At 48.8% G+C, this 288,358-nt stretch overlaps 2 protein-coding genes across 2 annotated transcripts; one reads left to right on the plus strand and one right to left on the minus strand.

Annotated features, from left to right (window-relative positions):
* The first annotated feature begins 666 nt into the window (after positions 1 to 666).
* On the plus strand, positions 667 to 176,335 carry LOC142251194 (transmembrane 9 superfamily member 2-like). Its single transcript, XM_075323765.1, has 17 exons — positions 667 to 894; positions 20,318 to 20,385; positions 22,297 to 22,390; positions 22,586 to 22,707; positions 41,533 to 41,662; positions 51,964 to 52,091; positions 56,602 to 56,713; positions 56,800 to 56,879; positions 57,917 to 58,025; positions 66,188 to 66,320; positions 75,569 to 75,688; positions 76,739 to 76,796; positions 103,908 to 104,067; positions 124,504 to 124,655; positions 128,829 to 128,940; positions 138,919 to 139,090; positions 175,482 to 176,335. The coding sequence occupies exons 1-17, from the start codon at positions 757 to 759 to the stop codon at positions 175,547 to 175,549; spliced, it is 1,956 nt and encodes a 651-aa protein (XP_075179880.1). The 5' UTR covers positions 667 to 756; the 3' UTR covers positions 175,550 to 176,335.
* A 47,418-nt stretch (positions 176,336 to 223,753) lies between these two features.
* Positions 223,754 to 226,199, minus strand: GPR101 (G protein-coupled receptor 101). Its single transcript, XM_075322670.1, has 2 exons — positions 226,093 to 226,199; positions 223,754 to 225,823 (listed from the first exon to the last, which is right to left on the minus strand). Exon 2 carries the CDS (start codon positions 225,562 to 225,564, stop codon positions 224,299 to 224,301), a length of 1,266 nt encoding a protein of 421 aa, XP_075178785.1. The 5' UTR covers positions 225,565 to 225,823; positions 226,093 to 226,199; the 3' UTR covers positions 223,754 to 224,298.
* Between the last annotated feature and the right edge of the window lie 62,159 nt (positions 226,200 to 288,358).

The raw sequence follows: 288,358 nt of genomic DNA on the forward strand, positions 1-288,358 counted from the left end.
GCACTGCCACCAGTCATCATTACGCCGGCGCCGCTTTCTGACGCTCCCGCCGTCTCCTAGGCAACAGGCCTGCAGCCTAGAGGAGGAGTGTCAGAGTGAGGAGAAATGTCTCCTCTGCTCCAACACAAATGTATCTTACTAATCTAATTTATCACTAGAAACAGTTCACAGCAATGAGACGTGTATTTTACATGTGTTAAGATATTTATCCCTACATAGGTGGGAGGCCCCTGCATGGTGGGTGGCTCAGGGTCCGGGATCCTTCGCCCCCCCTAAATTCGGGCCTGGTGAGGCCACCGATTAGCTGCAGCGGTACGCAGATTATAAGCAGTGACCTATAATTTACCGCGGCGCCCAGGATAGCCAGGCCTGCTGGGCGTCATGTGACTGACGTATAGCGGTAACCTAGGGGTTCACTGATGTAGCATTGCCCTGGAGTCACCCTTGGCCAAGCCACCTATAGTCTCATGTAACCACTGCGGCCATCACTGTGAGGATTTCCCCGCAGACCGGTCAGAGCTGGCTCCTGCACCGTCCACACCGCGGCTACAGGGGGCGCCCTCCAATGCAGAAACAGCTGCCTCCTGAGCGAGCCGCATCCCGCCACAAGCGCAGGCTGGGGAGAACGTGGACGCGCACGTACGTCATGACGTCACGCGACACGTAGAGCCGAGCACCTAGCAGCGGCGCAGCGTCACGGGGTAACGCCATCGTCGTCACCCGGAGTCTTCCTGTACGCTCGGCTGGAGGAGTAGGATGGCGCTGTCATCAGGACGGAGGCTCCGGGCGCCCGCGGCGCTGCTGCTGCTCCTGTGCTCCGGCTCCGCTTTCTATCTGCCTGGTTTGGCTCCTGTGAGTTTCTGTGAGGAAGGAAAAGTGAAGGATAACTGCAAGGTGAGTGCGGGGGGCGGGGCGCAGGTGCGGAGTGCCGGCCGCGTCCTGTGCAGTATCGGCCTGTCAGAGGCTGGAGCAGGCGGTGTCCTGCGCACCCTCTCCCCCGGTCCTGTGCTGCTGGGGCACCTCCTCTGCTTCCCGTCCTGTTCTGCCGCTGGGGCACCCCCTGTTCTATCTTGTGCTGTTGAGGTACCTCCCTCCTAATGCTGGGGCAGCCCCCACCTCCTAATGCTGGGATACCCCCTCTTTATCTTGTGCTGTTGAGACACCCCCCCTTCCTAATGCAGGGGACCCCTCCTACCCATCCTGTGCTGTTGAGGCACCCCCCCTCCTAATGTGGGGGCACCCCCCATCCATCCTGTGCTATTGGGACAGCCCCCCCCCAATGCTGGGACACCCCCCTCTTTATCTTGTACTATGTAGAGGCACACCCCTACCCATCCTGTGCTGTTGAGGCAGTTTACCACCTCCTTTTCCTAATGCTGAGGCATCCCCCCCCCCCTTTCCCCGTCTTGTGCTGTTAGGGACACCCCCCCCCCTCTTGTTATGTTGAGGCACCCCCCTCTCCTAATGTGGGGGCACCCCCTCTCCCTGTTCTGTGCTGTTAGGGCATCTCATCCTTTCCTGCTGCAGGGGCTCCCCCATCCATGTCCAGTGCTGCCGTTAGGGCAACCCCCTCCTGTCCTGTGTTAAGGCACCCTCCCCCTCCCTGTCTTGTGTTGTTGTGGCACCCCGTCCTGTGGCATCCTGTCCTTCCCGACCATAAGTGCCAGGATTATTAATTATTATAGCGCCATTTATTCCATGGGGCTTTACATATGAAAAGGGTATACATAATAGGGACAAGTACTATAATCATAAACAATACACGGAACAGGAGGAGAGGACCCTGCCTGCGAGGACTCAGTCTACAAGGGATGGGTGAGGATACACTAAGTGAGGGTAGAGACAGTCGTGCGGCGCTGTATCGGACATGATTGGGACCCCTGTGCTTGCACTGGTGACTGCTTTTCTTCGGGTGCCACATCTGCACATTTTCCATTGACCTCTGTAAAGTTTACAAAGACAAGTAAACAAGCAACCGTCCAACTCTCTTCTAATAAGTTGTTTATTCCTCCAGTTGGTTGTCTCAGTATGTATTAGCGGTGATGGAGCATATGCAGCGCTCATAGGCTCATTCTCACTGAGCTTGTAAGTGCTGTTCTGATGTTGGCCGGGATTGCTGGGTCGTGCAGTTAGCCTTGATCCCGGCAAACATCCCCTGCACTTGGCTCTGTAAATGCTGCGGAGGCAAAGCTGTTGGGAGTGCACGGTTTGGGTCAGTAGGGCGACCATGGATTCCCAATTTTGAAATTTTTTTTCTAGTAATACCTATTATTGCTTCAGGAAATTTGTGAATAAGTTTTCAGTCTGACATTGTCCGATCAGTGGTGTGAGCAGAGGATCGGTGACGCCGCACGAGGCACAATGCGGCGTTTAATGGGACACTCTGGTCTACATGACCACCCGTCCACTGGATAGGTTTTGATTGTTAGTCAGCATAGATTGCACTGATCGTCAGTAGTTGTGCCTCCATGCTCCCCCGGCCAGGAGGGTTGGTAAGTTCTGGTCATATATGCTCCACTAATGCAGTTATAAGGCTGGTCTATGCTTGGATGCAAATCTGCAGTCCCTCTATGTGGACCTATGTGACTGCAGACTTGTGAATCCTCACAGTGAGCAGTGTGCACCCTGTCAGGATTTTCTGGGAGTGGGTGATCATGTACTGTCGGGAGCAAGAAAATTCAGGAATCCGGCACAGCATCTTCATAAAAAAACAAATTTTATTGATCCATTAAAATTTAATAAAACGGACAATACGCGTTTCGGGGACACCCTTGTTCACAATCCGTTCCTGTCGTGTTGGGAGCAAGTATACAATTTACATACTTCTGCCCACGTTCCGACTAGGCTGTGTCCTGCTCAAGTCAGACTTGCTGTCACCTGCCTGCCTGCTTCCGGGACCGGAGAATCCTGACGCTGCGCACACTGTACGCTGTGAAGATTCACAAGTCTGCCGTCAGAGTGACTAGAGACTTCCACCCAAGCCTGGACAACCCCTTTAGAGGCTGTATAGCATATCTGTACATGGCAGAGTGCAGTGTTCAGCCGTCTTCTCATCTTTGAGGTCACCATAACCTCTCCGTTCTGCTCCTGGCACGTCCTACCTATAAAACTCTGGAGAAAGGAGGGGAGAGGCCGGAGAGAAACAAATAAACTACTGAGGCTTCTAGTGTAGATAAGTCATATAATAACCGGAAATGGGATGAGTCCTCCCTCGTACTATGAAGTGCTGAAGCTTGAGGAAAACTGGGGTGCAAGTCCCCCTCTTCTGGTGATCGATGGGGGTCCCACTGACTGATGAGATGAAACATAAAAGAAAGCTGTAACTGCTTCTAGGATTCTTTTCACCGAGCAGAAAGAGACTTGCACAACTGTGTTTGACCCTTGGATTGCCGCTCGTCGATTCTTCTGGAGCGGTGACGTCAGGATCATTGATTTCCTTATAGGCAAATTCTTCCAGGAAGGTTGTGACGGTTTATTTTCTGAGCTGTAAAGTTACTGTAGAAAGTATCTAAACCTCAAACGTCATCCTCGTATTGAGGTTCTCATGATAACTGCAATGCTCAGAATTCCTGTAGCTCCTGTGAACCCGACTTATATTTCCTTTGTACCTCTATAGTGATCCAAGTTTGGTTCTGTTGAGCTAAGGCTACTTTCACACATCCGGTTTGAGCAGTGCGGCTCAATCCGGCTGTGAAACCTATGCAAACACCGCATCCTTTGCATAAGTTTTTACATGCGGCACGTCCGTTTTTTTCCGGTTGCGGCACGCTACTGAGCATGCGCAGTGGAAGAAACCGCATGCGGCGGCCGGATGCGTTTTTCCGCATCGCGCCGCATCCGGTGTCCATAGGCATGCATTGAAAAATGCGCCGCAGCGGCCGGATGCGGCGCAATGCGGGTTTTTTTTGCCGGAGCAAAAATCGTTGCAGGCAACGTTCCATCCGGCCGCGGCATCGGCTAAATCTACCGCATGCGGCAAAAACCGGACCGAACGCAAGCCCATGCGGCACAATACGGCACTAATGTAAGTCTATGCAAAAAAAAACGCAACCGGCGGAAAAAAAAACGGTTGCGGTTTTTCTGCAGAGTGCTGAATTGTGCCGCACTGCAAAAACCGGATGTGAAAGTAGCCTAAGGCTACATGCGCATGCTGCTTCTTTTTCGTGTTCACAAACTGCAGCCAAAACTGCACCTTGTCAGAGAGAGCCTGGAAATGTCACAAAAAATGTAGGTGCTTTTTTTGGTGCGTTTTTGCTGCTTTTTTGGTGCGTTTTTGGCTGCAGTTTTGTCAACAATTGTTTCATGTATTTTTCAGTTCAAACAAGCCCATAAAGCTTGTTGAATTGAAAAAAAAAAATTAGAAATAAATTAATAAATTAAAAAAAACTGGCGTGCGGTCCCCCCCAATTTTAATGCCAGCCAGATAAAGCCATACGGCTGAAGGCTGGTATTCTCAGGATGGGGAGCTCCACATTATGGGGAGCCCCCCAGCCTAACAATATCAGTCAGCAGCCGCCCAGAATTGCCGCATACATTATATGCGACAGTTCTGGGACTGTACCCGGCTCTTCCCGATTTACCCTGGTGCGTTGGCAAATCGGGGTAATAAGGAGTTATTGGCAGCCCATAGCTGCCAATAAGTCCTAGATTAATCATGTCAGGCGTCTCCCCGAGATACCTTCCATGATTAATCTGTAAATAAACACACACACCCGAAAAATCCTTTATTAGAAATAAAAAACACAAACACATTCCCTCATTACCAATTTATGAACCCCGACAAAGCCCTCCATGTCCGGCGTAATCCAGGATGGTCCAGCGCCGCATCCAGCTCTGCTGCATGGAGGTGACCAGAGCTGGAGCAGACACCGCCGCTCCTGTCACCTCCATGCAGCAAATGAAGACAGCCGTGATCAGCTGAGCTGTCACCGAGGTTACCCGCGGCCACCGCTGGATCCAGCGGTGGCCGCGAGTAACCTCAGTGACAGCTCAGCTGATCGCGCTACTGCGTTGAGCTGACAGGAGCGTGGAGGACGGGACTTTCAGCGGTGGCGGTGAGAGGGGTCCATCATCTCCCCTGTGCGGGGACAGCGGTACTTCGGGAAACACGGGGAGGACGGGACTATCAGCGGCGGCAGTGAGAGGGGGATGGAGATTGGCAGCTGAAAACATTGATTTTTCCCTCTCGCTGCCGCCGCTGATAGTCCCGCCCTCCACATCATCTCCCCTGTGCGTGCACGCTGGGGACAGTGGTACTTCGGGGAACACGTAGAGGACGGGACGATCAGCGGCGGCAGCAAGAGGGGGATGGACATTGGCAGCTGAAAACATTGATTTTTTCCCTCTCGCTGCCGCCGCTGCTGATAGTCCCGTCCTTCACATCATCTCCCCTGGGGACAGCGGTACTTCGGGGAACACATGGAGGACGGGACGGGACCACTTGCCTGACCTCACTTCCTGACAAATCACCTGCGTTTTTGGTACCAAAAACGCAGGTAAAATGCACCACTTTTGATTAGCATGCATTTTTCCTGCGTTTTTGATGCCCTCATTGATTTCAATGGGTGACAAATGTTGACAAAAACGCAGGAAGAATGAACATGCTGCATTTTTTTTTTTGTCACAAACTTTTGACAAAAAAAAACGCTGACAAATAAAGGTCCTACAAGTTCATCTTTGATGATCCCAGCCCATACCAGCACCCCACCTCCACCTTGCTGGCATCTGAGTCGGAGTGGAGCTCTCTGCCCTTTACTGATCCAGCCTCTGGCCCATCCATCTGGCCCATCAAGAGTCACTCTCATTTCATCAGTCCAGAAAACCTTTGAAAAATCAGTCTTAAGATATTTCTTGGCCCAGTCTTGACGTTTTATCTTATGTTTCTTGTTCAGAGGTGGTGGTTTTTCAGCCTTCCTCACCTTGGCCATGTCCCTGAGTATGGCACACCTTGTGTTTTTTGATACTCCAGTAACGTTGCAGCTCTGAAATATGGCCAAACTGGTGGAAAATGGCATCTTGGCAGCTTCACTCTTGATTTTCCTCAATTCATGGGCAGTTATTCTGCGCCTTCTTTGCCCAACACACTTCTTGCGACCGTGTTGGCTATTTGCCATGAAACGCTTGATTGTTCAGTGATCACGCTTCAAAAGTTTGGCAATTTCAAGACTGCTGCATCCCTCTGCAAGACAGGTCACAATTTTTGGACTTTTCAGAGCCCGTCAAATCTCTCTTCTGACCTTTTTTTGCCAAAGGAAAGGAAGTTGCCTAATAATTAAGCACCCCTTATATAGGGTGTTGATGTCATTACACCGCACCCCTTCTCATTACAGAGATGCACATCACCTGATTTACTTAATTGGTAGTTGGCTCTCAGCCTATACAGCTTGGAGTAGGACCACATGTATAAAAAGTATCAAGTGATCAAAATACTCATTTGCCTAATAATTCTGCACACAGTGTATACACGTGACGTAATGAGGATACGGCAGAAAAATCACATTCAAACGTTACAGAAAAACGTAGTGCTGGAGATGAGATCAATAACGCACATGCTCAAGTGCCACTATTCAGACAGGACTCTGCTGGGCCCTGTTCTCAGGATTGGGGGGAGTCCCAGCAGGTGGTCCTCAAACTGATCAGCAAATACTAGCTTGAAAATGTGGTACGTACGCTTTACAAGGGGGGTATCACTTAGGGTACTTTCACACTTGCGTTATTTTCCTTCCGTTACAATCCGCCCTTTTGGGAAACAGCGGAATCCGTTAACGGATTCCGCTGTTTCCCATAGACTTGTATGGTTGACGGATTGTACCAAAAGGAGCTGCGTTGCTTCCGCTGGGCGACGCTCCGTTGCTTCCGCCCAGCGGGAGGAACGCAGCATGTAACGTTATTTTGAGCAGCGGAATCCTCTGGATTTCACTGCGCATGCTCTTTTTTTTTTTTTTTTTTTTTTTTTTTTTTTTTAAATTATTATTATTATTATTATTATTATTTATTATTATAGCGCCATTTATTCCATGGCGCTTTACAAGTGAAAGAGGGTATACGTACAACAATCATTAACAGTACAAGACAGACTGGTATAGGAGGAGAGAGGACCCTGCCCGCGAGGGCTCACAGTCTACAGGAGGAGAGAGGTCCCTGCCCGCGAGGGCTCACAGTCTACAGGAGGAGAGAGGACCCTGCCCGCGAGGGCTCACAGTCTATAGGAGGAGAGAGGACCCTGCCCACGAGGGCTCACAGTCTACAGGAGGAGAGAGGACCCTGCCCACGAGGGCTCACGGTCTACAGAAGGAGAGAGGACCCTGCCCGCGAGGGCTCACAGTCTACAGGAGGAGAGAGGACCCTGCCCGCGAGGGCTCACAGTCTACAGGAGGAGAGAGGACCCTGCCCGCGAGGGCTCACAGTCTACAGGAGGAGAGAGGACCCTGCCCGCGAGGGCTCACAGTCTACAGGAGGAGAGAGGACCCTGCCCGCGAGGGCTCACAGTAAATCAAACTTTATTTTGGCTCGCGGTGGCCGAACGTTCAGCTGAGCGCCCGGCCGTCGGCAAGCGACAGCGCTCAGCTGAATGACCGGCCACCAGCATGCCCGGCCGCCGGCAAGTCACAGCGCTCAGCTGAGCGCCCGCCCGCCGGCATGCCCGGGCGCCGGCAAGTGACAGCGATCAGCTGATCACCCGGCAGCCGGCTGCAGGGAGCGATCAGCTGATCACCCGGCGGCCGGCTGCAGGGAGCGATCAGCTGATCACCCGGCGGCCGGCTGCAGGGAGCGATCAGCTGATCACCCGGCGGCCGGGAGCGATCAGCTGATCACCCGGCGGCCGGCTGCAGGGAGCGATCAGCTGATCACCCGGCGGCCGGGAGCGATCAGCTGATCACCCGGCAGCCGGCTGCAGGGAGCGATCAGCTGATCACCCGGCGGCCGGCTGCAGGGAGCGATCAGCTGATCACCCGGCGGCCGGCTGCAGGGAGCGATCAGCTGATCACCCGGCGGCCGGCTGCAGGGAGCGATCAGCTGATCACCCGGCGGCCGGGAGCGATCAGCTGATCACCCGGCGGCCGGGAGCGATCAGCTGATCACCCGGCGGCCGGGAGCGATCAGCTGATCACCCGGCGGCCGGGAGCGATCAGCTGATCACCCGGCGGCCGGGAGCGATCAGCTGATCACCCGGCAGCCGGCTGCAGGGAGCGATCAGCTGATCACCCGGCAGCCGGGAGCGATCAGCTGATCACCCGGCGGGCGGGAGCGATCAGCTGATCACCCGGCGGCCGGCTACTGGGAGCAATCAGCTGATCACCCGGCGTCCGGCTACTGGGAGCAATCAGCTGATCACCCAGCGGCCGGCTGCAGGGAGCAATCAGCTGATCACCCAGCGGCCGGCTGCAGGGAACGATCAGCTGATCGTTCACTATAGTCTGCCGCTGGTAAAACCGGGAAAAAAAAAAAAAAAAAAATCAAAACGAATTGCGTTGTTTTGCAGCATCCGTTGCATCCGTTGTGTCACTATATGCAACACATCCGTTGCATCCGTTACACAACGCAATGCAACGGATACCGTTCAACGCAAGTGTGAAAGTAGCCTTATACACAAGACGTCTTTAAGTCCACAGTGACTGAAGTGATGCAGCATTGGTAATCTATGCGTAACATTCACTTCTCACTGTTTTAGGCTATGTGCGCACTAGAAATGTGAATTTTCTCAAGAAAATTTCTTGAGAAACTTCTGGGAGTGGAAGATTTCCGAACCTCCGGAAAAAATCCGCACCAAATCCGCATGCGGATTTGCTGCGGATTAGCTGCTAATTTGCCGCGATTTTCCCAGGTACCTGCGGAAAAGAATTGACATGCTCATTTTCTCAAGAAATTTTCTCAAGATAATCTTCTCAAGGAAATTTCTTGAGAAAAATCCGCAGTGTACGCACAGCTATTTTTTTTTTTCTCATAGGATTTGCTGGGAAATGTCTGCACAAAGATTGCAGACATTTTTCAAGAAATTTCCGCAGCAAATCCGCGGGTAATTCCGCGGGTAAAACGGCCTAGTGCGCACATTGCCTTAGAGTATTTTGGCTCTAAATTTTATATCTTCATTAGTAACTAGACTAGTAAGTGCCATCTTCTGCCCATAAAACTTTATGGAAAAAGGAGAACGAGATACAAAAACAGGCAAAAGGCGAAACTGCAGAGGGCTTTAGTGCCAAGGGATTAACTGTAAAAAATGCGGTTTACAAGTCATAACAGCCGGAAAATGATTCCCCATCTACATGAGAGCGTGTGCTGAAAAGTTAGCTGAAAAACAAGTATGATATAAAGATTGACGGCATCTTTTAAATTAAAACAAATATTTTTTACATGAATTAGCTGTTACCTTACTTTTGGTCTGCAGTGTTCATTCCTTTCTGACCCTGGTATGCAGTTTGCAGCCTCCTGTAAATGTCTGATTTTAACCTGGGAGTGTCTCTGCAAGTAATATAGGCTGGATGTGAGGTTTCGGTCTATTCAATGGGCTGTTTTTAGCTTAATAAAGTTGGTCAACAGGAAGTGACGCTGCACCTGCCTCTCACTTCCTGTTGATTGCTCATTTGGTCCGAAGGTGTGGAGAGGGAAGTTGGTGATGATTGGACCCAGGGCTCCCGTGATGTCACGTGAGTCCGAACCGTGGTTACCGATAGCGCTGGAACGGCACCAGAATGGGATGGGAGTACTGGGTCTTTTATTTTAACTGGGGCGGACAAAGTAGAATCAGAAGGGGTTGTCCTCATATATTGGCCCATCCATTTAACTCATCAGCACAGCTTCTATCCTGCACTTATTGTCTGCTCATGTGCTTTCCTCATTGTGTGCAGCCTGGTTTCTCTGCAGTCCCTAAGATCATACATGCTCCCTCCCTTCTCCTACTCCTCTGCCTTCTGCTTTCTCTAACACTGAGAGAAGGGCAGAGGAGAGCAGAGAACTATCAGGAGCAGGACCTCTTATGTAGTGTTTTTTTTTTTTGTTTTTTTTTAATGAGCTCTCAGCTAATGGACTTATAGGAACATTTTTAATTAAAGGGCATCTGTCACCAATTTTTAATTCGCTCAACAAATGGCACAACCTTTATCTGCTGCTGTTATGCATTTCACAAATAATTACTTTGTCTCCTGACTCCCTCTGTATCCCAACCTTTTGATTTGGTCCCACACTGTTTTTAAATGAGGATGGTCCGATTCGATGGGTGTGCTGGTTGCAGCATCTCTTCCTCCTCATTACTCCTAAAAAAAGTTCTCTGGCTCTGATTGACGTGGATGAAACATTCTGCATTATCCATACAACTAAGGCTAAGTTCAAATTTCCATTGTTTTGTATCAGTCACATGCGTCGCTTGACGCATGTGACTGATGCGCTGTTCAACGCTGTACAACAGATGACAAAGAACAGAATTCTTTGTCGGATTCCGTTGTGTGCGGGGGGCGGAGTTCGGGGGGTGGGGGAGAGCGGGGCCGTGGCACTGAGGACGTCAGTGCCGCAGGGACTGCAGGACAGGTGAGTGAGTGTGTGTGTGTGTGTGTGTGTGTGTGTGTATACACATGCCGAATGCGGGAGGGGGCGGAGCCGAGCGGGGGGCGGGGCCAGGCGCTGAGGATGTCAGTGGCAGTGCTGCGGTCTGCATGGCTGGGGACAGGTGAGTGTATCAGTGAGTGTGTGTGTGTATGTATGTGTGTGCATGTATGTATGTATGTATGTATGTGTGTGCACATGCGGAGTCCGGGAGGGGGCGGAGCCGACGGGGGGCGGGGCCAGACGAGGGTGTCAATGGCAGTGCTTGTCTGCATGGCTGGGGACAGGTGTGTGTGTGTGTGTGTGTGTGTGTGTACATACATGTGCGGAGTGCAGGAGGGGGCGGGGCCGAGCGGGGAAGTGTCGGCCTCCCTGCACACGTAACCAGACTAAATATCGGGTAGCAAAGCACCCGATATTTACCTTGGTTACCCGATATTTACCTTGGTTACGGGCCTACACCGCTTAGCGCTGGCTCCTTGCACCGTAACCAGGGTAAATATCGGGTAACCAACCAAAGCTGGTGACGTGTGCAGGGAGCCAGAGAGCATGCGCAGCGAAATCCGACGGATCTTGCTGCTCAAAAAACGTTACATGCTGCGTTCCTCCCGCCCGGCGGTCAGTCGTTCCACGACTGATCAGTCGGGCGGAGGGTGCAACGCAGCATCATCAGTCACAATCCGCTGCTCATACAAGTCTATGGGAGCAACGGAATCCGCTAAACGGATTCCGTTGTTTACAAGAGCAGCGGATTGTGACATACATTTTAGCGTAAATGTGAACTTGGCCTAAACAAAATCTTGTGTCTGAGCAGTAGCATCGCCGGTCGAGCAGGCGCACTTTTCTCTGTCCTACTGCGGGCTTAAGGCCGCTTTACACGCTACGATTTATATGATATTTCGTCGGGGTCACGGTTTTCGTGACGCACTTCCGTCAACGTTAGGACATTGTTGCGCGTGACACCTACGTGTGACTCCGAACGATCGCAAATAGGGTGAAAATCGTTGATCGTTGACACGCTACTAAACGACCTATGTGCGATCTCAGCAAATCGCAACAACGATCTGGGCATGTCACATCGCTAACGAGATCGCTAGCAATATCGTTGTGTGTAAAGCAGCCTTTACACAGCGATGTCCTTTGCTCTGCCCATAGAAATCTCATGCACACAATGGTTGAAATGGAAAACTGCTTAGTTTTTTGTTTTTTTTTTTAAAGAAGCAGCATGTCAATTCTTGCAGTGTTTTTTTCACAATTGAAAGCTATGAGAGAGCGCAAGAAACGCCCACCGCTGCATTTTTGCTGCTTTTGTGAATGAAACTACCTTTATTAAACATGTACTATAGACAAAACCCCAGCAAAGCCTGCTTTTTTACTGCCTAGAGAGCTGGTTTTGGCTGCAGCAAAAACACATGAACGTAGCCTTTGACCCTGTGCGCACTTGCCGTTTTTTGCCGCGGATTTGCTACATGTTTTGCTGCAGAAAATGTTCATAACATCTCTGCAGTGAATCACCAGCAAAACCTATGGGAAAAAAAAATGCTGTGCGCACTAAGCGGATTTCGACAGCTGCATGTTTTGCTGTGGGATTCCCGCAGCAAAAACAATTGCATGTCACTTCTTTTCCGCACATCGCTGCGGGATTTCACTCCATTGACTGCCATGTAATCGTGAAATCCCGCAGGGAATAACGCAGGCAGCAAATTCTGTGCGGTTCACTGCGTTTTCCTGCGTTATTCCCTCCGATATTTTGCGGTTTACCTGCGGTAGTGTTCATCGCTGCCTGCGGTTTGCAGGGAAGTGATGTCATGACAGGAAGAGGAAACGGAGCAGAGTAAACACACACAGATCACAGACACACAGAGACATAGAACATACACACATCACTCACACACAGACATATAGCATACACATACAAATCAAACGGAAATATAGAAAGAAAACACGTGGGCTCCCATGTATTTTTACCTTCCAGCCGCAGTAAGCACACAGCGGCGGCCCGGTATTCTCAGACTGGGGAGGGCGAGGGGCAGGGTTAATGCCCCCCCTCCCGCAGCCCAGAATATCAGCCGCAGCTGCCCCGGGACTGTCGCATCCATTATGTGGCCGTACTGGAGTGTCCCCGGCTCTTCCTACTGCTGTGATGCGGTGGCAGACAGGGTAATAAGGAGTTAATGGCGGCGGATCGCCGCCACTAAGTCCAGGCTTGATCATGGCAGCGTCTATGTGACAGCTGACATGATCAACCCGTAAGTAAAGTGAATAAACGCACACCGAAAAATCCTTTTATTTTAAATAAAACACAAATAAGCCGCCTCGTTCACCCTTAACCCCTCCCAAACATACAGCTCCGGCGTAATCCACGTCCTGCGATGCTCGCATCCAGCCGCGACTGACACTGTCACAGCGCTTGAATGCAGCCTCACAGCGAGACAGCAGAGGTAACCACAGGGCATTTCCCACGGCCGGTAATGTGAACTCACTACCACTCGGGAGAAATGCAGCGATCTGTCCTCTATCCATCCCTCTATTTATCTTTCTATCTATTTGACTATTTATCGATGTCAGAAGGAAATGTTTTTTTTTTTTTTTTTCTTCAATGTGCTTTATTGCATTGAATGCAATAAAACACATGTACCAACCCGCACGCGGCAATACCGCGGTAAAACCGCAGCAAACCGCATGCGGTTTTCGGGTGCGGTTTGCCGCGTTTTTTTACCGCTGGTGCGGTAATCTTTCAGACCCTGCGGAATTTTCTTAAGAAAATTCCATTTTCCAGTGCGCACAGGGCCTTAAGGGTGCGTGCCCATGTTCAGTGTTTGCAGCGTTTTGGATGTAGCGTGTTTTCACTGTGTCCAAAATGCTGCGTTGTAAAGTACAAGCAGAATGGATGGGATTTCTAGAAACCCCGTGCCCACTGTGCTTGTTTTTTCTGCAGCATGTCAGTTGTATGCTGCGGATTCGCATGCGTCCTCCGTAGGGAGAACACAAGTGAGAGACCGCAGCACCCAAACCCTGATCGTGTGTACAAGCAGCTGCGGTCTCCTGCGGAGGAGACGCTCGGCCCCCAGGTCAGACCTGTTGCATCCAAGACAGTGAGTCCTGATCGTGGGCACATACCCTAAGGCTATGTTCACACACTGCGTTTTTTACCTGCGTTTTGGGTCCGTTTTTGCTGCAGAAATTTCTTGAGAAATTCTTGTAACCTTTCTGCAGACATTCCCCAGCAAAACCTATGGCAAAAAAAATTAGCTGTGCACACACTGCGTTTTTTTCTTAAGAAAATTCTTTCAGTAGATTTTCTTAAGAAAAAGAATGAGCATGTCACTTCTTTTCTGCAGCTAACTGCGTTTTTTGCCATAGATAATTGGCACAATAACGCAGGGAGCAATCAGCGGCAAAAACGCACCAAAAACGGACCGAAAACGCACCGAAAACGCAGGTGCGTTTTTGGTGCGTTTTTTTAACACAGGTGCACTCTTAAGAAATTTCTTAAGAAAAATCATTTTTCTAGTGTGAACATAGCGATGATGTGAGTATTTATAGGATGAGTTTAGGATGATGTGAGTATTTATAGGATGAGTTAACTCCTTTCTCAAAGACCGACCATCAGTGTAATTTTAGCAATAACAGCTCTGAAGAGGAGTGCTGACCCCACGTTTCTAATCTTTGGACTGCACTAACCTGGATGATATTTTATGGTCTTCTCTCCTCTCAAGGATATATTGGTAGTTATGAGGGAACTTCCTTATACCAGGAAGGCGAAGTCCAAAGTGTAATTACCAGTCAGTTAGTCGGCCAGGGCGGTGATAACATGATTCCAGGGAGCAGGTAAATGAGCTCAAAGATTAGCTGGAGTTCACCTGTATATAAAATGAGGTCATACTGGTTTATTACACAACTGATTGTGACGGGGCATAGGCCTCATAAATTCTCTGGTTGCTCTGTCGTGTGCCGTAGAAGTACATTCTATTCATTTTTACCTTGTGCGGCTTAATCGAGCTTCGACATCAAGTCCACCTATGGCTACAAGAGTTGGGTCAAGACCCACCTCTTCCGACAAGCCTACAATCTGCCGTAACCCTCAGTCTGCTATAGCACCACACGACCAGCTCTACCCTCACCTACTGTATCCTCACCCATCTCTTGTAGACTGTGAGCTCTCGCGGGCAGGGTCCTTTCTCCTCCTGTAGACTGTGAGCCCTCGCGGGCAGGGTCCTCTCTCTGTCCTGTAGACTGTGAGCCCTCGCGGGCAGGGTCCTCTCTCTGTCCTGTAGACTGTGAGCCCTCGCGGGCAGGGTCCTCTCTCCTCGTGTAGACTGTGAGCCCTCGCAGGCAGGGTCTGCTTTCCTTCTGTAGACTGTGAGCCCTCGCAGGCAGGGTCTGCTTTCCTTCTGTAGACTGTGAGCCCTCGCGGGCAGGGTCTGCTCTCCTCCTCCTGTATCATTCTGTGCCTAGTTTTGTTTGATTATTGTTCTTGTCCCTACTGTGTATACTCCTTTCACATGTAAAGCGCCACGGAATAAATAGCGCTATAATAATAATAATAATAATAATAATAATTTACCCACTAGACATCGGAGCTCCACTGCTTTCTGCATGTAATGAAGGCCCTGAAAGTGCAGGCTGGCCACAGCGCGTAATCACATTCAAACACAATAGGAGTAGAAAATCTCCTTTTCTTTTGCTTGATTGTGAGTCCAATAACCTGAACGAGCAGCACTGCCCATAACATTAGTTTCTGTCATATAACTTGCATTTGGGACATGTGGCCATAAAAGTAGTAAAAAGCACCCACATAATGGACGTCTGAATAACCTACGGGCTTCCCAATGGCTGTTCAGGATCCATTGTAAGCGCCGCTTTACACGCTACAACATCGCTAAAGCGATCTCGTTGGGGTCACGGAATTTGTGACGCACATCTGGCCGCGTTAGCGATGCCGTTGCGTGTGACACCTATGAGTGATTTTGAATCGTTGCAAAAACGTGCAAAATCGCTAATCGGTGACATGGGGGTCCGCTCCCAATTATGGTTGCAGCTGCAGGTACGATGTTGTTTGTCGTTCCTGCGGCAGCACACATCGCTATGTGTGACACCTCAGGAGCGAGGAACCTCACCTTACCCTGTGGCCGCCGGCAATGAGGAAGGAGGTGGGCGGGATGTTATGTCCTGCTCATCTCCGCCCCTCCGCTTCTTTTGGCCGGCAGATTGGTGACGTCGCGTTGCTGTCGAATGCATCTCCCCCTTGAAGGAGGGATTGTTCAGCGGTCACAGCGACGTCTCTGACCAGGTATGTGCGTGTGACGCTGCTGTAGCGATAATGTTCGCTACGGCAGCGATCACCACATATCGGCCGTACAACGGGGCCTGGAGCTATCGCGCTCGACATCGCTAGCAATGTCACAGCGTGTAAAGCGGCCCTAAGGCTCTGTGCACACTTTGACCCCATCTCCCCACAATGATCCAGGTAGGCTGCAGTCTGGAGCACGGAGTCATCTGTGCCAGGATCTAATGCAAGAGGAGGATGACCCAGCTTTACAGGTTTGCAATAAAATTAGTGAGGCACACAGCCGGTGTCTGCAGTAATAGCACTCCACGTGTTTCTGATGTCACAGCATCCTTTGTCTTGACTGTGACAGTTCTCTCATGCGAGGGCATGGGGTGCGATAGGTTAATGACAGTCTGCTCAGACTCTGCTGTTAGCGTTATTCACTGATTGTCTCGTATGTAAAAATTGGAGGACAGGTGAAAAGATGGGGAACTTAATTTCTCCATCTTCTCCATTGCCGGTTGCAGCGGATATCAGACTGCACTCACTCGGATTACATCAGTGCAGCCCGATGTTTCACACGCTTACACTCACTCTAAAGGGTGCTTTACACGTTGCGACATCGCTAGCTATTGCTATTGATGTCGCGACCAATAGCACCCACCCCCGTCGGTGGCACGATATGTGGTGATCGCTGCCGTAGGGAATATTATCGCTACAGCAGCGTCACACTCGCATACCTTGTCAGCGACGTCGCTGTGACCACCGAACAATCCCTCCTTCAAGGGGGAGGTGCGTTCGGCGTCATAGCGACGTCACTGAGCGGCCGTCCAATAGAAGCGGAGGGGCAGAGATGAGCAGGACGTAACATCCCGCCCACCTTTTTCCTTCCGCATTGCCGATGGAGGCAGGTAAGGAGATGTTCGTCGTTCCTGCGGTGTCATACATAGCGATGTGTGATGCCGCAGGAATGACAAACCACATCGTACCGTCGCTGCAGCGATATTAAGGAAATGAGCAACGTGTCAACGAGCAACGATTTTTTTACGTTTTTGTGCTCGTTGATCGTCGCTCATTTGTGTCACACGCTGCGATGTCGCTAATGGCGCCGGATGTGCGTCACAAACGACGTGACCACGACGATATATCGTTACCGATATCGCAGCGTGTAAAGCACCCTTTAGACTTGTATGGGTGCTCATGATACGAGACACACTGCCAGTCACTGAGCACTGGTCAGCACTGCCACTAGAGCGATTGCTACCTGATAAAACATTACATAGCACTCATCAATGTCATGTATACTCCAGTGTGAGTGAAGTAGAGAGCTGCTGCAAACAGCCTGTGACCGGCTGGACTAAGGCTAAGTTCACATTTCCGTTGATTTGTATCAGTCACATGCGTCGCTTGACGCATGTGACTGATGCGCTGTTCAACGCTGTACAACGGATGACAAAGAACTGGATTCTTTGTCGGATTCCGTTGTGTGCGGGGGGCGGAGTTCGGGGGCAGAGCCGAGCGGGGGGCGGGGCCAGGTGCTGAGGATGTCAGTGGAAGTGCTGCGGTCTGCATGGCTGTGGACAGGTGAGTGTATGTGTGAGTGAGTGTGTGTATGTGCATGTATGTATGTATGTGTGTGCACATGCAAAGTGCGGGAGGGGGCGGAGCCGAGCGGGGGACGGGGCCAGACGCTGAGGATGTCAGTGGAAGTGCTGCGGTCTGCATGGCTGGGGACAGGTGAGTGTATGTGTGAGTGTGTGTATGTGCATGTATGTATGTATGTATGTATGTGTGTGCACATGCAAAGTGCGGGAGGGGGCGGAGCCGAGCGGGGGGCGGGGCCAGACGCTGAGGATGTCAGTAGAAGTGCTGCGGTCTGCATGGCTGGGGACAGGTGAGTGTATGTATGAGTGAGTGTGTGTATGTGCATGTATGTATGTTTGTGTGTGTGTGCACATGCAAAGTGTGGGAGGGGGCGGAGCCGAGCAGGGGGCGGGGCCAGACGAGGGTGTCAGTGCTTGTCTGCATGGCTGTGGACAGGTGTAGGTGTGTGTGTGTGTGTGTACATACATGTGCGGAGTGCGGGAGGGGGCGGGGCCGAGCGGTGAAGTGTCGGCCTCCCTGCACACGTAACCAGCCTAAATATCGGGTAACAGCAAAGCACCCGATGTTTACCTTGGTTACCCGATATTTACCTTGGTTACGGGCCTACACCGCTTAGCGCTGGCTCCTTGCACCGTAACCAGGGTAAATATCGGGTAACCAACCAAAGCTGGTGACGTGTGCAGGGAGCCAGAGAGCATGCGCAGCGAAATCCGACGGATCTCGCTGCTCAAAAAACGTTACATGCTGCGTTCCTCCCGCCCGGCGGTCAGTCGTTCCACGACTGATCAGTCGGGCGGAGGGTGCAACGCAGCATCATCAGTCACAATCCGCTGCTCATACAAGTCTATGGGAGTAGCGGAATCCGCTAAACGGATTCCGCTGTTTACAAGAGCAGCGGATTGTGACTGATAGATTTTAGCGGAAATGTGAACTTAGCCTAAGCCGAGCATGTTACTTGAAGAATGACCATTTAATTGACTAGTCAATAGATGCATCCATCTCTGGTCATCCTTTTTAAAATGGCTTGTCTAGTCTAAAATGACAAGTCTGCAGTCACATGGTAATACACAGTATTATTCCCATCTCAAAGAGCCTATCCCAATATCTAATAGGTGTAATAATAATATTAGCAAATATCTCCAATGTAGTATAGTTCTCCTGATTAGCCATATTTCTTACCTCATGTGCAGGGCATTGCAGCTTGGGTATCCATGGTTATGTCACCATAAGCAACTGTCACTATATGGCTCTGTTCACACTAAAAAAAAGGATTGTTCTCAAGAAATGTCTTGAGTCTGAAAGATTAGCGTACTTGCGGTAAAAAAAAATATGCATCAATAACGCACTGTAAACCGCATGTGTTTTTACCGCGTTTTTGATGCGTTCTTTCCGCAGGTTGATCCCTGAGGGGTTTTTTTACCATTATCTATGGCAAAAAGCGCAGGTACCTGCAGAAAAAAAAGTGACATGCACATTATTTTTCTCAAGAAATTCTGCAGAAAGAATGTTCTTGAGAAAAAAACAGTGTTTGCAGACAGCTTTTATTTTTTGTTTTTCTATAGGTTTTGCTGGGGAACGTCTGCAGAAAGGTTACAACCATTTCTTTTTCCAGAAATTTCTGCAGCAAAAAAAGAGAGAAAAACGCAGCATGTGAACAAGGCCTATGAGTGGACGTAACCATGGCTATCTATGCTGCAATGCCCTGCACATGAGGTAACACATGGCTATATCAGGAGAACTATACAACATTCCTAATTGGAGGTGTTTGTTAATCTTATTTTTATACCTACTACATATTGGGAAAGGAACTTGGGGTACCGTCTCACTAAACGATGTACCAGCGATTCCGATCACGATACGACCTGGTCAGGATCGCTAGTACGTCGCTACAGGGTCGCTAGTGAGCTGTCAAACAGTCAGATCCTCCCAACGACAGAGCAACGATACGGCGGCCACTGGGATCCTGTCACATAGCATGATTCAAATCTTGCTTAGTAACATGGGCGTGCATCTACATTGCCTTTTCCGCGCCCCCTCTGCTCTGCGGTCCGGGACAGGTGAGTTCAGTCCTCTGAAATGTACTGCGATCTACAAGCCAGAACAGAGGATAGAAGCAGCCAATCCGAACGCAGTAGCGATCACCAATCGGAACAGAGAGGGCGGAAAAACAACGAAGATGCACGCCTACGTGAGTCGCGAACAAGGTTGTTGGGTAAGGTGTCACACACGCCGATGCGTGCTGCCCTGCGGGAGCCCGACAACCAAAAACTGAACCAGAACAGTGTGTAACGAGCAGCGATCTCACAGCAGGGGCCAGATCGCTGCTCAGTGTGACACACAGCGAGATCGCTAATGAGGTCACCGCTGCGTCACAAAACCTGCGACTCCGCAGCGATCTCGCTATGTGAGAAGTGCCCCTTAGAGATGGGTGTAACCCCTTTTAAGGTCCTCTTAGGAAAAAACAATGTTACCACGTCGATATCGTTCGTGCAAGCTCATTACATACAAGCAAATGTTCACTCAAAAGATCGCTATTACGATCATTGGAAAGTCACTCGTTTTCATAAGAGCAATGTATGACGAGGTGTTAGCGGCTTAGTACACGCTGATCGTTTATGCCGACGAGATTTTTAAGCAAATTGAAAGATCTGGTTTCCCGAAAATCGAACACTATTCCGATCGCTGGCAGCTATTAGATTGTTTCGAATGATATTCCGATTATCGTCCCATCTAATGAGGGCTTTATGGATTTACACTGAACAACCCCTTTAATTAGAATAGTCGTTTTGCAATACCCAGCCCAGAGAAGTGTGACCTGTGATACGCTCATCGCAGTGGGTTGTCTTACGTTTTGTGCCAGTTTAGTATATGGATTACATTTTTGTTTTATTTTTTTTTTTTCAGTCCAACGTCGAACTTTTTGTGAACAGACTAGACTCGGTGGAATCTGTTCTACCCTATGAGTATGACGCGTAAGTACTTCTTATTCTATGTCTCTTATTGAATTTTCTGATAGTACGGTCTTTGGGACTATCCATAGTCTTTAAACGCCTCACCCACCGGTCCATCTATTCTACAGTGATGTTCTCTTTTCAAATGTCACTGCATTGTAGAGCAGCTCCATTGTGCGGCTGTGGGGGGGCAGCGAGTCGGCTCCATGCAGGGGAGGCAGACATCATCTCTTATCAGATCTACCGTCTTGATTGATGGTTCAAAGCTGTGTATACAGCACTGTGTATATAGATTAGGAAGAGATTAGAAAGCGGTTATCTTGCTTCTTTCCTTTTGATCTAGTGATCTCTGGGTGTAGAGAGACCAGCAGCTGCTTAAAGAGAACCTCTCATTAGAAGTCTATAATACTTACCTAACGGTCAGTACCGAGCTGTCCAGTCAGATGGGCGTCTCAGTGTCCCGCGCCTGCTCTTTCGGCCATCTTTGGCCTACTTCTGAAGCTAGTGTGGATGGCCGAAAGAGGAGGCGTGGGACCCAGAGAACGGAGACGCCCATCCGACCAGACAGCTCGGCACCAACCGTTAGGGAAGTATTATAGACTTCCGGTGACAGGTTCTCTTTAACACTAGAACTACTGGACTCGTGACGCCTATATAGAAATACATAGTGCATAGTAGTCAAAATGACTACCTCCGTAGTTCTAGTGTTAAAGGGGTGGTTCACTACTCTGCAATACTGGCCACATCTCTGTAAAACTGATAGGGAAGGCCTTTTCTATATACCGTGCTAAGCCAAGTCTGTCTGTTAGTGGCGCTATTTCGGTTTGCTCATCCCCATGAAGTGACCCCCCCCCCCCTTTCCCAGGCTCCGTAAAACCCAGTGATGCCACGTCAACATCCAATTGACCCTACATCACCGAAAACGGCCCCAGTCCCGAGTAACTTGGCTGTGGGTGGTATTTCACCACTCATCACAGCGCAGCATGTTGCACGCGCTCTCCTTCACTAGAGAGCTCCACAAGCAGGAGCGATGCTGGGCTGTGATGAGTGGTAAAACACCGCCCACAGCCCAGTCACTCAGGAAGACTGGGGCCGGCCGCGGTCATGTCGGGTCAACTGGAAATTGACGTGACATCACCAAATCTCCAGAGGTCACGTGCCCGGGAGGGTGTCACTCCATGGGTATGAGCAGACTGCAGTAGTGCCGCTTAGAGGCAGAATTGGCTGAACAAGGCTTAGGGAAGGCCTTCCCTATCAGTTTTACAGAGATGTGGCCACTATTGCAGAGTAGTTAACCACTTATTTAATATTAGGAACCCCAGACCGCTCTATGTAGAGAAGAGACTCCTGTAACTGGGACTAATATGCCAGCCCCATTCACAGGGGAAATCTGTAGTAAAACAACTGTATTAATGTGCACAAATGTCCCCAATGTTTTATAAGACCTTTTATGAAGGACACACTATGTACAATACATGGAAAAAAAAATCCACTTTAAATCCGTTCCAGCCCCACCCCATTGAAAAATGTCCAAACTATAAAAAACATTTCTAAAGAGTGGGCAGTGCATGTTAAAATTATATAAAAAATATATATACTTCTCGCCAAAATCCAACTAGATGGGCGCAGCCTCACTCAGTGCAAGTGTATTTACTGGGAATGCGTCACCAGTTTGAACACGGGACTGGGGCAACAAAATTTACCAATATTTTTTTTTTTTTTTTTTTTCTGCCCCGATTTATATACAGTATTATCTTTTATAAATGATCAGGGCTGAAGTTTATTGCTCCAACCATAATTTGTAAAATGGTTCAGGTATTGACACAAACATATGGTAACTTAACTATTATATATTATATTATTATATTATATTATATATTATATTATAATATTATTATATAATTTATTTTTTTTTTCCCTTCCTTCTCACAGCTTTGACTTCTGCAAGGATATAAATGAGAGGCATCCTTCAGAGAATCTTGGCCAAGTGCTTTTTGGAGAAAGAATTGCGTCCTCCCCATACAAGGTTGGTCCCATGTCACTGAAGGCATTGGTGTAAGTGACGTGCATGATTGTGTATAATAACGGTGGGCGCATGTGTAGAGATCGTCTGTACCAACGTTACTATGAGAAAATTCTTCAAATTGGAATATAAATCTCTATCTTCGTGCTAAATGGTCATAAAAGCTGCATCTTGTGTAACTGCGCGTCTCCATTCCAGTTCACATTTAACAAGAATGAAACCTGCAAAGAAGTCTGCCGAAAGGAATATGGCCCTACACTTAATGTCAGTCTTGTCGATTTCATTAAAAAAGGAATACAGCTTAATTATCAGCATCACTGGTAAGTGCAAATACGCTTACTGATCCTCAGCACAGAATGACTGTTCAAGCCAAGCACAGGTGCTCGGTGTGGCATGGCGGGGCCAAACATTTAAGTGCATCGTCCCACCTGCTTGTTTCCATCTATCTCCAGACTCCCCTTTTCTTTGACAGCTGTGGTTTCATAGAGTCAAATCAAATCTTTATTTTTATATAGCGCGAATATATTCCGCACTGCTTTTACATACATCAGGAACACTGTCCCCATTGGGGCTCACAATCTAAACAGTCCAGAGAAGGGTGGAGATAGATGCGAATACAAGCGGGTGGGAAGGTGCACTTAAATGTGACAGGCTTTCTTATGGGACAAAAGCATTGGAGCAATAACAAAAACTTGTTATGAAGGAGCACATAGTGTGTAGAGTATACCTCCCCAGTGCTAAGAAAAAAATGTACATGTTCTGGTTGCAAATTTCTATGGTGCATGTGTCTATAAGGGACCTTGCTTTTGCCTTACCGCCCTTATTGTAAAAAAATATTGATTGTATGTAAGTATGTATGATACTTACCATGTATGTGAAGCTGAGACCCAGGCTATATACTGTATGTATACATATATAGCCTGGGTCTCTGCTTCCCATACATGTTAAGTTTTTTAACTGCATGAGAGGACACACATTAGCTAGGGACCCCAAAAATAAGAGAATACCGTGAAGAGGTTTTGGGGCTCTGTTGCATTGATCAATTCAGTAGCTAAATTTCTTTATCGTTCCTATGGGAGACCCAGACATTGGGTGTATAGCTTCTGCCTCCGGAGGACACACAAAGTACTACACTAAAAAGTGTAGCTCCTCCCTCTGAGCATATACACCCCCTGGAGAACCAGATCTAGCCAGTTCATTGCTTTGTGTTCAGGAGGCATACATCCACACATGCATTCTCATCTGATTTTTCATTTTTGGAAAGTTTTTGAAGAAAAGCGGGTCCAAGCTTGGACTCCCGGCATGTCCCTTCTCACCCCACTGTGTCGGCGGTGCTGTTAAGGTTGATTTACAAGGCTGGAGCCTTACATGCCGCACTCCTTCACCATCCCTCGGGCTCTGGCTTGAAGTGGGAGCCAGCACGGTTCTCCTTGCTTTGCAGGAGACTGGTCTCCATCCGCAGCCCTTCAGGATCCTGCTGGACGGAGCACTCATCCCCAGGGACTTGGAACCCTGCGTCTCAGCAAGCTAAGTACCTGAGACGTTTATATTTGGGGGGTCCCGGTACTTTATTATGGTGGGAGAGTGTGCTGTGTAACTTTTGTGACATTTCCAGCCGGTTCTCTGGCTGTCGTCTGAGAACCGCGCCGATGGTGCCTGCACGCCGGCCGCATCGCTTAAATTTAGGCCCCGTCTTCGCCGGAGGCCTACTTTTGATTTCACTGCCCTCGCATGTCAATCATGCAGAGGGACAGTGCGGCTCCGCCCAGCGGCTGGTTTGCACAGGGGAGAGACACTCCTCACTGAGTACATGTCTCCTCCCCTGTAAATCTCCTTGGCCCTCCAGATCCTGCTCTCAGAGCAGGTCCCGCCCCCTCTCCTCGCTCCGGCGCCATTTTCTCAGCGTTTTTTTCTCTGGATCAGCGCTGGCTGCAGTATCCCTTCTAAGCTGCTTGGGGGTCCGGGCTGTTGGATCTGGAGGGCACACAAACGGTCTGGTAAGCCACAACCTCCGGTTGTGGACCTTATTATATACTCTCTGGGGGTCATTCTGGCTCAGAGCCCCCACTTCAGCAGCATGTCTCACACGAGGTGCAAGGCTGTACTCAATATGCAGCATGTAAGCTCATACTGCCTGAACAGAGCACATATCCACATTGTGATGCCTGCTCTAACCTGACAATGCCTCAGCCTGGAATCGCACTCACAGTGGTCCCTCCGGCTGCTCCGGCTCCGGTGGCTGAACCCCCCCCGGCTTGGGTAGAATGCTTCTCTAGGTCAATCTCCCAGTCTGTTGCCGACTCCATGGGACAGCTGTCCCGGACTTTGCTGAACATGCATCAGCCCCCTTCTCAGGGCGCCTCTGCTGCTAGGGCTCTCTCAGCAGAGCTCACAGAGGATTCTTCATCTGGTCCCAGACCCCGTCCTCCTAAAAGGAGACGCAGGGCTCCCTCTCCTGCCTCGTCCCGCGGCTCTGATTCACGAGCTGACTCGCAGGACGAGGAGGATGCCTTTACTGGGGGCTCGGACGCTACCTCCATGTGTCCCATTGATCTGTCCAAATGTGACACAGATGTTAGTGATTTGATTGCGTCCATTAACTCTCTACTGGACCTCAATCCGCCAGTATCAGAGGAGCATCCCTCTCTGGCAGAAAAGCACCAGTTTACCTTGCCTAAGAGGACAAGGAGTGTGTTCTTTAACCACTCCAGTTTTCAGGCCACTGTGACCAAGCCTAGGGCCTGTCCTGACAAACGCTTCCCAAAGCGTGGTTCTGATGACCGTTTTCCCTTTCCACCTGTGGTGGTCAAGGAGTGGGCTCATTCACCAAAGGTAGACCCTCTTAAGGATTCCACTGACCGCCAGGTTGACCTTCTGGCCAAATCTGTATATGAGGCGGCTGGGGCCTCGTTCTCCCCATCTTTTGCAGCAGTGTGGGCTCTCAAGGCCATCGCTGCTTCTCTAGAGGAGATGCATTCCCTCACCAGGGAATCTATGCCCGAAATGGTTGCCTTATCTTCTCAGGCTTCAGCTTTTTCATCCTATGCCATGTCTGCCATGCTGGAGGCTTCTCACCGCACTGCGGTGGCTTCCGCTAATTCTCTCGTTATCCACAGAATCTTGTGGCTTCGAGAGTGGAAGGCAGATGCTTCTTCAAAGAAGTACCTTGCTGGGCTCCCTTTTGCTGGATCCAGGCTATTCGGTGAACAACTGGATGAAATTATTAAGGAGGCTACTGGCGGGAAGAGTACTTCCATGCCACAAACTAAAACCAGGAAACCTGCCCAGGGTAGGAACCAGTCGAGGTTTCGTTCCTTTCGTTCCTCCAACTGGTCATCCTCTAAGCCCTCGGCCTCGTCCACTAACTCAGACAAGGACCAAAAACCCAACTGGCGCACAAAGGCGCGTCCACAAAAGACCGCAGGAGCTGCTGCCACTAAGGCAGCCTCCTCTTGACTATCTGGCCGCGCCAGCAACGTCCTTAGTTGGTGGCAGGCTCTCCCACTTTGGCGACGTGTGGTTTCAACACGTCTCCGATCAGTGGGTGCAGGATATCATCTCCCACGGCTACAGGATAGAATTCTCTTCCAGCCCGCCAAACAGATTTTTTCTGTCAACTCCCCCCCCCCTGCTCAAAGGCCGCCGCCTTCTCTCAGGCCGTGGCATCCTTGCAGGCCAACGGAGTAATTGTACCGGTTCCCGCCCGGGAACGGTTCAGAGGTTTCTACGCAAATCTCTTCCTAGTCCCCAAAAAGGACGGTTCCTTCCGGCCCATCCTGGATCTCAAGCTTCTCAATAAGTATGTTCAGGTGCGGCATTTTCGCATAGTCTCTGCGATCAGTCATTGTCTCAATAACCCAAGGAGATTTCCTGGCATCCATCGACATCAGAGATGCCTATCTGCATGTGCCAATTGCAGTTTCACACCAGCGTTGGCTACGTTTTGCAATCGAAGAGGAACATTTCCAATTCGTGGCTCTTCCCTTCGGGTTAGCCACGGCCCCTCGAGTATTCACGACAGCAGTGGTTGCGGTTCGGCACCTCCAGGGGTTGGCACTCTCGCCACTCTAACCCAATTCGGGTGGCTTGTCAATCTGCCCAAATCCACTCTGACTCAGACCCAGAGGCTCACGTACCTAGGGATGCAGTTCGAGACTCTGCCGGCACTTGTGAAGCTGCCCTTAGTCAAACAGCAGTCCCTCCATCTGGCGGTGCGCTCTCTGCTGAGGCCCCGCCGTCTTTCCATCAGGCACCTAATGCAGGTGCTGGGTCAGATGGTGGCGTCAATGGAGGCTGTTCCTTTTGCCCAGTTCCATCTGCGTCCTTTGCAGCTGGAAATTCTCTGTTGGGACAAGCGGACTTCCTCCTTGCACAGGCTAGTGGCTCTGTCGCCACAGACCAGGAGCTCCCTTCAGTGGTGGCTTCGGCACCTCTCTCTGTCTCAGGGACGCTCCTTCCTGGCCCCGTCCTGGGTGATCCTCACCACGGATGCCAGTCTATCCGGCTGGGGAGCGGTATGTCTCCACCACCGAGCACAGGGCACTTGGACTCCGTCCGAGTCAGCCCTCTCGATCAATGTGCTGGAATCCAGAGCTGTGCTTCTGGCTCTCCTAGCCTTTCAACACTTTTTGGCGGCCAAGCACATCCGAGTCCAGTCAGACAACGCGACAGCGGTTGCCTACATCAATCACCAAGGCGGGACACGCAGCCGCCTGGCAATGTTGGAGGTTCAACGCATCCTTCAATGGACGGAGGTCTCCAAGTCCACCATATCCGCAGTCCACATCCCAGGCGTGGAAAACTGTGAGGCAGATTATCTCAGCCGTCAAACCGTGGACAGTGGCGAGTGGTCCCTGCATCCGGCAGTATTTCAGTCAATCGGCCGCAAGTGGGGCACTCCGGAAGTGGATCTAATGACATCCCGGCACAACAACAAGGTTCCGGTTTACGTGGCTCGCTTCCACGATCCTCAGGCCCTTGCAGCGGACGCTCTGGTTCAAGATTGGTCCCAGTTTCGTCTGTCCTACATGTTTCCCCCTCTAGCTCTCTTGCCCAGAGTTCTGCGCAAGATCAGAATGGAGGGCCGTCGGGTCATCCTCATTGCACCGGACTGGCCCAGGCGAGCTTAGTACCAAGACCTGCTCCATCTGTCCGTAGAGGTGCCGTGGCATCTTCCGGACCGTCCAGACCTTCTCTCACAAGGTCCGTTTTTCCGCCAGAATTCTGCGGCTCTCAGATTGACGGCGTGGCTCTTGAGTCCTGGATCTTGACGGCTTCTGGTATTCCTCCTGAAGTCATCTCCACTATGACTCGGGCTTGGAAGTCTTCCTCGGCCAAAATCTATCACAGGACCTGGAGAATTTTCCTGTCCTGGTGTCGCTCTTCCGGCCATGCTCCTTGGCTTTTTTCCTTGCCGACCCTTCTGTCCTTTCTACAGTCCGGTCTGCAGCTAGGACTATCCCTCAATTCCCTCAAGGGACAAGTCTCGGCTCTGTCAGTGCTGTTCCAGCGGCGTATCGCCCGGCTGGCTCAGGTGCGCACCTTCAAGGGCGCGTCTCACATCATTCCGCCTTACCGGCGGCCCTTGGATCCCTGGGACCTCAATCTGGTCCTCACGGCCTTGCAGAAACCCCCCTTTGAGCCTCTTAGGCTACTTTCACACATCAGTTTTCTGTATTCAGGCACAGTCCTTTTTTTTGCCGTATCCAACGTTTCCGTTTTTGTTGTGCAAACCGGAGCAAACCGGACCTACCGGATCCGTTTTTAAGCGGATCCGTTTAGGACGGATCCGTTAAAAAACGGATCCGGTAGGTCCGGTTTGCATCCGTTTTGCATCCGTTATGTCCGTTTTTTGACGGATCCGTTTTTTAAACACTAAACAAACAATTAACGAGTTCCGTATTCTGATTGGCTATTGGGAACATATAGTATATATACAGTATTTTGAAGCATATATGACAGAATGAAGACAGAGGCAAGCAGAAACCATGGATGCTATTCTTGCAAATTACACAAAGATCGCTGCAGATTTTATATTTGAGGCAAATCGCTTGGCTATCATCGTCAGAGAAAAGGAGCGACAGCGACTGAGGCGTCAGCGACATCGACGCTTTTGGATCCATCCCCTGACTGCACAGAGACTGACACGTGGGGTGTTTTCAACACTATACCTGGAGCTCCGTGGAAACCATGAAAAATTCACAAGCTATGTCCGGATGTCAGTGATTAATTTTGACGTCCTCCTTGGCCTTGTTGCGGACAACATCCGTAAAACGGACACCTACAGCCGGTTCTCTATAACACCCGAGGAGCGTTTGCTGGTTACGCTTAGGTAAGTTTTTTTTTTTTTAAATTGTATCCTCCTGTAAATTGACTTTTAACTGTAATGTGTTTGCTATTATTTTTTTATAATTATTGTCTTTCCTTTACAGATTCCTTGCAACTGGAGAGTCGCTTTCATCCCTCCACTACCAGTTTCGACTAGGAATTTCCACCATCTCGGGAATCATTAGAGACACTTGCCAAGCCTTGTGGGATTGCCTCCATGATGATTTCATCCCCCAGCCCACCAGGGACAGATGGCTTGCAATTGCTGAACAATACTATAACATTTGTCAGTTTCCAAATTGCCTTGGCTCAGTGGACGGCAAACATATAAGAATTGTGAAACCAGCTGCTTCGGGGTCAGAATACTACAATTATAAAAAGTATTTCTCAATTGTCCTAATGGCAATAACGGATGCGGACTACAAATTCATCTCAGTGGACATTGGCGCATATGGGAGATCCAATGACTCTCAGGTCTTTAAAATGTCCCCAATGGGGCGGCGAATCTATGGGAATACTTTTGATTTCCCTCCTGCAAGACCTCTTCCTGGCACATGTGAGCCCCCAATGCCCTTTGTTTTTGTGGCCGACGAAGCCTTTCAACTCTCCCAACATCTATTGAAGCCATATGCAAGCCGTGGATTGACGCAAACCCAAAAAATATACAATTACAGATTATCCAGAGCCAGAAGAATGGTGGAATGCTCCTTTGGGATACTAACCAGCAAATGGCGAGTGTTGTTAACAGCCATTAATTTAAACATTGAAACTGTGGATGAAATTGTGAAAGCATGTGTGGTACTGCACAATTTTGTTTTAACAAAGGAACCTTTGTCCTTGGATGACCAGAGTTTGGAATCCACCGCTTTGTCTGACTACACCAGTCCTGGATTTAGGAGTAGTGTTGCCTGTTCCACAATCCGTGACAAATATGCTGACTATTTTGTGTCCCCAGAAGGTAGAGTAGATTGGCAAGATCAAATGGTGTAAGATCTTTGTTTAGTTTTATAACAAATAAAAATAGTTAAAAATAAATTAAAAAATATCTTGTTAACTTTGTTAATTTTAATCTTTCACTCGCTTTAAAAATTTGTAATTTCTTTGTCGCTCCATTGGGAGACCCAGACAATTGGGTGTATAGCTATTGCCTCTGGAGGCCACACAAAGTATTACACTTAAAAGTGTAAGGCCCCTCCCCTTCTGGCTATACACCCCCAGTGGGATCACTGGCTCACCAGTTTTGTGCTTTGTGCGAAGGAGGCAACACATCCACGCATAGCTCCACTTTTTAGTCAGCAGCAGCTGCTGACTATGTCGGATGGAAGAAAAGAGGACACATATAGTGTCCCCAGCATGCTCCCTTCTCACCCCACTGTATGTCGGAGGTGTTTGTAAGGTTGAGGTACCCATTGCGGGTACGGCGGCAGGAGCCCACATGCTGATTCCTTCCCCATCCCTTTTTACAGGGCTCTGGGTGAAGTGGGATTTACCGGTCTCCAGGCACTGAGACCGTGCTCCATCTACAGCCCCTGGAGAAGATGCTGGATGGAGCGGAGTACATCAGGGACATGGCCCTGCTTCCTCAAGGTACTCTGTGTCCCCGTGCATTTGGCGCTCACACCGCAGCATGCTGGGTGTTGTAGTGCGCCGGGGGACATCAGCGCTGCGGCGCCTGTGCCATGGCCTCATTCAGCTTTGCTGAAGCAGGCTCACTTATGGGAATTGGTCGCGCCGGCCGCTGGGACTGCGGCGCGGCTGGCACTTGTAGTGCGCCGGGGACTTCAGCGCGGCCTGCGCTTTTACGGCGGCCGCGCTGATAACTAGAGTCCCCGGCTTTTGCGGCCTGCTTCCGTTCGTTCCCGCCCCCAGACCTGCCAGTCAGGAGAGGGGCGGGACGCTGGCCACTTCCAGGAATCGGTCGCGCCGGCCGCTGGCAGCGGCGCGGCTGGCACTTGTGGTGCGCCGGGGACTTCAGCGCGGCCCGCGCTTTTACGGCGGCCGCGCTGATAACTAGAGTCCCCGGCTTTTGCGGCCTGCTTCCGTTCGTTCCCGCCCCCAGACCTGCCAGTCAGGAGAGGGGCGGGACGCTGACCACTTCTATGAATCGGTCGCGCCGGCCGCTGGAACTGCGGCGCGGCTGGCACTTGTGGTGCGCCGGGGACTTCAGCGCGGCCCGCGCTTTTACGGCGGCCGCGCTGTTAACTCGAGTCCCCGGCTTCTGGGCCTAGTCTCCCTTCGTTACCGCCCACAGCCCTGACAGTCAGGGTAGGGGCGTGACGCTGCATAGAGCAGAGCTGAGAGCTGGAGTATGTTTTGCATACTCCACCCCTCTCACTGTGTGCACTGTGAATCCGGATTCCCGCACTTTCTCAGGCACGCCCACGGCTTCCTTCTCTACAAGGACACCGGCAGCCATTAGTGTCAGTTTCTGTACGATACAGAGACAAGTGTGGAAGACCCTGGCATTCTGATAGTCACACAATCGCTGTAACAGGCGTTAAGCAGCACCTGTGGTGCTAACCCCACTAGTGCAGAAGTGCACTTATAGATATGCTTGTACTATATACATTGCACTGTTTGGTCGCACGTTGTATATACCCTCCTGGTTTATGCGGAGGAGTTATCAGCATATTCTCTGTGTAAAACAAAGGTGCAGAACCACATGTTTTTCTATACAGCTGGTACAGCATGTACGGCTATACGGCCGGCAGGTACATAGACTCCCATTGTATGCACTAATGGCCAGGGGATGAGGACGGTGTCTGCAGTATTTACTGACAGTTTTTCTGAGACTATGGCTATGATACTAGAAGCCTAGCAGTCCGGACATGTCTCTCACAATATGGGCACTGTTGAATCATTGATCCATGGCCCCCCTCAGTGTGAATAACTAACAGCTCCGGGAATGTCACACGCATCCCAGAGTCACGGCTCTGCACGGACGTCAGTCCCAGACAGCCTAAGTGGGCTCGCTATGAGCGGCCTCGGTTTCATCAGGGTCCTAACAGAAGGACTCGCTGTGTAATGAGGCGGAAGTAGCGGCTCAGGATTCTGATCCTGAGACCGCTCTCAATCTGGATACTCCTGATTGTGACGCCATAGTAAATAATCTTATAGCGTCCATCTATAGAATGTGGGTTATTTCTCACAGCTCCTCCAGTGGAGGAGTCAGCTTCACGTATTTTTCTGGACCACTCTGCCTTCAGAGAGGCAGTCCAGGAACACCACGCTTATCCAGATATGCGCTTCTCCAAACGGCTTAGGATACACGTTATCCCTGTCCCCTGACTTGGTCAAGGACTGGACCCAATGTCCCGAGCGGCATCCTCCAATCTCCAGGCTTGTAGCTAGATCCATAGTTGCAGTGGGAGATGGAACTGCAAACTCAAAGATGCCACTGACAGACAGATGGATCTCTGGTCGGTTGTCCTGGACTCTGCGAACCGTGCGGCGGTAGCCTCCGCTACTCCGTGTTTTTAAGCAGAGCCTGGTCTGCTCGATAAGTGAATGGAAGGCAGATTCTGCTTCCAAAAAAGGTTGCCTAACCAGTTGCCTTTTTCTGCTGACCGACTGTTTGGTGAGCGTTGGATGTAACCATCAAACAGTCCAGGGGTAAGGATTCATCCTTTCCTCAGCCCGGACACAACAAACCCCAACAGAGCAAGAGGCAGTCGGGGTTTTCGGCCTTTTCGAGGCTCGGGCAGGTCCCATTTTTCCTCGTCCAATGTGGACTCAAAAGGATCAGAGGAGCTAAGATTCTTAGCGGGCTCAGTCTCGCCCAAAAAAGCGACAGTCTGAAAACCCGCTTCCAAGGCGGCTTCCTCATGACTTGCGGCCTCGGTCGGTAGCAGGCTCTCCCGCCTTGGCGATATTTAGCTGCCATAGGTCAATGACCATTGAGTGTGAGACATTCTGTCTCACGGGTACAGGATAGAGCTCACTTCTCGTCCTCCAACTCGATTCTTCAGAATTTCTCCACCTCCCGGCCGGGCCGCTGCTCTTCTGCAAACAGGGTGCACTCTATAGGCAGAAAGAGTGATGACCCCCGTTCCTCTTCAGGAACAAGGTCACGGTTTTTACCCCAAATTCTTTGCGGTACCTATAACAACGGGCCGTTCCGTCCCGTTCTGGATCTAAAAATGCTCAGCAAGCTCGTGGACACCAGGCGGTTCCGGATGGAATCCCTCCGCCATGTCATCGCCTCAAGGTCCCAATGATATTTCCTAGCATCATTAGGCATCAAGGATGCTTATCCACACGTGCCGATTGATCCAGAGCACTAGCGTTTCTACGCTTCGTTATAGGAGACGAACACCCTCTGTTCGTAGCTCTACCTTCCGGCTAGCGACAGTCCAACTGGTCTTCGCCAAGGTCAGGGCAGCAGTAGTCACAGTCCTGCACTCTCAGGGTCACTCTGTGGTCCCGTATTTAGACGATCTACTTGTCAAGGCACTCTCTTAGGAAACATGCCAACACTGCCCGAACGTTGCGCTGGAGACTCTATAGAGTTTTGGGTGGATCATCAACTTTTTAAAGTCAGATCCGACCCCGACCCTATCGATAACATATCTAGGCATAGAGTTTCTTACTCTCTCAGCGATAGTGAAGCTGCCGCTAGACAAACGGCATTCACTACGGGCTGCAAGCTCTTCTTTAAGAACCAGTCGCACACATTGAGACGCCTCATGCACTTCCTACGTAAGATGGTAGCAATGGAGGCAGTTCCTTTCGCGCAGTTTTACTGCGTCCACTACAATGGGACATTCTCCGCCAATGGGACGAGGAGTCGACGTCCCTCAACAGAGTCGTCGTTCTTTCTCAGGCGGCCAAGGAATCTCTACGGTGGTGGCTTCTTCTCACCTCTTGGTCAAAAAGAAGGTCCTTCCTATCCCCGTCCTGGGCGATAGTTACGACAGACGCGAGTCTATCAGGGTGGGGAGCAGTTTTTCTCCACTACAGCGCTCAGGGTACGTGGACTCAGCAAGAGTCCACTCTTCAGATCAATGTTCTTGAACACAGAGCAGTGTATCTTGCCCTACAATCCTTCCAACAGCGGCTGGAAAGCAAGCATATCCGACTTCAGTCGGACAGCTCCACAGCGGTGGCATACATCAACCACCAAGGAAGAACGCGCAACCGGCAAGCCTTCCAGGAAGTCCGGCAGGTTCTGATGTGGGTGGAAGACACGGCATCCACCATATCCACAATTCACATCCCAAGTGTGGAAACTAGGAAGCTGACTTCCTAAGTCGCTGAGGTGTGGCCGAAAGAGTATGGTCGCCTCACCCGGACGGGTTTCAGGAGATCTGGCGCCGCTGACAGAGGCCGGACGTCGATCTAATGGCGTCACGGCACAACAACAATGTGCCAGCTTCGTGGCACGGTTTCACAATCATCGAGCTCTGGCGGCAAACGCCTTAGTTCAGCATTGGTCGCAGTTCCAGCTACCTTAGGTGCCACCTCTGGCATTGTTGCCCAGAGTACTGCGCTAGATCAAGACCGACTGCGGCCGCGCCATCCTCGTCGCTACAAATTGGCCGAGGATGTTGTGGTACTCGGTTCTGTGGTGCCTCACGGTAGGCTAACCGGGGGCACTACCAGACCAATCAGACTGGCTGTCTCAAGGGCCATTCTTCCATTTGAATTCTACGGCCCTCAACCGGATGGTGTGGCATTGAGTCCTGGAACCTAGTGTCGTCAGGATTACCTCAGGACGTGGTTGCCACCATGAGACAGGCTAGCATACCAACGTCCGCCAAGATTGACCACAGGACGTGGAAGATGTTCTTATCTCGGTGCTCGGCGCAGGGTGTTTCTCCCTGGCCGGTTGCATCGTCTATGTTTCCTTCCTTCCTGCAATCTAGGTAGGAAAATGGGTTGTCGCTCAGTTCCCTTTAGGGACAAGTCTCAGCGCTATCTGTATTTTTTCAGAAACGACGACTTCCTCAGGTACGCACGTTCCTACGGGGAGTTTGTCTTCTCAGCACTCCGTACAAGCGGCCGTTAGAGCCCTGAGATCTGAACAAGGTTCTAATTGCTCTCCAGATGCCGCCTTTCGAGCCTTTGAAGGATGTCTCCCTTCCCGTTTTTCACGGGAAGTGGCCTTCTAGTAACGGTCTCGTCTCTTAGGAGAGTTTCCGAGCTAGCAACGCTCTCATACAAACTCCCTTCCTGGTCCTTCACCAGGACAGGGTAGTTCTGCGTCCGGTTCCGGAATTTCTCCCTAAGGTGGTATCCCATTTTCATATCAATCAGGATATCACCTCACCTTCTTTGTGTCCTCGTCCAGTCCATCAATTTCAGAAAGATTTGCATCTGTTGGTTCTGGTGAGAGCACTCAGGTTCTACTTCCCGCATGGCGCTCCTGCGCCACCCGGATGCACTCTTTGTCCTTGTCGCTGGTCGGCGTAAACAGTCGCAAGCTTCCAGATCCACCCTTGCTCGGGGGCTCGAGGAACCAATTCTTGAAACCTACAGTTCTACTGGGCTTCTGGTTCTCTCAAGGCCGAAGGCCCATTCTACCAGAGCCGTGGGTGCATCCTGGGCATTACGGCACCAGGCTACGGCTCAGCAGGTGTGTCAGGCACCCACCTGGTCGAGTCTACTTACTTTTACCAAGCATTATCAGATGCATACCTACGCTTCGGCAGACGCCAGCCTAGGTAGATAAGTCATTCAGGCGGCGGTTGGCCACCTGTAGGAGAGGGCCGTTTGACGGCCCTATCATGAGGTATTCTTTTACCCACCCAGGGATTGCTTTTGGACATCCCAATTGTCTGGGTCTCCCAATGGAGCGACAAAGAAGAAGGGAATTTTGTTTACTTACCGTAAATTCCTTTTCTTCTAGCTCCAATTGGGAGACCCAGCACCCGCCCTGTTTTCTCGGGGTTTTTCTGTTTTTTCGGGTACACATGTTGTTCATGTGGTATGGTTCAGTTCTCCGATGTTTCCTCGGATTGAATTGGTCTTTAAACCAGTTATTGGCTTTCCTCCTTCTTGCTTTGGCACTAAAACTGGTGAGCCAGTGATCCCACTGGGGGTGTATAGCCAGAAGGGGAGGGGCCTTACACTTTTAAGTGTAATACTTTGTGTGGCCTCCAGAGGCAATAGCTATACACCCAATTGTCTGGGTCTCCCAATTGGAGCTAGAAGAAAAGGAATTTACGGTAAGTAAACAAAATTCCCTTCTTTTTCACCGTCAAATTACAACATGTTATGTTTTTGTATTACCTTATTATTAACTTAACTTGCAAAATAATATTCACCCCCAAAAAAAACAAGAACAAATAAATACTTTTCAACAAAAAACTTTTATTTTTATTACAAACATAAATTATAAATTGGTATATCTTGGGCTTGGGGTGGAGATAGTACTGGAGGGGCTGACAGGTGGGAACACACGCACAGTTGGAGTATTGAGGGTGGAAAGTGGTGTTGGTGGTGGTGGTGGGGAAGTAACAGAAGGTGAAGGTGTGGTTGAGAAACCAAGAGGGAAACCAGGAGATGGGATGGGATTTGGTAAGGATTGAGGGGTGGAGTGGAGGGATTGGGAGACAGAAGAGGTGGCGGGTGAATTAGTGGCTTGAGTTGGGGTCATGACGGGTGTGGAAGGCGAGATGTGGTAGTGGGTAGGAAGTGTAGGGGCAGATGTGGTTGGGAGCTGGTACTGGGCCGCAGGCTGGTACTGGGCAGCAGGCTGGTACTGGGCAGCAGGCTGGTACTGGGCAGCAGGCTGGTACTGGGCAGCAGGCTGGTACTGGGCAGCAGGCTGGTACTGGGCAGCAGGCTGGTACTGGGCAGCAGAGGGAGTAGGGACAATGGCTGGAGGGGGGGCAGGTGCTGGAGGAGGGGTGGGTGGAGGTGGTTGGGAGTCAACCTGCGCCAGAGCCTGCCGTGTGGCTTGCATTACATGCATCTGCTGGTCAAGAGATAGCTTTTCCATGCGCTCTAGTACGGCTTGAAAAAAACAATGATTGGGTGATTTACTTGCATCTAAATGCAGCCTGTCCAGACGCGTGCACAATTCGTGTGTATTTTTTTCCATATTGGCATTTATGAAGCTAAAAGATGCACGATTTTGTTCTGATAATAATTGAATGGCGTTCTGGAAGGCTGCATTTAGATGCAAGAACTCGGGCGCATAGCTCTTTTCCTGACCCCTATGACGCTGACGCCCAGAACCCAAAGGTGTTCTACTGAGGGCAGCAGTGTCAGAGGGGTGGGGTAGGGGAAAAGCTATCTCATCACCAGCAGCTTCAGGTAATGAAGTCTCACGGGAAGCTCCAGCGCAGGTGGATGGGACAGATGTAGATGGAAGGGAAGGTTCAGATGGGTGGGGTCTGTGCGTGTGTTCACCAGTGGCGGACTGTTCAGGGATCGCTCCTGTCGGGTTCGATGCAGGCTCCTGAGTGCTGCAGACGGTGCTGGTAAAAAGAGGAAAAACAAAATAATAATTAATTTAATTGCTATACAGTGCCACAGAAAAAAAAAAAAAAGGCAAAAAAAATCAGACATAAAATATTATACTTTGTACATATTTTGGGGAATATTTACCTTCTGCACACCATAGTTGTCCGGAGGAACGACAACGCTCTAAAGTAACGGTACTTCGATCTGCGTCCTCCGGATCCACTCGGGGCCTGCATCTCTTGATTTAACTCCTTTTTGAAGCGATCCCTGATAGACCGCCACCGCTTTTGTAGTTTGTCACCTGAAAGTGGAAAACACAAAGTGGTTAGTATACAACACATTACATCCTGCAGCATAACCTACTGAACTGTGAATACTTACGCTGTTTCTTCTGGCCACGAGAATTGAGCTCCCCCCAACCTTCTACCGCTGCGTGGCATACCTCGTCCCAGAGTCGACGGGTTACGATAGTATCAGCGTGGCGGCGGTCAGCCATGTTCCACAGCGGCTCCCTCTCTCTAACTTCATCGATGAGGAGGTCGATGTTGATAAATCCGGCCTCCTCACCGTCAGAATCGGGAGCACGCTGTGATGCCTGTTCAAAGAAAGAAAAAAGAAATTAAAAAAAAAAATAGACAAAAAATCACACTGACATGAAAAAAAAAACAAAAAAAAAAAACTTACAGTATGACCACCGCCACCTCGACGACGACCCTGGGACGGTCTTGGGGGAGCTCTATCGTGAGCCCTAGAAGTTGAAGCCTTTAGTGAATAAAAAAAAAACAACATTATTTACTTATGTGTTTGGTGTGCTGTGGTAAACAATTCCTGTATGAAACTTACACTCTGACCGCCCGCTCCGTGTATTTCTCCACCCCTTCCGTCCTCTTCTGGCAGCATCTCCTGTGATGTTTCGGCCACCTGTGTAAATGTCGTTTATTTAAAAAATTTTTTTGTTTTTTTTAAAAAAAAAAAAAAAAAAAATACCTCAGTTTGTGAACCGAAGGGCGGGCTACCAGAAGACGACATATTTTATTACAGGCCACGCACACCAACTTGATGGGCCAAACTTTTCCGTCAACACTGCACCTGCAAAAAAAGAAAAAAAAATGTCTAAGTACATGTACGCAGCTCACAGCAGTGATCTGTGGACAGTACTGTGGACATACCTCTTCCCTGGAGCACTGGACTGGAGGACAGCAGAAGTTGAAGTCAGGAACCAACGGCAGGAAGTGTGTAGAATGTGCTGGATCCTTTTATAAGTTTTGTGATGATGAAAAAAAAAATTTGCGCATGCTCTGTTTACCAAACCGGATGCGGTCACCGCATCCGGTTTAAACCGCATTGCGCCGGATCCGGCATGCATAGACACCCATTGTATACAATGCCGTATTGCGCCGGATCCGGCAGAATGCGGTTATTTTAAGGGGACAAAAAACGTTACATGATACGTTCTATCCGGCCGCCGCATTCAATTATTTTGCCGCATCCGGAAAAAAACGGATGCAACGCAAAGCCATCCGGTACAATCCGGCAACAATGCAAGTCTATGGGGAAAAAACGGATGCGGTACCGGATCCGTTTTACCCGTTTTTTTCCGGATTGAACCTGATGGCAAAAAACTGATGTGTGAAAGTAGCCTTAGGGAGGTTTCTTTGTCTCGTTTTTCACAGAAAGTGGTCTTTCTAGTGGCTAACTTCCCTCAGGAGAGTCTCTGATTTGGCTGAGCTCTCTTCGGAGTCACCTTTTTTGGTTTTTTATCAAGACAAGGTGGTTCTCCGTCCGACTCCGGATTTTCTCCCTAAGGTGGTTTCTCCTTTCCACCTTAACCAGGACATTTCCCTGCCTTCCTTTTGTCCGGCTCCTGTTCATCGCTTTGAAAAAGCGTTGCATACTCTGGATCTGGTGCGGGCGCTCCAGATCTATGTGTCTCGCACCGCTGTTCTTAGGCGGTGCACCTCTCTTGTTGTGCTAACCACAGGTCGGCGGAAGGGCCTCTCTGCTTCTAAGCCGACCTTAGCTCGTTGGATTAGGTCGGCCATATCCGATGCCTACCAGTGTACTCTGGTGCGTCCCCCGCCGGGGATCAAGGCACACTCGACCAGAGCTGTTGGTGCCTCTTGGGCTTTCAGGCACCAGGCTACGGCTCAGCAGGTCTGTCAGGCTGCCACTTGGTCTAGTCTGCATACCTTTTCAAAGCACTACCAAGTGCATGCTCATGCTTCGGCAGATGCGAGCTTGGGCAGACGCATCCTTCAGGCGGCTGTCGCCCATTTGTGAAGTTAGGCTCCGCCTACTTCTCAGTTTTCTGTTTATTCCCACCCATGGACAGCTTTGGAACGTCCCATGGTCTGGGTCTCCCATAGGAACGATAAAGAAAAAGAGAATTTTGTTTACTTACCGTAAATTCTTTTTCTTATAGTTCCGTATTGGGAGACCCAGACATTGGGTGTATAGCTTCTGCCTCCGATGTCTGGGTCTCTTAATACGGAACTATAAGAAAAAGAATTTACGGTAAGTAAACAAAATTCTCTTTTTCTCCTTATTTATATTTCATGGCAGTAATGCGGATTCCACTCTCATTTTTCCATTTTTTGCATGTAGCGATTGTATTTTTCAGGCCAGTATTCACACAGCAGTTTCTGCTATTACATGTATTCCCCTTGCATGGTTACTGCTGTGCATACTTTCTCTCCATATAGTGATATATCTTTTTTTTTTTTTAGGTTTTTGCACCCAGTTCAGACTTAGAATGGTGTTCCAAACGTTATTTCTTTATTCCCTCTTTCTGAAACTAAATATCTCCAAAACTGAACTTCTTGTGTTTCCTCCCTTCAGTAACCTACTTATATCTGATGTTGCTATTGCCTTGGGTAGTTCAACCATCTTATCACTTATCACTCCTATTTATTCTTGTTTGAACTACTGATTGCTCTCGCTCTAAAGGCCCCGTCTCCCTAAGCAACATCGCTAGCAACATCGCTGCTGAGTCACGGTTTTTGTGACGTAGCAGCGATCTTGCTAGCGATGTTGCTGTGTGTTACATCCAGCAACAACCTGGCCCCTGCTGTGAGGTCGCCGGTTGTTGCTGAATGTCCTGGACCATTTTTTAGTTGTTGCTCTCCCGCTGTGAAGCGCACATCGCTGTGTGTGACAGCGACAGAGCAACAACTGAATGTGCAAGGAGCCGGGAGCCGGCTTCTGCGGACACTGGTAACCAATGTAAATATCAGGTAACCAAGAAGCCCTTTGCTTGGTTACCCGATATTTACCTTAGTTACTAGCGTCCGCCGCTCTCAGGCTGTCAGTTCTGGCTCCCTGCACACATAGCCAGAGTACACATCGCGTAAATAAGCAAAGCGGTTTGCTTATTAACCTGATGTGTACTCCGGCTACGAGTTCAGGGAGCCAGCGCTAAGCGGTGTGCGCTGGTAATCACGGTAAATATCGGGTAACCAAGCGAAGTGCTTTGCTTGGTTAACCGATATTTACCTTAGTTACCAAGCGCAGCATCGCTTCCACGCGTCGCTGGGGGCTGGTCGCTGGTGAGATCTGCCTGATTGACAGCTCACCAGCGACCATGTAGCGACGCACCAGCGATCCTGACCAGGTCATATCGCAGGTGGGATCGCTGGAGCGTCGCTAAAGTGTGACGGTACCCTAACCAAACTCTCCTCTCCAATCCTTCCTGAATGCAGCAGTCAGGGTCATATTTTTGTCCAGCTGCTTCACCAATGCCTCCATTTTGTGCCAGTCATTGCACTGGTTACCCATTCGCTAAGGAGTACAATATAAACTTCTCTCTCATCCAGAAAGCTCCCCACATTTTTGCACCACCCTACATCTCTGTCTGTCACCCTACCTAACAACCTCCATGATCTGATCATCGCACCTCAGTCTCCAAGACTTCTCTCGAGCTGCACCAGTTTTCTGGAATTCCCAACCCCGGACAATCCGACTAATACCTAGCCCCACATTTAAGCGTCCTGTGAACACATCTCTTTAGAGAAGCTTATCACCTCAACTAATTTAACTCTCCCCTGTTCCCTCCTCCTATATGTTAATCACAATCCGCTCCCTCCTATTAATCTGACTCCACATCCTCCATGCACCCAATAGCGCCTGGTAGCTGCACTTAGACAGATATTGGCTGATGTTTGGATCATTCAGCGTTTTCATGAAAACCTCCTATTTTTTTCTAACGACGGCCAGACCATACATAGCCACCACTTTTTGCCTTTTGTCTCCCTCCTCCACCCTTCCGCCTGATGCCCACATATACCGGTGCTTCGTTAGCGCAGGCTTCTGACATGAGCACAATCAGTAGGACCTTACTGTTATTGCTCCTCATAACAGTAGTTGCTGTTTTAACTGCTGAGCCCCTTGTTCTTTATTCTGTCCTTTAATAGGATTATTGATAACATGCCGGTGACCTGGTGTTACGATGTGGAGGATAACCAGAAATACTGCAGCCCCGGATTTCCAATCGGATGTGCAGTCACCTTCGATGGCAGAGTGAAAGATGCCTGCGTTATCAATGTAAGCTGTATAATGTATAGGACCTGATGTATATAGTGACGATAGATAATTCCTATACTAAGAAATCTGTTAGAAGAGCCAATAGAAAGGTAAACTCCTCACTGCCCAATAATAATAATTAATAATAATTTTATTCATTTATATATAGCGCTATTAATTCCACAGCGCTTTACATACATTGGCAACACTGTCTTCATTGGGGCTCACAATCTAGAGTCCCTATCAGTATGTCTTCGGAGTGTGGGAGGAAACCCACGCAAACACAGGGAGAACATACAAACTCCTTGCAGATGGTGTCCGTGGTGGGATTTGAACCCAGGACCCCAGCGCTGCAAGACTGCACTGCTAACCACTGAGCCATCATACAGTGCTAACCACTGAGCCACCGTGCCGCCCATGTGTCAGAATCTCGGGACTCCCTGGGAATGGCAGGAGGTAAGGAGATTCGCAGAGCACTGACCTTTGGGGACAGACCAGAGTCCTGCAAATCCATTCTTACTTCTGGTCACAATCTGATGATTAAGTGGCGCTCATTTAGAAATTTATTTTATCTTGTCAGATGCGATTTCTATATTAAAAAGAGGTTCTGCATCAGCTGCAATGTGTATTACCCTGACCTGTGCCCAACCTGTTGCAAATCATAGAATTACTCAACTCCGATGCTCTAGATCTTGCAACGTCTGCATAGATGAGGGTTTTTTTTTTGCATTTCAGCTTAACCCCTTATGACAAAAATAAAGAGATTAGGACCCTGCTTCACCTTCTAGAGTGCTCGGGAGAAAAAACAGTCAATAACCGGAAGAGCACTCCGGCACACTACCCCAATAATTGTCAAGACAGAAGTTCTGAATCAGAAAGGTTCTTTATTACATGAAAGTCCAAAACCAGAAAAAGTCCAAACAGAAACGTTTCGATCAATTAGGTCTTCATCAAAGGACTATGTGTGTGTGAGACCGGAAGCGGTGAGCTAAAAGGCGGAGGCGCAACACAATGAGTCCCTAAGGGATTGGTATCCAGAAGATGTCAGAGTTCAATTAGACCTGAATCACATGTGTCAATGTATAGCGCTATGTGAGTCCTCACCTAGGGAGAGATTGCCAACATATATCCTCTGTGTCAAATTGTAGTAAATGGTCATAAGGACAAAGAGGCTTATCTGCAGATACCTATATCAAAGTTAGTGGTGTATAACCGTGGAAGTACCCAGGTAGGTGATCTGTGTTATGTCAGGCGGTTCGCAGAGGAGCGAGCATCCACTTTGTGAGGACAATGTATATACAGTTAGGTCCAGAAATATTTGGACAGTGACACAAGTTTTGTTATTTTAGCTGTTTACAAAACATGTTCAGAAATACAATTATATATATAATATGGGCTGAAAGTGCACACTCCCAGCTGCAATATGAGAGTTTTCACATCCAAATCGGAGAAAGGGTTTAGGAATCATAGCTCTGTAATGCATAGCCTCCTCTTTTTCAAGGGACCAAAAGTAATTGGACAAGGGACTCTAAGGGCTGCAATTAACTCTGAAGGCGTCTCCCTCGTTAACCTGTAATCAATGAAGTAGTTAAAAGGTCTGGGGTTGATTACAGGTGTGTGGTTTTGCATTTGGAAGCTGTTGCTGTGACCAGACAACATGCGGTCTAAGGAACTCTCAATTGAGGTGAAGCAGAACATCCTGAGGCTGAAAAAAAAGAAAAAATCCATCAGAGAGATAGCAGACATGCTTGGAGTAGCAAAATCAACAGTCGGGTACATTCTGAGAAAAAAGGAATTGACTGGTGAGCTTGGGAACTCAAAAAGGCCTGGGCGTCCACGGATGACAACAGTGGTGGATGATCGCCGCATACTTTCTTTGGTGAAGAAGAACCCATTCACAACATCAACTGAAGTCCAGAACACTCTCAGTGAAGTAGGTGTATCTGTCTCTAAGTCAACAGTAAAGAGAAGACTCCATGAAAGTAAATACAAAGGGTTCACATCTAGATGCAAACCATTCATCAATTCCAAAAATAGACAGGCCAGAGTTAAATTTGCTGAAAAACACCTCATGAAACCAGCTCAGTTCTGGAAAAGTATTCTATGGACAGATGAGACAAAGATCAACCTGTACCAGAATGATGGGAAGAAAAAAGTTTGGAGAAGAAAGGGAACGGCACATGATCCAAGGCACACCACATCCTCTGTAAAACATGGTGGAGGCAACGTGATGGCATGGGCATGTATGGCTTTCAATGGCACTGGGTCACTTGTGTTTATTGATGACATAACAGCAGACAAGAGTAGCCGGATGAATTCTGAAGTGTACCGGGATATACTTTCAGCCCAGATTCAGCCAAATGCAGCAAAGTTGATCGGACGGCGCTTCATAGTACAGATGGACAATGACCCCAAGCATACAGCCAAAGCTACCCAGGAGTTCATGAGTGCAAAAAAGTGGAACATTCTGCAATGGCCAAGTCAATCACCAGATCTTAACCCAATTGAGCATGCATTTCACTTGCTCAAATCCAGACTTAAGACGGAAAGACCCACAAACAAGCAAGACCTGAAGGCTGCGGCTGTAAAGGCCTGGCAAAGCATTAAGAAGGAGGAAACCCAGCGTTTGGTGATGTCCATGGGTTCCAGACTTAAGGCAGTGATTGCCTCCAAAGGATTCGCAACAAAATATTGAAAATAAAAATATTTTGTTTGGGTTTGGTTTATTTGTCCAATTACTTTTGATCTCCTAAAATGTGGAGTGTTTGTAAAGAAATGTGTACAATTCCTACAATTTCTATCAGATATTTCTTTGTCGCTCCATTGGGAGACCCAGACAATTGGGGTGTATAGCTTCTGCCTCCGGAGGCCACACAAAGTATTACACTTAAAAGTGTAAAGCCCCTCCCCTTCTGCATATACACCCCCCGTGCATCACGGGCTCCTCAGTTTTTATGCTTTGTGCGAAGGAGGCACACATGCACGCATAGCTCCACATCTTAGTCAGCAGCAGCTGCTGACTATGTCGGATGGAAGAAAAGAGGGCCCATAACAGGGCCCCCAGCATGCTCCCTTCTCACCCCACTCTTGTCGGCGGTGTTGTTAAGGTTGAGGTACCCATTGCGGGTACAGAGGCTGGAGCCCACATGCTGTTTTCCTTCCCCATCCCTTAAGGGCTCTGGGTGAAGTGGGATCCTAATCGGTCTCCAGGCACATGAGACCGTGCTCCCTCCGCAGCCCCTGGGGAATCTGCTGACAGGAGCCGAGTATCGACAGGGACAAGGCCCTGCTACTGTGAGGTACTCTGTGTCCCCGTGGGGACCGCGCATAGAGCGCTGATGCCACACACACTGCAGCACTGCTGGGTGTGTTAGTGCGCCGGGGACTAATGCCACTGACAGCCGCGCCGGTCGCGCTGTGAGGTACTCTGTGTCCCCGTGGGAACCGCGCATGGAGCGCTGGTGGCCATATACACTTCAGCACTGCTGGGTGTGTTTGTGCGCCGGGGACTACCGCGCCGACCGCGCTTATATGCCGGCCGCGCTTATTACTTTAGTCCCCGGCTTTTGCGGCCTAGTATCGCATATTCCCGCCCCCAGGCCTGCCAGTCAGGGGAAGGGCTGGACGCTGCACAGGACGTTAGTGCTGAGGGTTGGGGCATACTTGTATCCTCCTCCCCCCTCATACAGCACACTGGTTCCAGATTCCCGCACTTTCTAGGGCACGCCCACGGCCCCCTCCTCTCCACAGAACGCCGGCAGCCATTCCTGTCAGCACTTCTAACGCTGGAGAGGAGAGACAACAGGCTCTGGGAGGCCCATGCAGGGATTCTGGTGATCACACAACCGCTTTGAGCGGTCGGTAAGCAGCACCTGAGGTGCTGGCCCCACTGAGTACAGAAGTGTACATATATATATATATATATGCTTATATGCTATACATTTACACTGTACTGTCGCACTGTTGATTTTTGGCTATATACCCTCCTGGATTGTACTCAGAGGAGACAACAGCATGTCGTCTGCAAATAGCAAGGGTGCCAAAGCACAGGCTTACTTTGCAACCTGTACCTCATGTGCGGCTATACTACCGGCTGGTTCCACGGACCCTCATTGTGTGCAATGCTCGGCCCCTGTGGCACTTACTCAGCCGGAGCCTCTGCTACTGGTGGCCCAGGTAGAACCACCTGCTACCACTGTCCAGGTGACAGGGACGGAGTTTGCAGTGTTTGCTGACAAACTGTCTGAGACTATGGATAAATGGTCTGCTAGGATACTAGAAGCCTTACAGTCCAGACCGGTGATTCAGGCCCCGGGCATTGTTCAATCATTGACCCCAGGCCCCCCTCAATTGGAGCTGCAGAGTGCTCCTGGGATGACCCATGGGTCCCAGGGTGAGGTCTCTGACATGGACCGCAGTCCCAGGCCGCCTAAGCGGGGGCGCTGGGAAATTCCCTCGACTTCATCACACTGTTCAGGGTCTCAGCAGGAAGACTCTCTGGATGATGAAGCGGAGTTAGCAGATCAGGATTCTGATCCTGAGACCGCGCTTAACCTGGATACACCTGATGGTGACGCCATAGTGAATGACCTTATAGCAACCATCAATCAGGTGTTGGATATTTCTCCACCAGCTCCTACAATTGAGGAGTCAGCCTCTCAGCAGGAGAAATTCCGTTTCAGGTCTCCCAAGCGTCCATTGAGTATGTTTCTGGATCACTCTGACTTCAGAGAGGCAGTCCAGAAACACCGAGCTTGTCCAGATAAGCGTTTTTCCAAGCGCCTTAAGGATACACGTTATCCCTTCCCCCCCTGACGTTGTCAAGGGCTGGGCTCAGTGTCCTAAGGTGGATCCTCCTGTCTCCAGACTGGCGGCTAGATCCATAGTTGCAGTGGAAGATGGGGCTTCACTCAAAGATGCCACTGACAGACAGATGGAGCTCTGGTTGAAATCCATCTATGAAGCTATCGGCGCGTCTTTTGCTCCAGCATTCGCAGCCGTATGGGCACTCCAAGCTATCTCAGCTTGTCATGCGCAGATTAATGCAGTCACACGTACATCTGCTCCGCAAGTGGTGTCCTTAACCTCTCAGGCGTCGGCGTTTGCGTCCTACGCCATTAATGCGGTCCTGGACTCTACGAGCCGTACAGCGGTAGCATCCGCCAATTCGGTGGCAGTCCGCAGGGCCATGTGGTTACGTGAATGGAAGGCAGACTCCGCTTCCAAAAAGTTCTTAACCGGTTTGCCATTTTCTGGCGACCGCCTGTTTGGTGAACGATTGGATGAAATCATTAAACAATCCAAGGGAAAGGACTCTTCCTTACCCCAGTCCAAACTAAACAGACCTCAACCACGGAAGGTACAATCGAGGTTTCGGTCCTTTCGGCCCACGGGAAGGTCTCAGTTCTCCTCGTCCAAAAGGCCTCAAAAGGATCAGAGGAACTCCGATGCATGGCGGTCTAAGTCACGTCCTAAAAAGACCGCCGGAGGAACCGCTCCCAAGGCGGCCTCCTCATGACTTTTGGCCTCCTCACACCGCATCCTCGGTCGGTGGCAGGCTTTCCCGCTTTTGCGACGCCTGGCTGCCACAGGTAAAAGACCGATGGGTGAGAGACATTCTATCCCACGGTTACAGGATAGAGCTCAGCTCTCGCCCTCCGACTCGTTTTTTCAGAACATCCCCGCCCCCCGAGAGAGCCGATGCTCTTCTTCAGGCGGTGTGCACTCTGAAGGCGGAAGGGGTGGTGATCCCTGTGCCTCTTCAGCAACAGGGTCACGGTTTTTACTCCAACTTGTTTGTGGTACCGAAAAAGGACGGATCCTTCCTTCCTGTTCTGGACCTAAAACTGCTCAACAAACACGTAAAAACCAGGCGGTTCCGGATGGAATCGCTCCGCTCCGTCATCGCTTCAATGTCCAAAGGAGATTTCCTAGCATCAATCGACATCAAAGATGCTTATCTCCACGTACCAATTGCACCAGAGCATCAGCGCTTCCTGCGTTTCGCCATAGGAGACGAACATCTTCAGTTCGTGGCACTACCTTTCGGCCTGGCGACAGCCCCACGGGTCTTCACCAAGGTCATGGCAGCAGTGGTAGCAGTCCTGCACTCTCAGGGACACTCAGTGATCCCTTACTTAGACGATCTGCTTGTCAAGGCACCCACTCAAGTGGCATGCCAACACAGCCTGAACATTGCTCTGGAGACTCTCCAGAGTTTCGGGTGGATCATCAATTTTCCAAAGTCAAATCTGACACCGGCCCAATCTCTGACATATCTTGGCATGGAGTTTCATACTCTTCCAGCGATAGTGAAGCTTCCGCTGGACAAACAGCGTTCACTACAGACAGGGGTGCGATCTCTCCTTCAAGGCCAGTTACACCCTCTGAGGCGCCTCATGCACTTCCTAGGGAAGATGGTAGCAGCAATGGAGGCAGTTCCTTTTGCGCAGTTTCATCTGCGTCCTCTTCAATGGGACATTCTCCGAAAATGGGACAGGAAGTCGACGTCCCTCGACAGGAAAGTCTCCCTTTCACGGGCAGCCAAGGCTTCCCTTCAGTGGTGGCTTCTCCCCACTTCTCTGTCGGGGGGGAAATCCTTCCTTCCCCCATCATGGGCTGTGGTCACGACGGACGCGAGCCTGTCAGGGTGGGGAGCGGTCTTTCTCCACCACAGGGCTCAGGGAACCTGGACTCCGACAGAGTCCTCCCTTCAGATCAATGTTCTGGAGATAAGGGCAGTGTATCTTGCCCTAAAGGCGTTCCAGCCGTGGCTGGAAGGCCAGCAAATCCGAATTCAGTCGGACAACTCCACAGCGGTGGCATACATCAACCACCAAGGGGGAACACGCAGTCGGCAAGCCTTCCAGGAAGTCCGGCGGATTCTTATGTGGGTGGAAGCCACGGCCTCCACCATATCCGCAGTTCACATCCCGGGCGTAGAGAACTGGGAAGCAGACTTTCTCAGTCGCCAGGGCATGGACGCAGGGGAATGGTCCCTTCACCCGGACGTGTTTCAGGAGATCTGTTGCCGCTGGGGGATGCCGGACGTCGACCTAATGGCGTCACGGCACAACAACAAGGTCCCAACATTCATGGCACGGTCTCAAGATCACAGAGCTCTGGCGGCAGACGCCTTAGTTCAGGATTGGTCGCAGTTTCAGCTCCCTTATGTGTTTCCTCCTCTGGCACTGTTGCCCAGAGTGTTACGCAAGATCAGGTCCGACTGTCGCCGCGCCATCCTCGTCGCGCCAGACTGGCCGAGGAGGTCGTGGTACCCAGATCTGTGGCATCTCACGGTGGGTCAACCGTGGCCACTACCAGACCGACCAGACTTGCTGTCTCAAGGGCCGTTTTTCCATCTGAATTCTGCGGCCCTCAACCTGACTGTGTGGCCATTGAGTCCTGGATCCTAGCGTCTTCAGGATTATCTCAAGAGGTCATTGCCACTATGAGACAGGCTAGGAAACAAACGTCCGCCAAGATCTACCACAGGACGTGGAGGATATTCCTATCTTGGTGCTCGGATCAGGGTTTTTCTCCCTGGCCATTTGCCTTGCCCACTTTTCTTTCCTTCCTTCAATCAGGATTGGAAAAAGGGTTGTCGCTCGGCTCTCTTAAGGGACAAGTCTCAGCGCTCTCTGTGTTTTTTCAGAAGCGCCTGGCCAGACTTCCACAGGTACGCACGTTCCTGCAGGGGGTTTGTCACATAGTCCCTCCTTACAAGCGGCCGTTAGAACCCTGGGATCTGAACAGGGTACTGATGGCTCTTCAGAAACCACCTTTCGAGCCAATGAAGGATATTTCTCTTTCACTCCTTTCACAGAAAGTGGTTTTCCTAGTAGCAGTCACATCACTTCGGAGAGTGTCTGAGCTAGCAGCGCTGTCATGCAAAGCCCCTTTCCTGGTGTTTCACCAGGACAAGGTGGTTCTGCGTCCGGTTCCGGAATTTCTACCTAAGGTGGTATCCCCCTTTCATCTCAATCAGGATATCTCCTTACCCTCTTTTTGTCCTCATCCAGTTCACCAGTGTGAAAAGGATCTGCTCTTGTTAGATCTGGTGAGAGCACTCAGACTCTACATTTCTCGTACGGCGCCCCTGCGCCGTTCGGATGCACTCTTTGTCCTTGTCGCTGGCCAGCGTAAAGGGTCACAGGCTTCGAAATCAACCCTGGCTCGGTGGATCAAGGAACCAATTCTCGAAGCTTATCGATCTTCTGGGCTTCCGGTTCCCTCTGGGCTGAAAGCCCATTCTACCAGAGCCGTGGGTGCGTCCTGGGCTTTGCGGCACCAGGCTACGGCTCAGCAGGTGTGTCAGGCGGCTACCTGGTCGAGCCTGCACACTTTCACGAAACACTATCAGGTGCATACCTATGCTTCGGCGGATGCCAGCCTAGGTAGGCAAGTCCTTCAGGCGGCGGTTGCCCACCTGTAGGAAAGGGCCGTGGTACGGCTCTATTACGAGGTATTATTTTACCCACCCAGGGACTGCTTTTGGACGTCCCAATTGTCTGGGTCTCCCAATGGAGCGACAAAGAAGAAGGGAATTTTGTTTACTTACCGTAAATTCCTTTTCTTCTAGCTCCAATTGGGAGACCCAGCACCCGCCCCTGTTCCCTTCGGGCTGTTGTTCTTTGTGTACACATGTTGTTCATGTTGAATGGTTTCAGTTCTCCGAAATTCCTTCGGATTGAATTTACTTTAAACCAATTTATAACTTTTACTCCTTCTTGCTTTTGCACCAAAACTGAGGAGCCCGTGATGCACGGGGGGTGTATAGGCAGAAGGGAAGGGGCTTTACACTTTTAAGTGTAATACTTTGTGTGGCCTCCGGAGGCAGAAGCTATACACCCAATTGTCTGGGTCTCCCAATTGGAGCTAGAAGAAAAGGAATTTACGGTAAGTAAACAAAATTCCCTTCTTTTGTTCAAACCTTCAAATTAAACGTTACAATCTGCACTTGAATTCTGTTGTAGAGGTTTCATTTCAAATCCAATGTGGTGGCATGCAGAGCCCAACTCGCGAAAATTGTGTCACTGTCCAAATATTTCTTGACCTAACTGTAGATCCGTGCAAGGATGCACATTTGGGAGCCGGTCTGTTTATCACACGCAGGATTCTGCCATTTACCCGTTACGGGTGTTCCTTCTCAGTACCTCACAGTGTCTTTAATAAGACCTCCACCTGGACCCTACTCCAAACATGCATCCTTGCACGGATCTATATACATCCTGTTTCACACACAGTCCTTTGATGAAGACCTAATTGGTCGAAACGGTTCTGTTTGGACTTTTTTTCTGGTTTTGGACTTTCATGTAATAAAGAACCTTTTTGATTCAAAACTTCTGTCTTGAGAATTATTGGGGTAGTGTGCCGGAATTCTCTTCCTGTTATTAACCCCTTATGACTTCTGCCATAGATGTGGGGGTGGGGTGCACAGTATGTATGCTCAACACACTGCAGGTGCCAGTTGTGCTGTACTGCTGGCACCCCACTGTGATTGCAGCTTTTTGCCCGCTCTCTGATTGCAAGTTGTCAATGGTACGATCTAGTGAAGGCTCCTGTTACTGTATCTTCCATGTTAATACCACTATGAAACTATTTCACAAATGGTAAAATGACAGTACACAACAATGCAGACGTATTCCAGTGTATTGTACAAATAAAAATGTAAGAAAAATAATAGTGTATATTTATTAATATGGCATCACCATAACTGTACAGGTCTGTGGAACAAATTCATCAGGTCATTTGTATCACAAACTAGACGACATAAAAACGCACCCAAAAAGCATTGGTGAAATAGATAAGGTGTTTTCCATTATGTGGTAAAATAGGGTCCCAAAAATACACCTCCTCATTGGAAGGCTTGGAGGAAAAAATGGCTGCGTCTTCATGGGTATAAAGGATTCCAGAATTTTTTTTTTTTTCTTCCCCAGTGGTACAGATTCCTATGAGAATTTTTTTAATCCTATCAGAAAATATTTGCGCCCCCCCCCCCTTCCCACTTATGAGCCATTTCTTCCCACTGTCTCCTCATCATCCACTTAGAAAAGAAAGCAAAAATCTATGTTGCGCAAAACAAGACCGCCTGCCAACACTGTGAGGTGTCAGGTTACATCTATTATGCAGAGGGAGACTCACACATTATGCTGAGGTTTCTGACAAGTCCTTGACCTCCCCCCAGAGCTGGACTCACATCTGCACTGCTGAGTACTGCTGTTTATTCCCCCCACCCTGCTGCACGTCTTTTGTCTCTGCTTTTTTTTTTCTTTCCCCACTTTCATGTCATAATGGTTTGTTTTCTTTTTTTCTTCCTGCAGTCTGAATTTAACAAGAGAGATACCTTTTACCTATTCAATCACGTCGATGTAATAATCACTTACCACAGTGGAAAAGAAGAGAATTGGGACGGTGCTCGACTGGTCACAGCAAGACTTGAACCTAAAAGGTAACGTTTTTTTTCCTTTTTGTTTTTTTTTTTGGGCTTTGCCAGCCGTTCGGGCCTTGTGGTGAAGCTAACTGGCCAAGCCGGTTAATATTTTTCCTTCTTGTTCAAGAGTAACCAGTCTAGAACTAACTAATCTAAAGAAACACACACACACACACACACACACACACACACACACACACACACACACACACACACACACACACCAAAATCTGTGTAATCAACCGACCGTTTGTTTTGGGGCCTCCAGACTCTCCCAACAGATGAGATTGGTGAAGAGAAGGATCTGCCCTGTTGAATGTTATTGCCGCTCCTCCTCTTCTTTGTGACATTAAGCTGCTGTCAGGATGGTCAGTGACTCCATCAGAGTGCTCAGCTGAGAGTCCAGCCGACAGCCATCTCTCCAGTTCTCCCCATACACTTGGCCAAGTACTCCTGCGCTACTGAGGACCACTGTCATACTCCTCTGGCAGCAGCTCATCTTCCCTGTGGACAAAAGGTTTGGCCATTAACACTAGAAGACCCAGAAATTTCGAGCTTCCTGGGTTCCAAAGGTAGAAATATTGAATGACCCCTCTCTGGCACTTCCAGTGTTAAAAACTCATCAGTCCGGATCCTTCTCAGTTTACAACTGCCAGGGAACAGCTGAAATGCCCCATGCACATCAGATGGCTTGGCCAACTTTCGGCTAAGGTCAGACGAGCATTTAGCATCCGATGCGAGATGCTAATGACTGACTCCCGCTCTGCTGCGAGTGTGCTCAAAGTCTCATTATACTGTGATTCGATACTGCAATCAGATCACACCTGCGGAGGAGAGGGAAGGATTAATCTCTCAATCGCCTCCATTACCAACTGATGCAATTACCTCATTGCACTTGTGTAATGCGAATGCAGTGCATAGACTTGTATGGATGCAAGTGAAAACTGATCGGATTCCACCTGCAGCATGCTGCAATTATTTTCTCAGCCTGATTAGGGCTGAAAAAAAATTGCACGAGACCGGCCCCATAAGCGTAACATGGGTCCGAGCAGAATGCGTTTTTTTTTTTTTCTCTCAATCGCACTCCACTCGGACAGTTTAACTTGCTGTGTGTCCTAGGCCTAATGTCTTGAGCCAGACTTGGCAAATAAGGTAAGTCAGGCTCTACCACTCAGTAGGTAGGTGCTATTGAGATAAACAAATATAGTACAATAATAACCTCAGCACACAAACAAGAGAAGATCTGAGAATTTGAATTTGTTTTTAATTTGATAAACTGCAAAAGGTGCACAAAAGGTATAGCAAACCCGACATTTCGGCTTTACAAGCCTTTCTCGACATTTTGCGTGGAGATAAAGAGGAGATACGAGTCACAGGCGAACCGCCAAGCAAATTAATTTCAGAGGTGCCACATTTTTGCAGTACAAAAGGTTCAACCAGGGATCATGGAGTACAGTTTTGGGCAAATGGTGCCACTGCTGGTGAGAGCCTGGGGAGGAGGAGACGTCCTGGTGAGGCAGTGGTGGCAATGGAGATAGTGGCGTCACGTCATTGAGCCAGACATGAGGGGGCTTTGTACGCAACAACATTGCTAACGAGATGTCGTTGGTGTAACGGAATTCGTGACACACATCCGGCCTCGTTGGCGGCGGCGTTGCGTGTGAAACGCAGGAATGACCATTAACTATCAAATATACTCACCATATCGTTGACACGTCGTTCTAATCTCAAATATCGTTGCTGCAGGTACGATGTTCGTTCGTTCCTGCGCCAGCACACATCGGTACGTGTGACACCACAGGAACGACAAACACCGTACCTGCTGCCGCCGCCAATGAGGGAGGAAGGTGGTGGGCGGGATGTTACGCCCACTCATCTCCGCTTCAATTGGGCGGCCGCTTAGTGACGCTGCACGAACCGCCCCCTTACGTAGCCTAATATTGAGGCCTTATGCACATTAGATGACAATTGGCCGAGCCGTCGGTTTTACATGGTCACCTCCTACTTTTTCCCTAACACATGGTGTCAGGGAAGAGAAGGATCAGGGTAAATGAAGACGCCGTACTTTCCTATCCCATCCCCCCACTGGCACTCCACAGATCCCACCCAATCTGTTTCCATTCTGCAGTGATGATGTGCCAAGCACCTGACCCATGCAGCCAGTCACAGGCCTCGGTGGTGTACAGCAATCAGACCAGTGATTGACTGCAGCGGTAACATGGGTAGATGACATGGCTTTACTGCAGTAAACTGTTTCGCAGTGGAGCAGCACAGCTGGAGAAGAGGGACAATGTATCACCATCTATTATTTTTATCATATTCTCACCTGAAATCCTCTTAAAGGGATACAGCACTACTTTGTCACTGTTCAGAGATGTAGCAATATTTGCTCCCTGAATAAAACACTTAAAATGGATTTTCTGTGATTGGTGTAATCTTACATGGAGTATTTTGGACCCGCTCTGCCAATCCCACCTCCCCCCAAAAAACAGACCTATTTATACGAAGCATAGGCTTATAGGACACTTGTTACCTTTTTAAAATTTCACCCTTGGTGTAAAGATCTGTGCCACCATTGCGCAAAAAATGCTCTTTATTCTTATATGCTAATTGGGCGCTCGGTGCATGCTTTGCATATGTGAGCGGGTGTGGTGCACCGTTCCGCCCCTGAATTTGGATGCCCAGTCTCCTTTTGTCTCTTGATTCACAGCATTATCTCACCCAGAGCAATCATGGGTTGAGAGTAATTATGTTGGCAATCGTGTCTGTGAGCGGTGCTATTGCAGTCTGCTCTTCCCCATTGCTTGACCCCCGGGCTCAGTGACCTCAGGGATCCGGTGATGTCATGTCAAATTTCTGATCACGTGACATCACCGCGGCTGGCCCAAGTCTTCCAGAGTCAATAGACTGGGCGATGTTTCACTGCTCATCACAGCCCAGTCTCTCTCTGCTGTGCGAGAGGAGGGACATGATGGGCTGTGACGCTGGGCTGTGCTGAGCCGTGAAACACCGCCCACAGCCAATCACTCACAGAGACTGCGGCTTGATGCGGTGATGTCAGGTCAGCAGGAAGTTGACGTGACCTCACCGGATCCCCAAGGTGACTGGAGCCCGGGGGTCAGGCGATGGGGAACAGCGGTCCACAATAGCTCCATTTACAGGCACTATTGCCAACATAAGGTATTTGAGAGAAACATGTTTCTCAACATATCGATCTAGCAAATTAAATAATATATATATATATATATGTATATGTGTGTATGTATGTGAACCAGCCCTTTAATGATCAGAGAAGCAGACATGAGCTTCCTCCTAAAACTGCACTCGCTCTGGGCCAGCCAGTGCCACAAGTCACCATATAGGGATACAGGAGTATCCAACATCGGGGCAGAATAGTTCATCCAAGTCACTCCGCTACGCCAGCGGTGCTCCAAGCACCATAGCGAACATATAGCCAATATATAGGAATATGGTGCTTTTTGCGTCAGTGAGGGACTAGTTTCTACATTATAGGGTTTGTGTCCTTTATCACTATGCACTTAGTTTTAAATTGTTTGTCAATGATGGACTCCCTTTAAGCCATGCACAATGTCAGAAGAAGCTGCTGATCTACTGTGTATGGGGGGCTCCTAACTCTACCCCTTAATCAGTAAGTGAAGAATTTAGTATGGTGAATTTCAGAGCCCGATCCTTTTATTTCCAGGGAAGATGAGATCTATTTGGCTGGGGCTTACTCCTCTCTTATTAAAAACACGTGCACACTCAGCTGTCACTGCCATCTCTCCCGACCCCAATCATACACGTGCACTCTCAGCTGTCACAGCCATCTCTCCCTACCCTAATCATACACGTGCACACTCAGCTGTCACTGCCATCTCTCCCGACCCCAATCATACACGTGCACACTCAGCTGTCACAGCCATCTATCCCGACCCCAATCATACACGTGCACACTCAGCTGTCACTGCCATCTCTCCCGACCCCAATCATACACGTGCACACTCGGCTGTCACTGCCATCTCTCCCGACCCCAATCATACACGTGCACACTCAGCTGTCACAGCCATCTCTCCCGACCCCAATCATACACGTGCACACTCAGCTGTCACTGCCATCTCTCCCGACCCCAATCATACACGTGCACACTCAGCTGTCACTGCCATCTCTCCCGACCCCAATCATACACGTGCACACTCAGCTGTCACTGCCATCTCTCCCGACCCCAATCATACACGTGCACACTCAGCTGTCACTGCCATCTCTCCCGACCCCAATCATACACGTGCACACTCAGCTGTCACTGCCATCTCTCCCGACCCCAATCATACACGTGCACACTCAGCTGTCACTGCCATCTCTCCCGACCCCAATCATACACGTGCACACTCAGCTGTCACTGCCATCTCTCCCGACCCCAATCATACACGTGCACGTTTGTCTCTGCTACCTGATGTGAATTATTTTCTGCTGAGCCAGAATTCTAGGAACTGATGATCAGTATTGTAAGTAAATTATGTATCATTTGTAGCTATAAACACACCGGTGATAAAGAGTTAAAATGTGAAGGACGTCCAATGGAGTTGCCCAAGGATCTGAAAAGCCAGATGCAGGTCATTTACTCCTACTCCGTGTCCTTTCAGGTAAGTCTTTAACATTCTAACAAGTTTATTTTTATTGATAAGTTTTATTGGCTGCTTATTTGGATGTGTTTTTCTTTTCTATTTAGGTAAACAATACTATTAAATGGGCATCTCGCTGGGACTATATTTTGGAATCCATGCCGCACACTAACATTCAATGGTTCAGGTAAGAAATTTCATAGTCCAACTACATTTTGGCTGAAGTGTTGCCATCCGTTTTTCATGGATGGATTAAAGAGCACTTGATGCCAATTTTTCCCCATTCTAAACTAAGGCCACCACAGCAGTCTAGCAACCTGTACATAAGCCCCAATTCCCTTTGCACATCCCAAAAAATACCCCCCTTAAATGGCGTGGTCTCAAGGTCACCACTGGTCTTGCTTGGCACCTCCTTCCCTGTGATCGCAGCCCTGCCCTGCTTCATGTGGGAGACACGTCCTCCTCCACACAGCACCCCCAACCTTGCTCCGGTGTAGTTGTACTGCTACGCCTACTGCTGAGGAAGAGCAAAGTGCTGGAGTGGTATCACTACTTACTGGCTGCTATCTTCTGCTCTTCTTGGCATGTCTCCTGTCCAACTCTGCCATCTTCTGACAGCAGCCCCTGACTGATCGGAAGGCAGAGGTTTCTGTCACAAACTCTGTAAGTCTTTGGGAGCCTTATTCTGGCCCTCATAGATTTACATTGAGAAGTCTCCTCCTGCTCGCCCAGCAAACACAGGGTTGATACGTCAAGTGACCGGCAGCAAAAGATGTCAGCTGGTGAGTACAAAGTCGTGGTGGTGCTTTATAAACAGTGTATTTAAACAGGGATATCCAGGCTTGCGACCAAAGTCTACAATCACTCTGTGGCTACTGACTGCTGGAACGTGACTATGTGCTGTGTTCATGCTGTCCTGATTCCCTGGTATTGCTGGATATTAGATAGTCGCTGTCACTTGCTGACTAGTCTCATCAGCATTTCTGTTGAGAGAAAGTGAGCACGTATAGTCGGCACATGGATCTGTGCATGCGTTCGTGCACTCTGGCTCGCATCGGCAATATGGGGGATAAGTGCATACTTCAGAGGGACTGCAGACCTTTGTCTCAGCCTTAGCAAACCCCTCCAATTTACCAGTGTTATATCTCCAGCTGATCAGTATGGAATAAAGTCATGGATGTTTATTCACCCTTTTTGCTTTTTTTTGTTCCCTCCAATCCTCAGTATCATGAACTCGCTGGTAATTGTCCTCTTCCTCTCCGGTATGGTGGCCATGATTCTGTTACGGACCTTACACAAGGACATTGCCCGATACAACCAGATAGACTCTTCGGTGAGTATCCAGCCGTTGTTCTCAGTCATTACCTGGGGCAAATCCGCAGCCAGGTTGGCACTTTAGGTGTTGCGTACGTAATGTGCTGTCAAGTCATGCTGGGAGTTGTAGTTTTACAGCAGCTAGAGTGGTACAGATAGCTGACCCGTGAACTAGAGAAGCTCAGGTAATACAGATGCCTCCAAAGACTTCTAGGAAACAAGGTTACAGATCTCATCACATCCTTACCCGCGCTCCATTTCCCCACAGGTCAGCGACTATTTCCATGGAACAGAGTTGCTATTGGCCTTGCCAATTTAACCCCTTCAGCCCCGGGGCACTTTCCGTTTTTGTTTTTTGCTCCCCTTCTTCCGAGAGCCGTAACTTTTTTATTTTCTTTATTGTTCCTTTGGGAGACCCAGACCATGGGTGTTAAGCTTCTGCCTCCGGAGGACACACAAAGTACTACACTTAAAAGTGTAGCTCCTCCCTCTGAGCTTATACACCCCCTGATGAGCTTTGTGTTCAGGAGGCATACATCCACACATGCATTCTCATATGATTATTCCTTTTGGAACGAGATTGAAGAGTGGGTTCCACGTCTGGACCCCCGGCATGTCCCTTCTCACCCCACTGTGTCGGCGGTGTTGTAAGGTTGATTCCTAGGCTGGAGCCTTACATGCCGTGCTCCTTCACCATCCCTCATGGGCTCTGGCTTGAAGTGGGAGCCAGCACGGTCTCCATGCTTGGCAGGAGACCGGTCTCCATCCGCAGCCCTTCAGGACCCTGCTGGACCGGAGCACTCATCCCCAGGGACTTGAAACCCTGCGTCTCAGCAAGCTAAGTACCTGAGACGTTTATATATTGGGGGTCCCTGTACTTTATTGTTGTGGGAGAGTGTGCTGATTGAGTTTTCAGACATTTCCGGCGGGTTCTCTGGCTGTCGCCTGAGAACCGCGCCGATGGTGCCTGCGCGCCGGCTGCGCCGCTCACATTTAGGCCCCGGCTTCGCCGGAGGCCTAGTTTCAGTTTCACTGCCCTCGCATGTCACTCATGCAGAGGGACAGGCTCGGCTCCGCCCGGCGGCCGTTCTACACAGGGGAGGGACGCTTCCCACTACAGTGTGTGTCCCCTCCCCTGTAGGTCTCTTTGGCCCTCCAGATCCCGCTCCTCAATCAAGCCCCGCCCCCTCTCCGCTCCGGCGGCCATTTTCTCAGCGTTCTCTCTGCGATCAGTACATTGCAGCGCTGGTCTGCAGCATCTCTGCTGAGGTGCTGTGCTTGGGGGTCCGGGCTTCGGGATCTGGAGGGCACACAACACCGCTCCAGCGGTCTGGTAAGCCACAACCGGTCTCCGGTTGTGGACCTCTGATTATACTCTCTGTGGTTCATTCTCTGGCAGAGCCCCCACTCCAGCAGCATGTCTCACACGAGGAGCAAGGCTCCAAAGTTTTATTCAGTATGCGCTGCATGTAAGCTCCTGCTGCCTGAACCGAGCATCTTCCCACATTGTGATGCCTGCTCTAACCTGGCGGTGCCTCAGCCTGGAGTCTCACCCCCAGTGGTCTCTCAGGCTGCCCCTGCTCCTGTGGCTGAACCCCCGGCTTGGGTAGAATCCTTTTCTAGGTCTATCTCCCAGTTTTTTTGCTGACTCCATGGGACTTCTGTCCAGGACTTTGCTGAACATGCATCAGCCCCTTTCACAGGGTGCCTCTGCTGCTAGGGGTCTCTCAGGACCGGAGCTCACAGAGGATTCATCATCTGGTCCCAGACCCCGTCCTTCTAAGAAGAGACGCAGGGTTCCCTCTCCTTCCTCGTCCCGCGGCTCTGATTCAGGAGCTGACTCGCAGGATGAGGAGGATGCCTTTACGGGGGGCTCGGAGGTTAACTCCATGTACCCCATTGATCTGTCCGAAAGTGACTCAGATGTTAGTGATTTGATTGCGTCCATTAATTCTGTACTGGATCTCAATCCGCCAGTATCAGAGGAGCAACCCTCTCTGGCAGAAAAGCACCAGTTTACCTCGCCTAAGAGAGTAAAGAGTGTGTTCTTTAACCACTCCAGTTTTCAGGCCGCTGTGACCAAGCCCAGGGCCTGTCCTGACACGCTTCCCAAAGCGTGGTTCTGATGACCGCTTTCCCTTTCCACCTGAGGTGGTCAAGGAGTGGGCTCATTCCCCAAAGGTAGACCCCCCGGTGTCTAGACTCTCAGCCCGGACCGTTGTGTCGGTGGCTGATGGCACCTCCCTTAAGGATTCCACTGACCGCCAGATTGACCTTCTGGCCAAATCCGTATATGAAGCGGCGGGGGCCTCGCTCTCCGCGACTTTCTTTGTCGCTCCATTGGGAGACCCAGACAATTCGGTGTATAGCTTCTGCCTCCGGAGGCCTCACAAAGTATTACACTTTTAAAAAAGTGTAACCCCTCCCCTCTGCCTATACACCCTCCCGTGGATCACGGGCTCCTCAGTTTTCATCTAAATCAGGATATCTCCTTGCCTTCCTTTTGCCCTTATCCAATTCACCAGTGTGAAAAGGATTTGCACTCTTTGGATCTAGTGAGAGCACTCCGGTTCTACGTGTCTCGCACGGTGCCCCTGCGCCGTTCAGACGCGCTCTTTCTCCTTGTCGCTGGCCAGCGTAAGGGCTCTCAGGCCTTCAAGTCAACCTTGGCTCGGTGGATCAAGGAACCGATTCTCGAGGCCTACCGTTCTTCTGGGCTTCCACTTCCTTCAGGGTTGAAAGCCCATTCTACCAGAGCCGTAGGTGCGTCCTGGGCTTTGCGGCATCGGGCGACGGCTCAGCAGGTGTGTCAGGCAGCTACGTGGTCTAGTCTGCACACTTTCACGAAGCACTATCAAGTGCATGCCTATGCTTCGGCAGACGCCAGTCTAGGTAGGAGAGTCCTCCAGGCGGCGGTTGCCCACCTGTAAGAGGGGGCCGTTTTCGGCTCCTTTTTATTGAGGTATTTTTTACCCACCCAGGGACTGCTCTTGGACGTCCCAATTGTCTGGGTCTCCCAATGGAGCGACAAAGAAAAAGGGAATTTTGTTTACTTACCGTAAATTCCTTTTCTTCTAGCTCCTATTGAGAGACCCAGCACCCACCCCTGTGCCCTTCAGGCTGGTTGTTCTTTTGTGTACACATGTTGTTCATGTTGAATTGTTCTTATGGTTCATGGTCTTCAGTTCTCCGAACATCCTTCGGATTGAATTTACCCTAGACCAATTTATAAGTTTTCTCCTTCCTGCTTTTGCACCAAAACTGAGGAGCCCGTGATCCACGGGAGGGTGTATAGCAGAGGGGAGGGGTTACACTTTTTTAAAAGTGTAATACTTTGTGTGGCCTCCGGAGGCAGAAGCTATACACCCAATTGTCTGGGTCTCCCAATAGGAGCTAGAAGAAAAGGAATTTACGGTAAGTAAACAAAATTCCCTTTTTTGCAGCAGTGTGGGCTCTCAAAGCCATCTCTGCTTCTCTAGAGGGGATGCATTCCCTCGCCAGGGAATCTATGCCCGAAATGTTACCTTAACTTCCCAAGCTTCAGCTTTTTCATCCTATGCCATGTCTGCCATGCTGGAGGCTTCTCACCGCAGTGCGGTGGCTTCGGCTAATTCCCTCGCTATCCGCAGGATCTTGTGGCTTCGAGAGTGGAAGGCAGATGCTTCTTCAAAGAAGTACCTTGCTGAGCTCCCTTTTGCTGGGTCCCGGCTTTTCGGTGAACAGCTGGATGATATTATTAAGGAAGCTACTGGCGGGAAGAGTACTTCCATGCCACAAACCAAAACCAGGAAACCTGTCTAGGGCAGGAATCAGTTGAGGTTTTGTTCCTTTCGTTCCTCCAACTGGTCGTCCTCTAAGCCCTCGGCCTCGTCCACTAACTCAGCCAAGGATCAGAAATCCAACTGGCGCCCAAAAGCGTGTCCACAGAAGACCGCAGGAGCTGCTGCCACTAAGACAGCCTTCTCGTGACTATCTGCCCGCCCCAGCAACGTCCTTAGTCGGTGGCAGGCTCTCCCACTTTGGCGACGCGTGGTTTCAACACGTCTCCGATCAGTGGGTGAGGGATATAATCTCCCACGGCTACAGGATAGAATTCTCTTCCAGCCCGCCAAACAGATTTTTTCTCTCAACTTCCCCCTGCTCCAAGGCCGCCGCCTTCTCACAGGCCGTGGCATCCTTGCAGGCCAACGGAGTAATTGTACCGGTTCCCGCTCGGGAACGGTTCAGAGGTTTCTACTCAAATCTTTTCCTAGTCCCCAAAAAGGACGGTTCCTTCCGGCCCATCCTGGATCTCCAGCTTCTCAACAAGCATGTTCAGGTGCGGCATTTTCGCATGGAGTCTCTGCGATCAGTCATTGCCTCAATGACCCAAGGGGATTTCCTGGCATCCATCGACATCAGAGATGCCTATCTGCATGTGCCAATTGCAGTTTCACACCAGCGTTGGCTACGTTTTGCAATGGGAGAGGAACATTTCCAATTCGTGGCTCTCCCCTTCGGGTTGGCCACAGCTCCTCGGGTATTCACCAAGGTCATGGCAGCAGTGATTGCGGTCCTGCACCTACAGGGGTTGGCAGTGATTCCTTACCTGGACGACCTTCTAGTCAAGGCTTCATCCAGCGTGGACTGTCAGCGGCGTGTCTCCCTCACTCTCACCACTCTAGCCCAATTCGGGTGGCTTGTCAATCTTCCCAAATCCACTCTGACTCCAACCCAGAGTCTCACGTACCTAGGGATGCAGTTCGAGACTTTGCCGGCACTTGTGAAGTTGCCCTTAGTCAAACAGCAGTCCCTCCAACTGGCGGTGCGCTCTCTGCTGAGGCCCCGCCGTTATTCCCTCAGGCGCCTGATGCAGGTGCTGGGTCCAATGGTGGCGTCAATGGAGGCTGTTCCCTTTGCCCAGTTCCATCTGCGTCCCCTGCAGCTGGACATTCTCCGCTGTTGGGACAAGCGGCCTTCCTCCTTGCACAGGTTGGTGGCTCTGTCGCCACAGACCAGGAGCTCTCTTCAGTGGTGGCTTCGGCCCCTCTCTCTGTCCCAGGGGCGCTCCTTCCTGGCCCCGTCCTGGGTGATCCTCACCACGGATGCCAGTCTATCCGGCTGGGGAGCGGTATGTCTCCACCACCGAGCGCAGGGCACTTGGACTCCGTCCGAGTCAGCCCTTTCAATCAATGTGCTGGAAACCAGAGCTGTGCTTCTAGCTCTCCTAGCCTTTCACCACCTGTTGGCGGGCAGGCACATCCGAGTCCAGTCAGACAACGCGACAGCGGTTGCCTACATCAATCACCAAGGCGGAAAAGGCAGCCGCCTGGCAATGTTGGAGGTTCAACGCATCCTTCAATGGGCGGAGGACTCAAAGTCCACCATATCTGCAGTCCACATCCCAGGCGTGGAAAACTGGGAGGCAGATTATCTCAGCCGTCAGACAGTGGCGAGTGGTCCCTGCACCCGGCAGTTTTTCAGTCAATCTGCCGCAAATGGGGCACTCCGGACGTGGACCTAATGGCATCCCGTCACAACAACAAGGTTCCGGTTTACGTGGCTCGCTCCCACGATCCTCAGGCATTCGCCGCGGACGCTCTGGTTCAAGACTGGTCCCAGTTTCGTCTGTCCTACGTGTTTCCCCCTCTAGCTCTCTTGCCCAGAGTCCTGCGCAAGATCAGAATGGAGGGCCGTCGAGTCATCCTCATTGCTCCGGACTGGCCCAGGCGAGCTTGGTACCCAGACCTGCTCCATCTGTCCGTAGAGGTGCCGTGGCATCTCCCGGACCGTCCAGACCTTCTCTCACAAGGTCCGTTTTTCCGCCTGAATTTTGCGGCTCTCAAATTGACAGCGTGGCTCTTGAGTCCTGGATCTTGACGGCTTCTGGTATTCCTCCTGAAGTCATCTCCACTATGACTCGGGCCCGTAAGTCTTCCTCCGCCAAGATCTATCACAGGACTTGGAAAATGTTCCTGTCCTGGTGTCGCTCTTCCGGCCATCCTCCTTGGCCATTCTCCTTACCGACCCTTCTGTCTTTTCTACAGTCCGGTCTGCAGCTGGGACTGTCCCTCAACTCTCTCAAGGGACAAGTCTCGGCTCTGTCAGTGCTGTTCCAGTGGCGTCTCGGCCGGCTGGCTCAGGTCCGCACCTTCATGCAGGGCGCGTCTCACATCATTCCGCCTTGCCGGCGGCCCTTGGATCCCTGGGACCTCAATTTGGTCCTCACGGCCTTGCAGAAACCCCCCTTTGAGCCTCTTAGGGAGGTTTCTTTGTTTCGTCTTTCACAGAAAGTGGTCTTTCTGGTGGCCATAACTTCCCTCAGGAGAGTCTCTGATTTGGCTGCGCTCTCTTCGGAGTCACCTTTTTTGGTTTTTCATCAAGACAAGGTGGTTCTTCGTCCGACTCCGGACTTTCTTCCTAAGGTGGTCTCTCCTTTCCACCTTAACCAGGACATTACCCTACCTTCCTTTTTGTCCGGCTCCTGTTCATCGCTTTGAAAAAGCGCTGCATACTCTGGATCTGGTGCGTGCTCTCCGGATCTATGTGTCTCGCACCGCTGCTCTTAGGCGGTGCACCTCTCTTTTTGTGCTAACCACAGGTCGGCGCAAGGGCCTCTCTGCTTCTAAGCCGACCTTAGCCCGTTGGATTAGGTCGACCATTTCGGACGCCTACCAGTGTTCTCAGGTGCCTCCCCCGCCGGGGATCAAGGCACACTCGACCAGAGCTGTCGGTGCCTCTTGGGCTTTCAGGCACCAGGCTACGGCTCAACAAGTCTGTCAGGCTGTCACTTGGACTAGCCTGCATACCTTCTCGAAGCACTACCAAGTGCATGCTCATGCTTCGGCAGATGCGAGCTTGGGCAGACGCATCCTTCAGGCGGCTGTCTCCCATTTGTGAAGTTAGGTTCTGCCTACTTCTTAGTTTTTCTGTTTATTTCCCACCCAGGGACAGCTTTGAGACGTCCCATGGTCTGGGTCTCCCAAAGGAACGATAAAGAAAAAGAGAATTTTGTTTACTTACCGTAAATTCTTTTTCTTATAGTTCCGTATTGGGAGACCCAGCTCCCTCCCTGTTGCCTGTTGGCAATTTCTTGTTCCGCGTGTTATCACAGGCTGTTGTCGTGGACAGAGTCTCCGGTTGTTCCGGTTCTTGCTCTGTTTTTACTTGTGGGTGGCTATTCTCCTTCAGCTTTTGCACTAAACTGGCTGAGTCTGCTCGTCAGGGGGTGTATAAGCTCAGAGGGAGGAGCTACACTTTTAAGTGTAGTACTTTGTGTGTCCTCTGGAGGCAGAAGCTAAACACCCATGGTCTGGGTCTCCCAAGACAGAACTATAAGAAAAAGAATTTATGGTAAGTAAACAAAATTCTCTTTTTTCTGTCAATCTTGCCATATGAGGGCTTGTCTTTTGCGGGACAAGTTGTACTTTTTAAATGAAACCATAAGTTTTACCATATGGTGTACTGGAAAACAGCAAACAAATTCCAAGTGTGTAAAAACTGCAAAAAAAAGTGTGATGGCACAATAGTTTTTGGGATGTTTTATTCACGGTATCCACTACATGGTAAAACTGATGTATGGGTATGATGCCTGAGGTCGGTGCGAGTTTGTAGGCATAGTGGCATAGGAGCGAGGCTATACTTACTGAGTCTCTTTACCGACTAATCGCTTCCTGACCGCTCATATACCTTCATGCATATGCACTGCTTTCCCCTCCCACCGGCATCTGTGATTGGTTGCAGTCAGACGTGCCCTCACCCTGCGTGGCGGGAGCAGTTATGGCCGTGCCGGTGCCTCGGTACGTATAGGCCGCTTGCTTCATTCTTATTTTCCCTTTTTTATTTAGCTTTATTTGTGTAGTTTATTTCCTGAGTTTCCGGATCAATATCCGGAATGCCGAGCTTGGGCCTGGCACTTGGGTACGTTTGAAACCGGGTGGATCCGGACTTTTACAGTCTGGGTCTCCCCATCACTAGTGACAATACCTCCATTATACAACACCATTCGGATGCATACAGATAGATTGGGGCACAGACATTTGACAGTGATCATCTTTATTGATTCTCTATGGGTTTCCAACTTATTTGTAAAAAATATATTTGTCGGTTTTTAAGTTGTGTAGAAAATCATCTCAGATGGGCAGCCATTCCTGTCTGCCCCCCATTTATCCCCTATCCATGTGTATCCCTTTGTGTCCGCAGGAAGACGCGCAGGAAGAATTTGGCTGGAAGTTGGTACATGGTGACATATTCAGACCTCCGAAGAAGGGAATGCTGCTGTCTGTCTTCCTGGGCCAGGGAACCCAGATATTCATTATGACCTTCATTACCCTATGTAAGTATATGTCTGCTCAGGATATGGGTGATGTGTAACTCCTGCACAAGATGCATATTCTGCAATCCTAATCTTCTGATCACTGGGTGTCCATCTTCTTCTCACTTCCTCTTATTTTGTCCTGCCTGCCTTACAAAAGCAACATGCTAGTATTCTTGATTGTCTTGGGCTCTGTTCAGATTACAGTTCTTCTGTTTTCAGTTTTATTTCTTAACACAGAGAACAGTAGGGATATTCTTTCCTTACCTGGTTATTTCTGAAGTACAATTCATGTCATAGGTTGCTAAGCAAAGTATGAAGCAGGAAGATCCTGCTTCATACGTGGTAGATGCCGACTGTGTTATATAGCAGACACCTGCTTGTAACTGACACAACTAGAGCTCGCTCTGATTGCTGCTGTTGTAACGATTTAAATGCCGCTGTCAGTCTCTTGGAGAGTGACATTTAAAGGGAACCTGTTTTCTTTGTCGCTCCATTGGGAGACCCAGACAATTGGGTGTATAGCTATTGCCTCTGGAGGCCACACAAAGTATTACACTTAAAAGTGTAAGGCCCCTCCCCTTCTGGCTATACACCCCCAGTGGGATCACTGGCTCACCAGTTTTGTGCTTTGTGCGAAGGAGGCAACACATCCACGCATAGCTCCACTTTTTAGTCAGCAGCAGCTGCTGACTATGTCGGATGGAAGAAAAGAGGACACATATAGTGTCCCCAGCATGCTCCCTTCTCACCCCACTGTATGTCGGAGGTGTTTGTAAGGTTGAGGTACCCATTGCGGGTACGGCGGCAGGAGCCCACATGCTGATTCCTTCCCCATCCCTTTTTACAGGGCTCTGGGTGAAGTGGGATTTACCGGTCTCCAGGCACTGAGACCGTGCTCCATCTACAGCCCCTGGAGAAGATGCTGGATGGAGCGGAGTACATCAGGGACATGGCCCTGCTTCCTCAAGGTACTCTGTGTCCCCGTGCATTTGGCGCTCACACCGCAGCATGCTGGGTGTTGTAGTGCGCCGGGGGACATCAGCGCTGCGGCGCCTGTGCCATGGCCTCATTCAGCTTTGCTGAAGCAGGCTCACTTATGGGAATTGGTCGCGCCGGCCGCTGGGACTGCGGCGCGGCTGGCACTTGTAGTGCGCCGGGGACTTCAGCGCGGCCTGCGCTTTTACGGCGGCCGCGCTGATAACTAGAGTCCCCGGCTTTTGCGGCCTGCTTCCGTTCGTTCCCGCCCCCAGACCTGCCAGTCAGGAGAGGGGCGGGACGCTGGCCACTTCCAGGAATCGGTCGCGCCGGCCGCTGGCAGCGGCGCGGCTGGCACTTGTGGTGCGCCGGGGACTTCAGCGCGGCCCGCGCTTTTACGGCGGCCGCGCTGATAACTAAAGTCCCCGGCTTTTGCGGCCTGCTTCCGTTCGTTCACGCCCCCAGACCTGCCAGTCAGGAGAGGGGCGGGACGCTGGCCACTTCTTTGAATCGGTCGCGCCGGCCGCTGGAACTGCGGCGCGGCTGGCACTTGTGGTGCGCCGGGGACTTCAGCGCGGCCCGCGCTTTTACGGCGGCCGCGCTGTTAACTCGAGTCCCCGGCTTCTGGGCCTAGTCTCCCTTCGTTACCGCCCACAGCCCTGACAGTCAGGGTAGGGGCGTGACGCTGCATAGAGCAGAGCTGAGAGCTGGAGTATGTTTTGCATACTCCACCCCTCTCACTGTGTGCACTGTGAATCCGGATTCCCGCACTTTCTCAGGCACGCCCACGGCTTCCTTCTCTACAAGGACACCGGCAGCCATTAGTGTCAGTTTCTGTACGATACAGAGACAAGTGTGGAAGACCCTGGCATTCTGATAGTCACACAATCGCTGTAACATGCGTTAAGCAGCACCTGTGGTGCTAACCCCACTAGTGCAGAAGTGCACTTATAGATATGCTTGTACTATATACATTGCACTGTTTGGTCGCACGTTGTATATACCCTCCTGGATTATGCGGAGGAGTTATCAGCATATTCTCTGTGTAAAACAAAGGTGCAGAACCACATGTTTTTCTATACAGCTGGTACAGCATGTACGGCTATACAGCCGGCAGGTACATAGACTCCCATTGTATGCACTAATGGCCAGGGGATGAGGACGGTGTCTGCAGTATTTACTGACAGTTTTTCTGAGACTATGGCTATGATACTAGAAGCCTAGCAGTCCGGACATGTCTCTCACAATATGGGCACTGTTGAATCATTGATCCATGGCCCCCCTCAGTGTGAATAACTAACAGCTCCGGGAATGTCACACGCATCCCAGAGTCACGGCTCTGCACGGACGTCAGTCCCAGACAGCCTAAGTGGGCTCGCTATGAGCGGCCTCGGTTTCATCAGGGTCCTAACAGAAGGACTCGCTGTGTAATGAGACGGAAGTAGCGGCTCAGGATTCTGATCCTGAGACCGCTCTCAATCTGGATACACCTGATTGTGACGCCATAGTAAATAATCTTATAGCGTCCATCTATAGAATGTGGGTTATTTCTCACAGCTCCTCCAGTGGAGGAGTCAGCTTCACGTATTTTTCTGGACCACTCTGCCTTCAGAGAGGCAGTCCAGGAACACCACGCTTATCCAGATATGCGCTTCTCCAAACGGCTTAGGATACACGTTATCCCTGTCCCCTGACTTGGTCAAGGACTGGACCCAATGTCCCGAGCGGCATCCTCCAATCTCCAGGCTTGTAGCTAGATCCATAGTTGCAGTGGGAGATGGAACTGCAAACTCAAAGATGCCACTGACAGACAGATGGATCTCTGGTCGAAAGCCATCTATGAGGCTGTCGGCGCACCGTTGGCTCCGGCATTCTCTCCCTTGGGGCACTCCAAGCTATTTCAGCTTGTCTTACACAGATTGACACGGTTACACGTACATCTGTGCCGCAGGTGGCATCCTTAACCTCTCAAATGTCTGCATTTGTTTCTTACGCGAGACCGACTGTTTGGTGAGCGTTGGATGTAACCATCAAACAGTCCAGGGGTAAGGATTCATCCTTTCCTCAGCCCGGACACAACAAACCCCAACAGAGCAAGAGGCAGTCGGGGTTTTCGGCCTTTTCGAGGCTAGGGCAGGTCCCATTTTTCCTCGTCCAATGTGGACTCAAAAGGATCAGAGGAGCTAAGATTCTTAGCGGGCTCAGTCTCGCCCAAAAAAGCGACAGTCTGAAAACCCGCTTCCAAGGCGGCTTCCTCATGACTTGCGGCCTCGGTCGGTAGCAGGCTCTCCCGCCTTGGCGATATTTAGCTGCCATAGGTCAATGACCATTGAGTGTGAGACATTCTGTCTCACGGGTACAGGATAGAGCTCACTTCTCGTCCTCCAACTCGATTCTTCAGAATTTCTCCACCTCCCGGCCGGGCCGCTGCTCTTCTGCAAACAGGGTGCACTCTATAGGCAGAAAGAGTGATGACCCCCGTTCCTCTTCAGGAACAAGGTCACGGTTTTTACCCCAAATTCTTTGCGGTACCTATAACAACGGGCCGTTCCGTCCCGTTCTGGATCTAAGAATGCTCAGCAAGCTCGTGGACACCAGGCGGTTCCGGATGGAATCCCTCCGCCATGTCATCGCCTCAAGGTCCCAAGGATATTTCCTAGCATCATTAAGCATCAAGGATGCTTATCCACACGTGCCGATTGATCCAGAGCACTAGCGTTTCTACGCTTCGTTATAGGAGACGAACACCCTCTGTTCGTAGCTCTACCTTCCGGCTAGCGACAGTCCAACTGGTCTTCGCCAAGGTCAGGGCAGCAGTAGTCACAGTCCTGCACTCTCAGGGTCACTCTGTGGTCCCGTATTTAGACGATCTACTTGTCAAGGCACTCTCTTAGGAAACATGCCAACACTGCCCGAACGTTGCGCTGGAGACTCTCTAGAGTTTTGGGTGGATCATCAACTTTTTAAAGTCAGATCCGACCCCGACCCTATCGATAACATATCTAGGCATAGAGTTTCTTACTCTCTCAGCGATAGTGAAGCTGCCGCTAGACAAACAGCATTCACTACGGGCTGCAAGCTCTTCTTTAAGAACCAGTCGCACACATTGAGACGCCTCATGCACTTCCTACGTAAGATGGTAGCAATGGAGGCAGTTCCTTTCGCGCAGTTTTACTGCGTCCACTACAATGGGACATTCTCCGCCAATGGGACGAGGAGTCGACGTCCCTCAACAGAGTCGTCGTTCTTTCTCAGGCGGCCAAGGAATCTCTACGGTGGTGGCTTCTTCTCACCTCTTGGTCAAAAAGAAGGTCCTTCCTATCCCCGTCCTGGGCGATAGTTACGACAGACGCGAGTCTATCAGGGTGGGGAGCAGTTTTTCTCCACTACAGCGCTCAGGGTACGTGGACTCAGCAAGAGTCCACTCTTCAGATCAATGTTCTTGAACACAGAGCAGTGTATCTTGCCCTACAATCCTTCCAACAGCGGCTGGAAAGCAAGCATATCCGACTTCAGTCGGACAGCTCCACAGCGGTGGCATACATCAACCACCAAGGAAGAACGCGCAACCGGCAAGCCTTCCAGGAAGTCCGGCAGGTTCGGATGTGGGTGGAAGACACGGCATCCACCATATCCACAATTCACATCCCAAGTGTGGAAACCAGGAAGCTGACTTCCTAAGTCGCTGAGGTGTGGCCGAAAGAGTATGGTCTCCTCACCCGGACGGGTTTCAGGAGATCTGGCGCCGCTGACAGAGGCCGGACGTCGATCTAATGGCGTCACGGCACAACAACAATGTGCCAGCTTCATGGCACGGTTTCACAATCATCGAGCTCTGGCGGCAAACGCCTTAGTTCAGCATTGGTCGCAGTTCCAGCTACCTTAGGTGCCACCTCTGGCATTGTTGCCCAGAGTACTGCGCTAGATCAAGACCGACTGCGGCCGCGCCATCCTCGTCGCTACAAATTGGCCGAGGATGTTGTGGTACTCGGTTCTGTGGTGCCTCACGGTAGGCTAACCGGGGGCACTACCAGACCAATCAGACTGGCTGTCTCAAGGGCCATTCTTCCATTTGAATTCTACGGCCCTCAACCGGATGGTGTGGCATTGAGTCCTGGAACCTAGTGTCGTCAGGATTACCTCAGGACGTGGTTGCCACCATGAGACAGGCTAGCATACCAACGTCCGCCAAGATTGACCACAGGACGTGGAAGATGTTCTTATCTCGGTGCTCGGCGCAGGGTGTTTCTCCCTGGCCGGTTGCATCGTCTATGTTTCCTTCCTTCCTGCAATCTAGGTAGGAAAATGGGTTGTCGCTCAGTTCCCTTTAGGGACAAGTCTCAGCGCTATCTGTATTTTTTCAGAAACGACGACTTCCTCAGGTACGCACGTTCCTACGGGGAGTTTGTCTTCTCAGCACTCCGTACAAGCGGCCGTTAGAGCCCTGAGATCTGAACAAGGTTCTAATTGCTCTCCAGATGCCGCCTTTCGAGCCTTTGAAGGATGTCTCCCTTCCCGTTTTTCACGGGAAGTGGCCTTCTAGTAACGGTCTCGTCTCTTAGGAGAGTTTCCGAGCTAGCAACGCTCTCATACAAACTCCCTTCCTGGTCCTTCACCAGGACAGGGTAGTTCTGCGTCCGGTTCCGGAATTTCTCCCTAAGGTGGTATCCCATTTTCATATCAATCAGGATATCACCTCACCTTCTTTGTGTCCTCGTCCAGTCCATCAATTTCAGAAAGATTTGCATCTGTTGGTTCTGGTGAGAGCACTCAGGTTCTACTTCCCGCATGGCGCTCCTGCGCCACCCGGATGCACTCTTTGTCCTTGTCGCTGGTCGGCGTAAACAGTCGCAAGCTTCCAGATCCACCCTTGCTCGGGGGCTCGAGGAACCAATTCTTGAAACCTACAGTTCTACTGGGCTTCTGGTTCTCTCAAGGCCGAAGGCCCATTCTACCAGAGCCGTGGGTGCATCCTGGGCATTACGGCACCAGGCTACGGCTCAGCAGGTGTGTCAGGCACCCACCTGGTCGAGTCTACTTACTTTTACCAAGCATTATCAGATGCATACCTACGCTTCGGCAGACGCCAGCCTAGGTAGATAAGTCATTCAGGCGGCGGTTGGCCACCTGTAGGAGAGGGCCGTTTGACGGCCCTATCATGAGGTATTCTTTTACCCACCCAGGGATTGCTTTTGGACATCCCAATTGTCTGGGTCTCCCAATGGAGCGACAAAGAAGAAGGGAATTTTGTTTACTTACCGTAAATTCCTTTTCTTCTAGCTCCAATTGGGAGACCCAGCACCCGCCCTGTTTTCTCGGGGTTTTTCTGTTTTTTCGGGTACACATGTTGTTCATGTGGTATGGTTCAGTTCTCCGATGTTTCCTCGGATTGAATTGGTCTTTAAACCAGTTATTGGCTTTCCTCCTTCTTGCTTTGGCACTAAAACTGGTGAGCCAGTGATCCCACTGGGGGTGTATAGCCAGAAGGGGAGGGGCCTTACACTTTTAAGTGTAATACTTTGTGTGGCCTCCAGAGGCAATAGCTATACACCCAATTGTCTGGGTCTCCCAATTGGAGCTAGAAGAAAAGGAATTTACGGTAAGTAAACAAAATTCCCTTCATGTCCCTGATTGCTATTAACCTGCAGATAAGGGGTGTGTGTGACACCTCACTGAAAAACTGGCTACTGGGAGGAAATTAACTTTATTCCTCCCGACGGTCTCAGTCTTTCATTCATAAAGGTGCGGCTTCGGTCACTGATCAGTACATGGTGAGCGGCGACTCCGCAGTGTATCAGTCTAGGGCCGGCTGTCAGTCAGTGGCTGGGTGCAGTTACAGCCGCAGATCACTATGCATAGACTGAAGCTGCTCTGGACGTGCCTCTGACTGAAAGCCCGAGAGAATAAAGTTAATTTCTTTCCGGTTACGGGGTTATCAGTGTGCCAGCCGTGCAGATTAATGCTATATCTGCAATTTAATAACCGTTTTTGACATGACTGGTTCCCTTTTAAACAATGTCCTTGCTAGGCAATGTGATGGAAAGTGGCACTCACCGATCTGCAAAACTGATTTATTTCATGAGTTAAAAAAATCATAGATGGATGTGGGCAGCGCCATGGACGTCGGCCGTTTCGCACAAGCCAGTGCTTCAACTGGTCCAAGTTGGTTTACGATGAAAAAGCGATGTCATTACTAGTGTGCGAGAGCACCGGCTGTTACCGGCCCCCTGCAACATGATCATGGAGAACAGACAGGTTATCATGGCATCCAGGGGTCTTCTGAAGGGTAGGATTTCATGGGAGACATGCAGTTTTGCTATACAGTGGGTATGGAAAGTATTCAGACCCCTTTAAATTTTTTCACTTTGTTTCATTGCAGCCATTTGGTAAATTTAAAAAAGTTCATTTTTTTCTCATTAATGAACACTCTGCACCCCATCTTGACAAGAAAAAAAAAACAAATGTAGACATTTTTGCAAATTGATTAAACAAGAAAAACTGAAATATCTCATGGTCATACGTATTCAGACCCTTTGCTCAGTATCAAGTAGAAGCACCTTCCTTTTGAGCTAGTACAGCCATGAGTCTTCTTGGGAATGATGCAACAAGTTTTTTCACACCTGGATTTGGGAATCCTCTGCCATTCTTCCTTGCAGATCCTCTCCAGGTTGGATGGTGAACATTGGTGGACAGACATTTTCAGGTCTCTCCAGAGATGCTCAATTGGGTTTAGGTCAGGGCTCTGGCTGGGCCGGTCAAGAATGGTCACAGAGTTGTTCTGAAGCCGCTCCTTTGTTATTTTATCTGTGTGCTTAGTCATTGTCTTGTTAGAAGGTGAACCTTTGGCCAAGTCTGAAGTCCAGAGCACTCTGGAAGAGGTTTTCTTCCAGGATATCTCTGTACTTAGCCGCATTCATCTTTCCTTCACTTGCAACCAGTCGTCCTGTCCCTGCAGCTGAAAAACACCCCATATCATGATGCTGCCACCACCATGTTTCACTGTTGGGATTGTATTGGACAGGTGATGAGCAGTGCCTGGTTTTCTCCTCACATACCGCTTAGAATTATCGCCAAAAAAGTTCTAACCTTGTCTCATTAGACCAGAGAATCTTATTTCTCATAGTCTGGGTGTCCTTCATTTGTTTTTTTTTTTTTTTGGCAAACTCTATGCAGGCTTTCATATGTCTTGCACTGAGCAGAGGCTTCCGTCGGGCCACTCTGCCATAAAGGCCTGACTGGTTAAGGGCTGCAGTGACAGCTGACTTTGTGTAACTTTCTCCCATCTCCCTACTGCATCTCTGGAGCTCAGGCACAGTGGTCTTGGGGTTCTTCTTTACCTCTCTCTCACCAAGGCTCTTCTCCCACGATTCCTCAGTTTTGCTGGACGGTCTGGTGGTCCCAAACCTCTGTCATTTAAGGATTATGGAGGCCTCTGTGCTCTTAGGAACCTTGAGTACTGCAGAAATTCTTTTGAACCTTGGCCAGATCTGTGCCTTTCCACAATTGTCTCTGAGCTCCTTGGGCAGTTCCTTTGACCTCATGATTCTCGTATGGTGTGACATGCACTGTGAGCTGTGAGGTTTTTATATAGATAGGTGTGGCCTTTCCAAATCAAGTCCTATCAGTTTAATTACATACAGCTGGACTCCAATGAAAGAGTAGAACCATCTCAAGGAGGATCACAAGGAAATGGCAAGCGTGTGACTTAAATATGAGTGTCTGAGCAAAGGGTTTAAATACCTATGACCATGTGATATTTCAGTTGTTATTGTTTAAAAAATTTACAAAAATTTCTACATTTTTTTTTTTCTGTCAAGATGGGGGATGGGGTACAGAGTGCACATTAATGAGAAAAAAAAAGTGGCTGCAATGAAACAAAGTGAAAAACCTAAAGGGGTCTGAATACTTTCCATACCCACTGTATACTTGTATACTACGGTATTGCAGGTTATGCTATAAGCGATTGGATGATTGCAGGTTCAAGTCCGCTAAGGAGAATAAAAAATAAAATGGAAATGAAAAATATAAAAATGTATTTTAAATTGCCCCTCCTTTCCCCTTCAAAAAAAGACATTTTAATAAGTTACTCACATATTTGCTAACTATTCAATGTTTCCTCACCCTCCTCTAATATAAACTAGACCTAAGTAACGCTGGGGGCCGGAGGACTCTTCATGGTGACTTCTATAAAATGTAGCTATAGTTGTCTGACGTAAGACTAGTTGCTAATCATTCGCAGTATAACTGCACGTATTCTGAGCATCTCTCTGTAATACCTCCTTTTCTCTTAGTCCTGGCCTGTCTTGGATTTCTGTCTCCCGCGAATAGAGGAGCATTGATGACCTGCGCTGTTGTGCTGTGGGTCTTGTTGGGAACCCCTGCTGGTTACGTGTCTGCCCGGATGTATAAGAGTAAGTCACCTTTGATATCATTATATACTGAAATGTTGCTTTCTTTTTGAAGCCTGCAATTCGTGCTCATTCCCAATACAGTTATTTATCCCCTTTTCATAGGATTGGGGATCCCTTGCTCCCAGTGATCTAAGGACAGAGCTTGGGATCCCCCATATTGAACACCGCAGGGGTGCACATGCTCCACCTCAGCTCCATCTATTCTCCATGAGATTGCTGGAAATAGAGAGCGCTGTGCTCCACTATAGGCCGCTTTACACGCTGCGACATCGCTCAAGCGATCTCGTTGGGGGTCACGGAATTTGTGACGCACATCCGGCCGCTTTAGCGATGTCGTTGCGTGTGACACCTATGAGCAATTTTACATCGTCGCAAAAACGTGCAAAATCGCTAATCAGTGACATGCCCCCCTATTCCCAATTATAGTTGATGCTGCTTGTACGATGTTTTCCTCGTTCCTGCGGCAGTACACATCGCTAAGTGTGACACCGCAGGAGCGAGGTACATCTCCTTACCTGCGTCCATCGGCAATGCGGAAGGAAGGAGGTGGGTGGGATGTTCGTTCCGCTAATCTCTGCCCCTCCGCTTCTATTGGGCGGCCGCTTAGTGACTCTGCTGTGACACCGAACGAACCGCCCCCTTAGAAAGGAGGCGGTTCGCCAGTCACAGCGACGTCGCTAGGCAGGTAAGTAGTGTGACGGGTCCGCGCGATTTTGTGCGCCACTGGCAGTGATTTGCCCGTGTCGCACAAACGATGGGGATGGGTACGCATCCTAGCGATATCGCTGCTTGTAAAGCGGCCTTAACTCAGACAATTACATAGACCGTGTATGGAGCAGCGGGCGAACAAACAATCTGAATGTCTGGAAACCTTTCCAACTCTTTCTGAAATAAATGAACAACTTTCATGCAAAATAGCAGTATAACACTATACTATCTGCTCACACCAATCACTGTTTATAAACCATCCTTTTAGCCATTACGTGTGTCTGTGATTTACAAGTGATCGATATTAATCCACTCACTTTTTGTTTAATTACTTCTTTTTAGCATTTGGTGGAGAGAAATGGAAGTCCAATGTGCTACTGACAGCCCTATTGTGTCCGGGGTAGGTTTTCTATGATTTTCATAGGTTTAGTATGAAGCAGTAAGTGAATATAAAACACATACGCTGCAAAACCAACTGAAGTCTTGGTCATTGGAAAAATGTGCTATAGTGGAAATTAGTTTTTTGTTAATTGTTTTATTTATTTTTTCATACCACTTAGCGCTATTTGATACATATATCCATCAGGAGCTTGTAACCAATCAGGTTCCGCCACAGATATGGCCCGATAGGCTGACTGTACTCACCGACAGGGCACAGTAGTACATAGCACGGTTGCAGTATTACTAATGTGTTCTTAATGTTATGTTAGTCCTCTTGAGTGACTAAAATATGTATATACATGTATGTATATGTTATAATATATATGTGTGTATGTGTGGATATATACATACAAATACCACCTGCATATATATATATATATATATATATATATATATATATATATATATATATATATATATATATTATATGAGATATATGAGATATATGTTTATAGATAGATATATATATCTCTCTCTCTCTCTCTCTCTCATATATATATATATATATATATATATATATATATATATATATATATATATATATATATATATATATATATGAGATATATGTTTATAGATAGATATATATATATCTCTCTCTCTCTCTCTCTCTCTCATATATATATATATATATATATATATATATATATATATATATATATATATATATATATATATATATATATATATATATATATATATATATATATATATATATATATATATATATATATATATATATATATATATTTAATATAATATATTTCTTTTATCGTTCCTTTGGGAGACCCAGACCATGGGTGTTTGGCTTCTGCCTCCGGAGGACACACAAAGTACTACACTTAAAAGTGTAGCTCCTCCCTCTGAGCTTATACACTCCCTGGTAGCCAGTCCTAGCCAGTTTATCGCTTTGTGTTCAGGAGGTCATACATCCACACATCATCTGATTTGTTTGACTTTTGGAAAGAGTTTGAAGAAAAGCGGGTCCATATCTGGACTCCTGGCATGTCCCTTCTCACCCCACTGTGTCGGCGGTGTTGTTAAGGTTGATTTACAAGGCTGAAGCCTTACATGCCGCGCTCCTTCACCATCCCTTCTGGGCTCTGGCTTGAAGTGGGAGCCAGCACAGTCTCCATGCCTGGCAGGAGTCCGGTCTCCATCCACAGCCCCTTGAGGATTCTGTTGGACCGGAGCACTCATCCCCAGGGACATGGCCCTGCGTCTCAGCAGCTAAGTACCTGAGACGTTTATGTTGGGGGTCCCGATTCTTTATTGTAAGGGGAGAGTATGCTGTATGTGATTTTGTTTTTAACTTTTCCAGCGGGTTCTCCAGCTTTTGCCCGAGAACCGCGCCGATGGTGCCTGCTTGTCGGCCTCGCCGCTTAAATTTAGGCCTCGGCTTCGCCGGAGGCCTAGTTTTGTTTTCCTGCCCTCGCATGTCACTCATGCAGAGGGACAGGTTCGGCTCCTCCCGGCGGCCGTTCTACACAGGGGAGGGACACTTCCCACTGCTGGGGCGTCCCTCCTTCCCAGCAGGTCTCTATAGCCCTCCAGTTCCCGCTTTTTATAGGAACGCCCCTAGTCCTGCCCCCTCTCTTCGCTCCGGCGGCCATTTCTCAGGCAGAGTTCACTCTGCTCTGGGACATCCTGCATTCTGCATCTCTGCTGAGGTGCTGCGCTCTGGGGGACCGGGCTTCGGGATCTGGAGGGCACACAACACCGCGCTCAGCGGCCTGGTAAGCCACAGCCGGTCTCCGGTTGTGGACCTCTGTATATTCTCCCTGGGGTTCTTTCTCTGCAAAGCCCCCACTCCAGCAGCATGTCTCACACAAGGAGCAAGGCTCCAAAGCTTTATTCTGCATGCACTGCATGTAAGCTCCTGCTGCCTGAGCCGAGCATTTATCCACACTGTGATGGTTGCTCTAACTTGGCGGTGCCACAGCCTGGAGTCTCACCCCCAGTGGTCTCTCAGGCTGCTGCTGCACCTGTGACTGAACCCCCGGCCTGGGTAGAGTCCTTTTCTAGGTCCATATCCCAGTCATTTGCTGAGTCCATGGGACTTTTGTCCAGGACTTTGATGAATATGCATCAGCCCCCCTCACAGGGTGCCTCTAATACTCTTGACAGAGGACTCCTATCCTCTGACCTCCGTCCATCAGAGCTCACGGAGGATTCATCCTCTGATCCCAGACCCCGTCCTTCTAAGAGAAGGCGCAGGGTTTCCTCCCCCTCCCCATCCCACGGCTCTGTCTCAAGAGCTGACTCTCAAGATGAGGAGGATGCCCTCACTGGGGGCTCGGAGGCTATGTATCCCATCGATTTCTCTGAGGGTGACTCAGATGTTAGTGATTTGATTGCTTCTATTAATTCTGTGCTGGATCTCAATCCGCCAGTGTCAGAGGAGCAACTCTCTTTGGCAGAAAAACATCAGTTTACCTCGCCTAAGAGAGTGAAGAGTGTGTTCTTTAACCACTCGTTTTCAGACCGCTGTGACCAAACCCAGGGCCTGCCCTGACAAACTCTTTCCAAAGCGTGGTTCTGATGACCGGTTTCCATTTCCGCCTGAGGTGGTCAAGGAGTGGTCTCACTCCCCAAAGGTAGACCCTCCGGTGTCTAGGCTATCAGCCCGGACCGTTGTCGGTGGCTGACGGCATCTCACTTAAGGATTCCACTGACCGTCAGGTTGACCTTCTGGCCAAATCTGTGTATGAAGCTGCGGGGGCCGCGTTTTCCCCGACTTTTGCAGCAGTGTGGGCTCTCAAAGCCATCTCTGCTTCTCTAGAGGAGATGCATTCCCTCACCAAGGAATCTATGCCTGAGATGGTTACCTTAACTGCTCAAGCTTCAGCCTTTTCATCTTATGCCATGTCTGCCATGCTAGAGGCTGCTCACCGCACTGCGGTGGCTTCAGCTAATTCTCTTGTTATCCGCAGGATTTTGTGGCTTCGAGAGTGGAAGGCAGATGCTGCTTCCAAGAAGTTTCTTGCTGGGCTCCCTTTTGCTGGTTCACGGCTGTTTGGTAAACAGCTGGATGAAATCATTAAAGAAGCTACTGGCGGGAAGAGTACTTCCATGACACAAACCAAGACCAGGAAACCTGCCCAGGGTAGGAATCAATCGAGGTTTCGTTCCTTTCGTTCCTCCAACTGGTCATCCTCTAAGCCTTCCGCCTCGTCCGCTAACTCAGCCAAGGATCAGAAATCCAACTGGCGCCCAAAAGCGCGTCCGCAGAAGACCGCAGGAGGTTCTGCCACTAAGGCAGCTTCCTCGTGACTCTCGGCCCGCTCCAGCCACGTCCTTAGTCGGTGGCAGGCTCTCCCACTTTGGCGACGCTTGGTTAAAGCAAGTCTCCGATTAGTGGATGAGAGACATCATATCTCACGGCTACAGGATAGAATTCTCTTCCAGCCCGCCAAACAGATTCTTTCTCTCAACTCCCCCCTGCTCCAAGGCCGCCGCCTTCTCGCAGGCCATGGCGTCCTTGCAGGCAAACGGAGTGATTGTCCCAGTTCCCGCTCAGGAACGGTTCAGAGGTTTTTACTCAAATCTCTTCCTAGTTCCAAAAAAGGACGGTACCTTCCGGCCCATCCTGGATCTCAAGCTTCTCAACAAGCATGTCCGGGTGCAGCATTTTCGCATGGAATCTCTGCGATCAGTCATTGCCTCTATGACCCAAGGGGAGTTCCTGGCCTCCATCGACATCAGAGATGCCTATCTACATGTGCCAATCGCAGTGTCACATCAGCGTTGGTTACGTTTTGCGATAGGAGAGGATCATTTCCAATTCGTGGCTCTCCCCTTTCGGTTAGCCACGGCCCCTCGGGTATTCACCAAGGTCATGGCGGCAGTGATTGCGGTCCTGCATCTCCAGGGGTTAGCAGTGCTTCCTTATCTGGACGACCTTCTGGTCAAGGGTCCATCCAGCGCAGACTGTCAGCGGAGTGTTTCGCTCACTCTCGCCACCCTAGCCCAATTCGGGTGGATTGTCAATCTTCTCAAATCCACTCTGACTCCGACCCAGAGTCTCACGTACCTAGGGATGCAGTTCGAGACTTTGCCGGCACTTGTGAAGTTGCCCTTAATCAAACAGCAGTCTCTCCGGCTAGCGGTGCGCTCTCTCCTGAGGCCCCGCCGTTATTCCCTCAGGCGCCTGATGCAGGTGCTGGGTCAAATGGTTGCTTCCATGGAGGCGGTTCCCTTTGCCCAGTTCCATCTGCGTCCTCTGCAGCTGGACATTCTCCGCTGTTGGGACAAGCGGCCTTCCTCCTTACAGAGGTTAGTGGCTCTGTCGCCACGGACCAGGAGCTCTCTTCAGTGGTGGCTTCGACCCCTCTCCCTGTCCCAAGGGCGCTAATTCCTGGCTCCGTCCTGGGTGATTCTCACCACGGATGCCAGCCTATCCGGCTGGGGAGCGGTACATCTCCACCACAGAGCTCAGGGTACTTGGACTCCGTCCGAGTCAGCCCTTTCAATCAATGTGCTGGAAACCAGAGCTGTGCTTCTAGCTCTCCTAGCCTTTCACCACCTGTTGGCGGGCAGGCACATTCGAGTCCAGTCAGACAACGCGACAGCGGTTGCCTACATCAATCACCAAGGCGGGACACGCAGCCGCCTGGCAATGTTGGAGGTCCAACGCATTCTTCAATGGGCGGAGGACTCCAAGTCTACCATATCCGCAGACCACATCCTTGGCGTAGAAAACTGGGAGGCAGATTATCTCAGCCGTCAATCCGTGGACGGTGGCGAGTGGTCTCTGCACCCGGCAGTGTTTCAGTCAATCTGCCGCAAGTGGGGCACTCCGGACGTGGACCTAATGGCATCCCGTCACAACAACAAGGTTCCGGTTTACGTGGCTCGCTCCCACGATCCTCAGGCCTTCGCCGCGGACGCTCTGGTTCAAGACTGGTCCCAGTTTCGTCTGTCCTACGTGTTTCCCCCTTTAGCTCTCTTGCCCAGAGTCCTGCGCAAGATCAGAATGGAGGGCCGTCGAGTCATCCTTATTGCACCGGACTGGCCCAGGCGAGCTTGGTATCCGGACCTGCTCCAACTGTCTGTGGAGATGCCGTGGCATCTTCCGGACCGTCCAGACCTGCTCTCGCAAGGTTCGTTTTTCCGCCCGAATTCTGCGGCACTCAAATTGACAGCGTGGCTCTTGAGTCCTGGATTTTGACTGCTTCTGGTATTCCTCCTGAAGTCATCTCCACTATGACTCGGGCCCGTAAGTCTTCCTCTGTCAAGATCTATCACAGGACTTGGAAAATTTTCCTGTCCTGGTGTCGCTCTTCCGGCCATTCTCCTTGGCCTTTCTCGTTGCCGACCCTTCTGTCTTTTTTTACAGTCCGGTCTGCAGCTAGGACTGTCCCTCAACTCTCTCAAGGGACAAGTCTCAGCTCTATCAGTGCTGTTCCAGCGGCGTCTCGCTCGGCTGGCTCAGGTCCGCACCTTCATGCAAGGCGCGTCTCACATCATTCCGCCTTATCGGCGGCCCTTGGATCCCTGGGACCTTAACTTGGTCCTCACGGTATTGCAGAAACCCCCCTTTGAGCCTCTTAGGGAGGTTTCTTTGTATCGTCTTTCTCAAAAGGTGGCCTTTCTAGTTGCCATAACTTCTCTCAGGAGAGTCTCTGATTTGGCTGCGCTCTCCTCGGAGTCACCTTTTTTGGTTTTTCACCAAGACAAGGTGGTTCTCCGTCCGACCCCGGACTTTCTTCCTAAGGTGGTCTCTCCCTTCCACCTTAACCAGGATATTTCCTTGCCTTCCTTCTGTCCGGTCCCTGTTCATCGCTTTGAGAAAGCGCTGCATACTCTAGATCTGGTGCGTGCTCTCCGGATTTATGTGGCTCGCACCGCTGCGCTTAGGCGGTGCACCTCTCTTTTTGTGCTAACCACAGGGCGGCGCAAGGGCCTCTCTGCTTCTAAGCCGACCTTAGCCCGTTGGATTAGGTCGACCATTTCGGATGCCTACCAGAGTACTCAGGTGCCTCCCCCGCCGGGGATCAAAGCACACTCGACCAGAGCTGTCGGTGCCTCTTGGGCTTTTAGGCACCAGGCTACGGCTCAACAAGTCTGTTAGGCTGCCACTTGGACTAGCCTGCATACCTTTTCAAAGCACTATCAAGTGCATGCTCATGCTTCGGCAGATGCGAGCTTGGGCAGACGCATCCTTCAGGCGGCTGTCGCCCACTTGTGAAGTTAGGCTCTGCCTACTTCTTAGTTTTTTCTGTTTATTCCCACCCAGGGACAGCTTTAGAACGTCCCATGGTCTGGGTCTCCCATAGGAACGATAAAGAAAAAGAAAATTTTGTTACTTACCGTAAATTCTTTTTCTTATAGTTCCGTATTGGGAGACCCAGCTCCCTCCCTGTTGCCTGTTGGCAGTTTCTTGTTCCGCGTGTTATCACCGGCTGTTGCCGTGGACAGAGTCTCCGGTTGTTCCGGTTCTTGCTCTGTCTTTACTTGTGGGTGGCTATTCTCCTTCAGCTTTTGCACTAAACTGTCTGGGTCTGCTCACCAGGGGGTGTATAAGCTCAGAGGGAGGAGGTACACTTTTAAGTGTAGTACTTTGTGTGTCCTCCGGAGGCAGAAGCTAAACACCCATGGTCTGGGTCTCCCAATACGGAACTAAAAGAAAAAGAATTTACGGTAAGTAACAAAATTCTCTTTATATATATATATAGATCTCTATATCACACTTTCATCCCGCTCTCTAAATGAAGAGTGTAAAGCTATGGCACTCCGAACATGATGGTATAAAAATGTATATTTCTTTGTCGCTCCATTGGGAGACCCAGACAATTGGGTGTATAGCTACTGCCTCCGGAGGCCACACAAAGTATTACACTTAAAAGTGTAAACCCCTCCCCTCTGCTATACACCCTCCCGTGCATCACGGGCTCCTCAGTTTTTATGCTTTGTGCGAAGGAGGCTGACATCCACGCATAGCTCCACATCTTAGTCAGCAGCAGCTGCTGACTATGTCGGATGGAAGAAAAGAGGGCCCATATCAGGGCCCCCAGCATGCTCCCTTCTCACCCCACTCTGGTCGGCGGTGTTGTTAAGGTTGAGGTACCCATTGCGGGTACATAGGCAGGAGCCACATGCTGTTTTCCTTCCCCATCCCTTTAGGGCTCTGGGTGAAGTGGGATCCTAATCGGTCTCCAGGCACTGGGACCGTGCTCCCTCCGCAGCCCCTGGGGAATCTGCCGGATAGGAGCCGAGTATCGTCAGGGACAAGGCCCTGCTACTGTGAGGTACTCTGTGTCCCCGTGGGGACCGCGCATGGAGCGCTTGTGCCATACACACTGCAGCACTGCTGGGTGTGTTAGTGCGCCGGGGACTACCGCGCCGACCGCGCTTATTTGCCGGCCGCGCTTATAACTTTAGTCCCCGGCTTTTGCTGCCTAGTTTCGCTTATTCCCGCCCACAGGCCTGCCAGTCAGGGGAAGGGCGGGATGCTGCACAGGACGGCAGCACTGAGGGCTGGAGCATACTCTGTATCCTCCTCCCCCCCTCACTCAGCACAGTGGGGCACTAGATTCCCGCACTTTCTAGGGCACGCCCACGGCCCCCTCCTCCCCACAGAACGCCGGCAGCCATTCCTGTCAGCACTTCTGACGCTGGAGAGGAGAGACAACATCAGGGAGGCCCGGGCACGGATTCTGGTGATCACACAACCGCTGTGAGCGGTCGGTAAGCAGCACCTGAGGTGCTGGCCCCACTGAGTGCCGATGTGTATATATATATATATATATATATATATATATATATATATATATATATATATATATATATATATATATATATATATATATATATATATATATATATATATATATATATATAATATATGCGCTTGTTTGTATGGTCGCACTGTTGATTTTTGGCTACTCCTGGAGAAGCCTTACAGTCCAGCCCCGGGCACTGTTCAATCATTATACCGCCCCCGGACCTGCCAGTCAGGGGGAAGGGCGGGACAGTCGGGCTGACGCCGACAGTGGGGGCCGGAGCACACTTCGCTGTCCTCCGCCCCCCTCACTAATCACGCTACGGAACTGACCCCCTCAGGGTACTCAGTGACCCCTTGGGGACGGTGCAGAGAGCAGCTTCGCCTCAGACTTGGCGACTACCGCGCCGACCGCGCCTGCTTGCCGGCCGCGGTCTGTAACTTTAGCTCCCGGCTTTTGCGGCCTAGCGCCCATAAACTCCCGCCCCTGGCCCTGCCAGTCAGGGGGAAGGGCGGGACGGTCAGTCGGAGGCTAGCAGTGACGGCTGGAGCACACTTGGCTGTCCTCCGCCTCCCTCACGTTTTACTCAGGGCACCAGATTCCCGCACTTTTGGGGTTACGCCCACGGCTCCCCCCTCCACTGTACACGCCGACAGCCATGTTTTCAGCAGCACATACTGCTTCAGGGTCGGTACACCAGGGGGCTTCTTCTCGATGCTGGGCCCCCTAGAGTGATGAACTGTATGTGATACACTGTATATATGGCTATATAATGTTTGTATGCAGTTTCACAGTTCGGCTGTACATATGTATCCTCAGTGATCACTGTGAACATACTCGCTCAGCCGGTGACGGGGGCACTGGTTGAGCTTCGCCGGCGTTCCCTGTCCAGGCGGCAGGGACAGAGTTACAGCTTTGCTGAGAAACTCTCTGGGTCATTTTCACTATCCATGTCTCAGGCTATGGACAAATGGTCGGCTAAGAGACTAGGAGTTTGCATTCCAGACCGGCCCCTTACACAGGCCCCGGGCACTGCGGGATCGCCCCAGGCCTCTATCGGTCTGCGACGAAGCGTGTTCCTGGGGTGGCCTCTAGTTATTATGTGGTAAACTCCAGCACGAACCGCAGTCCCAGTCCGGCTAAGCAGCCTTGCTTGGAATCTTCCCCGACTTCTTCAAGGGTCTCAGCTTGAGGACCCTCTAGAGGATGGGGCGGAGGTCGCAACCCAGGACTCTGTCCGGACGTGGCTCTCAAGGCTTCACAGATACTGTCCAGAAGCACACCTTCCCGGACAAGCGTTTTACTGAACGCCTTATAACACACGTTGTCCCTTCCCCTCTGACGTTGTTAAGGTTTCGGCTCAGTGTCATAAGGTGCCCTCCAGTCTCTGGACTGGCGGCTAGATCAGTAGTAGCAGTGGCTGGCGGGTCCACGCTCAAGAATGCCACGGACAGACAGATAGAACTCCTAATGGGATCCATCTATGAAGCCATAGGCGCGTCCGTTGCCCCGGCCTTTGCAGGGGTGGGCACTCCAGGCTATCTCAGCTGCTCTGTCTCAGATCAATGCGGTCATCCTGTGCTCCGCAATTAGCGTCTTTGACGTCTCAGGCGGTGGTATTTCTTTGTCGCTCCTAATTGGGAGACCCAGACAATTGGGTGTATAGCTACTGCCTCCGGAGGCCACACAAAGCATTACACTTAAAAGTGTAAGGCCCCTCCCCTTCTGCCTATACACCCCCCGTGGGATCACGGGTTCCTCAGTTTTCAAGCTTTGTGCGAAGGAGGCTGACATCCACGCATAGCTCCACTGTTTAGTCAGCAGCAGCTGCTGACTATGTCGGATGGAAGAAAAGAGGGCCCATACTAGGGCCCCCAGCATGCTCCCTTCTCACCCCACTCTTTGTCGGCGGTGTTTGTTAAGGTTGAGGTACCCATTGCGGGTACGGAGGCTGGAGCCCACATGCTGCATCCTTCCCCATCCCCCTTAGGGCTCTGGGTGAAGTGGGATTTTACCGGTCTCCAGGCACTGAGACCGTGCTCCATCCACAGCCCCTGGGATCTGCTGGACATGGAGCTGAGTATCGTCAGGGACATGGCCCTGCTACATTAAGGTACTCTGTGTCCCCGTGCAAATCGCGCACACACACACCAGCATTGCTGGGTGTGTTAGTGCGCCCGGGACAATAGCGCTGTGCGCGTGTGCCACACTATCTTCAGCTAGCTGAAGGAGTTAATGGTTTGGAAACGGTCGCGCCGGCCGCTGTTGTCAGTTTTAACTGCGGCGCGGCTGGGACTTGTGGTTCGCCGGGGACTTCCGCGCTCGCCGTGCATATTTGACGGCCGCGCTTACTACTACAGTCCCCGGCTTTTTCCGGCCTAGTTCGTTTCGTTCCCGCCCCCAGGCCTGCCAGTCAGAGTGGGGGCGGGACGCTGTGCAGAACGTCAGCGCCGAGGGCTGGAGTTTACTTTACATACTCCAGCCCTCACACTGAACACAGTGAGACGCTGGTTTCCCGCTCTTCGTCTGAGGCACGCCCACGGTCCGCCCCTCTTCACTGAACGCCGGCAGCCATTCCTGACGTGCTGTTTGAGCTGGAGAAGGGGAGACAAGTTATGGGAGACCCAGGCACGGGATTCTAGCGACCACACACCCGCTTTCAGCGGGCGGTAAGCGACACCTCTGGTGCCTACCCCACTTGTGCTGCAGTGTTCATTTGTATTTTTATGCTATACATTGCACTGTACTGGCGCTGGTAATTCTTCACTATATACCCTCTTGGATTGCTCTGAGACAACAGCATGTCGTCCGCAAAACCAAGGGTGCCAAGGCACAGGCTTTCTATGCTGCCTGTACCGCATGTGGGGCTACTCTACCGGCAGGTTCCACTGACCCCCATTGTGTGCAGTGCTCAGCCCCTGTGGCACTTGTTCGGCCGGGGCCTCTGCTAGAGGTGACCCAGGGAGAACCACCTGTGAATACTGTCCAGGTGACGGGGACAGAGTTTGCAGCTTTGCTGATAGATTATCCGTGACTATGACTAAAATCCTAGAAACTTTGCAGTCTAGACCAGTAACGCAGACCATGGGCACGGTTGAATCACTGTCCCCTGGTCCCCCTCATTTGGAACAGCTCCGGGCTCCGGAGGTGTCCCATGCATTCCAGGGTGACGGCTCTGACACGGACGACAGTCCCAGACAGCCTAAGAGAGCTCGCTATGAGCGGCCCCCTACATCATATCACTGGTCAGGCTCTCAGCAGGAGGATTCTCTGTGTGATGAGCCGGAAATAGCTGATCAGGATTCTGATCCCGAGATACTCCTGATGGTGACGCCATAGTGAACAATCTTATCGCGTCCATCAATAAAATGTTGGATATTTCTCCCCCAGCTCCTCAAGTGGAGGAGTCAGCTTCACAGGAGAAATTCCATTTCAGATTTCCCAAGCGGAAATTAAGTATTTTTCTGGACCATTCTGTCTTTAGAGAGTCAGTCCAGAAACACCACGCTTATCCAGATAAGCGTTTCTCCAAACGGCTTAAGGATACACGTTATCCCTTTCCTCCTGATGTGGTCAAGAGCTGGACCCAGTGTCCCAAGGTGGATCCCCCTATCTCCAGGCTTGCGGCTAGATCCATAGTTGCAGTGGAGGATGGGGCTGCACTTAAAGATGCCACTGACAGACAGATGGAGCTCTGGTTGAAATCCATCTATGAGGCTATCGGCGCGTCGTTTGCTCCTGCATTCGCAGCCGTATGGGCACTCCAAGCTATTTCAGCTGGTCTTGCACAGATTGACACGGTCACACGTACATCTGTTCCGCAGGTGGCATCCTTAACCTCTCAAATGTCTGCATTGGCGTCTTACGCGATTAATGCTGTCCTGGACTCTACGAGCCGTACGGCAGTGGCATCTGCTAACTCCGTGGTTTTACGCAAAGGGAATGGAAAGCAGATTCTGCTTCCAAAAAATGTTTAACCAGTTTGCCATTTTCTGGTGACCGGCTGTTTGGTGAGCGCTTGGATGAAATCATAAAACAGTCCAAGGGTAAGGATTCATCCTTACCTCAGCCCAGACAAGACAAACCCCAACAGAGGATGGGACAGTCGGGGTTTCGGTCCTTTCGAGGTTCGGGCAGGTCCCAATTATCCTCGTCCAAAAGGACTCAAAAGGATCAGAGGAGTTCAGATTCTTGGCGGGCTCAGTCACGCCCAAAAAAGACAGCCGGAAGACCCGCTACCAAGGCGGCTTCCTCATGACTTCCGGTCTCCTCCCTCCGCATCCTCGGTCGGTGGCAGGCTCTCCCGCTTTAGCGACATTTGGCTGCCACAGGTCCAAGACCGTTGGGTGCGAGACATTCTGTCTCACGGGTACAGGATAGAGTTCAGTTCTCGTCCTCCACCTCGATTCTTCAGAACGTCTCCGCCTCCCGACCGAGCCGATGCTCTCCTGCAGGCGGTGTGCACTCTAAAGGCGGAAGGAGTGGTGATCCCTGTTCCTCTTCAAGAGCAAGGTCACGGTTTTTACTCCAATTTGTTTGTGGTACCAAAAAAGGACGGGTCTTTCCGTCCCGTTCGGGACCTAATGCTTCTCAACAACCACGTGGGAACCAGACGGTTCCGGATGGAATCCCTCCGATCCGTCATCGCCGCAATGTCTCAAGGAGATTTCCTAGCATCGATAGACAGCAAGGATGCTTATCTCCACGTACCGATTGCTCCAGAGCATCAGCGTTTTCTACGCTTCGTTATAGGAGACGAACACCTTCAGTTCGTAGCCCTGCCTTTTGGTCTGGCGACAGCCCCACGGGTCTTCACCAAAGTCATGGCAGCTGTAGTTGCAGTCCTACACTCTCAGGGACACTCCGTGATCCCTTACTTAGACGATCTGCTGGTCGAGGCGCCTTCTCAAGAGGCATGCCAACACAGCCTGAACGTGGCGCTGGAGGCCCTCCAGGGTTTCGGGGGGATCATCAACTTTTCCAAGTCGAATCTAACCCCGACCCAGTCGATAACATATCTTGGCATGGAGTTTCATACTCTCTCAGCGGTAGTGAAGCTTCCGCTTGTCAAATAGCGTTCATTGCAGACAGGGGTGCAATCTCTCCTTTACGGTCAGTCACACCCCTTGAGACGCCTCATGCACTTCCTAGGGAAGATGGTGGCAGCAATAGGGGCACTCCCTTTCGCGCAGTTTCATCTGCGTCCACTACAATGGGACATTCTCCGCCAATGGGACGGGAGGTCGAGGTCCCTCGACAGCAACGTCTCTCTCTCTCAGGCGGCCAAGGATTCTCTTCGATGGTGGCTGCTTCCCACCTCATTGTCGAAAGGGAAATCCTTCCTACCCCCCTCCTGGGCGGTAGTGACGACAGATGCAAATCTGTCAGGGTGGGGAGCAGTCTTTCTCCACCACAGGGCTCAAGGTATGTGGACTCAGCAAGAGTCCACTCTTCAGATCAACGTTCTGGAGATCAGAGCACTGTATCTTGCTCTACAAGCCTTCCAGCAGTGGCTGGAAGGCAAGCAGATCCGTATTCAGTCGAACAACTCCACAGCGGTGGCATACATCAACCACCAAGGAGGAATTCGCAGTCGGCAAGCCTTCCAGGAAGTCCGGCGGATTCTGACGTGGTGGAAGACACGGCTTCCACCATATCCGCAGTTCACATCCCAGGCGTGGATAACTGGGAAGCAGACTTCCTCAGTCGCCAGGGTATGGACGCAGGGGAATGGTCTCTTCACCCGGACGTGTTTCAAGAGATCTGTCGCCGCTGGGGGATGCCGGACGTCCACCTAATGGCGTCTCGGCACAACAACAAGGTCCCAGTTTTCATGGCATGGTCTCACGATCACCGAGCTCTGGCGGCAGACGCCTTAGTTCAAGATTGGTCGCAGTTCCGGCTTCCTTATATGTTTCCACCTCTGGCTCTGTTGCCCAGAGTGCTGCGCAAGATCAGGTCCGACTGCCGCCGCGCCATCCTCGTCGCACCAGACTGGCCAAGGAGGTCGTGGTACCCGGATCTGTGGCACCTCGCGGTAGGCCAACCGTGGGCACTACCAGACCGACCAGACTTGCTGTCTCAAGGGCCATTTTTCCATCAGAATTCTGCGGCCCTGAACCTGACTGTGTGGCCATTGAGTCCTGGATCCTAGCGGGTTCAGGATTGTCTCAAGAGGTCATTGCCACCATGAGACAGGCCAGACAACCTACCTCCACCAAGATATACCACAGGACGTGGAAAATATTCTTGTCTTGGTGCTCTGCTCAGGAAGTCTCTCCCTGGCCATTTAGTTTGCCTACTTTTCTTTCCTTCCTGCAATCCGGGTTGGAAAAAGGTTTGTCGCTCAGCTCCCTCAAGGGGCAAGTCTCAGCGCTATCTGTATTTTTTCAGAAGCGCCTAGCACGACTTCCTCAGGGACGCACGTTCCTGCAAGGGGTCTGTCATATCGTCCCTCCTTACAAGCGGCCGTTAGAGCCCTGGGATCGGAACAGGGTTCTAATTGTTCTTCAGAAGCCGCCTTTCGAGCCTATGAGGGATGTTTCCCTTTCTCGCCTTTCACAGAAAGTGGCCTTTCTAGTAGCGGTCACGTCTCTCCGGAGAGTGTCCGAGCTAGCAGCGCTGTCATGCAAATCTCCCTTCCTGGTGATTCACCAGGACAAGGTGGTCTTGCGACCTATTCCGGAGTTTCTCCCTAAGGTGGTATCCCCGTTTCATCTTAATCAGGATATCTCCTTGCCTTCCTTGTGCCCTCATCCAGTTCATCAATGTGAAAAGGATTTGCATTGTTGGATCTCGTGAGAGCGCTCAGGATCTACATTTCCCGCACGGCGCCCCTGCACCGCTCGGATGCACTCTTTGTCCTTGTCGCTGGTCAGCGCAAAGGGTCGCAAGCTTCCAAATCCACCCTAGCTCGGTGGATCAAAGAACCAATTCTTGCAGCCTACCGTTCTGCTCGGCTTCCGGTTCCCTCAGGGCTGAAGGCCCATTCTACCAGAGCCGTGGGTGCGTCCTAGGCATTACGACACCAGGCTACGGCTCAGCAGGTGTGCCAGGCGACTACCTGGTCGAGTCTGCACACTTTTACCAAACACTATCAAGTGCATACCTACGCTTCGGCGGACGCCAGCCTAGGTAGACAAGTCCTTCAGGCGGCGACGGCCCACCTGTAGGGTAGGGCTGTTTTTACGGTCCTATCACGAGGGGTTATTATACCCACCCAGGGACTGCTTTTGGACGTCCCAATTGTCTGGGTCTCCCAATTAGGAGCGACAAAGAAGAAGGGAATTTTGTTTACTTACCGTAAATTCCTTTTCTTCTAGCTCCAATTGGGAGACCCAGCACCCGCCCTGTTTGCTTAGGGATTTTTGTTGGTTCGGGTACACATGTTGTTCATGTTGACTGGTTTCGGTTCTCCGATGTTCCTTCGGATTGAATTTGTTCTTAAACCGGTTATTGGCTTTCCTCCTTCTTGCTTTGGCACTAAAACTGAGGAACCCGTGATCCCACGGGGGGTGTATAGGCAGAAGGGGAGGGGCCTTACACTTTTAAGTGTAATGCTTTGTGTGGCCTCCGGAGGCAGTAGCTATACACCCAATTGTCTGGGTCTCCCAATTGGAGCTAGAAGAAAAGGAATTTACGGTAAGTAAACAAAATTCCCTTCTTTCATCCTCCGCCGTGCACAGAGAACCTTTTCTGCATGGCGGTCCAGGTCAGGGGAGTGGTCCCCACATGTCCAAGACCGATGTAGGAGACATTCTGTCTTACGGGCACAGGATAGAGCTCAGTTCTCGTCCTCCGACTCGTTGCTTCACAGCATCTCCGTCCCCCGAGCGAGCCGATGCACGTTTCCAGGCGGTGAACACTCCGAAGGCAGGAGGAGTTGCGATCCTCGTTCCCCTTCAAGAACGTAGTCGCGGCTTTTTACTCCAGCTTGTTCGTGGTACCAGATAGGACAGATCACTCCGCCCCGTTCTGGACTTCACACGGCTCAACGGACAGAGAACCTGACGGTTCCGGATGGAATCTCTCCGCTTGCCATCGCCTTTGATGGCCCAAGGAGGCTTCCTAGCATCAATCGACATCAGGGATGCTTATCTCCACGTGCCGATTGTACCAGAATATCAGCGCTTCCTGCGCTTCGCCATTGGGAACGAACACCTTCAGTTCGTGGCACTAACTTTCGGCCTGGTGACAGCCCTACGGGCCTTCACCAAGGTCATGACAACGGTGGTAGCGGTCCTACTCTCTCAGGCAATCTGCTGGTCAAGGCCCCCTCTCGAGTGGCATGCCAACACAGCCTGAACATTCCTCTAGAGACTCTCCAGAGATTCGGGTGGTTCATCAATTTTTCCTAAAGTCAAAATTGACACCGGCCCAATCACTGACATATCTCGGCATGGAGTTTCATACTCTCTCAGCGATAGTGAAGCTTCCGCTGGACAAACAGCGTTCACTACAGACAGGGGTGCAATCGTTCCTTCGAGCCCAGTCACACCCTTTGAGGCGCCTCATGCACTTCCTAGAGAAGTTGGTGGCAGCAATAGAGGCAGCTCCGTTTGCGCAGATTCATCTGCGCCCACTTTAATGGGACTTTCTCCGCAAATGGGACAGCAAATCGACGTCCCTCGACAAGAACGTTGCTCCTTCTCGGGCAGCCATGGCCTCCCTTCAGTGGTGGCTTCTTCCCACTCTTGTCGAAGGAAAAATCCTTCCTGCACACATCCTGGGCTGTGGTCACGGCAGACGCGAGTCTGTCAGGGAGTCTTCCTCCGCCACAGGGCTCAGGGTACATGGACTCAGCAGAGTCCTCCATCCAGATCAATGTTCTGGAGATAAGGGCAGTGTTCTAGCCCTAAAAGCGTTCCAGCCATGGCTGGAAGGCAGGCAGATCCGAATTCAGTCGGACAACGCCACGGCGGTGGCATACATCAACCACCAAGGCGGCACAAGCAGTCGGCAAGCCTTCCAGCAAGTCCGGCGGATTCTGCTGTGGGTGGAAGCCACAGCCTCCACCATCTCCGCAGTTCACATCCCGGGCGCAGAAAACTGGGAAGCAGACTTTCTCAGTCGCCAGGGCATGGACGCAGGGGAATGGTCTCTTCGACCGGACGTGTTTCAAGAGATTTGTTGCCGCTGGGGGAAGCCGGACGTCGACCTATTGGCGTCCCGGCACAACAACAAGGTCACGGCATTCATGGCACGTTCTCAAGATCACAGAGCTCTGGCGGCAGACGCATTAGTTCAGGATTGGTCGCAGTTTCCACTGCCTCACGTATTCCTCCTCTGGCACTGCTGCCCAGAGTGTTACGCAGGATCAGATCCGACTGCCACCGCGCCATCCTCGTCGCTCCAGACTGGCCGAGGAGGTCGTGGTACCCGGATCTGTGGCATCTCACGGTAGGCCAACCGTGGACACTACCAGACCGGCCAGACTTGCTGTCTCAAGGGCCGGTTTTTCCAATCTGAATTCTGCGGCCCTCAACCTGACTGCGTAGCCAGTGAGTCCTGGATCCTAGCGTCTTCAGGGTTATCTCAAGAGGTCATTGCCACTATGAGACAGGCCAGGAAACCAACGTCCGCCAAGATCTACCACAGGACGTGGAAGATCTTCTTATCCTGGTGCTCTGATCAGAGTTTTACTCTCTGGCCATTCGCCTTGCCCACTGTCTGCCCTTCCTTCAATCCGGAATGGAAAAGGGGTTGTCTCTCGGTTCCCTTAAGGGACAAGTTTCGGCGCTTTCTGTGTTTTTTTTCAAAAGCGTCTAGCCAAACTCCCTCAGGTACGCACGTTCCTGCAGGGGGTTTGCCACATAGTCCCTCCTTACAAGCGTCGGCTAGAACCCTGGGATCGGAACAGGGTGATACCGGCTCTTCAGAAACCACCCTTCGAGCTAATGAGGGATATTCTCTTTCACGCCTTTCGCAGAAGGTGGTCTTCCTAGTGGCAGTCACGTCACTCCGCAGAGTGTCTGACATAGCAGCGCTGTCATGCAAAGTCCCCCTTCCTGGTGTTTCACCAGGACAAGCTGGTTCTGCGTTCGGTTCTGGAATTTCTCCCGAAGGTGGTATCCTCTGTTCATCTCAATCAGGATATCTTCTTACCTTCTTTTTTTGTTCTCATCCGGTTCACCAACGTGAAAAGGATTTGCACTTGTTAGGTCTGGTGAGAGCACTCAGACTCTACATTTCTCGTACGGCGCCCCTGCGCCGCTCGGATGCGCTCTTTGTCCTTGTCGCTGGCCAGCGTAAAGGGTCGCAAGCTCCCAAGTCAACTTGGCTCGGTGGATCAAGGAACCAATTCTTGAAGCCTACCGTTCTGCTGGGCTTCCGGTTCCTTCAAGGCTGAAGGCCCATTCTCCCAGAGCCGTGGGTGCGTCCTGGGCGTTGCTGCACCAGGCTACGGCTCAGCAGGTGTGTCAGGCGACTACCTGGTTGAGTCTGCACGCTTTCACGGAGCACTATCTAGTGCATACCTACGCTCGGCAGATGCCAGCTTAGGTAGGCGAGTCCTTCAGGCGGCGGTTGCCCACCTGTAGGAAGGAGCCGTTTTACGGCTCTTTTACCGAGGTATTCTTTTACCCACCCAGGGACTGCTTTTGGACGTCCCAATTGTCTGGGTCTCCCAATGGAGCGACAAAGAAGAAGGGAATTTTGTTTACTTGCCGTAAATTCCTTTTCTTCTAGCTCCAATTGGGAGACCCAGCACCCGCCCCTGTTCCCTTCGGGCTGTTATTTCTTTGTGTACACATGTTGTTCAGATTGAATTGTTCTTGGTCATGGTTTCAGTTCTCCGAACATCCTTCGGATTGAATTTACCTTAGACCAATTTATAAGTTTCCTCCTTCCTGCTTTTGCACCAAAACTGAGGAGCCCGTGATGCACGGGAGGGTGTATAGCAGAGGGGAGGGGTTTACACTTAAGTGTAATACTTTGTGTGGCCTCCGGAGGCAGTAGCTATACACCCAATTGTCTGGGTCTCCCAATTGGAGCTAGAAGAAAAGGAATTTACGGTAAGTAAACAAAATTCCCTTCGTTTGTAATGAAGGAAATCTGTCACCAGGTTTTTGCCATCTAATTTTAGAGCAGCATAACGTAGGGGCAGAGATCCTGATTCCAGCAATGTGTCACTTACTGGGCTGCTTAGTGTAGTGTTGATAAAAAAAAAATCACTGTTTAATCAGCAGTAGATTATCATTATGGGACTACTTGGCCTCCTGCCAGGTAGTCCAGCATATTCATGAGCTCTGTATAACTGCTAGATCTGCAGCAGAGAAAACATTGATTTTATCAAAATGACAACAAACAGCTCCGTAAGTGACACATCGCTAGAATCAGGGTCTCTGTCTCTACATTATGCTGCTCTCAGATGGGGAAGCAAAAACTTGGTGACAGATTCCCTTTAAGTGCTTATCTTGTGGTAAAATGAAATCATTGGAATCATGCTGACCTGGACTATAAAGATGTCAGTGTCCCGTACAGGGCACACCAGAACAAAAATATACATAAAGCAGTAACAGAATCCTGGAATATTGTTCCTATTGCCGCACGAAAAAAAAGAAATAACTAGGATCAAATTGTTGTTCGTGCAAAAACGGCACAAGTAAAATCTAAAGCTTGTCTCTCCAAAAAAAAAAAAAAAAAAAATATCCTCACACCAGTCTACATAAAAATATATGGCTCTGTGAACATGGTGACTACCCCCCCCCCCAAAAAAAAATCAATTATTGTTAATTTCTTTAATTTTCAATTGCACTTTTTAATCCATTTGTATGCAAATGGTACCAGTGTACACTACATCTTTTTCCTAACACCCATGACAGCACCACGGAGAACCTACTGTATAAAAAGGCAGCACCTCTCCCACGCATCAGTTGGTTTCCTGTCCTTGGAGGGGGAACCTCGGAAGTGGCACTCACCGGATCCAGAAAAACATCCCCGGCCTCACTCGCCAAAACAGGCAGCGGAAAGGGTCCCTGCTACGCCTGGAGCGAGGGGTCCTTTAAGTGCCACGGTGGGCCCAGGGGGGGGTTTCACAAAACTCATGCGGGCGCAAGTTGCAGAATCCATCGGGTGTCCGCAAAAGATTACATCTCGAAAGGCTCCATTGACAGAACTCTCTGGGAATATGGCGACATAAGTTGTTTGTTTTTTTTTTTTGTTTCCCAAGCCGTGTATTTATTGTACAAAAGTAGTAAAAAATAAAAATGAAACTTCAGAAATTTTTAGTCGCTTTAATCATGCTGAGCCTCAGATAAAAGCGAACGCCCCATTCATGCAGCACTTGTATAGCGGAAAATTCAAAACATCGGCAAACTGAACGTAGTTTTCTTTTTTTTTGGTTCAATTTTTTTTTTTTTTTTTTGCCCCACTTTTACAAAGAATGAATAAACATTAGGTAATTTTTATATACCCCCCATATCCTGCCGCTGACTAATACTGCTCCAACAAGTAATTTCTTTGTCGCTCTATTGGGAGACCCAGACAATTGGTGTATAGGCTATGCCTCCGGAGGCCGCACAAAGTATTACACTCAAAAGTGTTAAGCCCCTCCCCTTCTGCCTATACACCCCCCGTGCTCCCACGGGCTCCTCAGTTTTTTGCTTTGTGCGAAGGAGGTCAGACATGCACGCACAGCTCCACAGATTGGTCAGCAGCAGCTGCTGACTATGTCGGATGGAAGAAAAGTGGGCCCATATAGGGCCCCCAGCATGCTCCCTTCTCACCCCACTCTTGTCGGCGGTGTTGTAAGGTTGAGGTATCCATTGCGGGTACGGAGGCTGGAGCCCACATGCTGTTTTCCTTCCCCATCCCCCTCAGGGCTCTGGTGGAAGTGGGATCCTATCGGTCTCCAGGCACTGAGACCGGGCTTCATCCACAACTCCTGGGAGCCTGATGGATAGGAGCCGGGTATCGTTCAGGGACATGGCCCTGCAACTTGGAGGTACTCTGTGTCCCCGTGGGGACCGAGCACAGCAACACTCCAGCATTGCTGGGTGTGCTAGTGCACCGGGGACCGCGGCGCTGACCTGGTTAATGTGCCATTACACACTCAGCATCGCTGAGTGTGTTTATGTAGGGAGACTACCGCGCTGACCGCCGCCGCCATGTTTAACACTGAGGCGCGGCTGGGACTTGTAGTGCGCCGGTGACTTCCACGCGGCCGCGCTTTTACGGCGGCCGCGTTTATTACTCGAGTCCCCGGCTTTTTGCGGCCTAGTCTTTCTTCCTCCCGCCCACAGCCCTGACAAGCAGGGGAAGGGCGGGACGCTGCACAGGACGAGCAGCACTGAGGGCTGGAGCATGCTTTGCATACTCCACTCCCCTCACTGTGCACAGTGCAGGCACCAGTTCCCGCACTTTCTGGGTCACGCCCACGGCTCCCTCCTCTCCTCAGGACATTCCTGTCAGCTCCTTGAACGCTGCAGAGGGGGACAAATTCTGACAGACCCAGGCAGGGACCCTGGTGGCCTCACAACCGCTTTAAGCGGGGGGCATGCAGCATCTGTGGTGCTAGCCACATTTCTGCAGGAGTGTAATTTTAAATTATATGTTTATAAGATATACTTTACACTTTATGGTGCACAGTTGATTCTGGATATATATATATATTGTGTTGCTCAGGGAAGACAACAGCATGGCGCCCATAAAAGGCAGGAGTGCCAAACACAGGCTTACTATGCTGCTTGCGCCGCATGTACGACCCCGCTACCGGCAGGATCCACTGAGCAATCCAGACCGGTATCTCAGCACAGGGGCACTGTTGAATCATTGCTCCCTGGCCCCTCTGTTGGACCAGCAAGGTCCCCCCGGGGTGTCTCATAGATCCCAGAGTGAGGTCTCTGATACAGACCACAGCCCCTGACCGACTAAGCGAGCTCGCTGGGAAATCCCCTCGACATCTTCATATTGGTCAGGGTCTCAGCGGGGGAACCTCTGGTTGATGAAGCGGAGACAGTTGATCAGGATTCTGATCCTGAGGCCGCTCTCAATCTTGATACGCCTGACGGGGACGCCATATTGAACGATCTTATTGCGTCCATCAATCAAATGCTGGATATTTCTCCCTCAGCTCCTCCAGTGGAGGAGTCAGCTTCTCAGCAGGAGAAATTCCGTTTCAGGTTTCCCAAGCGTACACTGAGCATGTTTCTGGACCACTCTGATTTCAGAGAGGCAGTCCAGAATCACCGTGCCTGTCCTGATAAGCGTTTTTTTTTTTCTAAGCGCCTTAAGGATACACGTTATCCTGTTCCCCTGACGTGGTCAAAGGTTGGACTCAGTGTCCCAAGGTGGATCCTAGCCTGGCGGCTAGATCCATACTTGCAGTGGAAGATGGGGCTTCACTCAAAGATGCCACTCACAGGCAGATGGAGCTCTGGTTGAAATCCAGCTATGAAGCTATCGGCGCTTCTTTTGCCCCAGCATTTGCAGCCGTATGGGTGCTACAAGCTATCAGCAGGTCAAGCGCAAATTGACGCAGCCACACAGACGTCGGCATTTGCGTCTTACGCTATTAATGCTGTCCTGGTCTCTGCGAGCCGTACGGCGGTTGCATCCGCCAATTCGGTGGTACTCCACAGGGCCTAGTGGCTACGGAAATGGAAGGCAGATTCTGCTTCCAAAAAAGCGCTTAACCAGTTTGCCAATTTCTGGCGACCGATTGTTTGGCGAACGTTTGGATGAAATCGTCAAACAATCCAAGGGAAAGGATACATCCTTACCCCAGCCCAAACCGAACATACCCCAACAGAGGAAGGGGCAGTCGAGGTTTCGGTCCTTTCGGGGCGCGGGCAGGTCCCAATTCTCCTCGTCCAAAAGGCCTCAGAAAGATCAAGGGCACTCCGATTCATGGCGGTCTAAGTCACGTCCTGAAAGACCACCGGAGGTGCCGCTACCAAAGCGGCTTCTTCATGGCTTTCGGTCTCCTCAATCCGCATCCTCGGTCGGTGGCAGGCTCTCCCGCTTTTGCGACACCTGGCTGCCAAGGGTAAAAGACCGTTGGGCGAGAGACATTCTGTCTCACGGTTACAAGTTAGAGTTCGCCTCTCGTCCCCCGACTCGATTCTTCAGGTCATCCCCGCCTCCCGAGCGAGCCAAGGCTCTTCTGCAGGCGCTGGGCACTCTGAGGGCAGAAGGAGTGGTGGTCCCTGTTCCTCTTCAGCAACAGGGTCAAGGTTTTTTCCACCAACCTGTTTGTGGTTACAAAGAAGGACGGGTCTTTCCGTCCTGTCCTGGACCCGTAACTGCTCAACAAACACGTAAAGACCAGGTGGTTCCGGATGGAATCCCTCCGCTCCGTCATCGCCTCAATGTCCCCAGGAGATTTCCTTGCATCGATCGATATCGAAGATGCTTATCTCCACGTACCGGTTGCTCCAGAGCACCAACGCTTCTTGCGCTTCACCATAGGAGACGAACACCTGCAGTTCGTGGCACTGCAGTTCGGCCTGGCTACAGCCCCACGGGTTTTCACCAAGGTTAGGGCTCCCGTAGTAGCGGTCCTCCACTCTCAGGGTCACTCGGTGATCCCTTACTTGGACGATCTGCTGATCAAGGCACCCTCTCAAGAGGCATGCCAACACAGCCCCGACGCTTCTCTGGAGGCTCTCCAGAGTTTCGGGTGGATCATCAATTTTCCAAAGTCAAATCTGACACCAGCCCAATCGCTGACATATCTTGGCATGGAGTTTCATACCCTATCAGCGATAGTGAAGCTTCCGCTGATCAAGCAGCGTTCACTACAGACAGGGGTGCAATCTCTCCTTCAAGGTCAGGCACACACCTTGAGGGGCCTCATGCACTTCCTGGGGAAGATGGTGGCAGCAATGGAGGCAGTCCCTTTCGTGCAGTTTCACCTGCGTCCTCTTCATTGGGACATCCTAACCAAAGCTTCCCTTCGGGGGTGGCTTTCTTCCCACTTCTTTATCGCATGGGAAATCCTTCCTAACCCCATCCTGGGAGGTGGTCACGACGGACGCGAGTCTGTCAGGGTGGGGAGCAGTCTTTCTCCGCCACAGGGCTCAGGGTACGTGGACTCAGCAAGAGTCCTCGCTTCAGATCAATGTTCTGGAGATCAGGGCAGTGTATCTTGCCCTAAAAGTGTTCCAGCAGTGGCTGGAAGGCAAGCAGATCCGAATTCAGTCGGACAACTCCACAGTGGTGGCTTACATCAACCACCAAGGCGGAACACGCAGTCGGCAAGCCTTCCAGGAAGTCCGGCGGATTTTGATGTGGGTGGAAGCCACGGCCTCCACCATCTCCGCAGTTCACATCCCGGGCGTCGAAAACTGGGAAGCAGACTTTCTCAGTCGCCAGGGCATGGACGCAGGGGAATGGTCCCTTCACCCGGACGTGTTTCAGGAGATCTGTTGCCGCTGGGGGAGGCCGGAAGTCGACCTAATGGCGTCCCGGCACAACAACAAGGTCACGGCATTCATGGCACGATCTCACGATCACAGAGCTCTGGCGGTAGACGCCTTAGTTCGGGATTTGTCGCAGTTTCAACTCTCTTATGTGTTTCCTCCGCTGGCACTGTTGCCCAGAGTGTTACGCACGATCAGGGCCGACTGCCGCCGCGCCATCCTCGTCACTCCAGACTGGCCGAGGAGGTCGTGGTACCCGGATCTGTGGCATCTCACGGTCGGCCAAACGTGGGCACTACCAGACCGACCAGACTAGCTGTCTCAAGGGCCGTTTTTCCATTTGAATTCTGCGGCCCTCAACCTGACACTGTGGCCATTGAGTCCTGGATCTTAGCGTCTTCAGGATTATCTCAAGAGGTCATTGCCACTAGGAGACAGGTTAGGAAACCAACGTCCGCCAAGATCTACCACAGGACGTGGAAAATTTCATGATGCTCTGCTGGGGGTTTTTCTCCCTGGCCTTTGGCCTTGCCCACTTTTCTGTCCTTCCTTCAATCTGGACTGGAAAAGGGTTTGTCGCTCGGCTCCCTTAAGGGACAAGTCTCAGCGCTCTCTGTGTTGTTTCCAGAAGCGCCTAGCCAGACTTCCACAGGTACGCACGTTCCTGCAGGGGGTTCGTCACATCGTTCCTCCTTACAAGCGGCCGTTAGAACCCTGGGATCTGAACAGGGTGCTGATGGTTCTTCAGAAACCACCATTCGAGCCAATGAGGGATATTTCTCTCTCACGCCTTTCGCAGAAAGTGGTTTTTCTAGTAGCAGTCACTTCACTTCGCAGAGTGTCTGAGCTAGCTACACTGTCATGCAAAGCTCCCTTCCTGGTGTTTCACCAGGACAAGGTGGTTCTGCGTCCGGTTCCGGAATTTCTCCCTAAGGTGGTATCCCCCTTTCATCTCAATCAGGATATCTCCTTACCTTCTTTTTGTCCTCATCCAGTTCACCAATGTGAAAAGGATTTGCACTTGTTAGATCTGGTGAGAGCACTCAGACTCTACATTTCTCGTACGGCGCCCCTGCGCCGCTCGGATGCACTCTTTGTCCTTGTCGCTGGCCAGCGTAAAGGGTCACAGGCTTCCAAATCAACCCTGGCTCGGTGGATCAAGGAGCCAATTATCGAAGCTTACCGTTCGGCTGGGCTTCCGGTTCCCTCAGGGCTGAAGGCCCATTCTACCAGAGCCGTGGGCGCGTCCTGGGCTTTGAGGCACCAGGCTACGGCTCAGCAGGTGTGTCAGGCGGCTACCTGGTCGAGCCTGCACACTTTCACGAAGCACTATCAGGTGCATACCTATGCTTCGGCGGATGCCAGCCTAGGTAGACGAGTCCTTCAGGCGGCGGTTGCCCACCTGTAGGAAGAGGCCGTTTTTACGGCTCTCTTACGAGGTATTATTTTACCCACCCAGGGACTGCTTTTGGACGTCCCAATTGTCTGGGTCTTGTCTGGGTCTCCCAATAGAGCGACAAAGAAGGGAATTTTGTTTACTTACCGTAAATTCCTTTTCTTCTAGCTCTAATTGGGAGGCCCAGCACCCGCCCCTGTTTTTTTGTGTACACATGTTGTTCATGTTGAATGGTTTCAGTTCTCCGATATTCCTTCGGATTGAAGTTACTTTAAACCAGTTTATAATTCTTTTTCCTCCTTCTTGCTTTTGCACCAAAACTGAGGAGCCCGTGGGAGCACGGGGGTGTATAGGCAGAAGGGGAGGGGCTTAACACTTTTAAGTGTAATACTTTGTGCAGCCTCCGGAGGCATAGCCTATACACCAATTGTCTGGGTCTCCCAATTAGAGCTAGAAGAAAAGGAATTTACGGTAAGTAAACAAAATTCCCTTCTTTCATTCTCGCCACTAGGCATAGTATTGCCCTTCTCTCTGAACATTAGCAGCCAGAAACTCTCAAAGACCATATTTGTTTGTATTAAATCCTTTTTTGAGCATGCTGGGATTTGTGCAGAAGTTGTTGTTCAACAGCTCCCCTGATTTTCCTTTGTGAATGGTGGCACTTGTGTTATCTACTCTTTATATAGTGGTGAAATTATGTCTGTAATGATAATGAATATGAAGTGAAAGCTGCACACCAAATTCAGAGAAATATGAACAAGCATAACTGCTTTAGGATACATAAGGAATGAAAACTACACATCAATTCATTACTGCCCCATAACCAACTTCACGGTAATCTTATTTATGGGGTACCTAACCAAATGTTACCTCTATTGCTTCCCATACACATCAGGTTTCAACCGCACATGGAGGTAACATTTGGTTAGGTACCCATGCACACAAGCAGGTTTTAACCGCATATAGAGGTAACATTTGGTTAGGGACCCCATAAATAAGAGATTACTGTGAAGTTGGTTATGTGGCAGTAATGAATTGATCAATATATTAGCTAAATATCTATTTTATTTTTTATTTTTTTTTTTTTTTTTTTTAAAATAATCCTCAGCAGTCATGCAATGTCACATTTTATTTTTTTATTCAATTTTTCATATGGCTAATTGTATTTTTCATTCCTTATGTATTATAAAGCAGTTATGCTTGTTCATATTTCTCTGAATATGGTGTGCAGCTTTCACTTCATATAGATTATGTATTTTTTGGCTAGCACCCTGTTCACATTTACAATGGTGTTCCAGCAGTCTTTTTGATTGTAATGATGATGAGACTGCTGAAAAGTCTTTTCTGCAGATCAGTACGTAAGATTCTAGTCTAAGGCTTAGTAGACCGTTATTCACAGGATTTCCAATTTTTATTTTTAATATAGAGATATGTAAAATTGAAAAAAAAAAAAATAAAAAAAAATTGTAACATTAATCGGTACCTTGCTGATTATACTTAGCTTTTAATGTCCTATTCACTGTAGTGATATCCTATGAAGTTGCAGCTTTGGATGAATGATTGATAGATGATTTTTTTTTTCTTTATAGAATTATTTTTACTGATTTCTTTGTCATGAATGTCATTTTGTGGGCAAAAGGCTCCTCCGCTGCAATTCCGTTTGGCACGCTGGTAGCTGTCCTGGCCATGTGGTTTGGCATCTCTGTCCCGCTAACATTCCTCGGAGCATATTTTGGATTTAAAGAGAGAGTAAGTATTCCACGTCACTGTATTTATACCCCACAGGTAGCTATGGAACGCTTTGATTCGTGTTCCTGCTGGTGGTTTATCAAATCAATGTAATGACCGCATTGTCGGCACACCAGAATCCATAAATTGTTGATCAGCATTTTTTGACAGATTTCCATCTCCCATACAGAAGGTAAAGGGAATTTGTAAACTGTTTTTGCCACATACTCTGAGAGCAGCATAATGTAGGGGCAGAGATCCTGATTCCGGCTATGTGTCGCTTACTGGGCTGCTTAGTGTAGTTTTAATAACATTTTGGTTTAATCAGCAGGAGATTATCATTAGGCTGAGGCCTCACGGAGTTATGTGCGACTCCTCGCATGACACTTGGCTCACGCTCGCAGCACAGCGGGAGCCAAGGGTCATGTGACTGTGATCCAATCATGCGATCAGACCACAGCTGCGGAGGGGAGGATCGGCACTGTGGAGAGGAGGGAGGGATTTATCTCCCTATCTACTCCATTGCCGGCTGATGCGAGAATCACACTGCTCTCCCGTTACACCGCTGTAATGCGAGAGCAATACAATGTTTCGATCGTCTCTTAGACTTGTATGGGTGCGAGTGGAACAGGATTACATCCCACCATTCTGCGATTGTTTTCTTGGTCCGATTAAGGCAGAGAAAATAATCGCTCATGGGAGATGCCCCATAGAGCAATATTGGTCCGAGTGGAATGCGTTTTTTTTGTTTGTTTTTTTTATCGCATTCCACTCGCACCGTTTTTCTCGCCGTGTCCTAGGCATTAGAGGACTACTTGGTGTGCTGCAGGTAGTCCAGCATATTCGTGGGCTCTGTATAACTGCTAGATCTGCAGCAGAGAAAAGTTTGTTTTTTTTCAAAATGACAGCAAACAGCTCAGTAAGTGACACATTACTGGAATCAGGGTCTCTGTCTCTACATTATGCTGCTCTCAGATGGGGAAACAAAAACTGATGATAGATTCAATTTAACCCCTTCACGACCTTGGACGGATCTATCCGTCCAGGATCGTGTCCCGTTAAGCCCCGCCCCCTGCCGCGGGCAGGCGGCGTGGATCGGCACACATCAGCTGTTTTCAACAGCTGACATGTGTGCCTGCTAGCCGCGGGTGGAATCGCTTCCACCCGCGGCCATTAACCCCTTTAATCCTGCTGCCAAAGTCTGGCAGCAAGATTTAAATGCGTGCAGCCATGTTTGTTACTTACCGCCGCCCCCACCGGAAGTCATGTGTGTTATCACGTGACTATCGGTGGTTGCCATCGTAGCACAGGGTCATGTGATGACGCCTGCTGCTACGATGTTTCACTTTCGTTTTCCCTCGGCCGAGAGCAGAGGGAAAACCAAAGTGACTGAATCTGCTGATTACAGCGGTATAGCTGTGATCAGCAGATAGCGATCAGCGATCGGATTGCTGATTGCTATAACCCCCTAGGGGGAGTAGTAAAATAAAAAAAAGTGAAAAAAAAAGTTTTAAATAAAAAAAAAAACAAAACCTAAAAGTTCAAATCACCCCCCTTTCCCCTCATTGAAAATTAAAGGGTTAAAAAATAAATAAATATACACATATTTGGTATCGCCGCGTTCAGAAATGCCCGATCTATCAAAATATAAAATCAATTAATCTGATTGGTAAACGGCGTAGCGGCAAAACAATTCGAAACGCCAAAATTACGTTTTTTGGTCGCTGCAAGTTTTACGCAAAATGCAATAACAGGCGATCAAAACGTAGCATCTGAGCAAAAATAGTACCATTAGAAACCTCAGCTCGATACGAAAAAATAAGCCATCACTGAGCCACAGATCCCAAAAAATAAGAACGCTACGGGTTTCGGAAAATGGCGCAAAACGTGCGCCACTTTTATTGGACAAACTTGTGAATTTTTTTCAACCCCTTAGATGCAAGTAAATCTATACATGTTTGGTGTCTACAAACTCGCACTGACCTGAGGCATCACATAGATACATCAGTTTGATCATATAGTGAACACAGTGAATAAAACATCCCAAAAACTATTGTGCGATGACACTTTTTTTGCAGTTTTTCCACACTTGGAATTTTTTTGCTGTTTTCCAGTACACTATATGGTAAAAACTATGGTTTCATTTAAAAGTACAACTCGTCCTGCAAAAAACAAGCCCTCATATGGCAAGATTGACGGAATAATAAAAAAGTTACGGCTCTCGGAAGAAGGGGAGCAAAAAACAAAAACGCAAAAATGGAAAGTGCCCGGGGGCTGAAGGGGTTAAAGGGATTGTTCCACCACTCCACAGGATAATGTCCGGTTGCTGAGGTCCCCCTACTGCGGACCCATTCATCCAGAGTATGTAACCTTTCCTGCACATGTGTGACCTGCTCTATTAGGCTATGTGCGCACTAGAGCTTTTTACCTGCGGATTTACCCGCGGATTTGCCCCGGAAATTTCTTGAGAAATGTCTGCAATCTTTGTGCAGACCTTTCCCATGAAATTCAATGAGAAAAAAAAATAGCTGTGCGCACTGTGCGGATTTTTCTCAAGAAAATTTCTTGAGAAAATTTTCTCGAGAAACTTTCTTGAGAAAATGTGCATGTCCATTAATTTCCGCAGGTACCGGGGGTATTCCGGGGGTATTCCGCAGTTAGCAATGATGTGCGGTATACCACCGGAATAGCCGCGATTTACCTGCGGTAGTGTACATCGCTGCCTGCGGTTTTGCAGGAAGCGATGTCATTATGCCAGGAAGATGAAGCGGAGCAGAGTAAACACAGACGTCACACTCCCTGGACGCCGCACAGAAGCACTTCCGTGCGACCTCCAGGTGCCCGTGCAGTCTGTGTCCTGCTCCGGCCTCGCGGCTGCTTGCCCTGCAGGGTGTCAGTGTGTGCCCGCAGTGTCAGCAGCCTGTCACGCTGCAGCGCAGGCAGACACTGACACAAGCAGACACTGACACTGCACTGCAGGGTGTCAGTGTCTGCCCGCAGTATCAGCAGCCTGTCACGCGGCAGCGCAGGCAGACACTGACATCCTGCAGTGCTGGGAGCCGCGGGGATGACGATCGCTGCTGTCAGGAGGTGAGATCATTACCTGCTGTGACGATCTCCTGCCTCCTGACGTCACCGCGGTCACTGCTGTCTATGCCCGTCTCGCGAGCGGCCCGAGACTGTCACTAGCGGTGACGTCACGGGCTCTCGCGATACTTCTGACAACGCGGCGGGCATAGAAGTCAGTGACAGCGCTGACGTCAGCAGTACAGGAGATGATCACAGAAGGTAATGATCTCATCTATGCTTTTGATGGCAGCGCTCGTCATCCCCTGCAGTGACCTGAGCTAACCTATTGATGTTAGCTCAGGTCACTGCATTGCTCTCCCAGCCAATGGGGAACATTCTGTTCTTCATTGACTGGGACAGTGACTATGGTATGGATCGCCGTGGGACCCCCCCCTTATTGGATTACGCCGGACGTGGATTGATTGTTCTTTTCAATAAATTGGTTAAAGAGGCTGTGTGGGGAGTGTTTTTTCAAATAAAACTTTTTTTGTTGTCTATTTTTTAATTATTACTGACTGGGTTGGTGATGTCGGGTATCTGATAGACGCCTGACCTCACCAACCCCAGGGCTTGATGCCAGGTGGCATTACACATCTGGCATCAACCCCATATATTACCCCGTTTGCCAACGCACCAGGGCGCGGGATGAGCTGGGGCAAAGCGCCAGGATTGGCACGTCTAATGGATGCGCCACTTCTGGGGCGGCTGCGGCCTGCTATTTTTAGGCTGGGGAGTGTCCAATAACAGTGGACCTCCCTAGTCTGAGAATATCAGACCCCAGCTGTCCGCTTTACCTTGGCTGGTGATCCAATATGGGGGGGACCGCACGTTTTTTGTTTTAAATTATTTATATAATTTAAAATAACAGCGTGGGGTGCCCACTGTTTTGGATTATCAGCCAAGGTGAAGCTGCCAGCGGTGGTCTGCAGGCTGCAGCCGTCTGCTTTACCCAAGCTGGCTACAAAATACGGGGGGACCTCACGTCGGTTTTTTTTAATTATTTATTTATTTTATGGCTAAATACAAGGCTAAGCACCCTTTAGTGCCACATGAAAGTCACTAAAGGGTGCCAGCTTAGAAAATGCAGGGAGGTGGAACATTATATAGGTTTTTCTCATCTATCTATCTATCTATCCCTCTATCTATCTATCCCTCTATCTATCTATCCCTCTATCTATCCCTCTATCTATCTATCTATTCATCTATTCATCTATCTATCTATCCCTCTATCTATCTATTCATCTATTCATCTATCCCTCTATCCATTATCTGTCTATCGATTATCTTTATTATTTATTGCAGGGACAAACCTGCGGTAAATCCGCGGCAAATCCGCGGCAAAACCGCATCCGGATTTGGTGCGGATTTTTCCGCAGGTCCGGAAATCTTTCACTGGCAGAAGTTTCTCAAGAAATTTTCTTGAGAAACTTCACATTTCTAGTGCGCACATAGCCTTAAAGGTCTGTAGTAGAGATGGGTTTGCAGGTCTCCAGTCTATGGGCCAGGTCAGTGATCTGTGACTGCTCGATTTAAGGCATAATAATATAATATTTATTCATTTATATAGCCAGGGCCGTATTTACCATTAGGCACCCGTGGTCCGGTGCCTAGGGCGGCAGATTGTGAGGGGCGGCACCTTCTGGCAGCAAAAAAAAAAAAAAATTTTTTTTTTTTTTTTTTTTTTTACATTTTTTTTTTTTTTTTGTGGCCGCCGAGCACAGGGAGCTGATTGACCCCGGAACTGCCGGCGCCTGCACTTCCGGGGTCACAGGCGCGCGCCAATCAGCTCCTTCCTCTGTGCTGCGTCCACTGCTGTGTGGACGTCACATGCAGAGCTCACAGCAGGACGCCGCGGAGGACGCCGTGATGGAAGCCGGTGTCAGAAGAGGATACTCACATGAGCCAGGAAGATGGCGGCGGGCACTGGAGCAGGTAAGTGGATTCATAAGGAGCGTGGGAGTGTCTCTAATGCAGACCAGAGATCTGCGCATGCGGGGGGGGGAGGCGGCAAAGGCAGATACTGGAGGGAGGCAGAGGCTGAGACTGGGGGGAGGCTGGAGGGAGGCAGAGGCTGAGACTGGGGGGAGGCTGGAGGGAGCCAGAGGCTGAGACTGGAGGGAGGCAGTGGCTGAGACTGGGGGGAGGCTGGAGGGAGGCAGAGGCTGAGACTGGAGAGAGGCAGAGGCTGAGACTGGGGGGAGGCTGGAGGGAGGCAGAGGCTGAGACTGGAGGGAGGCAGAGGCTGAGACTGTGGGGAGGCTGGAGGGAGGCAGAGGCTGAGACTGGGGGAGGCTGGAGGGAGGCAGAGGCAGAGACTGGGGGGGGGGGGCTGGAGGGAGGCAGAGGCAGAGACTGGGGGGAGGCTGGAGGGAGGCAGAGGCTGAGACTGGGGGAGGCTGGAGAGAGGCAGAGGCTGAGGCTGGAGGGAGGCAGAGGCAGAGACTGGGGGGAGGCTGGAGGGAGGCAGAGTCAGAGACTGGGGGCAGGCTGGAGGGAGGCAGAGGCAGAGACTGGGGGGAGGCTGGAGGGAGGCAGAGGCTGAGACTGGAGGGAGGCTGAGACTGGGGGGAGGCTGGAGGGAGGCTGAGGCTGAGACTGGAGGGAGGCTGAGGCTGAGACTGGGGGGAGGCTGGAGGGAGGCAGAGACTGGGGGGAGGCTGGAGGGAGGCTGAGACTGTGGGGAGGCTGGAGGGAGGCAGAGGCTGAGACTGGGGGGAGGCTGGAGGGAGACTGAGGCAGAGACTGGGGGGAGGCTGGAGGGAGGCAGAGGCAGAGACTGGGGGGAGGCTGGAGGGAGGCAGAGGCTGAGACTGGGGGGAGGCTGGAGAGAGGCAGAGGCTGAGACTGGGGGGAAGCTGGAGGGAGGCAGAGGCAGAGACTGGGGGGGAGGCTGGAGGGAGGCAGAGACTGGGGGCAGGCTGGAGGGAGGCAGAGTCAGAGACTGGGGGCAGGCTGGAGGGAGGCAGAGGCAGAGACTGGGGGGAGGCTGGAGGGAGGCAGAGGCTGAGACTGGAGGGAGGCTGAGACTGGGGGGAGGCTGGAGGGAGACTGAGGCTGAGACTGGGGGGAGGCTGGAGGGAGGCTGAGGCTGAGACTGAAGGGAGGCTGAGGCTGAGACTGGGGGGAGGCTGGAGGGAGGCAGAGACTGGGGGGAGGCTGGAGGGAGGCAGAGGCAGAGACTGGGGGGAGGCTGGAGGGAGGCTGAGGCTGAGACTGGAGGGAGGCTGAGGCTGAGACTGGAGGGAGGCTGGAGGGAGGCTGAGGCGGAGACTGGGGCAGGCTGAGGCTGGGGGGAGGCAAAGGCTGAGACTGGGGAAGAGAGGCTGATGCTGAGGGAAGATATAGGCTGATGCTGGGGGAGAGAGGCTGATGCTGGGGGAGTGGGAGAGAGGGGCTAATGCTAGAGACAGAGGACAAGGGATGAGGGATAGTGCAATGACAAAATCGATTGGGTGGGGGGAGTGTAAGGACTCAGAATAAGAGGGGGCAGCATTGGGAGCTCATTGTGAAGAAGGGGCAGCATGTGTGGGATCAGTATGGAGTGGAGCAATGTAGGGGAGTCAATATCAAGAGTGGGGTAGTGTGTGTGGGGGGGGTCTCAGCATAAGCGTTAGTGTGGTGGTCTTAGCATGAGTGGGGCAACATGAAGGTCTCATTATGGAAAAGAGGAAGGCAGCATTAGGAGCTCATGGAGAGGGACAGCATGCATGGGACATTGTGAGAAGGGGGCAGCATGCATGGGACACTGAGGAGGGGGCAGCATGCATGAGACATTGTGAGAAGAGGGCAGCATGCATGGGACACTGAGGAGGGGGCAGCATGCATGAGACATTGTGAGGAGGGAGCAGCATGCATGGGACATTGTGAGGAAGGAGCAGCATGCATGGGACATTGTGAGGAGGGAGCATCAAGCATGAGACATTGTGCGGAGGGAGCAGCATTCATGGGACATTGTGAGGAGGGAGCAGCATGCATGGGACATTGTGAGGAGGGAGCAGCATGCATGGGACATTGTGAGGCGGGAGCAGCATACATGAGACATTGTGAGGAGGGGGCAGCATGCATGAGACATTGTGAGGAGGGAGCAGCATTCATGGGACATTGTGAGGAGGGAGCAGCATGCATGGGACATTGTGAGGCGGGAGCAGCATACATGAGACATTGTGAGGAGGGGGCAGCATGCATGAGACATTGTGAGGAGGGAGCAGCATTCATGGGACATTGTGAGGAGGGAGCAGCATGCATGGGACATTGTGAGGAGGGGCAGCATGCATGGGACATTGTGAGGAGGGAGCAGCATGCATGGGACATTGTGAAGAGGGGGCAGCATGCATGGGACATTGTGAGGAGAGAGCAGCATGCATGGGACATTGTGAGGAGGGGGCAGCATGCATGGGACATTGTGAGGAGGGGGCAGCATGCATGGGACATTGTGAGGAGGGGGCAGCATGCATAAGACATTGTGAGGAGGGGGCAGCATGCAAGGGACATTGTGAGGAGGGGGCAGCATGCAAGGGACATTGTGAGGAGGGAGCAGCATGCATGGGACATTGTGAGGAGGGGGCAGCATGCATGGGACATTGTGAGGAGGGGGCAGCATGCATGGGACATTGTGAGGAGGGGGCAGCATGCAAGGGACATTGTGAGGAGGGGGCAGCATTCATGGGACATCGTGAGGAGGGGGCAGCATGCATGGGACATTGTGAGGAGGGGGCAGCAAGCATGGGACATTGTGAGGAGGGGGCAGCAAGCATGGGACATTGTGACGAGGGAGCAGCATGCATGGGACATTGTGAGGAGGGGGCAGCATGCATGGGACATTGTGAGGAGGGGGCAGCATGCATGGGACATTGTGAGGAGGGGGCAGCATGCATGGGATATTGTGAGGAGGGGGCAGCATGCATGGGACATTGTCCTCACATCATGCTGCTCCCTCCTCACAATGTACAGATCATATTTCATAATCGAGGAAGATGTGGTGGATATACAGTAGTTTATAAGGGAGGGCAGTGTGGTGTTTATTAGGGGCAGTGTCACAGTCACAGTATATAAGTGGGGACGGTGTGGTGGGAATATTTTATACTCATGCTATGTTTTGATGTGCCTGTGGTGATTCCCATTGGGGGGGGGGGTTCGTTTCTTATTGATACTTTTTAAAGTGTGCTACAGAGTAGATCTGCCTTAAACAGATGTCGTGTGCGAAAACTCAGTTTTACGTTGTCACTAAGGGGCGCGACCACTTAAAGTGCCTAGGGCAGCACGAAGGCAAAATACAGCCCTGTATATAGCGCTATTAATTCCACAGCGCTTTACATACATTGGCAACACTGTCCCTATTGGGGCTCACAATCTAAATTCCCTATCAGTATGTTTTTGGAGTGTGGGAGGAAACCCACACAAACACTGAGGACATGCAAGCTCCTTGCAGATGTTGTCCTTAGTGGGACTAGAACCCAGGACCCCAGCGCTGCAAGGCTCCAGTGCTAACCACTGAGCCACCATACAGTGCTAACCACTGAGCTACCGTGCCACCCTTATGTGCATGTGAATATCTTGACGCCCTGCCTTCCTGCCTCTTCTATAGATTAGCCAGAATGGTGTGATCGTGTGTGAGCATTACACCGCAATCGTGATGTAAGGAGATTTGCAGAGCTCCTGCCTAGCGGTCACACATCACTCACCTGACTGATGGACTGGAGTCCGGCCAAACAATTCTCCTATCTCTAATCTGGTATTTAGAATCTGCTCCTTTCTTCAGGCATCCTTATCCTTAAAATAGGCAGAGAAAACTACTAACCTGTAGTGATGAATGAGCACTACAATGCTCGGGAGCTCGGTTAGCGTTAAAAGCAGTTGGATGCTCTGATGGCGGGACTAGAGTACCTGAGTATAACGGCAGTCAATGGGGAACTCGAGTATTTTTCTTGGAAATCTTTTGGAAAAATGACCAAGTTCCCCATTGATTTCTATTATACTCTAGTACTCGAATCACACCTAATAGCGCATCCAATTGCTCTTAATGCGCACCGAGCATGGGAGTGCTCGCTCATCACTACTGGATCTGTCATCGCAGGTCGGATCTTCTGGTCAATGGGGTCTGACTGCCGATAGAGGCACTAATCGCTGACATAACGGGACACAAGTGCTTAAAGGGAACCTGTCAGCAGCTTTGGGGCCTATAAGCTGCGGCCACCACCAGTGGGCTCTTATATACAGTGTTCTAACATTGTAGATGACAATCTACCCAGTTCAATGCTTTGTGTTTCAGGAGGATCACACACTTGCATTCTCTGATATTTTTTTATTTTAATTTTAAAGATTTGGAAGAAAAGCGGGTCCAGTCTGGACTCCCGGCATGTCCCTTCACACCCCATTCTGTCGGGTGCTGTTAAGGTTGACTGACTTTATAAGGCTGGAGCCTTCACATGCCGCGCTCCTTCGCATCCTCTGTCGAGGTTCTGTTTGAAGTGGGAGCCTCCACGGTCCTCTCTGCTTGCAGAAGGCCGGTCTCCATCCGCAGCCCTGTCTGGTCCCTGCTGGAAGGAGCGTTAACCCCCACTCAGGGACATGGCCCTGCGTCTCAAAAGCTAAGTATTGAGACGTTTTTTCAGGGGTCCCGGGTACTTTTATTGGGGGGACAGTATGTGCTTTAGCGTTACTGTAAATTCCGGCCGGTTCTGGGGGTTTTCCCTGAGAACCGCGCCGAAGGTGCCTGCTCGTCGGCCGCATTTTAAAATCTAGGCCCCGGCTTCAGTTTGGGCCTAGTTTCGGTTTCGGCTTCTCTGCATGTTTTGCATACAGCGCCGCCCACCGCCCGACCAGCAGAGGGGAGGGCACTCCTCTCCGGGGAGATGTTCCCTCCCCTGTATCTCTCCCTGTATCTCTCTGCCCTCCGTTTTTCCCGCTCTTGGGCTTATACACGCCCCCCATCCTTCTCCCAGCGCCATTTTCTCAGCGTTCTTACACTGGAAGGCGCTGGATGCTGCATACTGTCAGGAAGTCTGACTCTTCACAGGGTCTTTGAGCGGTGGAATCCGGAGGGCACACAGAGAGCGGGCTGGTAAGCCACAACCTTCGGTTGTGGACTTTTATTACACTCTCAGGGCATTCTACAGGAGTGTATTCTTGCTGCAGAGCTTCCACCTCAGCAGCATGTCTGTCACCCGAAGCAAGGCTGCTAACATGTACGCTATATGCACTGCATGTAAGCTCATTCTGCCAGAGCCAAGCACATACCCACATTGTGATGCCTGTGCTAACATGTTTGTGTCTCAGCCTGGAGCTTCCTCAGTGGTCCCTCCGGCTGCTCTGGCCCCGGTGGCTGAACCCCCGGCTTGGGTAGCTTCCTTTTCACAAGCTATTTCCCAGTCTTTTGCCGACTCCATGGGGCAGCTGTCCCGGACACTGCTGTCCATGCATCAGCCCCCTTCTCAGGGTGCCTCTGCGGCTCCGAGCTCTGCAGAGCACTCAGAGCATGTCCTAGGACCCCGTCCCCCTAAACGGAGACGCAGGGAACCTTCTCCTTCCTCGTCCCACGGCTCTGATTCACAAGCCGAGGTGCAGGGCGAGGAGGATTCGTTTACTGTGGGCTCAGACGCTGCCTCTATGTACCCCATTGACTTGTCTGAGGGTGATGCGGATGTTAGTGACTTGATTGCGTCCATTAACTCCGTACTGAACCTCAATCCACCAGAGTCAGAGGAACAAGCCTCTCTGGTAGAGGTACACCAGTTTACCTCTCCTAAGAAACCTAGGAGTATGTTTTTTTTAACCACTCCAGCTTTCACACCACTGTCAACAAGCCCAGGGCCTGTCCTGACAAACGTTTTCCGAAGCGTAGTTCAGATGACCGTTTTCCTTTTCCACCAGAGGTTGTTAAGGACTGGGCCCAGTCCCCAAAGGTAGACCCTCCGGTGTCCAGAATCTCAGCCCGCACAGTCGTAGCTGTGGCTGATGGCACTTCTCTTAAGGATCCCACTGACCGCCAGGTTGACCTTCTGGCCAAGTCTGTATATGAGGCGGCAGGAGCCTCGTTCTCCCCGTCTTTTGCGGCAGTGTGGGCTCTTAAGGCAGTCTCTGCCTCTCTGGCGGAGATTCATTCCCTCTCCAGGGACTCTATTCCTGAGACGGATGCCTTAACTTCTCAAGCTTCGGCTTTTGCATCCTACGCCATGTCTGCCATCCTGGAGGCTTCTCACCGCACGGCGGTGGCCTCCGCTAACTCCCTCGCGATCCGCAGGATCTTGTGGCTTCGAGAGTGGAAAGCAGATGCTTCCTCTAAGAAGTACCTTGCGAGTCTCCCCTTTGCTGGGTCCCGGCTGTTCGGGGAACAGCTGGATGACATAATTAAGGAAGCTACTGGCGGGAAGAGTACTTCCTTGCCACAAACTAAAGCCAAGAAACCTGTCCAGGGCAGGAACCAATCGAGGTTTCGTTCCTTTCGTTCCTCTAACTGGTCATCCTCTAAGCCCTCGGCCTCGTCCACTACCGCAGCCAAGGATCGTAAATCCAACTGGCGCGCAAAGCCGCGTCCTCAAAAGACCGGAGGAGCCGCTGCCACTAAGGCAGCCTCCTCGTGACTATCTGGCCGCGCCAGCAACGTCCTTGGTCGGTGGCAGGCTCTCCCACTTTGGCGACGTGTGGTTGCAACACGTCTCCGATCAGTGGGTGCGGGATATCATCTCCCACGGCTACAGGATAGAATTTTCTTCCAGCCCGCCAAACAGATTTTTTCTGTCCACCCCCCCCCTGCTCCAAGGCCGCCGCCTTCTCTCAGGCCGTGTCATCCCTGCAGGCCAACGGGGTAATTATTCCAGTTCCCGCCCGGGAACGGTTCAGAGGTTTCTACTCAAACCTCTTTCTAGTTCCCAAGAAGGACGGTTCCTTCCGGCCCATCCTGGATCTCAAGCTTCTCAACAAGCATGTTCAGGTGCGGCATTTTCGCATGGAATCTCTGAGATCGGTCATTGCCTCAATGACCCAAGGAGATTTTCTGGCATCCATCGACATCAGAGATGCCTATCTGCATGTGCCTATTGCGGTTTCACACCAGCGTTGGCTACGCTTTGCGATCGGAGAGGAACATTTCCAATTCGTGGCTCTCCCCTTCGGCTTAGCCACAGCCCCTCGAGTATTCACCAAGGTCATGGCAGCAGTGGTTGCGGTCCTGCACCTCCAGGGGTTGGCAGTGATTCCTTACGTGGACGACCTTCTAGTCAAGGCCTCATCCAGTGCAGACTGCCAGCGGAGTGTCTCTCTCACTCTCGCCACGCTAGTTCAGTTCGGGTGGCTTGTCAACCTGCCCAAGTCCACTCTGACCCCGACCCAGGTGCTTTTGTACCTAGGGATGCAATTCGAGACTCTGCCGGCACTTGTCAAGTTGCCCTTAGTCAAACAGCAGTCCCTTCGTCTGGCGGTGCGCTCTCTGCTGAGGCACCGCCGTCATTCCATCAGACACCTCATGCAGGTGCTGGGTCAGATGGTGGCGTCCATGGAAGCGGTCCCCTTTGCTCAGTTCCATCTGCGTCCCCTGCAGCTGGACATTCTCCGCTGTTGGGACAAGCGGATCTCTTCCTTGCACAGGCAGGTGGCTCTGTCGTCACAGACCAGGAGCTCCCTTCAGTGGTGGCTTCGGCCCCTCTCTCTGTCTCAGGGACGCTCCTTCCTGACTCCGTCCTGGGTGATCCTCACCACGGATGCCAGCCTCTCCGGTTGGGGAGCAGTATTTCTCCATCACCGAGCACAGGGCACTTGGACTCCGTCCGAATCAGCCCTCTCGATCAATGTGCTGGAGATCAGAGCTGTGTTTCTAGCTCTCCTAGCCTTTCACCACCTGTTGGCGGGCAGGCACATTCGAGTTCAGTCGGACAACGCGACAGCGGTTGCCTACATCAATCACCAGGGCGGGACTCACAGCCGTCTGGCGATGTTGGAGGTTCAACGAATCCTCCAGTGGACGGAGGACTCCAAGTCCACCATATCTGCAGTCCACATCCCAGGCGTGGAAAACTGGGAGGCCGATTACCTCAGCCGTCAAACCGTAGACAGCGGCGAGTGGGCCCTGCATCCGTCAGTGTTCAGATCAATCTGCCGCAAGTGGGGCACTCCGGAAGTGGATCTAATGGCATCCCGGCACAACAACAAGGTTCCGGTTTACGTGGCTCGCTCCCACGATCCTCAAGCCTTCGCAGCAGACGCACTGGTTCAAGATTGGTCTCAGTTCCGTCTAGCCTATGTGTTTCCCCCTCTAGCGCTCTTGCCCAGGGTTCTGCGCAAGATCAGAATGGAGGGCCGTCGAGTCATACTCATTGCTCCGGACTGGCCCAGGCGAGCTTGGTACCCAGACCTGCTCCGTCTGTCCGTAGAGGTGCCGTGGCATCTCCCGGACCGCCCAGACCTTCTCTCTCAAGGTCCGTTCTTCCGCCAGAATTCTGCGGCTCTCAGATTGACGGCGTGGCTCTTGAGTCCTGGATCCTGACGGCTTCAGGCATTCCCTCTGAGGTCATCTCCACCATGACTCAGGCTCGGAAGTCTTCCTCGGCCAAGATTTACCACAGGACTTGGAGGATTTTCCTGTCCTGGTGTCGCTCTTCCGACCATGCTCCTTGGCCGTTCTCCTTGCCGACCATCCTGTCTTTTCTACAGTCCGGTCTACTGCTGGGACTGTCCCTCAATTCCCTCAAGGGACAGGTGTCGGCTCTGTCGGTATTGTTCCAGCGGCGTATCGCCCGACTGGCTCAGGTGCGCACCTTCATGCAGGGCGCATCTCACATCATTCCTCCTTACCGGCGGCCCTTGGATCCCTGGGACCTTAATCTGGTCCTCACGGCCTTACAGAAACCCCCCTTTGAGCCTCTCAGGGAGGTTCCCTTGTTTAGACTTTCACAGAAAGTTGTTTTTCTAGTAGCCATAACTTCTCTCAGGAGAGTTTCTGATTTGGCTGCGCTATCTTCGGAATCCCCCTTTTTGGTGTTTCACCAAGACAAGGTGGTTCTTCGTCCGTCTCCGGACTTTCTCCCTAAGGTGGTGTCTCCTTTCCACCTTAACCAGGACATTTCATTGCCTTCTCTTTGTCCGGCCCCTGTGCATCGCTTTGAAAAGGCGTTGCATACCTTGGATTTGGTGCGGGCGCTCCGAATCTATGTGTCACGCACCGCCGTTTTTAGGCGGTGCACCTCACTTTTTGTGCTAACCACTGGTCAGCGCAAGGGTCTCGCTGCTTCTAAACCGACCCTAGCTCGTTGGATCAGGTCGGCTATCACCGATGCCTACCAGTGTTCTCAGGTGCCTCCCCCGCCAGGGATTAAGGCGCACTCGACCAGAGCTGTCGGTGCCTCCTGGGCTTTCAGGCACCAGGCTACGGCTCAGCAGGTTTGTCAGGCTGCCACGTGGTCCAGTCTGCACACTTTTTCGAAGCACTACCAAGTGCATGCTCATGCTTCGGCAGATGCGAGCTTGGGCAGACGCATTCTTCAGGCGGCTGTCGCCCATTTGTGAAGTTAGGTTTTGCCTACTTCTCAGTTTGGTTTATTCCCACCCATGGACTGCTTTGGAACGTCCCATGGTTTGGGTCTCCCATAAGGAACGATAAAGAAAAAGAGAATTTTGTTTACTTACCGTAAATTCTTTTTCTTATAGTTCCGACATGGGAGACCCAGCACCCTCCCTGTTGCCTGTTGGCAGCTTTCTTGTTCCGTGTGTTTCACCGGCTGTTGTTAGTAGTCAGAGTTCCGGTTATTCCGAGTTTTACTCTATCTCTACTTATGGGTGGATGTCCTCCTTCAGCTTTTGCACTGAATTGGGTAGATTGTCATCCAGGGAGTGTATATGCTCGGAGGGAGGAGCTACACTTTTAGTGTAGTACTTTGTGTGGCCTCTGGAGGCAGAAGCTATACACCCATGGTTTGGGTCTCCCATGTCGGAACTATAAGAAAAAGAATTTACGGTAAGTAAACAAAATTCTCTTTTTTGGCAATTGCCGTTTTCTTTCTTGTGAGCCATGCAACATTTCCACTATTATATAGCTTCTGTTCAGTGTTTGCCAGTTAGTAAAAGAATATTTTTTGGTAAAATTTGTTAAATTAGTATATGCTACAAAAAGATCCAAAAAAATAAGTACTGCTAACTATCCAGACACTGCAGCTGGAAACTTCCAGCCATTGCTCCAAGCAATGGGCATGAGAGCGACGTTCCGACTCAATAGTCTATGAATTATGCATTGCCCTGCATAACCTTAATCCTTCTGCCCCTTTATCTGTGGGGTCTCAAGTATAACTGTCAGATGAAACTTAAAGGGAACCTGTCAGCAGATTTGGTGACTATAAGCTGCGGCCACCACCAGTGGGCTCTTATATACAGCATTGTAACATGCTGTATATAAGAGCCCAGGCCGCTATGTAGAACGTAAAAATCACTTTATAATACTTACCTAAATGGCCGCTGCGGTGGAGTTGGGTCGTATGGGCGTCTCCTTTCTCCAGTGCTGGCGCCTTCTCTTTCGGCTATCTTTGTCATCTTTCTGAAGCCTGTAGCGTCCTATCACTCGCCGGTCCTGCGCAGGCGCACTACAATACTTTGATCTGCCCTGCTCAGAGCAGATCCAAGTGTACCTGCGCAGGACCTCAATGTCGGCGAATGTGGATGACGTAGGACGCGTCATGTACCCTGGCTTCAGAAGAAGGATGGGAAAGATAGCCGAAAGGGGAGGTGTCGACACCGGAGAATGGAGACTGCCATATGACCCAACTCCACCGCAGCAACCGTTTAGGTGAGTATTATAAAGTGATTATTACGTTCGACACAGCGGCCTGGGCTCTTATATACAGCATGTTAGAATGCTGTATATAAGAGCTCACTGGTGGTGGTGGCCGCAGCTTATAGGCCCCAAAGCTGCTGACAGGTTCCCTTTAACCCCTTAGTGACGGAGCTAATTTTCACCTTAATGACCAGACCAAATTTTGCAATTCTGACCAGTGTCACTTTATGAGGTTATAACTCTAGAACGCTTCAACGGATCCCGGTGATTCTGAGATTGTTTTTTCGTCACATATTGGACTTCATGTTAGTACCAAATTTAGGACAATATTTTTTGCGTTTATTTATGAAAAAAATTGAATATTGGCAAAAATTTTGAAAATTTTGCAATTTTCAACTTTTGAATTTTTATACCGTTAAACCAGAGATTTCTGTGACCCAAAATAGTTAATAAATAACATTTCCCACTTATCTACTTTACATCAGACCAATTTTGGAAACAAAATTTTTTTTTGTTAGGAAGTTAGAGGGGTTCAAAGTTTATCAGCGATTTCTCATTTTTACATCAAAATTTACAAAACCATTTTTTTAGGGACCACATCACATTTGAAGTGACTTTGAGAGGCCTAGATGATAGAAAATACCCAAAAGTGACACCATTCTAAAAACTGCACCCCCCAAAGTACTCAAAACCACGTTCAAGAAGTTTATTAACCCTTCAGGTGCTTCACATGAACAAAAGCAATGTGGAATGAAAAAAAAGCAAAAATTAAATTTTACCTAAAAATGTTGCTCTAACCCAAATTTATTCACTTTTAGAAGAAATAACACAACAAAATGGACCCCAAAACTTGTTCCCCACTTTCTTATGAACGCGCCAATACCCCACATGTGATCAGAAACCTCTGTTTGGACAAATGGGAGAGCTCGGAACAGAAGGAGCAATATTTGAATTTTGGAAAGCAAATTTGGCTGAAATAGATTGCGGGCACCATGTTGCATTTACAGGTCCGCTAAGGTACCTAAACAGAAGAAATCCCTCACAAGTGACACCATTTTGGAAACTAGACCCCTCAAGGATTCTATCTAGGGGTATAGTGAGCATTTTAGATCCACAGGTACTTCACAGATTTTGTTAACGTTACGTTGTCATATTGAAAATTTTAATAATTTTCTCAAAAATGTTGCTTTAGCATCAATTTTCTCACTTTTTCAAGAGGTAATTCCAAAAATTTGACCTCAAGGTTTGTTAACCACTTTTTTATGAGCGCGGTGATACCTCACATGTGGTCTGAAACCTTTGTTTGGACAAATGGGAGGGCTTGGAACGAAAGGGGCAATATTTGAATTTTGGAAAGGAAATTTGGCTGAAAAAGATTGCGGGCACCATGTCACATTTGGAGGACCCCTAAGGTACCTAAACAGCAGAAACCCCGCACAAGTGACCCCATTTTGGAAACTAGGCCCCTCAAGGAATTTATCTAGATGTTTGGTGAGTACCCTGAACTCCCAGGTGCTTCACAGAATTTTATAACGTTGAGCCATGAAAAAAAAAAAATAAAATTTTACCACAAAATTGTTATTTCAACCAGGTAGCTTTTTTTTTTACAAGAGTAAAAGGAAAATATTCAGCATAACATTTATTGTGCAATTTCTCCTGAGTTTGGCGATACCTTATATGTGGTGGAAATCAACTGTTTGGGTGCACAGCAGGGCTCGGAAGGGAAGGAGTGCCATTTGACTGCAAAATTGGCTGGAATCAATAGCGGACGCCAGGTTGCATTTGGAGAGCCCCTGAGGTGCCTAAACAGTGGCTGTCCCCCACAAGTGACTCCATTCTGGAAACAAGACACCTCAAGGCTTTTATCTAGGTGTATAGTGAGCAGTTTGAATCCACGAATACTTCACAGATTTTGATAAGCTTAGGTTGCCATATTGAAAATTTTCATTTTTTTCACAAAAATGTTGCTTCAGCATCAAATTTCTCACTTTTTCAAGAGACAACAACAAACCGTGGACCCCACAGGTTGTTATCCAATGTCTTATGAGCACAGGGATACCCCACATGTGGCCAAAAACCTCTGTTTGGATAAATGGGAGGGCTTGGAATGGAAGGAGTACCATTTGAATTCTGGAAAAGTTGAGATAAATTGCGGGCACCATGTCACATTTGCAGGGCCCCTTGGGTACCTATACATTCGAAACCCCCCACAAGTGACTCCATTTTGGAAACTGGATTTTATTCAGGAGTATAGTAAGCATTTTGAATCCACAGGTACTTCACAAAAATGTTGCTGTAGCAACAAATGTCTCACTTTTAGGCTATGTGGCCATGATCCAGCGACACGGCGTCTAGTACACCGTGTCAGCCTCCTGCAGAGATGTGAGTGTTGTCCACGGGAGAACGCAGCTGCCCATGCCCACGATTTGGGTTCAGGCCGCTGTGGAGCTCTATGCTACCTGCAGAGAACACTCATCTCCGCAGCATAAATTGACATGCTGAGGCTCGGGAAGCTGCGCCACAGGTCGGTTTATGCTGCGGAGAAGAGAAGTACATTGGGCAAGCACATTGGGCATGGGATTTCTAAAAATCCTTCCACTGTGCTTCTACTGCACAATGCAGCGTTATGGACGCAGGGAAAACACTCTGCGCCCAAAACGCTGCAAATCCCGATTGTGGGCGCACAGCCTAAAATGCTACAATGGATGAATGGATAGATGTCAAACAAATATAACGTCCCACCCCCTGCATATTCTAAGCTGGCGCCCTTTAGTGCCTTTCATGTGGCACTAAAGGGTGCCTAGCCTTGTATTTAGCCCCCCAAAAAATTAATTAAAATAAACGACGTGGGGTCCCCCCTATTTTTGATAGCCAGCTAGGGTAAAGCAGACAGCTGTAGCCTGCAAACCACAGCTGACAGCTTCACCTTGGCTGGTGATCAATTTGGAGGGCTCCCCAGGCGTTTTTTAAAAAAAAAAAAAAAAACGTGGGGTCCCCCCAAATTAGATCACCAGCCAAGGTGAAGCAGACAGCTGGGGTCTGGTATTCTCAGGGTGGGAAGAGCCATGGTTATTGGACTCTTCCCCAGCCTAAAAATAGCAGGCCGCAGCCGCCCCAGAAGTGGCGCATCCATTAGATGCGCCAATCCTGGCGCTTCGCTCCAGCTCATCCCGCGCCCTGGTGCGGTGGCAGACGGGGTAATATATGGGGTTGATACCAGCTGTAATGTCACCTGGCATCAAGCCCTGTGGTTAGTGATGTCACGGCATCTGAACAGATACCCGACATCAGTAACCCAGTCAAGAAATAGAAAAAAATAAAGACAAAAAAAAAATTTATTTGAAAAAAAACTCCCCGAAACATTCCTCTTTTACCAATTTATTGTAAATAAATAAATTTCGGTCGCTGTAATCCATTTTTGAGGTCCCACGCAGTCTCTGGATCTTCTAGAATATGGGGGGCACGTTCAGGGAACGTATCCCCCATTTTCTGGAAGAGCAAGCTCTCCATGAGCAGTGTGGGTGCAGTAATCTGAGAATACTGCACTCACACTGCCCCGGTCCAACCTAGGGCAGAGTGACCTGCAGTAACCTCATTCCAGAATATGAGGGGCACGCTCACAGAACGTACCCCCCATTTTCTGGAACAGCAGCCTCTCCATGTGAGGAGTGTGGCTGCAGATCACTGCACTCACCCTCCCCCGGTCCACAGTGGAGCCTGTGCATCAGCGACGTCAGCAGGATCCCTGCTTGCAGGGATCCAGCTGACAGCCGCTGTCTGCGCATGCGCCGCCAGCATTCAAGAGAAGGAGGCGGCGTGATCGCGGGGCCGGAGCACCAGCAGACAGGTAACGTATGACCGGGGGCTGGGGGGGGGTGACGGAGGGTGACGGGGGGACCTGGGGACAACTTTCTGCCGCATGTGACGTGTCACATGCGGCAGAAAGAGTAGGATGAATGCGGCCGCCATTTTCCACGCTCCGGAGGGGGGAGGGGGGAGGCGGCTCTGGAGAACCGGAGGGGGCTCCGGGGACCAGAGATCTCCGGTGTACCGGAGGAGGGGTCAGGGGGAGGACATTTCCCTCCGATCTGAAATGTTTGATCATTTCAGATCGGAGGGAAATGAATACAGAGGCGGCGGCTGCAGTTTTCAGCGCGCGTCGGCGCCATCTTGGATTTTCCGGAGGGGGGGGTAGGGGTGGTGGGGGGACTCTCCGGTACCGGGGGCTTTGGGGGCACTAGAGGATTATATTTATTTCTCATCTGACATGTTTGATCACGTCAGATGAGAAATAAATCAATTTTACCGGCCATTTTTTTTTTTTAATGTTGTCGCCGGTATACGGTGTATACCGGCGATCGCATTAACGGGGTCCAAAAAAAACACCCCGATTCATAATCTTGGGGGTCTCAGCTACCTCCGGTAGCTGAAACCCCCGAGATTTTTCGTCACTGGGGGGCGCTACAAGCTTTTTCCGGCCTGACGTCTCAAGACGTCGGAACAGAATAAGTACCCTGTTTTTCCGACGTCTTGAGACGTTAGGCCGTCGCTATGGGGTTAATAATCATGTATTTGGTAACAAAGGAGCAGCTTTCTGATTTAAAGGCCTGACTTTCATACTTTCCTTTTCTTAGGCAGTGGAACATCCCGTCCGCACGAATCAGATTCCTCGTCAGATTCCCACGCAGTCTTTTTTTACCAAACCCTTCCCCGGTATTATCATGGGAGGCATTTTACCATTTGGATGTATTTTTATTCAGCTATTTTTCATTCTTAACAGCATTTGGTAAGTGTCTGTAATGTTCACTTGTTATTGAATCAAAAGCACAAATGTAGTGTGTTATAGGGATACATAATTGTTATCGTCAGCGTTTCACACCCTGGAAATAGGTGCTGAAAATCAGCATGTAAATCAAGCTAATTAATCCTCTCCATCATTATTCGCTGTGGGTGACTTTTAATGATTTTGGGATGATTATTGTTAAAAAATGTAATTTTAAATGTAATTCTATATTTATAATACAGCCGAAATCGAAATTTTTCACCCCCCCCCCCCATTGCAGTTTAAATAATAAATAAAATATATCCCAAATTCAGCACAAAATGCCACTTTTAGTGACTACCACCGTCTCCGGATTGTTCAGCATCATCTTTAGTACTTAGTAGAGCCCTTCTGGCTGTTATGACCTGCTGCAGATGTAATACATAGCCAGACTCCAGCTTCTGCGCAGCCTTCCTGAGGAATCTTAGTGCCATTTCCCTCAAGGAATAAACTAATACTCCTGGGCTGTCAAGAGAGCGGTACAAGGTCATTACTTTATACAAACAAGATGAAGGAAATAAAAAGATACACAAGCATCGAATGCTCCGAGTGATATAGTTGGCAGCATATGTCGCTAGATCAAAGTTAAGAATATTATCCAACACTTGAATACGTTTTTGTAGGCATGACTGGTTTAAAAACATAAATGGAGGCATACTCTCCCTTCAGTACCACCGCAGATCTCTGCTCAGAAGTTAACAGGTCACATCATTGGAGGTTTCCTTTATGGCATACCTTTCTAGACATCCGACTGCTGTAGGCTAGCAAAGAACACACTGCTTACAGTGAAACATGGTGGTGGCTCCTTTTTCCACCAGTGTGAGACACAGCAGATGCAATGACCACACATTAGTGTGTCTGCTGTGCAGAGGGTCATTGCAGCAGAACACCGGGTAATGGGAACGATGTGAGTATTTTTTTTATCTTGTGTATGGGCTCATAACCTATGTAGCAAGTTATATGCAGCTACTGCTGTAATATAGGAGTTTTATGGGGGCTCATGCTGTATATAGGAGGCTGTGTGGGGGCTCATGCTGTATATAGGAGGCTGTGTGGGGGCTCATGCTGTATATAGGAGGCTGTGTGGGGGCTCATGCTGTATATAGGAGGCTGTGTGGGGGCTCATGCTGCATATAGGAGGCTGTGTGGGGGCTCATGCTGCATATAGGAGGCTGTGTGGGGGCTCATGCTGCATATAGGAGGCTGTGTGGGGGCTCATGCTGCATATAGGAGGCTGTGTGGGGGCTCATGCTGCATATAGGAGGCTGTGTGGGGGCTCATGCTGCATATAGGAGGCTGTGTGGGGGCTCATGCTGCATATAGGAGGCTGTGTGGGGGCTCATGCTGCATATAGGAGGCTGTGTGGGGGCTCATGCTGCATATAGGAGGCTGTGTGGGGGCTCATGCTGCATATAGGAGGCTGTGTGGGGGCTCATGCTGCATATAGGAGGCTGTGTGGGGGCTCATGCTGCATATAGGAGGCTGTGTGGGGGCTCATGCTGCATATAGGAGGCTGTGTGGGGGCTCATGCTGTATATAGGAGGCTGTGTGGGGGCTCATGCTGTATATAGGAGGCTGTGTGGGGGCTCATGCTGTATATAGGAGGCTGTGTGGGGGCTCATGCTGCATATGCATATAGGAGGCTGTGTGGGGGCTCACACTGTATATAGGAGGCTGTGTGGGGGCTCACGCTGTATATAGGAGGCTGTGTGGGGGCTCATGCTGTATATAGGAGGCTGTGTGGGGGCTCATGCTGCATATAGGAGGCTGTGTGGGGGCTCATGCTGCATATAGGAGGCTGTGTGGGGGCTCACGATGCATATAGGAGGCTGTGTGGGGCTCATGCTGTATATAGGAGGCTGTGTGGGGGCTCACGATGCATATAGGAGGCTGTGTGGGGGCTCACGCTGTATATAGGAGGCTGTGTGGGGCTCATGCTGCATATAGGAGGCTGTGTGGGGGCTCACGCTGCATATGCATATATGAGGCTGTGTGGGGGCTCACGCTGTATATAGGAGGCTGTGTGGGGGCTCATGCTGCATATAGGAGGCTGTGTGGGGGCTCACGCTGTATATAGGAGGCTGTGTGGGGGCTCATGCTGCATATATGAGGCTGTGTGGGGGCTCATGCTGTATATAGGAGGCTGTGTGGGGGCTCACGCTGTATATAGGAGGCTGTGTGGGGGCTCACGCTGTATATAGGAGGCTGTGTGGGGGCTCACCCTGCATATAGGAGGCTGTTTGGGGGCTCACCCTGCATATAGGAGGCTGTTTGGGGGCTCATGCTGCATATAGGAGGCTGTGTGGGGGCTCATGCTGCATATAGGAGGCTGTGTGGGGGCTCATGCTGCATATAGGAGGCTGTGTGGGGCTCATGCTGTATATAGGAGGCTGTGTGGGGGCTCACGATGCATATAGGAGGCTGTGTGGGGGCTCACGCTGTATATAGGAGGCTGTGTGGGGCTCATGCTGCATATAGGAGGCTGTGTGGGGGCTCACGCTGCATATGCATATATGAGGCTGTGTGGGGGCTCACGCTGTATATAGGAGGCTGTGTGGGGGCTCACGCTGTATATAGGAGGCTGTGTGGGGGCTCACGCTGTATATAGGAGGCTGTGTGGGGGCTCATGCTGCATATAGGAGGCTGTGTGGGGGCTCATGCTGTATATAGGAGGCTGTGTGGGGGCTCATGCTGCATATGCATATAGGAGGCTGTGTGGGGGCTCACGCTGTATATAGGAGGCTGTGTGGGGGCTCACGCTGTATATAGGAGGCTGTGTGGGGGCTCACCCTGCATATAGGAGGCTGTTTGGGGGCTCACCCTGCATATAGGAGGCTGTTTGGGGGCTCATGCTGCATATAGGAGGCTGTGTGGGGGCTCATGCTGCATATAGGAGGCTGTGTGGGGGCTCATGCCGCATATAGGAGGCTGTGTGGGGCTCATGCTGTATATAGGAGGCTGTGTGGGGGCTCACGATGCATATAGGAGGCTGTGTGGGGGCTCACGCTGTATATAGGAGGCTGTGTGGGGCTCATGCTGCATATAGGAGGCTGTGTGGGGGCTCATGCTGCATATAGGAGGCTGTGTGGGGGCTCATGCTGCATGTAGGAGGCTGTGTGGGGCTCATGCTGTATATAGGAGGCTGTGTGGGGGCTCCTATTCGTGTCTCTCATGTGGCCCCTCAGGAAAGTTGCCCACCCCTGCTCTAGATCATGATGGTTCTTGAGGAACACTTCCAGAAGCTGGCATCTGACTATGCATGCTGTTTGCAGCAGGTCGTAACAGCCAAAGGTGCTCTACTACATACTAGAGATGCTGGTCATGAAGGGGGTGAATATTTCTGAAACTGCAGTATTCAGCAGAAGTGGCATTATGTTTTGCATTCGTAGAAACCACTTGTTATATTCTTTGTATGGAGCTATTTAAATTGTTGTTTTTTTACGGTTTTATTTGTAAATTGTGCTAATAACCCACATTTGTAATATGAGGGGGGTGAATAATTTGGATCACAAATGTTCAGCCAACCCTGGGTATAGGTCTATTAATACCAGGGACTGCCTCTTTAAGGTGAGGGCTTATCCCACGTGTTCTTTAGCACCTGTAAAGCCACTTTTAGGGCTCTTGTGCTATATGACTATAGATCCTGAGCACATCATGCGTTCATGGTGGCAGAGCTGCACAATACAGCCTCCTACATGTAATACCGCCACTCATGCATCGCTCATCATTAATACAGTGTTTGTAATACAGCTTAACTGTGAAAATAGTCGGCTCAGTCATCATTCTGCCACGCAGCCACCTGACTCATTGGGCACAGCAGGACGCCGGCACGTCTCAGCGGAGCCATCGGATCGGCTCTCGTGCAGCCCGCATGCATGCTAGGGAATTATTGTTTGTGTGTAGCTATTTAGTGCCGTCTGGGTAAATCCACTTATCCATAGTTGCACCTTGCAGGGCGGCGTATGCTGCTGTAGTGAAAGCTTTCTGTCTGTGTTTCATACTACAATACTCAATGTAGCTGCATGATACAGGTCTGCCCCGCGCCATCTGCGTCACGTCCTGGTATTAATCTGGGCACCACGGACTGTTCTGTGTGCAGCGTTATGTCTATTTCACCGTGTGTATTTTGTTTTGTAGGTCTCATCAAATGTACTATATGTTCGGTTTCCTGTTTCTGGTGTTCATAATCCTCCTGATCACTTGTTCAGAGGCTACTATCTTGCTATGTTACTTCCATCTATGTGCAGAGGTACTTTTATATATGTAAAGCACTGTGCATTCAACTCTGGGGGGGGTTAAGGTTAAAAGTGCCTTGCTGCACTCAAATCAAAGCAAGCCTTTTACCTTTTTCTACATGTTACGAGGTGTCCAGCACCTGGAAACATAACAGCCCCACTACTGCATGGATGGCTCCTTGATTTTCTGTTTTTGTTTGTTTTTTTGTTTAATTTTTTTTTTCTTCCCCCCCCCCCCCCACCCCCCTTCCCCCATGTGTTGTACTATTTTTGTCATATCACTGCAATTAGATACATAACATTTTTAATATTTGATATATATAAGATTTTATATTATAAGATTTTATTTATTATAAGATTTTATTTATACAGTTTTAATAAATTTTTATATTATAATATAAAAATATACATTATATTTTTTATATTATATTTTTATATTTGATTTTTTATATTTTTTTTATTTTATATTTTCATATATAGATTTTATTATATATTTTTTTTTTTTTTTTTTTAAAAACCTCTTCGAATGTACTTGGGGCTCATACTTGCATGTGATCGAACTGGGAAGACATGAGTTTACTATTGGGAGGGTATAAACTATATATTAAACACTATTTTTGGTGAGATGAGAAAGCACTTTGGCTACAGCCACACAGGATCCTATCCGTGAGAAATGGGCTGAGTGTTTTTTTCGTGGTGTGTTTTTTTTTTTTTTTTTTTTTTTTTTTTTTGTTCGTCCTAGTTTCATTGGGTTTTGTTTTTTTATTTTATTTTTACCTGTTTCTTTTCCATATAAGAAATCTTCCCATCTAACCATAAAAAAAATTAAAAAAAACATTATTTTCTTCATCGTTCCTTATGGGAGACCCAGACCATGGGTGTATAGCTTCTGCCTCCGGAGGAAACACAAAGTACTACACTAAAAAGTGTAGCTCCTCCCTCCTAGCATATACACCCCCTGGATAACCAAATATAGCCAGTTCAATGCTTTGTGTTCAGGAGGCACACATCCATACATGCATCCTCATCTGTTTTTGATTTTTGAAAAGAGTTTGAAGAAAAGCGGGTCCAAGCCTGGACTCCCGGCATGTCCCTTCTCACCCCACTGTGTCGGCGGTGCTGTTAAGGTTGATTTCAGGGCTGGAGCCCTTCATGCAGCGCTCCTTCACCATCCCCTGGGGCTCTGGCTTGAAGTGGGAGCCAGCACGGTTCTCACTGCCTTGCAGGAGACCGGTCTCCATCCGCAGCCCCTTTTGGATCCTGCCGGACGGAGCACTCATCCCTCAGGGACCTGGCCCTGCGTCTCACAAGCTAAGTATCTGAGACGTGGTTATCGGGGGGTCCCTTGTACTTTTATTGTGGGGGAGAGTGTGCTGTGAAACTATGCTGACTTTCCGGCCGGTTCTCTGGTTTTCACCGGAGAACCGCGCCGATGGTGCCTGCGCGCCGGCCGCATTATTAAATTTAGGCCCCGGCTTCGTCTGAGGCCTACTTTCGTTTTCACTGCCCCTGCATGCCAATCATGCAGGGGGACAGTGCGGCTCTGCCCAGCGGCTGTTCAGCAAAGGAAAGGGACACTCCTCTCTGAGGAAAGATTCCCTCCCCTGTATACCTCCTTTGCCCTCCGGATCCCGCTCTTTGAGATAGGCCCTGCCCCCTCTCCTCGCTCCGGCGCCATTTTATCAGCGTTCTTACACTGATTGGAGCTGCCTGCAGCATCTCTTTGGGGGTCCGGTCTGTGGGATCTGGAGGGCACACAAACGGTCGGGTAAGCCACAACCTCTGGTTGTGGACCTAGTTATATACTCTCTGGGGGCCATTCTACTCAGAACTCCCACTTCAGCAGCATGTCTCACACAAGGAGCAAGGCTGCAAGGCTGTACTCAATATGCACTGCATGTAGGCTCGTACTGCATGAACCGAGCACATATCCACATTGTGATGCCTGCTCTAACATGGTGGTGCCTCAGCCTGGAGTCTCACTCCCAGTGGTCCCTCCGGCTGCTTCGGCTCCGGTGGCTGAACCCCCGGCTTGGGTAGAATCCTTCTCTAAGTCTATCTCCCAGTCCTTTGCCGACTCCATGGGACAGTTGTCCCGGACTCTGCTGAGCATGCATCAGCCCCCTTCTCAGGGCGCCTCTGCTGCTACGGCTCGCTCAGCAGAGCTCACAGAGCTCAGACCCCGTCCTCCTAAACGGAGATGCAGGGGCTCCTCTCCTTCCTCGTCCCGCGGCTCTGATTCACGAGCTGAATCACAGGAAGAGGAGGATGCCTTTACTGTGGGCTCGGACGCTACTTCCATGTGCCCCATTGATCTGACCGAAGGTGATGCAGATGTTAGTGATTTGATTGCGTCCATTAATTCTGTACTGGACCTCAATCCACCAGTATCGGATGAACAACCCTCTCTGGTAGAAAAGCACCAGTTTACATCACCTAAGAGAGCAAGGAGTGTGTTCTTTAACCACTCCAGTTTTCAGGACACTGTGACCAAGCCCAGGGCCTGTCCTGACAAACGCTTCCCAAAGCGTAGTTCTGATGACCGTTTTCCCTTTCCACCAGAGGTGGTCAAGGAGTGGGCTCATTCACCGAAGGTGGACCCTCCGGTGTCTAGAATCTCAGCCCGGACAGTTGTATCTGTGGCTGATGGTACCTCACTTAAGGATTCCACTGACCGCCAGGTTAACCTTCTGGCCAAATCTGTATATGAAGCGGCAGGGGCCTCGTTCTCCCAGTCTTTTGCAGCAGTATGGGCTCTCAAAGCCATCTCTGCTTCTCTAGAGAAGTTGCATTCCCTCACCAGGGACTCTATGCCCGAAATGGTTGCCTTAACTTCCCAGGCTTCAGCCTTTTCATCCTATGCCATGTCTGCCATTCTGGAGGCTTCTCACCGCACTGCGGTGGCTTCGGCTAATTCCCTCGCTATACGCAGGATCTTGTGGCTGCGAGAGTGGAAAGCAGACGCTTCTTCCAAGAAGTACCTTGCTGGGCTCCCATTTGCTGGGTCCCGGCTGTTTGGCGAACAACTGGATGAAATCATTAAGGAAGCTACTGGCGGGAAGAGTACTTCCTTGCCACAAACTAAAACCAGGAAACCTGTCCAGGGCAGGAACCAGTCCAGGTTTCGTTCCTTTCGTTCCTCTAACTGGTCATCCTCTAAGCCCTTGGCCTCGTCCACTAACTCAGCCAAGGACCGAAAACCCAGCTGGCGCACGAAGCCGCGTCCTCAGAAGTCCGCAGGAGCCGCTGCCACTAAGGCAGCCTCCTCTTGACTATCTGGCCGCGCCAGCAACGTCCTTGGTCGGTGGCAGGCTCTCCCACTTTGGCGACGTGTGGTTTCGACACGTCTCCGATCAGTGGGTGCGGGATATAATCTCCCACGGCTACAGGATAGAATTCTCTTCCAGCCCGCCAAACAGATTTTTTCTGTCCACTCCCCCCTGCTCCAAGGCCGCCGCCTTCTCGCAGGCCGTGGCATCCTTGCAGGCCAATGGAGTAATTGTACCGGTTCCCGCCCGGGAACGATTCAGAGGTTCCTACTCAAATCTCTTACTAGTCCCCAAAAAGGACGGTTCCTTCCGGCCCATCCTGGATCTCAAGCTTCTCAACAAGCATGTCCAGGTGCGGCATTTTCGCATGGAGTCTCTGCGATCAGTCATTGCCTCAATGACCCAAGGAGATTTCCTAGCATCCATCGACATCAGAGATGCCTATCTGCATGTGCCAATTGCAGTTTCACACCAGCGTTGGCTACGTTTTGCAATCGGAGAGGAACATTTCCAATTCGTGGCTCTTCCCTTCGGGTTAGCCACGGCCCCTCGAGTATTCACCAAAATCATGGCAGCAGTGGTTGCGGTTCTGCACCTCCAGGGGTTGGCAGTGATTCCTTACCTGGACGACCTTCTAGTCAAGGCTGCATCCAGTGCAGACTGTCAGCGGAGTGTCTCGCTCACTCTCGCCACTCTAGTCCAGTTCGGGTGGCTTGTCAATCTACCCAAGTCCACTCTGACTCCGACCCAGAGTCTCACGTACCTAGGGATGCAGTTCGAGACTTTGCCGGCACTTGTAAAGCTCCATCTGGCGGTGCGCTCTTTACTGAGGTCTCGCCGTCACTCCTTCAGGCACCTAATGCAGGTGCTGGGTCAGATGGTGGCGTCAATGGAAGCGGTTCCCTTTGCCCAGTTCCATCTGCGTCCCCTGCAGCTGGACATTCTACGCTCTTGGGACAAGCGGACTTGCACAGGTTGGTGGCTCTGTCGCCACAGACCAGGGGCTCCCTTCAGTGGTGGCTTCGGCCCCTCTCTCTGTCTCAGGGACGTTCCTTCCTGCCCCCGTCCTGGATGATCCTAACCACGGATGCCAGTCTAATCGGCTGGGGAGCAGTATATCTCCACCACAGAGCGCAGGGCACTTGGACTCAGTCCGAATCAGCCCTCTCTATCAATGTGCTGGAAATCAGAGCTGTGCTTCTAGCTCTCTTAGCCTTTCACCATCTGTTGGCGGGCAAGCACATTCGAGTCCAGTCAGACAACGCAACAGCAGTTGCCTACATCAATCACCAAGGCGGGACACGCAGCCGCCTGGCAATGTTGGAGGTTCAACGCATCCTTCAGTGGACGGAGGACTCCAAGTCCACCATATCCGCAGTCCACATCCCAGGCGTGGAAAAGTGGGAGGCAGATTATCTCAGCTGTCAGACCGTGGACAGCGGCGAGTGGGCTCTGCATCCGGCAGTGTTTCGGTCAATCTGCCGCAAGTGGGGCACTCCGGAAGTGGACCTAATGGCATCCCGGCACAACAACAAGGTTCCGGTTTACGTGGCTCGCTCCCACGATCCTCAGGCCTTTGCAGCGGACGCGCTGGTTCAGGATTGGTCCCAGTTTCGTCTGTCTTACGTGTTTCCCCCTCTAGCTCTCTTGCCCAGAGTCCTGCGCAAGATCAGAATGGAGGGCCGTCGGGTCATCCTCATTGCTCCAGACTGGCCCAGGCGAGCTTGGTATCCAGACCTGCTCCACCTGTCCGTAGAGGTGCCGTGGCATCTTCCGGACCGTCCAGACCTTCTCTCACAAGGTCCGTTTTTCCGCCAGAATTCTGCGGCTCTCAGATTGACGGCGTGGCTCTTGAGTCCTGGATCTTGTCGGCTTCTGGTATCCCTCCTGAAGTCATCTCCACTATGACTCGGGCTCGGAAGTCTTCCTCTGCCAAGATATATCACAGGACCTGGAGAATCTTCCTGTCCTGGTGTCGCTATTCCGGCCATGCTCCTTGGCCTTTTTCCCTGCCGACCCTTCTGTCCTTTTTACAGTCCGGTCTGCAGCTAGGACTATCCCTCCCTTCCCTCAAGGGTCAGGTCTCGGCTCTGTCAGTATTGTTCCAGCGGCGTATCGCCCGACTGGCTCAGGTGAGCACCTTCATGCAGGGTGCATCTCACATCATTCCGCCTTACCGGCGTCCTTTGGATCCCTGGGACCTTAATCTGGTCCTCACGGCCTTGCAGAAACCCCCTTTTGAGCCACTTAGGGAGGTTTCTTTGTCTCGTCTTTCACAGAAAGTGGTCTTTCTAGTGGCCATAACCTCCCTCAGGAGAGTCTCTGATTTGGCTGCTCTCTCTTCGGAGTCACCTTTTTTGGTGTTTCATCAGGACAAGGTGGTTCTCCGTCCGACTCCGGACTTTCTTCCTAAGGTGGTATATCCTTTCCACCTTAACCAGGATATTTCCCTGCCTTCTCTTTGTCCGGCTCCTGTTCATCGCTTTGAAAAAGCGTTGCATACTCTGGATCTGGTGCGGGCGCTCCGGATCTATGTGTCTCGCACCGCTGCTCTTAGGCGGTGCACCTCTTTTTGTGCTGACCTCAGGTAGGCGCAAGGGCCTCTCGGCTTCTAAGCCGACCCTAGCTCGTTGGATTAGGTCGGCCATTTCCGATGCCTACCAGTGTTCTCAGGTGCCTCCCCCGCCAGGGATCAAGGCACACTCGACCAGAGCTGTCGGTGCCTCTTGGGCTTTCCGGCACCAGGCTACGGCTCAGCAGGTCTTTCAGGCTGCCACTTGGTCTAGTCTGCATACCTTTTTGAAGCACTACCAAGTGCATGCTCATGCTTCGGCAGATGCGAGCTTGGGCAGACACATCCTTCAGGCGGCTGTCGCCCATTTGTGAAGTTAGGTTTCGCCTACTTCTCAGTTTTCTGTTTATTCCCACCCATGGACTGCTTTGAGACGTCCCATGGTCTGGGTCTCCCATAAGGAACGATGAAGATAAAGAGAATTTTGCTTACTTACCGTAAATTCTTTTTCTTATAGTTCCGTAATGGGAGACCCAGCTCCCTCCCTGTTGCCTGTTGGCAGTTTTCTTGTTCCGTGTGTTTTCACCGGCTGCTGTTGTAGACAGAGGCTCCGGTTGTTCCGGTTTTTTGCTCTATCTCTACTTGTGGGTGGCTGTCCTCCTTCAGCTTTTGCACTAAACTGGCTATATTTGGTTATCCAGGGGGTGTATATGCTAGGAGGGAGGAGCTACACTTTTTAGTGTAGTACTTTGTGTGTCCTCCGGAGGCAGAAGCTATACACCCATGGTCTGGGTCTCCCATTACGGAACTATAAGAAAAAGAATTTACGGTAAGTAAACAAAATTCTTTATTTTGGGTTCTGTGAGACATAGAAGCCTTTCTGATTTTGCCTCCTTGTTTCATGGATCCCCATTGACTTGTATGGCTGTGTCTGATCCACAAACACTGATCAAAATTTGTCTATCTTAGACTCTGGATCTCACCCTCCGCTGTGATTTTGCAGAAACTCTGGGTCTGCATCACTATCTCCCCCCCCCCAAAATAAATCAAATCACATCCAGTCATTTCATATGGATGTGTAGCCTCTCTGTATGATCAGAGTTTTCTTACGGAGTTGGTGTTTTTTTGTTTAGCACAACTCTCCAATGAAAACTTTGGGTTGTTTTTTTTTTTTTTGTTTTGTTCTTTGCAGAATTTCTGCTCTGAAAACTCCACATTAAAAAACTGAATATTCCTTAAAATATGTGCACACAGGACTATTTGCCTCTTAAAAATAAAAAACAACCACGAAAAAAGGTCTTGTGGACTTGTGTGTGGTAATACAGCAGATTTGCTGCACAGCACCACTCAGTTTTCTTTGCAAAACTTCACAGCACTTGGATTTTTTTTCCCGCTTTTCATTAGTTTATGATATGATAAAATGATTAGTGCTATACAAACCTGCAACATAGCCCACAAAATATAGTTCTTATGCATGATTGCATGCAGACTTATGAAATTTTACAAATCATTTGGGGGGGGGGGGGGTTCTTGTGAATATTTGCATGTAGGTGGCTTTCAAATCTGCTTTTTCCCAGTCCATTTACCTTCGGCTGCTTTGATATCAGACCTTGCTTATTTGGAGTACAGCTGATGGCAGTGATGGGGGTCAGCTCAGCACTTGAGTCACTAACTATGGGGAAGAAGCTGCTGCATGAGATTGTTCTGATAAGCACAACACTCAGGAGGAGACAGGAGCTGGTCTGACCCATCACTGACCCACCCATCACGATCTGACCCCCTCACTGGCCCACCCATCCCGATCTGACCCCTCACTGGCCCACCCATCCCGATCTGACCCCTCACTGGCCCACCCATCCCGATCTGACCCCTCACTGGCCCACCCATCCCGATCTGACCCCTCACTGGCCCACCCATCCCGATCTGACCCCTCACTGGCCCACCCATCCCGATCTGACCCCTCACTGGCCCACCCATCCCGACCTGACCCCTCACTGGCCCACCCATCACGACCTGACCCCTCACTTGCCCACCCATCACGACCTGACCCCTCACTGGCCCACCCATCACGATCTGGCCCCTCACTGGCCCACCCATCACGACCTGACCCCTCACTTGCCCACCCATCACGACCTGACCCCTCACTGGCCCACCCATCACGATCTGGCCGCTCACTGCAATCATTTGTGCTCCTAATCACTACACTCTAATATCAGTGTAGCTGAAGGAAAATAGAATGAGGAAAAGCAGGGGTTCGGAGACCATGAATATGCATATATTATTATTTTTTTTTTATTACAGGATCTTAGTAAAGTATTTTGGATTATTTCTCGGTTTTCTACATTAGTGACACTTTTTTTTTATAAAAAAAATTAAGTTTAGTTTGGCTTCATTCACTGATAACATCTGTTGTTTTACATCCAAGATTAATTTCAAACATCTAACTGATGAGTCCTTGGAACTTTAAGCAGAAAGTTTTAAACATTTTTTTGTGTAATTGGGTTCCAACCCCCACACAAATTATTGCATGGTCTTGACAAACTGATTTGTAGAAGAACACATCAAAGGGGTTATCCACTGCTTTTACATTGATGGCCTATCTGTTATGATCCGTAACCATGGAAGACAACCATAAATCATTGGTAAAAGGTGACAAGAGCATTGGCAACTAATCTGGCCGACATCCCCTTACTAACCATCACAACTAGAAGTAGCCGCGAACCCAGACGGAGAACTAGCTATCCTAAAGGAAGGAAAGATGAAGAACTCTTTGCCTCAGAAAATAGACAAGAATAGCTAGCCCCCCACATTCAAAGACTGCGGTGATATAGGAAAACACAATACACAGATGATAGGATTAGCAAAAGGTGAGGCCCTACTGACTAAATAGGACAAGACAGGAAAGGGACTGATGGTGGCCAGAGAAAAACCATGCAAAAATCCAAATACCGGATAGTACAAAAAAGCCCTCAGATCGCTAGATCTGAACTCCGTCCTATACCAGGCGTTCTTGTCATACCAATGAACAGAAAGCATGAATCATACAAATTCAAGAAGCAACAAAAAACATGGACTTATAGGAGCAATACTCCAAACATAACTGCAGGGAGCTTTCCAGCTAAGCAACTGAGAGGGAAGATCCCTGCATGCAAATAAACTGAAAACAACCACAGCAAATGACAAACTTAGATAAGAACAAAAAGAACCAAACAACAAATAAAGAGCCTAGCACTTATCTGAGCTAGATGTGGTCTGGAGCAGGATGAAGCAGGCAGGTGTACAAAGAACTGACATCCGGCATAGCCTGCTAGCAGACCAGAGTTTAAATAAGCAGAGAGTTGAGCAATGGGCATTTCCATTACTAACACACCTGGTCTATGTCCAAACCATTCCTTGCCACAAGAGGGAGCCTCACAGCAGCAAAAGCATAACTGACATTCACAACACCTATTCTTAAGATAGGTCATTAAGGTCTGATCTGCTGAGGTCTGACACCCGGCACCACCACCGATCAGCTGTTCTCTGTCCCGGCAGCTGGAAATCCTCAGTTCCGGCGCTGCTCTGTCTTCTGATGGGTACTACACATCTGCTTCCCAGTCAAATCAATAGGAGGTGGATGTGCAGTACCTGGCCACGGCCGGTATCAGAAGACAGAGCAGTGTTGGAGATGAGCATTCCCAGCTGCCTGCTGCCGGCGCCGGGTCTGGGAACAGCTGATTGGTGGGGTGCAGGGTGTCAAACCACATCCGATCAGACATTGATGACCTATCCTAAGGATAAGTGTAAAGTAAGTGTAAAAGTAGTGGACAAGCCCTTTAAGATTCCTGCCATTGGGGTGTTTGCGATATCGGTGGTGACGGTTCTGGTCATTTTGTCTACTCTGATCCGGTAATGTTTCTTATAACTTCCAGTTGCTTTGTCGCTGGTCGGGCAATGTCGCTATCCCGGACTGGTTGATACATTTCTATCTCCCCAGCACTACACGCATCTGCCAAGGTTTTTCTAGGAATATATTGAAATATTTTTTTTTTCATGTAAATAAATATATTGAGTTTCTATGTGACCCCTTTTTTTTGACTCTTTTGTAATATTAAACCACACATACTTGTATCTTTTTGTCTTCAGACAATAAGCTTTACACTTTTATAAACCAGTGAAAATAAAACTAACTTGTCCTAAAGTCCTTTTTGTGTTTTTCCATCTCCGTGCAGGATTACCATTGGTGGTGGCGGTCCTTCCTAACGAGCGGATTCACCGCTGTTTACCTCTTTATCTACGCGGTTCATTATTTCTTCTCTAAGCTGCAAATCACAGGAACTGCCAGCACCATTTTGTACTTTGGGTACACGATGATCATGGTTTTAATTTTTTTCCTGTTTACAGGTAAGTAGCAATTATACAGAAAATTCCCAGAACTGTTTGTCTTTTTTTCAGTGTTCAAGCTCATCGGGGATGAGCAAAAAACAAAAACGGAAAATACCTGTAAGGTATTGGCGTTAACCTTTTCATCACCCCTGGAGGAGAGAGACCCTGTGCCTTAGGTCTGTAGTTACGTATTGGGGGGTTAATGTTATCAGACACTGCTATTAATTTGGAGGATAACCTACAGTAATAGCAGTCTTTGATAGCAGGAATTGATGGAGACAGAAGATACAGGTCATTACTAGGGATGAATACCTCAAATATTCGGCTTCGCTAATATTTTCCGAATAGGTCGCCGCTATGCAAATATTCGATGCGCACTGTAAGTCTATGGGAAGCCCGAATAGTTCCAAATAGTTGTTATTCGGGTTTGTCATAGACTTACATTGCGCATCGAATAGTCGAATAGCGGCGACCTATTCGGCAAATATTCGCGAAGCCGAATATTTGAGGTATTCGATCATCCCTAGTCATTACTGAAGGCTACGACTAAGTACAGGTGCCCATGGAATCATATCTGGCACAGTATACAAGGCCGCAACATATTAAACGGCTTCTGTGTCTCCCTGTGAGTCCAGTGATCGGTTCCAGGAGGCAGGATTTGGGTAATTCGGATCCGTGTCATCTTGGTGCAGCTATACGATTTACAGCACCCCACTTCTGGGATCAATACTACTGTCTAGATTGGCCGCCTCGTGTGGTGGTGTGGTCACAGCATCTAATTGGGGTAGTGAAGAGGTGACTGTCCATTTGTTTCTCTCCTCACTCTGTTTTATGGGCATTACAGAGAAAATCCACACCAGTGGAATACTCCTTTACTTAAAATTATAAATCCTGAAACATTTTGACAGTCGTTACTCCATGTAGTTTGTGGTTGCCAGACCACAGCCCTGCAAACCTCCTCCTACCTGCAGCATCCACGGGGTATCTCCTGATTAGTAAGATGGCCGAAGAGGCATCAGGGATGCTCCTGGTAATTCAGAGTGGCTCTGTTCAGCAGCTACTTGTTGTTTACAGCGGCTTGAACTAGGGGCAGCTAGATCTCCCCCACGTCCGAAAACTGAGGCAGAAGCCAGCGCTGATTGCACATGGGGCTCACGTGACGTCACATGAGCCCCCACATTGCTGGAACTGCACTAGCCACAGAGGGGAGTATAGGCTTTTTAAAATTTTACCTAGGGGAAAACGTGGAATCAGAAGCGGTGGTTCTAGTAGTGGGCAACCCCTTTTCTTCATCGTTCCTATGGGAGACCCAGACCATGGGTGTATAGCTTCTGCCTCCGGAGTCCGGAGGACACACAAAGTACTACACTCAAAAGTGTAGCTCCTCCCTCCGGGCTATATACACCCCCTGGATGACAATCTAACCAGTTCAATGCTTTGTGTTCAGGAGGTCACACACACATGCATTCTCTGATTTTTAAGATTTTTTCAAAGATTTGGAAGAAAAGCGGGTCCGATCTGGACTCCCGGCATGTCCCTTCTCACCCCACTGTGTCGGCGGTGCTGTTAAGGTTGACTTTACAAGGCTGGAGCCTTCACATGCCGCGCTCCTTCACCATCCCTCGGGCTCTGGCTTGAAGTGGGAGCCATCACGGTTCTCTCTGCTTTGCAGGAGACCGGTCTCCATCCGCAGCCCTGTCAGGATCCTGTCGGACGGAGCGTTTAATCCCCCCCCCAGGGACTTGGCCCTGCGTCTCAAAGCTAAGTATTGAGACATTTTTCAGGGGTCCCGGGTACGTTTATTAAGGGGAGAGTGTGTCCTTTGACTGTACTGTGAATTCCGGCCGGTTCTCTGGATTTATCCTGAGAACCGCGCCGACGGTGCCTGCTCGTCGGCCGCATGTAAAAATTTAGGCCCCGGCTTCAGTTGCGGCCTAGTTTCGTTTTCAGCTTCCCCTGCATGTCAGTCATGCAGGGGAGCAGTGCGGCGCCGCCCACCGGCCGTTCAGCATAGGGGAGGACACTCCTTTCTGAGGAGATGTTCCCTCCCCTGTATCTCTCCTTGGCCCTCCGATTCCCGCTCTTGGGCTAATCCCCGCCCCCCCTCCTCCCTCCAGCGCCATTTTCTCAGCGTTCACATGCTGATCGGCGCTGACTGCTGCAGCTGCTGCATCGCTTCACTGGGGGTCCGAGCTGTGGAATCCGGAGGGCACACAGGAATCTGTCTGGTAAGCCACAACCTCTGGTTGTGGGCTTTTATTATACACTCTCAGGTGGTCTTTCTACAGGAGTGTATTCTTACTGCAGGGTCTCCACCTCAGCAGCATGTCTGTCACTAGGAGCAAGAAGGCTGCTAAGCTGTACGCTATATGCACTGCATGTCAGCTCATTCTGCCAGAACCGAGCACATATCCACATTGTGATGCCTGCTCTAACATGGTGGTGCCTCAGCCTGGAGCCTCCTCAGGGGTCCCTCAGGCTGCTCCGGCCCCGGTGGCTGAACCCCCGGCTTGGGTAGCATCTTTTTCCAGAGCGATTTCCCAGTCTTTTGCAGACTCTATGGGACAGCTGTCCCGGACTCTGCTGACCCTGCATCAGCCCCCTTCTCAGGGCGCCCCTGCTGCTCCGAGCTCTGCAGAGCTATCAGAGCATGTTTTGGGACCCCGTCCTCCTAAACGGAGACGCAGGGACCCTTTTCCTTCCTCGTCCCACGACTCTGATTCACGAGCTGAGGTGCAAGGCGAGGAAGATACTTTTACTGTGGGCTCAGACGCTACCTCTATGTATCCCATTGACTTATCTGAGGGTGATGCGGATGTTAGTGACTTGATTGCATCCATTAACTCCGTACTGAACCTCAATCCACCAGTGTCAGAGGAACAAGCCTCCCTGGTAGAAATACACCAGCTTACCTCTCCTAAGAAAGCTAGGAGTACGTTTTTTAACCACTCCAGTTTTCAGACCACTGTTACCAAGCCCAGGGCCTGTCCTGACAAACGCTTTCCAAAGCGTGGCTCTGATGACCGTTTTCCCTTTCCACCTGAGGTGGTTAAGGAGTGGGCTCAGTCCCCAAAGGTTGACCCTCCGGTGTCTAGAATCTCAGCCCGGACAGTCGTATCTGTGGCCGATGGCACCTCTCTTAAGGATCCCACTGACCGCCAGGTTGACCTTCTGGCCAAATCTGTATATGAGGCGGCAGGAGCCTCGTTCTCCCCGTCTTTTGCAGCAGTGTGGGCTCTTAAGGCAGTCTCTGCCTCTCTGGCGGAAATACATTCCCTTGCCAGGGACTCTATACCCGAGTTGGTTGCTTTAACTTCCCAGGCCTCGGCTTTTTCATCCTACGCCATGTCTGCCATTCTGGAGGCTTCTCACCGCACGGCGGTGGCTTCCGCTAATTCCCTCGCGATCCGCAGGATCTTGTGGCTTCGAGAGTGGAAAGCAGACGCTTCTTCTAAGAAGTTCCTTGCTGGGCTCCCCTTTGCTGGGTCCCGGCTGTTCGGTGAACAACTGGATGAAATTATTAAGGAAGCTACTGGCGGGAAGAGTACTTCCTTGCCGCAGACTAAAACCAGGAAACCTGTCCAGGGCAGGAACTAGTCGAGGTTTCGTTCCTTTCGTTCCTCTAACTGGTCATCCTCTAAGCCCTCAGCCTCGTCCACTGCCTCAGCCAAGGATCGTAAACCCAACTGGCGCGCGAAACCGCGTCCTCAGAAGAGCGGAGGAGCCGCTGCCACTAAGGCAGCCTCCTCTTGACTATCTGGCTGCGCCAGCAACGTCCTTGGTCGGTGGCAGGCTCTCCCACTTTGGCGACGTGTGGTTTCAACACGTCTCCGATCAGTGGGTGCGGGATATCATCTCCCACGGCTACAGGATAGAATTTTCTTCGGCGCTCCATTGGGAGACCCAGACGATTGGGTGTATAGCACTGCCTCCGGAGGCCACACAAAGCAATTACACTAAAAAGTGTAAGGCCCCTCCCCTTCTGGCTATACACCTCCAGTGGGATCACTGGCTCACCAGTTTTCAAGCTTTGTGCGAAGGAGGTCAGACATCCACGCATAGCTCCACTGTTTAGTCAGCAGTAGCTGCTGACTATGTCGGATGGAAGAAAAGAGGGCCCATATACGGCCCCCAGCATGCTCCCTTCTCACCCCACTTGTGGTTTGTAAGGTTGAGGTACCCATTGCGGGTACGGAGGCTGGAGCCCACATGCTGCTTTCCTTCCCCATCCCCCTGAGGGGCTCTGAGGAAGTGGGATCTTACCGGCCTCCAAGCCCTGAGGCCGGGCTCCGTCCACAGACCCATTGAACCTGATGGATAAGGAGCTGTGTACCATTCAGGGACAAGGCCCTGCAACTTTCAGGTACTCTGTGTCCCCGTTCAGGCGGGCACGCACACACCAGACTTGCTGGGTGTGTTAGTGCGCCGGGGACAGTAACGCTGGGGTTTGAGTCACAGCAGCTTAGCTGTGTGACTTCATGTGCTGGGAACTACCGCGCCGGCCACTCTCGGAGCGGCGGCGCGGCTGGGACTTGTAGTGCGCCGGGGACTTAGCGCCGACCGCGCTTTTACGGCGGCGGCGCTTATAAATTTAGTCCCCGGCTTTTGCGACCTAGCTCCGCTTCGTTCCCGCCCCCTCCCTGTCAATCAGGGAAGGGGAGAGACGCTGTACGTTTACTCAGCGCCGAGGGCTGGAGCCTTATTTACATGCTCCAGCCCTCTCACTTGGCACAGTGGGACGCAGGTTTCCCGCTTTTGGTCTGGCACGCCCAGGGCCCGCCCCCCCCTCCACAGGACGCCGGCAGCCATTCCTGCATGCAGTTCTGGCTGGAGGACGGACACAGGCTCTGGGAGACCCAAGACTAGGGATTTCTGGTGACCACACACCCGCGTTTAGCGGGCGGTAAGCAGCACTTTAGTGCTGGCCCCTCTTGTGCCACAGTGTGTATTGGTGTACTTTTCCCTGTACCAGATATCTATATATATATACTGCACTGTACGGTCGCTTCTTGGCTGTATACCCTATATTGCTCTGGGAAGACAACAACATGTCATCCACAAAACGCAAGGGTGCCAAGGCACGGGCTGTATACACTGCTTGTACAGCATGTGGGGCTAATCTACCAGCAGGCTCCAACGACTCTCATTGTGTGCAATGTTCAGTCCCAGTGGCACTTCGTCAGCCAGAGCCTATGGTGGTAGTAGCCCAGGCAGAGTCGCCTGTGAACCCTGCCCCGGTGACGGGGACAGAATTTGCAGTCTTTGCTGATAAAATGTCTGTGACTATGACAAAAATCCTGGAGACCTTGCAGTCCAGGCCAGTTGCTCAGACCATGGACACTACTGTCCCTATGTTCCCCGGTCCCCCTCAGTTGGAACTAATCCGTACTTCACGGGGGTCCCAGGCATCACAGGCTGAGGGCTCTGACTCCGATGACAGTCCCAGGCCGCCTAAGCGAGCTCGCTGGGAGAGACCCTCCACGTCATCACGCGGGTCAGGGTCTCAGCGAGAAGGGTCTCTATATGATGAGACAGAGGTGGGTGATCAGGAGTCTAGCCCTGACACCGCACTCAATTTGGATACGCCAGATGGTGACGCCATGGTAAATGACCTTATAGCGGCCATCAATAGGCTGTTGGATATTTCTCCACCAGCCCCTTCAGCAGAGGAGGCAGCTGCCCAGCAGGAGAAATTCCATTTCCTGTATCCCAAGCGTAAATTGAGTACTTTTCTGGACCACTCTGACTTCAGAGCATCAATCCAGAAACACCATGCTTATCCGGACAAGCGTTTTTCCAAACGTCTTAAGGATACACGTTATCCCTTTCCCCCTGACGTGGTCAAACGCTGGACCCAGTGTCCAAAAGTGGACCCTCCAATATCCAGGCTTGCAGCTAGATCCATAGTTGCAGTGGAGGATGGGGCTTCACTTAAAGATGCCAATGACAGACAGATGGACCTTTGGTTGAAATCTGTCTATGAAGCTATTGGCGCGTCGTTTGCTCCAGCATTCGCGGCCGTGTGGGCGCTCCAAGCTATTTCAGCTGGTTTGGCACAGGTGGACTCTTTCATACGTCCAGCAGTGCCGCAAGTGGCGTCCTTAACTACGCAAATGACTGCGTTTGCGACCTACGCTATTAATGCGGTACTGGACTCGACGAGCCGTACCGCAATGGCTTCCGCCAACTCTGTAGTTTTGCGCAGAGCCTTGTGGTTAAAAGAATGGAAAGCAGATTCTGCTTCTAAAAAATGTTTAACCAGCTTGCCATTATCTGGAGACAGACTGTTTGGTGAGCAATTGGCGGAAATCATTAAACAGTCCAAAGGTAAGGACTCTTCCTTACCCCAGCCCAGATCAAGCAAACCTCAACAGAGGAAGTGGCAGTCAAAGTTTCGGTCCTTTCGAGGCTCTGGCAAGCCCCAGTTCGCCTCGTCCAAAGGGACTCAGAAAGAGCAAAGGAGCTCTGATTCCTGGCGGGCTCACTCACGCCCCAAGAAAGCAGCCGGAGGTACCGCTTCCAAGGCGGCTGCCTCATGACTTGCGGCCGCCTCCCTCCGCATCCTCGGTCGGTGGCAGGCTCTCCCGCTTTTGCGACATTTGGCTGCCACAGGTCAAAGACCGGTGGGTAACAGACATTTTGTCTCACGGGTACAGGATAGAGTTCAGTTCTCGTCCTCCGCCTCGGTTCTTCAGAACTTCCCCACATCCCGACCGAGCAGATGCCCTTCTGCAGGCGGTGAATTCTCTAAGAGCAGAAGGAGTGGTGGTCCCTGTTCCTCTTCAGGAACAAGGACAAGGTTTTTACTCCAATCTCTTTGTGGTGCCAAAAAAGGACGGCTCATTCCGTCCTGTTCTGGACCTAAAACTGCTCAACAAGCATGTGAACGCCAGGCGGTTCCGGATGGAATCCCTCCGCTCAGTCATTGCCTCAATGTCTCAAGGAGATTTCCTAGCATCAATAGACATCAAAGATGCTTATCTCCACGTGCCGATTGCTACAGAGCACCAACGTTTTCTACGCTTCGTGATAGGAGACGACCATCTTCAGTTCGTAGCTCTGCCATTTGGTCTGGCGACAGCCCCACGGGTGTTCACCAAGGTCATGGCGGCAGTGGTAGCAGTCTTGCACTCTCAGGGACACTCTGTGATCCCTTACTTGGACGATCTACTTGTCAAGGCACCCTCTCAGGAGGCATGCCAACTCAGCCTGAATGTTGCACTGGAGACTCTCCAGACGTTCGGGTGGATCATCAACTTCTCAAAGTCAAATCTGTCACCGACCCAATCGCTAACGTATCTTGGCATGGAGTTTCATACTCTCTCAGCGATAGTGAAGCTTCCGCTGGACAAGCAGAGGTCACTACAGACTGGGGTGCAGGCTCTCCTTCAAAGTCAGTCGCACTCCTTAAGACGCCTCATGCACTTCCTCGGGAAGATGGTGGCGGCAATGGAGGCGGTTCCGTTTGCGCAGTTTCATCTGCGCCCACTTCAATGGGACATTCTCCGCTAATGGGACGGGAAGTCAACATCCCTGGACAGGAAAGTCTCCCTTTCCCAGACTGCCAAAGACTCTCTGCAGTGGTGGCTTCTTCCCACCTCATTATCACAGGGAAGATCCTTCCTACCACCGTCCTGGGCGGTGGTCACGACGGACGCGAGTCTCTCAGGGTGGGGAGCAGTTTTTCTCCACCACAGGGCTCAGGGTACGTGGACTCAGCAGGAGTCCACCCTTCCGATCAATGTTCTGGAGATCAGAGCAGTATATCTTGCCCTACTAGCCTTCCAGCAGTGGCTGGAAGGAAAGCAGATCCGAATTCAGTCGGACAACTCCACAGCGGTGGCATACATCAACCACCAAGGGGGGACTCGCAGTCGGCAAGCCTTCCAGGAAGTCCGGCGGATCCTGATGTGGGTGGAAGCCACGGCCTCCACCATATCCGCAGTTCACATCCCCGGCGTAGACAACTGGGAAGCAGACTTCCTCAGTCGCCAGGGCATGGACGCAGGGGAATGGTCCCTTCACCCGGAAGTGTTTCAGGAAATCTGTCGCCGCTGGGGAAGGCCGGACGTCGATCTAATGGCGTCCCGGCACAACAACAAGGTCCCGACCTTCATGGCACGGTCTCGCGATCACAGAGCTCTGGCGGCAGACGCCTTAGTGCAAGATTGGTCGCAGTTCCGGCTCCCTTATGTGTTTCCACCTCTGGCGCTCTTGCCCAGGGTGCTACGCAAGATCAGATCCGACTGCAGCCGTGTCATACTCGTCGCCCCAGACTGGCCACGGAGGGCGTGGTATCCGGATCTGTGGCATCTCACGGTCGGCCAACCGTGGGCACTAACAGACCGACCAGACTTACTGTCCCAAGGGCCGTTTTTCCATCGGAATTCCGCGGCCCTGAACCTGACTGTGTGGCCATTGAGTCCTGGATCCTAGCGTCTTCAGGATTATCCCAAGGGGTCGTTGCCACCATGAGACAGGCTAGGAAGCCCACGTCCGCTAAGATCTACCACAGAACGTGGAGGATATTCTTATCCTGGTGCTCTGCTCAGGGAGTGTCTCCCTGGCCATTTGCATTGCCTACCTTTCTTTCTTTCCTACAATCTGGGTTAGAAAAAGGTTTGTCGCTCGGCTCCCTTAAGGGGCAAGTCTCGGCGCTATCCGTCTTTTTTCAGAAGCGTCTAGCACGACTCTCTAAGGTGCGCACGTTCCTGCAGGGGGTTTGTCATATCGTACCCCCGTACAAGCGACCATTAGATCCATGGGACCTGAACAGGGTGCTAGTTGCCCTCCAGAAGCCGCCCTTCGAGCCTCTGAGGGAGGTTTCACTTTCTAGACTGTCACTCACAGAAAGTGGCTTTTCTGGTAGCGATCACATCTCTTCGGAGAGTGTCTGAGCTAGCAGCGCTGTCATCCAAGGCTCCCTTCCTGGTCTTCCACCAGGACAAGGTAGTGCTGCGCCCCATTCAGGAGTTTCTCCCGAAGGTGGTATCCTCTTTTCATCTTAATCAGGATATCTCTTTGCCTTCTTTTTGTCCTCATGCAGTTCATCGGTATGAGAAGGATTTACATTTGTTAGATCTGGTGCGAGCACTCAGAATCTACATTTCCCGCACGGCGCCCCTGCGCCGTTCGGATGCACTCTTTGTCCTTGTCGCTGGTAAGCGCAAGGGGTCGCAGGCTTCTAAGGCCACCCTGGCTCGATGGATCAAAGAACCAATTCTTGAGGCCTACCGTTCTGCTGGGCTTCCGGTTCCATCAGGGCTGAAGGCCCATTCTACCAGAGCCGTGGGTGCGTCCTGGGCATTACGACACCAGGCTACGGCTCAACAGGTGTGCCAGGCAGCTACCTGGTCGAGTCTGCACACTTTCACCAAACATTATCAGGTGCATACCTATGCTTCGGCGGACGCCAGCCTAGGTAGAAGAGTCCTGCAGGCGGCAGTTGCCTACCCGTAGGGGAGGGCTGTCTTTGCAGCTCTAACATGAGGTATTTCTTTACCCACCCAGGGACAGCTTTTGGACGTCCCAATCGTCTGGGTCTCCCAATGGAGCGCCGAAGAAGGGAATTTTGTTACTTACCGTAAATTCCTTTTCTTCTAGCTCCTATTGGGAGACCCAGCACCCGCCCTGTTGTCCTTCGGGATTTTTGGTTGTTTTTCGGGTACACATGTTGTTCATGTTGAATGGTTTTCAGTTCTCCGAGGTTATTTCGGAGGGAATTTGTTTAAACCAGTTATTGGCTTTCCTCCTTCTTGCTTTTGCACTAAAACTGGTGAGCCAGTGATCCCACTGGGGGTGTATAGCCAGAAGGGGAGGGGCCTTACACTTTTTAGTGTAATTGCTTTGTGTGGCCTCCGGAGGCAGTGCTATACACCCAATCGTCTGGGTCTCCCAATAGGAGCTAGAAGAAAAGGAATTTACGGTAAGTAACAAAATTCCCTTCTTCTTCCAGCCCGCCAAACAGATTTTTTCTGTCCATTCCCCCCTGCTCCAAGGCCGCCGCCTTCTCACAGGCCGTGGCATCCTTGCAGGCCAACGGGGTAATTGTTCCGGTTCCCGCCCGGGAACGGTTCAGAGGTTTCTATTCAAACCTCTTCCTTGTCCCCAAGAAGGACGGTTCCTTCCGGCCCATCCTGGATCTCAAGCTTCTCAACAAGCATGTTCAGGTGCGGCGCTTTCGCATGGAATCTCTGAGATCGGTCATTGCCTCAATGACCCAAGGAGATTTTCTAGCATCCATCGACATCAGAGATGCCTATCTGCATGTGCCTATTGCGGTTTCACACCAGCGTTGGCTACGCTTTGCAATCGGAGAGGAACATTTCCAATTCGTGGCTCTCCCCTTCGGGTTAGCCACGGCCCCTCGGGTATTCACCAAGGTCATGGCAGCAGTGGTTGCGGTCCTGCATCTCCAGGGGTTGGCAGTAATCCCCTACCTGGACGACCTTCTAGTCAAGGCCTCATCCAGTGCAGACTGCCAGCGGAGTGTCTCGCTCACTCTCGCCACGCTTGTTCAATTCGGGTGGCTTGTCAATCTGCCCAAGTCCACTCTGATCCCGACCCAGGAACTCACGTACCTAGGGATGCAATTCGAGACTCTGCCGGCACTTGTGAAGCTGCCCTTAGTCAAACAGCAGTCCCTTCATCTGGCGGTGCGCTCTCTGTTGAAGCCCCGCCATCATTCCATCAGGCACCTCATGCAGGTGCTGGGTCAGATGGTGGCGTCAATGGAAGCGGTTCCCTTTGCCCAGTTCCATCTGCGTCCTCTGCAGCTGGACATTCTCCGCAGTTGGGACAAGCAGATCTCTTCCTTGCACAGGCTAGTGGCTCTGTCGCCGCAGACCAGGAGCTCTCTTCAGTGGTGGCTTCGGCCTCTCTCTCTGTCACAGGGACGCTCCTTCCTGACTCCGTCCTGGGTGATCCTCACCACGGATGCCAGCCTCTCCGGCTGGGGAGCAGTATTTCTCCACCACCGAGCACAGGGCACTTGGACTTCGTCCGAATCAGCCCTCTCGATCAATGTGCTGGAAATCAGGGCTGTTCTCCTAGCTCTCGTAGCCTTCCACCACCTGTTGGCGGGCAAGCACATTCGAGTCCAGTCGGACAACGCGACAGCGGTTGCCTACATCAATCACCAGGGCGGGACTCGCAGCCGCCTGGCAATGTTGGAAGTTCAACGAATCCTTCAGTGGACGGAGGACTCCAAGTCCACCATATCCGCAGTCCACATCCCAGGCGTAGAAAACTGGGAGGCAGATTATCTCAGCCGTCAAACCGTGGACAGCAGCGAGTGGGCCCTGCATCCGGCAGTGTTCAGGTCAATCTGCCGCAAGTGGGGCACTCCGGAAGTGGATCTAATGGCATCCCGGCACAACAACAAGGTTCCGGTTTACGTGGCTCGCTCCCACGATCCTCAGGCCTTCGCAGCGGACGCGCTGGTTCAAGATTGGTCTCAGTTCCGTCTGGCCTATGTGTTTCCCCCTCTAGCGCTCTTGCCCAGGGTTCTGCGCAAGATCAGAATGGAGGGCCGTCGAGTCATAATCATTGCTCCGGACTGGCCCAGGCGAGCTTGGTACCCAGACCTGCTCCGTCTGTCCGTAGAGGTGCCGTAGCATCTCCCGGACCGCCCAGACCTTCTCTCTCAAGGTCAGTTTTTCCGCCAGAATTCTGCGTCTCTCAGATTGACGGCGTGGCTCTTGAGTCCTGGATCCTGACGGCTTCAGGCATTCCTTCTGAGGTCATCTCCACTATGACTCAGGCTCGGAAGTCTTCCTCGGCCAGGATTTACCACAGGACTTGGAAGATTTTCCTGTCCTGGTGTCGCTCTTCCGGCCATGCTCCTTGGCCGTTCTCCTTGCCGACCATCCTGTCCTTTCTACAGTCCAGTCTGCAGCTAGGACTGTCCCTCAATTCCCTCAAGGGACAAGTGTCGGCTCTGTCGGTATTATTCCAGCGGCGTATCGCCCGACTGGCTCAGGTGGACACCTTCATGCAGGGTGCATCTCGCATCATTCCTCCTTACCGGCGGCCTTTGGATCCCTGGGATCTTAATCTGGTCCTCACGGCCTTACAGAAACCCCCCTTTGAGCCTCTCAGGGAGGTTCCCTTGTTTAGACTTTCTCAGAAAGTGGTTTTTCTAGTAGCCATAACGTCTCTCAGGAGAGTCTCTGATTTGGCTGCGCTCTCTACGGAGTCACCTTTTTTAGTGTTTCACCAAGACAAGGTGGTTCTCCGCCCGACTCCGGATTTTCTCCCTAAGGTGGTGTCTTCTTTCCACCTTAACCAGGACATTTCATTGCCTTCCCTTTGTCCGGCCCCTGTGCATCGCTTTGAGAAGGCGTTGCATACCTTGGATTTGGTGCGGGCGCTCCGAATCTATGTGTCACGCACCGCTGTTTTTAGGCGGTGCACCTCACTTTTTGTGCTAACCACGGGTCAGCGCAATGGTCTCTCGGCTTCTAAACCGACCCTAGCTCGTTGGATTAGGTCGGCCATCTCCGATGGCTACCAGTGTTCTCAGGTGCCCCCACCGCCAGGAATTAAGGCGCACTCGACCAGAGCTGTCGGTGCCTCCTGGGCTTTCAGGCACCAGGCTACGGCTCAGCAGGTTTGTCAGGCTGCCACTTGGTCTAGTCTGCACACCTTTTCGAAGCACTACCAAGTGCATGCTCATGCTTCGGCAGATGCGAGCTTGGGCAGACGCATCCTTCAGGCAGCTGTCGCCCACTTGTGAAGTTAGGTTTTCCCTACCTCTCAGTTTTGTTTATTTCCCACCCATGGACTGCTTTGAGACGTCCCATGGTCTGGGTCTCCCATAGGAACGATGAAGAAAAAGAGAATTTTGTTTACTTACCGTAAATTCTTTTTCTTATAGTTCCGACATGGGAGACCCAGCACCCTCCCTGTTGCCTGTTGGCAGTTCTTGTTCCGTGTGTTTCACCGGCTGTTGTTGTAGATAGAGGTTCCAGTTGTTCCGAGTTTTACTCTATTTCTACTTATGGGTGGATGTCCTCCTTCAGCTTTTGCACTGAACTGGTTAGATTGTCATCCAGGGGGTGTATATAGCCCGGAGGGAGGAGCTACACGTTTGAGTGTATTGTGTGTCCTCCGGAGGCAGAAGCTATACACCCATGGTCTGGGTCTCCCATGTCGGAACTATAAGAAAAAGAATTTACGGTAAGTAAACAAAATTCTCTTTTTTAAGTAAATTAAAAAAAGAGAAAGTTGCAGGCAGGGCAAAGGGACGCCTCATACCCCAGCAGTGCCAGAGATGAAGCAAAGAGCACATCATACCCCGAAGGTGTAGTAGGTGGGGCGAGGGACATCTTGCACATAGCGAAAAATATAGTTGAGGGGAATGGGGGGGCGCTGGATCCCCTTCCATCCTCCATGATGACATCAAGGCGTTGGTGGATGTTGGAGACCTTATGATCCTCCACCTTCGGTTTGAGGATGTTCTACAGATGCTAAATAGGTTTAGGTCTGGAGACGTGGTTGACCAGTCCAGTATCTTTACCATCAGTTTCATTAGCCAGGCAGTGGTCGTTTTAGGCACAATTTGCCCATTTTCACTTAGGGGTGTACTCACTTCTTAGCCATCGATTTAAACATTAATGACTGTGTGAGTTATTGAGAGGACTCCAAATTTATAGAAGCTTCACACTGACACTGTACATTGTATCAAAGTGTCATTTACAAACATTTAAGGGGTGTACTCATTTTTTTGATATGCAGTATATTAAAACAAAAACGTGTTTCTAAAGGGCAACAAGTCTGAATTTAGAAATGATCATAGTGCCCATTGATGCATAAGGTGTGTGTGTGTGTCTTTTTTTTTTTTTCCCCTCCTGCCGGTCCGTAATTGACAGCAATGGGAAGATTTCCCTTTCTCGCACCCACCATCATCCATTCTGTTTATACAGCAGGGTGTTTATCTAAAAGCAAGCTGGTTAAATTGCTTTAGTTGCTTTGACTACTGGTTGGAAACACGGTAAATATTTGCATGCAAAGCCAATTTTGTCTTTTGTAGATGACTGTAAAAAGGAGAGAAAAAAAAAATGCCGCCTGTCTTCTGGAGTACAAGAAAGCCCACTTTGTGGGGGGAAAGTGGATATAAATTAATTAATTCCAATCTGCTACAGAAATGCAGCGAGGCCGTTGTCTGCAAGTGTATGTTTTCACTTGCCTAATGTATGTTTAGACAGATTCAACCTTAAGCTTTGCTAATTTGCTGCTCATTCTGCCAAAGTTTCAAATTGAGTGGGAACATTTACAGAATTTTTTTTTTTTTTTTTTTATTATCACAAATGTGGGTAGATGACTACATTTGCAAGTTATTACAGAAATGCCGCACTTGTAGGAATTGTCTTTGGTTTCATATGATTATTTGCAGCGTATAGATTACAAGAATCACTGAATGGTGCTTCCATCTTTAAAGGGAAAAATATGGATTATTTTTTTTGATCATCGTTCCTATGGGAGACCCAGACCATGGGTGTATAGCTTCTGCCTCCGGAGGACACACAAAGTACTACACTCAAAAGTGTAGCCCCTCCCTCCGAGCATATACACCCCCTGGATAACCAAATATAGCCAGTTCAATGATTTGTGTTCAGGAGGCACACATCCACACATGCATTCTCATCTGATTTTCATTTTTGGAAAGAGTTTGAAGAAAAGCGGGTCCAAGCCTGGACTCCCGGCATGTCCCTTCTCACCCCACTGTCGGCGGTGTTGTTAAGGTTGATTTCAGGGCTGGAGCCTTACATGCCGCGCTCCATCACCATCCCTCGGGCTCTGGCTTGAAGTGGGAGCCAGCACGGTTCTCACTGCCTTGCAGGAGACCGGTCTCCATCCGCAGCCCTTTCAGGATCCTGCCGGACGGAGCACTCATCCCTCAGGGACCTGGCCCTGCGTCTCACAAGCTAAGTATCTGAGACGTTATCGGGGGTCCCTTGTACTTTATTGTTGGGGAGAGTGTGCTGTGTATCTATTGTGACATTTCCGGCCGGTTCTCTGGTTTTCACCTGAGAACCGCGCCGATGGTGCCTGCTCGCCGGCCGCATCGTTAAATTTAGGCCCCGGCTTCGCCTGAGGCCTAGTTTCGTTTTCACTGCCCCTGCATGCCAATCATGCAGAGGGACAGTGCGGCTCCGCCCAGCGGCCGTTCGACACAGGGGAGGGTTACTCCTCTCTGAGGTAATATTCCCTCCCCTGTATATCTCCTTGGCCCTCCGGATCCCGCTCTTAGAGTAGGCCCCGCCCCCTCTCCGCTCCGGCGCCATTTTATCAGCGTTCTTATGCATGTCTGCATAAACCAAATTGTGACAGCGATCGGCGCTGGCCATCTCCCTGGGGGTCCGGGCTGTGGGATCTGGAGGGCACAGAGATGTCCCAATGTCTAACGGTCTTGGAAGCCACAACCTCTGGTTGTGGACCTGCTTATATACTCTGCGTATATACTCTGCTGGGGGTCATTCTGGCTCAGAGCCCCCACTTCAGCAGCATGTCTCACACAAGGAGCAAGGCTGCAAGGCTGTACTTAATATGCACTGCATGTAGGCTCGTACTGCCTGTACTGAGCACATAACCCCATTGTGATGCCTGCTCTAACATGGTGGTGCCTCAGCCTGGAGGCTCATCCCCAGTGGTCCCTCCGGCTGCTCCGGCTCCGGTGGCTGAACCCCCGGCTTGGGTAGAATCCCTCTCTCCAGGGGACAGATGTCCCGGACACTGCTGAGCATGCATCAGCCCCCTTCTCAGGGCGCTTCTGCTGCTACGGCTCGCTCAGCAAAGCTCACAGAGGATTCTTCATCTGGCTCAGACCCCGTCCTCCTAAAATGGAGACTCAGGGTCCCCCCTCCTTCCTCGTCCCGCGGCTCTGATTCACGAGCTGACTCGCAGGACAAGGAGGATGCCTTTACTGGGGGCTCGGACGCTACCTCCATGTACCCCATTGATCTGTCCGAAAGTGACGCAGATGCTAGTGATTTGATTGCGTCCATTAATTTTGTACTGGACCTCAATCCGCCTGTATCAGGGGAGCACCCCTCTCTGGCAGAAAAGCATCAGTATACCTTGCCTAAGAGAACAAGGTGTGTTCCTTAACCACTCCAGTTTTCAGGCCACTGTGACCAAGCCCAGAGCCTGTCCTGACAGACGCTTCCCAAAGCGTGGTTCTGATGACCGTTTTCCGTTTCGTCAAGGTGTGGGCTCATTTACCAAAGGAGACCCTCTCTCAGTGGCTGATGGCAACTCTCTTAAGGATTCCACTGACCGCCATCTGTATATGAGGCGGCAGGGGCTTCGTTCTCCCCATCTTTTGCAGCAGTGTGGGCTTTCAAAGCCATCTCTGCTTCTCTAGAGGAGATGCATTCCCGCACCAGGGACTCTATGCCCGAGATGGTTGCCTTAACTTCCAGGCTTCAGCCTTTTTCATCCTATGCCATGTCTGCCATGCTGGAGGTTCCGCACTGCGGTGGCTTCGGCCAATTCTCTCGCTATCCACAGGATCTTGTGGCTTCAAGAGTGGAAGGAAGACGCTTCTTCAAAGAAGTACCTTGCTGGGCTCCCATTTGCTGGGCCCAGGCTGTTCGGTGAACAACTGGATGAAATTATTCAGGAAGCTACTGGCGGGAAGAGTACTTCCATGCCACAAACCAAATCCAGGAACCTGTCCAGGGCAGGAACCAGTCGAGGTTTCATTCCTTTCGTTCCTCCAACTGGTCGTTCTCTAAGCCCTCGGCCTCGTCCACTAACTCAGCCAAGGACCAAAAACCCAACTGGCGCACGAAGCCGCGTCCTCAGAAGACCGCAGGAGCTGCTGCCACTAAGGCAGCCTCCTCTTGACTATCTGGCCGCGCCAGCAACGTCCTTGGTCGGTGGCAGGCTCTCCCGCTTGGCGACATGTGGTTTCAACACGTCTCCGATCAGTGGGTGCGGGATATCATCTCCCACGGCTACAGGATAGAATTCTATCCAGCCCGCCAAACAGATTTTTTCTGTCAACTCCCCCCTGCTTCAAGGCCGCCGCCTTCTCTCAGGCCGTGGCATCCTTGCAGGCCAACGGAGTAATTGTACCGGTTCCCGCCTGGGAACGGTTCAGAGGTTTCTACTCAAATCTCTTCCTAGTCCCCTAAAGGGACGGTTCCTTCCGGCCCATCCTGGATCTCAGGCTTCTCAACAAGCATGTTCAGGTGCGGCATTTTCGCATGGAGTCTCTGCGATCAGTCATTGCCTCAATGACCCAAGGAGATTCCTTGCATCCTCGACATCAGAGATGTCTATCTGCATGTGCCAATTGCAGTTTCACACCAGCGTTGGCTACGTTTTGCAATCAGAGAGGAACATTTCCGATTCGTGGCTCTTCCCTTCGGGTTAGCCACGGCCCCTCGAGTATTCATCAGGGTCATGGCAGCTGTGGTTGCGGTTCTGCACCTCCAGGGGTTGGCATCCCTTTTTCCTGGACGGCCTTCTAGTCAAGGCTTCATCCTGTGCAGACAGTCAGCGGAGTGCTTCGCTCACTCTCACCACTCTAGTCCAATTCGGGTGGCTTGTCTTTTTCCCAAGTCCACTCTGACTCCGACCTAGGGATGCAATTCGAGACTCTGCCGGCACTTGTGAAGCTGCCCTTAGTCAAACAGCAGTCCCTTCACTAGCGGTGTGCTCCTTGCTGAGGCCCCGCCGGCATTCCATCAGGCACCTAATGCAGGTACTGGGTCAGATGGTGGCGTCAATGGAAGCGGTTCCCTTGCCCAGTTCCATCTGCGTCCTCTGCAGCTGGACATTCTCCGCTGTTGGGACAAGCGGACTTCCTCCTTGCACAGGTTAGTGGCTCTGTCGCCATAGACCAGGGGCTCCCTTCAGTGGTGGCTTCGGCCTCTCTCTTCAGGGACGCTCCTTCCTGGCCCCGTCCTGGGTGATCCTCACCACGGATGCCAGTCTATCCGGCTGGGGAGCAGTATATCTCCACCACAGAGCGCAGGGCACTTGGACTCCGTCCGAATCAGCCCTCTCGATCAATGTGCTGGAAATCAGAGCTGTGCTTCTAGCTCTCTGGGCCTTTCACCAAGTTGGCGGGCAAGCACATTCGAGTCCAGTCAGACAACGCCACAGCAGTTGCCTACATCAACCACCAGGGCGTGACACTCAGCCGCCTAGCAACGTTGGAGGTTCAACGCATCCTTCAGTGGACGGAGGATTCCAGGTCCACCACACCCGCAATCCACAACCCAGGCGTCTAAAACTGGGAGGCAGATTATCTCAGCCGTCAAACCGTGCACAGCGGCGAGTGGGCTCTGCATCCGGCAGTCTTTCGGTCAATCTGCTGCACTTGGGGCACTCCGGAAGTGGATCTTCGCTCCCACGATCCTCAGGCCTTTGCAGCAGACGCGCTGGTTCAAGATTGGTCCCAGTTTCGTCTGTCTTAAGTGTTTCCCCCTCTAGCTCTTGCCCAGAGTCCTGCGCAAGATCTGAATGGAGGGCCGTCGGGTCATTCTCATTGCTCCAGACTGGCCCAGGCGAGCTTGGTACCCTGACCTGCTCCATCTGTCCGTTGAGGTGCTGTGGCATCTCCCGGACCGTCCAGACCTTCTCTCACAAGGTCCGTTTTTCCGCCAGAATTCTGCGGCTCTCAGATTGACTGCGTGGCTCTTGAGTCCTGGATCTTGACGACTTCTGGTATCCCTCCTGAAGTCATCTCCACTATGACTCGGGCTCGGAAGTATTCCTTGGCCAAAATCTTATCACAGGACCTGGAGAATTTTCCTGTCCTGGTGTCACCCTTCCAGCCATGCTTCTTGGCCTTTCCCTTGCCGACCCTCCTGTCCCTTCTACAGTCCGGTCTGCAGCTAGGACTATCCCTCAAGGGACAGGTCTCGGCTCGGCCAGTGTTGTTTCAGCGGCGTATCGCCCGGCTGGCTCAGGTGCGCTCCTTCTTACAGGGCACATCTCACATCATGCCGCCTTACTGGCGGTCTTTGGATCCCTGGGACCTTAATCTGGTCCTCACGGCTTCCAGAAACCCCCCTTTGAGCCTCTTAAGGAGGTTTCTTTGTCTCGTCTTTCACAGAAAGTGGTCTTTCTAGTGGCCATAACTTCCCTCGGGAGAGTCTCTGATTTGGCTGCACTCTCTTCGGAGTCACCTTTTTTGGTTTTTCATCAAAACAAGGTGGTTCTCCGTCCGACTCCGGACTTCCTCCCTAAGGTGGTTTCTCCTTCCACCTTAACCAGGACATTTCCCTGCCTTCTCTTTGTCCGGCTCCTGTTCATCGCTTTGAAAAAGCGTTGCATACTCTGGATCTGGTGCGGCGCTCCGGATCTATGTGTCTCGCACCGCTGTTCTTAGGCGGTGCACCTCTTTTTGTGCTAACCACAGGTCGGCGTAAGGGCCTCTCGGCTTCTAAGCCGACCCTAGCTCGTTAGATTGGGTCGGCCATTTCCGATGCCTACCAGTGTACTCGAGTGCCTCCCCCGCCGGGGATCAAGGCACACTCGACCAGAGCTGTCGGTGCCTCTTCGGTTTCAGGCACCAGGCTACGGCTTAGCAGGTCTGTCAGACTGCCACTTGGACTAGTCTGCATGCCTCTTCGAAGCACTACCAAGTGCATGCTCATGCTTCGGCAGATGCGAGCTTGGGCAGACGCACCCTTCAGGCGGCTGTCGCCCATTTGCGAAGTTAGGTTTCGCCTACTTCTCAGTTTTCTGTTTATTCCCACCCATGGACTGCTTTGAGACATCCCATGGTCTGGGTCTCCCATAGGAACGATTAAGAAAAAGAGAATTTTGTTTACTTACCGTAAATTCTTTTTCTTCAGCGCTCTATTGGGAGACCCAGACGATTGGGGTATAGCTACTGCCCTCTGGAGGCCACACAAAGCACTACATTAAAAGTGCAAGGCCCCTCCCCCTCTGGCTATACCCCCCCGTGGTATCACGGGTTCTCCAGTTTTAGCTTTGTGTGCGAAGGAGGTCAGACATTCCATGCATAGCTCCACAGATTTTAGTCAGCAGTAGCTGCTGACTGTTTCGGATGGAAGAAAAGAGGACACATATAGTGTCCCCAGCATGCTCCCTTCTCACCCCTGGATGGTGTTGTAAGGTTGAGGTACCTATTGCTGGTACAGGGCTGGAGCCTGACATGCTGTTTTCCTTCCACATCCCCTGGTAGGGCTCTGTGGAAGTGGGATCCTGCCGGCCTCTCAGCTCTGATGCCGGGCTCCATCCACAGACCCATTAGAACCTGTTGGAGACGGAGCAGGAGTACGATCAGGGACAGGCCCTGCATCATACAGGTACTCTGTGTCCCCGGCAGGCACAGACACACTCCGGGCTGGCTGGGTGTTGTAGTGCGCCGGGGACCGCAACGTGGAGTTGGTGTCCCTACAGATTACTGGGGGATTGTTTGTGTTTGGGAACGCAGCGCCGACCCCCTCTGGACCGGGCGGCGCTGCTGTGACTTGTGGTGCGCCGGGGATCCGCCGTCCGCGCTTTTACGGCGGCGGCGGTTATAAATTTAGTCCCCGGCTTTTTGGGCCTAGGACGCCGGCAGCTCCGTTTCGTTCCCGCCCCCACCCTGTCATTCAGGGTAGGGGAGAGACGCTGTTCGCTAGCAGCGACGAGGGCTGGAGCCTGTTTTACATGCTCCAGCCCTCTCACTTGGCACAGAGGGAAGCAGGCTTCCCGCTCTTGGCCAGGAACGCCCAGGGCCCGCCCCCCTTCCTCTCTCGAGACGCCGGCAGCCATTACATGCATGCCTGGCTGGAGGAAGGATGCAAGGCTCTGGGAGACCTGGACTAGGGGCTATCTGGCGACCGCACACCCGCTTTTTAAGCGGGCGGTAAGCGATTTTTCTGTGCTGGTCCCTCTAGTGCCTCACGGTGTATCGGTGTACTGTGTACAGATATATAGATATTGTATTTCTTGCACTGTGAGGTTGCTTCTGGCTGCATATCCCAGATCGCTCTGTGGAAGCAGCAACATGTCATCCTCAAAACGCAAGGCGGCCAAGGCAAAAAGGGCTGTGTATACTGCGTGTGCTGCATGTGGGGCTAATCTACCAGCAGGCTCCGATGACCCCCATTGTGTGCAATGCTCCGACCCGGTGCTGCTTCGCCAGCCGGAGTCGGGAGAGGTAGCGACCCAGGCTGAGACGCTTGTAAGTTCTGCCCCGGTGACAGGGACGGACTTTGCAGTTTTTGCAGATAACATGTCTGTATCTATGGCAAAAATCCTTGAAACCTTGCAATCTATGCATGGGGCTCAGTCCCTGGGCACGGCGAGGCCTCTGTCCTCAGGTCCCCCTTACTTGGAATGTATCCAGCCCACAGGGGGGTCCCCGGCTTCACAGGCCGAGGATTATGACTCAGATGATGGCCCCAGCCACCCTAAGCGAGCTCGCTGGGAAAGACCCTCGACGTCTTCACACTGCTCAGGGTCTCAGCGCAATCAGTCTCCCTGTGATGTGTCTGATGAGAGTGATCAGGAATCCACTCCTGGAACCCCTCTCAACCTGGATACCCCGGATGGGGATGCCATGGTAAACGACCTTATCTCAGCCATCAATAGGCTGTTGGATATTTCTCCCCCAGCCCCTTCAGCAGAAGAGGCGGCTGCGGAGCAGGAAAAGTTTCGTTTCCTTTATCCCAAGCGTAAATTGAGTGCTTTGTTAGATCACTCTGACTTCAGAGAATCAATCCAGAAGCACGACGCTCACCCAGAAAGGCGTTTCTCTAAACGATCTAAAGATACGCGTTTCCCTTTCCCCCCTGAGGTGGTCAAGCGCTGGACACAGTGTCCAAAGGTAGACCCCCCGATTTCCAAACTTGCAGCTAGATCCATAGTTGCAGTGGAGGATGGCGCTTCACTTAAAGATGCCAATGACAGACAGATGGACCTTTGGTTAAAATCTGTCTATGAAGCTATCGGCGCGTCGTTTGCTCCGGCATTCGCAGCCGTATGGGCACTCCAGGCTATTTCAGCTGGCTTAGCAAAAGTGGATGCTATCATGCATCCAGCAGTGCCGCAAGTGGCGCACCTTACCACGCAGATGTCGGCGTTTGCGTCTTACGCTATCAATGCGGTCCTAGAATCTACCAGTCGCACCTCAATGGCGTCCGCCAATTCGGTAGTTTTGCGCAGAGCCTTGTGGTTAAAGGACTGGAAAGCAGATGCTGGTTCCAAAAAATGTTTAACCAGTTTGCCTTTGTCTAGAGATAGACTGTTTGGCGAGCCATTGGCTGACATCATTAAGCAGTCCAAGGGTAAAGACTCCTCTTTACCACAACCCAGAACATCCAAACCTCAGCAGAAAAAGTGGCAGCAGAGGTTTCAGTCCTTTCGAGGTTCGGGCAAGACACCATTTACCTCGTCCAAAGGGACTCAGAGGACGCAAAGAAACTCAGATTCGTGGCGGACTCACACACGCCCCAAGAAAGCAAATGGAGGTACCGCTTCCAAAGCGGCTACCTCATGACTTCCAGCCCCCCCCCGCCGCATCGCCGGTCGGGGGCAGGCTCTCCCGCTTTTCCGGCATTTGGATGTCACAGGTCAAAGACCGGTGGGTGACGGACATTTTGTCTCGCGGGTACAGAATCGAGTTCAATTCTCGTCCTCCAGCTCGGTTCTTCAGAACCTCCCCACGTCCAGACCGAGCAGATGCTCTGCTGCAGGCGGTGGATTCCCTAAAAGCGGAAGGAGTGGTTATCCCAGTCCCTCCTCAGGAACAAGGGCAAGGGTTTTACTCCAATCTCTTTGTGGTTCCAAAAAAGGACGGCTCGTTCCGTCCTGTTCTGGACCTAAAACGGCTCAACAAACATGTGCACGCCAGGAGGTTCCGGATGGAAACCCTCCGCTCTGTCATTGCCTCAATGTCCAGAGGAGACTTCCTTGCCTCAATAGACATCAAGGATGCTTATCTCCACGTGCCAATTGCTACAGAACATCAACGTTTTCTACGTTTTGTGATAGGAGACGACCATTTTCAGTTCGTAGCTCTTCCATTTGGTCTGGCGACAGCCCCACGGGTCTTCACCAAGGTCATGGCGGCGGTGGTAGCAGTCTTGCACTCTCAGGGACACTCGGTGATCCCTTACCTAGACGACTTATTGGTCAAAGCTCCCTCTCAGGAGGCATGTCAGCACAGCCTGAATGCTACGCTGGAGACTCTACAGTCTTTCGGATGGATCATCAACTTTCCAAAGTCGATCCTATCACCGACTCAGTCACTAACGTATCTTGGCATGGAGTTTCATACTCTAGCAGCGATAGTGAAGCTTCCGCTGGACAAGCAGCGGTCACTACAGACAGGGGTGCAATCTCTTCTGCAGGGCCAGTTGCATCCCTTGCGGCGCCTCATGCATTTCCTAGGGAAGATGGTGGCAGCCATGGAAGCAGTTCCCTTTGCGCAGTTTCATCTGCGTCCACTTCAATGGGACATTCTCCGCCAATGGGACGGGAAGTCAACGTCCCTGGACAGGAAAGTCTCGCTTTCCCAGACGGCCAAAGACTCTCTACAATGGTGGCTCCTTCCCACCTCATTGTCTCAGGGAAGATCCTTCCTGCCCCCATCCTGGGCAGTAGTCACGACAGACGCGAGTCTGTCAGGGTGGGGAGCAGTATTTCTCCACCACAGGGCTCAGGGGACGTGGACTCCGCAGGAGTCCACCCTTCAGATCAATGTTCTGGAGATCAGAGCAGTGTATCTTGCTCTACTGGCCTTCCAACAGTGGCTGGAAGGAAAGCAGATCCGAATCCAATCGGACAACTCCACAGCGGTGGCATACATCAACCACCAAGGAGGGACGCGCAGTCGGCAAGCCTTCCAAGAAGTCCGGCGCATTCTAATGTGGGTGGAGGACAGAGCATCCACCATATCCGCGGTTCACATCCCAGGCGTAGAAAACTGGGAAGCAGACTTCCTCAGTCGCCAGGGCATGGACGCAGGGGAATGGTCCCTTCACCCGGACGTGTTTCAGGAAATCTGTCGCCGCTGGGGAGTGCCGGACGTCGACCTAATGGCATCCCGGCACAACAACAAGGTCCCGGCATTCATGGCGAGGTCGCGCGATCAAAGAGCTCTGGCGGCAGACGCCTTGGTTCAAGATTGGTCGCAGTTTCAGCTCCCATACGTGTTTCCGCCTCTGGCGCTCTTGCCCAGAGTGCTACGCAAGATCAGATCCGAGTGCAGCCGCGTCATACTCGTCGCTCCAGACTGGCCGAGGAGGTCGTGGTATCCGGATCTGTGGCATCTCACGATCGGTCGACCGTGGTCACTGCCAGACCGACCAGACTTACTGTCCCAAGGGCCGTTTTTCCATCAGAATTCTGCGGCCCTGAACCTGACTGTGTGGCCATTGAGTCCTGGATCCTAGCATCTGCTGGATTATCTCAGGGAGTCGTTGCCACAATGAGACAAGCTAGAAAGTCGAATTCGGCTAAGATCTACCACAGAACGTGGAAGATTTTCTTGTCCTGGTGCTCTGCTCAGGGAGTGTCTCCCTGGCCATTTGCATTGCCCAAGTTTCTTTCCTTCCTGCAATCGGGGTTGGAAAAGGGCTTGTCGCTCAGCTCCCTTAAAGGGCAAGTTTCGGCACTATCCGTGTTTTTTCAGAAGCGTCTAGCACGTCTTCCTAAGGTGCGCACGTTCCTGCAGGGGGTCTGTCATATTGTGCCCCCGTACAAGCGACCGTTAGATCCATGGGATCTGAACAGGGTACTAGTTGCTCTCCAGAAGCCGCCCTTCGAGCCTCTGAAGGAAGTTTCCTTTTCTCGGCTGTCGCAGAAAGTGGCGTTTCTTGTTGCGATCACATCGCTTCGGCGAGTGTCTGAGCTGGCAGCTCTGTCATCTAAGGCTCCCTTCCTGGTGTTCCACCAGGACAAGGTTGTGCTGCGCCCCATTCCGGAGTTTCTTCCGAAGGTCGTATCCTCTTTTCATCTTAATCAGGATATTTCCTTGCCTTCCTTTTGCCCTCATCCGGTTCACCGGTATGAAAAGGCCTTACGTTTGCTAGATCTGGTGAGAGCACTCAGAATCTACATTTCCCGCACGGCGCCCATACGCCGTGCCGATGCACTTTTCGTCCTTGTCGCTGGTCCGCGCAAGGGGTTGCAGGCTTCTAAAGCCACCCTGGCTCGATGGATCAAAGAACCAATTCTAGAGGCCTACCGTTCTGCGGGGCTTCCGGTTCCTTCAGGGCTAAAAGCCCACTCCACCAGAGCCGTGGGTGCGTCCTGGGCATTACGTCACCAGGCTTCGGCTCAACAGGTGTGCCAGGCGGCTACCTGGTCCAGTCTGCACACTTTCACCAAGCATTATCAGGTGCATACCTATGCTTCGGCGGATGCCAGCTTAGGTAGAAGAGTCCTGCAGGCGGCAGTGACACCCCCGTAGGGGAGGGCTGTTTTGCAGCTCTAACATGAGGTATTTATTTACCCACCCAGGGACAGCTTTTGGACGTCCCAATCGTCTGGGTCTCCCAATAGAGCGCTGAAGAAGAAGGGAATTTTGTTACTTACCGTAAATTCCTTTTCTTCTAGCTCTTATTGGGAGACCCAGCACCCGCCCTGTTGTCCTTCGGGATGTTTTTTTGTTGTTTGCGGGTACACATGTTGTTCATGTTGAACGGTTTTTCAGTTCTCCGATGTTATTCGGAGTTAATTTGTTTAAACCAGTTATTGGCTTCCTCCTTCTTGCTTTGGCACTAAAACTGGAGAACCCGTGATACCACGGGGGGGTATAGCCAGAGGGGGAGGGGCCTTGCACTTTTAATGTAGTGCTTTGTGTGGCCTCCAGAGGGCAGTAGCTATACCCCAATCGTCTGGGTCTCCCAATAAGAGCTAGAAGAAAAGGAATTTACGGTAAGTAACAAAATTCCCTTCTTCTTATAGTTCCGTATTGGGAGACCCAGCTCCCTCCCTGTTGCCTGTTGGCAGTTTCTTGTTCCGCGTGTTATCACCGGCTGTTGTTGTAGACAGAGGCTCCGGTTGTTCCGGTTCTTGCTCTATCTCTACTTGTGGGTGGCTACTCTCCTTCAGCTTTTGCACTAAACTGGCTATATTTGGTTATCCAGGGGGTGTATATGCTCGGAGGGAGGGGCTACACTTTTGAGTGTAGTACTTTGTGTGTCCTCCGGAGGCAGAAGCTATACACCCATGGTCTGGGTCTCCCATTACGGAACTATAAGAAAAAGAATTTACGGTAAGTAAACAAAATTCTTTTTTTTTTTTTTTTTTTTTTTTTACATTTTAGTAAGTTTTTGTAAAAAGCCAAATAAGAAACTTTTTTTTTTTTTCATGCAGTCATTTAATTTTTACAATATTTTTTTTTTTTTTTAACACCCTAGGGTGTTACATAGGTTGAAAGACACAGGACAAACACCTTTAACCCATTCACGACCGGCCAATTTTTTTTTTTCCGCCATTCTTTTTCTGAGACGTAACTTTTTTATTTTTCAGTCAATATGGTCATGTGAGGGCTCATTGTTTGCGGAACGAGCTGTACTTTTAAATTAAACCATAAGTTTTACCATATAGTGTACTGGAAAATGGCAAAAAAAATTCCAAATGCAGAAAAATTGCAAAAAAAGTGCGATGGCACTATTGTTTTTGAGATTTTATTCACGGTGTTCACTATATGGTAAAACCGATGTGTGGGTGTGATGCCTCAGGTTAGTGCAAGTTCGTAGACACCAAACATGTATAGGTTTACTTTTATATAAGGGGTTAAAAAAAAATTCGGAAGTTTGACCGAAAAAAGTGGTGCATGTTTTACGCCATATTCCGTGACGCATAGCAATCATTTTTCGGGATCTATGGCTGTGACGGCTTATTTTTTGCGTCTCGAGCTGACGTTTTTAATCGTACCATTTTTGCGCAGATGCTACGTTTTGATCGCCTCTTATAGCATTTTGCGCAAAAGTTGTGGCGACAAAAAAACGTCGTTTTGGCGTTTGGAATTTTTTTCCGCTACGCCGTATACTGATCAGATTAATTGATTTTATATTTTGATCGGGCGTTTCTGAACGCGGCGATACCAAGTGTGTATATTTTTTTATTTTTTTAACCCTTTAATTTTCAATGGGGCGAATGGGGGGTGATTTGAACTTTTAGGTTTTTTGTTTTTGTTTTTTTTTTTATTTTTTTAAACCTTTTTTTAACTTTTTTTTTACTTTTTTTTTTTTTTTTATTTACTAGTCCCCCTAGAGGGCTAGTGCAGAGCGATCAGACTGCTGATCGCAATATCTGCTGATCACAGCTACACAGCTGTAAACCGCAAATATTTTTAAAGAGAATGCTTTTAAAGAGAACCTGTCGGGTGCAATATGAACCCAGAACCAGGAACAGTTCTGGGTACATATTGCTAATCCCTGCCTAAGGCTATGTGCGCACGTTGCGTAAATACATGCAGTTACGCTGCGCTTAACTGCATGTGTCCTGCGTCCCCTACATAATCTATGAAGATTGTGCAGGGGCCGTGCGCACGTGCCGTCTTAGAGCGCAGCGCTTCGGCTGCTGCCCGAAGCGCTGCGTTCTAAGAAGTGACATGTCACTTCTTCCGTGCGCTTTGCCGGCAGCTCCTGCTCTGCCTATGGCAGGAGCTGCAGGCAGAGCACATGGAATCGGCTTTTTTTTTTTTTTTTTCTCCTCCTTTTTTTTCTGTTCCAGCAATGTGGGGGCTCATGTGACGTCACGTGAGCCCCATGTGCAATCAGCGCTGGCTTCTGCCTCAGTTTTCGCACGTGTGCTCTTCAGATCGCTGCAGAAATTTCTGCAGGGCTAGTACGCAACATGCGCACATAGCCTAACGGTCCCTGTATACACTAGCATAGATAAAGAGATCTTTAGAAAAAGTATTTCTAAAGATATTTTTATGATATGCTAATGAGGGCAGGGTCTAGTCGCAAGGGCGCGAGTTCCCTTGGCTAACTGGCCCACATAGCATGGTAGCACGGCCCTGTGGGCATACTAACATAATGAATACGCAGCGACACGCACATACCTCACTCTTCATGGCGGCCGGCGGAGGATGGATGTGCGGTGTGCATGATCCGGAGTACCCAAGGCTTCCGATCATGCGCACTACACTGATGCTGGGTGTAAGCTTCCCAGCTTCAGTGAGGTATAGTGCACATGACCAGAAGTGCTGAGGACTCCGGATCATGCGCAGAGCACATCCATCCTCCACCGGCCGCCATGAAGAGTGAGGTATGTGCGTGTCGCTGCGCATTCATTAGCATGGTAGAAGGAAATGCATGCAGTTTTGGGAGCAAAACTACACCCAAAAAACTTGCAAAAGAAACGCAGCGTGCACACAAGGCCTAACAGTTGCCGGGGACCGAGCCACACTGGAGACTAGTCTGGCCGGTTGCTCCCTGCTAGCTGCCAATGATTGATTGGCCTCTGCCTATCACAGAGTCAGGGAGACAGCTGTGTCAATCCAGGGAAGTGGGAGGGGAGAAGCCTCTAAGGGTATTTCACTCCATTCACTAATGTAATTGCGAAATACCGCGGGTATACAGCAGGTAGAAAATGATGTGCAGTATACCCTCGGTATAGCCGCGGTTTACCTGCGGTAATGTTAATCACTGCCTGCGTTTTGCAGAGAGTGATGTCATTATGACAGGAAGAGGAAGCGGAGCAGAGTAAACACACACACATCACACTCCCTGGACCCCGAACGGAAGCAATTGCGTGTGACCTCCATCGGGTGCCCGTGCAGTCTGTGTCCCGCTCCAGCCCCGCGGCTGCCTGCACTGCTGTGTGTCAGTGTCTACCCGCACTACGGTATCAGCAGCTTCTCACACTGCAGTGCTGGCAGCCGCGGGGATGACTAGCGCTGCTGTCAGGAGGTTAGATGAGATCAATACCTGCTGTGACTATCTCCTGCTCTCCTGACGTCACCGCTGTCACTGCCTTCTATGGCTGTCTCGCGGGCTGCCTGAGACCGTTGCTAGCGGTGACGTCATGGGCTTTCGCGATATTGCTGAGAACGCAGCGGGCATAGAAGTCAGTGACAACGCTGACGTCAGGAGAGCAGGAGATCGTCAAAGCAGGTAATGATCTCCTCTAACCTCCTGACAGCAGCGCTCGTCATCCCCTGCAGTGACCTGGGCTGCCCTCATGATGTTAGCTCAGGTCACTGCACTGCTCTCCCAGCCAATGGGGAACATTTTGTTCTTCATTGACTGGGACAGTACTATGGTATGTATTGTCGTGGGACCCCCTTATTGGATTACGCCAGACCTGGAATTAATTGTTCTTTTCAATAAATTAGTGAAAGAGGGAATGTTTTGGGCAGTGTTTTTTCAAATAGAACTTTTTTTGTTGTCAATTTTTTTTTTTTTTTTTATTTCTTACTGACTGGGTTGGTGATGTCGGGTATCTGATAGACGCGTGACATCACTAACCCCAGGGCTTGATGCCAGGTGACATTACACATCTGGCATCAACCCCATATATTACCCCGTTTGCCACAGCACCAGGGCAATGGGATGAGTTGGGGCGAAGCACCAGGATTGGCACGTCTAATGGATGTGCCACTTCTGGGGCAGCTGTGGCCTGCTATTTTTAGGCTGGGGAGTGTCCAAGAACAGTGGACCTCCCTAGTCTGAGAATACCAGACCACAGCTGTCCGCTTTACCTTGGCTGGTGATCCAATTTGGGGGGGACCCCCTTGTTTTTTGTTTTAAATTATTTTTCTTTATCGTTCCTATGGGAGACCCAGACCATGGGTGTATAGCTTCTGCCTCCGGAGGACACACAAAGTACTACACTCAAAAGTGTAGCTCCTCCCTCCTGAGCTTATACACCCCCTGGAGAACCAGATCTAGCCAGTTTATCGCTTTGTGTCAGGAGGCATACATCCACACATGCATTATCATCTGATTTTTGATTTTTGGAAAGAGTTTGAAGAAAAGCGGGTCCAAGCTGGACTCCCGGCATGTCCCTTCTCACCCCACTGTGTCGGCGGTGCTGTTAAGGTTGATTGCAAGGCTGGAGCCTTACATGCCGTGCTCCTTCACCATCCCTCCTGGACTCTGGCTTGAAGTGGGAGCCAGCACGGTTCTCCATGCTTGGCAGGAGACCGGTCTCCATCCGCAGCCCTTCAGGATCCTGCTGGACCGGAGCACTCATCCCCAGGGATTTGGAACCCTGCGTCTCAGCAAGCTAAGTACCTGAGACGTTTATATATTGGGGGTCCCTGCACTTTATTGTTGTGGGATAGTGTGCTGAGTGTATTTTGTGACATTTCCGGCGGGTTCTCTGGCTGTCGCCGGAGAACCGCGCCGATGGTGCCTGCGCGCCGGCCGCACCGCTCAAATTTAGGCCCCGGCTTCGCCGGAGGCCTAGTTTTGGTTTCACTGCCCTCGCATGTCATTCACGCAGAGGGACAAGCGCGGCTCCGCCCAGCGGCCGTTCTGCATAGGGGATAGACACTCCTCATTGAGTACATGTCTCCTCCCCTATAAGTCTCTATGGCCCTCCAGATCCCGCTCTGAGATGAGTCCCACCCCCTCCCTTCGCTCCGGCGGCCATTTTCTCAGCGTTTTTCCCTGTGATCAGCTCTGGTCTGCAGCATCCCTGCTGAGGTGCTTGGGGGTCCAGGCTTCGGGATCTGGAGGGCACACAACACCGCTCCAGCAGTCTGGTAAGCCACAACCTCTGGTTGTGGACCTCTGTATATACTCTCTGGGGGTCACTCTGGCAGAGCCCTCACTCCAGCAGCATGTCACACACGAGGAGCAAGGCTCCAAAGCTGTTTTCAGTATGCACTGCATGTAAGCTCCTACTGCCGGAACCGAGCACCTATCCACATTGTGATGCCTGCTCTAACCTGACGATGCCTCAGCCTGGAATCGCCCCCCCAGGGATCTCTCAGGCTGCTCCGGCTCCTGTGGCTGACCCCCCGGCTTGGGTAGAATCCTTAACCAGGTCTATCTCCCAGTCTTTTGTTGACTCCATGGGACATCTGTCCAGGACTTTGCTGAGCATGCATCAGCCCCCTTCACAGGGTGCCTCTGCTGCTAGGTCTCTCTCAGGACCGGAGCTCACAGAGGATTCATCATCTGGTCCCAGACCTCGTCCTTCAAAGAAGAGACGCAGGGTTCCCTCTCCTTCCTCGTCCCGCGGCTCGGTCTCAGAAGCTGACTTGCAGGACGAGGAGGATGCCTTTACTGGGGGCTCGGAGACTACCTCCATGTGCCCCATTGGTCTGTCCGAAAGTGACTCAGATGTTAGTGATTTGATTGCGTCCATTAATTCTGTACTGGATCTCAATCCGCCAGTATCAGAGGAACAACCCTCTCTGGCAGAAAAGCACCAGTTTACCTTGCCTAAGAGGACAAAGAGTGTGTTCTTTAACCACTCCAGTTTTCAGGCCGCTGTGTCCAAGCCCAGGGCATGCCCTGACAAACGCTTCCCAAAGCGTGGTTCTGATGACCGTTTTCCCTTTCCACCTGAGGTGGTCAAGGAGTGGGCTCATTCACCAAAGGTAGACCCCCCGGTGTCTAGACTCTCAGCCCGGACCGTTGTATCAGTGGCTGATGGCACCTCACTTAAGGATTCAACTGACCGCCAGGTTGATCTTCTGGCCAAATCTGTATATGAGGCTGCAGGGGCCTCGTTCTCCCCGACTTTTGCAGCAGTGTGGGCTCTCAAAGCCATCTCTGCTTCTCTGGAGGAGATGCATTCCCTCACTAAGGAATCTATGCCTGAGATGGTTACCTTAACTGCTCAGGCTTCAGCTTTCTCATCCTATGCCATGTCTGCCATGCTGGAGGCTTCTCACCGCACTGCGGTGGCTTCAGCTAATTCCCTCGCTATCCGCAGGATCTTGTGGCTTAGAGAGTGGAAGGCAGATGCTTCTTCAAAGAAGTACTTTGCTGGACTCCCCTTTGCTGGGTCCCGGCTGTTCGGTGAACAGCTGGATGAAATTATTAAGGAAGCTACTGGCGGGAAGCGTACTTCCATGCCACAAACCAAAACCAGGAAACCTGTCCAGGGTAGGAATCAGTCGAGGTTTCGTTCCTTTCGTTCCTCTAACTGGTCGTCCTCTAAGCCCTTGGCCTCGTCCGCTAACTCAGCGAAGGACCAAAAATCCAACTGGCGCACAAAAGCGCGTCCACAGAAGACCGCAGGAGCGGCTGCCACTAAGGCAGCCTCCTCTTGACTATCTGTCCGCGCCAGCAACGTCCTTAGTCGGTGGCAGGCTCTCCCACTTTGGCGACGCGTGGTTTCAACACGTCTCCGATCAGTGGGTGCGGGATATCATCTCCCACGGCTACAGGATAGAATTCTCTTCCAGCCCGCCAAACAGATTTTTTCTGTCAACTCCCCCCTGCTCCAAGGCTGCCGCCTTCTCACAGGCCGTGGCATCCTTGCAGGCCAACGGAGTTATTGTACCGGTTCCCGCCCGGGAACGGTTCAGAGGTTTCTACTCAAATCTTTTCCTAGTCCCCAAAAAGGACGGGTCCTTCCGGCCCATCCTGGATCTCAAGCTTCATAACAAGCATGTTCAGGTGCGGCATTTTCGCATGGAGTCTCTGCGGTCAGTCATTGCCTCAATGACCCAAGGGGATTTCCTGGCATCCATCGACATCAGAGATGCCTATCTGCATGTGCCAATTGCAGTTTCTCACCAGCGTTGGCTGCGTTTTGCAATCGGAGACTAACATTTTCGGGTTAGCCACGGCCCCTCGGGTATTCACCAAGGTCATGGCAGCAGTGGTTGCGGTTCTGCACCTCCAGGGGTTGGCAGTGATTCCTTACCTGGACGACCTTCTTGTCAAGGCTTCATCCAGCGCAGACTGTCAGCGGAGTGTCTCGCTCACTCTCGCCACTCTAGCCCAATTCGGGTGGCTTGTCAATCTGCCAAAATCCACTCTGACTCCGACCCAGAGGCTCACGTACTTAGGGATGCAGTTCGAGACTCTGCCGGCTCTTGTGAAGTTGCCCTTAATCAAACAACAGTCCCTCCAACTGGCGGTGCGCTCTCTGCTGAGGCCCAGCCATTATTCCATCAGGCACCTGATGCAGGTGCTGGGTCAGATGGTGGTGTCAATGGAGGCTGTTCCCTTTGCCCAGTTCCATCTGCGTCCTCTGCAGCTGGACATTCTCGGCTGTTGGGACAAGCGGCCTTCCTCCTTGCACAGGTTAGTGGCTCTGTCGCCACAGAACAGGAGATCTCTTCAGTGGTGGCTTCGGCCCCTCTCTCTGTCTCAGGGGCGCTCCTTCCTGGTCCCGTCCTGGGTGATCCTCACCACGGATGCCAGTCTATCCGGCTGGGGAGCGGTATGTCTCCACCCCCGAGCGCAGGGCAACTGGACTCCATCCGAGTCAGCCCTCTCGATCAATGTGCTGGAAACCAGAGCCGTGCTTCTGGCTCTCCTAGCTTTTCACCACTTATTAGCGGGCAAGCACATCCGAGTCCAGTCAGACAACGCGACAGCGGTTGCCTACATCAATCACCAAGGCGGGACACGCAGCCGCCTGGCAATGCTGGAGGTACAACGCATCCTTCAATGGGCGGAGGACTCCAAGTCTACCATATCCGCAGTCCACATCCCAGGCGTGGAAAACTGGGAGGCAGATTATCTCAGCCGTCAAACCGTGGACGGCGGTGTGGTCCCTGCATCCGGCAGTGTTTCAGTCAATCTGCCGCAGGTGGGGCACTCCGGACGTGGACCTAATGGCATCCCGTCACAACAACAAGGTTCCGGTTTACGTGGCTCGCTCCCACGATCCTCAGGCATTTGCCGCGGACGCTCTGGTTCAAGACTGGTCCCAGTTTCGTCTGTCCTACGTGTTTCCCCCTCTAGCGCTCTTGCCCAGAGTTCTGCGCAAGATCAGACTGGAGGGCCGTCGAGTCATTCTCATTGCTCCGGACTGGCCCAGGCGAGCTTGGTACCCAGACCTGCTCCATCTGTCCGTAGAGGTGTTTTGGCATCTTCCGGACCGTCCAGACCTTCTCTCACAAGGTCCGTTTTTCCGCCAGAATTCTGCGGCTCTCAGATTGACGACGTGGCTCTTGAGTCCTGGATCTTGACGGCTTCTGGTATCCCCCCTGAGGTCATCTCCACTATGACTCTGGCCCGTAAGTCTTCCTCTGCCAAGATCTATCACAGGACTTGGAAGATTTTCCTGTCCTGGTGTCGCTCTTCCGGCCATCCTCCTTGGCCTTTTTCCTTGCCGACCCTTCTGTCCTTTCTACAGTCCAGTCTGCAGCTGGGACTGTCCCTCAACTCTCTCAAGGGAGAAGTCTCGGCTCTGTCAGTGCTGTTCCAGCGGCGTATCGCCTGGCTGGCTCAGATCCGCACCTTCTTGCAAGGCGCGTCTCACATCATTCCGCCTTACCGGCAGCCCTTGGATCCCTGGGACCTCAATTTGGTTCTCACGGTTTTGCAGAAACCCCCCTTTGAGCCTCTTAGGGAGGTTTCTTTGTTTCGTCTTTCACAGAAAGTGGTTTTTCTAGTGGTCATAACTTCCCTCAGGAGAGTCTCTGATTTGGCTGCGCTCTCTTCGGAGTCACCTTTTTTGGTTTTTCATTAAGACAAGGTGGTTCTCCGTATGACTCCGGATTTTCTCCCTAAGGTGGTTTCTCCTTTCCACCTTAACCAGGAGATTACCCTACCTTCCTTTTGTCCGGCTCCTGTTCATCGCTTTGAAAAAGCATTGCATACTTTTGGATCTGGTGCGTGCGCTCCGGATCTATCTGTCTTGCACCGCTGCTCTTAGGCGGTGCACCTCTTTTTGTGCTAACCACAGGTCGGCGTAAGGGCCTCTCTGCTTCTAAGCCGACCTTGGCCCGTTGGATTAGGTCGGCCATTTTGGATGCCTACCAGTGTTCTCAGGTGCCTCTCCCGCCGGGGATCAAGGCACACTCGACCAGAGCCGTCGGTGCCTCTTGGGCTTTCAGGCACCAGGCTACGGCTCAGCAGGTCTGTCAGGCGGCCACTTGGACTAGCCTGCATACCTTTTCAAAGCACTACCAAGTGCATGCTCATGCTTCGGCAGATGCGAGCTTGGGCAGACGCATCCTTCAGGCGGCTGTCGCCCATTTGTGAAGTTAGGCTCCGCCTACTTCTTAGTTTTTTTTTGTTTATTCCCACCCATGGACTGCTTTGAGACGTCCCATGGTCTGGGTCTCCCATAGGAACGATAAAGAAAAAGAGAATTTTGTTTACCGTAAATTCTTTTTCTTATAGTTCCGTATTGGGTGACCCAGCCCTCCCTGTTGCCTGTTGGCACTTCTTGTTCCGCGTGTTATCACCGGCTGTTGTTGTTGACAGAGTCTCCGGTTGTTCCGGTTCTTGCTCTGTTTTTACTTGTGGGTGGCTATTCTCCTTCAGCTTTTGCACTAAACTGGCTAGATCTGGTTCTCCAGGGGGTGTATAAGCTCAGAGGGAGGAGCTACACTTTTGAGTGTAGTACTTTGTGTGTCCTCCGGAGGCAGAAGCTATACACCCATGGTCTGGGTCTCCCAATACGGAACTATAAGAAAAAGAATTTACGGTAAGTAAACAAAATTCTCTTTATTTAATGTAAATAACAGCGTGGGGTGCCCTCTGTTTTGGATTACCAGCCAAGATGAAGCTGCCAGCTGTGGTCTGCAGGCTGCAGCCGTCTGCTTTACCCTAGCTGGCTACAACAGATAGGGGGAACCCCACGTCGGTTTTCTTTTTAATTTTTTATTTATTTTTTGGATAAATACTAGGCTAAGCACCCTTTGGTGGCACATGAAAGTCACTAAAGGGTGCTAGCATAGAATATGCAGAGGGGTAGGACATTATGTCTTTCTCATCTATCTATTGTTGATCTACTTATCTATCACTCTATTCATTCATTCATCCCTCTATCTCTGTCTCTATATCTATCTATTCATCTCTATATCTACTCATCTATTTATCTTTCTTGCTGCTTCAGTTTTTTGCGGTCCGCAAAAAAACTGAAGGCACACGGATGACACACGGATGTATCCGTGAAAAAATGGACCGTTTTTTGCGGACAGCAAAAACGGAACGGTCATGTGAATGTAGCCTACATGTGTTCCCTATGGGGGTAGGCTTCAGAGGGTGGGGCTGGCAGGGGGTGGGGCTGGACACTGAGGCTGGGCGGAGCCAGCAGTGACTGGCAGGTTTTGCACAGGAAGTGGTCAGTTTGCTGGAGCAAAATGTAAACCAAGAGCTGCAGAGAATAAAGGGATAATTCAAGAGGAACAAAAGTTAGAAAACAAAAAATAACAATGTAGAGGTGTTTTATATGACAATACAGCACAGATAAACTCAAACTTTTTTGGTAAGATAATGTCGGACAACTCCTTTAAAGACACATGATAATTTTTCCTCTTGCTAACTATTGTTTGGTATAATGATTGGAATAACCGACATGTTCTCTCCTCTCCTCTCCTCTGCAGGTACCATTGGTTTCTTTGCGTGCTACTGGTTTGTTAGGAAGATATACAGCGTGGTGAAAGTGGATTAATGAAGACTTGCAATAAAATTGGGACAGATAAAGCCACAATGTAGGACTCCAAGAATAAGAAGATGCTACCATTAAAGACTTGGACCAGCAGCATATTGTGGGATCGCACATGGAAGAGACGAGCACTTTGAGAGACTATGAACGACGTTGCGTCTTGTGCTCTTCATCCTCAATATTATAATTTTTTAATCACCCTTTGCTGTAAATACACCAGTGTAAGCCGCAGAATGTTGTCGGATTCATTCAGCAATGACTGGGTGCGTTTCTTACTTTTCCCCATGACCGGTAATAGAAGTCATGGTTGACCATGATGTTGTTTGATATCCCACAATGCTTTAAGGCAGTATATAATTATTTTTTTTTTCTATTGTGCCTTCCAGACATTCTAAATAAGAGGTTTATTTGTACAGAGGTTCACTTTGTTCTTCATACATACCGTTTGTTTCTATACTTTTTTTTTTCTTCTTTTACTTAATAAGATATGTTTGTTTTACTCCTTTTTTTTTTTAACTCATTCTAGCGAGTCTGCTTTAGCTGCTCCATGTTTCTTTGTGTTTTTTTTTTGTTTTGTTTTTGTTTTATTTTTTAATGGATCGATCAGAAAGCGTTTTGCCTGTACATACAAGAAGTGATGATTTCAAGAAACCCTAGGGAGAAGAGCAAGGTAGCAGGCTCCTGCGTTTTCTACAAATTACAAACCGAAACACGTGACATGTTTTTTTCAGCCTTTTTGCCTGTTTTGTCTTGTGCAATAAAGTTACAAAGACCATAAACTTTTCTAAACTATCTCATGGAGGCACAACATGCCCTTTGTGTTTGGTGACTGATGTGGTTTATTTCATCCTGCCCTGATCTTCCATGGCATCCGGTACTCCATTTCTGTTCCCAGCATTACAATCCTCTGATATCGAGGGGTCTACAAAGAAAAGTGTTTCTCCAGCACCAATATGGATAAAACTCTCAAATTTATTGAAATTTTGTTTAAAACACAGGACACCTGACACGTTTCGGATGTCAGTCCTTAGTCGTAGGTACTGCCTCCAGTACCTACGACTAAGGACTGACGTCCGAAATGCGTCAGGTGTCCTACGTTTCACGATGGTTTAAAAAATTTTCAATAAATTTGAGAGTTTTATCCATATTCGTGCTGGACAAACACTTTTTTTTTTATTTTGTCTACTTCCCGTGGAAGCCAGCCACACACCTCCGTGCGCCTGCAATTTTGTCTGGATCAACGCAGCAGCTGTTTGGACATTCAACAGACTCTTGGTTAGATCATCATTTTGTCTTTTCTCTGCACGTCAAGGGGTCTAGTAAACACTGTAGGTGGCCCTAAAGCCAAAATGAAGACCTACTGCCATGAAGGATGGGATGACAGACCAGGGCAGCTCAAATCCAATTGACTTGGTCATCTCGAATGCCGAGGTTTGGTGTATCTTATTCAACCCGCCACACTGAGAGCCCTTGTTACCCCCTCCCCCTCCCCCCCCCGATAGAAATGATGCTAAACTTCGCATTATTACAAGTCCGATCATGAGAATTCACATTTCAAAGGGGATATTACTAAATTCCATAGGGGATATCTTACTAGTTTGGTGTCCTACTGCTAGGATCCCCACAATGGATCCTGAGAACAATACACTGAAAGTAGTGTAGGTGTGCATGCCAATCTGAGCTGCATTGATAGTCACTGGGAATTATTTGGGGTAGAGGAGTACAGCGCTCGGCTATTTCTAGCACTACTACAGACAAGGTAGGATGCAGAGGTCAGGCATGCGATCCTCTACTCCATTCAATAAGGGGCTCTGCTGAGCCTGCCTGTCAGGATCCAGAGTCTGATACTTGGGGTTGGGGTGATTAGTGATGAGTAAAGCCTTGTTATGCACGCTGCATTTTTGCAAGGTTTTTGGGTGTAGTTATGGTACCAAACCTTTACACATTTCCTTCCCGAGCACGGTCTGAGATTTCATTTTTGCTATGCGCACGTTGCAGCTTTTTTTTTTTTTTTTGGCTGCGTCTTTGTGGTAATTCTTTCTACATTTTTGCCAGCGATTTTGAGCCCTTCCAGTCAATAGACTTTACTTAAACAACGCACTGGGCAAAAACGCTGTAACCGCCCCTCCCCAAAAACGCAGTAAAATGTGGCAAAAATGCATGCCGAGGGAGCGGTTTTTTTGGGACCAAAAATGTGTATCTTTGTGGTCACCAAAAAGATGCAGCGTGCTCACATAGCCTAAGGGCTGTTTCACACATCCGGCATTTCGCCGGATCCAGCACACTCCAGTACAGTGTAATACAGTACAATGGCATCGTGGCAAGCTCCGGTGTCATGACACCGGAGCTTGCCACGATGCCATTGTACAGTATTACACTCTAGTAGAGTGTGCCGGATCCGGCAATCCGGCGAAATGCTGAATGTGTGAAACAGCCCTAGGCGTGCTCGCCACTGCTAGTTACTCAAACATCAGGTTTCTCCAGTGCAACTTACATTATACTTTGTACATAAAGTAAGTCAATGGGAAACTCGAGCATTTTCAAACTCAGATGCTTGAGTAACAAGCAGTGGTGAGCATGCTCGCTGAACACAAGTGGTAATTTTTTGTTACAATTTCGTCACACTTGGATTTTGTTTTTCCTGTTTTAAAGTACAATATGGGGCAGAGTGAATGGTGTCCTTCAAATGTACATCTTGTCCCACAAAAAAAAAAACACAAACAAGCCCTTATTTGGCTATGTTGACGGAAAAATAAAAGTTATGGCTCCTGGAAGACTGGGTGCGGAAAATGGAAAAATGCTGAATGGTGAAGTTAAAGTATTTGATTTTTTTTTTTTTTTTGGGGTGGGATGAGGGTTGTGGGTGGGTGGGGGGATTAGAAGGGGGTTGTGTGCGGACATGCTCCGACAGACTTCTTGAAAAACTATGCGCTCAAACCCTTAGGCCATGTGCCCACGGGCGCTCGTACGAGCGCATGTTTCCCGCAGCTGCCCACTGGCGTCCGCAGCTATTTTTAGCTGCTAGATTACAGCGGAATAGCTGCGGGAAACATGCGGAGATTCATGCGGCTTACCTGCGGATGTCCCGCCTCTTATCTCCATAGCGGAGGGCTGGGACATTCGCAGGTAATTCCGCATGAATAATTGACATGCAATTATACATGCGGATGCCTACATCCGCAGCATGGTCGGCAGCTGCACTTTCCGCAGCGTGGACACAGCACTCCCCATGTCCCATAGGATAACATGGGGAGTGACTGTACATGCTAAAACCTGCGGATTTATCTGGAAAATCCAGAAAAATCCGCAGGTTTTCCGCTGCAAAATCGGCAGAAACAAGGTCCTGTGGGCACATAGCCTTATACTGTTAGGCTGAGTGCTCCTCTATTGGATGCTACAAAGAAACACGTCCTGTTAGAGTGAAGCTGGAGTGACTGCATTATGTACATCTAAAAGTGCATCCTTCTATTAGGAGGTGCAGATCAGTGGGTTTTTTTTTCTTTCTTATTTCTCCCCTCTTTCTCAGAAGTTGTCCTGTGCTTTATACAGGAGCATTTCATGCCATATTTCAGGCCATTTCAGGCCATAATATACCTTGTATCTTTTTTTTTTTTTCTTCACACCACTTTTCTTCAGCGCTCTATTGGGAGACCCAGACGATTGGGGTATAGCTACTGCCCTCTGGAGGCCACACAAAGCACTACATCAAAAGTGCAAGGCCCCTCCCCCTCTGGCTATACCCCCCCCCGTGGTATCACGGGTTCTCCAGTTTTAGCTTTGTGTGCGAAGGAGGTCAGACATTCCATGCATAGCTCCACAGATTTTAGTCAGCAGTAGCTGCTGACTATTTCGGATGGAAGAAAAGAGGACACATATAGTGTCCCCAGCATGCTCCCTTCTCACCCCTGGATGGTGTTGTAAGGTTGAGGTACCTATTGCTGGTACAGGGCTGGAGCCTGACATGCTGTTTTCCTTCCACATCCCCTTGTAGGGCTCTGTGGAAGTGGGATCCTGCCGGCCTCTCAGCTCTGACGCCGGGCTCCATCCACAGACCCATTAGAACCTGATGGAGACGGAGCAGGAGTACGATCAGGGACAGGCCCTGCATCATACAGGTACTCTGTGTCCCCGGCAGGCACAGACACACTCCGGGCTGGCTGGGTGTTGTAGTGCGCCGGGGACCGCAACGTTGGAGTTAGTGTCCCTACAGATTACTGGGGGATGTTTTGTGTATGGGAACGCAGCGCCGACCCCCTCTGGACCGGGCGGCGCTGCTGTGACTTGTGGTGCACCGCCGTCCGCGCTTTTACGGCGGCGGCGGTTATAAATTGAGTCCCCGGCTTTTTGGGCCTAGGACGCCGGCAGCTCCGATTCGTTCCCGCCCCCACCCTGTCATTCAGGGTAGGGGAGAGACGCTGTTCGCTAGCAGCGACGAGGGCTGGAGCCTGATTTACATGCTCCAGCCCTCACACTAGGCACAGAGGGAAGCAGGCTTCCCGCTCTTAGCCAGGAACGCCCAGGGCCCGCCCCCCTTCTCTCTCAGGACGCCGGCAGCCATTACATGCAGTCTGGCTGGAGGAAGGACGCAAGGCTCTGGGAGACCTGGACTAGGGGCTATCTGGCGACCACACACCCGCTTTTTAAGCGGGCGGTAAGCGATTTTTCTGTGCTGGTCCCTCTAGTGCCTCACGGTGTATCGGTGTACTGTGTAGGATATAGAGATATTGTATTTCTTGCACTGTGAGGTCGCTTCTGGCTGCATCTCCCAGATCCCTCTGTGGAAGCAACAACATGCCATCCTCAAAACGCAAGGCTGCCAAGGCTAGGGCTGTGTATACTGCGTGTGCTGCATGTGGGGCTAATCTACCAGCAGGCTCCGATGACCCCCATTGTGTGCAATGCTCCGACCCGGTGCTGCTTCGCCAGCCGGAGTCAGGAGAGGTAGTGACCCAGGCTGAGACGCTTGTAAGTTCTGCCCCGGTGACAGGGACAGACTTTGCAGTTTTTGCGGATAATATGTCTGTGTCTATGGCAAAAATCCTTGAAACCTTGCAATCTATGCATGGGGCTCAGTCTGTGGGCACGGCGAGGCCTCTGTCCTCAGGTCCCCCTCACTTGGAATTAATCCAGCCCACAGGGGGGTCCCCGGCTTCACAGGCCGAGGATTATGACTCAGATGATAGCCCCAGCCACCCTAAGCGAGCTCGCTGGGAAAGACCCTCGACGTCATCACACTGCTCAGGGTCTCAGCGCAATCAGTCTCCCTGTGATGCGTCTGATGAGAGTGATCAAGAATCCATTCCTGGAACCCCTCTCAACCTGGATACTCCTGATGGGGATGCCATGGTAAACGACCTTATCTCAGCCATCAATAGGCTGTTGGATATTTCTCCCCCAGCCCCTTCAGCAGAAGAGGCGGCTGCGGAGCAGGAGAAGTTTCGTTTCCTTTATCCCAAGCGTAAATTGAGTGCTTTCTTGGATCACTCTGACTTCAGAGAGTCAATCCAGAAGCACGACGCTCACCCAGAAAGGCGTTTCTCTAAACGATCTAAAGATACGCGTTTCCCTTTCCCCCCTGAGGTGGTCAAGCGCTGGACCCAGTGTCCAAAGGTAGACCCCCCGATTTCCAAACTCGCAGCTAGGTCCATAGTTGCAGTGGAGGATGGCGCTTCACTTAAAGATGCCAATGACAGACAGATGGACCTTTGGTTAAAATCTGTCTATGAAGCTATCGGCGCGTCGTTTGCTCCGGCATTCGCAGCCGTATGGGCACTCCAGGCTATTTCAGCTGGCTTAGCAAAAGTGGATGCTATCATACATCCAGCAGTGCCGCAAGTGGCCCACCTTACCACGCAGATGTCGGCGTTTGCGTCTTACGCTATCAATGCGGTCCTAGAATCTACCAGTCGCACCTCAATGGCGTCCGCCAATTCGGTAGTTTTGCGCAGAGCCTTGTGGTTAAAGGACTGGAAAGCAGATGCTGGTTCCAAAAAATGTTTAACCAGTTTGCCTTTAGCTAGAGATAGACTGTTTGGCGAGCCATTGGCTGATATCATTAAGCAGTCCAAGGGTAAAGACTCCTCTTTACCACAACCCAGAACAACCAAACCTCAGCAAAAAAAGTGGCAGCAGAGGTTTCAGTCCTTTCGAGGTTCGGGCAAGACACCATTTACCTCGTCCAAAGGGACTCAGAGGACGCAAAGAAACTCAGATTCGTGGCGGGCTCACACGCGCCCCAAGAAAGCAAATGGAGGTACCGCTTCCAAAGCGGCTACCTCATGACTTCCAGCCCCCTCCCTCCGCATCGCCGGTCGGGGGCAGGCTCTCCCGCTTTTCCGGCATTTGGATGTCACAGGTCAAAGACCGGTGGGTGACGGACATTTTGTCTCGCGGGTACAGAATCGAGTTCAATTCTCGTCCTCCAGCTCGGTTCTTCAGAACCTCCCCACATCCAGACCGAGCAGATGCTCTGCTGCAGGCGGTGGACTCCCTAAGAGCGGAAGGAGTGGTGATCCCAGTCCCTCCTCAGGAACAAGGGCAAGGGTTTTACTCCAATCTCTTTGTGGTTCCAAAAAAGGACGGCTCATTCCGTCCTGTTCTGGACCTAAAACGGCTCAACAAACATGTGCACGCCAGGAAGTTCCGGATGGAAACCCTGCGTTCTGTCATTGCCTCAATGTCCAGAGGAGACTTCCTTGCCTCAATAGACATCAAAGATGCTTATCTCCACGTGCCAATTGCTACAGAACATCAACGTTTTCTACGTTTTGTGATAGGAGACGACCATTTTCAGTTCGTAGCTCTGCCATTTGGTCTGGCGACAGCCCCACGGGTCTTCACCAAGGTCATGGCGGCGGTGGTAGCAGTCTTGCACTCTCAGGGACACTCGGTGATCCCTTACCTAGACGATTTATTGGTCAAAGCTCCCTCTCAAGAGGCATGTCAGCACAGCCTGAATGCTACGCTGGAGACCCTACAGTCTTTCGGATGGATCATCAACTTTCCAAAGTCGATCCTATCACCGACTCAATCACTAACGTATCTTGGCATGGAGTTTCATACTCTAGCAGCGATAGTGAAGCTTCCGCTGAACAAGCAGCGGTCACTACAGACAGGGGTGCAATCTCTACTGCAGGGCCAGTTGCATCCCTTGCGGCGCCTCATGCATTTCCTAGGGAAGATGGTGGCAGCCATGGAAGCAGTTCCCTTTGCGCAGTTTCATCTGCGCCCACTTCAATGGGACATTCTCCGCCAATGGGACGGGAAGTCAACGTCCCTGGACAGGAAAGTCTCGCTTTCCCAGACGGCCAAGGACTCCCTACAATGGTGGCTCCTTCCCACCTCATTGTTTCAGGGAAGATCCTTCCTGCCCCCATCCTGGGCAGTAGTCACGACAGATGCGAGTCTGTCAGGGTGGGGAGCAGTATTTCTCCACCACAGGGCTCAGGGGACGTGGACTCCGCAGGAGTCCACCCTTCAGATCAATGTTCTGGAGATCAGGGCAGTGTATCTTGCTCTACTGGCCTTCCAACAGTGGCTGGAAGGAAAGCAGATCCGAATCCAATCGGACAACTCCACAGCGGTGGCATACATCAACCACCAAGGAGGGACGCGCAGTCGGCAAGCCTTCCAAGAAGTCCGGCGCATTCTAACGTGGGTGGAGGACAGAGCATCCACCATATCCGCGGTTCACATCCCAGGCGTAGAAAACTGGGAAGCAGACTTCCTCAGTCGCCAGGGCATGGACGCAGGGGAATGGTCCCTTCACCCGGACGTGTTTCAGGAAATCTGTCGCCGCTGGGGAGTGCCGGACGTCGACCTAATGGCATCCCGGCACAACAACAAGGTCCCGGCATTCATGGCGAGGTCGCGCGATCAAAGAGCTCTGGCGGCAGACGCCTTGGTTCAAGATTGGTCGCAGTTTCAGCTCCCATACGTGTTTCCGCCTCTGGCGCTCTTGCCCAGAGTGCTACGCAAGATCAGATCCGAGTGCAGCCGCATCATACTCGTCGCTCCAGACTGGCCGAGGAGGTCGTGGTATCCGGATCTGTGGCATCTCACGATCGGTCGACCGTGGTCACTGCCAGACCGACCAGACTTACTGTCCCAAGGGCCGTTTTTCCATCAGAATTCTGCGGCCCTGAACCTGACTGTGTGGCCATTGAGTCCTGGATCCTAGCATCTGCAGGATTATCTCAAGGAGTCGTTGCCACAATGAGACAAGCTAGAAAGTCGAATTCGGCTAAGATCTACCACAGAACGTGGAAGATTTTCTTATCCTGGTGCTCTGCGCAGGGAGTGTCTCCCTGGCCATTTGCATTGCCCAAGTTTCTTTCCTTCCTGCAATCGGGGTTAGAAAAGGGCTTGTCGCTCAGCTCCCTTAAAGGGCAAGTTTCGGCACTATCCGTGTTTTTTCAGAAGCGTCTAGCACGTCTTTCTAAGGTGCGCACGTTCCTGCAGGGGGTCTGTCATATTGTGCCCCCGTACAAGCGGCCGTTAGATCCATGGGATCTGAACAGGGTACTAGTTGCTCTCCAGAAGCCGCCCTTCGAGCCTCTGAAGGAAGTTTCTTTTTCTCGCTAGAGGCCTACCGTTCTGCGGGGCTTCCGGTTCCTTCAGGGCTAAAAGCCCACTCAACCAGAGCCGTGGGTGCGTCCTGGGCATTACGTCACCAGGCTTCGGCTCAACAGGTGTGCCAGGCAGCTACCTGGTCCAGTCTGCACACTTTCACCAAGCATTATCAGGTGCATACCTATGCTTCGGCGGATGCCAGCTTAGGTAGAAGAGTCCTGCAGGCGGCAGTGACACCCCCGTAGGGGAGGGCTGTTTTGCAGCTCTAACATGAGGTATTTCTTTACCCACCCAGGGACAGCTTTTGGACGTCCCAATCGTCTGGGTCTCCCAATAGAGCGCTGAAGAAGAAGGGAATTTTGTTACTTACCGTAAATTCCTTTTCTTCTAGCTCTTATTGGGAGACCCAGCACCCGCCCTGTTGTCCTTCGGGATGTTTTTTTGTTGTTTGCGGGTACACATGTTGTTCATGTTGAACGGTTTTTCAGTTCTCCGATGTTATTCGGAGTTAATTTGTTTAAACCAGTTATTGGCTTCCTCCTTCTTGCTTTGGCACTAAAACTGGAGAACCCGTGATACCACGGGGGGGGTATAGCCAGAGGGGGAGGGGCCTTGCACTTTTGATGTAGTGCTTTGTGTGGCCTCCAGAGGGCAGTAGCTATACCCCAATCGTCTGGGTCTCCCAATAAGAGCTAGAAGAAAAGGAATTTACGGTAAGTAACAAAATTCCCTTCTTCTCTTCTGCAGCCTACTTCTCTACTTGTCAGTTGACTCTGAGCTAGTGGGTGGACACTAGGTACTGTGCCTAGTGATAAGCAAATACTAATAATCCGAACACAAATAGTTACTAACGAATCCCAAAGTGCTATTCCGGTATTCTTCATGAAGAACGAATCTAATACAAGTTAATGGGGAACCCGAGCATTTTTCTTGCCGTGACGAATACTGGAATAGTACTTGGTATTCGGTAAGCATTATCTGAACAAGACTATTCATCACTATGATGTCTCCCATACATATTATATAGGTGAGAGGGATCCTTTTCTCCTACATAGCATGCAATCGGTAGCCGCATGGAAGACATTATACAGCAGTACAGAACTGTAAATCCAGCACCGTAGTGAGATAAAACACCTACTAGAAAGCTAAAGCAAAGCAGCTGTGTTATTTTGACCTTTGCCTATGCTCTGCAGTGCTCTCCATAGACTTTTGGGGCCGCATGTCACCTCATCCCTTGGGAACTGAAAATCTAAAGGCCATGTGCGCACGCTGCGGATTTGCCGCAGAAAATGTGTCTAACGTTTCTGCAGTCATTCCCCAGCAAATCCTATTGTTTAAAAAAAAAAAAAAATGCTGTGCGCACACTGCGTTTTTTTTTTTATTTTTAAACCTGCGGATTTACCCGAGGAATTAATGAGCATGTCACTTCTTTTCTGCAGATACGTGCGTTTTTTGCCATAGTTAATGGTAAAAAAAAAACAAACAAAAACACAGGCACCAACCCGTGGCAATACTGCGGGTGCGGTATTCTGCCAGAGGGTGTAGATTTTTCTTAAGAAAAGTCCATTTTCTAGTGTGCACATAGCTTAAAACAGGTTTTAGCAATATTTTAGGCTGAACGATGAGTTTAGGGTGAAGAGAACAAAGAAGGGACAGTTGCACTTTGAAATGCTAAAGCATGCAAACAATGCAAGAATATAGATATGCATTACTGCTTAGGGAAATATAGGAAAAATTGAGATATTTAGCATGCAAAAGAAAATTTCTATATTTGCCCAGTAGCCATGTCAAGGCATATCTCTGCATATTTTTTTTTTGTCTAGATTATGGAGTCATGCCCTCTGTCCGTGCACCCCTCCCCCCATTATCCACAGATGACTTTATTCTCTTCTCGCGGGTTCCTACTTACCCATACACATGGAGGTTTGTAACCCAGAGAGCGGCTTCAGTTTAGTGTAGGCTTGCAGGCTCCCATTAAACAAGATATGCCTTGACGTGGTTACTGGGCTGATATATAAATGGCCATTCTTGTATGCTGAATAGCTCAAATTTTCCTACATTTCCTTAAGCAGGGGTGCATGCTTTAGGATTTCTGAGTGCGACTGTCCCCACCCCTTTATATTATATACATTATATATATATATATATATATATATATATATATATATATATATATATATATATATATATATATATATATATATAGAGTCATGTTCAGTTTTGCACCTGTTCAAAATGTATTTTGAGTGCTGTCAGTTTGGTTTTTTTTGGTCTAGGGGAAAGAGAAGACCTTTTTTTTTCTCTCTAAGATATTACATTCATCTATATAGTGTTTGATGATATGATAGTGCCCATCTATGTTTCTGTAATGGCAAGGTTTTGCAATGACCTGCCATAGTTTCCAAAATCTTGAAGCGCCATTGTTGTGCTGTGTGCTTGGGGATCATTGTAATTGTTGCCACTACAGCAGTTGGGTCGAGCAGGATCCTTTACGTTCACGGATACGCTCGCTCTACCTGAGCCGGTTGCCATGGTTACATTGAGCTTGTCCTCATAGCCGTTGATTTGCTTTAAGAACGCTGTAGATTTTAATACATCATGAACTCGAAACGATTTAACAGCTTAGAATTTCCTATTTAAGGCAAAGACAATTTTTAAAAAAAGGTCAGATGCCAAAATTTTTATTGACCCGTTGTAACAATTGTTTAGATTGGGCACAAAAAACGAATGGAGAGTCGGCTCACCTGGGAGACGGATGCAGATTGCACGGAAACCTTGTACTATAACAAGTCCCAAATTTGAAAATGATAAAATCTGACAAAAAAATGGATTGTTGAGAAATATCAAATGTACAGAAAGGCCGAAAAAAAAATTATACTAATACAGGGCTGGGCAAAGTGCGGCCTGCAGACCACATCCGACCCTTTGGCTGTTCGAGTCTGTCCTGTGGACCAAGACAGCTGAAGGGCTGAAAACAGTGGACTATAGGCCACACCATGCCCTCTACTTACACTGCTGTTTGATGTCACCGCTATCTGCATCTTCAGGATGCGGATAACAATGACTACATTGGTGCAGGACGGACCCGCTGGATCCTTCATCCACCAACCAGCGTGTAAGATACCAGATATGCTGACATCACATGTGCTGTGTGAAGGGTCAGTGCAGCAGATCGCCAGTGGAATGGGAGCGAGGTGAGTATGTAGTGGGGTTTTTTTTTTTTTTCTCCTTCTTTTCTAACACCCCCCCCCCCCCTCCCCCTTCCCATGTGTATGGGATCATACTGTATATGGCAGGCTATTTGGGAGCTCATACTGTATTTAGAAAGCTATATGAGGGATCATACTGTATATATTAATCCATGTGGTGCTCATACTGGAGGAGGGAATATAGATGCTCACTCTGTATATAGAAGGCTATGTGGCGGGGCTCCTGCTGTACATAGGAGGCTGTGTGGGGCGTGTATTGTATATAGGAGGCTGTTGGGGGGGGGGGGTCTACTGCTTCGTATTGGAGTTATATGGATGGTCATTCTGTATACAGTGTGTGAATGGCGGCAGCTATAGGTATAGAAGTGGTGTCTAGGTATAGTAAAGTAGCCATGCGCTACGCAATGAAAAAAAAAGTGAAATTGTAGGTCATCATTAATTCAATGCGAATCGACCTTGCATACAGAAATGCTATGATTAGAACGTGTAAAACTCACAAGGCTGCGGACGTGAAGCGATACCTCATGGAGACCTTCCTACAAGTCATTGGGCATGGTGGCTGCGTGGAGCGCCCTCCGCTCTCTCACCTCACCCCATTCGACTTCTTTCTGTGAGGTCACATCAAACAGCAGGTGTATGCGACGCCTCCACCAACATTGCAGGACCTACAACGATGTATCACAGATGCTTGTGCAAACGTGTCACCTACCATATTGCACAACGTGCAGCAAGATACAGTATGCTGTGCAGAGTGCAGATGTGCATTGCAGCTGACGGTGGCCACTTTGAGCATCAAAGTTAAATGAGTGCTATATGCGTGACCAGCATTCAATGTTTTGGGGGGGGGGGGGGGTCATGGGTTTCATATCATAGCATTTCTGTATGCAAGGTATCTATTCGTATTGAATTAATGATGCCGTACAATTTTTTAAGTCACTTTTTTTCTTTCCTTTTTTTTTTTTTTTTTTTGCAGTGCAGCCTGCATTTCTGTGACCCGCAGCTTCTTTCCCCGATATTCCTTCTCTCCGCTGTCCTGCTTTTTTAATAGTTTGTTATCCACCTATTTCTTCATAGGAACATTTTATACATAATTCCATCACATACTTCATTATATTATTTTCCCAGCATCTTTAAATTCACTCAATCTGTACTTAAAGGGAACCTGTCATCATTTTTTTGCCCTATAAGCTGCGGCCACCACCAGTGGGCTCTTATATACAGCATTCTAATATGGTATATATAAGAGCCCAGGCCGCTGTTTAGAATATAAAAATCACTTTATAATTCTCACCTAAATCAGTCACTGCGGTGGATGTGGCTCAAATGGGTGTCTTCGTCCACTGGTGTCGGCGCCTTCTCTCTTGGCCATCTTTGTCCTCCATCTTCTGAAGCTGCAGTGCATGACGCGTCCGACGTCATACACACTTGCCGGCATTCAGGTCCTGAGCAGGCGCACTTTGATCTGCCCTGAAACTATAGGCAGAGGGAGGAGCTAGAGACAGAGAAGCTAGAGGGATAGCCCCGCCCTCTCCTCACTCTTCTATCTACATAGGATATAGCAGTTGGTGCTGATGAGATTCTATGTAGAGAGAAAAAGACAAAGCTCTCCCTCTAGCTCCTCCCTCTCCCTCTAGCTCCTCCCTCTCCCTCTAGCTTTTTTCTCTCCGTCTAGCTGTTCTCTCCTATCATCATAGAATCTCATCAGCACTATCTGTCATCTCCTATCTCAGTAATGGGAAAATCTTCACTGAATACAGATTTTACCTTAGAATTGAGAGTTTTGATAATGACTGATCAATTCTGGCAGAAAACGAAGCAAATTTGTCTGATAAGAAATATTCCAAATTTGATTATTTTCATGTGTGCTATTGATTTATGAAATAAAAATTAAAATGACGGTTGCGCTTTTAAAAGATAATGCCGACATAAAATAGAGTTGGTAAATTGCATTTCTTAAACATCTATATGTGACCCAAAGCTACTGCTTGGGCACACGACAGGACTCAAAAGGGAAGGAGCACACTTTGACATTTGCTGAAACATTTTAATCAGTAGATCTTGGAATAATAGGTTCCACATGGTCCTGTGCTGAAATACTGATATATATGTATATCTTCTAATATGTAAAGCTGAATGTATGTGTGTATGTGTGTGTGTGTGTGTGTGTGTGTGTGTGTATGTCTGGGATTGGCATCCGCACCGTCGCAGCTACAGCCACAAAATTTTGCACACTCACACGTCTGGACCCCGAGAGCGTCATAGGCTATGTTTTAAGGGGAAATTTTAACCCCGCTCTTTACAGTTATTCACCAAAAAACCTGCCTCCATTAAAGCGAATGGAGCTGGGAGCCGCAGTGCAGCCAGAACTTCAGAAGAATGCGCAGCCATGCCCTTATATGGAATGTGGGCGTGTCACAATGCAGCCAGGGAAAGAGACAGACAGGGAAAGAGGCAGACACAGACAGGGTAAGAAACAGACATAGACCGGGTAAGAGACAGACACAAAGAGACAGACAAAGAGACAGACTGACAGGGAAAGAGACAGACAGGGAAAGAGAGAGACAGGTTAAGAGACAGACACAGACAGGTAAAGAGACAGACACAGACAAAGAGACAGACACAGGGAAACAGACATACAGGGAAAGAAAGGGAAAGAGACAGACAGGGTAAGAGACAGACAAAGACAGGTAAAGAGACAAAGAGACAGACACAGGGAAAGAGACAGACAGGGAAAGAGACAGACAGGGAAAGAGATTGAGACAGATGGAGAAAGAGACAGAGACAGTCAGAGACAGACAGGGAAAGAGACAGACAGACAAAGAGATAGAGAGAGAGAGAGAGAGAGACAGATAAATATATACAGAGGGGGAGACAGACATTATAATTACATTTATATCTATTTGTTTTGTGGTTTTTGTGTGCAGAATACATTTTTGTTAATACATTCTATTTTGTTAACAGCAGTTATTTACCCGGGCGAAGCCGGGTAGTACAGCTAGTATATGTATATATAAATAAATATATATATATATATATATATATATAATACATATGCGCGCTCCTGCTATGTGCTGTGTAATGGCCGTGTCTGACCGTACAAGAAGATAGTTTGATCATACCACATCTCCTGGGCAGGGGAGGAAGCAAGAGAATATGCAGATATTACAGCTCAGGATCACAAATAATTTTTTCTTTGAGGTAAAACAATTTTCTAAAACAGGCAGGGAAATACTTTACCTCACAAAAAGAATCAGCTGTGATCCTATGCTGTAAAGTCTGCTTGGGTGCTCAGTACTTGTCTCTAGTGATGAGCGGGCACTACCATGCTCTGGGAACTCAGTACTTGTAACTAGTGATGAGTGAGCTCTACCATGCTCGGGTGCTCGGTACTCGTAACTAGTGATGAGCGGGCACTACCATGCTCGGGTGCTCAGTACTTGTAACTAGTGATGAGCGAGCACTACCATGCTCGGGTGCTCGGTACTCGTAACTAGTGATGAGTGAGCACTACCATGCTCAGTACTCGTAACTAGTGATGAGTGAGCACTACCATGCTAGGGTGCACGGTACTCGTAACTAGTGATGAGTGAGCACTACCATGCTCGGGTGCTCAGTACTGGTAACTAGTGATGAGGGAGCACTACCATGCTCGGGTGCTCGGTACTCGTAACTAGTGATGAGCGAGCACTACCATGCTCGGGTGCTCAGTACTCGTAACTAGTGATGAGTGAGCACTACCATGCTCGGGTGCTCGGTACTCGTAACTAGTGATGAGGGAGCACTACCATGCTCGGGTGCTCAGTACTCGTAACTAGTGATGAGGGAGCAGTGCAGATCAAAGTGCGCCTGTGCAGGAGTGTAATGTCGGCCTGTGTGGATGATGTAGGAGATGTTATCTACACTGGGCTCGATAGAAGGAGAACAAATATCCTAGCAGAGGAGGGACTGGACTAGAGAGTGGAGGCGTCGGACCGGAGAGCAGTGACCCCCATCGGACCACCCCCCAGGTAAGTATTATAAAAGTGTTTTTTATGTTATACAGAGCGGTCTGGGCTCTTATATACAGTATTCTGGAATGCTGTATATAAGAACTCACTGGTGGTGTCCACAGCTTATAGAGTCCAAATCTGGTGACAGGTTCCCTTTAAGCTCGTTAGTTATGAACCATGTTCTTCCATGTTTAACCCACAAATTAAAATCAATCTCCTATTTTCTTTTTGCCCCATTGTCTGCCGTCTGCGGAGGAAACATGTCAGGTTGTGTTTGCGGACACGGATGTTAGAACAGAGTCCATATTATTAAAATGGAAGAATGCCAAAAAACATTTTTCCAGATGTAATGTGGAAAGTGCACTTGACTCATTGGAGTAAATAGTGATTGATTTATGTTTGATTTGCCAGGAACACAGATTAACATTACACTTTGGGCAAGATGTCCATCGACTGAATCATTTCATTGGAAGCTGAATACACAGTGCATGCAAATGTCAGCGTCATCATGTTTATACCGGTCTTACCACTGGAGAAATGTGAACACAAGCATTAAGTAAATGAGAAATAGCATAAAAAGTCTAAAAGCACCAGTTAAGCAGAAAATAAAAACAAAAAAGAAGAGCCAAACTATTCTGTGCACTACTTCAGAGCTGCAAAATTGTACAATTTTGAGCATTTATGCCTGCTTTACACGTTGCAATTTCGCATACGATTTCGTATGCGATTTGCAATGGCCACATCGTATGTTTGGCACGTTCAATTTGTTGAACGTGCCGCACATACGAGTAACCCCCGTCACACGTACTTACCCGTCCATACGACCTCGCTGTTGGCAGCAAACGTCCACTTCCTGGAGTGGGAGGGACGTTCGGCGTCACAGTGGTGTCACATGGCAGCCGGCCAATAGAAGCGGAGGGGCGGAGCTAAGCGGGACGTAAACATCCCGCCCACCTCCTTCCTTCCGCATTGTGGGCCGGGAGCCGCAGGTCGCAGGTAAGATCTGTTCATCGTTCCCGGGGTGTCACACACTACGATGAACAATCTAACGTGCAATTCTAGAGACAGGTACGATGTGTATGCGATGAACGTTTTAACATTCAATCGCAATCGCACGTAGCTGTTACACACTACAATGTACCTGTCACGCTCCTCGGGTCCCCTGCGCTGCCCTCCGGCTCACCTGCCTTGCTTCCCGGTTCCTTGGTCCGGTCACCGCCGCTCCCCGCTCTCCAGCATCCATTGCCAGCACGTCCCCGGCGTCCTGGTCCCCGCTCCCGGCGCCCGTCGGCTTCTCAGCCCCAGCCCAGCCCTGCTGCTTCCTCCTCGCAGCTTCCTGCTCTGGCTTCTGGCACTCGGGCCGCGCGCATGCGCATTAGGGCGCGCGCGCGGTCATTGACCCTTTCTTAAAGGGCCAGCGTCCATTAACAGGAAATGATGCAAACAGGTACAGGGTATAAAGGGGTTTAATGTCCAAGGGGGCGGGGCCTGATCTTCGTGTTTCTTAAGCTAGGAGTCAGGTCTCCTGGTGTCTCTATGATATACTCACCTATCTCTCTTGTAGAGCCGTGCCTGCCTCGCCATCCGGTCCTGCCGAATCCCGAACCCCGAACGCTGTCCATCTGCCATCCTGACAGTCCGTACCATCTCGGATCCCTGCAGTGACCCGTCATCTCGCTCCGAAGGTTCCGGACCCCGCCTGACATCTCGGCTTCCGAACCTGAGCTACGTCACCCGGACTACCATCAGTGACTCCGTGGTCCCAGGGACTTCTCCGTTATACTCGTATGCACGGACTGTTCTGCTGCCTATAGTGCTCCAGCTACCGGACCCCTTACCACCATCTAGGAGTTCGGCCCAGTGGATCCACCTCCTGGGTCTGCCCGTCCACCTGGCCCTGACAGTAAGATCAGGCCATGGATCCCGCTGCAGCACTAGCAGCCGTACAGGAGGAACTCCAACGCCAGCGTGAGACTCAGACCCGCATGCTGCAGTTCATGTCTTCTGTGGATGCCCGCCTGAACACGCTACAAGCAGCAGTTGCGTCTTCAACATCCCGGGCTTCCACTAGTCAAGCCACGGCTCCAGCTCCCGTGGCGACTTCTTCAGATACTTCCAGACTTCGTTTGGCCTCACCACCCCGGTACGCCGGAGACCCCAAGACCTGCAGGGGATTCTTAAACCAATGCTCCCTCCATTTCACACAGCTGCCGCATTTGTTTGCCTCCGACCAAGCCAAGGTCGCCTTCATCATGTCCCATCTAGAGGGTGAGGCACTGGCGTGGATGAACCCCTTGTGGGAGAAGGGGGATCCTGTGACCACGAACATCCAAGAGTTCCTGCAGGCATTCCGTGGCACCTTTGATGAGCCCGGACGCGCCTCCGCGTCTGCTTCGTCTCTTCTCCGGTTGCGTCAGGGGACTCTGACGGTGGGTCAGTACGCAGTCCGGTTTCGCACCCTGGCTTCGGAACTCGGCTGGAACAACGAGGCCCTAACCGCCGCCTTCTGGGAAGGACTCTCGGGGCGAATTAAAGATGAGCTGGCGGGTCGTGACGTACCGACCACCCTGGATGCCCTGATTGCCCTAGCGACACGAGTAGACATTCGCTTTCAGGAGCGATCCAAGGAAGTGTCCCGTGAGAGACGTCCGGTACGGCATTCTTCTCCTCCGCAGAAGCCCTCCGTACTTCAGTCATCGTCAGCTTGGGCCCTCGTCCACGAGCCCATGCAGATCGACCGAGTGCGGCAGTCTTAACAACGTCGAGCAGAGCGGCTCGCCAAGGGTCTCTGCTTTTACTGCGGAGAGGGCACACACCTGCTACGCTCCTGTCCAGAGAGGCCGGGAAACTCCAAAGCCTAGGGTTGGTAGGAGAGGCCACCCTAGGTGCTGGGACTCTCTCAGACCCGGTTACGTGGACTGTGCAAGTGACAACGGGAGAGACGCGGTTCACGGCTGAAGCATACCTCGATTCCGGGGCAGCAGGCAATTTCATCCAGCAGGCCACGGTGGACAAGTACCAGGTGCCTGTTACTCCACTCGACAAGCCCCTAGTGATTGCCTCTGTGGATGGGAGACCCCTCTCTGACACCATCTCCTGGATCACCAGGACGGTCGAACTGCGTATCGGTGCCCTGCACACCGAGAACATCGCTCTCTATGTCCTTCCACACATGTCCCATCAAATCCTGCTGGGACTTCCCTGGTTGCGGACACACAAACCATCAGTCAGCTGGGGCACTGGCGAAATCACCCGATGGGGCTCTTCGTGCCATGAAAAGTGTCTGAAGACCATACAACCCATCCGACGACCTCCGGTTCCAGAGAACCTACCGGGACTGCCCTCGGCCTATTGGTCCTTCGCAGACGTCTTTGATAAAAAGGAATCTGAGGTACTTCCGCCACATCGTCCTTACGATTGTGCCATTGACCTGCTCCCAGGAACAACACCACCTCGAGGACGGATGTATCCATTGTCTCCAGCCGAAACAAGGGCCATGTCTACTTACATCACAGAGAGCCTGGCAAGGGGATTCATTCGGAGATCCTCCTCTCCTGCTGGAGCAGGCTTCTTCTTCGTGAAGAAGAAAGAGGGCGACCTACGCCCATGTATAGACTACCGGGGATTGAACCAGATCACCGTGAAAAACAAGTACCCTCTGCCGCTCATCCCCGAATTGTTTGACCGGCTTAGAGGAGCTCGTGTGTTCACCAAGCTGGATCTTCGGGGTGCTTACAATCTGGTACGCATCCGCTCTGGGGACGAATGGAAGACTGCGTTCAATACTCGCGATGGGCACTATGAATACTGCGTGATGCCCTTCGGCCTGTGTAACGCCCCAGCCGTCTTCCAAGAACTGGTGAACGACGTTTTCCGGGACCTTCTCTACGTCTGTGTGGTAGTATATCTGGATGACATCCTTGTCTTCTCTCCGGACCTCCAGACCCACAGAGAGAACGTACAGCTGGTTCTAAAAAGACTGAGAGAGAATCGTCTGTACGCCAAGTACGAGAAGTGTGTCTTTGAGCAGTCCTCTCTCCCCTTCCTGGGGTACATCATCTCTGATACCGGACTGCAGATGGATCCAAAGAAGGTCTCCTCCATTCTCAACTGGCCTCCTCCTTCTGGACTGAAGGCAATCCAATGCTTTCTGGGATTCGCCAACTACTACCGCCAGTTTATCCCTCACTTCTCGGCTCTGACTGCTCCTCTCTCCGCTTTGACCAAGAAGGAGGCTAATCCAAAGGACTGGTCACCTGCGACCGACGCCGCGTTTGGCTCTCTGAAGCGGGCATTTGCCTCCTCTCCTGTACTCCACCGTCCGGAGTTAAACCGCCAGTTCACCTTGGAGGTGGATGCCTCCTCCTCGGGAGCCGGAGCAGTGCTCATGCAGAAGTCCTCCTCCGGGAAGATGGTGACTTGCGGTTTCTTCTCCAAGAGCTTCTCAGCGCCTGAACACAACTACACCATCGGTGACCATGAGCTATTGGCAGTCAAACTGGCTCTGGAGGAATGGCGCTACCTTCTGGAAGGAGCAGTGTACCCCGTGATTATTTACACGGACCACAAGAACCTGGAATACCTGCGGTCCGCTCAGCGACTGAACCCACGGCAAGCCAGGTGGTCCTTATTCTTTGCCAGGTTTGATTTCCAGCTCCATTTCCGACCTGCGGACAAGAATGTACGCGCTGATGCCTTGTCCAGGTCTTTCATGCCCATGGAGCAGGAGGAGGAGACTACCCAACCCATCATCTGTCCTAGCAAAATCATTCCGGTGGCCCCTGTCACCCTGGCCCAGATACCGCCCGGGAAGACCTATGTCTCTGAGACTGACAGGCAAAAAGTGTTACACTGGGGCCATGCCTCGAAAACAGCCGGTCATGCTGGTCAGAAGAAAACATGGAGCACGATTGTACGTCACTACTGGTGGCCATCTCTTCGCACGGACGTCGCTGCTTTTGTCTCTGCCTGCTCCTCTTGTGCCAGGAACAAGACGCCCAAACACCTGCCATATGGCCGTCTTCTGCCTCTGCCAATACCCTCAGTTCCGTGGCAACACATAGCGATGGACTTTATTACGGACTTGCCATTGTCCTCCGGACACACAGTCATATGGGTCGTGGTGGATCGATTCTCTAAAATGGCTCATTTCGTCCCTATGACTGGACTGCCCTCTGCTCAGGAACTCGCGGACGCCTATATACATCACATTTTCCGCCTGCTTGGCTTTCCATCACACATCGTATCCGACAGAGGAACTCAGTTCACCTCCCGCTTCTGGAGGGCGCTCTGCAAACATCTGGGAGTGACTCTGGACTTTTCTTCTGCCTACCATCCTCAGTCTAATGGCCAAGTGGAGAGGGTCAATCAAATCTTGACCTCCTTCTTACGGCACTATGTCAACGCCCATCACGACGACTGGTCCACGCTTCTTCCTTGGGCTGAATTCTCCCATAACCACCACATCAGTGAGTCGTCCTCCAGCTCTCCCTTCCATGTCGTTTACGGACTTCAGCCCTCCGTCCCATTGCCTGTATCCCCTTCTTCGGATGTCCCTGCTGCTGATACTGTAGCCCGTGACTTTGCAACCATTTGGGACTCTGTCAAGGCGTCCCTTGGGCGCGCTTCCCTACGGATGAAGAGACACGCAGACAAGAGACGTCTGGACCCTCCGTGTTTCTCTCCTGGAGATCTAGTCTGGCTTGCTTCCAAGTACGTCCGATTGAAGATACCATCCTACAAGCTGGGTCCTCGCTACATCGGGCCGTTTAAAGTCCTCAACAAGATCAATGAGGTCTCCTACAAGCTACAGCTCCCGGCCACGATGAGGATACCCAATTCCTTCCACGTCTCCCTGCTCAAGCCGGTTGTCCTTGGTCCCTTCTCCGCTGCTGCCAGTTCGGCTCCTCCTCCTATTGCCGATGACGACATCTATGCGGTAAGGGATATCGTGGCCATGAAGACCGTACGGGGTCGACAGTTCTTCCTGGTGGACTGGGCAGGGTATGGTCCTGAGGATAGGTCCTGGGAGCCCCGGGAGAATGTGGGTACTCCGCTGATCCGTGCCTTCCTGTCCCGGTTGCGGGGAGGGGGGCGTGGGGGGGGTACTGTCACGCTCCTCGGGTCCCCTGCGCTGCCCTCCGGCTCACCTGCCTCGCTTCCCGGTTCCTTGGTCCGGTCACCGCCGCTCCCCGCTCTCCAGCATCCATTGCCAGCACGTCCCCGGCGTCCTGGTCCCCGCTCCCGGCGCCCGTCGGCTTCTCAGCCCCAGCCCAGCCCTGCTGCTTCCTCCTCGCAGCTTCCTGCTCTGGCTTCTGGCACTCGGGCCGCGCGCATGCGCATTAGGGCGCGCGCGCGGTCATTGACCCTTTCTTAAAGGGCAAGCGTCCATTAACAGGAAATGATGCAAACAGGTACAGGGTATAAAGGGGTTTAATGTCCAAGGGGGCGGGGCCTGATCTTCGTGTTTCTTAAGCTAGGAGTCAGGTCTCCTGGTGTCTCTATGATATACTCACCTATCTCTCTTGTAGAGCCGTGCCTGCCTCGCCATCCGGTCCTGCCGAATCCTGAACCCCGAACGCTGTCCATCTGCCATCCTGACAGTCCGTACCATCTCGGATCCCTGCGGTGACCTGTCATCCGCTCCGAAGGTTCCGGACCCCGCCTGACATCTTCTCGGCTTCCGAACCTGAGCTACGTCACCCGCACTACCATCAGTGACTCCGTGGTCCCAGGGACTTCTCCGTTATACTCGTATGCACGGACTGTTCTGCTGCCTATAGTGCTCCAGCTACCGGGCCCCTTACCACCATCTAGGAGGTCTGCCCGTCCACCTGGCCCTGACAGTACCTTACGATGCCGGATGTGCGTCACTTACGACGTGATCCCGCCGACAAATCGTAAGATATATTGTAGTGTGTAAAGCAGGCTTTATACACATCTACTACAAAAATGTATCTGTCCTTTAGGTTGCTAGTGGATGTTAGGATGAAAAATATTGAAAATTTCTTACCATTACACATTAAAGATACTGAAGCTGAGCGGGGAATCAACTCACTGTTATGGTCCAATTTTAAGAGAATGTCAGCACACACTTACTATACAAACAATGCACTGGTGCGCGGTGCACTCTTGACGTGGCTCAGCAGCTAAGGGAATTTTCCCATTTACTCGATTTCCATCTATCTCCTCTTTTCTATCTGGCTCCTGTAAAGCCAGAACAGTCAATCGAGGAAAAAGAGTACAGAGTTAGATGGGAAAACAAGTATGTGGGAAGGTGAACTATGGGATTAAGGCCCGGAGACTGGCTAGGCCACTACATCACCTTACTGTGATTCTTTTTGAACCACTCCTTTGTTGCCTTGGCTGTATGTTTTGGGTCATTGTTGTGCTGGAAGACCCTATTGTCATGACCCTGGCTGTCAGTGTTTCCTGGAGTGTGGCTGTGAGGAGGAGCCCCCCCTTCAATGCCTCGTTCCCGGGATCACAGTGCCTTTATCTTCTGGGCACTTCCGTTCATGCGGTGCCAGTTATAATTCTGTTCTGCAGTGTGCTACTGGTCCCTTGTGAGTTCTGATCCTGCCTCCCATCCTGATTACATTTGTCCTCCCTGCCTCCCATCCTGTGTCCGCTCCCCTACCTCCTTTCTTTCCTGTGTACGTTCTCCCTGCCACCTGTCCTGACTTTCCGGCTCCTCTGCTTTCCGTCCTGACCTCCATTCCTTTCTGACTCCCATTCTACTATCCTCTCTGTTTTTTCGGCCTCCTGTACTCCCTGCTATTACCTGCCCTCCTGGCTCCCGACTGCAGCTTGTCTATTAACTCTGGTTTCCACGCTCCCCCTGTCTTTGACGTTCCCTCTCGGCTTCTGACTTGGTTCTTCCTGGACTCTGTCTCCGTCTAACCCTTAGTACTTCATAGACCTCCTGGTTCTGACTCCGGCCCGTACGAGCATCCAATTCTTCCAAAGGGGAAACTTGTGCCCTCTAGTGGAGGATTGCGGTCATTACTCTCCTGGTGCTCCGACTCCTCCTGCTAGTTTAAGTTTAGTGCAATCTAGTGGAGAATCCCTACCTAACACTCTTCTGGTGTTCCAGCTCCCCCCGTTGGTTCATTATACTAGCCATGACCAATTTTTAATGTCCTGGTGGAGGGAATGACATTGTCAGTCAGGATTTTACAGTACATGGCTCCATCCATTGTCCCATTGATGCGGTGAAATAGTCCTGTGCCCTTAGTAGAGAAAGACTTCCAAAACATAATGTTTAAACCTCCATGCTGGACAGTGGGGATGGTGTTCTTTTGGTCATAGGCAACATTTCTCTTCCTCCAAACATGGTGAGTTGAGTTAAGGACAAAGAGCTCAATTTTTGTCTCATCTGACCACAGCACCTTCTCCCAATCTCAGAATCATCCAGGAGTTCATTGGCAAACTTCAGACGGGCCTGTGTGTGTGCCTTCTTGAGCAGTGGGACTTTGCAGGCACTGCAGGATTTAAGCCATTACGGCTTAATATGTTACCAATGGTTTTCTTGATGACAGGGGTACCAGCGGCCTTCAGATCATTAACAAGTTCCCCCCATGTAGTTTTAGGCTGATCTCTCACCTTCCCCATGATCCTGGATAGCCCACAAGGTGAGATTTTGCATGGTGTCCCAGGTCGATGTCGATTGACACTCATTTTGTAATTCTTCCATTTTCTTACTATTACACCAACAGTTGTCTCGTTCTCACCTAGTGTCTTACTTATGGTTTTGTAGCCCATTCCAGCCTTGTGCAGGTCTATGATCTTGTCCCTGACATCCTTAGAAATCTCTTTGGTCTTGCCCATGTTGTAGAGGTTAGAGTCTGACTGATTGAGTCTGTGGACAGGAGGCTTTTATACAGGGGACAATGTAAGAGCTGTCTATAATGCAGGTAACGAGTTGATTATTAGCGTCTAAGTTGTCTGTAGGAGCCGGAACTCTTAATGGTTGGTAGGGGATCAAATACTTAATTTTCTCTTCAAAACGCAAATAAATTTATATAATTTATACAATGTGATTTTCCGGATTTTATTTTGAATATTTTATCTCTCACTGTTAAAATTAACCTACCCTTAAAATTATAGACTGTCCAGGTCTTTGTCAGTGGGCAAACGTACAAAATCAGCAAGGGATCAAATCCTTATTTCCTTCACTGTATTGCATTGCTATAACCACTCATCTCTGACCGCTAATTATTGATATTTGCTTCTTGATTGAAAACTTCCAAGTTTTGGTTTGGAGTCTAAAGGCTACTTTACACACTGCGATATCGGTCCCGATATCGCTAGTGTGGGTACCCGCCCCCATCTGTTGCGCGACACGGGCATATCGCTGCCCGTGCCGCACAACATCGCCCAGACCCGTCACACTACTTACCTGCCCGGCAACGTCGCTGTGACCGGCGAACTGTCTCCTTTCTAAGGGGGCGGTCCGTGCGGCGTCACAGCGACGTCACTGAAACGTCACTGAACCGCCGCCCAATAGCAGCGGAGGGGCGGAGATGAGCGGGACGTAACATCCCGCCCACCTCCTTCCTTCCGCATAGCAGCCGGGAGGCAGGTAAGGGGAGCTTCCTCGTTCCCGCGGTGTCACACGCAGCGATGTGTACTGCCGCAGGAACGAGGAACAACTTCGTTACTGCTGCAGTAACGATTTTTGAGAATGGACCCCCGTGTCGCCGATTAGCGATTTTGCACGTTTTTGCAACGATGCAAAATCGCTTATCGGTGTCACACGCAACGGCATCGCTAATGCGGCCGGATGTGCGTCACAAATTTCATGACCCCAACGACTCCGCATTAGCGATGTTGCAGCGTGTAAAGCCCGCTTTACTTGATCAAAGCTAAAGGCCCTGTCACACACAGAGATAAATCTGCGGCAGATCTGTGGTTGCAGTGAAATTGTGGACAATCAGTGCCAGGTTTGTGGCTGTGTACAAATGGAACAATATGTCCATGATTTCACTGCAACCACAGATCTGCCAAAGATTTATCTCTGTGTGTGATGGGGCCTTTAGTTGAAGAAGTCGCCGGCCCGACCTGACACATCACTGTTATTTTATTTTCGCTAGCGACAATGGATGTTGGCAAGCAGCATTAGAGCTGGTGTCACGCGAGCCCTTCTCCCCAGCATAAGGACGGAGCGTAACATGCTCTTTTCACAGAGCTTTCATGCTGGTTGGGGAAATACAGTGTGAAAGCCTCCTCGTTACATCTGGCCGGAGTGTTTTGATTCTCATTATGATTTGAAGCCTGCCACCACCTTCCACCCTTACACTTCATGAAAATGTGGCGTGACAGTGACTTAATCATGGATGTGAGAGTTACAGGTGATAATACAAAGGGATTACTACAGAGAATTCTCCAGATGGTCCCGGCCCTGTGCACAATATTTTACAAAATCTGTGGAATAAAAGTTTAAACTTACTTAACTTGTTACTTAAAGGATAACCAAACGTTTTATTATTATTATTTTTATTATTATTATTATTATTGTCCAGTTATGTAACATTACAAATCGCTTTATTAGGGGATCACTATGTTTCTTTAAAAATATTGCATGAAAGTGGCTTTTCCCAAGTCGATCTGCCTTCTTCAGCTGCATTGATATTAGAACATAGCCATTAGGAATACAGATGATGGCAGTGATGGGTCAGCAGCACCTGTCTCCTCCTCGTTGTGCTGCGTTGTGCTTTTTAGAATAATCTCATGCATCTTAAGCTTATCCACAGAGTTTGTGACACAAGTGCTGAAATGACCCATCACTGCCAACATCTGTACTCCAAATGAGTAAATTCTGATATCAATGCAGCTAAAGGAAAACAAATAGACTGGGGGAAAAGCAGAGGTTTGGAAGTTGTTTGTATGCAATATTTATTTTTTTTTTAGGAAAAATTAACACAAATTATTTTTTTAATGTGTTTAGCAGAGTTTCAAAACCTTCCATGGTGAAACATTTAAAGGGAACCTGTCATGTGGAAAAATGCTATTAAGCTGCAGTAATGGGGTTAATCTGCAGGTTAGCAGCGTTCTGAGCCTGTCCGGTGCTCCACTATGCCCCTTATTCCCCTGGTCAGTGTCACACACGCAAAGTCCGGATCATTGCATCTCCTGAACCCCATCATCCCACCCACAGGGACTTTCAATATGCCTGACAGGGCCCACCGCATCTTCTTCCCCAGGCTACTGCTTCACACGAGGACCAGACCTACCCTACTCCGGAGGGTGCAACTGACCTTCGGCTGCCAGGAGGGTTCTTCGGGTAATTGCAGCAGGGGAACAGTCGCCTTCCCGACCGTCTGGATGAAACCCATAGCAGGGGAACGGTTGCCTTCCCGACTGTCTGAATGAAACCCACAGCAGGGGACGCGGTTAGACCAATCCTACAGTTCCAGGATCCCAAGTTCCACCGCTCCAGGATTGACCCTTAGGATCCAGAAATTCACACTAAAGCGGGGTTACACCTCCCACCTCCCAGAGGTGTGGTATCTCTCTCCTCTCTGGGGGACTCTCCTACCCTTGGTTCACAACCCCTGTATTTTGTATGTGTTGCTCCACCCTCACTAATCCTTTCCTATCCCACAGGACCAGGGAAGCAGTCGAGCACACCGGGGCCATCTTGTGGCCGTTTACCAAAATACAATTGCACATTAAAACAACAATTCCACGGGTTATAAACAGTCTGCAGGTCTGAGGTGGGCCAAACCCTGCATCCTCCTACAGGGGAGAACATTCATACATTCTATCCACATATAGCATGCGTGCTGCTAGCAGCACATCCACCATTTAGGCAAAGCAATGTACCGCTGCTTTTTTTCATCAGTTTATGGTTAACATTTTTTTGCTTGTTTGTCGGATGAATAGATGAAGGGCATGTTTATGGTGATCAATAATTGGAAATGTGCATTCATCACATATCAGCCTGTCTAATTGGGCCTTAAAGAGAACCTGTCATCAGGGTTATGCATAGTAAACTAAAGGTATGCTTATAATGGCGGAATTATACTAATTAGGCTGGACTCACACGAACGTATGAAAACGGTCCCATTCTCATCCAGGAGAGTAGGACGATTTTTTTTCACTTGTCATCCGTGTTCTGTCCGTGTGTAATCTGTTGTTTCTCAGCAACTATTAGTGATTTACAGTAATTTCCAGGATCATTTACAGTGTTCTCTGCTACATGATAGTCATGTATCCAAAAAAACGGACATCACTAGGATGGTCCATGTGACGTCCGTTTTTTTTCTCGCACCCATTGACTTGTATTGGTGAGTCTCAGACAATTTCGGCAGCAAATCGCAGCATGTTGCGACTTTTCTTTCATCCGGAATCTGGATGAGAAAAAAGCTGACCAACTGCTCTCCCTCATTGACTAACAATGGTCAGAGTGCAATACGAGATTTTCTCACATCGCACTCGTCCGATTCCTACGCTCGTGTGATCGTACCCTTAAATACATAAATTCATTGAAGAAATCTGCAGCCTGTTTTTTGGTCTATGTGAATCAGAGTGGGATTGTAGGGTGGAATGGTGGTAGGGGTCTTTGGCTCTGCCAACATTCTTGTACTATCTCTGATGTCTTTATTCTCCCCTATATTTAAATAATGCGCTGGTGCCGCCCTATAGACAGTTGATGCTTGGACAGATTGACCTCCCTGGGAGTCTTCAAGAAAATGGAGCTGGTGCTTGCACATACGTAGATTTAGATCTCCGTTCAATGATGATCCGAGATCTCAAGCTGCGCATGTGCCACCTCCAGCACCATTTTCCTGAAGCTCATTGCGAGCTCAAACTGCGGAAGCGCTTCCCACCAGTAGCAGTGCATGGGCAGAGTGAGCTCTTGGTGGTCTTTAGTAAAATGGTACTGGTGGTTGCGCATGTGTAGATTGAGATCTCTGCTTGTGTTCACCTTGAGTAGGCGTATACACCCGAAAATGGTGTGTGCCACCCCTGCAGCGGTCAAACCGCTCAGATCCGGGGGTTGCTGCTGTGGCTCGAGGGTCTCCGGACCCAGGGGCTCGCGGCCACTTCAAATGTAAAGGGGACTATTTACAGGGGATAAATGTTCGTGACGCCACCCGTGGTTCACGGTAAGGGGAGTACCGCCGCTGCCAATGAGAGTACCCGGGGAAGATGGAGCGGGGCAGCCAGATGATGTTCCCTCCACGGGTAGGGGAGGCCCTGGGACTCTGGATGGTGAAGGTATAGGGAGCACAGCACTGGTTGGGAGTAGGGGAGGACCACGTACTCACTCAGGCAGTGTTGGTGATGATGCGATCGCAAAGCAGACTCTGACAACAAGGTAAACCAAGTCTCTGGGTGCCGTTGCTCTCTTGGGGGAGCCCATCTGGGTATCCGTCCCCTCTGGTAATGCCGGGTGATCCGTATCTTGCTTCTGTGCAGAAATTAGAAGTGTTCTGGTAGCCCATTGTTTTAAAGCTGTCCAGGCCTCGCTCCCTACTTGTTGGTAGTGGAGCTGCGCTCTCAAGGGATCACACTTGGGATTTCTGTGGGCTGTGTGAGTTGGAAAGCCCTATCCCCCTCGTTGCGCTAGTGCCCCTGATCTCTGAGCTTCTTGGAGACAGTCCATAAAGTCACTATCCTCCACAGGCTAATTGCCAGGTTGCTTGAAGCTACTCCCAGACCTAGGGTCCTGTACCCTGCTGTGCTTTCGGTCCCGGACCAGTTATTAGGCTAGAGCTGCTGACCGTCCTCCAAGACCAGGTCCAGGCACCCAGCCTCAATACCTTGCGACCAGGTCTCTGACTCCTCTGGGCCCAGACCACCATCTGCAACCCAACCTGTCACCTACAGGGAGCCACCACTCCCTAGCTCCTCACTTTTCGAGGGCTACAACTTCTCTCTCTCTACTTCCCTCCCATCAGTCTTCGTGACCCCTAGGTGGGCAGCCCTATTCCAGCTAGGCAGCCCACTGGTGTGCCTGACAGGGAGGGGTGTGAGGTGTGGTTGGGATTTGAAGGCTGATGAAGGCAGTACCATAGGTTGGGAACCCAGAACCATGGAGGGTTAAGTCTTGCACTAAAGAGCAGAAAGTGCAGTACCCTGAAACACCCTGACTAGTCCAGGGGCGTCACAGGTGCATGACTGAGCACAAAATTACTCTGTCTGCGCCATTTCAGCCAAGCACCTTGTTGGGGTTCAGACATCAGCCCCCACAGGACCACTGAACGGGATGAAGAACTCAATGTATAAAACCCTTCTAGTTTGTGTGTTATTGATTCTGAGCTCCTTTTACTCTGCAATTTTGGGAATTTTCATACAAGTTAATACAAAGAGACGCACATAAGTTGCCACCTCTCTGTTCCTGGCAGCTTAGACATGTGGCGCTATTCTTGAAATATATGCGGGTTACAAAGGTGGGACCTGTATTTATAGTATAGTCTAAGGATGTCTAAAATCCAGGTTGAAGTAAGTTATATTATTTTGTCACAATATCAAATTAATACAATATTCTGTCGTCTGGTATAAAAGTATAGGATAATGTATTAATTTCTTTAACAAGGGAAAAAAGGTGATGGATGGCCACCGAATGGCTTCTGTCTAAGCATCCTTTGGATATATAGGCCTTTTCCTGTTAGGGATACTTTTCACGTTGCGACATCGCTGCCGATTTATCGTCGGGGTCACGGTTGTTGTGACGCACATCTGGCGCCGGTAGCGACATCGCAATGTGTAAATCCTGGAGCGACGATGAACGAGCACAAAACAGTCAAAAATCGCTGATCTGTGTCACGTCGTTCATTTTCATAATGTCGCTCCAGCTGCAGGTACAACAGATACAATGTTGCTTGTCGTTCCTGTGGCAGCACACATCGCTGTGTGTGAAACCGCAGGAACGACAAACATCTCCTTACCTGCCTCCACCGGCAATGCGGAAGGAAGAAGGTGGGCGGGATGTTATGTCCCGCTCATCTCCGCCCCTCCGCTTCTATTGGCCGTCCGCTTAGTGACGTCGCGGGGACGCCAATCGCACCTCCCCCTTGAAGGAGGGATTGTTCGGCGGTCAACAAGGTACGTGCGTGTGAAGCTGCCGTAGCGATAATGTTCGCTACTGCAGCGATCAACACATATCGCATGTGGGACGGGTGCTATCGCGCTCGACATCGCTAGCCGATGCTAGCGATGTCGCAACGTGTAAAGTATCCCTTAAGCCTGCTTTACACCTTACAATTAGGTGTGCGATCTCGTATGCGATGTGACACGCCCAGGTCGCATATGCGATTGAATGAGATTGCACGTAGGTCGTTCATTTGCTGTCACACGTGCGTTAGTAGTCTATGTTAAATTGATCAATTTTGTGTGCGATCCTTTAGATCATGTGTTCTGTGACGTATGCATTGGGCACCCCTTTTTTTTTTTTTTTTATTTATTGACTTGCCAAGCGTGTGTAATGTGTAGGGATGCGTTTTTACTATGTCATCTGCCATTCAGCTCTGCTACATGGCCGCTGACAGCAGCCACAGACAGCCATGTAGCAGAGCTGAATGGCAGATGACAGCAGACACAGACAGAGCCGCACTGTCAGAATGAACTCGGGTGAACCTCACCCGACTTCATTGTCATGCTGCGGCTCTGTTTGTGTCGCGTCCTGATTAGCGGTCACCCCTGAAGGACTCACCGGTGACCGCTAAACTCCTGAGTAAGTGAATTGAGCAGCCCTCTCTCATATACTCACCGATCCCCGATCCCCGGCTCTGCACGGCGTTCACACTGCTCCGGCGGCTTTTACTGTTTTGAAAAAGCCGGCCGCCCATTAAACAATCTCGTATTCCCTGCTTTCCCCGCCCACCAGCGCCTATGATTGGTTACAGTGAGACACGCCCCCACGCTGAATGACAGGTGTCACACTGCACCCAATCACAGCAGCCGGTGGGCGTGTCTATACTGTGCAGTGAAATAAATAATTAAAAAAAACGGCGTGCGGTCCCCCCCAATTTTAATACCAGCCAGATAAAGCCATACGGCTGAAGGCTGGTATTCTCAGGATGGGGAGCTCCACGTTATGGGGAGCCCCCCAGCCTAACAATATCAGCCAACAGCCGCCCAGAATTGCCGCATACATTAGATGCGACAGTTCTGGGACTGTACCCGGCTCTTCCCGATTTGCCCTGGTGCGTTGGCAAATCGGGGTAATAAGGAGTTATTGGCAGCCCATAGCTGCCAATAAGTCCTAGATTAATCATGTCAAGCGTCTATGAGACACCTTCCATGATTAATCTGTAAATTACAGTAAATAAACACTGCTGCTGCATGGAGGTGACCGAAGCTGCAGCAGACGCAGCCGCTCCGGTCACCTCCACACAGCAAATGAAGACAGCCGCGCGATCAGCTGCTGTCACTGAGGTTACCCGCGGCCACCGCTGCATCCACCGCTGGATCCAGTGACAGCGGGTAACCTCAGTGACAGCTCAGCTGATCGCACGGCTGTCTTCATTACCTGCGTGGAGGTGACCGGAGCGGCTGTGTCTGCTGCAGCTCCGGTCACCTCCATGCAGCAGCGCTGGAAGCGACGCTGCATCATCCTGGATTACGCCGGACAAGGAGGGCTTTTTGGGGCTGATTAAAGTGGTGAACCAGGGTATATGTTTGTGTTTTTTATTTATAATAAAGGATTTTTTCGGGCGTGTGTGTGTTTATTTACTGTAATTTACAGATTAATCATGGAAGGTATCTCGGGGTGACGCCTGACATGATTAATCTAGGACTTATTGGCAGCTATGGGCTGCCAATAACTCCTTATTACCCCGATTTGCCAATGCACCAGGGCAAATCGGGAAGAGCCGGGTACAGTCCCAGAACTGTCGCATCTAATGTATGCGGCAATTCTGGGCGGCTGTTGGCTGATATTGTTAGGCTGGGGGGCTCCCCATAACGTGGAGCTCCCCATCCTGAGAATACCAGCCTTCAGCCGTATGGCTTTATCTGGCTGGTATTAAAATTGGGGGGACCGCACACCGTTTTTTTTAATTATTTAATTATTTATTTCACTGCACAGTATAGACACGCCCACCGGCTGCTGTGATTGGGTGCAGTGTGACACCTGTCACTCAGCGTGGGGGCGTGTCTCACTGTAACCAATCATAGGCGCCGGTGGGCGGGGAAAGCAGGGAATACGAGATTGTTTAATGGGCGGCCGGCTTTTTCAAAACAGTAAAAGCCGCCGGACCAGTGTGAATGCCGTGCAGCGCCGCGCCGGAGATCAGTGAGTATATGAGAGAGGGGGATAGACTGACATGGACAGAGAGAGAGGGACAGAGATAGTGACGGACTGACAGAGATTAGTGAATGACAGACATTGTGAGGCGCTTCAGAACGCAGCTTTTCAGCTGCACTCTGAAGCGGACCTTTTTTAAGCTGCGGTGCAGAACGCACACCTGCGCACATAGCCTCAGACATCAAAATCGTATGAGGGATGTCACACGTTACAATTGACTAGGTTCATACAACAAAACGTCCAATGTATGAGGAATAAACGACGTGTATGCGATCACCGTATTTTCGTTCAATCTTGATTGCACGTAGGTTTCACACGCAAATACGTCACGAACGATGCCGGATGTGCGTCACTTACAACTTGACCCCAACGATGGATTGAAAGATCTATTGAAGCGTGTAAACCAGGCTTTAGTGTGACATATTGCACCAAAATGATCCCGATGTGTCCGGCAGCTATTGATATGAATGATTCCATGTAATACATGGACATCTCATATTTGTCAGAGCAGAAGCCACAGTACATGGAGCGCTCCTAGGTCCATATTATGTAGCCACAGGGACTCCATGTGCTGCTGTTCAGCCTCCTGTTATGTGCGTGAGACTTTAAGCTGACGATAAACATTGGATGGTAGTTAAGCAATGACAGAATGGTGTCGCAGCTATTTATCTCTCAGCTGTATGATAAAAGATGAGCATTCGTAGTAATGGGGGCTAGCTGCGTAGCTGAATACCTGCAAATTAGCTTCCCTCAAAGCAGAAAAAAGTTGGCACTTTGGGGCCACCCATTGGAGGTAGTTACCCTACAAGTCAACATCTGACATTTTACCTAACCTTTCTGTATGTAGTAAAACTTTCTGCCCTCATCGGCATTGTAGACAGGCACATATGCTCAGTTCCATTCTGCACACATTAAGATGGATGAAACTAGTGCATGCTGCAATCTTTTCTGCCCTTGTGGAAAATTGCTCATAGGAATTAGTACATTGACTTAAGGGTGCTTTACACGCTGCGACATCGCTAACTATATATCGTTGGGGTCACGTCGTTAGTGACGCACATCCGGCGCCATTAGCGACATCGCAGCTAGTGACACCAAGGAGCGATGATCAACGATCGCAAAAGCGTCAAAAATTGTTGATCGTTGACACGTCGCTCCTTTTCATAATATCGTTGGTGGTGCATGCCGCTGGTTGTTCGTCGTTCCTGCGGCTTCACACATCTCCTTAACTGCGTCCACCGGCAATGAGGAAGAAAGGAGGTGGGCGGCATGTTCCGGCCGCTCATCTCCACCCCTCCTCTGCTATTTGGTGGCCGCTTAAGGATGCCGCAGTGACGTCGCTATGACGCCGAACGCACCTCCCCCTTGAAGGAGGGATTGTTCGGCGGTCACAGCGACGTGGCTGAAAAGGTATGTGCGTGTGACGCTGCCGTAGCGATAATGTTCGCTACGGCAGCGATCACCAAATGTCACACGAACGACGAGGGCGGGTGCTATCGCGCACAACATCGCTAGCTATCGCTAGCGATGTCGTAGCGTGTAAAGCACCCTTGAGGCCCGTTTCACACGTCAGTGAAAAACACAGACGTTCTTCACTGACGTGTAAAACACGCACATGTCCCTCCGTGTTCCGTGATTCACGGCACACGTGGGTTGTCCATGTGCAATCCGTGATCCGTGATCCCTGATTGAATATGGACATTACTCACCTGCCTTCACTGCTGCTGTCCATGGTGCTGATCTCCTCAGCTCTGCAGCGTCCGCCCACCGCTCTCAGCACCTACTTCCTGGTCGGGTTTTCCTGCTCTCATGAATATTCATGAGCCAGGCAGAAGCTGCCAAGAGCTGAGGCTCCAGAGCGAATCGCAGGCAAGGTAAGTTGATAATATTTAATATTTAATATGTCCGTGATTTTCTGGTACGTGTTTCACTGATCACACACGGATCACACCATAGTGTGGTCCGTGGGTCATCAGTGATACCAGAAAAAAACTGACTTGTCTCTGTGCAGAATCACGGCCACGAGTGTACGCTGCACGGAAACCATAGTCAGTGAAAAATCACTGATGTGTGCGCAGACCCATTTATTATAATGGGTCTGCGTATGTCAGTGATTCTGGTACGTATAAAAAAAAAGCACAAACGTCCCAGAATCACTGACGTGTGAAACAGGCCTTACACTGATCATTATGCCGACCTTGTGCAGTCCATTGTCTCCACAGACCCCACACAAATCAAAATGATCTTTGCCTAAATAACCTAACTCGTGTGGCAAGGTTCTTTATAGGCTCGAACATTGACTTATACAGTGGGAGAAATAAGTATTTGATCCCTTGCTGATTTTGTTAGTTTGTCCACTGACAAATACATGAACATTGAACAGTCAACCATTGTTGGCCGCACAACAGTCAGGCATTTTTTGTAGCTGATGATGAGGATGATGAGGGTTGCGCACATGTCAGGAGGCATTTTGCTCCACTCCTCTTTGCAGATCATCTCTAAATCATTAAGATTTTGAGGCTGTCACTTGGCAACTCAGAGCTTCAGCTCAGTAATGTGTTACCAGTGGTTTTCTTGGTGACAGTGGTCCCAGCTGCCTGGAGATGATTAACAAGTTCCCCCCGTGTAGTTTTAGGCTGATCTCTCAGCTTCCTCATGATCCTGGAAACCCCATGAGGTGTGCATGGAGCCCCAGAACAATGTCAATTAACACTCATTTTGTATTTCTTCCATTTTCTTATTATTGCACCAACAGTTGTCTCCTTCTCACTCAGCGTCTTACTTATGGTTTTGAAGCCCATTCCTGCCTTGTCTATGATCTTGTCCTTGACATCCTTAGAAATCTCTTTGGTCTTGCCCATGTTGTAGAGGTTAGAGTCTGACTGAGTCTGTGGACAGGAGGCTTTTATACAGGGGACAATGTAAGAGCTGTCTATAATGCAGGTAAGGAGTTGATGAGGAGCATCTAAGTGGTCTGTAGAAGCCAGAACTCTTAATGGTTGGTAGGGGGTCAATTATTTATTTCTCTCTGCAAAATGCAAATAGATTTATAGAATTTATACATTGAGATTTTTTGGATTTTATTTTGGATATTCTATTTCTCACTGTTAAAATTAACCTGCGCTTAAAATTATAGACTGTTCATGTCTTTGTTAGTGGGCAAAGTTACAAAATCGGGAAGGGATCAAATAATTATTTCCTTCACTGTAGGTAGACATATTTCACGTTCTGTGACCGGTCCACAATTCCTGGACTTACCGTACGTTTTGTGACTCGAACACCATTACTGTATGGCTAGGGTCACACAAGCGCATAAAAAGTCAGTCTCAGTCTCAACCAGAACAGTGGAATCATTTTGTCATGTGTGTACATGCCATACGCAATCTGTTTTTATTACTCACAGTTATTAATCTTTTTCAGGACCACTCACAGTTTCCCATTTTACAGAATTGTAACGTATTGGTATTGGTCAGAGTGCAAGCCCTTTTTTTTATCGGATTGCTCTTGTCTGATTTATATCATTGTGTGAGTGAGCCCTAAATATAAGGCTTTATGTTCAGGTCAGGAAAGCCACAGTTAGTTGTCAATGCAATCCATATATTCACCAAGAAAGACGGCTTTCTGGATTTGGACTAAGGTATGTACCTCTAATAAGTGGCACTAAAAAAAAATCTAATTTCTTTTTCGTGGAGGAGAGTTAAAGGGGTGGTTCACTACTCTGCATTAGTGGCCACATCCCTGTAAAACTGATAGGGAAGGCTTTTTCTAAATACCTTGTTCAGCCAATTCTGCCTCTGAGCGGCGCTATTGCATCTGCTCATGCCCATGAAATGACCCCCCCGGGTCCGTGACCTCTGAGATCCGGTGATGCTACATCAACTTCCAGGTGATCTGACATCACCGAGCGCGGCCCCAGTCTTCCTGAGTGACTGGACTGTGGGTGGAGTTTTACCGCTCATCACAGCGCAGCATGTCCCGCGCTCCCTCTGTCACTGTAGAGCGCCGCAAGCAGGAGCGATGCTGGACTGTGATGAGCGTTGAAATGCCATCCACAGCCTAGTCACTCAGGAAGACTCGGGCCCGCCTCGGTGATTTCGGGCCAACTGGAAGTTGACGTGACATCACTGGATCTAAAAGGTCACAGAGCCCGTGGGTCACTTCATGTGGATGAGGGGACCACAATAGCATCACTCAGAGGCAGAATTGGCTGAATTAGGTATTTAGAAAAAGCCTTCCCTATCAGTTTTATAAACATGTGGCCAGAATTGAAGAGTAGTGAACCACCTCTTTTAATTTGCATCCCTTTTCTCATTACCTACCATGCAAAAATATCGACCAATTTTTATCAATGGTTTGAATCCGAGTTTCACCAGAGTTTGGTTGGTTTGACAGTTTTTACCACCAGGGTTACATCACTTTTTTGTTTTAATTGGGATATAATTTTTTTTATCAAGCGTCTCATATCAAACACAAGTCAGATCAGTGTTGTCTTATCTTTTTTCATGGACCCGTAGACTTACGTTGGTTGGTTTGATCCGTGACTAGGATCATAATTAGAGGTCTCCATGTTTTGGCGCAGGTCACTTGGTCGGCAAAAAAAACACAAAGATATCAACAACCTAATAGACCATTATGGGTAGAAGTTTTATACGTGAAAAAGAGTGATAGAAGTCTTACATGATACATTGAAATCTGAAAGAGGTCCAAGTCTCCTTGTGCTAGCTTGATGGTTTCGTCAAGGAAAACCGATACTACGGTAAGAACTTGGCAGAGCTATCTAGAAGGCTGAGATGTTTGGTGGCAAGTCCAACATGATGGCCATCTTCGTGTCCAAAAACAGTTACAAAATGCTTAGCACGATGGTGACCAATTTATCAGAAAAATTCATGGACTTGTCTTATCTATGACAACTTATGGATGACATGAAGAGGATTTTTAGGAATGTAAAATTTCAGTTTCATAGTGAATGCAACATAATAATAATAAAATTCATTAGAAAAGAAATTACGATTTTGTAATTGCTCCAAACAAAACGTGCAAAAAGTTTGGTAAATCAAATGTTTTGTTTATTGAAGAATTCAGTACAAATATTTCTTTGTCCTCTGGTTTAACCCTTTAGTTCTAGTATAAAGTGCATACAAAAAGCAGCCTGGATTCTATACAACAGAGATATGTAATGTACTGGGCTCCTCATAGACATGGCAATCCTATGAAAATTTTATGACAATTTTCTTAACAAAAAAAATAAATAAAATCTGATAGATAATATATATTGCCAAGATAAGTAAACTAAAACAAAAAATATTCTAGAACTATTTTTAACTGTCAGTAAATTTACTGAGGATTGTCAAATCTGGACACTCTTACAGGGCTATCATTGGAAGTATTTTTGCCATGGACACAGAAGGTTGTGCACTTTTTACAAATGGGGACAGTCTTATATTTTCACATAGCGCCTCTGTGTGAAGTGAATGGCCACCCATGCCATGAATGGCCAAGTCCACCAAAGCAGGGGCTACTCTTACAAAATGCCTTTACATTCATTCTACTGTATGTCTGTTTTTATAACTGTGGGTGATGATGGAAGAGACATATTGGGGGTAACTTCAGTAAGGATCCAAAATTTCTGGTTTTCAGAAAAAATAGGCTTTAAAGGGAATCTGCCACCAAGTTTTTGCCACCTAATCTGAGAGCAGCATAAATTAGGGACAGAGATCCTAATTCCAGCGAAATGTCACGTAATGGGCTGCTTAGTGTAGTTTAGATAAAATCACTGTTTAATCATCAGTAGATTATCATTAGAGGACTATATGGCGTGCTGCCAGGTAGTCTAACATATTCATGAGTTCTGTATAACTGCTAGATCTGCAGCAAAAAAACACTGATTTTATCAAAATGACAGCAAACAGCTCAGTAAGTGACACATCGCTGGAATAAGTGTCTCTGTCTCTACATTATGCTGCTCTCAGATGGGGGAGCAAAAAGCTGATGACAGATTCCCTTTAATCAATATCTACATTCATATAAAGAACACTTGTAGCCCTCAGCCAGAAGTCATTTTTTTTCTTGATACATTTTCATCAGTGTTTGGTCAGTGTGTCCTTTTTCCCATCAGTTTAAACACTTATGCGAAAAAAAAAAAAAAACCTGATGGAGGGTTCTCAAGCTTTTCCTAGCAAATAAGGGTATGTACATCCTGAGCTTTTTTGCAGACTTTTAAGAGCAGAAACTAAAAAACTGCTTTATCAAGACCAGTGTTGTTCAGCAATGTGTTTTTTTTACATTGCTGTATATTATGTGCATTTTTTTGTGGTGCCTTTTCGGTGCCTTTTCAATCAGATGCTACACAGAGATTGTATACAAATAGCCAGTGTCCGATCAGCTTCCTCAATTTCTGCTCCAAAAACTCCTTGAAAAATTCAGTGTGCACATAGCCAGGGGCAGACATATAATTGGTTTTAACCTGTACAGGGGCCCAAGAGGTTGGGGGCCCATTCCTACCTCCAAAGTAGGTGGAATTGTGCTTTTTAGGCTGCAAGGGCCCTTTTCTGTGTGTCTCCACAGTGCAGAAAACAGATAGTACTAGGGTGTCATCAGTGCCCATTTTTTATAGGCTTAAATATTTGATTTTGGTCGTTGACTTAGGGCGGCTTTGCACGTTGCGACATCGCACGTGGGGTCAAATCGAAAGTGACGCACATCCGGCGTCACTTTCAACATCGTACTGTGTAAATGCTAGATGATACGATGAACAAGCGCAAAAACGTCGTTATCGTATCATCGTTGCATTCACCGACATTTCCATAATGCCGGTGCCGCGACAGGTACAATGTTGTTCCTCGTTCCTGCGGCAGCACACATCGCTATGTATGAAGCCGCAGGAGCGAAGAACATCTCCTTACCTGCCGCCGGCTGCTATGCGGAAGGACGTAGGTGGGCGGGATGTTTACATCCTGCTCATCTCCGCCCCTCCGCCGCTATTGGCCGCCTGCCGTGTGACATCGCTATGACGCCGCACGACCCACCCCCTTAGGAAGGAGGCGGGTCGCCGCCAGAGCGACGGTCGCAGGGCAGGTGAGTGCATGTGAAGCTGGCGTAGCGATAATTTTCGCTACGCCAGCTATCACACGATATCGTACCTGCGACGGCGGCGGGGACTATCGCGTGCGACATTGCAGCATCGGCTTGCGATGTCGCAACGTGCAAAGCCCGCCTTAGATCAAAAACAGATATGTCTCTGTTTTTGTTGCAAACAGTCCACAAAAAAAAAAATCAGACATGAACATCCTCAATGACTATAATGAGTACATGTTCTGTCCATGAAGAACATGGATAGGACGCGTACATGAAACATGGACATCTGAATGGGGTCTTAAAGGGAACCTGTCACCAGTTTTTTTTCTGAAGACCCCCCTGTACTTCACACTGGTACCCCGTGCCTCACCTATCTGCCGGACGTTCAGCCCTCTTCACCGCTCCACACTGTGCCATCCTCCGGATCCTCCCCTCGATGCTGGGCTGTGACGTGCGGTAGTCACCGCCCACAGCCCTGTCAAACAATGTGAGTGGCGCCAGAATCCTCTGACGTAACCGTCAAGTTTGAGAGCCCGGAACTTGACGGGATGTAAGAGGATACTAGCGGCCGCAGCACCAGGGGTTCATGTGACAGGCACTGAGCGTGCAGGATAGCGACGCTCAGTGCCAGAACTGCAAATAGAGCCCAATGCAGAAAACACCTAAAATGGTAAGTTACACTCATAGAGAAAATAAAAAAAATGGGTGAACCACCCCTTTAAACTAAAAGTATCACCTTCTGCAGCTCCTGGGCTGCATTCTATGAAGGTGCACCTTGTTCCCTGACTCCCCTTGCAGACCCCAAAAATTACTTTATAAAACATGACCCCCACGTATGGTAATTACCTGATCTAGTCAGATGGGCGTCCTCTTTTTCGGCTCCTGTCCCCCTCCTGCCGCTGTTCGTGGGTCTCCTTTCATCATTCTTGTTGCTCTTTCAAATCTCGCGCCTGTGCTGTCATGTCCGCTTGCGCAGGAGCAGTTCACCCTGCCATATCGCGGGCAGAGCAGAAAATATTGCTGCCCTCGTGCTGGTGAGCTAAATGCACAGGCGCGGGATTATGGTCGGCGCTGTGCATGACCTCACCAGCATCATCCTTGTACCCGACCTAATCCTCGCACCTGCGCATTTAGCTCACCGGCACATGTGAGGGCAGCTATGTTTTCTGCTCTGCCCGCAAAATGGCAGAGTGAACTGCGCCTGCGCAAGCTGACATGACTGCACAGGCGTGAGATTTAAAAGCGAAGGCGTCATCACGTCAATCAAATAAGGAGGACGGCGAACAGCGGCAGGAGGGGGGAAAGGAGCAGAAAATGAGCATGCCCATCTGAGCCACACAGGTAATTAGCAAACGTGGGGGTCATGTTTTATAAAGTTATTTTTGGGGTCTGCGATGGGAGTCAAGGAACAAGGTGCACCTTCATAGAATGCAGCCCAGAAGCTGCAGAAGGTGACACTTTTAGTTTACTAGGGAAAAAACTGGTCACAGGTTCCCTTTAAAGGGAATCTGTCAGGTCCCCAGGGCTCCCAGAACCACGAGCAGTGCAGGGTACATATTTCTAATCTCTGCCTAACTGTCCCTGTATCTAGTAGCATAGATAAAGGGATCTATAGAAAAAGTATTTCTAAAGATCATTTATGATATGTTAATGAGCGCAGGGACTAGTCACAAGGGTGTTAGTTCCTTAGCTAGTCAGCCCACTTAGCATGCTATCACACCCCTGTGGGCGTGCTAACATGCTTTTCAATGCCCAGCGTCATGGCAAAACGGTACAAAGCTGCGCATGCACACGGCTTTGTACCGGTTAGCATTGAGATCCTTTGGCACTGGGTGTATGCGTCTTGGCTTCAAAGAGGCTCATTGCCCATAATGTGAAGTCGCTCGCACTTCCGGTCATGCGCAGTACTCATCTTTGAAGCCGGGAGACATACACCCGGTTTCTGAGTAGTGCGCATGACTGAAAGTGCGGGCGACTTCAGATTAGGGCTGTGAGCATCTTTGAAGCCGGGGCGCACACACCCAGTGCCAAAGGATCTTAATGCTAACAGGTACAAAGCTGCACGCATGCTCAGCATTGTATCGAGATGCTATGACCCTGGGCATTGTAAAGAATGTTAGCACGCCTACATGGGTGTGATAGCATGCTAAGTGGGCAGATAAATCAGGGAACTAATGCCCTTGTGGCTAGTCCCCTTGCTCATTAGCATATCATAAAGGATCTTTAGAAATACTCTTTCTGAAGATCTGTTATCTATGCTACTAGATACAGGGACGGTTAGGCAGGGATTAGCAATATGCACCCAGAACTGCTCGTGGTCCTGGGTGCACTAGGCACCCGACAGGTTCCCTTTAATCCACATTATTACACACCCTTAGTAGTTATCTTAATTGACCTTGCAAGGGAGACAGCTAAATTAACCTCCCACTTATGTATCACCCAATATGTATTCCTTTTGGGAAATTCAGCCCTGCAAACAGTCAGAGTTACACGTTTTCTAGGTCAGACATATCTAAGAATATCAATTTAGTAACCTACTCTTCAATAACATGAAGGGAATTTATCATAAAAAGACATTATAAAGCAAAGAGACAATATATTTTTATATATATATATAAAAAAAATTTTTTTAATTAAAATCATATATTTGGTGCTTTAAAAAATATTTTTGCAGTTGGGGTTCATTAAAAGTGTTTCATCATTTGGCTTTTAGAGGCTCTTTCTTTCATTGTATGTTCAACTTTGGTATGATTTGTAGCCAAAATCATCAGAAGAGCTTAGATAAAGACAGGTAAGCATTACAAACTGTCCTGTCAGACCATCAGTATGAGCTTAATGATGGATTCTTAGTTAACTCATTCTACAGCCAGCAATAGACAGTACAACACCATGGCTGAAGAAGGCAACATGTTTAATGAAATCCATATGTGAACATGATTTTTAGCCCCAAATACATGCATTTAAGTAAAAACAATACATTGTCCCAAAGGTAGACATTCCCTTTAATTTTTATACTATGATAATTATGATGACAGTTCCATGACATCTGTCACTGTATTAAACCTCATTACTGCAGAGAACGTGTTGGTTTATATTCTGGTTTACAATCATAAGGCAGTTGAACAATACTAGAAAAAAAAAATAAAATATGCAATAAATAAAATATTTGTAGATATATTCCATTTGATCGCCTGCACAGCCCATGGGGTGTTGGCTTATGACCATATTTTACAATAGATTTCTGTTAAAAACTATATATCAAAATTTTATCTTTTTGGATATAGAGCAAAAAAATTGGCAAGATGCATATCTACATTTTCCATACAATTCCCTGTAAGTAGCCATTAAAGGATAGAGAGGAATGGGCTTAGTGACAGGAAGGACAGTAACATCCCTTTCCTCGTGATCACATGTAAAAACATGTGTCCTGAAAACCTCATTTACACATTAGCTGGATTGTTTTGAGCCATTAAACGATATTGGGCTAATTACCCGGAGGCCTCATTTATTAGCCTCCTTGCTGCCCATAGCAACCAATCACAGAGGAGCTCTTAACTTTCCACAGCAGTTTGAGAAATGTAAACAGAGCTCTGATTGGTTGCTATGGGTAACGAGGCCTATTTTTCTACTCTAGTTGTAATGAAAGAGGCCTAGTATACATTATGTGACCATTTATTTTGAATGCGTCATGTCTGCACCTTATCCTTCAACAGTTCTGGTCACTTATCAAACATGTTTAAGTAAATATCCAAACTATATTGTATATAGCTCTGTTTTATAATAGATTTCAAAATTATTCCCGTACCACAGTCATAGTTAAAGGGGTTGTTTGGACCTTACATATTAGTGACCTATGACAAGGGGACAAGTCAGCAATATTAGACCTTGTGTGCACAGTGCAGTTTTTGATTCATTTTTTGGTGTATATTTGGTGTAGTTTGTTGCCCAAATCTGCATGTCTATCCTTAGGCCATTTTTTTGCAGCGTTTTTGGAGTGTTTTCGCAGCGTTATTGGGTCCAGTTTGCTGCCCTAAGGCCGAGTCACACTTGTGAGAGTCCCGCGTGACTCTCGCATCGCATCACCTGGCATGGCTTGCAGCTCTCAGGACTGGAGCATCTCAGCTGCATAGAAATACATGCAGCCATCATGCTCCTGTCATGAGAGTGTGTGGATGTGCCGGGTGATGCAATGTGAGACTCACGCGAGTCTCTCGCAAGTGTGATTCCAGCCTAAACTGCATGTATTACCTTCCCCAGCAAAGTCTTTGAGAATTCAGAAAGGCTGTGCGCGCGTTGCTTTTTTTTTCCTTGCAGTTTTTGGTGCACAGTTTTTCTTTGCAGTTTTTGTTTTTTGGAGGATATTTTCCTCTTTTTGTTACTATTTTTATATGCACAAAAAATAGGCAGCGTGTCAACTCTTTCTGCGTTTTTTTGACCTGTGCTTTTCCATTGAATATAGTGAATAAACACATGGGCAAAAACGCACCCAAAAACGCACCAAAAAGACCCGAAACATGGCAAAAACGCATGCATTTTTTATGCATTTTTCTGCCAGAGGGTGCGTTTTTTGCTGAAGAAACAAAACTGTAGTGAGCGCACATAGCCTTATGCTAGCAAAGTCAATGAGGATTCTCAGTGCTGTGCGCACGTTGCTTCTTTTTTCCTTGCAGTTTTGATTGCGTTTTTAACCTGTGTTTTTCTATTGAATATAGTGAAAAAACGCATGTGCAAAAATGCACCCAAAACCCCACCGAAATGCAGCAGAAACGCATGAGTTTTTCTGCCAGAGGGAGTGTTTTTTGCTGAAGAAACAAAACTACAGCATGTGCACATAGCCTTATGCCAGCAAAGTCAATGAGGATTCTGAAGTGTTGTGCGTACGTTGCTTCTTTTTCCCCTGTAGTTTTGTGTGCAGAAAAAAATCTGCAGCGTGTCAGTTGTTGGTGCATTTTTTTCTGCATTTTTTAGCCTTTCCAGCCAATGATTTCACACAAAAAAAGAACCAAAAAAGCACTAAAAATACACACGTTTTTTCTGCGTTTTTCTGCCACGAGGTTCGTTTTTTGGTGCAGAATATTTCTGCACCAAAAACTCAGTGTGAGCACATACCCTTAGATTGTTGGGTGTCCGACAATCGGCACTTCCAGCAATCAGCTGATATCAGCTCCAGAAGTGGCTGAAGAAAAGCAATGTCAGATCCGCCATACCACAGCAATGGTATTGTTTAGCGGCCGCTGCCAGGTACTGCACATTATCTCGATTCATTTCAGCAAATATCAGCAGGTTGGGGAAAGCACTGAGTGTCAGACCCTCACCGATTTCATATTGATCACCTAATCAGTGGACAGGTCATCTCATATGTAAGTCCCAGATAACCCCTTTAAGGTGCGCTCACATGAGCTGTATGATTCGCACGAATATTGAATCGCATCACCCACAACGGCCGTACACTCTCCGGACAGGAGCATCTCAGCTGCATAGAAATACATACAGCCGACCCACTCCTGTCCGGAGAGTGTGCGGCCGTGGCGGGTGATGCGATACGATACTTGTGCGAGTCATACGGCTCGTGTGAGCGCACCATAAATGAAATCCTTCTACCACTTCTAACATGCCTGCTTAATATATATTTGTGTTTGCCATGTTACTATTTAGTTTGATGCAATCCAATCACGGCAGACCATGGCAGGCAAAAATTTTACCCCAATAGGGAAAACCCAGTTGTCAGTTTATTCTTTAATTTCTAGTAGTAATAACTGAAAAAGGCATTGTCCTAAGAAAAGATACCCCAGAATTTTTATATTATGGGAAATAGTAGTATTTGCAAAAGCAGACATGTCAGTAGGGCGGACGGTGACTCTAAACTCTGAACATCTGACTACCTGCAGCCATCACTAGGGGGAGATTCCCTCTTATTTGTTCCAAAGTAATAATCTGTTCAACATTTATGGTAATGAGCCGCAATTGTAGACGTCTTCGCCCCGCACCTACTGCTCTTCGTCCTCTTTCCACATTTCCCCACTTGCGTTTTTCCTGCCATTGTGCTTTGCTCCCTGATTGACAAGCCATTTATCTGAGTGATCTTCTTCTTTGACGGAAATCCCATGCAGGTGGTCGTCTTCTCAAAGTAGGCTGCGTATGGGTAGATCCATGGTTTCCCCGGGAGTGATGGCACCTACACAAGATTCCTGGTGGGGAGGAAGGTCATTCAGACAAGAGGCAGCAAAGGTCAGCGGTGAAAGGGGAAAATTGGAAAGAGGACGAGAGCCGTTGGCAGCATATAACAGCCACTAGCCATATTTTCCAGACCAGGTATGACTCCGAAACACTGCATCATTTCATAGAAGGGCATGTGTTAATAGCTGACCGAATTACACTGACAGTGACTGAGAGGTCTCTGCCTAAACGCGCACGTAAATAGAGACCTGTCAGTCGACATCAGAGGGTGGGGAGAAGCCACCAGGAACCCACCTGTCTAATTAGTCTACAGTGTGCTCTATTCCTGGCTGGCTATCAATGTATATTTTTCTCTGAAACTGCAGCATTTCAGAGTGAAACATAACTGGCTGGGATAATACAGCCAGTGGCTGATACATGCTGTTCAAACCCTTAGACACGTGTATCAGCTGTCAGGTTTCCCTTAAAGGGGTTATCCACGACTAGGACAACTTCTTCTTTTTTTTTCCCCACATTTCCCCAGGTAAAATAATAAAGACTATACTCACTTCCCATACCGGTGACTTTCCACCGCTGACCAGGATTGCAGCTCTGGGCTCACATGGGGTTGTGACATCAAGTGAGCTGCGCGTCCAATGAGCACTGGCTTCTGTCTCCCATCTTCAGACCAAGCGAACAATAAACAGGAAGTGACCGCAGCTGTTGATTAACTTGTTTGGTCCAAAGGCGGAGAGACAGAAGCCGATGCTTATTGAACGCAGGTCTCGAGTGACGTCACAATCCCATGTGAGCTCTGAACCGTGATCCTGGACACAGCTGGAATGGCACCGGTACGGGAGGTGAGTATAGTCATTATTATTTTACCTGGAGGAAACATGTGGTATCAAAAGGGGTTGTTCTAGTAGCAGCAGCCATAAATGAAGGCAGTTGCCTCATGGTCACCGAAAAATCCCCTCTTCTTTCAATGAGTCATATAACCAATATCAATTTTTCTACGGAAAAGAGATTTGATACTTTCTTCTGATCTAAGGAGTCACTTGATATTTTTGACAGCCCAATTTTCTACTTCATCGTTACACCAAAAAATAGTCCTGACTATGGCCATCTTACAAGGAAGAGAAAATGAATATGGCACCTTGGTCTTATGGTATCAAGCTCTTGGACCAATACAAACATGTAAAATCAAACTGAGAAAATGAATGAAAAATACTGAAATCAGTAAAGCTACATTTCTTACACAATTATACAGAATTTACTCACACGGTTCCCAGTGCCTGCCTGCATGACGTATAGTGGAAGCAATATGGCAGAAAAATTGTAATTACTAATTGCTGGGTGCCTGCATGCCTCTATTGTCCACTCATATAGCTGCAAATGCATGTAGGCACTGGGGTTAACCATCATAAACAAATCATTTCGGGACTACTCTGCTAATGACCCTTTATAGTGAGTAATCATGTTTGAAGACAATCTATGGGTCTATATTCATCTTTAAGGGTTTTTTTTTCCTTAATGCATGTTCTGTTATCAGTGGCTTAGCAACAAGAATAGACCCGAGGAACTCTGGAGGCCCTAAGGTGACCCTAACCTATTACTCATTCTGCGCTGCTAGGTACTGTAGGCACAGATGAGCAGTTCAGTTATGTTGGAATCTGTATATTGTGTGATCACTTGGGTGCTAGTTCCTAGTGAGGAACACTGGTATATATATATATATATATATATATATATATATATATATATATATATATGTGTGTATATATATGTGTGTGTATATATATATATATATATATATGTATATGTGTATATATATATGTATAATATATATATATATATATATATATATATATATATATATATATATATATATATATATATATATATATATTTCAATGGAAAAGGTAATACATAGATAATACATAGAATAAGCACAATAGCAAAAATTGACCAGTAGGGTATGAGCTGGATATGGACTGTTGGGCTTGTTTAAGCATAATTCCAATAGTCAATAAAATATATAAATTAACACCCACAAAAAAACAAATAAATATCAATTTGGCACTTATACTATGGAAGAACATGTTTCTACCATATTTTACAGGCACCTTTGAAAATAAAATAAAAAAAATGACTAAAATGATAAATTCCCTTTATTCTTCCGAATGTCTATCGGCTGTATAATGTAAATTTAATTTCTATTTTTAGTACAAAAATGGATTTTATCTGTTCAGTACATCTACAATAACAGACGGAGCATAGCCTCGCAATTTGGGAGGGTTGACTCTTTCATTGCCTAGGAATATGTATTGTTTTGCACTGTAGTCTTCCGCCAGCAATGAAGGAGTTAACCTGCACACAGTACCACTACGTTTTTTTTATATACCCACTTTGGACACTTAATTTTTTTTTTTTTTAAAACCAACTCGATATACAGAAAACCTCAACATATTTATTCTATAGTTTGGAAAGTTCAATTGTTTAGCAGCTAATGAGTTGTGGTAAGTCGGGATCTGTCTTCTGCTGAATGGATTGCTTCTCGGGAGAAATATTGGCAGAACTGCTTTCTTTTCTATTGTCTTTTATCTTAAGATTATTTAAACTCTTCCCGGTGATTACGGATATAGTAGTTTCTTCCTCAAGGAATTTTACCGTCGGTCCAGTGGAGAAGTGAGACTGAAAGATTCTGCCATCCGTCAGTATGATGTAACTATCCACTATGGCATTTTGAGGGTGCACCTGCTTACAAAAAAATCCATGCAACAGCAAAAGGAATTCTTTTTTCAAGCTTTTATGCATATATCCATAGATATAAGGATGTATACAACACTGTAGGAAAAAGAGGACAAGGACTATAGATGTTACCCATTTAGGAACGATTGTACCGGCACAGGAGGACACAATGCTCAGGACACTATAAGGACCCATACTGATTATATAGGATGATAATATAGCAAAGATAACCTTGGCTGCTTTGCAGTGGTAGAGTGGTCTGTGATGACTTGTTTTGTCAAGTGCGCTTAATGCAGATGATCTTGTCCCATCTGACCTGTCACATCCATTTGCCTGAACCGGGTGAACTAAGGCATTTTGCCTCCTGGCTGCTCTGAACACCATCCCATAGCACGCCAACATAATGCTCACTGGCAAGATGAAAGAAAATAAGGCGCTGAGCGTGGTGTACGAATAACTTGAAGCCCATAGTACTTTGCAGTAGTGACTTTGGAGATCAAATTCAACTTTGCCCCAGCCGTAAAGAGGAGGGGTGCTCTGGAGGACGCTGAGGATCCACGTGAAGAAGATAAGAAGACTTCCTCTCTTTGGGGTCATCTTGGTAGGGTAAGATAATGGATGAATAATGGCCAAGTATTTATCTACGGAAACCACTGTGATGGTGTTAACTCCAGCAAATGCAAAGAGATGCATAAGCACCACGACTGCACCACAGAGTCCATGTTCCAAAGGCCAAATATCTGGGAGGGAGGTAACAATGATACAAGGCATCACCAGGACAGTCTGCAGTAGATCGGCAACCAAGAGGTTGAAGATGAAGCGATTGGCCACTTGCAGTAACTGAGGCTTTCGATGGAAAACCACTAAAAGCATTATGTTTCCAAACAAAGATAGGCAAAGCAGTGATATGATGAGTGCTATCCTGAGGACTGTGTCAGGCATTGACAGTGGTCCTTGATCTGCAGGGAATTGACTCTGGTTCCCAGTGGCCCTGCGGTCACCTAGCCTCTGCATGTTGGACTAGAAACCCTTAGCACACCTCCATTCAGTATGGGGTGGGTGGTAGATGCATACCGGAGCTTAGAATGATAATGTGGGGGCTTATTCTATACCTTCATGATCCATGGCACTCATCGAGCTTGTCGAGAGAGTTCTTCTGTGTAGGCTGTGTCCATACATTATCCTTCTACTGCATCGGGGAGACTCATATTAGGATAACCAAGACTTCCCATGCTGCCAATTATCTAGGTTTTCACTTCTTATCCAGAGAGGCCTATGTAGTGAATACAGAAATGATAACACCAGTTTTTAAGTGGAAAGCACAGATTTATAAATAAGCCAATAATCCAAGCACAGACTGCGATTCATATATATATATATATATATATATATATATATATATATATATATATATACACTCATAAATGTATCATCCCAGTGATGAAGACTATGCACATTGTGCCTAAAAATAATACCATTCACCCCCCATCTCCATACAATGCCAATGATCATGCAAATGAAAAAACTGCAAGGGTCTTTTACCTGTTGATGAGCATTGTCTTATCCCCTGTGGTCCTGAGGAAGGTGATACAATGATAGATCTGTCTCCATGCCCCCTCCCCGTTGTGTCTATTTCTGTGGTTTGGACAGCTCAGTGCTGCTGGAGAGAAATCAGCCCTCTCCCTCCTCCTCCACCTCCTCTCCCCTTGTCTTTGCAGCCCTCCCCCCAATGATTCTTGCTTCAGCTATGGAGATGCTTATGTTGAGCAAGCAGAGGGAGCTGTACCATCGCCGGCAGAGTCATTCTTTCAGAACCAGCAGATTGCTGCATTAAAACATTTTACATATTTCCTTCTCTAATGACTTTCAATTTGAAATAATGAAGTTGGCAGGGATTCCTCAAGCCCCTTGCGGTAGCCATTGTACAGTGCAGATTCTGTTTAAACAATACGTCTCAATATCTCGGAGACGGTGCAAATGTCTGCCTAGACCCGGTAAAATGTGAGACGTATTTACGAAAGGTGCCCAATATGACATGACGACTAACTACATGTGACGTCCTGCGTCTGAGCAGACACTTGAAAGCAAATACCTTATCACACATATTGCCATTAGGTTCACTCGTAATATAATAGCGAGTCGTTTGCATTGACAGCACAATCTCTGCTTTCTCGCAGATGCCAACAAGCCTACAGATTATTACTGCATGTCAATCATCTCACCTGACTGGAGAAGACTTTTTATATCACTATGGGATCAAATTCTGTTTTTACATTTGTTTAGATTAGCTAACCATATACACTGAAATAGTTCACGTCAATATAGAAGATAATCTTCTGCTTTATGGAGCATTGGCATGCTATAACTTATTACTGGAAAGAGTTAATCTGTCAAAGGGACTGTCCCACGATCATAGCAGATCTATCTCTGGATTTTACAATATAAATATACCTTTATCCATGTCAAAATGACTGCATAATCCTTTTTCAAAATGCAAACCTGCACTCCTCCCTGCTGAGATCTCACACTGCTCAGTATAAGCTGCTGCTGTCAGTGAAGCTGGGTGGGTGAAGATTGCATATACTTGGATTCATGATTTACCTCACTATTAAGATTATTTTACCTTTATCCATGTAAAAATGACTGCATAATCCTTTTTCAAAGTGTAAACCTGCACTCCTCAGTGCCCCTCTTCCCTGCTGAGATCTCACACTGCTCAGTATAAGCTGCTGCTGTCAGTGAAGCTGGGTATGTGGAGACTGAATATACTTGGATTCATGATTTACCTCACTATTAATATTAATTTACCTTTATCCATGTCAAAATGATGGCATATTCCTTTTTCAAAGTGTAAACCTGCACTCCTCAGTGCCCTTCTTCCCTGCTAAGATCTCACATTGCTCAGTATAAGCTGCTGCTATCAGTTAAGTTGGGTTAGTGGAGACTGCATATACTTGGATTCATGATTTACCTCACTTTTAATATTAATTTACCTTTATCCCTGTCAAAATGACTGCATAATCCTTCTTCAAAGTTTAACCCAATTTCTGCACTCCTCAGTGTCCCTCTTCCCTGCTGAGATCTCACACTGCTCAGTATAAGCTGCTGCTGTCAGTGAAGCTGGTCATGTGGAGACTGAATATACTTGGATTCATGATTTACCTCACTATTAATATTAATTTACTTTTATCCATGTCAAAATGACGGCATAATCCTTTTTCAAAGTGTAAACCTGCACTCCCCAGTGCCCCTCTTCCCTGCTGAGATCTCACACTGCTCAGTATAAGCTGCTGCTATCAGTTAAGTTGGGTTGGTGGAGACTGCATATACTTGGATTCATGATTTACCTCACTTTTAATATTAATTTACCTTTATCCCTGTCAAAATGACTGCATAATCCTTCTTCAAAGTTTAACCCAATTTCTGCACTTTTCAGTGTCCCTCTTCCCTGCTGAGATCTCACACTACTCAGTATAAGCTGCTGCTGTCAGTGAAGCTGGGTATGTGGAGACTGAATATACTTGGATTCATGATTTACCTCACTATTAATATTAATTTACCTTTATCCATGTCAAAATGACTGCATAATCCTTTTACAAAGTGTAAACCTGCACTCCTTAGTGCCCTTCTTCCCTGCTGAGATCTCACACTGCTCAGTATAAGCTGCTGCTATCAGTGAAGCTGGGTTGGTGGAGACTGCATATACTTGGATTCATGATATACCTCACCATTAATATTAATTTACCTTTATCCCTGTCAAAATGACTACATAATCCTTTTTCAAAGTTTAACCCAATTTCTGCACTCCTCAGTGTCCCTCTTCCCTGCTGAGATCTCACACTGCTCAGTATAAGCTGCTCCTGTCAGTGAAGCTGGGTGGGTGGAGATTCCATATACTTGGATTCATGATTTACCTCACTATTAATATTGATTTACCTTTATCCCTGTAAAAATGACTGCATAATCCTTTTTCAAAGTGTAAACCCAATTTCTGCACTCCTCAGTGTCCCTCTTCCCTGCTGAGATCTCACACTGCTCAGTATAAGCTGCTCCTGTCAGTGAAGCTGGGTGGGTGGAGATTCCATATACTTGGATTCATGATTTACCTCACTATTAATATTGATTTACCTTTATCCCTGTAAAAATGACTGCATAATCCTTTTTCAAAGTGTAAACCCAATTTCTGCACTCCTCAGTGTCCCTCTTCCCTGCTGAGATCTCACACTGCTCAGTATAAGCTGCTGCTATCAGTGTAGCTGGGTGGGTGGAGACTGCACATACTTGGATTCATGATTTACCTCACTCTTAATATTAACCAGCCATTTTTATATAGATTTTCAATGTAAATACACCAGCCTAGACAGGACTAAGAGATCTATTAGTGTATGACGTTAGTACTACAAAATCTAGTGACGGATCCACTTTAAAATGCTCTGTAGATAACAAAATTGACATTAAAAAGGGTCCTGTGTCAAGATATTGGTATTGCATACTTGTTATGGTGCCTCATGCTGCTCCTTTGATTTTCCTTCAAAAAGTCCCCGTAATCTGTCCACTGTCGTGGTCATTCATACTCAGTAGGTTACTCATACCACTCTTATCTGTGACGTGATTCCTGCTTTTATCACGTGCACTGGACATATAAGGTGGATATTCTGAGAAAGAAAGAAAAACTCCATAACTGCTATGTAGCTGCAAAATTTTACAATAGAAACTAAATGATTTATTATATACAGTTGGTGAAATAAGTATTGAACACGTCACCAATTTTCTAAGTAGATATATTTCTAAAGGAGCTGTTGACATGAATTTCTCACCAGATGTCGGTAACAATCCATCCAATCCATACAGACGAATAAATCAAACTATAAATGTTCATAAATTAAGTTATGTGTAATAATGAGAAATGACACAGGGAAAAAGTATTGCACACACTTACTGAAATGTACAGTATTTAATACTTCATACAAAAGCCTTTGTTGGTGGTGAAGCTTCAAGATACCTCCTATAAGGAGAAACTAGTGGAATGCATTGCCCAGGTGTGATTTTGGTCCATTTTTCCACACAAACGCTTTTCATATTCAGAAAGTTCCCTTGGATCCTTCTATAAATTCTGAGCCTTAAGGGTACTTTACACGCTGTGATATTGGTACCGATATCGCTAGCGAGCGTACCCGCCCCCGTCAGTTGTGTGTCACGGGCAAATCGCTGCCCGTGGTGCACAACATCGCTAACACCCGTCACACGGACTTACCTTCCCTGCGACGTCGCTCTGGCCGGCGATCCGCCTCCTTTCTAAGGGGGCGGTTCGTGCTGCTTCATAGCGACATCACACGGCAGCCGTCCAATAGCAGAGGAGGGGAGGAGATGAGCGGCCAGAACATGCCGCCCACCTCCTTCCTTCCTCATTGCCGGTGGACGCAGGTAAGGAGATGTTCGTCGTTCCTGCGGTGTCACACATAGCGATGTGTGCTACCGCAGGAACGACAAACAACATCGTACCTGCAGCAGCGATATTAAGGAAAGGAGCGACGTGTCAACAAGCAACGATTTTTCACGTTTTTGCGCTCGTTGATCGTCGCTCCTTGGTGTCACACGCTGCAATGTTGCTAACGGCGCCGGATGTGCGTCACTAACGATGTGTCCCCGACGATATATCGTTAGTGATGTCGCAGTGTGTAAAGCACCCTTTAGTTCCTTCCATAAATTATCTATTAGATTCAGGTCCGGTGATTTGCTCAGTCATTCTAGCAGCTTTATTTTCTTTCTCTGAAGCCAATTTAGTTTCCTTGGCTGTGTGTTTGGGATCATTGTCTTGCTGAAATGTCCACCCTTGTTTCACTTTCTTCACAGTGGTAGATAGCACCAGATCTTTATCAAGAATGTCTTGGTACATTTGTTCATTTATTCTTTCTTTTGTAATATGACTTTTTCCAGTTCCCTATGCTGAAAAACAGACTGACTGATTATCCCACCTCCAAACTTCACTGTTGGCATGGTGTTTTTGGTATTATATGCAGTGCCTTTTGAACTCCATCCATGGTGTGTATTAAGGCATCAAAAGCGTTCCATTTTCTGGTCCCATTTGACCAGACTGTATTCTCCCAGTACTTCACAGTTTTAGGCCCCTTTCACACGTCAGTGATTCTGGTACGTTTGTGCTTTTTTTATACGTACCAGAATCACTGACACACGCAGACCCATTACAATCAATGGGTCTGCTCATACATCAGTGATTTTTCACTGAATGTGTCTCTGTGCAGCGTGCACGCGTGGCCGTGATTCTGCACGGAGACATGTCAGTTTTTGTCTGGCATCACTGATGACCCACGGACCACACTATGGTGTGATCCGTGTGTGATCAGTGAAACACGTACAAGAAAATCACGGACATATTAAATATTAAAAATTTTCAACTTACCTTACCTGCGATTCGCTGTGCAGCCTCCGCTCTCGGCAGCTCCTACCTGGCTCATGAATATTCATGAAAGCAGGAACTGCCGACCAGGAAGTAGGTGCTGAGAGCGGTGGGCGGACGCTGGAGACCTGAGGAGATCAGCACCATGGACAGCAGCAGTGAAGGCAGGTGAGTAATGTCCATATGCGATCACGGATCACGGATTGCACATGGACAACCCACGTGTGCCGTGAATCACGGAACACGGAGGGACATGTGCGAGTTTTACACGTCAGTGAAGAACGTCTGTGTTTTTCACTGACGTGTGAAACGGGCCTTATCTAAATGTTGTTGCGCAAACATTAAACGTGGTTGAACATGCTTTTTATTTAGCGATGGAGTCTTGCGTGATGAGCGTGCATACAGGGCATGCAGGGGGGAGTGTATTGCTTATTGTTTTATTTGAAACAATTGTACCTGCTGTATCTAGGTTTTTTTGTAGTTCTCCACAGGTGGTCTTTGGCTTTTGGACAACTCTTCTGATAATTCTTTTCACTCCTCTGCCTGAAATCTTGCGGAGAGCACCTGGTTGTGGTGGTGAAATTATGTTCTTTCCACTTCCGGATTATGGCCCCAACGATGTTTATTGGAACCTTTGGTAGTTTAGAAATTGTTCTGTAACTAATGGCATTAGAATGTTTTGTAACAACAAGGTTGTAAAGGTATTGAGACAGTTCACTGGTTTTACCCATCATGAGATGTTTCTTGTGTGGCACCTTGGTAATAAGATACATTTTTATAGGCCTTTGGTTGAACCAGCTGATATTATTTTTCATTACATGGCAGGATTGCTTTCTAATTACTTATAAATTTTAGCTGGTGTTATGAATTTCCTTGGCTTTTTGCCACCATCTTTCTTCATGTGATCAATAATTTTTCCCTGTGTTATATCTCACTATTACACATTTTGGAAGCTCAGTATCCAGGAATGTTGCCAATGATTTCCGCATCTTTTATTTCTGTAGCTTTCATTATTAAAATAGTGAATGACTATAAATATATATTCACTTTTCCATTGAAAATTTGGCCATATGTACGAGATTTTCCATTGTACATTTGGCCATGAATATGAGCCTTTCATGGGAGAATCCAACTTCACTTTGAGCCACCAATGACATAATATTTATGGTGACCAGTCCAAAGGTCCTTCATCATTTTTAATTGTTGCTTTGTTGTCTATTGGCCACTGAAGGGAGTCTCCCACCATTTGTGTACACCTAATCTGAGAGCAGCATAGACCCTGATTTCAGCTATGTGATATTTATTGGCCTGCTTGCTGTAGTTTTGATGAAATCACTATTTTATCAGCAGGAGATCATCACTGGGGAACTAGTAAACCTGCTGCCATGTAGTCCTCCATTCTTCATGAGCTCTATATAACCCCATCCCCACCACTGATTGGCAGGCTTCTGTCTATGCACAGTGTACACAGAAAGCTGCCAATCAGTGGTGTGGGCGGGGTTATACAGAGCTCAGCATTCAGAGAACTGATAGATCTGCAGCAAAAAACAAGGATTTGGTAAAATCTATAGCAAACAGCCCAGTAAGTGACACTTTGTCAGAATCAGGGTCTCTGTGTCTATAGTGTGCTGCTCTCCGATGAAATAACAAAAACCTGGTGACAGACTCTCTTTAAGCAGACTCCCACCATGGCAATTAAATAGCTATGTGGCTGATAAAATTGGATGTTGCAGTTGGGGATGATAGCTGACAGCTGAACAGATATCCCACGTTTCCAGCTATCTTTGCTACCATGTCCCAAATGACCTGACTTAAACTAAAAGCTATTATTCGTTTTCATAATAGTAATCTGTATGGGATCAAATCTTTGCAATCAAATTGTAATGTACCATTTATATACAAAAGATATAAAGATTTCTATACATTGCTATTCACATATGGTTACACACTTGTCAAGCAGTCTGCTCAACTTAGTTAAGATTGTGTCCTGGTAATGTACAAATAGATATAAGCTTCTGTATCTTTTGGGCCTCTTTGCTGAGAACATATGCTGGAAAGATCAACCCCTTCACCATTCGGCGATTTTCTGTTTTCCGTTTTTCTTTTTCCTCCACTTCTTCCAAAAGCCATATATGTTTGATTTTTCCATCAATATAGCCATATGAGTTGTACTTTTGAATGACTCCATTCATTCTGCACCATATTGCACAGAAAAATGGGAAACAAATTCCAGGTGTGGTGAAGTTGCAAAAAAATGCAATTCCACAATTGTTTATTAGGTTTTTTATTCACTATGTTCATTATGTGGTAAAACGGACCTGGCAATATGATTCCCCAGGTCAGTATGCATTCGTAGACACCAAACATGTATAGTTTTCTTTTTTTTTAAGTGGTGAAACAAAATTCAGAAATTTGTAAAAAAAAAAAAAAAAAATTACGTTTTTGTCGCCATTTTCTGAGAGCAGTAGAGTTCTCAGTTTTTGGGAGCTGGGGCTCAGTGATAGCTTATTTTTTGCACCTTGAGCTGCCATTTTTAATTACACCATTTTTGGGTAGATGGAATGTTTTGATCACCTCTCATTGCATTTTATTGCAATATTGTGGTGACCAAACAAAATTTAATTCTGGCAGTTTGATTTTTTCCTCATTACGCCATATACCGATTGGATTAATTTATTTTATAGGTTGATATATCGGGCATTTTTGACCTCGGTGATGCCAAATATCTGTTTTTTTTATTTGTTTTAATTGTTTTAGATTCAAGGGGGGGAAACAGGGATGATTTGAACGTTTGTGGGGTTTTTTTCATATTTTTAAAACTTTTTTTAAAATATTTTTTATTGATTTTATTAGTCTCTTAGTAGAGTTGAAATTGACAGTGTCTGATCATGTTCAGATCAGCAGAAATGTTGATCTCCTTTGAATGCTGGTGCTCACCTGGCATTCACAGGAACTACGTCATGATAGTGACAGGGGCCATCAGCAGACCCTCCGCTGTCATGATGTAGAGGAGAGAAAATGCAAGGCCGACATGGTTCTGCTCTACTTCACCAGACTGAACCTGTGTTTGTGATCCGCCCTGGATTGGGGGTGTGTCACTTACTTCAGTCTTCAGGGGTGTGTCCTCCTCCCCGCAGCCGGTCACCGTCATAGATGTGGCAGGGCAACACATAACACAGAGGGTCCTTTAACAAAACATCATGAACTGATGTATTCTTCCTTCAACATTTTTGATAGACATGGCCAGGGGCGGACTGGCCCACCAGGAGGTCGGGAGAACCCCCGGTGGGCCCCTGCTATTGATGGCCAGTCACATGGCTATTACAATCCTGTTCTGCTGCCATTGTTCTTTGGGGTACCTCTTCTGCCTAGCCCTCACGCTAGGTATTAGCCTTCTAGTGGCCAAGCCTAACCCTCTACTTGTCCCTGTTCTTGTCTCCACAGCTAACCATGTCCAATCGCTGCCTCGGACGGCTACACCAAGAACATTCCGAGGTGATCCGTAGGCTCCGGACTCAACAGAGGATACCTCCGGGTTCCACGACGGGCTCAAGTTACCAAGATCCGTTTGCATACCTGGAACCTCTCTGCAGAACTAACTTCCCTCATGCCTGTCTCACTAGCCAACCTTCTGACTCTTTGTCACTCCTTGCATCCTGGCTCTCGATTTCTCAGCAACCAAGAAGTATCTGTTACAATACACACATCTGGCTAACATGCCTACTGATTAAAATTCCTATACTTTACATTACACAGTTAATGTATTACTCACACATAACAGATTATACTTTACATTATAAAATACATATTATACAGTAAAATGCAATATGCAATAAAACACTGTAAACTCTTGCCCACTAGATGGCGCAGATCGCTGCACAGCTCCGGGTCTGCTACATTGCCAGCCCATATTCTCAAGCAGCAGCACTTAGACATTCACTTTATATAACACAACAGACAATGTACATATAAACATCGTAGGAGTTGGGTAATCTGGCCACCTCCTACAATGACAACTAATGAGGAATGGACCAGGACTGTAAAAGTCCGGATCTGTGCAGGTTCTAAAGTACCCAAGCACCTACCCTGAGTTCTTAAGGGTGCTTTACACGCTGCAACATTGCTAACGATATATCGTCGGGGTCACGTCGTTAGTGACGCACATCCGGCGCCGTTAGCGACATCGCAGCGTGTGACACCAAGGAGCGACGATCAACGATCGCAAAACATCAAAAATCGTTGATCGTTGACACGTCGCTCCTTTTCAAAATATCGTTGCTGGTGCATGCCGCTGGTTGTTCGTCGTTCCTGCGGCGTCACACATCGTTATGTGTGACGACGCAGAAACGACGAACATCTCCTTACCTGCGTCCACCGGCAATGAGGAAGGAAGCAGGTGGGCGGGATATTCCGCCCGCTCATCTCCGCCCCTCCTCTGCTATTGGGCAGCCGCTCAGTGACGCCGCAGTGACGTCGCTATGATGCCGGACGCACCTCCCACTTGAAGGAGGGATTGTTCGGCGGTCACAGCGACGTCGCTGAAAAGGTATGTGTGTGTGTGATGCTGCCGTAGCGATAATGTTCGCTACAGCAGCAATCACCAAATGTCGCACAAACGACGGGGGCGGGTCCTATCGCTCGCGACATCGCTAACAATGTCGCAGCGTGTAAAGCACCCTTTAGGGAACGCTGGGTAACGATCCGGGTCTGGTAGCTTGAGTAATTAAAAAAAAAATAAAGGAAAAATAAAGAAAAAAAGGGAAAAGCAGGTACGCTATACTTACCGAGTCTCTCGCGTGGCTGTAACACTACTCATTAACCTCATACATATGCACTGCTTCCCCTGCCCACCAGTAGCCTCGTGTCTCTGATTGGTTGTAGTCAGACACCTCTATCCTGTGCGACAGCGTGTCTGACTGCTTTCAATCAGAGATGCTTTCTGTGTGTGTATATTGCTGTAAAAATAAATAAATAAATAAAACAATTGGTGTAGGGTCCCCCCCATAGTATGATACCCAGCACAGATAAAGCATACCGACTATAGGCTACCAACTACCAACTGCAACCTCCAACCGTGTGCTTACCTTGGCTGTGTATCAAAATAAGGGACCACATGCAGCTTTTTTAAAATTTTTAAATAAGTAATTAAAATAACAGTGTGCAGTCCCCTCTAAGTTTGATACCCAGCCATGATAATGGCAACATCTGGGGGCTGGTATTCTCAGGCAGGGGAGACCCATGCTTATTGCCCCCACCAGCCTAAAAATAGCAGCCTGCAGGTGCCCAGGATTGTTGCATCCATTAGATGCTACAATCCCGGAACTTTACCCGGCTCATCCCAACTGTCCTGGTGCAGTGGCAATCAGGGTATTAAGAAATTAATAACAACTCACAGCAGCCACTAAGCTCTAAATTAGTAATAGGAGGCGTCTATGAGACCCCCACCATTACTAATCTGTAAGTGAAAAGAAATAAACACAAGCACCAAAAAAATCCTTTATTTGAAATAAAATACAAAAAAAATCACCCTTTTCACCCCTTTATTAACCCCCCAAACACCCAGGTCCGATGTAATCCACACAAAATCCCACAACGATTCTAGCTCTGCTACATTACTGAAGGCACAGTGCATGGGGAAAGAATATGACTGCCCGCTGCGAGCTGCAGGCAGAGACTGATCCACGGTGATGAGCGATGATGTCACTCAGGCTATTTGCAGTCACAGCTGGAGGTTCCCACGATCCTCCACCTATGACCGCAGGTAACGTGACCTCAATGAACTGAGTGACATTACTTCAGGTGAGGTCACTAAGTTTACAGACCTGCATATCTTAAAAGAAAACCACGCTTTTTGCCAAGAGATGCAGATTTGGTGCTGAAATTTCCACACCCTATACTTGCACCCAATCTACACCTCCTGGAAAATAAATGCATCAAAACACCATGAAGTTTCTATGCGATAGTGATGTGATTTTTTTTGTCAGGAGGTGTAGATTGGGTGCAGGAATATGGTATAAAAATATCAGTACCAAATATGCATGTCTTGGCCAAATAATGCATAAAAATGGTATTGACGCCATTTTGGTGCTGTTTTCTGCCAGGAGGTGTAAATTTGGTGCTGAAACAGTGTCAAAACCCCCCAGCTGTTGGCTTTATCCCTTCTGGGTATCAAAATTGGAGGGAACCTCATGCTAGTTTTTACATTTTTTTATTTATTTTTTTAAAGTGTCATGCGTACCCTACTATTTTGACACGCAGCCAAGATAAGCACATGGCTGGGGGCTGTAGCCTGTAGCTGTATGTTTTATCTGGGTATCTTAATATGGGGTGAGCTTATGCTAAATTTTTCATTTTTATTTTTACAGCAATAGTGACACACACAGCGTCTCTGATTGAAAGCAGTCAGACACGCTGACACACAGGGTGAGAGCATGTCTGACTGCAACCAATCAGAGATGTGAGTACTGCCGGTGGACGAGGGAAGCAGTGCATATGTACAAGGTTAATGAGCATCCCTGGTAGTTCGTTAGAGCCGCGCGGCGACTAGTAAGTATAAAACACCTGCTCTAATCCCTTTAGCCCTTCTACCACCATTTATAAGCTCCTGATTCGGGTCTCTATAGACTTATATGGAGACTGGCATCCAGCCAGATATACGGGATCAATTACGGACCAGAACCATTTTTTGTTAACCTGGTTTTGATGGTGTTTTAGTGCAATTTTCTATGAAGAGGTACAAATTGGGTGTTGAAAACTGGTGCAGACATTTCGGCATTTGCACCTCCTGGAAGAAAACTGCACGGAAATGGCGTTAAAACAATTTTTTGGCGTTAAAACCATTTTTGTGCATTTTTTTTGCCAACAGAGGCAGATTTGTTGCTGACCTTTTTACACTATATTCCTGCACCCAGTCTATACCTCTTGTTAAAAAATTGCATCACTACCACATTATACCGCATGCGATGCAGGAATGTGGGAATATGGTGTAAAAAGTTCAGCACCAAATCTGCATCTCTTGGCGCAAAAAACACAGTTTTTTGCCAGAAGATGCAGGCCTGTGAACTCAGTGACAGTTCATTGAGGTCACTTAAGGTCAGGTTACCTGCTGTCACAGATGGAGGGCTGTGGGAAACTGCAGCTGTGACTGCAAATAACAGGAGTGACATCACTGCTCATCACTGCAGCTCAGTCTCTGCCTGAATCTCACAGTGGAAAGTCATGTCCCATGATCATGCGCTGTGCCTTCAGTAATGTAGCAGAGCAAAAATCGTTGGGGGACCTTGTGTGGATTATGTCGGGCCTGGGTCTTTTGGGGGTTAATAAAGTGGTGAAAGAGGGTTCTTTTTTGTCTTTTATTTCAAATAAAGGATTTTTTTGATGTTTGTGTTTATATAATTTTACTTACAGATTATTAAAGGGGGGTCTCATAGATGCCCCCCATTACTAATCTAGGGCTTAGTGGCAGCTGTTGGCTGTTATTAACCCCCAATTGCCACCGCACCAGTGCAATCGCTAAAAGCCAGGTAAAGCGCTGGGCTTGTTGCATCTAATGGATGCGGCAATTCCGGGTGGCTACAGGTTACTATTTTTAGTCTGGAGGGCTCCTAATAAGACCAGGTCTCCACAGCCTGAGAATACCAGCCCCCAGCTTTTAAGCTTTATCTTTGGTAGGTATCAAAATTGGGGGGGACCGCATGCTGTTTTTTTTTTTTTTTAAATTATTTATTTGTTTAATATGATGAGAGCATGGCTGGGGGCTGCAGCCTGTAGCCATGACTTTATCTGTGCTAGCATCAATACAGGGGGGACCCTATGCCAATTGTTTTATTTATTTATTTATTTATTTATTTATTTTTTTATCACCAGTCTAAGGACACAGACAGTGTGTGTGATTCCAACCGATCACAGATGTTGTCCCAGAAGGTGGGGGAGTGGTCCAAAGGCAGCCAATCAGAGACGTCTGTGGAAGGGGAAAGCAGTAAATATGCATTAGTGATAATTGTTGGACCAAGAAGTAACTCTACAGCCGCAGGGACATGGTAAGTATGTACTGCTTTAACCCTTTTTTATTTTCTTTCCATTAGATCCCCCTCCCACACCATTTTACAACACATCACTTTTGCCTCCAATTGAATTTAATGTGTTCAGCTAGGATCGAGGAGGATCATTGATCCGATTGCCATCTCAGGTGGGATCGGCGATCCTTAACGGATATAATCCTTTGCAGTATCTCTCATCTCTAGTCTTGACCTATGTGCAGATTTTCTTAGACTTCATTGCTTTTATAATGTAACACAATTTTTGTTCTTGGGTCTTAACTGTTAGGGTACGTTCCCATGACCCAGATGACACTGCATTCTAGGCACAGTATCATCCCTCCTGCAGAGGCACTGATTGGTCGTGGGGCTTGCGTGTCATAACAATGTCACGTAGGCCCAAGGGATCGCTGGAACCGTGGCCACACCAGAGGGGAGTATAGGCTATAGGGGCGAACAAGGGGAATGAGAAGTGGTTATCCAAGTTGTTGACAACCCCTTTAACAAGTGTATTACCTTGCATAATATCCTAACAACACGTTTTGCCATACAATGAGTGGTCTTGCATTATTGCTATGTAGCTACATAGTGGGCCGCAAGAATGATTTTTTCTGTTGGGCCCATGGTACTTCAGTTCGACGCTGCATCTGTTTCCCTTAAAGAGAACCTGTCAGGTCCCTTTTGCGTTCTAACCTTGAAGCAGGGTGATGTGTGGCCTAGTAACCCCTTCCTACCCATCCCTGTGTTGTAATAGTGTGTATTATGAATGTATAAAAATATGTTTTTATTACTTATGTGTTCCGTATGTAAATGAGCAGGGGCTCTAGCCCCCTGGGTGTCGCATCACCCTCCTGGGCGTTTACATGTTTTCTGTGGTATCACGCCCCTGTGGCCGTGATACCATGGATTTACATGAGCGACGTCCCCGTCGCTCCTTGAGATCCCGCGTGTGCGCATGTACCATTCCCCAGTTGTCTTATCCGGGTGCTTGCTTCTTGGCTTCAGACGTGCACTGCGCATGTTCAGAAGACTCCTGCGGTTCCGGTCATGTGCTGCCTCGGCTGTTTACTTGTTGGCTTCAGACGCGCTCTGCGCATGACTGGAACCGCAGGAGTCTTCTGAGCATGCACAGTGTGCGTCTGAAGCCGAGAAGCAAGCAAGCGGATAAGACAGCTGAGAGAATGGTAATTGCGCACGCGCGGGATCTGATGGAGCTGACAGTGACGTCGCTAATGTAAATTTATGGTATCATGCCCACGGGGCGATGCGACGCACAGGGGACTAGAGCCTATCCTATTTACATAGGAAACATGAAAACACTAAAACGTTTTGTTTTTTTTTAAATTCATAATGCACATTATTACAACACAGGGATGAGTAGGAAGGGGTTATTAGGCCACACATCACCCTGCTTGTAGGTCAAAACGCATATTGTACGTGACAGGTTCCCTTTAAAGTTGGCTTTACGGAGTGAATACTGAATCCATAGCCACAATACAGTTCAGAAACATGAAAAAGCTGCATATGATCGCCAAATATTTAGAACATAAGTAAAAATTATGAGATTGTACTGTATATTGTAGGCACTAATGGAATTTTCAAGGAATAAAAATAATTGTTTCTTTATGGCATTCATAGAAAGAGGAAATATATCGTGCTGCACAATAACATGGGGCAATTTTATTCTAGTTAATGCAAATCAGAGGCGAGCGATCATGTTAATAGACTGCAGCGCACGATGAATCATTCCCATAGCAATGTTTGCACACCTACATATTGTGCAAGTGCTGATGTAGGAATTGTGTTTTTAATTGAGCAGCCTAGTAAACGGAATTATTCTATAACCTCGGTGCCATTAGAGCAATTGTGGTCTGGAAACCACTGACTTGAAATACCAGGATCAGGTAACAATGTAATTAGATCATAGTTGCCAACACAGGAATACAGTTTCCAGGGATACATTGATGTTGGTCAGGCAAAACCTGTGCACATCCCATCTAAGCTATTTACATGAATAGAAAGCATCAGACGCTGAAGCGTGACCACTCGACACCATCAATAGACGCTGCTGTCACTTGTTTGCTGCAGCCAATCACTGGTCTCAGCGGTTATGTGCAACAGATGCAAACTTTGGGGCAGTAATTGAACGTAAAGGTCAGTTGACTGATGGACCAGACATAAGTTGCATCACTTATGATGAAGCATTAGGGGATTCAAGGGGAAAGTAATTTCCGTTTCTTAATTTTATGCATTCCCTACTTTGGATATATTATACTAAAGAAGTTGTCCAGTTACTAAAACTGATTTTTTTTTCCCCTCCTAAATCTTGCTAATATGGGCCTTTCCACACATCTATTATGTTATTTCAGCAATATTACCTTTTATCGTGCTCTAGCAACACATCCTCATTGCTGGCTCCAGCTCTGATGGGGTTAATCTTTCTCTTGACTTCCTGGGTTCAGTTCCTACAACTCCCATAATCCTTTGCAGTAGCACCCTGCGCTCTGCTCATCCTCCCATCCCCACCCCCGTGCGATAATATACTCACCCGACATGAGTCCTCTTCTCCTCTCGCTCCTGGTGCCGGCCCCGCACACAGTTGCAGGATGGTAAGTAAACCCTCCTTTCCTTCTCCTCATGCTGGGCTGTGAGGTGCGATGATCACCGACCACAGCCCAGTCACTAAGGATTAGAGCCGACTGCAGCTGCTGATGTAACGTCAACTTTCTGAGCCTGGAAGTTGACGTGACATCAGCGGATACCAGAGGCCTCAGCACCCAGGGGTCATGTGACCAGCACTGAGCGAGAATAGCGCCGCTCAGTGCCAGAACTGGAAATAGAAGGCAATTAAGAAGACAACTGAAATAGTAAGTTACACTGATGGAGAGAATAAAAAAAAATGGATGAACAACCCCTTTAAAATCCCAGAAAAGCCCTTTATGTTCCACCAGCTTTCACTTAATGGGTTTGCATGGTATTACAAAAATATTCCCTCTCATTTTCAAAAACAACACCACACTTGTCCATAGGTTGTGTGTGGTATTGCAGTTCAGCCCTATTTACTTAAAAAAAGATAGGCTGGAATACTAAAGCCAAATTATAGCACTAATTACAGAAGAAACCAATTATGTTTCCTAAAAGGAGTATGTTAGCCTATAATGACTGTTCAAATCAAGCGAAGGCCTTACAGAAACCAAAAAAGTCTGAAGTAGCTGGAAAACAATTAGGGAGGGCAGTGTGCACTGAACTGTTTGGCCAAGCCAAGGGTACATCCAAGCGCCTGTGCTTGGTTTGAATAGTCTATATGTGATGGCTGGTGGGTGTGGACCTATTGCGCCACTCACTAAGCATGCTTATCCTGGAGTGGTGTAACTATGCGACTATCTGGGAGAAACAAAATCCAGTAAGCTTAGGCATGGATAAATAAATTATTTATCTATACATGCCTAAGCTCGCTGGATTTTGTTTGTCCTGGATCTACTAGCCCTATCCTGGGGGAGCGTCGTGATCAACTCTGCACTGAGAAGCTGTGGTGAGCTGGCTTTTTTATCTTCTAACTTTATGTGACTATCTGGTCTTCTCTAGAGCCTCTGCTGGTGAAGATAGGCTGGGCCGCAGCTAGTCGCCAGGTACCACTTGCAGGGCAGTCCCCGAACCTGCAGCAGCTGGCCAATGGTTCAATCAAGCGTGCAAAGTACAGAGTGCATAGGCACAGGTGTGGTCCAGAAAACAGAAGGCAGACCATGCATCAGAGGTTCAGGAAATGTAGCCGGGATCAGGAGAGGAGAGGTCAGTATAAATGAGAGGCAAGCCTGATCAGTGTCAGAAGAGTTAAATATGTTGGCAGACTAAGAGCAAAAAAAAAGAACTGACAAGTTCCTGTACTCAGGCAAAAGTGTGGAGGGAGGAACTGTCTAATATAGCATCAGCAGATTGGTGATAGGCCAAGGAAGCACAGGAATATAGTGAATATAAATTCTTGCAGAGTCTGTCTGTGCCTTCCTATAGCCAGGAGGAGACTCACCAGCAACAGGTGACTGCAACAGAGCAGAGAGAGATGCATGAGACTGCTAAGAGAGAAGGACAGACTCGGGGAGGAGCTGCATGGTGACCACAGTAAGTAGGGTGATGCTCACAAGCTGCACGGTTCACAGGCTTGACACTATATGTGCTTACAGACTCCGTTTAATCCTTTATAACCCCTTTAAAATAGTAGTCAGAACATATTCTTAATATATTTGTAACCCTTTTGATTATTGGATCTTTTGAATACTTGGAAGAACATGGCAAATTCTGATTAAAGCAGATTCCGATGGAAAAATAGCTCTGCCATGGTTTATTGTTGGGTGCTTGCATCAAGGGACCTGCTTAAAGGGAACCTGTCAGGTGCAATATGCACCCAGAACAATGAGCAGTTCTGGGTGAATATTGCTAATCCCTGTCTAACCATCCCTGTATACACTAGCATAGATAAAGAGATCTTTAGAGAAAGTATTTCTAAAGATCTTTTATCTTATGCTAATGAGCGAGGGGACTAGTCCCCTTGCCAGTCGCTGCCATTAGCATTAGTATGTCCCTGTGGGCATGCTAACATGCTAATGAATACGCAGCATCAGAGGATGATCTCACTCACCTCCCTGCCGCCGTCGACGCCTGACACTGGATTTCGGCTCGGTGTGTATGACCCCAGAGTTTCGGTCATGCGCACTATGAAGCCAGGTGTACGCATCCTGGCTTCAAACTGAAGTAATGCGCATGACCCAAACTCCAGGGTTGTGTGCACTGAGCCGAAATCCAGTGTCAGGTGGTGATGGCGGTAGAGAGGTGAGTGAGATCATCCTGTGACGCTGCAGATTCATTAGCATCAGGGCCGGCGTCAGCACCCGGCAAACCCGGGCAAATGCCGGGGCCCTGGAGAGCCGGGGGGGGCCCACTCGGCCTCGTCAGTTCTCCTGTCCCTTGGCCAGGGCCCACTCGCCTTTACAGTTCTGCTCCCCCGGCCGAGTTCCAGGGACCGCAGTCCTCGGCAGCAATCTGCGGCGCCATCACTTTAAGGCACGCAGACATCCTGGTTTGAACTTCATGTGTGGGCGAAGCTACCGCCTTCTCAGTCCCACAGATGAAGGAGGCGAGCTTCTGTCCGGTGCTGTGTGGGCCCCCTCTCCACCGTGACCTAATCGGGTAAGTGCCCTCCCCGCCTCTCCATTATGGGCCCTGGTGAGCTGCTTCTACCCCCACAGATGTATGCCCTGCCAATCCCCCCCCACCGATGCCGCGGGTGCTGTCCCCGCCGATGCCGCGGGTGCTGTCCCCGCCGATGCCGCGCGTGCTGTCCCCGCCGAGCCGCGGGTGCTGGCCCCACCGAGCCGCGGGTCCCACAGAGCAGCAGAGTTGTGTGTGTTTGTCTGTATGTTGTAGAGTTGTGTGTGTTTGTATGTAGCAGCAGAGTTGTGTGTGTTTGTCTGTATGTAGCAGAGTTGTGTGTGTTTGTCTGTTTGTAGCAGAGTTGTGTGTTTTGTCTGTCTGTTTGTAGCAGAGTTGTGTGTGTTTTTCTGTCTGTATGTAGCAGAGTTGTGTGTGTGTTTGTCTGTATGTAGCAGAGTTGTGTGTGTTTGTCTGTATGTAGCAGCAGAGTTGTGTGTGTTTGTCTGTCTGTATGTAGCAGCAGAGTTGTGTGTGTTTGTCTGTATGTAGCAGAGTTGTGTGTGTGTGTTTGTCTGTAGCAGCAGAGTTGTGTGTGTTTGTCTGTCTGTATGTAGCAGAGTTGTGTGTGTGTGTTTGTCTGTATGTAGCAGAGTTGTGTGTGTTTGTCTGTATGTAGCAGCAGAGTTGTGTGTTTGTCTGTCTGTATGTAGCAGCAAAGTTGTGTGTTTGTCTGTCTGTTTGTAGCAGAGTTGTGTGTGTTTGTCTGGCTGTTTGTAGCAGAGTTGTGTGTGTTTGTCTGTATGTAGCAGAGTTGTGTGTGTTTGTCTGTATGTAGCAGAGTTGTGTGTGTTTGTCTGTCTGTAGCAGAGTTGTGTGTGTTTGTCTGTATGTAGCAGAGTTGTGTGTGTTTGTATGTAGCAGAGTTGTGTGTGTTTGTATGTAGCAGAGTTGTGTGTGTTTGTCTGTATGTATGTAGCAGAGTTGTGTGTGTTTGTCTTTCTGTATGTAGCAGAGTTGTGTGTGTTTGTCTGTCTGTATGTAGCAGAGTTGTGTGTGTTTGTCTGTCTGTATGTAGCAGAGTTGTGTGTTTGTCTGTCTGTTTGTAGCAGAGTTGTCTGTATGTATTAGAGTTGTGTGTGTGTGTCTGTAAGTGTATATGACTGTATAGATTTGTCTGTTTATATGTATTTTTGTGAGTTTGTCTTTAAATATGTATATGTACGTGTTCGTATCGGTGTCTGTGTGTGGATGGGGCCCACTGGGACTCTTCCGCCCGGGGCCCACAAAAACCTGGAGCCGGCCCTGATTAGCATGATATCACAAATGAAGGAAAGACTTTCCCGCACCACTAAAACATTACCTTGCGGAGTAGCGCACTTGCATGGGAAACAGCTCAGGCACCACACATTCACGGCAGGGAGGTGCACGTCCTGATAGAATGGCAAATCCAGAAACAGTCCAGGAAAGGAAAAAACCGCACACAATAACTAAGCCAAACGATCTTCTTTATTCAAATACGGTGCAGGGTAAAGTGCAGGAGAGGAGCTAAGTGCAGGCTCCTGCTCGGGCGACGGCAGTTTCGTGTATGGTTATGCTTCTACTGGTCCAGTCGAAGAGTAATAATATGCGAAACTGCCGTCGTCCAAGCAGGAGCCTGCACCTAGCTCCTCTCCTGCATTTTACCCTGCACCGTATTTGAATAAAGAAGATTGTTTGGCTTAGTTGGAGTGTGCGGTCTTTTCCTTTCCTGGACTGTTTATTCATTAGCATGATGGCATGCCCACAGGAGTGTACTAACATGCTAATGGAGCTGACTAGTCAGAGGAACTAACGCCCAGGGGACTAGTCCCCGAGCTCATTAGCATACGATAAAGGATCTTTAGCAATACTTTTTCTAAAGATCTCTTTACCTATGCGAGTGTTAACAGGGACGGTTAGGCAGGAAATAGCAATATACACCCAGAACAGCTCATGGTTCTGGGTGCATATTGGACCTGACAGGTTCCCTTTAAATTGACTATATAGTGACTTCAGCAATTCATCTCCAGTCTGTGTCACCGATTGATTTGCCAATTGGCCACAGTTTATGTCTTTAGCCAATAGCACTGCCTTCCCGAATGCCAACCGTCACTGACTAACCGTGAACTGCAAGTAGATGACCATGAGTTAGGAAGACATGAAGGTTACCATTCCAAGTCTTCTGTTGTCTCAGCCTATTAAGGAAAATTCACACTTATATTTGTGACTGTGCTGCCTTTGTGAGGAGGTGATACAAACATCATAAAAGTTCTGAACAGCTCCATTTCAGCGACACTTACATTCATTGTGTGACTTCCTGCTAAAGTATACTTCAGAATGCACTTCAGCCGAAACCGAAAACTATTATATTAAGCTTAACAAAAAGCTACGACTCCCAGCCCGCAGTCGGTACAGGCAGGCGCCATAAACTGTTTCTGAAGACGTGCCCAATTATTAGCCTTAATTATTGGCGATTCGCTTCTTCGAATCTCGGCGCGGCCTTTCCTTCAGGATCTGGCACTACATGTACAATACTTGACTTTCTCTTCTTTCTCCGATAATGGAAGCCACTTTCTTGCTTTTTGTTCGCAGCTGCCTCTATCCTTGGTGCTGAACTGCAGGGTCTGTGTAACTAGGTCACCAGCTAATTACTTGCTATACAAATTGCAGCCGTTTTACTTGATATTGTTGGCCGGGGTGATACTGTTAGTTGGTGCATTGAAGTGTTTTCATGTTGCTGATGTTTTCAATATTACTGTTTTTAAATGGTATAAAGAATGAACACACAAAACTACTTTTATATTCAACGCCACTAGGCCGTTTTACCCGCGGATTTACCCGCGGATTTGCTGCGGAAAATTCTTGAGAAAGATTTGAAATCTTTCTGCAGACATTTCCCAGCAAAACCTATGGGAACAAAAAATAACTGTGCGCACGCTGCGGATTTTTCTCAAGAAAATTTCTTGAGAAAATGAGCATGTCCATTATTTTCCGCAGGTACCTGCGGAATACCCCCGGTATTTCACTCCATTCACTGTAATGTAATCGCGAAATTCCGCGGGTATACCGCAGGTAGCAAATGATGTGCAGTATACCCCCGGTATAGCCGCGATTTACCTGCAGTAATGTTCATCGCTGCCTGTGGTTTTGCAGGGAGGGATTTCATTATGCCAGGAAGAGGAAGCGGAGCAGAGTAAACACAGACGTCACACTCCCTGGACGCCGCACAGAAGCGCTTCCGTGTGACCTCCAGGTTGAAGGTTCCCGTGCAGTCTGTGCCCCGCTCCAGCCCCGCCGCTGCCCGCCCTGCAGTGTCAGTGTCTGCCCACAGTGTCAGCAGCTTGTCACGCCGCAGTGCTTTCAGACACTGACACACTGCAGTGTGTGCAGCCGCGGGGATGACAGGCGCTGCTGTCAGGAGGTGAGATGAGATCATTACCTGCTGTGATGATCTCCTGCCTCCTGACGTCACCGCTGTCACTGCCGTCTATGCCCGTCTCGCGAGCGGCCCGAGACTATCACTAGCGGTGACGTCACGGGGTCTCGCGATACTGCTGACAACGCAGCGGGCATAGAAGTCAGTGACAGCGCTGATGGCAGGACTGCAGGAGATCATCACAGCAGGTAGTGATCTCATCTATCCTCCTGACAGCAGCGCTCGGCATCCCCTGCAGTGACCTGGGCTATTGATGTTAGCTCAGGTCACTGCATTACTCTCCCAGCCAATGGGGAACATTCTGTTCTTCATTGAATGGGACAGTGACTATGGTATGGATCGCCATGGGACGGCCCCCCCTTATTGGATTATGCCGGACGTGGAATTGATTGTTCTTTTCAATAAATTGGTGAAAGAGGCTATGTGGGGAGTGTTTTTTCAAATAAAACTTTTTTTGTTGTCTATTTTTTATTTCTTACTGACTGCGTTGGTGATGTCAGGTATCTGATAGACGCGTGACATCACGAACCCCAGGGCTTGATGCCAGGTGACATTACACACCTGGCATCAACCCCATATATTACCTCGTTTGCCAACGCACCAGGGCAACGGGGTGAGTTGGGGCGAAGCGCCAGGATTGGCACGTCTAATGGATGCGCCACTTCTGGGGCGGCTGCGGCCTGCTATTTTTAGACTGGGGAGTGTCCAATAACAGTGGACCTCCCTAGTCTGAGAATATCAGACCACAGCTGTCCGCTTTACCTTGGCTGGTGATCCAATTTGGGGGGCACTCCATGTTTTTTGTTTTAAATTATTAATTAATGTAAAATAACAGCGTGGGGGTGCCCTCTGTTTTGGATTACCAGCCAAGGTGAATCTGCCAGCGGTGGTCTGCAAGCTGTAGCCGTCTGCTTTACCCAAGCTGGCTACAAAAGATGGGGGGACCTCACGTGGTTTTTTTTTTTAATTATTTCTTTATTTTATGGCTAAATACAAGGCTAGGCACCCTTTAGTGCCACATGAAAGTCACTAAAGGGTGCCAGCTCAGAATATGCAGGGGGGTGGGACATTATATAGGTCTTTCTCATCTATCTATCTATCTATCTATCTATTATCTATCTATCTATTCATCTATCCATCTTTCCCTCTATCCATTATCTGTCTATTGATTATCTATTATCTATATTATTTATTGCAGTAGTTACAGCATAAAAAAACCGCAGGGACCAACCTGCGGAAAATCCGCGGCAAAACCGCGGCAAATCCGTGGCAAAAACGCATGCGGATTTGGTGCGTTTTTTAACGCAGGTGCGGAAATCTTCAACTCCCAGAAGTTTCTCAAGAAATTTTCTTGAGAAAAATCACTTTTCTACTGCGCACATAGCCTTATGCAATTTTTCAAGGTTTTCCCTGGATTAATGTATGCTGGCATGTAAAAAGGTTTATTCAGGAGAAAATTGTCACGGGTCATGTGGTTTCTAGCTATAGAAGGTCACAGCGTTTGGTTGTGCAAAATGCTCCCTGACTTTCTATTGTTCCTGCTGTTAGTATTCATTGTAATAGGTAGCTTTCCTGCTGGGTTCATCTCTCTCCCTTTTGGACCCAGCAGGAGCTCGCCTTCCACCCAGCTGCTTATCATCAGTATTCTCTTGGTGCTTAAATACTCCCTTCTTCCCTGGACTGTTGCTGGTGATATTATTCAGTTCATTCTAGCTCTGGTTGTAAGCAGATGGCTTTCTTTCAACTGTAGTATCGTTGCTGAACGTCTGCCTGTGTCAAGAACATCTCTAGAATCCGCCCCTTTCTCACAATGGAAACGACAAAATCCCTCACCGTTGCCCTGATCCACTCCCGCCTCGACTACTGTAACTCTCTTAATTGGTCTCCTCCTAACTAGACTCTCTCCTCTACAGTTAATCCTTAATGCAGCAGCCAGGGTCACCTACCTGGCTAACCGCTACTCAGATGCTTCGGTTCTGTGCCAGTCACTGCACTGGCTGCCCATATATCATGGGATCCAATTCAAATTGCTTGTTCTCACCCACAAAGCTCTCCACAGTGCAGCACCCCCCTACATCTCCACCCTCCTCTCTGTCTATCACCCCACTCATTCTATAAGCTCTGCAAAAGACTTTCGACTAACGTCCTCACTAATCCGAACCTCCCATTCCCGGATCCAAGACCTCATGAGCTGCACCAATCATCTGGAATGCTCTACACCAAAAAGATAGGATGAATCACAGCTTACTCAGCTTTAGACGCTCCCTAAAAACGCATCTTTTTAGGGTGGCCTATCACACTCCCTAGCCGAATTAAATTCACATAGTCCCTCCACGTCTTCTCAGAATATAACCCCATGTCAAACTCCATGGCACCCAAATGCATCTCAAGGTTCTGGCCAACTGGTCCAGGAAGCCATTATCTATCCCCTATTTCCTTGAGATGGCTAGACTGCCATTGTAAATAGGCACTTGTACCTTGCCCCCCCCCCCATATATATATATATATATATATTGTAGATTGTAAGCTCTCACGAGCAGGGTTGTCTTTTTTCCATGCTCCAATTATTGTATTTTCTATAACTGTTATTTGTTTGTATATGAACCTCCTGAATTGTAAAGCGCTGTGGAATATGTTGCCGCTATAGAAATAAAGATTTATTATTATTATTATTATTATTATTATTATTAAATGTGGTTAAGTAGTTCATGCTTTTTCCCTCATGTGTCCTCCTTGTGTCTTCCTTTAGCATTTAGTAGGGTTGACCAAGAGCTCATCCCACCCATTCCCTATTTAGGGTCGAGCACTAGGGATCCCTAGGGTCAGGTATCCGGCTTGGCGCATAGGTGCGGAACCTATCAAGGGTGGTGAGGGACCCCAGGGACCAGCAGTAGGTTTGGTAAGGGGTCACCATCTCCCCCTTCCCTAGACACAGGGGTCCCTTTCCCTTACCTTTTGCCACTTGCTTGGTACTTCCCTGTGCCTAACGTGACAATAATATGGATGAAAATGCTGTATTGTGACACAGTATAATAAAAAATGAAAAACTGGATCTCAAGTTAAAAAAGTCTTAAAGCCCCGTCACACGCAACGACGTATCTAACGATATATCGCCGGGGTTACGGCTTCCGTGACGCACATCCGGCATCGTTAGCGACGTCGTTGCGTGTGACACCAACGAGCAGCCGTTAACGATGGAAAATATTCACCAAACGTCCATCGTTGACACGTCGTTTATTTTAAAAAAATCATTGGTTGTTGAGGACGCAGGTTGTTCGTCGTTCCTGTGGCAGCACACATCACTATGTGTGACACCCCGGGAACGACTAACTACAGCTTACCTGTGTCCTCAACGAGCACCGAGGTGGGAGTGACGGAGATGCGGCTGCTCTCCGCCCCTCTGCTTCTATTGGCGGCCCGCTCTGTGACGTCGCTGTGACGCCGAACGAACCTCCTCTTTCAGGGGAGGTTGTTCACCGCCCACAGCAACGTCGTTAGGGAGAGCTGTACGTGTGACACGGACAAGTGACATTGTGCGCCACGGGCAGCGATTTGCCCGTGACACACAAACGACGGGGGCGGGTGCCATTGCTAGTGATATCACTAGCGATGTCGCTCCGTGTAAAGCCCCCTTTACTCATTCTATTTTGGCTGCAGCAATGCTGTTGCTAAGTTTAATTTTGTCCCTTTATCAGACAGATCACATAATACCCTACAGTGCCTAAAGGATGTCACAACTGGTATCATGATGTATGTTAGGCACAGTTCACCAAGTAGGTGGATTGTGTCCTCTAGAAAATTGTTTTGTACATATAATAGTACCTTATCAATTTTCTATTTCACCCCACCTCATTTCCATTCTTACATTCTAAATCTTTCATTATAAACAGTTGTGTCATATGTTCTCCAGTCTGATAACCAATACAGTACACCTGCTGGTGTGTAGACAGGAGGCAGCCAATGACTTCATGTGAGCCACATGAACTGATATTGTAAGCAAGTCTCTATATACACACACGTGGTGAAAATTGTTGGTACCTCTCGTTTAATGAAAGAAAAACCCACAATGGTCACAGAAGTAACTTGAATCTGTGAAAAGTAATAATAAATTAAAAATCTATGAAAATGAACAAATGAAAGTCAGACATTACTTTTCAACCATACTTCCACAGATTTTAAAAAAAATAAAACTCATGAAACAGGCTTGGACAGAAATGATGGTACCCCTGAAAATAATGTGACAAAAGGGACATGTTAAATCAAGGTGTGTCTACTATTTAGCATCACAGGTGACTACAATCTTGTAATCAGTCAGTGGGCCTGTATATAGGGCTACAGATACTCACTGTGCTGTTTGATGACAGGGTGTGTACCCCACTCAACATGGACCAGAGGAAGCAAAGGAAAGAGTTGTCTCAGGAGATTAGAAAGAAAATTATAGACAAACATGTTAAAGGTAAAGGTTATAAGACCATCTCCAAACAGCTTGATGAAAAGAGCTGAAACATGCCGTCTTGAAAAGGCAACCTTCAAACACCAGACAGCTGGAGCAGGTTGCTCTTGAGGAGTTGGCCAAAATACCTGTCATGAGGTTCAGAAGTCTCATTGACAGTTACAGGAATTGTTTGATTACAGTGATTGCCTCAAAAGGTTGCGCAACAAAATATTAACCCCTTAACGACCCATGACGTACTAGATACGTCATAGATCGTGTTCCGGTAAGCCCCGCCCCCTGCCGCCGGCGGGCGGCGGTGATCGGCGCACATATCAGCTGTTATCAACAGCTGATATGTGTGCCTGCTAGCCGCGGGTGGAATCGCTTCCACCCGCGGCCATTAACCCCTTACATTTCGCTGCCAAAGTCTTGGCAGCGATATGTATATGGGCGCCGCCATGACAGTGACTTACCCCGACCCCGCCGGAAGTCACGTGACATGATCACGTGACTTTCGGCGGTTGCCATGGTAGCACAGGGTCATGTGATGACGCCTGTGGCTAACATGAGTCACTTCCTCTCAATGCCAAAATACAGCCGGCATTGAAAGTGAAGCAGCAAATCTGCAGTTCTCAGCTCTGTAGCTGAGATCTGCAGATTGTGCAAAGCGATCGGATAGCTGATCGCAATAGCCCCCTAGGGGGACTAGTAAAATAAAAAAAAAAGTAAAAAAAAAAGTTTTAAAAAATTAAAAAAAAATAAAAAAACCTAAAAGTTCAAATCACCCCCCTTTCACCCCATTGAAAATTAAAGGGTTAAAAAAATAAAAAATACACACATATTTGGTATCGCCGCGTTCAGAAATGCCCGATCTATCAAAATATAAAATCAATGAATCTGATCAGTAAACGGCGTAGCGGCAAAAAAATTCCAAACGCCAAAATTACGTTTTTTGGTCGCCGCAAATTTTGCGCAAAATGCAATAACAGGCGATCAAAACGTAGCATCTGCGCAAAAATGGTACCGTTAAGAACGTCAGGTCAAGACGCAAAAAATAAGCCATCAATGAGCCTCAGATCCTGAAAAATGAGAACGCTACGGGTTTTGGAAAATGGCGCAAAACGTGCGACACGTTTTTCGGACAAGCTTGTGAATTTTTTTTTAACCCCTTAGATACAAGTAAACCTATACATGTTTGGTGTCTATAAACTCGCACCAACCTGAGGCATCATACCCACACATCAGTTTTACCATATAGTGAACACGGTGAATAAAATATCCCAAAAACTATTGTACAATCCCACTTTTTTTGCAATTTTTCCGCATTTGGAATTTTTTTGCCATTTTCTAGTACACTATATGGTAAAACTTATGGTTTCATTTAAAAGTACAACTCGTCCCGCAAAAAACAAGCCCTCATATGGCAAGATTGATGGAAAAATAAAAAAGTTACGCCTCTCGGAAGAAGGGGAGCAAAAAACAAAAACGCAAAAACGGAAAGTGCCCGGGGGCTGAAGGGGTTAAGTTATGTAGACCATCATTTCTGTCCAGGCCGATTTCATGAGTTGTTTTTTTTTTTAAATTCTGTGGAAGCAGAAAAGCAGCAATTTCTGACTTTCATTTGTTCATTATCATATATTTTTTTATTTATTATTACTTTTGTCAAATTCAAGTTATTTTTGTGACCATTGTGGGTTTTTCTTTCATTATACGAGGGGTACCAACAATTTTATCCACGTGTGTAATACAAATGCATCTCAATAAATTAGAACATTATCATAAAGTTAATTTATTTCAGTAATTACAAACAAAAAGGGAAACATATATTATATATAGTCATTACACACAGAGGGATCTATTACAAGTGTTAATGTTGATGATTATGGCTTACAGCCAATAAAAACCTAAAAGTCATAATCTCAGAAAATTAGAATACCGTAACTACCACAAAACACCTGGAAAAGCTTCCTAAGTGTTTAAAATGGTCCCTTAGTCTGGTTCAGTAGGCTACACAATCATGGGGAAGACTGCTGACTTGACAGATGTCTAGAAGGCAGTCATTGACACACTCCACAGAGGGGGTAAGCCACAAAAGGTCATTGCTAAAGAAGCTTGATGTTCACAGAGTGCTGTATCCAAGCATATTCATGTAAAGTTGAGTGGAAGGAAAAAGTGTGTTAGAAAAAGGTGCACAAGCAACTGGGATAACCACAGCCTTGATAGGATTGTTAAGAACAGGGCATTCACAAATTTGGGGAGATTCATAAGGAGTGGACTGCTGCTGGAGTCAGTGCTTCAAGAGCCACCACACACAGACGTATCCAGGACATGGGCTACAAGTGTCGCATCCCTTGTTTCAAGCCACTCACGACCAAACTCACCTGACTTAAACCCTAAACCCCATAGAGAATCTATGAGGTATTGTCAAGGGGATAATAGACACCAGATCCAACAATGCAGACGAGCTGAAGGCTGCTATCAAAGAAACCTGGGCTTTCATAACACCTCAGCAGTGCCACAGGCTGATCGTCTCCATGCCACATGCCACATTGCCGCATTGATGCAGTAATTCATGCAAAAGGAGCCCCGATCAAGTATTGAGTGCATTTACTGTACAGACTTTTCAGTAGGCGCCAACATTTCTGAGTGTAAAATCATTTTTTTTCTGTTAGTCTTATATAATATTCTAATTTTCTGAGATAATGACTTTTGGGTTTTCATTGGCTGTAAGCCATAATCATCAAAATTAAAAGAAATAAACACTTGAAATAGATCCCTCTGTTTGTAATTATTTTGTATAATATATGCGTTTCCCTTTGTGTATTGAATTACTGAAATAAATGACCTTTTTGATGATATTCTAATTTATTGAGATGCACTTGTACAGTCATATGAAAAAGTTTGGGCACCTTTATTAATGTTAACCTTTTTTCTTTATAACAATTTGGGTTTTTGCAACAGCTATTTCAGTTTTATATATCTAATAACTGATGGACTGAGTAATATTTCTGGATTGAAATGAGGTTTATTGTACTAACAGAAAATGTGCAATCCGCATTTAAACAAAATTTGACCGGATCCTTCAGATCCCGCTCGTGTTTGCACTTACCATTCCCGCAGCCTTTTCCGGGTGTTCACTCATCGGCTTCAGATGCGCTCTGCGCATGATCACACTCTTCTGTCAGAGCGTGTCTGAAACTGACAACGAGCACCCGGAAAAGGCTGCGGGAATGGTAAGTGCGCACGCGTGGGATTCTGAAGGAGCGACGGGGGACGTCGCTCATGTGAATCCATGGTATCACGCCCACGGGGCGTGATACCATGGAAGGAATGCAAACGCTCACAGGGAGATGTGACGCCCATGGGGCAACAAGCTCTGCTATTTACATAGGAAATATGTAAGTAATAAAACGTTTTTTTTAATTACTTTCATATTACACAATTTTACAACACAGGGATGGGTAGGAAGGTGTAATTAGGGCGCACATGCGTCTGCTGATACGTCAGAACGCATATTGTATGTTACAGGTTCCCTTTAAGATTCAGTCTATTTCCTCTGCCTCCTGTTTGAGAAAGCTGATGGGGAGTAACCTATCACAAGCTGAAGGCAGAGGAGATTAGCTGAATCTAGTCAACTAGAATATACTAAGACTACAGTTATGACTCGAGTAAGAGGACAGCAAGTGTATGTCACTGAGCCTCCATTCATGTGTAACACCAGAGCAATCCTGGGAAATGTAGTCTGCATTAGGAGAGTCATATCAGAAGTGCAGATGGCACAATGGTGGACTACCCAGAAATGGCAAATAAACTAAAACCGATATACACAAGTTGTACAAAAAGTCTTTTTTATTATTCTATAATAGCCTACTTTTCACCATAAAAGCAAGAAAAATCCTGGAGTACAGCTTTTGAACTCGGCTACATATAGTGATTATGATACATGATGGAGATGCAAGGGTCAATTGCCCATTTTCTTCATGCTATAGTATAATGTAGAAAGTATGAAGAAAGGTAAAGTAGCGATCATGTGTGCAGACATTTTTTCTTGGTTTCCAATGATCTACTGAATAATGGTAATGTCTGGCTACCAACATATACCAACTAAACCCGTTGAAATGCACAGGTAATAGAAATATACCATGTTTATGATGTAGACACATTAGATTGAGTCATCCTTTAAAGGTGTTTTCTCATTTTCTATCTTTAGGAGCTCAGCACTCCTAAGCCTCCTGGCTCCTTGCTTGACAGCTCAGACTAGCGATATAGTTGACCAACTAACCGGAACTGAGTGCTCTCCATTGGTTTAAACAGAAGTAACTTTGTCTCTGAAGCATGGGAGAAGTGCAATGGATCTGAACCTGGCCAGATCCAACAATCTATCGAGCTTCAGAGAAACACTTATAACTCTATAGAAAATATCGGGCACAAGAGTTGGAGGGACTGGCTTTCCCAGATATATAGAAGTATTATCTTGCCACACACCTGAGACGTATTCCCACATTGACTGGTTTAACCTTCTCGAGTAAGTGGATGGAGGTGGAACGTGTCTGGTTAGCCCCAGTTCATCCTAATGCGTTACTATCGCTGACATTCCAACTCACGTCGATACTGGTTCTGTTGGGGCCTATAAGGCTCACCAGGCAGGTGTTGATACTGGCTGCTGGGACCTTTTCCCTAGCTTCATGCAATCCCTCATTAGCGTCTTTTCTTCTTACCCCTGCATTACCGGACAGTATGAGTGAGTGGGTAACCAACCCATGGGTCAGGGCCTGGATATTTTTGTATGCCAATATAATTGACCCCTTTTGAAACACGATTTTTCCTTTTTCTTTCTTGAGGGAGAGCTATAGGATACCAGCCACAGCCTATTTTACGTATGCACAGATAAGATATCTAGCCCTAACTTCCATAAATTCAGTGATGTTCTCCAAGCCCACCCTGTTTGAGGGCCTCTGCAGGCAAGGCACTCCAATGAGCAGACTGATATCACAGATCTATGGTATACTCACCTTACATGTAGAAATCCGGTACTTGTACATCGTCAAAAGGGAGACATATCTGGGGAGCAAAATTCCAAATTCTACTTGGCAGATTATATGGGAAAATGCATCAAAGACATCGGTGTGTACGGCTCATAAGGAAAATCAGTATAAGATCCTGATGCACTGGTACCACACTCTGAATATCTTACATAGACTTTTCCCTACATTGTCGTATTCCTCCTGGAGATGTATAAGAGGGGTGGGGACTCTACCCCACATCTTTTGGGACTGTGGAGCCCTCAAAACGTTTTGGAAGGGAGTGAGAGTCCTGATTTTTAGGGTTCTAAATCTCAGGGTCCGTTTGGATCTGCTTACTTATATACTTAACCCCTTCGAAAGGGGTAGCTAAAGATGCAGTCAGGTTGATCCTCCACATTTGTACATTGACGAAATGTCTCATAGCCGTGCACTAAAAAAAAAAATACCTCACCCTCCCTCCAGGATCTGGAGACTAGTATTCGGGACACAAGAAGGATGGAATACCTCACCTCCTCCATTAATAGTCGATTGGACTCTTTCCAGAAAGTATGGACCCCGTGGGACTCATAGACGGTAGACTGAAGGATAAAAGGCAGTGCTACTAGGCACTTCTGCTATCAAATATATTGTAAATCTAAGACTGAGGCCACATGGAGGTTTGTGTGAGTCTTCGCATGACACTCAGCTCACGCTCGCAGCACGGCGGGAGCCAAGTGTTATGCAACTGTGGTCCGATTGTGCGATCAGACCACAGCTGCGGAGGGGAGGGCCGGCGCTGCGGAGGAGAAGGAAGGGATTTATCTCCCTATCTCCTCCATTGCCGACTGATGTGAGAATCGCACTGCTCTCGCGTTACACCAGTGTAACAAGAGCAATGCATTATTTCTCTTGCCCCATAGACTTAAATGGGTTTGAGTGAAACAACCACGCATTGCACTCGCAGCATGCTGCGTCTGTTTTCTCGGTCTGATTAGTTCCGAGAAAATAATCGCTCATGGGTGCTGCCCCATAGAGTAATATTGGTCTGAGTGGAATGCAATATTTTATCGCATTCCACTCGCTCCGTATTACTCGCCGTGTGTGCTAGGTCTTTTGAATGCACTAACCCTCCCCCAACCCTTCCTCATTTTTCTTCCCTTCTAGTGATGTTGTGGCGCCCCTGAGGCTTCCGTCGCCACAGGACATTGCACCCCATCCAGCGGTGTGATGCCCCATTCTGGGTGAGGAAAGGAGTGAACACCGGTCCCCTGGTAAATCTACACAACACCCATTGTTAGGTACATACTGGGACCAGGGACAGTGGCAGTAACCCTCCCATGCTGCATGCTGGGAGGGGCCGTAAGACCCATCCCTGCTCCTACAGGGTACAGCTTAGCAACTGGGGAGGTGGGAGGAGCCACCAGAGAGCAGATAGAGAAAGGAAGGTCAAGTTAGTTTCAGTTTACCTCAGAGAGTGAGAGAGTGAGGAGACAGCATGTAGCTGTGAAAGAGAAAGGAGCTCTGTGAGCTCAGAGTGTCCGCACAGAGAAAGCAACAGAAGTCTGGGAGAGAGTGGGGAAGGAGGAGGAGGTCTGCAGGAGGCAGGCAAGGAGAAGAGAAGGAAAGACAGCTCTAGTCAGTCAGGAGCTAAGAAGAAGAAAGAGACGCTTCCTGGTGAAGATCCTGGGACTCAGAGGGTCCAGGTGACACCAAGCAGAGAAAAGGGATTCCAGGGCCACGGATAGCTGTTGAGCTGTGGTGGTCTGTTCCACAGGAACATCGGTGGAGGGATCAAGCTGCAACAGGGGACGGTCCCTAGAAACCGGAGGAGTGCAAAATCATCTCCAAACAGTAAAAACCGAGGCCCAGGGAAAGTTGTAAACTCCCCGGGCCACAGCCCACAGCAGAACCTCTAGAAAGGGGACAATCATCCGACAGGTGACCCCCCAGCCTGGAGGCTGTAGTGGAGGCCGAGCAGGTTCATCCTAAAAGAGCTAGGCTTAGGAAGACAGCTGAAGACAGAGACACCTTAGAGAGAAGGGTACCGGTTTTTACTCCAGGAATCACCCAGAAACGGCGGAGGTCCCTGACAGTGGGTTCCAGTCGTCTGAGGGCACCAGTGAGCTCCTACCAGGACGTGTGAGTAAAGAACTTGAAACTGCACCCTTGGAGTTGCCTCTGTTATTCCGTCTGTTTAGACTTTCACTACACCATAGACTCTCACAAGCACCAACAGTGCCCCGGGGCATTGCTCCACCTGTGGGGAGCAGTACCATCATTGCTGCCATATCATCACCCCGGAGGCCTTACACAGCAGCGGCGGCTTAATAGCCGCATACCACAGGTGGCGTCACGAACACAAACTTTATTCAAACCCCAAGTCACCAGCCATATTTAAACTGACACCCACCAGGGCCACGGAGTCGGGCCCCGCCACCACTAACTACCCCCGGACTAGTCCGGCCCGGCACCGGGTGTCCCATAGCCCTGGGGTGGGTGAGTCAATGTCTTTGTGGTGTGTCCCCCATTGTAGGTTTTTATTTGTATAATATATGTAAAATTCCCTGATGCCTTTTGTATTTTGTTCTATATTAACTCCCATGTTATAAACAGATAAAAACTTTGTTTGAAAGTTTAAAAAAAAAAAGAAAATATCAGGCATAACAGATAGACTGCAGAATTGCCTTGTAACTATTCACCGAGCATTAAACCATAAGAATATAAATCCCTCCTTTCTTGAATAAACAGAGGGTAAGCTGCCGGACACTCGCCTGTCTGACTACTGTCTTGTGCGGTTCGGTCTCCGACTGTCTAGTAAAGTATGTTTTTCTCTAAAATGCCGCAGCGTTTGAGAGTCAAAGGTACCTGGCTGGGATTATACAGCCAATGGCTGATACATGCTGACCACGGTTTGGGCACTATGTTTCAGCTGTCAGGTTCCCTTTAAGTATTGATTTAAAATGTGATACTATAGCGGGCTTTACACGCTACGAGATTGCTACAGTGATCTCGTTGGGGTCACGGATTTTGTGACGCACATCCGGCCGCTTTAGCGATGCTGTTGCGTGTGACACCTATGAGCGATGTTTGCATCGTCGCAAAAACGTGCAAAATCGCTCATCGGCGACATGGGGGTCCATTCTCAAATATCGGTACTGCAGCAGTAACGAAGTTGTTCCTCGTTCCTGCGGCAGCACACATCGCACCGTGTGACACCGCAGGAACGAGGAAGCTCTCCTTACCTGCATCCCGGCCACAATGCGGAAGGAAGAAGGTGGACGGGATGTTCGTCCCGCTCATCTCCGCCCCTCCGCTTCTATTGGGTGGCGGTTCAGTGACGCTGCAGTGACGTTGCTGTGACGCTAAACGAACCGCCCCCTTAGAAAGGAGGCGGTTCGCCGGTCACAGCGACGTCGCAGGGAAGGTAAGTAGTGTGACGGCGATGTTGTGCGACGCGGGCAGCGATTTGCCCGTGTCGCACAACAGATGGGGGCGGGTACGCACGATGGCGATATCTGTACCGATATCGCAGTGTGTAAAGCGGCCTTAAGTCTATAAACATTTACTAACACAACTGATAAAAAAACTACACTGTTACATTTCTTAGAATGATAACTGCTATGACATTAGCACAGCCAAAGTCATATATAGTGTTCTTACTGCACCTATATCAGCACAGGAATATCGGCAGGAAGGTAGGCTACCCATGGCCCCCGGCATCATGAAGAATGTTCCGTCCTCCTATAAATATTGATATGTTCACTTAAGCTAAGAAAGCCCCTACAAAATGTTGACTGCCATGAAGTCAGTAGCAGACCATGTGGAAAAACACAGACACTTTGCTCCAGGCACAAACACCAACAGAAGGGGAAGTGCAGAGATTAGCAGACAGGAGCTGGAGGCACATGTCACTAGATGTATCTAACATATAAAATGCTCTAATGTAAAGCTTCAAAAACAATAATACCATAATTGCTGCCTTCCAGCCCTTCCAGCAATTCACAGCTATGTTTAAAAATGTATGTTCTGTTCTATTCCAGTGTGAATGGTAACCACTTTCCATGGTGGCTGACCAGCGGTGAAGTGGAGGATCCTCCGGAGGATCATCTGCAGTTTACATCACAGTAATACAAGAGTAATCTTTAGCGGGAACCTGTCACTAGTTTTTTTAGTATTGACCCAAAAGTATCCCCTTCTGTAGCTCCTGGGCTGCATTCTACGAAGGTGCACCTTGCTCCTGACTCCCCTTGCAGCCCCTAAAATAATGTTATAAAATCTGACCGCCACGTATGCAAATTACCTGCTCTGGTAGAATGGGCGTGGTCTTTTTCGGCTCCTGTCCCCTCCCTCCTGCCGCTGTTTGCCGTCCTCCTTTGATGATTGACGCGCCTGGCGCTTCCGTCATCATCCACGTACTGGGCTGAATCTTGTGTCTGTACAGTCATTCCCTGCTCATGCAGGCGCACTTTGCTCTGCCCCATTGTGGACAGAGCCGAAAACATAGGTGCGCTTGCGCGAGACCAAGAGCTCTCTTCACAGACAGATATTGCAAGCGATCTCGCGCAAGCGCACCTATGTTTTCTGCTCTGCCTGCAAAAGGGTAGAGTGAAGTGCGCCTGCGTGAGCGGCAAATGACTGCGCAGGCGCGAGATTCAGCTCAGTACGTGGATGATGACGGAGGCGACAGGCACATCAATCATCAGAGGAGGACGGCAAACAGCAGCAGGAGGGGGGGCAGGAGCCGAAAAAGAGCAAGCCCATTCGACCAGAACAGGTCATTTGCATATGTGGTGGTCAGATTTTATAAAGTTATTTTTGGGCTCTGCAAGGGGAGTCAGGAACAAGGTGCCCCTTCATAGAATGCAGCCCAGGAGCTGCAGAAGGGGATACTTTTGGTTCTATACTGAAAAAACTGGTGACAGGTTCCCTTTAATCTGTTACATTGAGCTGCCATTGTTTCACCATTTGTTTCTCTCTCCTGGTCACCAGCTGTGTAAGGTTAATGTGTTCTTTTGTTTCTGACTAGAGCGGACCTTCTTCTATCTATATTTCAGGCTTGCGTTGCTTATTTGTATACAGAAGGTGTTCCTCCATAGCATGTTATGTCTTTATAGTTATGGCTAGGGATGGATGGACACAGACTGTAAAAGTCAGAATCTGCATGGTTTCAAAAGTATCTGGGTGCCGGACCCGAACTTAGAGTTCTCAGGGAACTCCGGCTAATGATCGGGGTCTGGCAACTCGGAAAATTAAAAAAAAAAAGAAGGAAAAATAAAAATCAAGCAAGCCCACTATACTTACGGAGTCTCAGGTGCGGTTGTAACTGCTTCACTCTTCTTCTGGGGCCACTCATTAGCCTCATACGTATTCACTGCTTACTCCGCCCACTGGCACTCCTGGCATCTATGATGGGATGCAGTCAGACGCGCCCCCAGCCTGTGTGACAGTGTCTGACTGCTTGCGATCACAGGCGCTGTGTGCAGGTCACTATCGTGGTATAAAAATAAATAAAGAAATAAATAAAAAAATTGTCGTAGAGTCCCCTCATATTATAATTTCCAACACAGATAAAGTATACGGCTACAGGCTGCAGCAGCCAGCCGTGCGCCTATCTTAGCTGTGTATCAAAATAAGAGGAACCGCATGCAGCTATTTAAAAATTATTTAAATAAATTAAAAAAAAAGCAAAAACGGCATGTGGTCCCTCCTAATTTTGAGACCCAGCCATGATAAAGCTTGAGAACTGGAGGCTGGTATTCTCAGGCTGGGGAGACCCATGCTTATTGCCCTCCCAGCATATAAATAGCAGCCTGCAGCCATCCAGGATTGTCGCATCTAGTAGATGTGACAATCCCAACACTTTACCTGGCTCATCCCAATTGCACTGGTGCGGTGACAATCAGGGAAATAAGGAGTTAATAACAGCCCACAGCTGCTACTAAACCCTAGATTAGTAATTTGAGGCTTTTGAGACCCGCATTACTAATCTGTAAATGAAAAGAAATAAAAACAAACACTGAAAAATCCTTTATTTAAAGTAAAAAAACACCCTCTTTCACCAATTTATTAACCCCCAAAACTTCCAGGTTCGATGTAATCCACATGAGGTCCCCCTACGATTCCAGCTCTGCTACATATGAAAGCACACAGTGCGTGGTACCATTCATACTAGCTCTGTTAAGAATGAAAGGCAATGGCAGTGTAAACAGAGTCTTAAAGGGTTTCTAATAAGCTTGCATGCATAAGTGATAAGTGATACATTACTGATACGTATTGGGTTTTTCCGGTGGTACCCTCAATAATCCCGAATTTGTAGTGTGCCATCCAAATGGAATCATGGTCACACGCCACTTCATTTATTGTCCATTGGACTGCCAGTGGTAGTTTAGCAGAGTGATGTGCAAGATAAACCTCTCTTCCATTCAGATGGGGTTCTGGAATCGTTTTGGATCCCAGGTCGTATGAATAGGGATAGCTTATGAACTTTGTACAAAACCTTTGAGCATCTCTACAATGCAAGAGTCCTCCCTAACAACTCATCTCAACAGAAGCACCATCAATGTGAAATGGGAAGATGTGAGGCTACTGGTAACATTTACAGTTTGACTTAAAGTGAACCTGTGACCAGATTTGATGACTATAAGCTGCGGCCACCACCACTGAGCTCTTATATACAGCATTCTAACATGCTGTATATAAGAGCCCAGGCCGCTGTGTAGAACATAAAAATGACTTTATGATACTTACCTAAATGGTCGGTACGGTGCAGACTGGTCAAATGGGTGGCTCCAGTCTTCGCATGCTGCGCATCCTCTTTTGGCCATCTTTGTCCTCCTTCTTCTGAAGCCAGGGTGCATGACATCCTACATCATGCACACGCACCGGTATTGAGGTCCTGCTCAGGCGCTCTACAATACTTTCATCTGCTGTGCTCAGGGCAGATCAAAGTGCGCCTGCGCAGGACCTCAATACCGGCGCGTTTGCATGACGTAGGACATGTCATGCACCCCGGCTTCAAAAGAAGGAGGACAAAGATGACTGAAAGAGGAGGCGCCACACCCGAAGACCGGAGCCACCCATTTAACCACTCTGCATCGTACCGACCGTTTTTGTAAGTATTATAAAGTCATTTTTACGTTCTACACAGCGGCCTGGGCTCTTATATACAGTATGTTAGAATGCTGTATATAAGAGCCCAGTGGTGGTGGCTGCAGCTTATAGGCCCCAAATCTGGTGACAGGTTCCCTTTAAATTATAAGGCAGATATAGATTTTAAATTGTTAATCCTAAAATTCTATTGAATACCCAAGTCAAGAATTTCCAGACTTTTTGCGATGTGGACATACTGAAAGGCAAGCATCAGACTTCCCCTGCAGGTGGTGAGATGATGAAAAGATGTCTCGATGGCCATACGTGTCAGTCAGATATCTTGTCATGTATAGCTAGCTGTCTTGACAGTTACAGCGGAATAAATCAGGTTTAGGTTCTGGAATGCTGATGTTTTCTGTCTATGTATACAATGCAATGGATGGACACCATATTTCCAGACCTCGTTCTATAAAAGCATTTATAGGCATGGTATTTGCCTATTACATTTCTGTGTCTTTCGAGTAGAGTATATCTGAAAATATATTGCTTTTTTAATATAAAAGATCAGTTTATTTGTTATGAGGACTGCTCCAGATGTCTCATAGGAATTATGATTTTCTAAGTGACGATCATTAGCATCTGATCTGGTTACCAGCCGTTAATGACCACCGGTAGTTAAAGCAGTTTAGTAAATGATTTCATTAGGGATCGGCTAGGGAATTTCATGATCTATGTGACCTAAAAGTGTCTGTGCTGCCATGTCTGTTAGTAATATGCATTGCTCACTTTTCTTACTCTTGTTCCCATATGAGAGTTGTAGATTTCCAGAAAATAATTACTCCTAGCTAACCTTGGGGATTTCGCTCTTTACTTGGAAACACAGCAGGGTAGTAATTAGATGGCGAATTCTGCTTATAGACTGAATTGTTCTTGTGTAAGTTGGATCATGGTGTTGATCAGGATATCTTAATAAGACATCAGGGATCCTTAGGTTGGGTGGGCAAAGCGTAAATGCGCTTGTATCCTTATGAGGTTTTAAACATGAAAGAACCTTTGCATGTGTACATTAGACATGACTGTGCCTAAAATCAGCTTGAAATAAAATTCAAAAGACTGAAAATATGAAAAAATGATGGAATTTGAATGTAAAAATCATATCATTAAAATTTCATTTCTACATATGAGTTCCAAAGTGGCATAAACCCATAGTGGTCTATGTAAAAAGCACTGCAAAAGAACAAGTGCATGTACAGAACTTCTAAAGCCTGCTTTACATGTTGCAATTTCGCATACGATATCGTAAGCGATTTGAAACGCCTCCATCGTATGTGTGGCATGTTCAATTTGTTGAACGTGCCGCACAAACGAATAACCCCCGTCACACATACTTACCCGTCCATACGACCTCGCTGTGGGCGGCGAACATCCACTTCCTGGAGTGGGATGGACGTTCGGCGTCACATCGACGTCACGCAGCAGCCAGCCAATAGAAGCGGAGGGGCGGAGCTGAGCGGGATGTAAACATCCCGCCCACCTCCTTCCTTCCGCATTGTGGGCCGGGAGCCGCAGGACGCAGGTAAGATCTGTTCATTGTTCCCGGGGTGTCACACACTGCAATGTGTGCTACCCCGGGTACGATGATCAATCTGACGTGCAATTCTAGAGAAAGGTACGATGTGCGTGCGATGAACGTTTTACCGTTCAATCGCAATCGCACGTACCTGTCACACACTGCAATGTAACTTACGATGCTCGATGTGCGTCACTTACGACGTGATCCCGCCGACACATTGTAAGATACATTGCAGCGTGTAAAGCAGGCTTTAAGGGTGCTTTACACGGTGCGACATCGCTAACGGTATATCGTTGGCGTCACGTTGTTAGTGACGCACATCCGGCACTGTTAGCGACATCGCAGCGTGTGACACCAAGGAGCGACGATCAACGAGCGCAAAAACGTGAAAAATCGTTGCTCGTTGACACGTCGCTCCTTTTCCAAATATCGCTGCTGCTTGTACGATGTTGTTCCTCGTTCCTGCGGCAGCACACATCGCTATGTGTGACACCGCAGGAACGACAAACATCTCCTTACCTGCGTCCACCGGCAATGAGGAAGGAAGGAGGTGGGCGACATGTTCCGGCCGCTCATCTCCGCCCCTCCTCTGCTATTGGACAGCTGCCGTGTGATGTCGCTGTGACGCCGAACGAACCGCCCCGTTAGAAAGGAGGCGGATCGCCGGCCAGAGCAACGTCGCAGGGAAGGTTAGTGCGTGGCTTGTCACGGGTGTAAGCGATGTTGTACGCCACGGGCAGCGATTTGCCCATGTCGCACAACCGACGGGGTCGGGTACGCTTCACTAGCGATATCGGTACCGATATTGCAGCGTGTAAAGTACCCTTAACTCTACCACATCCTGAATATTAGGGGGTATAGTGATAGATATCCATTATCATCTCTTTTAATACAAACTATAGAACCATTTACAATGGGGGAAATAAGGATTTGATCCCTTGCTGATTTTGTATGTTTGCCCACTGACAAAGACATGAACAGTCTTTAATTTTAAGGGTAGGTTAATTTTAACAGTGAGAGATAGAATATCCAAAATAAAATGCAGAAAATCACATTGTATAAATTATATAAATATATTTACATTTTACAGAGAGAAATAAGTATTTGATCCCCTACCAACCATTAAGATTTCTGGATCCTACAGATACTTAGACGTTCCTAATCAACTCCTTACCTGCATTAAAGACAGATGTCTTAAATTGTCACCTGTATAAAAGACTCCTGTCCACAGACTCAATTAATCAGTCAGACTCTAACCTCTACAACATGGGCAAGACCAAAGAGCTTTCTAAGGATGTCAGGGACAAGATCATAGACCTGCACAAGGCTGGAATGGGCTACAAAACCATAAGTAAGACGCTGGGTGAGAAGGAGACAACTGTTGGTGCAATAGTAAGAAAATGGAAGAAATACAAAATGAGTGTCAATCCACATTGATCTGGGGCTCCATGCAAAATCTCACCTCAAGGGGTATCCATTATCATGAGGAAGGTGAGAAATCAGCCTAAAACTACACGGGGGGAATTTGTTAATGATCTCAACGCAGCTGGGACCACCGTCACCAAGAAAACCATTGGTAACACATTACGCAGTATGGCTTAAAATCCTGCAGTGCAAAATCCTACTGCTCAAGAAGGCACATGTGCAGCCAGCCCATCTGAAGTTTGCCAATGAACACCTGGATGATTTTGAGAGTGATTGGGAGAAGGTGCTGTGGTCAGATGAGACAAAAAAATTGAGCTCTTTGGCCTTAACTCAACTCGCCATGTTTAGAGGAAGAGAAATGCTGCCTATGACCAAAAGAACACCATCTCCACTGTCAAGCATGGAGGTGGAAACATTATGTTTTGGGGGTGTTTCTGTGCCGAGGGCACAGGACTACTTCACCGCATCAATGGGACAATACATAGAGCCATGTACCATAAAACCCTGAGTGAAACCACCTTCCCTCCGCCAGGACGTTAAAAATGGGTTGTGGCTGGGTCTAACAGCATGACAATGACCCAAAACATACAGCCAAGGTGACAAAGGAGTGGCTCAAAAAGAAGCACATTAAGGTAATGGAGTGGCCTAGCCAGTCTCCAGACCTTAATCCCAAAGAAAACTTATGGAGGAGCTGAAGCTCTGAGTTGCCAAGGGGCAGCCTCAAAATCTTAATGATTTAGAGCTGATCTGCGAAGAGGAGTGGAGAAAAATTCCTCCTGACATGTGCGCAAACCTCATCATCAACTGCAAAAAAAGTCTGACTGCTGTGCTTGCCAACAAAGGGTTTTGCCACCAAGTATTACGTCTTGTTTGCCAGAGGAATCAAATACTTATTTCTCTCTGCAAAATGCAAATAAAGTTATATAATTTATACAATGTGATTTTCTGGATTTTACTTTGGATATTCTATCTCTCACTGTTAAAATTAACCTACACTTATAATTATAGACTGTTCATGTCTTTGTCAGTGGGCAAACTTACAAAATCAGTAAGGGATCAAATACTTATTTCCCTTTCTGTAAGTGGAAATGACCCCTTCACTATTAATCAGGTATTGTGTAGTGGTCGAAAACTTATGTAAATAATGTGAAATGTTACAATGATTTTGGAATAGCGGGGAACCAGGGCTCCTAAGCTGTCCGTCAAGCTAGGGGACCCTATGCTATCCCTAACCTCAGGGATACTCCTAATGGTGGAGAGGCCTGAGTCTCCTTCCTGGTCCTGCTCTTGACCAGTCCTGATCTAATTCCCCTCCCCCTCCCTCCAGGGAAGGGCAGGACAGAAGTGTGTTGAATCTACAGATAAAGATAGACTAAGGAAAAAACAAAACTGTCACAGAGCACACATACAGGATAAGACAAAAAGAGATTCAGGAGGGAAAGCAAAAGCTGGAAGGAAGTACAAAACAACAGGAGTACACTTTATGTAAAAAGCACAACTAAGCAAACTTTCACCAGAGAGAGTCTGGGACACCACAGCTCACAGACTAACGTAGAATAAACTGTAGCTGGCATGGGTAGAAGGATTCCAACAGCATAAATAGGAGGGGAGCAGATGTGATAGTGACGCGCCCACGGGGTCCCTGGGGTTTTTGGGTTACTCGTTACTTGGCCAGTTTGGGGATGTCACAGCGGCCTGGCCCAGTTCCGTGACCCCGTCGGTGTCAATAAAGATGGAAGGGTTATTTACAGGGGAGTAGGACGAAGTTTGTCTTTGTGACGCCACCTGTGGTGTGCTGCTAGGTATTAGCCGCTGCTGCGGGATTCCTTCTCCGGGGTGCATGATGACGCAGCTCAGATGGTGTAGCTCTCCACAGGCAGGGCTTAGGCCCCGGGGAGGATGTGGGGAGTAGTAGTCCACTAATGAAGGAGCGCGGGATGGATAAGATGACAGAGCAGTTGCAGTTTAGGTTGTTTACTCACTGAGTTTCTCTTGCTGTTGAACTGCCGGACTCCGCTGTGATGGGCTCCAGCTGATCCCGGATAGTTCAGAGGCTAGGACCGGTGTTTGGTTCATTGAGTCCTTCCTCCCTGCGCTGTGTTGTGAGTTCGTACAACTTGAAGCTACGTAGGGACCCAAGTCCTTGTGATTTGTTTAGTTCCCCATCCTGTATAGCAGGCAGCGGACGTCCGTAGATGGAGCCGCCTTATGGTCATGACTCCTGGCTCTATGTGCTGCTTTACCCCGGGTGCTGTGTGTGGGCCAGAAGACTTAAAAGCCTCTGCCCGGCAGATTCTGCTGGCGGGACATGCAGTGCCCACCAGCCTAAGGCCCCGCACCCTGAGGAATGCGCTCGTCCTGAGGGAGCTATCAGCTCTCCCCTCAGCGACCGTCTTCTCCTCCGTCTCACTTGGTTCCCGGTGGTTTCTCAACTGATTAAGTGTGTGTGTCGCCTTGCTCCCCCGAACAGTCGCTCCACCCCCCGGGTTCCTGAGCTAATGGGTGGGAGACGATATGGTGACCATCCTAAATGACCCAACCCTAACCCAGTCCCGGTGAGAGGGCAACTAGCTATATGTGTTTGTGGATTGTGGTTTGTGGTTGACCGGCACTGACCTCCTCCTTAGCTGGGATGAATACTGCACCTCTGGTGAGGTGCAGTACCCTGTGATGACTGAAGCCTCAGGGGCTCCACAATAGGCCTCCCCACAACATGTGATTAAAGAAGCAAGCAGACCAACAGAGATTAACTTTTTCTAGCCTGCTTATGAATCAGCACGCAGGATGTCGATTCCCGAGTCTTTCTGTGTTGATCGCAGACACCAGAAAAACCATCAGGCGGAGTTTCAGAATCTGCAATGTAAACAGAGTCCAATGCCATGATGACAGTCTGTGAAATTTGTGGAAAACTCATTGTGACACATTATTTGGCTTTCGATAGCTGAAATCGGAGAAGTTACAATTTACATGGCTCAGCCTTTATAGGAAATTGTACATCAATGTACACCTACATTTACTAATGCAACCCCTCAACCATAATCATCAGTTCTTGGTGACTTTAAGGGTCGTCCAATGAGATAAAATTGTACTTAAAATGATAGATCTTAGTTAAATATGTGGCGCCCCTGAGGCTTCCGTCGCCACAGGGACATTGCACCCCAGTCAGAGGTGTGATGTCCCATCCTGGGTAAGAAAAGGGGTACATGCCAGTTCACAGGTAAAACTGCACTACACCCATTGCTAGGCACACACTGGGACCAGGGACAGTGGCAGCAACCCTCCCATGCTGCATGCTGGGAGGGGTCGTAAGACCCCTCCCTGCTCCCATAGGGTGGTAGCTTAGCAACCGGGGGGTGGGAAGAGCCAGCCGAGTGTAGAGCAGAGAGGAAGGTCAGAGTTTCAGTTTATCTCAGAGATTGAGAGAGTGAGGAGACAGCATGTAGCTGTGAAAGAGAAAGGAGCTCTGTGAGTTCAGAGTGTCCGCAACAGAGAAAGAAAGCAACAGAGGAGAGAAACAGAGAGTAGAAAAAGAGCTCTAGTCAGGCAGGAGCTAAAGAAAGAAGAAAGTGACGCTTCCTGGTGAAGAACCTAGGACTCAGAGGGTCCAGGTGACACCAAGTAGGGAACGAAGGGATTCCAGGGCCACAGATAGCTTCAGAGCTGGTGGCCTGTTCCACAGGAACATCGGTGGAGGGATCAAGCTGCATCAGGGGACGGTCCCTAGTCACTGGAGGAGGAGAAGTCATCTCCAAAGGTTAAAAGACCGAGGTCCAGGGAAAGCTGCATGCTCCCCGGACCAAAGCCCACAGCAAGAATCTCTGGAAAAGGGGCGAATACCGACAGGCGAGCTCCCAGCCCGGAGGCTGCAGTGGAGGCCGAGCCAGGTTCAGCCACAAAAGGCAAGGCTAGTGAAGTCAGCTGAGAAAGGACACAATTAGAGGGGTGCACTGGCATTTACCCCCAGATCTACCCGGGATCGGCGGAGGTCCCTGACGGTGGTCCCAGTAGTCCAAAGGCTCCTGCAGGCCTTGACAAGAACTGTGATTAAAGACCTTGAAACTACACCCCTGGTGTTGCCTCAGTTATTTATCTGCATAGACACTTACGAGCACCAACAGTGTTCCCGGGGCACCGCTCAACCTGTGGGGAGCAGTACCACCATTGCTGCCATTCCATCACCCCGGAGGCCTCACACAGCCGCGGCGGCTTAATAGCCGCAAACCACAGGTGGCGTCACGACAACCATAAACTTTATTCACCAGCCATATTTAATTGACACCCACCAGGGCCACGGAGTCGGGCCCCGCCACCACTGACGACCCCCGGACTAGTCCGGCCCGGCACCGGCTGTCCCATAGCCATGGGTGGGCGAGTCAAATACACTTGTTTAAAAAAAAAATAATTATGTACCCAATTAAAAATGTAAAGTCTTCCACTTTAAAATCCTCTGTTGACTGGAAGTTTGGTAGTCCTTGTTTGTCTTATCACAAACTAATCCTCTTCCCTTTTGTGTCAAGATGTCAGCAGACTATATGACTTTAATTGATTGACTGTTAATTGATTCATGGTTTCCAAACTACGGGCAGCATGAATCAGAGTCTGTCTGCAGGTATGTTTTTCTCTGGCATTTCAGATAAAATATGGTTAAAACATCCAGTCAGGGACAATCGGAAGAGACCGCCAGGGTTCTCCCAGCACCGGTCTAGTTGATTGTCAGGTCTCTCCCATGTGTGTTCATTGGGATATACCTGTCAGTCAAACGGAGCAGTTAGTGAAGAAACCTGATTGCAGGACTTGTCTACGGTCCGAATTTTAAACTATATTTTATCTGAAATGCTCTGGTCATGCAGCCAGACTCCGATTCATGTTGCCATTGGTTTGGACAGCATGAATCAAGTGGCAGGTTCCCTTTTAAAGGAGTGTTCTCAAATTTGAAGGTTATCTCCTATCCAAAGGCAAGGGGATAACTTTCTTATTACTGGGGTTCCAATAACCATTGCCCTCACTGACCCTGAGAACCGGGGCTCTGCTCCCTGGCTCAATGGAGCGTAGGTCGGTCATGTACACTGCCTTTCCATTCATTAAAATAGCAGTGCCAAAGATCAGCTGAACACTGCCCTAGGCAATCTCCTGCACCCCCAATAAGAGCCTGCTCCATATAGTGATGATGTATTATAATTAAAGGCTTAATAAGCCTTCCATTGTGCTATTTAGCCAAACCCTTAATCATAAGGACAAGACCTTCATCTTGACAACTTTTTGGAGTTCTTGACCCTCATCAGCAAAGAGAAGGCTACCATATAACTGGGTGAGAGGGTTTTGAGTGTGATCTTAGGGTTACTGTTTTTTCTTGCTGGCTGCTTTTTGACCCACATTTGTAAAAATAAAACAGTTTTCTTGTGTTTATTACTTGGGTCAAAGAACTTTTAAAGCAGGTGGGAGGATTAATGAGATGGAGGAGGAAAGACCAAAGGGATACAGCTGAGAAGTAGAATGCCCAATCCTTAAAGAGGTGTTAGAGGATATTAGATAACTTTCTGATCGCTGCGGGACCGACCACCATTGCCCCCTCTGATCCCGAGAATTGGGGCTCTATAGAGCCATGACTGAATGGAGTGGAGGTAAATCAGGCGCACTGCCTCTCCATTCATATTAATAGGAGTGCCGAAGATCAGCCTAGAAAGGCACAAAAATCAAGCCTTCACTCATCTCCACTGAAGGAAAAAAATTCTAGATTTTAGAAACTGGCGGAACAAAACTCTCTTTTTTCCAATGTACGAAATTTTTTAAACTAATAAAATTGTTTTAAAACTTTATAAGTGCAAGTATTCTGACTTGGAGAATCACATTGCCAGGTCATATTTACCACAAAAGGAACAACGTAAAACCAGAACCCAAAAAAACAATTGCAGAATTGCGTTTTCACAAACTGTGCTAGACTTAGAGGTACTTTACACGTTGCGACATCGCTAGCATTTGCTAGCGATGTCCAGCATGATAGTACCCGCCCCCGTTGCAGGTACGATATCTTGTGATAGCTGGCGTAGCGATAATTATCACTACGCCAGCTTCACATGCACTCACCTGCCCTGCGACCGTCGCTCTAGCCGGCGACCCGCCTGCTTCCTAAGGGGGCGGGTCGTGCGGCATCATAGCGACGTCACACGGCAGGCGGCCAATAGCGGCGGAGGGGCGGAGATGAGCAGGATGTAAACATCCCTCACCACCTCCTTCCTTCTCATTGCAGCCGGGACGCAGGTAGGAGATGTTCCTCGCTCCTGCGGCTTCACACACAGCGATGTGTGCTGCCGCAGGAACGAGGAACAACATCGTACCTGTCTCTGCACCGGCATTATGGAAATGTCAGAGAATACACCGATGATACGATAACAAGGCTTTTGCGCTCGTTAATCGTATCATCTAGGATTTACACACTACAATGTCGAAAGTGACCCCGGATGTGCGTCACTTTCGATTTGACCCCACCGACATCGCACGTGCAATGTTGCAACATGCAAAGCCGCCCTTACTCTACTTGCCCGGTCTCCATTGATTGTTTGCAGTGTTAATGTCATGTTGAAACTTCTGCAGCCAATCACTGAGCTCAGCGGCTCTCTTGCAGTAGGGCGGCAAGATACGATGAGCTCGGTGATTGACTGCAGTGCCATCGATCTGATGTTACCGCTGCAAAAAGAAAGTTTTTTTCTACTTACCTTATCCTGTGGGCAAAAGGTTGCTAAAAGAAGAAAATCCCTTCAATTGTGAGACAAGTCTCTTTTACAAATCCTGAATCTTGTACTACTAACATAGAATTTAAAGACTGCAGAGAGGAAATGGGTATTCAGCCGCGCTATCCCCACATTGGAACGTATTATTAATTTATGTCTTTTATTCTGTATGCTCAACGCGTTTCAGGGGTCGCAGCCCCCTTCATCAGGACAACAAGCAAAGAACATAAACAAGATCATTTTGACAGGAATAAGACGAAATAAATACATCCTCCAGTGACGTCACAGGACATCCCACCTTTCAAATCTTGGTGGGATTCTTCATGGTTAACATAACGTGCAAAAGAATTATGAGTTATTCCAAACACATCAAGCTTATGATCAAAAAAATGTTATTTCAATTATTGCTAATTTTTCCTGAATAAAATTTTCTTTTCTCCAAAAACAATAAAAAATACAAAAAAATAAAGATAAAATAAAGTGAATGAATGGTGCTTTGAACTCAGAATACCAATGTACCATGTAGCGAGTTACATAGGTTCATTCAGCCTTGTTTTATACCGCATTGTCCCCATGTGTTAAATAGATATTACACTTTCACTGAACTGAATTATATGCAACGTCCCCTTGTTATAATATAATAAAATAAATAAATTCTTGATATTTATATCATTGAATTTTTAGTTTCCCTTGGGCCCTTAGTTATATGTTTTCACATACTGTATACACTTTCATTAATATTTTTTATTGCGCACATGGTCAATATAAACAAAATAGGTCCAATATATTTCACTTTTTTATTTCTCACATATTATCCCATTTTTATTATTTAGTTTTACACTAATTCGTCCCCTTTCTCCAATAAGAGTCACCTTTTTCTGTAATGTTTCAAAAACCAGTTTGGATCATGGGCTTATCACTTATGCTTTCCATCCTAAGTATGTATATAACAATTACTCTGACATTTTATAAGTTCGAGGCACCATTGATTCACCTTATTTTATCTTTATATTTCGCAATTTTTATTGTTTTTGGTAGAAAAGAAAATTTTATTCAGGAAAAATTAGCAATAATTGAAATAACATTTTTTTGATCATAAGCTTGATGTGTTTTGAATAACTGTTTTATAATTCTTGCACCGTTATGTTAACCATGAAGGATCCCGCCAAGCTTTGAAAGGTGGGATGTCCCGTGACGTCACTGGAGGATGTATTTATATTGTCTCATTCCTGTCAAAACGATCTTGTTTATTTTCTTTGCTTGTTGTCCTGATGAAGGGGACTGCGACCCCTGAAACGTGTTGACCTGAGCATACAGAATAAAATACATAAATTAATAATACGTTCCGATGTGGTGATAGCGCGGCTGAATACCCGTTTCCTCTCTGCAATCTTCATGTTCATCTCGAGGCTGCAGCTGATTCATCCATATTCTCGGCTGTTATAGGGTTGTGACTGGCACAACCGCTATAGGTGAGTTTCTCACTTCTTACATATCCTATTATTACCTGGTAAGACCCTATTGCGCTTCTCATCCACAGTTTTTTTTTTGCGAATATAAAATTTAGGGAGCCTTTATTATTTAGCTACAGAATATACGGATAACCACTGCATCAATATATCCCTGTCAAAATGTTCTTTGAGGATAACGCAAAAGTTGGCATCACAATACAATGTCAATTCTGCAAATACAACCCAAAAATCTATAAGAGATACTGCAGGTCCTATAACACTTGTCATGGGGACACTTTATAACTTGTATCCACAAAAGATTACCATGGCCTTTTAGAAATCCACTCTTTCTTTTGTGCTTACAGAAAGTAAATATTGTTACAGAAGGTAAATGTTGATCTTCCTGTTGCTTTCCTCTGAGGACATATAACACTCATGTCAAATGTTGGTCTTTGACTGTGGGAAGCAGTATGCATTGCTTGGAATAGGTATGAAGCTGTTCAGAAAGTGTTTTGCTTAGGTAGGTGATTTTTCCAAACTTTCAAAATGCAGCTTTAGTCCAGCCATTATGAGAAGGTAATATTATAAACGAGGTACAAAGTCGTGATTAATAGCGGCTTAACCACTTGAACAGAAGAGATTCTTAGTTATTTATTGGCCAATTCATGTGAGCCCGATAACCAGCGGCAAGGTGATCTCATTACTTATATATCAGAAACATGAGATCACCTTGTTGAGGTTATCGGGCTCACATGGATTGGCCAATACATAAGCTAAGTATCTTTTTTTGTTAATATTTCCAAAGCAGTGATGCACTTCCTATATCATTTACTCATTTTTCCCATTAGCTATGTATTTTTCTCCTTTCTCCAATATTCTTATATCAGTAATGCAATGCCAATGTATCCTTATATTATTGAGTAACACTAGATATGCTTTTGCAGTCAGGTTGTTTTTTTGGTTGGTGCCTGTTCACATTTGTGGAAGCTGTTGGTCAATTTTCTGATATAGATGTTAACCACTTGAAACGCGTAGGCGTCGTATCTCGTTTCATGACGTTACTTTGTTACACCATATTTTTACTCAATATTCAATAAAGAAGATTTTAAGCTTTATCCATGTGGCTGGACTAAAGATGCATTTTGGATTTCTATTGGAATGCTACAAAGGAGCTTAGTCCATGTCTTGAAATAAACCTATCCACACTCGGTGAGCTGATTCACTTTTAGCTTTTTGTGTTACGAATTTTCCCCCCAGATTTGATTCAGATCACATCAATTTGCCATGAATCTCAATACTCAGAGAAAATCAAATGAGAGTATTTTCTCTCAATCCTCTTCCCTCTTAACGATTTGGAGCAGAAATTCTTCAAACTCGCCTCAAAAACTCAAAACTCCTCGAAAACTTTGCAAAAAGACTCCCTGTGCACATATCATAAGGTTAAGTTCCCATGATGGAGAATTTTCGCTACAGAAATAAAAGCAGCGTCTTACCGTTCCAGCAAAGTGGATCGATTTATATAAATCACCGGCCCTCTGCGCTTCTTTTTTACTCAGTGTAATCTGACCTACGGCGCGTTTCAAATCCGCAACATGTCATTTTCTCTAACAGATATGCTGAGTTTTCTGTGCAGATTTTTCCCATAGACTTGTATTAGATGCAAAAAAACGTTAAAAAACACATGCGTTTTTAGTGCATTTTAGTTGCAGAAACACATTAAAAACCCATGTAATCCGCACATGACTGTATCAATAAGTTTTCCTAAGGCCAAGTACTAAGAAGTATAAAAAACAAAACAGCTTTATTTAAAATATGACACCAACAAGAGACAAAAACTGCAGCTTTAAAAACATTATAAAAAAACACATAAAAACACAATTACAAAAATGTAAGTAACCCAATTTACCTAAGGGTATGTTCACATGGGGCATTTTAGATGTGTTTTTTTAAGGAGTGTATTAGGTGTGTGTAAAATAGAAATAAAAAATAAAATTGTTTTTTGACCTCAACTTGATCTGAACTTCAATGGAAGTCAGTAGGGCGGCATGGTGGCTCAGTGGTTAGCACTGTATGGTGGCTCAGTGGTTAGCACTGCAGTCTTGCAGCGCTGGGGTCCTGGGTTCAAATCCCACCAAGGACAACATCTGCAAGGAGTTTGTATGTTCTCCCTGTGTTTGCGTGGGTTTTCTCCGGTTTCCTCCCACACTCCAAGACATACAGATATGGAACCTATATTGTGAGCCTCAATGGGGACAGTGTTGTCATTGTATGTAAAGCGCTGTGGAATTAATAGCGCTATATAAATAAATATTATTCTATTATTATTAATAGTACCAGTAGTTTTTTTGATGCGTATTTTGAGTCCTGATTCCTTTTTGCCAATATGCAACATGTAGATCCTTTTGCAGTGCTTTTGAGCCATTCAAATTAATGGTTGAAAAATGCAAGTAAAAATGAAGGTAAAAACATAATGCCCCAAAGTAGTTGTATACAGTTGAGACCAGAAGTTTACATACACTCTCTAAAAAGACACATCTGCATGTTTTTCTCACTATCTGACATGAAATCAGAATAAACCTTTTCCATTTCAGCTCAATAGGAACCAAAATTATTTATAGTTGCCAAATGGCAGAATGAGAGAGAGAAAGTTTTAAGGCATTTTTATTACTTTCCGCAAAGTCAGAAGTTTACATACACTAAGAGTACTTTGCCTTTAAACAATATTGGACAGCCCATATGATGATGTCATGTCTTTGGAAGCTTCTGATAGGATTATTGGCAACATCTGAGTTAATTAGAGACACACCAGTGGATGTATCGTACTTTCCGGATTATAAGACACACCTTTCCCCCCCAATACTGTGGGTAGAATGGGGGTGCTTTTTACAATTCGGATATGGCTTACTGGGGTGGAGTCATAGGAGGCAGGTAGGCAATATTGAGGGCTCGGAGGAGCAGCGGAGTGGCTCAGGAGGGTCACAGGATGGAGTGTATCGGCGGCGGGGGCATTGATCTGACTGCGGGCTGCACTGAATTGCCCGCGGTTGACGAGATGGACTTCAAGAAAATGGCCGAGGAGACCTTTCCAAGAGCCTTTGCGTTGTGTCCTGTACTTTTTCCTTCCACACACGAATGCCCAGTTAAGCAAAGTTTCCTGGTTTTCTATTAATGACTTCTGCATCTTATAAAGTTCATACATCTCTTCACACAGACACTTGTACAAATGATGTGTTCATGCTTTATCTTTTTTTGATGTGTAATATTTAATTAATTATGGTCAAAATGCAAATATATTGAAAAAAATCATAACGGGAGCCAAAAACTCAAACCTCACTGACAGTTGTTGGAAAGATATAAATGTTGTCAGTCCCGTTTGTCACCCTCTGCTATTGGCACCATAGACATTGTGAAATTGTCTGTTGTCTGCACCATTCCCCATGCTCCCCCAGGCTGTTTAATAAACCTCTTGCCTTTCTTGATAATTACTTGTTTTACACCTGTTCTATACCCGCTGATTTCTGACAAATCCTCCAGCATGCTTTTCATGTTGTATGTAGCAAGAAATAACCATTTTTAGTGTTTTAAGCCTCAAATACACATTATATGAGCTGAACTTCGGGTTGAGCAGCTGACCATCTGATGTGTATGGGAGAACCCTCAACCTTCCCCCAACACACGATAACTGACTATTCCACCATTATTTTATGGAGTTTGTCTTTACAGCTTTCATTGTATGGTAAAAAAAGACTTGGCAATGATTCTCCAGATTAGTATGATAGTGGCAATACCAAAAGTACATAGATTTATGTAACCATGTTCCCTCAAAAATAAGATAACAGACGCTTGCAGGCGTTCACAACGTGTTGCTTTGAACATGATTTTTTAATCATATTTTGAATAAATAATGGAAATTTTGTTTTGTGAAGCTGAAATGTTTCACATTTTTCTACTGTCATACTCTGCCTACCCCTCTATGTAGTAGGAAGAGGAAACTGCTCGTCACAGGAGCTTGGACAGTTAACGAGAATTTTTTCGTTTTGAAGAAAAATGCGGAGGACACTATTAAAGAAAGGGGCCAGGATGAAGGATATTATTACAGAATAGGGACAAGAACGGAGGACATTAATAAAGAAAGGGGCCAAGATGGAGGAAATTATTAATAAAAGGGGCCAGGACAAGGACATTATTACAGGAAGGATGCCAGGATGGAGGACATTATTAAAGAAAGGGGCCAGGATGAGGGATGTTATTACAGAATGGTGACAAGAATGGAGGACATTAATAAATAAAGGGGCCAAGATGGAGGAAATTATTAATGAAAGGGGCCAGAACAAGGACATTATTACAGGAAGGGGGCCAAGATGGAGGAGATTATTAAAGAAAGGGGCCAGGATGAAAGATATTATCACAAAATAGTGACAAGAATGGAGGACATTAATAAAGAAAGGGGCCAAGATGGAGGAAATTATTAATGAAAGGGGCCAGGACAAGTACATTATTACAGGAAGGGGGCCAAGATGGAGGATATTATTAAAGAAAGGGACCAGGATGAGGGATATTATTACAGAATGGTGACAAAAATGGAGGACATTAATAAAGAAAGGGGCCAAGATGGAGGAAATTATTAATGAAAGGGGCCAATACAAGGACATTATTACAGGAAGGGGGCCAGAATGGAGGACATTATTAAAGAAAGGAGCCAGGATGAGGGATATTATTACAGAATGGTGACAAGAATGGAGGACATTAATAAAGAAAGGGGTCAAGATGGAGGAAATTATTAATGAAAGGGGCCAGAACAAGGACATTATTACAGGAAGGGGGCCAGAATGGAGGACATTATTAAAGAAAGGGGCCAGGATGAGGGATATTATTACAGAATGGTGACAAGAATGGAGGACATTAATAAAGAAAGGGGTCAAGATGGAGGAAATTATTAATGAAAGGGGCCAGGAGAGGGACATTATTACAGGAAGGGGGCTAAGATGGAGGATATTATTAAAGAAAGGGGCCAGGATGAAAGTGTTATAACAGAATGGTGACAAGAATGGAGGAAATTAATAAAGAAAAGGGCCAGGATGGAGGAAATTATTAATGAAAGGGGCCAGGACAAGGACATTATTACAGGAAGGGGGACAAGATGGAGGAGATTATTAAAGAAAGGGACCAGGATGAGGGATATTATTACAGAATGGTGACAAAAATGGAGGACATTAATAAAGAAAGGGGCCAAGATGGAGGAAATTATTAATGAAAGGGGCCAAGACAAGGACATTATTACAGGAAGGGGGCCAGAATGGAGGACATTATTAAAGAAAGGAGCCAGGATGAGGGATATTATTACAGAATGGTGACAAGAATGGAGGACATTAATAAAGAAAGGGGTCAAGATGGAGGAAATTATTAATGAAAGGGGCCAGGACAAGGACATTATTACAGGAAGGGGGCCAGAATGGAGGACATTATTAAAGAAAGGGGCCAGGATGAGGGATATTATTACAGAATGGTGACAAGAATGGAGGACATTAATAAAGAAAGGGGTCAAGATGGAGGAAATTATTAATGAAAGGGGCCAGGACAGGGACATTATTACAGGAAGGGGGCTAAGATGGAGGATATTATTAAAGAAAGGGACCAGGATGAGGGATATTATTACAGAATGGTGACAAAAATGGAGGACATTAATAAAGAAAGGGGCCAAGATGGAGGAAATTATTAATGAAAGGGGCCAAGACAAGTACATTATTACAGTAAGGGGGCCAGAATGGAGGACATTATTAAAGAAAGGAGCCAGGATGAGGGATATTATTACAGAATGGTGACAAGAATGGAGGACATTAATAAAGAAAGGGGTCAAGATGGAGGAAATTATTAATGAAAGGGGCCAGGACAGGGACATTATTACAGGAAGGGGGCTAAGATGGAGGATATTATTAAAGAAAGGGACCAGGATGAAAGTGTTATAACAGAATAGTGACAAGAATGGAGGAAATGAATAAAGAAAAGGGCCAGGATGGAGGAAATTATTAATGAAAGGGGCCAGGACAAGGACATTATTACAGGAAGGGGGCCAGAATGGAGGACATTATTAAAGAAAGGGGCCAGGATGAGGGATATTATTACAGAATGGTGACAAGAATGGAGGACATTAATAAAGAAAGGGGTCAAGATGGAGGAAATTATTAATGAAAGGGGCCAGGACAGGGACATTATTACAGGAAGGGGGCTAAGATGGAGGATATTATTAAAGAAAGGGACCAGGATGAGGGATATTATTACAGAATGGTGACAAAAATGGAGGACATTAATAAAGAAAGGGGCCAAGATGGAGGAAATTATTAATGAAAGGGGCCAAGACAAGGACATTATTACAGTAAGGGGGCCAGAATGGAGGACATTATTAAAGAAAGGAGCCAGGATGAGGGATATTATTACAGAATGGTGACAAGAATGGAGGACATTAATAAAGAAAGGGGTCAAGATGGAGGAAATTATTAATGAAAGGGGCCAGGACAGGGACATTATTACAGGAAGGGGGCTAAGATGGAGGATATTATTAAAGAAAGGGACCAGGATGAAAGTGTTATAACAGAATAGTGACAAGAATGGAGGAAATGAATAAAGAAAAGGGCCAGGATGTAGGAAATTATTAATGAAAGGGGCCAGGACAAGGACATTATTACAGGAAGGGGGACAAGATGGAGGAGATTATTAAAGAAAGGGGCCAGGATGAGGGATGTTATTACAGAATAGTGACAAGAATGGAGGACATTAATAAACAAAGGGGCCAAGATGGAGGAAATTATTAATGAAAGGGGCCAGGACAAGGACATTATTACAGGAAGGGGGCCAGAATGGAGGACATTATTAAAGAATGGGGTCTAAGAGAGGGACCTTTATGACAGAATGGATGGATGGATATCTTTTTTTGTTAAAATGCTGAGAGAGAGAAGGATCGAGCTGTTCGAATTACAGAGAAGTCTGACAGTGGTCTTCTCCTCTTTCCCTGTTGAACATGAATGCTCGACCAGCTTCTTGTGTATAAAGGATTTGGGAGAGATAGTGCCCAATCATTCAACCGACATCTATCCTGTGATAAGTATTTCTGTGATTGCTCCATGGGTATATATAAATGTTACTCTATCCTTTATTTTAATGCTCTATGTTCTATACATGGTCTTGGACGGGTATATGGATGCATTGATTTATTCTATTGTGTTTTTATTTTAGTCTTACAAATAAGGACAATGGTTCATATACGCAGACCCCCACTGCTCTATCAGAGGTGTAACCTAAAATTTCTAGGCTCTAATGTTAGATCAATAACACGGCCCCCAGTGACTCATATTGGCCTTGGAGATTTTTATGAGTGTTTTATACTATTTACTCTATAAATGTCCCATGGATAGTCATTTATTTTTATTACCATTACTTTTATTACACTTTTATTGGTGCCTATTCCATATAAAGTCTGTTAATAAATGAGACTCAGCCAGTATAACACGTGTGTTCATCTTTCCCCTTGATTTCTGGCATGATTGTGCTACTATCTGGTAAAACATAAGGTGTACTCACACCTTAAATTAATACCAGGTGGAATAGCAGTAGTAAGATGGGACACAGTGAAGCTGAAATGTCTTTGTTATTAATGTGATACTTATCACACCTTGGATTGATACCTGTAGTTAACCCACGCTCAGTCACAGCACTGCAATGTCATCTTCCGTCTCATAAATCTTATCTTGTCGTTTGCAAAGCTAAAAAGGATATTCCCATGTAATACATTTATGCATCAGTGGATTATAATGAGGGCAATCTAGGCTACCGCCTGGGGCCGAAAGCTCTGGGATGCCCATGGCCAGATTGCCCTGATTGCAGGACATATCTTGGGGCAGGGAGTTTTCCTGGAGCTCCGATCTCGGCAATGCCGAATGGCAGCACAACTCCAGGAGAGCTCCCATCGCCTTTTCAAAAAGAAGTTGAGCAGAGGACAGAGGTAACAAGAGTGATGTATGTGTTTGTTTTTATATATATATAAATATGTCGCGGACGGGGAGGGCGCTGCGCTCACCACGCTCGGGTACGGCGCTGCTGCTGCTGCTCGGTGGCTCGAGCGTTGGGCCGGATCCAGGGACTCGAGCGGCGCTCCTCGCCCGTGAGTGAAAGGGGAGTAGTTTGGTTTGGGGATTTGGTCCGTGAGTTGTGGTGAGGTTGTACACCACTGCTGCTGTTGACGGGGATCCCGGGAGCGATGGCAGGGAGCAGCTGGGATGTTGTTTCTCCCTCCGTGGGTAGGGGTTGGTGGTCCCGGGGCCCGGTGAGGTGACGGGGAGGCAGGGTTGGCAAGGTGCAGGGGCGCTTGGACTGTGCAGCGCGGTGCCGGACGGCACGGTAGTACTCACTCAGCCACAAATGGATGCAAGTCTCTGGTAAAACAAAAGGCTGGATGGACGGGTCCCGCAGCCGGCTGCTGTGGTTTCTCCCAGACGGTTGGTGGTGGCTGCCTTTCCCTGCACCTTTTGTGTATCTTCGGTCCTGATGGCTTCCCACCGGTAACCCGCTCCCCAGCGTGGATATGCGCCGGAGAAGCCCTTTTGCCCGCAGGCTCTGGCCCTGGGAACTCTAGCTGTGGCGGTAGCTGTATCTCCCTTCTGCTGTTTGGACGGTTGCCTTCAATCGGGTCTTGGCTGTTTGGAAACCCCTGGGGTTCCGGTCACTAATGGATTTGACCTGTGTAACGGCGACGCCAAGCCTTGTCGGGGTCCGCAGGCCCTCCCGGTTTGTGCTGGCTTCACTTCGCTCCCCGGTTCGGTACCGGCAGGCCACCGCCCGTCCCCAGTCCTACGGTTCCGCGTTGATCTGCCTCTCCTGCAGACGGCCACCATCGTCTGCCAACCTTGCTCTTGGTGCCCGGGCCACGTACCCGGACACAGTCAGTCTGCTCCTCTACTACTACTTCACTCCTCTCCTGACTCCTACTCAGATCTCAACTCAACTGGCTTCCTTTTCCCGCCTCCAGGACTGTGAACTCCTCAGTGGGTGGGGCCAACTGCCTGGCTCCACCCCACCTGGTGTGGACATCAGCCCCTGGAGGGAGGCAACAAGGATTTGTGTCTGACTGATGTGCCTATCTCGGGGTGGGGGAGTTGTGGTGTAGTACCTGTGACGACCTGGCTAGTCCAGGGCGCCACATTCCCCCTTGGTTAAATGCAGACCGTCCGCGGGCTGCCCGTCCATCACCGGTTTTATTTATTTATTTATTTTTTTTCAAAACTGCAAAAATATAAAAACATGTGTGAAAACATTCAACAAAGCATTCTTTTTATGAATCTTTCCTTAACAGGAGGCACGGTACTTTAACGTTACAAACGGTAGACATTTTTATTAAAACGGTCGGCTTCCGCTCTCCCACCCAAACAACCTGGCCCTGATGCTGCCCCTAAGAAGTGGGCAGCACCCCTTGACCCTAGTCCAGATCCAGGCTGCCCGAGCAGGAACGGGTACGGTGTCTCGTACCCTACGGTCACTTCAGGGGACCCCACGTCCATGGAGGACCCCTGACCCCCGGAGGATCGCCACCGGTTATGGTAGTGGCGGGCCTGGGCCATCCCTTTCCTCTAGGCCCATTCCCCAAATCAGCCTCTCCGGAGGCGGCAACGGAAACATGCCAACATATTTACATTTCCACTAGTTTGTGGGTGCCCTGCTAGTTCTCAGGCGTGTCCATAAGCAGTTTCTTATGCACGGTACAAAGGGTCCCTACAGGGACTACTTGCCGGCAACGGCCGGTTCAATCACTGTCGACAATCAGGCAAGATCTTCGGTTGATTACGTTCATTCAACAGGTTAACGGTACTGGTGGTCCCAACGGGGACAACGGTGCAACGGAGGGACCGCTGCCTTACTTCAAGTCCATTCCCAACCTTGGGGCTCCAGTGCCACCTTCACATGTTGCACTGCTCTGGACCCCGATGGTAGCTCGCTAGTCCAGGGCGCCACATATATATGTAAATATATATATATATACATATATATATGGGAAGTGTGCCAATATATAGGGGACTATGTGGACCCTCACACTGTATATAAGGAGCTATGGAAGGTCTCATACTGTATATAGGGAGGGGATGTGGGGGATCACACTGTATGTAGGAAGCTATGTGGGGGCTCACACTATATATAGAAAGCTGTATGAGAGCTCATATGGTACGCAGAGGCAATGTAAGGTCTTATATAGGAGGCTATGTGGGTGCTCACACTGTATATAGGAGGCCATGTGGGGGCTCATGCTGTATATAGGGGACTATGAGAGGACTCATATTGTATATTGGGAGGCTATGTGAGGACTCATACTGCATGTTGGGAGGCTATGTTTGAGCTCATAGTGTATATAGGGGCCTATGGGAGATCTTAAAGAGTCTATAAGGAGGCTATGTGAGTCTCATACTGTATATAAGAAGGCTGTGTGTGGGCTCATACTGTATATAGGAGCTGTGTGAGGGCTCATACTGTATTTAGGGGCAATGTGAGGGACCATACTGTATATTGGGGGTTGTGTAAAGTCCCATACTGTATAAAGGGAGGGATGTGGGGGATCACACTGTATATAGGAAGCTATGTGGGGGCTCACACTATATATAGAAAGCTGTATGCGGGCTCATATGGTATGTAGGTGCAATGTGAGGGCTTTTATAGGGAAGCTATGTGGGAGCTCCCACTGTATATAGGAGGCCATGTGGGGACTCACACTGTATACAAGGTTACTATGTAAAGGCCCATACTGTCTATAGGGAGGTTATGTGGGAGCTCACACTAACTATTAGGTCTATGTGGGAGCTCACGATGGAGACTATGTAATGACTCACGCTGAGGACTATGCAATGGCCCATACTGTATATAGGGAGGCTATGAGAGGACTCATACTGTATATTGGGAGGCTATGTGAGGGCTCATACTGTATATTGGAAGACAATGTGAGGGCTCCTACTGTATATAGGGGGCTATGGGAGGTCTCATACTGTATATAAGATGGCTCTGTGTGGGCTCATACTGTATATTGGGGCTCTGTGGGAGCTCATACTGTATATAGGTGCAATGTGAGGGCTCATACTGTATATTGGGGGTCATGTAAAGGTCTATACTGTATATAGGGGCTATGTGAGGGCTCATACTCTATATACTCTATATAGGGATCTATGTGTGGAATCATGCTGTATATGTATGTATATGTTGGCTGTGTGTATGCTCATATGGTACATAGGGGATGTCAGCATACTTAATTCTGCTCTATATTAATTGATACAGTTATTAATATAACATAATATTTTTATCTATATATATAATTGCCTTATTCTGTCTGTCTGTCTGTCTGTCTGTCTGTCTGTCATGCTCCAAAATTGTGTCCTTACGGTGACACAAAGCTGATTGGCCGCTGGGCTCGCCATGGCCCCGCCCCCCCACACGGATTGGCCTCTTGCCCCGGCTCTCTGCAGGCCCCGCCCCCCTCACGCAATGCACGCTCGCTCTGGCCCAACTGACACGGGGCTCCGATTCCCAGGTGAGTACACACACATCAGATCACACTCACTCTCACACACACCTCACACATCACATCCACACACTCACAACATGCTGGGATATCGCTTGCTTCTACACCGGCTCCGTCAGGATCCCGGCAGCGCCAGACATAACCTTGCGATGCTGGGATCTTAACGGAGGCCGTGAAAGCTGGTAACCATTATACACATCGGGTAACTAAGGTCCCTTAGTTACCCGATGTGTATCATAGTTACCAGTGTACACCGGCTCACACTCACTCTCACACACACCTCACACACACATCACATCGCATCCACACATCAAGGTCCTGCAGCTGCGGAACATACATAACATAACAGCACACACACACACACACACACATACACACATCAGTTCACACTCACACACACCTCACACACCTCACACATCACATCGCATCCAAATACTCACAACATCCTGGGATATCGCTTGCTTCTCGGCGGCGATATTGTGCTGTGAGCTTCCAGGACCTGACGGAGGATCACATGGCCAGAAGCATGTGATATCCCCGGATGTTGTGAGTATCAGCGCGTATGTGCAATATCGTCAGTGTCTGTGTGTGTGAGTGGATGCGATCGGGTGTGTGTGAGTGGATGCGATCGGGTGTGTGTGAGTGGATGCGATCGGGTGTGTGTGAGTGGATGCGATCGGTTGTGTGTGTGAGTGGATGCGATCGGTTGTGTGTGTGAGTGGATGCGATCGGTTGTGTGGGTGAGTGGATGCGATCGGTTGTGTGGGTGAGTGTCGGCAGAAGAGCACGGCGTGCTGGAGGAGGCTGGGAGCAGAGAGGCTGATCTTGGGGAAGGCTGGGAGGGGGAGGCTGATGCTGAGGGAGGCTGGAAGGAGAGAGGCTGAGCAAACGTTCTCCATCCGCCATACTGCGCACTCCCCATCGTGCTGCATCCCCCATGCTGCGCACTCCCAAACGTGCTCCATCCGCCATGCTGCGCACTCCCCATCGTGCTCTATCCGCCATGCTGCACACTCCCAAACGTGCTCCATCCGCCATGCTGCGCACTCCCAAACGTGCTCCATCCGCCATACTGCGCACTCCCCATCGTGCTCTATCCGCCATGCTGCACACTCCCAAACGTGCTCCATCCCCCATGCTGCGCACTCCCAAACGTGCTCCATCCGCCATGATGCGCACTCCCCATCGTGCTCTATCCGCCATGCTGCACACTCCCAAAAGTGCTCCATCCGCCATGCTGCGCACTCCCAAACGTGCTCCATCCGCCATGCTGCGCACCCCCCATCATGCTCCATCCGCCATGCTGCGCACTCCCAAACGTGCTCCATCCGCCATGCTGCGCACTCCCAAACGTGCTCCATCCGCCATGCTGCGCACTCCCAAACGTGGTCCATCCGCCATGCTGCGCACTCCCAAACGTGGTCCATCCGCCATGCTGCGCACTCCCAAACGTGGTCCATCCGCCATGCTGCGCACTCCCAAACGTGCTCCATCCGCCATACT

Source organism: Anomaloglossus baeobatrachus, chromosome 9 (assembly GCF_048569485.1).
Source record: "Anomaloglossus baeobatrachus isolate aAnoBae1 chromosome 9, aAnoBae1.hap1, whole genome shotgun sequence".
Classification (NCBI taxonomy): Eukaryota; Metazoa; Chordata; class Amphibia; order Anura; family Aromobatidae; genus Anomaloglossus; species Anomaloglossus baeobatrachus.

Coding starts and splice junctions, on each gene's coding strand:
- LOC142251194 (XM_075323765.1), top strand. CDS start 757: ATGGCGCTGTCATCAGGACGGAGGCTCCGGGCGCCCGCGGCGCTGCTG. Junction 895..20,317: donor AAGTGAAGGATAACTGCAAG/GTGAGTGCGGGG, acceptor TTTTTTTTTCAG/TCCAACGTCGAACTTTTTGT. Junction 76,797..103,907: donor ACAGCCCTATTGTGTCCGGG/GTAGGTTTTCTA, acceptor TTTTCTTTATAG/AATTATTTTTACTGATTTCT.
- GPR101 (XM_075322670.1), bottom strand. CDS start 225,564: ATGCAGAGGCTAGGTGACCGCAGGGCCACTGGGAACCAGAGTCAATTC.